General features: G+C 43.8%; 3 protein-coding genes across 5 annotated transcripts; 1 reads left to right on the plus strand and 2 right to left on the minus strand.

Annotated features, from left to right (window-relative positions):
• Positions 1–35,102: 35,102 nt before the first annotated feature.
• LOC122936200 lies at positions 35,103–94,459 on the minus strand. The gene is made up of 7 exons (XM_044292291.1): positions 94,365–94,459; positions 92,388–92,520; positions 87,992–88,173; positions 83,181–83,335; positions 63,307–63,445; positions 48,823–48,959; positions 35,103–36,312 (listed from the first exon to the last, which is right to left on the minus strand). The coding sequence occupies exons 1-7, from the start codon at positions 94,402–94,404 to the stop codon at positions 35,965–35,967; spliced, it is 1,134 nt and encodes a 377-aa protein (XP_044148226.1). The 5' UTR covers positions 94,405–94,459; the 3' UTR covers positions 35,103–35,964.
• A 26,717-nt stretch (positions 94,460–121,176) lies between these two features.
• On the minus strand, positions 121,177–173,101 carry IFNGR1 (interferon gamma receptor 1). 3 transcript variants are annotated; one of them, XR_006388825.1, is made up of 8 exons: positions 172,860–173,101; positions 160,350–160,464; positions 149,323–149,492; positions 146,377–146,537; positions 129,487–129,640; positions 127,769–127,896; positions 121,780–122,302; positions 121,177–121,590 (listed from the first exon to the last, which is right to left on the minus strand). XR_006388825.1 is itself a non-coding variant. In XM_044291642.1 (7 exons), exons 1-7 carry the CDS (start codon positions 172,960–172,962, stop codon positions 121,907–121,909), a joined length of 1,218 nt encoding a protein of 405 aa, XP_044147577.1. In that variant the 5' UTR covers positions 172,963–173,101; the 3' UTR covers positions 121,177–121,906. The 3 variants fall into 3 exon arrangements, 2 of the variants coding, with proteins under 2 accessions (XP_044147577.1, XP_044147576.1); XM_044291642.1 differs by having other exon boundaries at positions 121,177–122,302; positions 160,359–160,464; XM_044291641.1 differs by having other exon boundaries at positions 121,177–122,302.
• Positions 173,102–173,201: 100 nt separating this feature from the next.
• On the plus strand, positions 173,202–223,979 carry RSPH3 (radial spoke head 3). The gene is made up of 10 exons (XM_044291643.1): positions 173,202–173,349; positions 189,257–189,417; positions 199,700–199,787; positions 206,584–206,725; positions 210,388–210,533; positions 212,292–212,495; positions 213,011–213,173; positions 213,419–213,505; positions 215,248–215,337; positions 223,860–223,979. The coding sequence occupies exons 2-9, from the start codon at positions 189,305–189,307 to the stop codon at positions 215,322–215,324; spliced, it is 1,020 nt and encodes a 339-aa protein (XP_044147578.1). The 5' UTR covers positions 173,202–173,349; positions 189,257–189,304; the 3' UTR covers positions 215,325–215,337; positions 223,860–223,979.
• The last annotated feature ends 64,379 nt before the right edge of the window (positions 223,980–288,358 follow it).

Here is a 288,358-nt window from a genome sequence, read left to right on the forward strand (position 1 = left end):
CGTGAAAAAAAACTGTTGTGTGCATGAGGCCTTACTGGCCACAACTTTATTGACACTGGAGAAAATGGGTGAAAATTTGGGGGCATGTTTCTCCATTTTTATGTGTTGTACAAAATAAATTTGTTTAAAACATTTCACTTCCTACAGTTAAGAGAAAGTGAGAAAATATGTCTGTTGCCCACATCCTTTGTCCAAACCTCAGCAAGTACACAATGCAAAGATTCATTACCGGTTATACTCATCATGTAGAGATACTCAGTAACATCTTGTATGTAGTCTAGAACTGCATTCACAATTTTTCTGGTTTCAGAGTTCAAACCATTCCTTGATGTCTCAATGTCTGAAAACAGTTTGCTCTCATGATTTGCATTCTGGGCAGTGTAATTTTTGCCAGAGGTACTGTATAGTAATCTGCTGTAGGAAAAACTGTTGTCACCGCTTGCAGAGCTGTCTATAGGGGTGAGGGTGTGGGACCTCATTACACAGTACACTGCTGTACAATAGATGGTAATGATGTGATCCAGCCTATGATATGCTATCATGGCTGAGCAGCCTGACAGCAAAACTCACCAATATGTAGTATATGCGAGTGCCAGACTGTAGCGTATAATGAATCCCCAACCTCTCCCCTCCTAGGCAGCTCTGCAAGTGGAGGCAACCAGATCTGCTTACGTTCTAGGACAGGTTGTTGGATGGCATTTTAAATGTTTTCCGGGGAAACCCTTTAAGCAATTATTTGTCTGCTGTTTCCAGTACAACCGGCACAGTTATGAAGCAAATAGTGCAACATACTTACACAATTATAAAACATGTAACATGGTGCCTAAGGGTGAACATAACCTTTACATTTAAATTTTTTACATAAACATCATTACTGGAGTGAACAAACTGCATTTTTTAACAGAGGTTTAAAGAGAATTTCAAACTTTGTCAGGGGTCATCATTAGCAAGGGTGTGAGGGAGGTGTATGTGCCAGTGGGGTCCACCAGGGTAATAATGGTACCACTCTCGATACAGTTGCCATATGCTCTCTGGCCATTTTGTAGGTGGTAGGCTGGACCAAGCAGTGTATGTATCGACCTGGTGTAGGTAATGCAAAGATGTCACAACATTGTGCCTCTTGCATGAATTGGTAGCATTGCTAGTTGTGGATTATGGTGTGTACAACTTTTAATATTTTTGGGCATTTGTAGCTGGCATAGTATTTTGCAGGCATCTGTGGCTGGCATATAATTTTGGGAGTATCTGTGGCTGGCATGTAATTTGGGGGGCATCTGAGGCCTGCATATTATTTTTGGGGGGCTTCTGTGTATAATTTGAGAGTAATTGTGGATGGACACTAATGATGCTATTTATGAAATACAGTAGGGGCTTCAGGTCACACAGTATGTATAGTAATTAGGGGCTGATAGGGCAGCAGCAAGCACAGAGCTTGAGGGTATCAGTAGGGTGGGGAGTTTGTTAAGACTGGGGATAGGTACAGTGATGGGAAAAGTGAGGAGCCATAGTTGCAAACTGTACAGACACAAATAATGGCTTAACATCCTAACAGTCCGATTAGAGGGCATCTCTCAGTCAATTTGTACCTATAAAAAGTGCATAGGACATGGCAGTTGCAGAGAGAGAGAGTAATGGCAATGCTCCCATTGCTCCTAGAGGGTCATTTGCATATATTAAAACTTCATTTTTCTCATCAATGCAGACACCTATGAATATGGGACCAACAAAAATGTCTTTAGCACATATGCAGCAGGTTAGCTAGTTTTATAGGTACAAATCTGCAGACAGATGCCATTCAAATAGGAAAATCCTTCTGAAAATGTCACTTTTTTTAAATTGTAAGTTTTTATTATATGTCTGAAGTCAATATTGTTGGTGCACAACTTAGGGGACGCAGTTTTATTTTTGGGGTACATATAGTGTATTAAATAACTTTTATTATTTTTAGGGAAAATATAAAAAACTGCAATTTTTATATTATTTAGTGGAATTTATTTACAACATTCACTGTGTGGTATAAGTAACATGATAATTTTATTCTGTGACTCAGTACAAATATGATAATGCCAAAGTCATATATATATACAGTACAGACCAAAAGTTTGGACACACCTTCTCATTCAAAGAGTTTTCTTTATTTTCATGACTATGAAAATTGTAGATTCACACTGAAGGCATCAAAACTATGAATTAACACATGTGGAATTATATACATAACAAAAAAGTGTGAAACAACTGAAAATATGTCATATTCTAGGTTCTTCAAACTAGCCAGCTTTTGCTTTGATTACTGCTTTGCACACTCTTGGCATTCTCTTGATGAGCTTCAAGAGGTAGTCACCTGAAATGGTTTTCACTTCACAGGTGTGCCCTGTAAGGTTTAATAAGTGGGATTTCTTGCCTTATAAATGGGGTTGGGACCATCAGTTGCGTTGTGGAGAAGTCAGGTGGATACACAGCTGATAGTCCTACTGAATAGACTGTTAGAATTTGTATTATGGCAAGAAAAAAGCAGCTAAGTAAAGAAAAATGAGTGGCCATCATTACTTTAAGAAATGAAGGTCAGTCAGTCCGAAAAATTGGGAAAAATTTGAAAGTGCCCCCAAGTGCAGTCACAAAAACCATCAAGCGCTACAAAGAAACTGGCTCACATGCGGACCGCCCCAGGAAACGAAGACCAAGAGTCACCTCTGCTGCAGAGGATAAGTTCATCCGAGTCACCAGCCTCAGAAATCGCAGGTTAACAGCAGCTCAGATTAGAGACCAGGTCAATGCCACACAGAGTTCTAGCAGCAGACACATCTCTAGAACAACTGTTAAGAGCAGACTGTGTGAATCAAGCCTTCATGGTAGAATATCTGCTAGGAAACCACTGCTAAGGACAGGCAACAATCAGAAGAGACTTGTTTGGGCTAAAGAACACATGGACATTAGACCAGTGGAAATCTGTGTTTTGGTCTCATGAGTCCAAATTTGAGATCTTTGGTTCCAACCACCGTGTCTTTGTGCGACGCAGAAAAGGTGAACGGATGGACTCTACATGCCTGGTTCCCACCGTGAAGCATGGAGGAGGAGGTGTGATGGTGTGGGGGTGCTTTGCTGGTGATACAGTTGGGGATTTATTTAAAATTGAAGGCATACTGAACCAGCATGGCTACCACAGCATCTTGCAGCGGCATGCTATTCCATCTGGTTTGCGTTTAGTTGGACCATAATGTATTTTTCAACAGGACAATGACCCCAAACACACCTCCAGGCTGTGTAAGGGCTATTTGACCATGAAGGAGAGTGATGGGGTGCTGCGCCAGATGACCTGGCCTCCACAGTCACTGGACCTGAACCCAATCGAGATGGTTTGGGGTGAGCTGGACCACAGAGTGAAGGCAAAAGGGCCAACAAGTGCTAAGCATCTCTGGGAACTCCTTAAAGACAGTTGGAAGACCATTTCAGGTGACTACCTCTTGAAGCTCATCAAGAGAATGCCAAGAGTGTGCAAAGCAGTAATCAAAGCAAAAGGTGGCTACTTTGAAGAACCTAGAATATGACATATTTTCTGTTGTTTCACACTTTTTTGCTATGTATATAATTCTACATGTGTTAATTCATAGTTTTGATGCCTTCAGTGTGAATCTACAATTTTCATAGTCATGAAAATAAAGAAAACTCTTTGAATGAGAAGGTGTGTCCAAACTTTTGGTCTGTACTGTATATATATATATATATATATACAGTATAAATATATATATATATGTGTACATATATATATATATATATATATAAATTTGACCTGGTCTCTACTCTGAGCTGCTGTTAACCTGCGATTTCTGAGGCTGGTGACTCGGATGAACTTATCCTCCGCAGCAGAGGTGACTCTTGGTCTTCCTTTCCTGGGGTGGTCCACATGTGAGCCAGTTTCTTTGTTGCGCTTGATGGTTTTTGTGACTGCACTTGGGGACACTTTCAAAGTTTTCCCAATTTCAGGTTCATTTCAGGTGACTGCCTCTTGAAGTTCATCAAGAGAATGCCAAGAGTGTGCAAAGCAGTAATCAAAGCAAAATGTGGCTACTTTGAAGAACCTAGAATATGACATATTTTCAGTTGTTTCACACTTTTTTGTTATGTATATAATTCCACATGTGTTAATTCATAGTTTTGATGCCTTCGGTGTGAATCTACAATTTTCATAGTCATGAAAATAAAGAAAACTCTTTGAATGAGAAGGTGTGTCCAAAACTTTTGGTCTGTACTGTATATATATATATGTTTTTATATATATGTTTTTTATCCAATGAATATAGTTTATTGTTATAAATGTCTGAATCTAATAAATTCAATATAATGTATAGAATTGACATCTCTATATCTATTTTCTATCTCTTTTCTTAGAACCAACAATCTATTTCTATATGTACTGTAGATTATCACTAGAATTTTAATAGGTGCTGAAGGAATAATAGCATTTTAAATATATAGGGAGCAAGTATTGTATAAATAGATGATGTATTGTTCTCGTCGTGTATCAGGATAAATGAATCGTGGAAATTGGAAGAGGTCCCAAACCAGAGGGAAGACGTTAAACGGCCAGACATGTGATCTACCATCGGACATGGGGCATCGACCTTAGAGGAAACCGAATAGTTCTAGTTCTGAATTCAGTCATAATGGTAGGAGAGACCCAAATTCACATATCTGTCTAGATTCTGCTCTAGACATTTTTTGAATGTAATTTCCTCCTCTCCAATGTTTATTGACTTTTTCTAATGCCATAAATTTTGTATTCGATGGGTTACTATTATGGACATCTTTGTAATGCTTCGATAGAGAGTGTTTCTCGTAGCCTTTTTTTTATATTCGCTATATGTTCATTTATTCTTGTTTTAAGGGTTTGCTTTGTACGGCCAATATATTGGCGGTTGCATGGGCATTGAATTAAATATATGACCCTCGAAGAATTACAAGAAATGCAATCTTTGATTTCCCAAATAAAAGAGTTTTGAGTGGAATGAACCTCTACAGTTTTCCGAGGTTGGTTATTCATTTTACATCCTGTACATTACCCACATTTATAAAATCCTTTCATATTCAAAAAAGTGCCTAGAGTGATGTCTTTCTTAAAACTATTTGGGACTGATGGGGCTATCTTCAAGCCCAAATTAGGAGATTTTGTAAAGGTTATCTTTGGTGAATGAGGTAGAAGGTGTCCTACTGTTTTATCATTTAGAAGATGTAGCCAATGTAATTTAATTATTTTCTGGAATTTCTTATAATTATCATTAAAGGGAAGGATAAACCTAATATCTAAAAATTGATGTTGAATTCTTTCTTGTTGTTTATGATCAAAAAAGGATTTCCTTTCTAATTTCCTTACAGTATCCAGTGCTTTATCTATGGATTCTACCTGATAGTTTTTGCTTACGAAATATGATTTCATTTTCATGGCTTCGCCTTCAAATTGATGATCATCTGTGCGGTTCCATCTGATTCTACGGAACTGTCCAGTGGGAATATTAATCAACAACCTAGGGAGGTGACAGCTAGAGAATAAAATAAAATTATTTTTCGCCGTAGGTTTATGATAAGTACTACAGTAAAACTTATTACCAAGTTTGTTTATTAATAAATCTAAAAACTCAGTCTGATCTTTAATATTTGAGGTGGAAATTAAATTCATGTCATTGATATTTAATGTTTTTAAGAATTCTTCAAGTTGTGACTCTCCCTGTTTGCAAATAAAGATGACATCATCGCTGTAACGCCGCCATAGGGCTAGGTCCTCCCCCAGTCTGGGTGTGATGTGGGCTGAGTCCCACTCAGCCAGAAATAAATTGGCATAGCTGGGGGCGAACCTAGTCCCCATTGCGGTGCCGCGTCTTTGTAAGTAATAATTGCCTTCTAAATAAAAATAATGATATTCTAAAATGTATTTAATACCTTCGAAGGAACAATCTTTAATTGATTGTTTTTTAATTGCATCCAGTCCTTGTTGATGATTTATGACTGTATATAAAGACTGGATGTCCAACGTTCCCATGATCCATTTGGGTTCGGCTTCTAAATCCTCCAAAATTTTTATAATATGTGTGGCATTTTTAATATAGGATTTGGAGATGAGTATCTATATATTTAGTATCTATATATTTAGATAGATTGGAGGTAATGGAGCCTATCCCAGAAACTATGGGAGGGCCGGGAGGATTGTGTGGGTCTTTATGAATCTTGGGCAGACAGTAGAAGGCTGGTAGCCTTCCCTGTGTGCCCAAGATCAAATCTGATTCCTGTTTAAGAAGAATTTGTTCCTGTAAACCTTTTTTACACAGTTCTTTTAATTTCTGTTTTAAATCATTTATCGGGTCTAGTTTTAAATAAGTAGCCAGATCAGATAACTGCCTCCACTATTCATTATTATATTTTTCTGTGTCAAGTATGACCATAGCTCTTCTCTTATCCGCTGGGCGTATAGTAATTTCTTTAGATTTTTGTAATTCTTTAATAGCCATAGTTTCTTTTTTAGTCAAATTGTTAGTTGTAGACCTATCTTTCATTTTCCTCAAATCTCCTTGTACACATTTTTGAAAGGTAGCCATTTCTTTACTTATATCATTCCTAGGGAACATTGTAGATTTATGTTGAATGTTGAAAAGGGCCCGTGGATTAATTCTCTCTCATTTCTAGAGGGTTTTTGATAAAATATTTCTTATATATATGTGGAGAACTTATCAATTTTTATAGTTGGGGCATATTTGAGGTCTTTATTTAATAATGATATCTGTGAATCAGTGAGAATAGTAGAGCTAAGATTTATAACTTAATCATTATCGGCAGTTAGTGATGTTTCCTGTATAGTGTTTCTCTTCCTTTTGCTTATCATTTTTCTCTTTCTTCTGAGTGGTTGTGATGTTGGTGTCTGTAAGTATTCCCGTGATCGGTGTTGGGACGAGCATATCGGTTCCAGGTTTGGGGAGTGTGATATGAGTTCCCCTCTCTGGGAGGTTGATGTGGGGGATTCTTCTGTCTCAAGTTGTAGTGATGGGTCGGTGATCGTTGTCAATGGTAACTCGGTGTTTGTTCCCTGTGTCTTGTCTGTGTTCTGAGATGTCCCGGGGTGTGGTCTAAAAAATGTTGTTCCGATAATTGGTCATATCTATTATTTACTGGTATTGATTATAGATTTCCCGTATTCCCTATCTCTCTATTATTTGTGATATTATCACTATTTTGTGCACTTTCTCCGTTATTTTGGGATTTTTGAGATTTTTTCTCGTTGTTTGATATTCTGAATATCTATATGTTTCGGCGATATAAGGTTGGATAGTTCTCCAATTGGATTGCGTGGATGTTAGGAGATGGTTCCCAAACCAGATACATGCAATTTAGTAAGACTCCTGTACTCCACTTGGGTTTCAGTATAAAGCTTTTTATTTTGTGCGGTTCCAGTCAAAAGAACGTTTTCGGCTGAATAGCCTTCTTCAGTACAACTGGAAAGGCATATAAAGTATCACAATAAATGTACAATAGTCGTGTGGTATATAAAGTATCACAATAAGTGCACAATAGTCGTACGGTATATAAAGTGTCACAATAAGTATACAATAGTCGTACGATATATAGAATATCACAATAAGTGTGCGATAGACATACAGCACATAATATATCGATTGCATTATAAACAGAAGAAGAAAAAAACATGTCGATGTAGATAATGTACGACATAGCGTACATTATCTAAACTCTTTGACACGCATACTGTGGAATCAAAGCATGTTACTTCATCAGGCATGTTCAAGGATCTGGCATAGAGCAGAGTCCGACATAGTGTGGGTTGCAATCAAGATCATACATTGTACAGGCAGAGAAGCAATGGTGATAGCGGCATAAGGAACATGGCATGTAGGAGTACAACTGGTTTGTTCTTACCCGGATTGTGGCCGCATACAGTGTAAAGCTGATTAGCAGATGGGGTTCCCTCAGTGGGTGGCAGGATGCTGCGTTTCACGTGGGCTCTTTGGCCCTGTTTGGCATGCGTTCCGGGAGGCTGAGGCCTGTGTGCCGGATTGCCATAGTGATAGCTGTGTCTCCGATCCCCTTATGAGGAGGCTTGGCTTGGCGGCGTAACTGGAGGGGCGGGTACTGGCTGACGCACTTCCGGGAGAACCAATATCTATATGTTTCCTCGTTTTTTAAATTAATAATATCTGTCTCTGTTTTATCTAACCCCTTACAAATTCTCTCTTGCCACATAGAATATTCATCATTTTTAGGAAATTTGTCTAGCTGTTCTTTTATTTTTTTGATTTTTCTGTTTAGTTCTTCTAGCATTTCGGTTCTCTTAATTATTAAATTCATCAGAGCGGTGGATTGAGTAAATAATAGGGTATTCCATTCGCTTTCAAAATTGTCATTTAGGAGATCTTGTGCTGGGATTTTACTAATTTGTAATCCCTTTGGTATTTTACCATGTTCTATATAGTGTTGTAGGGATCTGATTTCCCAATATTGCCGTAGTTGCTTCTGTAGTAATCCTTCTACTTCTCTGAAGCTAATTGACATGGATTTCTCTCCCTCTGATGGTAAATATAAATTATTGCTGAATTTATATAATTCTGCTTTAAGTTTTTTACTTTCTATATGATGCCATAGATCTATACTTCAAACTGGGGGAGCTCACTAAACCAGTGGGTGATAGAATGAGGTAAGCAGTAATTATAGGAGTGGCTCACTTCCAATTGATTATGGTGAGGTGCTACTAGCTAAACTTGAGGACACCCTACCTCAATCGCAAAAATATACAATTCTAAAAAAAGGGATTTACTTATCCTGATACACGACGAGAACAATACATCATCTATACAATACTTGCTCCCTATATATTTAAAATGATATTATTCCTTCAGCACCTATTAAAATGCTAGTGATATTCTACATATAGAAATAGATTGTTGGTTCTAAGAAGAGATAGAAAATGGATATAGAGTTGACAATTCTATACATTATATTGAATTTATTAGATTCAGACATTTATAACAATAAACTATATTCATTGGATAAAAAACATATATATAAAAACATATATATATATATATATATATATATATATATATATATATATATATACACACATTACATCAATATTACACCATAGACATATTGTCCAATTTTATCAGTGAATACTTTATAACAGGATGTCTTCTAGCAGACATCCTATCCATCAATACTATTTATCTCTCTTTACAAATCTCAATAGTTAGCATGATATATACTTTTGAAGATTTTAATGTAATTTTAGAGATACTTTAAAGCACCTTTCATTGTTCTATTTAAAACACCTTTTAAACTGTCATTTAAAACTGTGTCCCATAACAATGTATTGGGAGAAGGCAGTTAGAATACTGACATTTTCTTAGTAAGGCATGTGAGTAAAACATAATTATCAACAGAACAAATGCTGGATCAGTGGTTGCAAACTATGGCGACCTCTTGTAAAAGCTGTTTAAAACCTGCTGTCAGACACATATTGGGTACAGCGTGCAGCAACATATCACAAGTATGGTTGAGCGAACAGTGACAACTTTATCTCACTGTGATTTCGTAGTAAAGAGATCACAGAGAGGCACGGAGCATTATCAATCATGTTAATGCCCCGTGCTTCTGCTGTCCGCATCGGGTCTTGGCTGTCAAGGATTGCAAGGCGCTTCAGTTTGCCTCCTGTTGCCTCCTCCTCCTACTCCGCTTCTTTATCCTCTACTGGCTCCTCATCCGGTCAGCGTAACACCTTCACCACCAAATTCAGCACAGCCAGGAGTAAACGACAGCAGGCAGTTTTAAAACGTATCTGTTTGGGGGACAAACCCCACACCGCACAGCAGGGCCGGTTCTAGGTGAAATGGGGCCCTGGGGCGGAAAAACAATAAGGGCCCCCCATGCACATTTCTCCAGTCCAACTGACTCCAAACAGAACCAGGGCCTCAGGACGGGCTAGTACACTGGCACGGGTGAGATGGTGCCTGGGATGGATCCGATCCAGTTTAATCAACCAACATACCACACTGGGATGGATCCCGATCCAGTTTAATCAACCAACCTACCAGACTGGTAGGTTGGTTAATTCAACTGGATTAGGATCCATCCCAGGCACCATCTCACCTGTCCCAGTGCCAGTGTACTACTAGCCCGCCCCGGTTCTGTTTGGATAGTTGGACTGGAGAAATGTGCATTTGGGAAGGGGGGTAAAGTTAATGGTAGTACTAGTAACTGCAAGCCCCCCCCCCCATGCACATTTCTCCAGTCCAATTACTGACTCCAAACAGAACCAGGGCCACCGGGTGGGCTAGTACACTGATGGACTAAGTGAGTGGGATTTGGGAAACTGGGAATGGATGGATCCGATCCAGTTTAATTAACAATAAGTTTAACCAACCAACCTACCAGACAGTAACTGGTCTGTTCTCTCTGTAGACTGTACTTAGTTGGAAGTGGAACTTGGCTGGCTGGCTGCCTGTCTTCTGTGGGCGGCGGGCCGCGGGCCTTCCCTGGCACTGGCAGAGTCAGACTGTGGGCTGTGGCTGGCTGCCAATGGCGCTTGCTCCTTCTTCAAGTTCTCTGCTCTGGGGGGCGGAGCCTCTGGCAACGTCAGCCAGACACGAGACGTGCCTGCCTGTGCCTTACATGCCACTCCAGTAGTCTTGAATCTCTTAAAGAGACAGGCAGCGCAGCGCAGGTAGAGCGGCCGCCGTCGCCCAGCAGGGGGGCCCCTCTAGCCCAGACAATTTAATTACATTACTCAGCGCTGCTGCGCCACCACACTGTCCTGTCCATCCCAGTCCCACACAGAAAAGAATGATAGAATAGTAATTGCGGGCCAGCACTGGGGGCCCCTAAGGAGTCGGGGGCCCGGGGGCAATTGTCCCCCTTGCCTCTATGGAAGCGCCGGCCCTGCCGCGCAGGAGCTGTGGATGGGCCTTGAACAGACTGATGAGTGGTTTGTGCCAGTGAGCCTCAAGCCCGGCCTGGTGGTGTGTGATAATGGGCAAAATGTCGTAGCAGCTCTGGGACTAGCCGGTTTGACGCACATCTGTTGCCTTGCGCATGTGCTGAATTTGGTGGTGCAGAGGTTCCTTAAAAATTACCCCGATATGTCAGAGCTGCTGCAGAAAAAGCGGGCCGTCTGTGCGTGCTTTCAGCGTTCACACCCTGCTGCTGCTCTACTGTCAGCGCTGCAGCGTAACTTCGGCCTTCCCGCTCACCGCCTCATATGCGATGTGCCCACAAGGTGGAACTCCATGCTGGCCAGACTGTGCGAGTAGCAGCAGGCGATAGTGGAGTTTCAGCTGCAGCACGCACAGGTGAGTCGCTCTGCAGAACAGCACCACTTCACCACCAATGACTGGGCTTCCATGCGAGACCTGTGTTCCTTGTTGTGCTGTTTCGAGTACACCACCAACATGGCGATAAGGTCGTTCTCAGCGTTGCTATCCCACTTCTATGCCTCCTTAAAAAAACACTGCTAGCGATGATGGAAGAGGATGTGGCACAGGAAGAGGAGGAGGAAGAGGGATCATTTCATAGGGTTTCTGGCCAGTCATTCACAAGTGGCTCCGAGAGTGGGTTCCTGCACCCACAAACGCCAGGTACACAATTGTCCAGCTCTGGAGGATGACGAGATGGAGGATGAGGAGGAGGAGGTGATGGAGGAACTGTGTTCACAGCAGGGGGGCACCGAAACCAGCTCATGACCATCACTTGTGCGTGGCTGGGGGGATACAGAGGACACAGATGATGCACCTGCCACAGAGGACAGCTTTTCGTTGCCTCTGGGCAGCCTGGCACACATGAGCGATTACATGCTGCAGTGTCTCTGCAACGACCGCCGAGTCGTGGAAGTACAAGGCAAAGGCAGAGGAGGAGGAAGAGGTCGCCAACGCAGCTGGGGCACCACCAGCACCTGAGAAGGCAGGGTTAGCATGGCCGAAATGTGGAAAAGCTTTGTCAGCATGCCACAACAACCAGCACCACCAGCTGATATGGAACTTCTTAGCAGGAGGCAGCATTTCAGCAACATGGTGGAGCAGTATGTGTGCACACGCCTACACATACTGAATGACAGGTCTGCCCCCTTCAACTTCTGGGTCTCCAAATTTGGCACATGGCCTGAGCTTGCCCTTTACGCCTTGGAGGTGCTTGCCTGCCCTGCACGACTGGAGGGGGTTATCACAGGTTATATTTCCCAATGTTTCGGGGTGTACCCTAATAAAAATAAAAAATGTAAAACCAAAAAGCAGTGTAGGCTACCTCCTCCTCCACCACCGCCGCTTCCACCTACACCACATCCATCGCCCCCTCAACCTCCTACTCCATATGGACCTCGTCCTCCTAGATCAAGATTACAATTTTTTTTTTTTATGTTTTTTTTGTTATTTAAAGTCATTTCCCTATCCACATTTGTTTGCAGAGCACTTGCCATGCTCTTAACCACATTTTGATGCCATTTGCAGCCCTATAGCCCTTTCCGTGACATTTTTACATCCATTTTAGAGCTCAAAAGTTTGGGTCCCCATTGACTTGGGTTTGGGTTCGGGGTCAAGTTCGGGTCCCGAACTCAAACATTTTGTGAAGTTCGGCCGAACCAGTCGAATCTGAACATCCAGGTGTCCGCTCAACTCTAATCACAAGTTATCAGTCAATGTTCCCTATCCAGTCTCCATGTCTATAACAATCTGAAGGTCTATTCCTAATGTCTAGTATTCACAAAGTGCATCCAGATTTTTTTCAGTACATGGTTTATACTGTATTTAAGAAACCGTGACACTTGTTTATAATGAAAAGGTAGCAGAAGCCTATAAAACTGACTGCAACCTTTCCACAGATTAAGAATAACCTGTTTGACTTGTTTTGTGTTCAACGGATCACAGTTTGAACTTTATATTGTAACTAGCTGAAGGACCTATTTCATTTAATGTTTGTGTGTGTCCTTAAAAGATATCAACACTATCCACTATAACAGTGACATCTACAGCACACCACCCCCAAAACACTGACCCCCCCCCCCCCCATGGTGCCCCATCCCTCAAAATTGGACCTCCATAGCAGCCCATCCCCTTAACTTTGACCTTTACAGCAGCCTTCCCCTTTAACAGTGACTTTCACAGCATATCACCCCCTTGACAGTGACCTCCACAGAGGCCCTCCCCCGTAACAGTGGCCTTTACTGGATCGGGGGTATGTCCTTTTGAACAGCTCACTCTAAGGTCTGAGTGTGAGCTACAGGGAGAAAGTCACCCTCCCTCCCACCCCTGCAGCTGGCAGAAGTAGATTTTTACATTCATTTTTTTCAATCCCTGTCGGCTAAGGAGTGGAGGTGGTGTGACCTAACCAGATCAGGGCGTGGCTTAGCGGGACCTAGAAGTTTATTTTTAACCTCATTTTTTCAATCTCAGTCGGCTGAGGAGTGGGAGGGGGCGTGGCCTAAGTGGATCATGGGTGTGTCCTTTTGAACAGCTCACTGTAAGACAGCAGCACTGTGCTGTCTGAGTGTGAGCTGTAGGGAGAAAGACACCCTCCCTCCCACCCCTGCAGCTGGCAGAAGTAGATTTTCCCTTCATTTTTTCAATCCCCGTCGGCTCAGAAGTTTGAGGGAGGGTGGCCTAAACAGATCTGGGTGTGGCTTAGCGGGACCAGGGGCGTGGTTTTAAGTCTTTTAAGGGTGGACACATTGTGGCAGGGGTCTGGACTCCTTCCTGCAAGAGTGAAAACCTTCTGGGCACCTTACTGGCTCATTTGCATACCAAATAAACTGGATTTTCAGAGGATAAAGAAAAAACATCTATTGCTGGAACAAAGGCACATCTTGAAATAAGGTACTAAGTGCTATTAGGCCATGGCTTTACTGCAATAGCAATTATTCTTGTGACAGATTTGCTTTACAGCAGTGAAGATAAATGGCTGGGTTGTTATGGAAACCTGGAATAAAACTGTGTATGTGGAGACTGGAGGACCTGCGAGCTTCTATTGGCTGATAAGGGTCATGTGACCAAGCTTCTATTGGCTAATGCATTTTTTTGGGAATATCTCAGGAACGGTACGTCCTAGAGAGCTGAGACCTGGTCTAAAACCTTCTCGGACACCTGATGTACCTGTGTGCCAAATTTCGTGATTGTATACACACATACACTCAGCTTTATATATTAGATTATTTACTTAGCAAAGCTCATTGCATTTTAGGTAAAATAGCGTAGTGTTCCTCTGGAATAGGATATGAAGCAACATAGCTTTATATCGTAACTGTCATAGGTCATAGGCTACTTTCACACTTGCGGCAGTGTGATCCGGCGGGCAGTTCCGTCATCGGAACCGCCCGCCGGATCCGCCGATCTGCATGTGACTGAAAGCATTTGTGAGACGGATCCGGATATGTCTCACAAATGCATTGCAAGAGCGGATCAGTCTCTCCACTTGTCATGCGGACAGACAGATCCGTCTTGTATCTTTATTCACATTTGTACCGGTCTGCGCATGCCAGGCCGTAAGGAAGGATCCGGCATTCTGGCACTAATACATTCCTATGGGGAAAAATCCTGGATCCGGCATTCAGGCAAGTCTTTCATTTTTTTCGCCGGAGATAAAACCGTAGCATTTTACGGTTTTATAATTTGCCCGATTAGTCAAGACGACTGAACTGAAGACATCCTGATGCATCCTGAACGGATTACTCTCCATTCAGAATGCATAGGGATATGCCTGATCAGTTATTTTCCAGTATAGAGCCCCTGTGACGGAACTCTATGCCGGAAAAGAAAAACGCAAGTGTGAAAGTACCCATAGATGTAACTTGAAGCTTGAGTCCCAATGCAAACTTTGTAGCTATTTGTGTGCTCTTGATATACAAAGTAAACATTGTTATGACATGCAAATTGAAAGTCAATTGTAAAGATATTATATTTTAAAACAGGGAATACCAGAACTGAAGATTGCGACCTGGACACACAAGCTTCAGTGACTTTTGGTTATGAAGGGTTAAATGCATCTTCTAAAAAGACTTCAATAGGCTGAGATCTAGAGCAACTATCTGACATAATGATGAATTGCTTCTAGCCCGTACATCCAAGGTAGAAAACTTCTATTATGCGCCCCTGTGGATAGGTGGGCCTATGGGAGTATCACTATGTGTTTATATTAAATAGGTTGCTGATAGTGGGAAATACATGAAGAATGAATTAATGTATTACTGGTAAATGTAATAACCTGGGGGGTCTAGAGCTGACCATTGTTTTAATTTGTTATTCTGAAATCATTGTGGTTGGATACAGTTCTTGCTGGGTATATCTGCAGAGGAAATATATTGCAAACCAAGAATATGGATCTTTTCTGTAGAGCCGCTGTCCTGCTTTAGATGCAGCGGGCAATGGTACCTGCCGCACACCTGGGTTGGCTAGTGTCTCCTATCGGCACTCCACAAATGAGATCGCAAGGTTCCGGTGTGTCTTATGAAGGCCCCAAGCCTGCCTTTAGTAGTTTCCAGCACGCTGCTGGTCAATATCAGTATAGCACTTACATTAAAATGCAATGCACTATAGCAGGCATGCTTAACCTGCAGCCCTCCAGCTGTTGTAAAACTACAACTCCCACAATGCCTTGCTGTAGGCTGATAGCTGTAGGCTGTTCGGGCATGCTGGGAGTTGTAGTTTTGCAACAGCTGGAGGGCTGCAGGTTGAGCATTTCTGCACTATAGGGATAATGCATTGCATTTTAAAATCACTCTGAATATTGTTTGTTAAATTCCCCTTGTGGGACTATTAAGCGATAAAAAAGTAAAAAAAATATACACATTTATTAAATAAAAAAATTCCACAAAGAAATATGCTTTTTTTCCATTGAAAATACGCTTTTCAATTTAAAAAAATGCAAACAAAAATTTCCCTCACTTGTTTGGTATTGTCGCGTCCGTAATAACCTGAATTACATAAATATCATGTAAATTATCCCTTACGATGAATGCAAAAAAAAAAATTTAAATATAAAAAAAGTTATGGGTCTTGGGAAGCGGTAATGCAAAAACATTTACATTATTGCAAAAAAACTATTAAAACTTAAAAGAAAAAACTATATGTATTTGTTATCACTGTAATCATACTGACCCAGAGAATAAAGATATGATGTTATTTATACCGAAAAATGACCACCATAAATTTATAAAGTAAAAACGCAGTGACAGTATTGCTTTTTTTCCATATCCCTCCCAGAAAAAGTTAGTAAAAGTTAATCAGTTAGTTAATTGTACCCCAAAATGGCGCCATTAAAAACTACAACTTTTCCTGCAAAAAATAAGCCTTCATACAGTTATATAGACTGCAAAATAAAAAAAGTTATAGCTCTTGAAAAGCAAAGATGAAAAAAAGAAGAAAATCTTTTGGTCAGTAAGGCACAAAATAGGCTGGTCACTAAGGGGTTAATAATAACATAATAGTATATACACTGTCACATTATTATGACCATTTCCTAATTTTGATGTTGTCAGTGCGTAGCTCATGAAGGAAGTTATGTCTTGTTAGCTGGCTTGGTGGGTATATAAGGTTTGAGATAGGCTTTCTGCACACATATCCCTCATTGTTGTCATGGATTAAAGTTGCAAAAAGGGAAGATTATTATGACTGCTGTAGGAAGGATGGACATAGGAGTGCAGCAAAGGTCAGATAGCAGCTGGTAGCAGGGAACTCTATTATTAGGTGGACAGACAGGGTCATCTGGCGCTGAGACCATGAGTGCCAAACAGTGTGTTGTCTTCCGGGTTCTCGGGTTCAGCATATTGCGGATCGGGTAGATAGATTGCTGGGAGGGGCTGGGGAAGACCCAGTAGTCATGGTACACATTAATATCAATGACAAAATCAGGGGGAGATGAAAGGTCCTTAAAAATTATTTTAGGAAACTAGAAGTGAAGCTCAAGTCCAGGACCTCCAAGGTAGTGTTTTGAAAAATACTACCAGTGCCACGAGAGTCACCAGAGAGACAACGGGAGCTTAGGGAGTTAAATAAGTGGCTGAGAAGCTGGTGCAGGAAGGAAGGGTTTGGGTTTATGGAGAATTGAAAAAAACTCACTGAAAAAAGTGGCCTAAACGGGTGGAAATGCTCCAAATCCAGACACTGTAGCGTGTCTATAACCAGGGGAGCAATTCCTCCGCATGCGGTCCGCAGATAACGGCAATCCCCAGCAAGAAATGCGTACAATTCAGGATGCCGGGGTGGACCACATGCACCACAAGGACATCTTACACAAAATGATACATTGTGCAGATGAAAAAATATATACATACACAAATCACTGCAAAAAATGCACCAAAATGAAAAGCAACTGACAATACTAGCTAATTCCTCAAGCCGATGTTAAAATCGGAGAACTTTGCCAATATCTTCCAGTCAGGAACATATCGGAGCCCCTCATGCACCACATCACGGTGTCTCAGCACGCATGGGGTCCTACCACTCAACTTCCCCGTGGTGTGTGAACAGGGTCTGAATCAGTGCTAGAAATCAACTCACAGCCAGACTCTCACATGCCTCCATAGTGGTATCACCAATGCACTGTGAGGTAGAATAAAGCTGTGAGCCGCACCCACAACAGACCATGTGACACAGAAGCCGCACCCACAACAGACCATGTGACACAGAAGCTGCCAGGTGCAAAAGAATGTTATCAACAAGATAAAGTGGCACATTCATTACACATAAAGACAAAAACTAAACGGCTGGAAATGCTCCAAACCCAGACACTATAGCACGTCTATAACCGGGGAAGCAATTCCTCCGCATGCGGTCCGCAGATAAAGGCAATTCCCAGCAAGAAATGCGTACAATGGAGGATGTCGGGGCGGAGCACATGCACCACAAGGACATCTTGCACAAAATTATACATTGTGCAGATGAAAAAATATATACATACACAAATTACTGCAAAAAATGCACCAATATGAAACTGACAATACTAGCTAATTCCTCAACCTGATGTTAAAAGCTGAGAACTTTTCCAATATCTTCCAGTCAGGAACATATCGAAGCCCCTCATGCACCACGTCACGGTGTCTCAGCAAGCATGGGGTCTGAGCTGGCTTCTCGGTCGGTTACAGGCTCTACAGTAGGGATGGGCTGCACCTTAATGGGGATGGTGCAGCTGCTCTGGGGGTAAAAATGTTTAGATGGCTGGAGGAGCTTTTAAACTGGGATCTGGGGGAGGGAGGGGGGTCACCAGGGCTGGCGTCAGCACCCAGCACACCTGGGCAAGTGCCGGGGCACACTGCTCCTGGGGGGGCCCACTGTGCCCGCTCCCTCCTGCAGCTGTGTCCTGGTCTTCATTAAACTGTCTGTTCTGAATTCTAAGGCAGCTTACCCCAGCAATGCAGACAATTTTCGCCATGTGCCCTGCTGGGGTGTGCGACCCCAGGACTCAGAACAGTGTAGATGAAGTTTCCTACCGGGCTAAAGGACCTTCCTGATGTCATCCGCCCATGTGACAAGTGGGGGAGGAGTCAGAGGAGCAGATAGCTGTCTTCCTGTACAGAGAAAAGCAAGGCTGTAATATGGTGAGGCCTAGCTACGTGTATCTGTCCCTGTGTGTGTCTGTCCTGTGTGTGTGTGTCTTAGGGTGGCCAGACGTCCAGTTTTAGGCTGGACAGTGAGGTTTTCTGGCTCCCTGTCCTCTGACTGGCGCAGGGCCTGGACAGACACAGGGATGTCCGGCCTTTCAGTAGCTCATGCTCAGACAGCAGCACTGCGCTGTCTGAGCGTGAGCTGCAGCAACTGACTAAGGCTTCTCTCACCCCCAGTCAGTCACTAGAGCCACAGATATGGCTCCCTGTGGCTGACTGAGGGGGAGAGAAGCACCCGGGCTGCCCCCAGCTGACCTTACCCTCAGAAACTTCTTCCCTCACCTTCCCCCGTTTTTTTACCGCCCGGCGATGGGTGTGTGGCTTCACTGAGGTGGGGGCGTGGCTTCACAGAGGAGGACGTGGTTTATCGGTTTGGGGCATAGCTGGTGAGGTCCGGCTTTTTTGAGTGAAGCCAGTTGCCACCTTAGTCTATTCCTGTGTGTGTGTCTGTCCCTGTGTATGTGTGTGTGTGTGTGTGTGTATGTGTCTGTCTGTCTGTCCATGTGTGTGTGTGTGTGTGTGTGTGCGTGCATTGCTTAGACTCCATACCACAGTCTAGCCAATGTCTAATGGGTTACAGTTTAGACCACCTACTGGTACATGTTGATAAAGTGGTCCCTCAAGTTACAATATTAATTGGTTCCAGGATGACCATTGTATGTTGAAACCATTGTAAGTTGAGTAATCGGTTCCAAAGCCCGAAAACAAGATAAGAGAATATGAAGATTTATGAAAAATAAACAGATAACTAAGACCACCTTTAACTTTGATTATGGCACGCATTCGCTGTGGCATTGTTTTGGTAAGCTTCTGCGATGTCACAAGATTAATTTCCATCCAGTGTTTCATTCATTTTTCACCAAGATCTTGCATTGATGATGGTAGAGTCTGGCTGCTGCGCAAAGCCTTCTCCAGCACATCCCAAAGATTCTCAATGGGGTTAAGATCTGAACTCTGTGGTGGCTAATCCATGTGTGAAAATTATGTCTCATGCTCCCCGAACCACTCTTTCACAATTTGAGCCCAATGAATCCTGGCCGTGTCATCTTGGAATATGCCCATGCCATCAGGGAAGAAAAAATCCATTGATGGAATAACCTGGTCATTCAGTATGTTCAGGTAGTAGCTGACCTCATTCTTGGAGCACATACTGTTGCTGAACCTAGACCTGACCAACTGCAGCAACCCCAGATCATAGCACTGTCCCCACAGGCACTAGGCATGATGGGTGCATCACTTCATCTGCCTCTTTTCTTACCCTGATGCGCCCATCACTCTGGAACAGGGTAAATCTGGACTCATCAGACCACATCACCTTCTTCCATTGCTCCAGAGTCCAATCTTTATGCTCCCTAGCAAATTGAAGCTTTTTTTCTAGTTTGCCTCACTGATTAGTGGTTTTCTTACGGCTACACAGCTGTTCAGTCCCAATCCCTTGAGTTCCCTTTGCATTGTACGTGTGGAAATGAAATGCTCTTACTTTCACTATTAAACATAGCCCTGAGTTCTACTGTTGTTTTTCTTCGATTTGATTTCACCAAACGTTTAAGTGATTGCCAATCACGATAATTCAAGATTTTTTTCCCGCCACATTTCTTCCTTGAATACGATGGGTCCCCACTATCCTTCCAGTATTTAATAATGCGTTAGACAGTTCTTAACCAAATTTGAGTACTTTCTGCAATCTCCTTAGATGTTTTCTCTGCTTGATGCATGCCAATGATTTTATCCTTCTCAAACAGACTAACATATTTTCCACGACCACGGGATGTGTCTTTCGACATGGTTGTTTAAGATATGAGAAGCAACTCATTGCACCAGTTGGAGTTAAATAACTTATTGCCAGCTGAAAGATAATCGCCCATGCAGCAATTATCCAATAGGAGGCTCATAACGATTTGCTTAGTTAAATCCAAGTGGCACCTTTTTTTTGGGACAGGCAGCGTATTAGAAGGTAACAAAAGGTTGGAGCATAACTAAAGGTGGAATTCCCTTTTAATGTCCCCCAAAGGTGGCCACACACATTAGATCGAAGTTGGCTGACGATCTCACCATCACATAAGTGTCTGTCATATGTATGTGTCTGTTCCTGTGTGTGTGCGTGTGTGTGTCTGTTCCTGTGTGTGTGTGTCTGTTCCTGTGTGTATGTGTGTGTGTGTCTGTCCCTGTGTGTGTGTCTCTTCCTGTGTATGTGTCTGTCCTTGTGTGTATGGGTCTGTTCTTGTGTGTATGTGTCTGTCCCTGTATGTGTCTGTCCCTGTATGTGTGTGTCTGTCCCTGTGTGTGTGCCTCTTCCTCTGTGTGTGTGTGTATCACTATCACCATTCCCACATTGTTCCTATGTCTTGACGCAGCTGCATCAGGACATTCTGTGCGGGGCAAGAAGAAGATGGAAGAGGAGACAGCGCCGCCAGCATGAAGTCCCGTGGGAGAGGCACAGGGAGGCACACTAAGGACGTAGGTATCACTATCACATAATCTACACTAGTGTTATCTGTGGTTTTACATAGGAATGCAGGTAACACTTCCACATTATCAGCACTAGTGTTATCTGTGGTTTTACATAGGACTGCAAAGTTGTGTAGGAAAAGGTCAAAGCCAGAAGGTCAATACAGTACCAAATTACAGAGCAGAGAGAGAGGTCCAAGTCAAGCCGAAGTCAAATCCAATAGCAGCAGTCCAAAACACAAAATAGCAACTGAAGCACAGCAAGGAAAACCTATAACTGGCAAAGGTGTATTGCCAGCAGGGGTTTAAATAGAGCACCGAGTCCATGGATCAGAACCTGATCATGACCATGACTCAGCTCTCCATTAGTCAGAACACAGCACACAGGAGAGATCAGCTAAACAATCAGCCCACTGCTAGTCTCCTCCAGCAGACACTCGTTGTGGGGAGAAAGAGCATTGTATCTACAGTGGGGAAAATAAGAATTTGATACACTGGCGATTTTGCAAGTTTTCCCACCTACAAAGAATGGAGAGGTCTGCAATTTTTATCGTAGGTACACTTCAACTGTGGAAAAATCTGAAAAAAATAATTTCTAAATAATTTCAATATTATTTCTAAATAATATTGTATAATTTCTAAATAATTATTTGCATTTTATTGCATCAGATAAGTATTTGATACAATAGAAAAACAGAACTAAATATTTGGTATGGAAACCTCTGTTTGCAATTTCAGAGGTCAGACGCTTCCTGTAGTTCTTGACCAAGTTTGCACACACTGCAGCAGTGATTTTGGCCCACTCTTCCATACAGATCTTTTCCAGATCTTTCTAGTTTCGGGGCTGTCTCTGGGTTACATTGAGTTTCAGCTACCTCCAAAGATTTTCAATTGGGTTCAGATCTGGAGACTGGCTAGGCTAGTTCTATTTTGGTCTCATCTGACCACATGACTTTCTACCATGCCTCCTCTGGACTATCTAGATGATAACTGGTGAACTTCAAACGGGCCTGGACATGTGCTGGCGTGAGCAGGGGGACCTTGAATGTCCTGCAGGATTTTAATCCATGATGGCGTAGTGTGTTACTAATGTAATCTTTTAGACTGTGGTCCAAGCTTTCTCCAGGTCATTGACTAGGTCCTCCCTGGGATGATTCCTGACCTTTCTCAGAGTCATCCTTACCCCATGAGGTGAGATCGGCATGGAGCCCCAGACCAAGAAAAATTGACGGTCATCTTGTTTTTCTTCCATTCTTCTATTCTTTCTAATAATTGTGCCAACAGTTGTTGCCTTCTCACCAAGCTGCTTGCCTATTGTCCTGTAGCCCATCCCAGCCTTGTGCAGGTCTACAATTCTGTCCCTAGTGTCCTTAGACAGCTCTTTTGTCTTGGCCGTGGTGGAGAGGTTGGAGTGTGATACTATGTTACTACTACTATGTTACTAATTTCGGGATTTTTTTTTTAGATTCTGTCTCTCACAGTTGAAGTGTACCTATGATAAAAATTACAGAACTCTCAATTTTTTGTAGGTGGGACTTGCAAACTGGCCAGTGTATCAAATACTTATTTTCCCCACTGTAGTTGCTAATGACACCCATCAACAGGGAGTGTAGTTTAGCAGCCTGTCTCTCCTGGAGCTCTCACTGCTGAAGTGTGTGATAATTACACTGCAAAAATTAATTCCTGTAGGTAGCAAGTATACATGGCTAAAATGAACCCCTCATAGCTTATAGCTACTGTAAAAGGGGCAATAAATGATAAAAAAAAGGGCAAATAAATACAAATCTGAGGGGTCAGCTGTAGCCTTTGAAATTTACAAAGGGCTTAATTTAATCTGTAAAAAAGAGATAACATCTGCAAAAATACTAAATTAACAGCAAGTGGCAAAAGAGAACAAAACTAATCCACAACAATTCTTTAAATATATAAATGCTAAAAAAACAAGGTCAGAGCAGGTAGGTCTCCTAATAAATAACGGATAAGGGGGATGGTCACTGAAGATAAGGACAAGGTAGAGTTACTAAATGTTTTTTTTAGCTCTGTATATGCAAAAGAAGAGAAAGGGGCAGATATTGGTGGTGACAGGGCTGTTAGTACATCCAGTAATATACTCAACTGTATAACTATAGATATGGTCCAAGCTAAGTTAAATAAGGTAAATGTGAACAAAGCTCTTACACCCAAGAGTTCTCAAAGAGCTCAGCTCAGTCATTGCTGTGTCCCTGTTTATAATTTTTGGAGATTCTCTAGGGACTGGTACAGTGCCAAGTGACTGGCGCAAGGCAAATGTGGTGCCCATATTCAAAAAGGGCTCTAGGTCCTTTACAGGTAATTATAGACCAGTACGTTTAATTTCTGTTGTGCAAAAAATGTTTAAAGAGCTCTTAAGGGACAAAGTTTAATTCATATGCAAATGAGCACTCGCAAGTGCCCAGGGGAGGAGTTCAGTGTGTAGGTTGCCAGGCTGCTCTGCCTTCTTTTCACTTTACTCCTCCCCTCTGCCTTTGCCCGCCCTCCAAGTCTCTTGCCTCATAGATAGGTCCGGACTTGGAGGGCAGGCAAAGGCAGAGACTGGGGAGGAGTAAAGTGAAAAGAAGGCAGGGCAGCCTGGGCACTTACACACTGAACTCCTCCCCTGGGCACTTGCGAGTGCTCATTTGCATATGAATTAAACTTCGTTTTTTCCTGCTGGTGCAAGTGTCAAGACAAAGGTACCATTACAATCCGACACCATACCCTACTAGGCCAAAACATGGCAATTAACCACCTCAGCCCCCCTAGCTTAAACACCCTTAATGACCAGACCACTTTTTATAATTCTGCACTACACTACTGTGACGAAACCAATCTCGCCACTGTGTTTTGGAGGGGGCTGGTTGCCAGCCTCCTGCCTCAGGATTATGGCCCATACTAACTTTAAAGAAGACAGGCCGGCCGCACAGCTTAAATCTGTCTTTGGAATTGTATTTTATTATGTGAGGGTACCCAGATGGCTAGTTTAATTGTATTCGTGTGGTCTGAGTGCCATTCACCTAATGATATGCACTCAGACTTGAGCTATCTGGGGATATGTTAAATGTCTGTGGTTGCTGGGAGGGTGTGTTTAACTGGTGATTTCTGTCCTGTTGTCCCCGCATGTGTATTGGCGATCTCCCCTTTGTCCTGAGAGATAATTGGATTATCCCTCGGTTGTCTCTGGGGCAGAGAGGAGGAAACCATGATGCATTGTGGGGATGTGCTGTATCCGTTCGGTGTGTCGCAGTCTCCATTCTGGTCCCCTGGGGGCGTGTACACCAGATGGGGACCTGCATAAATACGGGCGAGTAGCCTCAATAAAGGGTTCCTGTTTTATCCTTCATCATGCTGAGACTGGTGTTTGGATAACTGATAAAAACTGGGGGATTGCTATACGCTGAAGATTTGCTATACTCCCCTGGCATAACTACGAGCTCTTGTAAGAGCTGTTCCTGCTCTCTGGCTGTAGGAGAGGTTCACCCACTGGAGCCTGGAGCCTTGTAGTAGGTCCAGCGTGGGTGGAGGACGGTGAGGCCCCAACCAAGCTGCGGCGGTTCGTGGGGTCTGCAGTGCGTATGGTGCCAAGTGGAGTGCTTGGAGTCCTCGGAAAGCACTAGGAGCATCTATCGACGGAGGTACCCGGTCGGGGTGCAAGGAGATCCGTTACATTGGTGGCAGCGGTGGGATGGCGATCTAGTGTGAGGAGAAGCAGCTCTGAGACACCGTTCGTGGAGTATATTTAGGGCAACGCTAGTATCCGTACAGCGCCCCTGGCTACAGCAGGATGGAATCGGCTAGTCTTCGAACAGCGTTCCACTACGAGGAGGATGATGACCCGGACTGGAGGGATGAAGACAGAAAGGAAGTCTGGTATGATGCCCTGGAAGATGCCCAGCAGCGGCGAGGTGAGAGTCTCCCCAGTTATGAGCAGCGGCTACAAAAGCGTGTGGCGATGCGGATGGGTCTCTTGGGAGAGCGGCCCCTGGATGACTGGGTAACAGAGCTCCAGAACCTGGTATGTAAGGAGCTTTGGCTAGAGGATGCTTACCAGGCCCTAAGGTGGCATGTCATTCAACATTCCCCCTGGATGGCTGAGCACGACAGACCCGAGGGTGAGGATTATGATGGACCTGGGTTACTATGGGATGCCTTGGAGGAGGACATTGATCTTGGCAACACGGAGGAGTCTAGGTTTTGGGACATCTACGACTACCGGATGGGCATGCATGATTATGCTGACGAAAGGGAGGTGAGCAAAGACATGATCCACCTGGTAACAAGGGAGTGGGAGCTGGAGCAGACCTACCAACACCTGCTCAGCTCTGTTCATCCCCAACCTACTCGACAAGTAGAGCCAGATCTGCCCTCCTACAACTGGGAAGACTTGCCGGCGATACCCCCTGCTTCCCTACCAACTCCCAAAGTAGGGAACTTCATTGACTGGTTCTGGGAAGACGTCCCGACGGCAGGTAGAGATGGGACCGAAGTCTCTCCACTGGCCCTACAGGGATGCTGGGTAGCCGGCCCAGATCCCCAACTACAGCCAGCATTACCTGGAGTCCAGACAGTCGGTCTGACTTCCCATCGACAGCTTAACTTACAGGGAGAGATGACAACCGGTCTCTCTCCCCAGCGGCAGACAGGATCACAGGGAGAGGAGATTGTCAGTCCCCCGTCCCTGCAGCAACCAGCATTACTAGGAGTGGAGATGGTCGCACCCACTACCCAGCACCAGGCAGCGTTACAGAGAGTTGAGACAGTCGGTCTGACTCCCCAGCAGCAGTGTGTTGTAAAGAGAGAAGAGACAACCGGTCTCTATCCCCAACCACAGGGGGACAGCACCCCTAACTTCGATGGTGCAGATGGGACCGCGGTCTCTGCACCAGGCCTACCAGGATACTGGACGGCCGGTTCAGATCCCCCACCAACCCTGCAGGAATGCCTGGAGGAGGAGGTAAGCGATTCCTCCTCTCCACAGCCGATCTGCAACAAGGTCCTGGGGATAGGATTTCCTGATTCCATCCCAGCGGAAGAGCTGGCATCTGGGCAGAGCGCAGTCGGCCTCTGCCCTCCCCTATCCTCTACTCCAGAGCCGGACTTCCCACAGGCTACCCCAGCGGAAGAGCTGGCCTCTGGGCAGAGCACAGTCGGCCTCTGCCCTCCCCTATCCTCTTCTCCACAGCCGGACTTCCCACAGGCTACCCCAGCGGAAGAGCTGGCATCTGGGCAGAGCGCAGTCGGCCTCTGCCCTCCCCTATCCTCTTCTCCAGAGCCGGACTCCCCACCGGCTACCCCAGCGGAAGAGCTGGCATCTGGGCAGAGCGCAGTCGGCCTCTGCCCTCCCCTACCCTCTTCTTCAGAGCTGGACTTTCCACAGGCTACCCCCGCGGAAGAGCTGGCATCTGGGCAGAGCGCAGTCGGCCTCTGCCCACCAAGTACCTACAGCTCCAAGCTGGAGAACCACAAGGCAGCAAGGAGTCGCAGATGCCCACTCAAGAGCCAGGCCCCAAAATTCAACAGGTCCAGTATGGGGTTGTGGTTGGACTGCCAGACTAACTCAGGTACTGACCGTGAGGTCAGGTATCTGGTTAGTCTTCCCTGGAAGGGGGAGATGTGTGACGAAACCAATCTCGCCACTGTGTTTTGGAGGGGGCTGGTTGCCAGCCTCCTGCCTCAGGATTATGGCCCATACTAACTTTAAAGAAGACAGGCCGGCCGCACAGCTTAAATCTGTCTTTGGAATTGTATTTTATTATGTGAGGGTACCCAGATGGCTAGTTTAATTGTATTCGTGTGGTCTGAGTGCCATTCACCTAATGATATGCATTCAGACTTGAGCTATCTGGGGATATGTTAAATGTCTGTGGTTGCTGGGAGGGTGTGACATTGTGTGTTTAACTGGTGATTTCTGTCCTGTTGTCCCCGCATGTGTATTGGCGATCTCCCCTTTGTCCTGAGAGATAATTGGATTATCCCTCGGTTGTCTCTGGGGCAGAGAGGAGGAAACCATGATGCATTGTGGGGATGTGCTGTATCCGTTCGGTGTGTCGTAGTCTCCATTCTGGTCCCCTGGGGGCGTGTACACCAGATGGGGACCTGCATAAATACGGGCGAGTAGCCTCAATAAAGGGTTCCTGTTTTATCCTTCATCATGTTGAGACTGGTGTTTGGATAACTGATCAAACTGGGGGATTGCTATACGCTGAAGATTTGCTATACTCCCCTGGCATAACTACGAGCTCTTGTAAGAGCTGTTCCTGCTCTCTGGCTGTAGGAGAGGTTCACCCACTGGAGCCTGGAGCCTTGTAGTAGGTCCAGCGTGGGTGGAGGACGGTGAGACCCCAACCAAGCTGCGGCGGTTCGTGGGGTCTGCAGGGCGTATGGTGTCAAGTGGAGTGCTTGGAGTCCTCGGAAAGCACTAGGAGCATCTATCGACGGAGGTACCCGGTCGGGGTGCAAGGAGATCCGTTACAACTACTTTCACCATTTATTGCTCGGTCATGCAACTTACCACCCAAATTAATTTTACCTCCTTTTCTTCTCACTAATAGAGCTTTTATTTGGTGGTATTTCATTGCTGCTGACATTTTTACTTTTTTTGTTATTAATCGAAATCTAATTTTCACTTTCAGTTGTAAAATTTTTCAAAAAAAACTACATCTATATATAAATTTTTCTCTAAATTTATTGTTCTACATGTCTTTGATAAAAAAAATGTTTGGGTAAAAAAAAATGGCTTGGGTAAAAGTTATAGCATTTACAAACTATGGTACAAAAATGTGAATTTCCGCTTTTTGAAGCAGCTCTGACTTTCTGAGCACCTGTCATGTTTCCTGAGGTTCTACAATGCCCAGACAGTAGAAAACCCCCACAAATGACCCCATTTCGCAAAGTAGACACCCTAAGGTATTCACTGATGGGCATAGTGAGTTCATAGAACTTTTTATTTTTTTGTCACAAGTTAGCGGAAAATTATGATTTTTTTTTTCCTTACAAAGTCTCATATTCCACTAACTTGTGACAAAAAATAAAAAATTCTAGGAACTCGCCATGCCCCTCACGGAATACCTTGGGGTGTCTGCTTTTCAAAATGGGGTCACTTGTGGGGTAGTTATACTGCCCTGGATTTTTAGGGGCCCTAATGCGTGAGAAGTAGTTTGAAATCAAAATGTGTAAAAAAGCCCTGTGAAATCCTAAAGGTGCTCTTTGGAATGTGGGCCCCTTTGCCCACCTAGGCTGGAAAAGTGAGGTAAGATCCAATTTCACATTTAGTCATAAACTTCTATCAAGAATAATAGAGGAAAGTATGAGATTTATAAGAAAGGATGATCCAGAATTTGTAATGCTTGGGGACAGCAAGTAGTTACTAAAACAGAGATGTCAGAAGAGGTGACTGTTTCGCTTTACAGATTGAATAACTGGAGTACCCATAATATCAGCAGCAACACAAGAATTAATGTGGGTTCACATCACGTTTTATGCCTCTGTTTGACATATACATTAAAAAAAAGAAAAAGAATACAAAAATGAGGATACGTACTGAGGAGAAGTTGGGCAATGTGTTTTGGGGTGTCATTTTACATATACCCATGCTGGGTGAGAGAAATATCTCGGCAAAAGACAACTTTTCCAATTTTTTTATGCAAAGTTGGCATTTGACCAAGATATTTATCTCACCCAGCATGGGTATATGTAAAAATACACCCCAAAACACATTGCCCAACTTCTCCTGAGTACGGTGATACCACATGTGTGACACTTTTTTGTAGCCTACATGCGCAAAGGTGCCCAAATTCCTTTTAGGAGGGCATTTTTAGACATTTGGATTCCAGACTTCTCCTCACGCTTTAGGGCCTCTCTAAAATGCCAGGGCAGTATAAATACCCCACATGTGACCCCATTTTGGAAAGAAGAGACCCCAAGGTATTCAATGATGGGCATGGCGAGTTCATAGAAGATTTTTTTTTTGGGCACAAGTTAGCGGAAATTGATTATTTTTTTTTTTTTCTCACAAAGTCTCCCTTTCCGCCAACTTGGGACAAAAAGTTAAATCTTTCATGGACTCAATATGCCCCTCAGCGAATACCTTGTGGTGTCTTCTTTCCGAAATGGGGTCACATGTGGGGTATTTATACTGCCCTGGAATTTTAGGGGCCCTAAAGCGTGAGAAGAAGTCTTTTACGCATTTGGATTCCGTGAGGGGTATAGTGAGTTCATGTGAAATTTTATTTTTTGACACAAGTTAGTGGAATATGAGACTTTGTAAGAAAAACCAAAAAAAAAACAATTTTCGCTAACTTGTGCTGAAAAAATTTCTAAATGGAGCGTTACAGGGGGGTGATCATCGACAGGGGGGTGATCAATGACAGGGGGGTGATCAGGGAGTCTATATGGGGTGATCACCCCCCTATCATTGATTACCCCCCTGTAAGGCTCCATTCAGACGTCCGTATGTGTTTTGCGGATCTGATCCATTGAATGCGTGGATCCGTAAAACACATACGGACGTCTGAATGGAGCCTTACAGGGGGGTGATCATCCCATATAGACTCCCTGATCACCCCCCTGTAAGGCTCCATTCAGACGTCCGTATGTGTTTTGCGGATCCAATCCATGGATGCGTGGATCCGTAAAACACATACGGACGTCTGAATGGAGCCTTACAGGGGGGTGATCAATGACAGGGTGGTGATCAATGACAGGGGGGTGATCAGGGAGTGTATATGGGCTGATCACCCCCCTGTCATTGATCACCCCCCTGTAAGGCTCCATTCAGACGTCCGTATGTGTTTTGCGGATCCGATCCATGGATGCGTGGATCCGTAAAACACATACGGACGTCTGAATGGAGCCTTACAGGGGGGTGATCAATGATAGGGAGGTGATCAATGACAGGGGGTGATCAGGGAGTCTATATGGGGTGATCACCCCCTTGTCATTGATCACCCCCCTGTAAGGCTCCATTCAGACGTCCGTATGTGTTTTGCGGATCCGATCCATGGATGCGTGGATCCGTAAAACACATACGGACATCTGAATGGAGCCTAACAGGGGGGTAATCAATGACAGGGGGGTGATCAATGACAGGGGGGTGATCAGGGAGTCTATATGGGGTGATCAGGGGTTAATAAGGGGTTAATAAGTGACAGGGGGGGTGTAGTGTAGTGTGGTGCTTGGTGCTACTTTACTGAGCTGCCTGTGTCCTCTGGTGGTTGATCCAAGCAAAAGGGACCACCAGAGGACCAGGTAGCAGGTATATTAGACGCTGTTATCAAAACAGCATCTAATATACCTGTTAGGGGTTAAAAAAAATCGCATCTACAGCCTGCCAGCGAACGATCGCCGCTGGCAGGCTGTAGATCCACTCTCTTACCTTCCGATCCTGTGAACGCGCGCGCCTGTGTGCGCGCGTTCACAGGAAGTCTCGCGTCTCGCGAGATGACGCATATATGCGTCACTCTGCCTGGGACAGCCGCCTCCGGACCGCGATCCTGCGTTAGGCGGTCCGGAGGCGTTTAATCTAAATGAATGAATGGTTGGGCGAGTTACTACTTTAACTATTTGCCATGGTATATCCAATGACCCTCAGCAGTCTCCTGACCTACCCACGCGCAGTCACGCTAATTGTTAATTCATATGTTCCCCTCAAAATACTGTCCTTACTTCATATAGTGCTATGCCTATATTACTCCCTTGTTGTATCAACCAGTTTGTCATTAATGATTGAGTCCTGTATTACATTCTCCATGATTGGATTAATGATATCCTTATCAATAAGTGGGGTGTTAGTACCATGGAATGCACAAGTGAAATTATGACTTCAGGCCAGCTGCTACATGATCTCCTGTTTGCCAATACATTATTGCATATGTGATTGTGGTTGGGTAGCAACGGAACACTTCGCGGGTCATGTGACCGGAAGTCTTCCAGCACTTTGGTCGGAAGCCTCTCTAGCACTGTTGCCGGAAACTCCTACTACGTAGATGCACGTGGAGGGGAGACGCTGACTAGTGCGGCCATATATCGCCCTCAAGTGAGCCTCTGTACTATCTCCTTCAGCCCTGAGTTAGTGAATTATATGTTTAACATAGGTTATTGTTTTGTCAGCATTATGTGTTGGTGATGACACCTTTGCAGGACATGTGGGTAAACGCGTAATGGGAGATGGGGAGGCACCCTAGGGATAGACTGCCCACCAAATTAATTAATTTGGGATGTGTATATATTCTGTTCATTTATTGTATCACACTATGCTTGATAAAGACTCAGTAGAGTCAAAACGTTGCATGCTGGGTGAAAAATAAACACAGACTTGATTTGAGAAGTTTGAGTGCCGCGGTTTTTCCTTTTATGTCTATACAGTGTGTATATGGGGTAAGTGTAGTTTATACAGTGTGTGTATCTGGTAAGTGTAGTCTATGCAGTGTGTATATATGTTAGGTGTAGTCTATGCAGTGTGTATATAGGGTAAGTGTAGTCTATACAGTGTGTATATCGGGTAAGTGTAGTCTATACAGTGTCTGTATAGGGTAAATGTATTCTATACAGTGTTTGTATAGGGTAAATGTAGTCTATACGTTGTGTATATAGGGTAAGTGTAGTCTATACAGTGTGTATATATGGTAAAGGTAGTCTATACAGTGTGTATACAGGGTAAGTGTAGTCTATACAGTGTCTGTATAGGGTAAGTGTAGTCTATACAGTGTCTATAGGGTAAGTGTAGTCTATACAGTGTGTGTGTGTATATAGGGTAAGTGTAGTCTATACAGTGTGTGTATAGGGTAAGTGTAGTCTATACAGTGTGTGTATATAGGGTAAGTGTAGTCTATACAGTGTGTGTGTGTATAGGGTACGTGTAGTCTATACAGTTTTTATAGGGTAAGTGTAGTTTATACAGTGTGTGTGTATATAGGGTAAGTGTAGTCTATACAGTGTGTGTATATGGTAAGTGTTGTCTATACAGTGTCGGTATAGGTTAAGTGTAGTCTATACAGTGTGTGTATATGGTAAGTGTTGTCTATACAGTGTCTGTATAGGGTAAGTGTAGTCTATACAGTGTGTGTGTGTGTATATAGGGTAAGTGTAGTCTATACAGTGTGTGTATATAGGGTAAGTGTAGTCTATACAGTGTGGATATAAGGTAAGTGTAGTCTATATAGTGTGTATATAGGGTTAGTGTAGTCTATATAGTGTGTGTATAGGGTAAGTGTAGTCTATACAGTGTCTGTATAGGGTAAGTGTAGTCTATACAGTGTGTGTATATGGTAAGTGTAGTCTATACAGTGTGTGTATATGGTAAGTGTAGTCTATACAGTGTGTGTATGGTAAGTGTAGTCTATACAGTGTGGGTGTGTGTGTGTGTGTGTGTATGGTAAGTGTAGTCTATACAGTGTGTGTGTGTGTGTGTGTGTGGTAAGTGTAGTCTATACAGTGTATATATAGGGTAAGTGTAGTCTATACAGTGTGTATATAGGGTAAGATCCCCATCAAAATGAACCAGGGGGCTACTGACATGTGTCTAAAACAACAGTTTAGTGAATCCTACAGGTCAGTGCACCTATACTAACATAGTTGCATTGGCAGAAAAGGCTTGGGTATGAATCCATCCTTTTAGGTCCAGTACACCCATACATGCTGATTGTCCTCCCTGGGGTGGATGGGATCTTCTAGCAAAGCAATGCAACATGTCACATAGCTAGACATGTCTGACATTGGTTGAAGAGCATGTCCAAGGCTTTGAAGTACTACCCTGGCCCCCAAATTCCCCAGACTTGAACTCAATTGAGCATCTGTGGGACCACCTTAATCATCATCTCTTTGGATCCTTCCCCAAGTGCCCTTCAGCAGCTGTGGGATGCACTGCAGTCCAGCATGTCTCCAGATACCTTTGACAACCTACCAGGAATTGATTGTAACTCCTAGCCAATCTAGCTGCTGTCCATGCTGCACATGGCAATTACTGTAGATATTAGCTGGTGGTCATCATGACTGTGTAGATCTGATACTGGCTCTTAATTAACTTAAAGGGGGTTTTCCCATCACAGACAATGGGGGCATATCGCTAGGATATTATGACCCCATTGTCTGATAGGTGCGGGTCTCACCTCTGGGACCTGCACCTGCACTGAGAACGGAGCTGGGGAAAGGTGGTGGAGGGCGCACTGCGCATGTGCAGCCGCAATCTATTCATTCCTATGGGGCCGCTGAAAATAGCCGAGCCCGGGGGTCCTCCAGCCACCACTCTCCCCGCTCCATTTTCGGCATAGGTGCGGGTCCCTATCAGAAAATGGGGGCATATCCTAGCAATATGCCCCCATGGTTGAATTAAAGAAGAAAAAATAAAGCAGTTAACAAATTATAAAAAAAATCTCAAGTGATTGCTTAGTACAGTGGTTACTTAAGTTACAGAATTAATTGGTTCTGGGAACACCATTGTATGTTGAAACCATTGTAACTTGAGACCATAGCTCTAAGGCCTCATGCACGTGACCGTGCCGTTTTTTGTGGTCCGCAAACCGCGGATCCGCAAAAAAAACAGAAGCCGCCCGTGTGCCTTCCGCAATTTGTGGAACAGGCGGCCCATTGTAGAAATTCCTATTTGTGTCCGCAAAACGGACAAGAATAGAACATGCTATTTTTTTTTTGCCGGGCCTCGGAATGGAGCAACGGATGCGGACAGCACACGGAGTGCTGTCCGCATCTTTTGCTGCCCCATTGAAGTGAATGGGTCCGCACCCGAGCCGCCTAAACTGCGGCTCGGATGCGGACCCGAAAAACGGTCGTGTGCATGAGGCCTAAGCAAAATTAGCAATTAGTTCCAAAGCCCCAAAATGTCATCCCAAGATGCCAGGGAGAAGGTTGACTTTTATTTTTTCTCCCTGGCTGTGACGCTCTCTGCTGCAATCGGGCAGCTCACAGTCAGGGAGAAGGAGACGTCCATTAAGAAACATGGCCACCTCCTCCTCCCTGTACCGATGGTATGAATTTACAGTACATAAACCAATACGGGGGTGGGGGACAGCGGGCTAACGGAGCAGCGCATAGATATTATAATGCCAAGACCGGTGAAATTTTGAAAACCGGTGAAAATCATATTAAGTCCGTTCTATACTTAAAAAAATACCATACATATTGTTATAGAATTCTGTTAGTAGTCAGATAAATTAGTAATGCACGATCCTCGTGTACTCATGGACTACCTCTGAAGTTTAATAAAATGTATTGCCTAAATAATGAGATAAAAATCTTCTAATAATGGCAGGGTTGAAAATATGGCAGCAGTATAACCATAGAAATACAGATTTGGCTGTTATAAGTAGAAAAGTTCTACATTATGTGCTGTTAAATAGAGTTGATCGCAAATATTCTAATCGCTAATTTTTATCACGAATATTGCCACTTCGAGAATTCGGGAATATCTAGAATATAATGCTAAATCTTCTTAATCGCGAATATTCTAGATTTTTTTTATCAGTACCCATGATCCCTCACTGCTTCTTGCTTGTGGGCCAATGAGAAGGCTGCAATATTTTTTACTTTAGGAGTAGTGTTGATCGCAAATTTTAGTATCGCAGATTTTTATCGCTAATTTTCAATTGCCGATTTTCGCAATCAAGAAAATGACTGGAGATTACGAATTCTCGAATTCGCGAATATATGATTAATATTTGCAAAATATTGCAAATTCGAATATTGCCCCTGCCACTCGTCACTGATTGTTAAATACTTGAAAACCCCTAATATGGGCTATATACTGTACATTATACATATACATTCATGCTCGGACAAATGTCATTGCATTCTCAATAAAAAAAAGAAACTTCAGCACTCCTTAGATTCAGGTGAAAACAGTGCGTCTTTTTTATTTTTGTTTTTTCAGACAATCAGTACGTCTTGTGTGACGTTTTGGTCCATTATGACCTTTTTTATACAGTACAATAGAATAGATATTATATACAGAAATTCATTTTAGACAATTACTTTATCTATGTTATAAGATGTCAACAGATATAGGGGTAAAATCGTACCAGGAAATATATCTAAACTTATAGCATAGACATGATTAGATCAAATGAAAATAGTATAGATATGATTACATCAAACGAAAATAATTTTTGAGACTGTGTTTCTAGAGGATAACAAAAGGGTACAAATTGACCATTTGCAACTAAAGAGGGTAGTATAATACTGGATGATATGGTATTTGAGGGAGAGGGTGGAGGTTGCTTTGAGCAGTAAAAGAGTAACATTCTGTGTAAAATGCAAAAACTGTGAAAAACTACCAATGGACAGAATGATTAACAGAAGAGTAAACAAAATAATAAATAAACCACCTTCAACAGCATCCTGAATGTTAGTGAGTTGGGCTGGGAACCCTAACTTACAGCACCCATGCCTTCACCTTGAGTGCCATGCATCATATTGTTTATTGTGTTCTCAATAAGGAGAGAGGAATAGGCCACTGTCACACATCTCAAGCAGTGGCTTATCTCCCCTAAGAACAAAAGAATCAAGCATGTTGAAATCCAACTGCTTGGTCCTTCTCTTCCCCAAAGGCAAAAGTCAGGAGGCCACCATACACATTAGATGTACGGCTGGTCCTGTCGAAATCAGCAAGTTCAGCTGACTTTAATCTAATGTGTAATGCCAGCTTTATGTACGAAGTAACATCTTTACTAGGTCTTTGTAAGAACATATCTTATTTGTAACTGGAAAGTGCCTAAACATCTGTGCCAGAAGTGTTGCTATACGAGAGTTGTGGATCATTTTTGTATACGTGACTTAAATTGTCATCCTGATTTGTGTATGTGTTTCTTGGATTTTGGTACATTTCAACACTTGCAATAAACTCATTATAATAGCCTTTATCTTTAAAAAAAGGGTAAATTATGTGGAGACCTTTCTATCTCTGTGTATCTTGCTTGAGATTTGAGCCAAACATTTGGATGTTCTACTGGAAAGGGTTTTGTTCCATAAGTTGAGTTTCTTAGTTCCACTGTTTTGTCTAGGAGAACATTCTGGTCAAAGTCTTTCTTTCTACAGTTGGCATAGTCTTTTCTCCTAATTTCAGTAGATACATAGCGCTTGTTTTGTGACTGTTCTTTTTCATCAGATGCAAGAATATATTTAGAAAACTCCATTCCTTCAAATATTGAGGGGGCCATAAATGTACCATCAGCTTTGTAGTCACTTGGTTTTGATTTCTTATTATGTAAAATCTGTTTTAAAGAAGCAAAAAGACAAAGTTAAATGGGATAAAACAATAAAAGCGGGGACGTGCCTAGAGGTAATGCAAAGGTAGTAGTTGCACCCAGGCCCAGGGGCGTAGCTATAGGGGAAGGAGGGGAAGTGGCTTCTTTGGGGTCTGAACTCGGATGTGGCCCACCTAGGAGAAAGCCTAAAAGATTTTATTGTAAGGGCCCCCTCAGCAGTATTGTTGTAATGACATTATAAACAGAGACAATGTAGAAAATGGACAGACAGCAGCTGTTGGCCCAAGAAATCAATTTTGACTAGCAACAGGAGTGGGGTTGTATAAGAGGAGAGAGGTTGTGAAGAATTTCATGGGAGGATGTGTCACTTAAAAAAAATTCTGTGGGGCCCAGTCATTTCTAGTTACGTAACTGCCCAAGACCTTGTGTCTGAGAAGGCCCCTAGGCCCACCCCAGAAAATATGGAAGTAATAGTATAAATGGAACATGATAGGGCCCTGTTACAGATTTGACATTAGAACCTAATAGCTTCAAGTCACATTACTGACTTTTGTCCTCTATGAGCACCCACCACTCATTTATTTCTAAACATTACTGAAGCAGACATTTTTAAAGAAAAATATATATTATAGTATTACTATAGGTTCAATAATTATTTATTCTTTACATTCAGGAGAGATCACCTGGAGAGCACAAGGTTCCAGACTTCCAGTAATAATGGGTCATATTTTATAGGACATGTACAAGAATTTCAAGTACGATCTACCATAAATCATCAATTTTTATCACAGAGCATTGCAATAGAAACTTACCAAGTTATGAAGTAAATACTTATCACACATATATTCCATACTAAATATAACTTATATGCTTATTTCATTCATAATTACTGACATGTAGCACGCACCTTGTCACTCTGGTAAACCTTTCACAAACAGAAAGCTTTTGGCCGAAGAGAGGAGGTGCGAAAAGGGGGAGAATGAAATTTAAGGTCAACATGTCCACAGGCTGTGTCAGTTTTTATAAATGATCCCCTATGTACATTATGGAAGGTCAATACCATGGAGGTAGTCAAATCATAAGGTCATTATTCTTTTGGGTGTCAATAAATAATTTTTTCATACCATCACTATGATGGTAATTACTGATATTGACTCCCATATCTAACTGGAGCAACTTATCATATTCAACTTCAATAGAAGTCACAAATATCCTATATATCATCTCCCCCTTTTTATTTTCCTATTTTTTCTGCTTGACGTTTTACGTTCCTATCTTTATTTATTTTTATTTTTGTGACAGTTCACTTACTTATTTAGCGGTTTAGAGCTGACCTGTGATTTTGTGAATTATTTTATTCATTTTATTGTATTTTGATTTTGGATTATTTTCTCTATAAATCTGCAGAGGACATTATGTATGTCTATTTAGAGGTTTATAATCTCTATAGTTTTTGCTATACAGTCACATTATATATATATTTTTTAAAGGCCTTATGTTCTAGTTTATTACAGGCTTACATACTTTATATACTTTATCTTTTGCTTTGGGGAAATTAGTTTTTAGTAAAGCTCCTATAGAAGAATGAATCGGTAATGCAACAAAACTGTTGACTTCCCAGTTGGTGTACAAAGAGCATACAGTGCCTTGCAAAAGTATTTACCGCCCCCCCCCCCTTGACTTTTTTCGTATTTTGGTGCCTCACAACCTGGAATTAACATGGATTGTTTGAGGATCTGCATCATTTAATTTACAGAACATGCCCACAACTTTGAAGATTTTTATTTTATTTTTTATTGTGAAGCAAACAACAAATAGAACAAAATAGTCAATACTTTGTAGAGCCACCTTTGGCGGTTTTTACAGCTCCAAGTCGCTTTGGATAAGTCTCTATGAGCTTGACACATCTTACCACTGGGATTTTTGCCCATTCCTCCTTGCAAAACTGCTCTAGCTCATTCAAGTTGGATGGTTTGTGCTTGTGAACAGCAATCGCTAAGTCTGAGCACAGATTTTCTATTGGATTGAGATCTGGGCTTTGACTAGACCAGTCCAACACATTTACATGTTTCCCCTTAAACCCCTCAATTGTTGCTTTAGCAGTGTGTTTGGGGTCATTGTCCTGTAGGAAGGTGAACCTCCGTCCTTGCCTCAAATCACGCACAGTGTTTGGTTAGGTTTTGCTCAAGAATATCCCTGTATTTAGCACCATCCATCTTTCCCTCAACTCTGACCAGTTTCCCAGTCCCGGCTGCTGAAAAACATCCCCATAGCATGATGTTGCCACCACCATGTTTTACTGTGGGGATGGTGTTCTTTGGGTGATGGGATATGTTGGGTTTGCGCCAGACATAGCTTTTTTTTGATGGCCGAAAAGTTAAATTTTAGTCTCATCCGACCAGAGCACCTTCCTCCATAGATTTTGGGAGTCTCCCACATGCCTTTCTGCAAACTCACAACATGCCTTTTTGTTTTTTGCTGAAAGTAATGGCTTTCTTCTGGCCACTCTGCCATAAAGCCCAACTCTATGGAGCATACGGTTTATTGTCGTCCTATGTACAGATACTCCAGTCTCTGCTGTGGAACTCTGCAGCCCCTCCAGAGTTACCTTAGGTCTCTGTGCTGCCTCTCTGATTAATGCCCTCCTTGCCCGGTCCGTAAGTTTTGGTGGGGGCCGTCTCTTGGCAGGGTTGCTGTTGTGCCATGTTCTTTCCATTTGATTATGATGCATTTGATGGTGCTCCTGGGGATTATCAAAGATTTGGATATTTTTTTATAACCTAACCCTGACTTGTACTTCTCAACAACATTGTCCTTAAGGCTACTTTCACACTAGCGTTCAGAGCGGATCCGTTCTGAACGGATCCGCTCATATAATGCAGACGGTGGCTCCGTTCAGAACGGATCCGTCTGCATTATATTGTCAAAAAATTTCTAAGTGTGAAATTAGCCTGAACGGATCTGTCCAGACTTTTACATTGAAAGTCAATGGGGGACGGATCCGTTTGAAGATTGAGCCATATTGTGTCATCTTCAAACGGATCCGTTCCCATTGACTTACATTGTAAGTCTGGACGGATCCGCTTGCCTCCGCACGGCCAGGCGGACACCCGAACGCTGCAAGCAGCGTTCAGGTGTCCGCCTGCTGAGCGGAGCGGAGGCTGAACGCCGCCAGACTGATGCATTCTGAGCGGATCCGCGTCCACTCAGAATGCATTAGGGCTGGACGGAAGCGTTCGGGTCCGCTTGTGAGCCCCTTCAAACGGAGCTCACAAGCGGACAGCCGAACGCTAGTGTGAAAGTAGCCTTACTTGTTTAGAGAGTTCCTTGGTCTTCATGGCAGCGTTTGGTTAGTGATTAGGGATGAGCGAACCCGAACTGTATAGTTCAGGTTCGTACCGAATTTTGGGGTGTCCGTGACACGGACCCGAACCCGGACATTTTCGTAAAAGTCCGGGTTCGGGTTCGGTGTTCGTCACTTTATTGGCGCTTTTTGAAAGGCTGCAAAGCAGCCAATCAACAAGCGTCATACTACTTGCCCCAAGAGGCCGTCACCGCCATGCCTACTATTGGCATGGCTGTGATTGGCCAGAGCACCATGTGACCCAGCCTCTATTTAAGCTGGAGTCACATAGCGCCGCCCGTCACTCTGCTCTGATTAGCGTAGGGAGAGGTTGCAGCTGCGACAGTAGGGCGAGATTAGGCTGATTAACTTCTCCAAAAGACTCCATCCATTTATCGATCTACAGCTGTGGATGATTGAACTGCTGCTATTGAATTGCTCACTGTTTTTAGGCTGCCCAGAGCGTTTTTCAGTCACTTTTTTCTGGGGTGATCGGCGGCCATTTTGTGTCTTGTGTTGCGCCAGCACAAGCTGCCACCAAGTGCATTTAACCCTCAATGGTGTGGTTGTTTTTTGGCTAAAGCCTACATCAGGGTGAAGCTGTCACACCAAGTGCATTTAACCAGCAATAGTCTGTTTATTTTTGGGCCATATACTACATCAGGGGCAAGCTGCGCCTGTCACCAAGTGCATTTAACCCTCAATGGTGTGGTTGTTTTTTGGCTAAAGCCTACATCAGGGTGAAGCTGTCACACCAAGTGCATTTAACCAGCAATAGTCTGTTTATTTTTTGGCCATATACTACATCAGGGGCAAGCTGTCACCAAGTGCATTTAACCCTCAATGGTGTGGTTGTTTTTTGGCTAAATCCTACATCAGGGTGAAGCTGTCACACCAAGTCCATTTAACCAGCAATAGTCTGTTTATTTTTTGGCCATATACTACATCAGGGGCAAGCTGCGCCTGTCACCAAGTGCATTTAACCCTCAGTAGTGTGGTTGGTCAAGCTGTCACACCAAGTGCATTTAACCAGCAATAGTCTGTTTATTTTTTGGCCATATACTACATCAGGGGCAAGCTGCGCCTGTCACCAAGTGCATTTAACCCTCAGTAGTGTGGTTGGTCAAGCTGTCACACCAAGTGCATTTAACCAGCAATAGTCTGTTTATTTTTTGGCCATATACTACATCAGGGGCAAGCTGCGCCTGTCACCAAGTGCATTTAACCCTCAGTAGTGTGGTTGGTCAAGCTGTCACACCAAGTGCATTTAACCATCAATAGTGTGGTTATTTTTTGGCCATATCCCAGTCTAATTCTGTCAGTAAACGTATACCTGTCACCCAGCGCCTAAATACTAGGCCTCAAGTTTATATCCAGCTAAATCTGTCGTTACTGCTGTACTGTTGTGGCTGGGCAAGTTATTTAGTGTCCGTCAAAGCACATTTTTTGTTCTGGGTTGAAATACAATTCCCAATTTAGCAATTTCCTAATTTAGTGGTTTCTGCTGTATCAGGCCTACTTTAAATACATCCCTAAAAGGGTATATCAGAATCAAGGTGCTGATAGGGTCATTCTCAATAACTTCACACACACGCTACTGTGCATATCCCAGTCTAATTCTGTCCGTAAAACGTATACCTGTCACCCAGCGCCTAAATACTAGGCCTCAAATTCATAGTCAGCTAAATCGGTGGTTACTGCTGTGCCTGTATTAGTGTAATACGGTACCTAAATAGATAGCCAGATAGTGTTAGGTGTCTGTAAAAAAAGGCCTGAATTTGAATTCAATACATTGGGCCAAATAATATTTTTGTTGTTGTGGTGAACGATAACAATGAGGAAAACATCTAGTAAGGGACGCGGACGTGGACATGGTCGTGGTGGTGTTAGTGGACCCTCTGGTGCTGGGAGAGGACGTGGCCGTTCTGCCACATCCACACGTCCTAGTGTACCAACTACCTTAGGTCCCAGTAGCCGCCAGAATTTACAGCGATATATGGTGGGGCCCAATGCCCTTCTAAGGATGGTAAGGCCTGAGCAGGTACAGGCATTAGTCAATTGGGTGGCCGACAGTGGATCCAGCACGTTCACATTATCTCCGACCCAGTCTTCTGCAGAAAGCGCACAGATGGCGCCTGAAAACCAACCCCATCAGTCTGTCACATCACCCCCATGCATATCAGGGAAACTGTCTGAGCCTCAAGTTATGCAGCAGTCTCTTATGCTGTTTGAAGACTCTGCTGGCAGGGTTTCCCAAGGGCATCCACCTAGCCCTTCCCCAGCGGTGGAAGACATAGAATGCACTGACGCACAACCACTTATGTTTCCTGATGATGAGGACATGGGAATACCACCTCAGCAAGTCTCTGATGATGACGAAACACAGGTGCCAACTGCTGCGTCTTTCTGCAGTGTGCAGACTGAACAGGAGGTCAGGGATCAAGACTGGGTGGAAGACGATGCAGGGGACGATGAGGTCCTAGACCCCACATGGAATGAAGGTCATGCCACTGACTTTCACAGTTCAGAGGAAGAGGCAGTGGTGAGACCGAGCCAACAGCGTAGCAAAAGAGGGAGCAGTGGGCAAAAGCAGAACACCCGCCGCCAAGAGATTCCGCCTGCTACTGACCGCCGCCATCTGGGACCGAGCACCCCAAAGGCAGCTTCAAGGAGTTCCCTGGCATGGCACTTCTTCAAACAATGTGCTGACGACAAGACCCGAGTGGTTTGCACGCTGTGCCATCAGAGCCTGAAGCGAGGCATTAACGTTCTGAACCTTAGCACAACCTGCATGACCAGGCACCTGCATGCAAAGCATGAACTGCAGTGGAGTAAACACCTTAAAAACAAGGAAGTCGCTCAGGCTCCCCCTGCTACCTCTTCTGCTGCTGCCGCCTCGGCCTCTTCTGCTGCTGCCGCCTCGGCCTCTTCCTCCGCCTCTGGAGGAACGTTGGCACCTGCCGCCCAGCAAACAGGGGATGTACCACCAACACCACCACCACCTCTGCCACCAAGCATCTCAACCATGTCACACGGCAGCGTTCAGCTCTCCATCTCACAAACATTTGAGAGAAAGCGTAAATTCCCACCTAGCCACCCTCGATCCCTGGCCCTGAATGCCAGCATTTCTAAACTACTGGCCTATGAAATGCTGTCATTTAGGCTGGTGGACACAGACAGCTTCAAACAGCTCATGTCGCTTGCTGTCCCACAGTATGTTGTTCCTAGCCGCCACTACTTCTCCAAGAGAGCCGTGCCTTCCCTGCACAACCAAGTATCCGATAAAATCAAGTGTGCACTGCGCAACGCCATCTGTAGCAAGGTCCACCTAACCACAGATACGTGGACCAGTAAGCACGGCCAGGGACGCTATATCTCCCTAACTGCACACTGGGTAAATGTAGTGGCAGCTGGGCCCCAGGCGGAGAGCTGTTTGGCGCACGTCCTTCCGCCGCCAAGGATCGCAGGGCAACATTCTTTGCCTCCTGTTGCCACCTCCTCCTTCTCGGCTTCCTCCTCCTCTTCTTCCCCCTGCTCATCCAGTCAGCCACACACCTTCACCACCAACTTCAGCACAGCCCGGGGTAAACGTCAGCAGGCCATTCTGAAACTCATATGTTTGGGGGACAGGCCCCACACCGCACAGGAGTTGTGGCGTGGTATAGAACAACAGACCGACGAGTGGTTGCTGCCGGTGAGCCTCAAGCCCGGCCTGGTGGTGTGCGATAATGGGCGAAATCTCGTTGCAGCTCTGGGACTAGCCGGTTTGACGCACATCCCTTGCCTGGCGCATGTGCTGAATTTGATGGTGCAGAAGTTCATTCACAACTACCCCGACATGTCAGAGCTGCTGCATAAAGTGCAGGCCGTCTGTTCGCGCTTCCGGCGTTCACATCCTGCCGCTGCTCGCCTGTCTGCGCTACAGCGTAACTTCGGCCTTCCCGCTCACCGCCTCATATGCGACGTGCCCACCAGGTGGAACTCCACCCTGCACATGCTGGACAGACTGTGCGAGCAGCAGCAGGCCATAGTGGAGTTTCAGCTGCAGCACGCACGGGTCAGTCGCACTGCGGAACAGCACCACTTCACCACCAATGACTGGGCCTCCATGCGAGACCTGAGTGCCCTGTTGCGCTGTTTCGAGTACTCCACCAACATGGCCAGTGGCGATGACGCCGTTATCAGCGTTACAATACCACTTCTATGTCTCCTTGAGAAAACACTTAGGGCGATGATGGAAGAGGAGGTGGCCCAGGAGGAGGAAGAGGGGTCATTTTTAGCACTTTCAGGCCAGTCTCTTCGAAGTGACTCAGAGGGAGGTTTTTTGCAACAGCAGAGGCCAGGTACAAATGTGGCCAGCCAGGGCCCACTACTGGAGGACGAGGAGGACGAGGATGAGGAGGAGGTGGAGGAGGATGAGGATGAAGCATGGTCACAGCGGGGTGGCACCCAACGCAGCTCGGGCCCATCACTGGTGCGTGGCTGGGGGGAAAGGCAGGACGATGACGATACGCCTCCCACAGAGGACAGCTTGTCCTTACCCCTGGGCAGCCTGGCACACATGAGCGACTACATGTTGCAGTGCCTGCGCAACGACAGCAGAGTTGCCCACATTTTAACCTGTGCGGACTACTGGGTTGCCACCCTGCTGGATCCACGCTACAAAGACAATGTGCCCACCTTACTTCCTGCACTGGAGCGTGATAGGAAGATGCGCGAGTACAAGCGCACGTTGGTAGACGCGCTACTGAGAGCATTCCCAAATGTCACAGGGGAACAAGTGGAAGCCCAAGGCCAAGGCAGAGGAGGAGCAAGAGGTCGCCAAGGCAGCTGTGTCACGGCCAGCTCCTCTGAGGGCAGGGTTAGCATGGCAGAGATGTGGAAAAGTTTTGTCAACACGCCACAGCTAACTGCACCACCACCTGATACGCAACGTGTTAGCAGGAGGCAACATTTCACTAACATGGTGGAACAGTACGTGTGCACACCCCTCCACGTACTGACTGATGGTTCGGCCCCATTCAACTACTGGGTCTCTAAATTGTCCACGTGGCCAGAGCTAGCCTTTTATGCCTTGGACGTGCTGGCCTGCCCGGCGGCCAGCGTTTTGTCTGAACGTGTATTCAGCACGGCAGGGGGCGTCATTACAGACAAACGCAGCCGCCTGTCTACAGCCAATGTGGACAAGCTGACGTTCATAAAAATGAACCAGGCATGGATCCCACAGGACCTGTCCATCCCTTGTGCAGATTAGACATTAACTACCTCCCCTTAACCATATATTATTGTACTCCAGGGCACTTCCTCATTCAATCCTATTTTTATTTTCATTTTACCATTATATTGCCAGGCTACCCAAAGTTGAATGAACCTCTCCTCTGTCTGGGTGCCGGGGCCTAAATATATGCCAATGGACTGTTCCAATGTTGGGTGACGTGAAGCCTGATTCTCTGCTATGACATGCAGACTAATTCTCTGCTGACATGAAGCCAGATTCTCTGTTACGGGACCTCTCTCCTCTGCCTGGGTGCTGGGCCTAAATATCTGACAATGGACTGTTGCAGTGGTGGCTGACGTGAAGCCTGATTCTCTGCTATGACATGCAGACTGATTCTCTGCTGACATGAAGCCAGATCCTCTGTTACGGGACCTCTCTCCTCTGCCTGGGTGCTGGGCCTAAATATATGACAATGGACTGTTGCACTGGTGGCTGACGTGAAGCCTGATTCTCTGCTATGACATGCAGACTGATTCTCTGCTGACATGAAGACAGATTCTCTGTTACGGGACCTCTCTCCTCTGCCTGGGTGCTGGGCCTAAATATATGCCAATGGACTGTTGCAGTGGTGGCTGACGTGAAGCCTGATTCTCTGCTATGACATGCAGACTGATTCTCTGCTGACATGAAGACAGATCCTCTGTTACGGGACCTCTCTCCTCTGCCTGGGTGCTGGGCCTAAATATATGACAATGGACTGTTACAGTGGTGGCTGACGTGAAGCCTGATTCTCTGCTATGACATGCAGACTAATTCTCTGCTGACATGAAGCCAGATTCTCTGTTACGGGACCTCTCTCCTCTGCCTGGGTGCTGGGCCTAAATATCTGACAATGGACTGTTGCAGTGGTGGCTGACGTGAAGCCTGATTCTCTGCTATGACATGCAGACTGATTCTCTGCTGACATGAAGCCAGATCCTCTGTTACGGGACCTCTCTCCTCTGCCTGGGTGCTGGGCCTAAATATATGACAATGGACTGTTGCACTGGTGGCTGACGTGAAGCCTGATTCTCTGCTATGACATGCAGACTGATTCTCTGCTGACATGAAGACAGATTCTCTGTTACGGGACCTCTCTCCTCTGCCTGGGTGCTGGGCCTAAATATATGCCAATGGACTGTTGCAGTGGTGGCTGACGTGAAGCCTGATTCTCTGCTATGACATGCAGACTGATTCTCTGCTGACATGAAGACAGATCCTCTGTTACGGGACCTCTCTCCTCTGCCTGGGTGCTGGGCCTAAATATATGCCAATGGACTGTTGCAGTGGTGGCTGACGTGAAGCCTGATTCTCTGCTATGACATGCAGACTGATTCTCTGCTGACATGAAGACAGATTCTCTGTTACAGGACCTCTCTCCTCTGCCTGGGTGCTGGGCCTAAATATATGACAATGGACTGTTGCACTGGTGGCTGACGTGAAGCATGATTCTCTGCTATGACATGCAGACTGATTCTCTGCTGACATGAAGACAGATTCTCTGTTACGGGACCTCTCTCCTCTGCCTGGGTGCTGGGCCTAAATATCTGACAATGGACTGTTGCAGTGGTGGCTGACGTGAAGCCTGATTCTCTGCTATGACATGCAGACTGATTCTCTGCTGACATGAAGCCAGATCCTCTGTTACGGGACCTCTCTCCTCTGCCTGTGTGCTGGGCCTAAATATATGACAATGGACTGTTGCAGTGGTGGCTGACGTGAAGCCTGATTCTCTGCTATGACATGCAGACTGATTCTCTGCTGACATGAAGACAGATCCTCTGTTACGGGACCTCTCTCCTCTGCCTGGGTGCTGGGCCTAAATATCTGACAATGGACTGTTGCAGTGGTGGCTGACGTGAAGCCTGATTCTCTGCTATGACATGCAGACTAATTCTCTGCTGACATGAAGCCAGATTCTCTGTTACGGGACCTCTCTCCTCTGCCTGGGTGCTGGGCCTAAATATATGACAATGTACTGTTGCACTGGTGGCTGACGTGAAGCCTGATTCTCTGCTATGACATGCAGACTGATTCTCTGCTGACATGAAGCCAGATCCTCTGTTACGGGACCTCTCTCCTCTGCCTGTGTGCTGGGCCTAAATATATGCCAATGGACTGTTGCAGTGGTGGCTGACGTGAAGCCTGATTCTCTGCTATGACATGCAGACTGATTCTCTGCTGACATGAAGACAGATTCTCTGTTACGGGACCTCTCTCCTCTGCCTGGGTGCTGGGCCTAAATATATGACAATGGACTGTTACAGTGGTGGGTGACGTGAAGCCTGATTCTCTGCTATGACATGCAGACTGATTCTCTGCTGACATGAAGACAGATTGTCTGTTATGGGACCTCTCTCCTCTGCCTGGGTGTCGGGGCCTAAATATCTGAGAATGGACTGTTACAGTGGTGGGTGACGTGAAGCCAGATTCTCTGCTATGGGACCTCTCTCCAATTGATATTGGTTAATTTTTATTTATTTTATTTTTATTCATTTCCCTATCCACATTTGTTTGCATGGGATTTACCTACATGTTGCTGCCTTTTGCAGCCCTCTAGCCCTTTCCTGGGCTGTTTTACAGCCTTTTTAGTGCCGAAAAGTTCGGGAAGTTCAGCCGAACTTCTCGAACCCGAACATCCAGGTGTCCGCGCAACTCTATTAGTGATGCCTCTTGCTTAGGTGTTGCAACCTCTGGGGCCTTTCAAAAAAGGTGTGTATATGTAATGATAGATCATGTGACACTTAGATTGCACACAGGTGGACATCATTTCAGATTATGTGACTTCTAAAGGTAATTGGTTGCACCAGAGCTTTTTATGGGCTTTTTAACAAAGGGGGTGAATAGATATGCACATGCCAATTTTCGGTTTTCTATTTCTAAACAACAGTTTTATTTATATATTTTTCTCATTTCACTTCACCGACTATTGTGTTCTGATCCATCACATAAAATTCATATTAACAACACATTAACCTTAAAGATGTAATGTAACAAAACACGAAAAAAGTCAAGGGGGTGAATACTTTTGCAAGGCACTGTATGTATGAATTAGGTCTTTATTTTGTGACTTATGGTCTTGTGGGAGTTGATTCGGCACTGCAGCACTGTACTTTTTATGGGAATGAATTATTCTATGCAGTCATATAGTTATGGTTTTGCACACTGCACTTTATTGCTGCCTTTCGTCATCCCATACATTATAGTTTATTTTGGTAGATTTACAACTTCAACCACACTCTGTAGTGATTGCTCTGGTGATGGTGCCATCTGCCATATCAATGTCTGACTCATGTGTAATCCTACTAACAATTTGTCTAATATACTGCACTTGTACAGATTCGTTCTTCTACGGGATTTTGTAGTCTTTTAAGTCATGCTCAGTGGTGGCATTTACACTGTAGTACATGGATACTGACTATCACACTTTATTAAAGCACATTGCTTTTGTGCACTTTTCTGTTTCCCAAAGTGAGCTATTGATATGGTTTTCAGTAAGTATTAATTTTTATTTTGGAAGACAGTGTAATAGTAAGTAATTGGATAACTGTATAGATTTACGCTTTTATTTTTTTTAAACCAGGTTCAGCAAACTGCCATACTTTTTATGTGACTGGAAAACTCCTTTAAATACTTTTTTGGGCATAGAAGCAGCCGTTGTTGACCCCCGGGCAAACTTGGCTCATGTCAGAAGTTGCAGTTTGCAGCGAAAATGCCGCATTACATGCAGCCGGAATGAAAGTGGCTGCTTATTAGTGGCTCGTTCGTTCTGGCTCATAGAAGGGTTTTAGAATGGGAACCCATTTCTATGATGTTCATATACTCAAGTAGGAAATGTGGAAAAAGGTTTCCAAGATAAGACAAATTCTTTGATCTGAGTGATATGCTATTTACCTTCCATGACTTTTTAGCTTACCAGATTAGAAGGAAGGGGTGGCTTAGGATAGAACACATTTCTGTACAGAATAAGGTAAATTGTCAGAATTGAACCAACTACCACAGAAGCAAAGACAGCCAAGATGGATCCTACTCTGACTTCTTCAGCTATTACATCTGTGGAAGATAGGGTGTTACAATGAGTAATAGTGTAAACACACATGCAGAGTATTACACAATATCTAAACTGTAAAAGAAGGAAATACAGTTAATCTGCTGTATGAAAATTATTAGACAATATTTTAGTTTTCCAATGATATTAATGGACCCTTTCCTCCTGTGTAGTTCAAAAACATAGCTACATGTACTTTGGTTAAAAAAAGACACAGGTCCTTCAAGTGTAACTTAATGCGATCAATTATATTTAATTAAGTGTTAGATCAATTATAACTAGTGTTGAGCAAAGCAAAGCATTTAAAGCGGAATTTCCTCCGAAGTTTAGTAAAACTTTGATTTGCAACTAATCGGATTTTTGATTGGGCTTCGTGGTAATGAATCAGATTTTCCTAAAATATTGGCTGTACCTGTTACAAAGCAATACTAAGTGTAGATGAGACAAGCCCAGGAATGCAAGATCACCCATAATGCTGTGTAGCCAGCCAATCCACAGATAGCCATCCCCTGTGAGTTCCGTTTGAAGGCTCTCACAAGCGGACCCGAACGCATCCGTACTGCCCTAATGCATTCTGAGTGGATGATGATCCGCTCAGCATGCATCAGTCTGGCAGCGTTTGCCCTCTGCTCCGCTCAGCAGGCGGACACCCGAACGCTGCTTGCAGCGTTCGGGTGTCCTCCTGGCCATGCGGAGGCAAACGGATCCGTCCAGACTTACAGTGTAAGTCAATGGGGACGGATCCGTTTGAAGTTGACACACTATGGCTCAATTTTCAAACGGATCCGTCCCCCATTGACTTTCAATGTAAAGTCTGGACAGATCAGTCTGAGCTACTTTTACACTATGGATCCCATCGTCTGCATTATATCAGCGGATCCGTCTGGGCAGACCCCAGACGAATCCGCTCTGAACGCAAATATGAAAGTAGCCTTAGCCGCACTGTTCTTCACCGCAGCATGGCCGCAACCAGCCTGCAGCACAGCCGCTCCGTTTAGCCATACCATAAGGCAGAGTGGCCTGGGTATACCTGATTTTTTGTGATTCATGATGAATTAATTCATTCTAAATCAAATGTATTGGTTAATTTCAGCAAATTAGTAGAATCAAAAACTTTGCTCATCTCTAATTGTAACCTTTGATGCCACTTACTAATATTATTATTTACTATTAGATTAGCATCTAGCCCTTGTGTAAATGCTGACATAGTATGTGCAATTGCTGCCTCTTGGGGTAGGACTGCTCTAATGGTAAAAAATGGCTAAACTGATCCCATACTTTTCTATGGGAACAGTTTTGTATGTAGTGGTATCAGTATTTTATGAGCTGGACATTAAAAAAATTGCATGCATTGTTTTTCTGTCCTGCTGTTGATGTCCAGTGCCCAAAGTACACATATTTTCATCAATTGTGTCTGGCTCAGACATAAAAAATTTCCATACCCAATTTTATCTGCTTTTTTTTACAGGGTATTAAAAGGGTTGTCTGAGATTAGGAAACATTTGAATAGCCTGCTGCTCCAGTGAAACCAATTGGGTCTTTACTTAAAGTGCTGCACTGCTCACGTCGATATTCACTCAATCATAGTAACAATAGTCACTGCTCTTTAATAAATAGGCAACCCAATAAATTATAAACTAAACAATTCAAGTAGGTGACCTTATTAATACTTAACTTTTACTAAAATTTCCATTAAAATAAAGACCCTAAATATGCATAATTACATATAAAAAGTGCGTTATTACCAGTGCACAAACAAAACAAAGGGAGCTGTCTTACAAGATTGGCGTCCTGAAATGTAATTGACACACAGGTACATCAGGTGTCCGGGAAGGTTTTAGACCAGGTCTCAGCTCTCTAGGACGTACCGTTCGTGAGATATTCCCAAAAAATTACCGGCATTAGCCAATACAAGCCTCCAACTGCCATGCACACGGTCACATGTCCCTTATCAGCCAATAGAAGCTCGCAGGCTTTTAGTCTCCACTTACACACAGTTTTACTCCAGGTTTCCATAACAACCCAGCCATTTTTCTTCACTGCTGTAGGTAAGCCTTAGGCTAGGGCTACACGATGACAAGCACAGCTCAGCAGATAGTATCACACAATGGACTTAGATATACAGCAGACAGTATCACACATGATAGAATTAGATACACAGCTCAACAGACAGTATCACACAGGATAGGATTAGATACACAGCTCAGCAGACAGCATCACACAGGATAGGATTAGATACATAGCTCAGCAGACAGTATCACACAGGATAGAATTAGATGTACAGCTCAGCAGACAGTATCACACAGGATAGGATTAGATACATAGCTCAGCAGACAGTATCACACAGGATAGGATTAGATACACAGCTCAGCAGACAGTATCACACAGGATAGGATTAGATACACAGATCAGCAGACAGTATTACACAGGATAGGGTTAGATACACAGCTCAGCAGGCAGTATCACACAGGATAGGATTAGATACATAGCTCAGCAGACAGTATCACACAGGATAGGATTAGATACACAGCTCAGCAGACAGTATCACACAGGATAGGATTAGATACACAGCTCAGCAGACAGCATCACACAGGATAGGATTAGATACACAGCTCAGCAGACAGCATCACACAGGATAGGATTAGATACATAGCTCAGCAGACAGTATCACACAGGATAGAATTAGATGTACAGCTCAGCAGACAGTATCACACAGGATAGGATTAGATACATAGCTCAGCAGACAGTATCACACAGGATAGGATTATATACACAGATCAGCAGACAGTATTACACAGGATAGGGTTAGATACACAGCTCAGCAGACAGTATCACACAGGATAGGATTAGATACACAGCTCAGCAGACAGTATCACACAGGCTAGGATTAGATACACAGCTCAGCAGACAGTATCACACAGGCTAGGATTAGATACACAGCTCAGCAGACAGTATCACACAGGATAGGATTAGATACACAGCTCAGCGGACAGTATCACACAGGATAGGATTAGATACACAGCTCAGCAGACAGCATCACACAGGATAGGATTAGATACACAGCTCAGCAGACAGCATCACACAGGATAGAATTAGATGTACAGCTCAGCAGACAGTATCACACAGGATAGGATTAGATACATAGCTCAGCAGACAGTATCACACAGGATAGGATTAGATACACAGCTCAGCAGACAGTATCACACAGGATAGGATTAGATACACAGCTCAGCAGACAGCATCACACAGGATAGGATTAGATACACAGCTCAGCAGACAGTATCACACAGGATAGGATTAGATACATAGCTCAGCAGACAGTATCACACAGGATAGGATTATATACACAGATCAGCAGACAGTATTACACAGGATAGGGTTAGATACATAGCTCAGCAGACAGTAACACACAGGATAGGATTGGATACACAGCTCAGCAGACAGCATAACACAGGATAGGATTAGATACACAGCTCAGCAGACAGTATCACACAGGATAGAATTAGATGTACAGCTTAGCAGACAGTATCACACATGACAGGATTAGATACACAGCTCAGCAGACAGTATCACACAGGATAGGATTAGATACACAGATCAGCAGACAGCATCACACAGGATAGGATTAGATACAAAGCTCAGCAGACAGTATCACACAGGATAGGATTAGATACACAGATCAGCAGACAGTATCACACAGGATAGGATTAGATACACAGCTCAGCAGACAGTATTACACAGGATAGGATTAGATACATAGCTCAGCGGACAGTAACACACAGGATAGGATTGGATACACAGCTCAGCAGACAGTGGGGCGGGGTTCTGTAGAGGTCACTGTCAATATCTTTTAACAGAAAGATTAAATGAAATATATGAAATATACCCATGTGAAGCCAGATCCTTTTGCTAGTTATAGATAATTAGGTCATCCAACTAAGGTGCAATTGTGGTCCTGGGGATTCTCTAACTGGGTTAGTTCCCCTACACAGCCCTGTAATACCTATATTAAGGACATAGTGCTCAGGGAGCAGTATCGCTCACCCTCACAAGGACGACTCCTCTGAGCCACACTCCCTTCCAGTCTAGGTGTCCCTGACCGTCCCTATGCTGCATTAACTGCCCAGCTTCATCAGAGAGCGCAACAGGGAGACCCTATTATTAATCAAACAAGACATTCCAACGCGTTTCATTTGGTAGTAGGCCAAATCATCAGGGGACTCATAATACTATGACCCAAGTATTGGTTACCGACTTAGGTCTCATGGGTGATGGCAGTTGGTCATGCACGATGCATCCTTCTACCTCCATCCGCAAAATCATGTGCTGGTAAACATGTGGCGGCGTTTGGCATCCTGCGTGTGGCAGCTGTGCTTTACAAGCCGCCCTTTGCTGCTTTTTAAACAAAGCGCGGGTGGACTGAGAACCCACCCCTTTGGACACATGATCTGTCACATGATCCATCATGTTATCAGATCAAGTGACATGTCTAGCACACACCTCTGAATGACCGCGCCTATATTGGGACATGTGTGTACTGTCAAACTATTTGAATGGGGGAACCAATGAAATTGGGCGAAGGCATGAAGGGTTACTCAACCACACCCCTGGATATTCCCAGCGCTACCTTAGTATTAGCACCGTATGGTAGTGAATGTGCTGGACTGTAGCAAGATAACTGACAGAGCTTGTATTGATACACTCTCTAAATGATAACTGGTAAAGTATATACAATATCTACACACTCTCTGAGGAACTGTTAAGCATATATCAAAAATGATCTATACATTAAGGTTGCACTAGAGTATCAAGGGATACATATTGTCTCTCGGACTCTATGATTTAATAAAAATAATATTTACAGTAAGATTTGCATACAAGATCACGGGTCTATTACATGGGGCACTAGGAAGAAAAGCTAAATAAATGGGGTACAATAGAGGGAAAATTGGGCTCTAGGTCAGATATAACATCCAAAGAGTAACTGCTCATTCAGACCCCCAGGCTGGACCGTTTTTAACTCAAACCTTTTTATCCCAATTCCCTCCTCTCATAAGAAGAGAAGGTACAACTTCAATGCCCTGGAATCTCATTCCTGAGTAGTCTCCATTATGGTTGGATTCAACATGTTTTTCCAGGGGACATGTCGCCAAGATGTTCCCCAATCCTTCTCCGGAGTTCTCGGTTCGTTTTTCACATGTATTCTAATCCACATTCACATATCGCTTTGTAGGTGACCTTTTGAACAGCAATTAATAAAGCTGTTTATGGAATATTCCTTATAAGTAACATTGCTAATGAAAGACTTTCCTTGAATAATAAATGGTCATATTACACACCCACTGCAGTGATAACCACAGACCAGCCGAAGCCACACTCCAGTTTTCTTTTGAAGCCTCACTTTAGTGGCTATGAACAAGACGGTCTCTGAGGTTATGCCCCCTCCTATATGTGATCTGTGGAGTCTCAGAAATCGCACTCCTTACATCAGTATCCAATTGTAGGGTACCCCAATATTTCGAGAATATCTTTCTGACTTTATTTGCTGCTTAATCATAAGTGGCTACCAAATGTATAGGATTAGTCAATGTCTGGTCTTTCTGGTACTGAAATTATTAGAATTCATATTGACACACAATTACTTTTTGTTCAATGGGACTTTCTACCACCAGCTCAGGGGCACTGCCATGGGGTGTCCATGTGCCCTATCGTATGGAAATTCTTTCCTGGGCTGGTGGGAGAAAAATATTGGGGGACCCACCAATTACCCAGATACAGGACGTCATCACATGGGGTAGATTCATTGATGATGTCTTTTTGATCTGGAGGGGTCGGAAAGACAATTTTAGAGAACTAGTACAATCCCTTAACAAGAACAATATTGGTCTCAGAGTCACGTGTGAGATCGAAAGCACCTCATTACCTTTCTTGGATATCTTGATAGAAAGGGGATCCAATTGGGAAAATTAAAACAAAAACCTTTAGAAAGCCCACCGCAACTAACTAACTTTTAAGCTGGGATAGCACTCAATCATCCGGGCTCTTGTGGATACAAGCTATTTATTAGCACAAAGATAAAAATATTCCCAAAAGAATAAGAATGTCTGATCTATAAGAATGTCAAAATTACATAAAACATACAATAAAAAAACTACTGTTCCATATAGTAGACATATAATCTATGATTAAAAATAATCAACCTCTGATCCGAATAATAGGCAAGCAATCTGTGACCAATTACACTCCGGTTTCTGGTTTGAATTTTAATCGTCAAATATGTGGTTCTCTCTATTTGAATATAGGGATGCATTCACACTCAATGGTAAAAGAAACACTCCCTTGTTTTTTCTCCCAACCTACTTACTAATAAAGGCAATATTTCCATTCAATGCTGCATTGTTATTTCCTCACTGTTTCTCAAAATATTGACAATAATATCAAACCAAATACCAGCAGTGAGAAAACATCACCAACATGTGGCTGGATAAAAATATCATTGGGGCTGAGTAAATATATCTATAAACTTAATGCACAAGCTGAGTACATACAGTTGCAAGAAAAAGTATGTGAACCCTTTGGAATGATATGGATTTCTGCAGTAAATAGTCATAAAATGTGATCTGATCTTCATCTAAGTCACAACAATAGACAATCATAGTCTGCTTAAACTAATAACATACAAAGAATTAAATGTTATGATGTTTTTATTGAACACACCATGTAAACATTCACAGTGCAGGTGGAAAAAATATGTGAACCCCTAGACTAATGACATCTCCAAGAGCTAATTGGAGTGAGGTGTCAGCCAACTGGAGTCATATCAATGAGATGAGATCAGAGGTGTTGGTTACAGCTGCCCTGCCCTATAAAAAACACACACCAGCTCTGGGTTTGCTTTTCACAAGAAGCATTGCCTGATGTGAATGATGCCTCGCACAAAAGAGCTCTCAGAAGACCTGCGATTAAGAATTGTTGACTTGCATAAAGCTGGAAAGGGTTATAAAAGTATCTCCAAAAGCCTTGCTGTTCATCGGTCCACGGTAAGACAAATTGTCTATAAATGGAGAAAGTTCAGCACTGCTGCTACTCTAGGAGTGGCCGTCTTGTAAAGATGACTGCAAGAGCACAGTGCAGACTGCTCAATGAGGTGAAGAAGAATCCTAGAGTGTCAGCTAAAGACTTACAAAAGTCTCTGGCATACGCTCACATCCCTGTTAGCGAATCTACGATACGTAAAACACTAAACAAGAATGGATTTCATGGAAGGATACCACATAAGGAAGCCACTGCTGTCCAAAAAAAACATTGCTGCACGTTTACAGTTTGCACAAGAGCACCTGGATATATCACAGCAGTACTGGTAAAATATTCTATGGACAGATGAAACTAAAGTTGAGTTTTTTGGAAGAAACACACAACACTATGTGTGGAGAAAAAGAGGCACAGCACACCAACATCAAAACCTCATCCCAACTGTGAAGTATGGTGGTGGGGGCATCATGGTTTGGGGCTGTTTTGCTGCGTCAGGGCCTGGACAGATTGCTATCATCGAAGGAAAAATGAATTCCCTAGTTTATCAAGACATTTTGCAGAAGAACTTAAGGCCATCTGTCCGCCAGCTGAAGCTCAACAGAAGATGGATGTTGCAACAGGACAACGACCCAAAGCATAGAAGTAAATCAACAACAGAATGGCTTAAACAGAAGAAAATATGCCTTCTGGAGTGGCCCAGTCAGAGTCCTGACCTCAACCCGATTGAGATGCTGTGGCATGACCTCAAGAAAGCGATTCACACAAGACATCCCAAGAATATTGCTGAACTGAAACTGTTCTGTAAAGAGGAATAGTCAAGAATTACTCCTGACCGTTGTGCACGTCTGATCTGCAACTACAGGAAACCTTTGGTTGAAGTTATTGCTGCCAAAGAAGGTTCAACCAGTTATTAAATCTAAGAGTTCACATACTTTTCCACCTGCACTGTGAATGTTTACATGGTGTGTTCAATAAAAACATGGTAACATTTAATTATTTGTGTGTTATTAGTTTAAGCAGACTGTGATTGTCTATTGTTGTGACTTAGATGAAGATCAGATCACATTTTATGACCAATTTGTGCAGAAATCCATATCATTCCAAAGGGTTCACATACTTCTTCTTGCAACTGTATATCTTTAAAAATAATTAGTATAATCCCGGATTGAATATAGCTACAATATCAATAAAGTTCGGCCTTCATCTGCCATGGAAGATTAGATGTCCATAATAGCTTGTGTTGTGAACTATAAAGAAAGTGCTTCCAATGGTGTCCCGTTAAATTTCCTTTAAAACAGCATGCAGTTAGATTTTTATATCGCAGGTATTTAAAGTTTTATACCACACCAATGACACACAGAATCACATGTGCCTTATTCTTTCTTTGCAGGTTCTTACACAAGGTGTCCGTATACTATTAGTCAAGATCTCCTTGTGTATTGGATCGCTGCAGGCAGTTACTTACAGTTTTGCAGTCCCTGTTTGAGGAGCGGAGTTTAGTGCCTCGGCGTGTCGTCCCACGTGGTCTTCGGCACTAATGCAAACTTACCTACGCTATTCCACCTCGTATTTGGCCGCTCTGGTAACAAGCCTACGTTCCGGCATTTGTAAGTCCAGGATACGTCACCTAGTGACCACTTCTCACAGGCAGTCTCAGGGACGTTAACACGTGGTGCTTTGAATGCAGATTACAGCTGCTTATATACAGCCTTCCAATATATTGTAGTATGTTCATAAATATCACCTAATTAGGAGGTCCATAACTGTTCCTTCCTCAGTGGTATGGGCCTCCATTTTAACTGCTTCCTTAAATAATGCTTTTGGGATGTGTCCAAACTCCCATAGACATCTCTAATTGATAGTGGAATATCAGGGCTGTTTTTCATATAAAAAAACTTTTTCTAAACCTTACACCATTCAGATACATTGCCAATACTGACAGATAGAAAAGGAATATGCTTAGAATGTATCTAGATGATATATAGAAAAATAATTTACATAATAAGCATAGCATTAGCATTAAAATACTTTTTTGTACTTTATTTGGTGCTGTTGCATGGTATTTTTCTCTTTGTGTTTTCAGCCATAGCAACGTGCACCTGCGCATTGGGATGTGCTGACTGACCCCCTTTTTTTCTTTGCAGTTTGTACCGGAGGTGTGGCTGACACTTCAGTCGTGCACTCCTGACCATCCTGTCTGCCCCATAGGCTGATTTTAATTAGTGTGAGTATAAAGCTTAGCCTGCTCTCCCTCATTCACTGGAAGCCATTTGGAACCAGGAGAGGTATAGGGTGGACTCTCATTGCATTTGTTGGTGGCCATTTGGCACCAGGAGAGGTGTGGAGCAGGCTCGACATGCATGTTCGTACCTGCATTCCCTGAATTTAATGGAGGCCATTTTGGCACCAAAGATGACAAAAATTAAGGTGGGTCCAGCATGTATGTGGAACCTACACTCCCTGAATTGTATGGTAGTTGTCATGGCACATAACAGGTAGAATCTAGTGTTAGGTTCCCATCTCACAGAGATCACCTTGACTAGTAGCAGACGGGCCCAAATAATTTTGTACAAAATGTATTTACCAAGCATCTCTAATTTACATAATAAGCATAGAATACTTTTTTGTACTTTATTTGGTTTGCAGAGATCTGTTGCATAGTATTTTTTACCTTTTGTTTTCAGCCACAGCAACGTGCACCTGCACATTGGGATGTGCTGACTGACCCCTTTTCTTTGCAGTTGATTATTTTTAATCATAGATTATATGTCTACTACATGGAACAGTAGTTTTTTATTGTATGTTTCATCGTAATTTTGACATTCTTATAGATCAGACATTCTTATTGTTTTGGGAATATTTTATCTTTGTGATAATAAATTGTTTGTATCCACATGAGCCCGATTGATTGAGTGCCAACTAGATTCCTGTTTTTCTATATTCCATAAAAAGCTTTATTAATTGCCGTTCAAAAGGTTTCATCTACAAAGCTATATGTGAATGTGGATTAGAATACGTGGGAAAAAAAGACCCGAGAACTCCGGAGAAGGATTGGGGAACATCTGGGCGACATGCGCCATGGGAGGGATACTCTCCTGAAAAAAACATGTTGAATCCAACCATAATGGAGACTACTCAAGAATGGGATTCCAGGGCATTGAAGTTGTACCTCCCCTTCTTATGCGAGGAGGGAATTGGGATAAAAAAAATTAGCAGAGGGAAACATGGTGGATCTTTGAGTTAAAAACGGTCCAGCCTGGAGGTCTGAATGAGCAATTACTCTTTGGATGTTATATCTGACCTAGGGCCCAGTTTTCCCTCTATTATCCCCCATTTATTTAGCTTTTCTTCCTAGTGCCCCATGTAATAGACCCGTGATCTTGTATGCAAATCTTACTGTAAATATTATTCCGAGAGCCAATATGTATCCCTTGATACTCTGGTGCAACCTTAATGTATAGATCATTTTTGATATATGCCTAACAGTTTCTCACAGACTGTGTAGATATTGTATATACGCTTGTAAAGTGCAGCTGCCACACGCAGGACGCCAAATGCTGGTATTCCGTGATATTTCCCTACCCGTGAAATTTCCCTACCCTCGTCACTTCCTGTTGTGACGAGGCTGCACCGGACATGACGTTCCCAGCTTTGGAAGGAGGTGTGCCACGCCGCGCAGGCGCACATCGACGTGGTAGGGAAGTTTCACACCAGAGTTGGGGAGTCGGTGCCACCTAATGCGCTTGCGCCTTACCTCTCAGCTTGACACCGGCGAACACTGCGTATGTGCCGGGAGCCTCACCAGCGGTTAGAGGGTAGGGAAAAATTAGTGGCCAGTGTGCAAGCACGGCTAACTACTCCCGTCGGGATACACCACGCGCACCAGCGGACAGGGAGATCTCTTATACCGAACCTCCATCTGATCACCGCACCTGCGCAGTATGGGGGTAGGGAGATCTGATGGCCATTTGTTCTGCTAAATTTCTCTACCACTCACTGTGCACGCGCAGTGTCTGATCATCTGGAGCCAGCTGAGAGGTAAGGCGCAAGCACATTAGGTGGCCTCTTCTCCCCAACTCTGGTGTAAATCCTCTTTTATGTGTAATAAAGGGTGCATTGGAGTGCCGGTTCCTTGTTATTTTTGGCAGTCCTTTCACTTAGTGCATAGGCTTTATGAGTGTAGGAGTCCCACTACCTGAACAATTGTACCACAATGTGAATGAGGCCCTCCTTTATGTGATATACAGGTTGTATCGGAGTGCCTCTTCCTTGTAATTTTTGGCAGCACTTGCAATTTATATACAAGTAAATATACAGGAAAGAATGTTTCCTAACAATTTTTCCTCTAAAATCGATTTTATCTTCAGTTTTGTGAGTATTATTGTCAGTCTGTAAAAGTGGCGTACTACTCGGACAACATCGATCCCAGCAGCGACCAGGGAGTCCAAGATGCATCCAGACATCCTCCCCATGCTGTTCCTGAACCTTTTAAGTGGTGTTTCCATGCTTTTCTGACCTTTTCCTTTGAACCAGACACCCTCCCCCCTTCAGAGCAGTGGGTGCCTGGTTTATTACTCGGGTTCTCCCATTGACTTCCATTGTGCTCTGGTGCTCTGTAGAGCACACGAGCATCCCGAGGTGTTCTACTCGAGCACCAGAGCACACGAGCACTTTGGTGCTCGATCAACACTAGTAATAACGCACTTTTTGTGCCCCACTTTTTATATGTGATTGTGTATATTTATGGTCTATATTTTAATGTAAATATTAGTAAAAGTCAAGTATTAATAAGGTCACCTACTTTAATTGTTTAGTTACTGCTCACATCGACAACACGAGACTGCTGCAGCCAATTGCTAGCCTTAAATGCACACTGTTGAGATCAGTGATTGGCTTCAGTGGTCTCATCAGTGTTGTACCTGTTTAAACAAAGACTGGGAGGATGGGAACAGCAGAGCTGGAGCAGTGGGCGATCTAATGGGTAAATACTGCCTATTTAATTTTACACCAGTTTTACTAATTTCAGACAACCCCTTCAAACGGAATCTGTCAAGAGAAAATTCACTGATAAACCAGGCACAATGTCTTGTATTGCTATCTCAGCTATCTGCTGCTTCATTCTGGAGGAAAAATACTTGTAATCCATACGCAAATGATCAGTTCTGCACATTGAAGGCAGGCCCAAGGTCCTCAGTCCACCCTTGCTTCCTCCCAGCCCCTACTCTCTGACGGATTAAAAGTCCAGAATGAAGCAATGGATTGCTAAGTGAAAGGTATCATTACAATCAGTACTGTGCCTAATTAAACAGTGAATTTCCTGGTGACAGTGCTAAATGATACTAAATTATGGCCTATGCTCACAGTAGGCTATCACTAGCTGATTGATGAGGGTCCGAAACCCCAGCTATTGGCGTGTACCTCTGTTGCCAACCTTGTAGTGGGGAGGGAGCTTGTCACTACAGCACTGCTTTCATTGGCCTCAATGTCGTAATAATGCATTTTTCTGTGAGTCTTTTTGTAATACATTTTTATAGGAGCTGAAGCTCAATTTTTCAATACAGAGATGCAAATACTCTGCCTAAGTGTAGAGGTAAATTATACAATTGTTCCACCAGCAGGAGGCACTGCAAACTGTGTTATTATTTACATAATTGTATAAACAGTATGCAAACTCCCCCTAGTGGTTGCAGAATTGGCTATGCTAGGGATTTTGAGCTTTGCAACAGAGAAACAGAGTTCCGGCACTATTGGCTGTATTAAGAGGTCAATCAGAGCAGAATTTTGCACCTAATGAAATTGTCTTTAATGGTGGGCAGTAACACTACCTCTCTTTATACATAGCAAATAAAATAGATAGAAACGCCAGGAACAGAAAACATGCCTGTCAGGTCATTTTACATTTAAGGGCTCTTTCACACTTGCGTTGTCCGGATCCGTCGTGTACTACATTTGCCGGAATTACACGCCGTATCCGGAAAAATGCAAGTGAACTGAAAGCATTTGAAGACGGATCAGTCTTCAAAATGCGTTCAGTGTTACTATGGCAGCCAGGGCGCTATTAAAGTCCTGGTTGCCATAGTAGTAGTGGGGAGCTGTATACTTACCATCCGTGCGGCTCCCGGGGCGCTCCAGAATGACGTCAGAGCAACCCATGCGCATGGATGACATGTCCATGCGATCACATCATCCATGCGCGTGGGGCGTCCTGACGTCACTCTGAAGCGCCCCAGGAGCCGCACGGACGGTAAGTATACTGCTCCCCCGCTCCCCACTACACTTTACCATGGCAAACAGGACTTTAGCGTCCTGGCAGCCATGGTAACCATTCAGAAAAAGCTAAACGTCGGATCCTATCAATATGCAATCACTTTCTAAATTAGGAATACCCCTTTAAAGAATTTTATGACAATCATGCCAACCAATTACTCTAACTATTCACTACAAATTTTGGATTTTAAAGTGGACATTACAGCAGATCTGCCATGTTGAACAGCAGACTGAAATATGTGTGTAGGATAAATACTTTTATATTTTAAGAATTTGAACATTCTTGTATGTGGGGATACCAATTGTTTTATATATCAAGGAGAATATTTATAATACTGGTGTAAAGGAAAACTGACTTAGTAGCCCATAGCAACCAATCAGAGTCCACCTTTCTTTTTTCAGAGCTCCTTTAAAAAATGAAAGGGGGAATCTGATTGGTTGTTATGGGCAACAAAGCCAATTTTCCTTTACACTAGTTTGATCAGTCTCTCCCAAATGTCTATTTTTTTATTTTGCATTCTTATATGTAAAATTGGGAAAGGAATGTGATTTTTTTTAATTCTTTTTTTTGTAAATATTTTTAAAAACATTTTATTAACTTTTTTTTATTCTCCTTAGGGACTTTAACATGCAGTTGTTTGAATGTTAATACCATAGACTGCAATAGTATACTATTAAAGTCTATAGGTATTCTCCTATAAAGCCCTGCCACAGACAGGGCTATATAGTAGCTTAAATTGCAGGCTTGGGAGCCTTCACGAGGCCCCAGGCTGCCATTGCACAATCAGTCCCCCGCGATTTCACCGTGAGTGTGCTGATCAGAGGTCATAGGGTGCCGCTTCTCTCTGACTAACCCCTCAGATGCCACAATTTCTACTAACCATAGCATTTGAGTAGATTAAATGACTGGGATTGATGTTATCTCTGATCCCAGTCATTGTGGGCAGGTGTCAGCTGTATTATGTAGCCAGAACCCAGTGCATGTGCAGCAGGCTCCATACTGCCTTTGCACTTTGCAGAGCTTGGACAGGTCCCAAGTGACCATCATCATACCTTTTAACACCACACACTCATTTCGACTTGAGCTACTTGCGACTTCCCCGTACTTCATATTTACACTGATGCAATAGTTCCCAGGTGGCAGATCTGCCATAGTCCATATAGTCTTCTCTGTGTATTCTGTTGTAATCACCTGGAACACATAAATTATTGTGTTATAATAACACTAAAAGAGACATCATCACATGTACTAATATCATAGGTATATAATATTCATATATAATGATCAGATTCTATACATGTAATGTCAGCTTACCCATTAACCAATTACAATGTTACCATTCATTTTGACTGCACAGCAACAATAATATTAATTGACCAGAATAGTCACTCTAAGCTAGGCTCAATGCGTTTTAGTTTGGACTCTGCAATCTGTTTGCTTCCATCAGAAGAGCATAGTCTATTGCAGTGTATACAGCCCAGTAAAAAAAGATGGAAAGCAATGCAAACAAAGTCCAAGGATGAATTCTTTGGAATCCGTCTGTCTCACTGAATCGAATGAATGCATTGCGGTTTCGGTTTGAATACTGACAGTGTCAACCCAGCTATATCGTTCACATGTATCAATACAATTATGTAAGTGTTCTGGTATGACTGCGCTGAAAACAATGGTGTTCGAGATGCAAACTGCATTAATCAGGCTCCCACCACTTTTGATGTCACAGGCTTGTGGACACTGCAGTCATTTCACAATCAACATGTGCCATAATATGAAGATGTCTGTGAAGGTTCTCATTTATCCAGGTCATGGTATATCTGTAAAGAATAAATCAAGGCAACTGGACTTACTGTAGATTTCTTGAAAACGTTTCACTCGTTCTTCCAACGAGCTTTCTCAATTCTGAGTGACTGTACAAGAATTCTCTGGGAATAAATATGTAACTGAATCAACATCTGACCCCATGCTGGGTATAATTACCTCTGACCCCATGCTGGGTATAATTACCAGATGTTGATTCAGTTACACATTTATTCCCAGAGAATTCTTGTACAGTCACTCAGAATTGAGAAAGCTCGTTGGAAGAACGAGTGAAACGTTTTCAAGAAATCTACAGTAAGTCCATTTGCCTTGATTTATTCTTTACAGATACATAATATGAAGAATATTCAACATGCTTGGTTCTTCTTTTCCCAGACATTGCAGTCTGGAGGGAAATTGATGCGACTGATGTACTCTCATATTACTTTATTGCACTATATATATATATATATATATATATATGTATATCTGTATATAATTAATTTATATGATACTCAGAAAGATTTGGTCCGTATTGCCTAGCAATATGTTCCATACATCCGTGGTCCAAAAGGACTCGCTTAGAACTGACTGATGCCACAATTTACGCTCTGCATCTGATTTAATACTATTTAAACAGACAATGGGATGAATATTTTTGCATGGTGATACTTGTTGGGCTTTCATGCTCACATGGAACCATAGGTCCTTCCACCGCATATGGTAACCTATGCCTAATTGTTTATCTTCCAGGTTAATTTTACACTGTTTTGCCCCATGTAATAGCAGTGGTTGATTTTAAAAAGATGCAAACCAAGTAAATGCTTGGGGCCCCAAATATAAGAAAGCCCCCTACTGGAACAAGCTATTGGGTAAGATATACCACCTGTGCAGCTGGTTCAATTACATAGGGGACCAGGGGGCCCTTCCCAGCTTTAGACAGTATTGCCCAGGGTGCACTACTAAGCTAAGAGTGCAGCTCAGTGGGTCAAAGGTGTTGGAACTCAGTGAGCTCAGGGTGGAAAGAGCCTAGGGTTGTGATGCAGAGTTTAGCGTTGTTACAGATGGCAGATTAGCAGTGTGACAGGGGCCCCCAGACATAATTTTACTTGGGACCCCAGAAATGCCAAATCCACACCTATGTACTAAGGTAGCCATACATATTAGTTCAAAGTTGATCAAACTATTTCAACTAAGGGCAGGTTCACATCAGCAACATAGTTATAACGGAAAATAACGGAATCCATAAGACGGAAGTCAAAACGGAAGCCTTTAACAGGTATTCTGTTTTGATCCGTCATAATAGAAATCTATGGGAATCATAACGGATCCGTTTGGTTCCCATTATGCAAGACGGAAAACCAAGTCCTGTCGACAGGACTTTTTTTTCCGTTCTGCATGATGGAAAATGGACGGATCTGTTATGATTCCCATAGACTTCTATTATGACGGAAAGTAGAGGTGGGACGATGAATCTGTAGAATCCACGAATCTTGTTGGAATCGAGGGATTTGTTGACTCAAATCCCGACCTCATTTACTAAATTTGAATCTGACGAATCCATGATAGCGGGAACCGGTGCAGTCCCTGTATTCACCGGACCCGCTCAGTGTAGTATAATCTTATGATCTATTGCTTTAAAGGATGTACTTTCCCCCCCAAAAGTGTGTGTGTGTGTGTGTGGGGGGGGGGGGGAGGGAAATGGCAGTGCGTCTTATAAAGCGAATACTAGTAAGCGGTTCACTAGTATGCAGTAAGTGCGGGGGACGGGAAGTGAGATGCCACAAGAGCTATCTGTACTCACCCCTCTTTGGTCTTCCTCCCTGGTGCTGCGCTGCACTGTCCTGACTGCGTACAGTGCTAGGAAGTAGTGCATGCACTATGACTTGACACTGTATGCAGCCAGGTCACAGTGCAGCACGGGCCAGACCAGGAAGCGTGACTGCAGGAGAGACTGCTGGACCTGCAGAGTATCATAAGAGCATGAGAGGTAAGTTAATTTACTTATTTTAATCTGAGGTCTGATACAGGGGTCTGACATGGAGGTCTAATGAGGGTCTAATCGGATGTCCTGATACGGGGGTCTTATCTGAGTATCTGACATGGGGGTCTGATCTGAGTATCTGATATAGGGGTCTGATCTGAAGATCTGATATGGGGGTCTGATGTGAGGATCTGATAGATCTAATAGGGGGTCTGATCTGAGGTGTGATCAAAAATTCTAAAATATATTTTTCTTATTTTCCTCCTCTAAAATCTAGGTGCGTATCATAAAGGGACAAATATGGTCAGTCTATCTTATCTTAATCTATCTATCTTCACCATCAGGAAAAAGACAAGGAAAAAAGGATCTTTTTAGAAAACACATATATATACTTTAGTCTATTCTTTTTTCAGATCAGGTCAGAAAAAAGCAGCAAAGCAGCAACAGGTTCCAACATCTACAAAATGCAAACATTTAACCTGCAGCCGAGTTTATATAAGATTTGAGCTCTCTCTAGTGGTGAAAGTATTCAGTACTGCTCACTCACAGGACTATAATACTGTACAAACCATAAATGTTTAATTTTAAATGTTGAACGAAAAAGTTGAAGCATAATTCATAGTGAGTAAAATAAAATTTGCTAACATATATAATCATAATGACAGGCTCATTTATCCATTGTGTCTGAGGAACTTGTGAGATGGGGAAACAGCTCTCCTTGTCTGAACACTGTTTGTGTAGATTACATTAAATAGACCTGGACTGACATTCTGCTGTTTGGCCACAAGATGCAGCTGTTTCCTAAACACAGATACAGACTGCATATATGTCCATATTCATGAGAGGTGGGGTTACATAGAGCCTGGAGAGGAAGAGAAAGGGAGCAGCCATCTTAGAGGGAGCCGAGACTGAGGATCTGATGGCATCCAGGTGTGAGAGCCTACCTCAGTGACCAGAGTGGCAGCTAAGTGAAGCTGATCATGTCCAAGACCCTGATCCTGTCCAGAGGAACGAGGATTGCTTCCAGGAATGCTGATGAGAGCTGAGGAGCAAAGCAACATACACTGCAGTATTGCATGCTTGTTGGAGAGGCATTTGTTCAGTTCTGAATCACCAGCGGAGGCAGAGCAGACCTGGGTCGGTAAGATCGTGCACGTACCTCACCACAGTGTTGAAGCCTAGAGACTGAGACCAGGCCTGTAGTTAGTTAGTTAGGGTCTCTGTTTGTGCCAGGCCACAAGTGTTGCTATTGTTCATTGCAACGACTCCACAATTTAAAGTGATATTTCACATTGAGAGCTGATAAACTTCTCACAAACTCAAGCCAGGCTGGCGTTTGGCTCAGAAGAAATACTCTCGCATGTGCTACAAGACCAGTTATGGGAGATGGAATACTGTAGAGCATTGTAAGTTTGTAAGCTGTTGTGCTGCAGCACAGGCTAGCCCGCACCTTGCACCCATACAGTTATTGTTGTGTTTTGGGGTAATAACAGGTAAGGTGTGGCGGTTTAGTCATGCCCGCCAGTAGGTAAATTATCACGCTTTTCTTCTGCATCCATCAGAGGGCGTCACGCTGTGCAGGACAAGGGTCTCAGCCTTCGGGCTTGGTGTATGTAAATTTATTGTATGTTCCCAGCATTTGTGGTTGTGTTCATTACCACGTTTAAGTAAAATTCTGTTTTGGCAAAATCTGGTGGTGGAGTTGTTTTCCTCGTTCGAGACTTCACTGTATCCTGGGGAGACCACCCCGGTACATGGCTTACAAACTAATACATAGGAGCGTGGCTACTGGAGGCAAGATACAAAGCATATGAATAGAGATGTGTATTTCCAGACCTTGTTTTACATAAAACTTTTATTTTCTTGTAAAACATGAGTGACACAGGAGAAAACACAAAACAAAGGGAAGACACTGCTTATGTTTGTCAAGATCCATAGTTACAGAATATACCTGTTATGCTATATTATTATGTATTTATATGATGGAAGCAATGACTTCTCTTTGTGCTATTTGTCTTTATATCATTTGTGTTTTAGCGGAATTTGGAGTTTTAAGAAGACTGGGAAAACCTCAAAATGGAGACACAGTAATGGTTGCTTCAAATAAGCATGAAACAACGATAATTGTGACGCAATGGAAACAAAATGCCAGTAAAATGGAAGATCAACATGAAACAGGCAAAAATAATAATTCTCGGGAAAAGCCCTTCTAAATATGTTAGGAATAAAGGATTTTCATCTATGTGAAAACCTTAAGCCAGAATTGGACTGGCCCTCCAAAGATTCCTACTAGAACAAGGCCTCAAGTTTCCAGTAAAGACAACCAGATTCAGAGCTAATCACTTTCTACTAGTGTCTATTTGTTATGGGTGAAATAACAGCAGAACATTTTTAAATGTAAGTAAAAGTGGATATGTGCATATTCTGTATAGATGGAGGATGGAAAAATTTCTGTTGGTGGGCCCAAAGAAATCCAATCTAACAATGACCCCAGGCTTTATTAGACTGGTGAAATGATTTTATTAGATGATCACTAATATCTTATTTACCCCACAAAACAGAATGAATCTTTGGGGATTTGGTAACCATACACTTAACTTATGGTTGCCATTCATCTTTTTGACTGCAATTCATTTCTATTTTTCAAAAGTAGCAGATATAAATAGTCCTGGGGGATTTCTAATCTTTAGCAGACTGTATATATGACATTTTGTGGCAAATGAGCCTTTAAAGAGGTTGTCCAGCTTTGGCAGCCTTTCTGGCTTTCTCCCCCTCCAAACACGCACACACTTCACTAGAGAAGGACTTGCGGTTCGCCCGGCGGTCGGTTTGGGGCGAACTTTGAGCATTCGCGATCCGCCAAACATGCGAACATATGGCGATGTTCGCGCGCTCCATATTCTTTTGCATTGCGCCAAACTTTGACCCATGACACATCCATCAGGTGGGACAGGACAGCCAATTGAGACATTTCACCACATGGACACACCCCCACCCTATAACAGAACCAGATCTGGTTGCCATTTTACATTCTGTATTTTGTCAGTGTAGGAGTGGAGTTGCATTGTGGAGCAGGGACAGGCTGTTAGGGACACCAAACGCTAGCTAATAGAGCCACAAAAGTCCCTTTTAAGGACTGGTATAGATGTGCTATCGATGGGTGTGATATACTTATAATATACTTTCTAACATAGAAAGTATATTATAGTGCATTTGTACTGTGCAGCAGTTGTGTGCGGTTCTGCTGCGATACTGCAGCTATATAGAGGGACAAACACTATTGGAACAACTAATTGCAACGGGTATGATATACTAGTTGCTCTCCCAAAAAACTGATTGAGGCAGGAGTGTGATATACCTATAATATACTTTCTATATAGTGCATTTGAACTGTGCAGCAGTTGTGTGCGGTTCTGCTGTGATACCGCAGCTATATAGAGGGACAAACGCTATTGGAACAACTAATTGCAACGGGTGTGATATACCAGTTGCCCCACCAATTTTTTATATTGAGGCAGGGGTGTGATATACCTATAGTATACTTTCTATATAGTGCATTTGAACTGTGCAGCAGTTGTGTGCGGTTTTGTTGTGATACCGCAGCTATATAGATGGACAAACACTATTGGAACAACTAATTGCAACGGGTGGGATATACCAGTTGCCACCCAAAAAAACTGATTGAGGGGTGTGTTATACCTGCTTTAACAAAAGACTGATTAAGGGGTTAGATATCCACCAAATATTGATTGAGGCCTGCAATATACCTGCTTCCACAAATACTGCTCTTCTCTAGGGACTTAGACACAGGGTCATTTTGAAAATGACAGACAGAGGAAGAGGCAGGCCGTTCCGCAGGGGTGGTAGGGGTCGGACAGGTGCACCAGGACGGAGCCTAAGTGGGAAGTTGGAGAAGGCGCGTGCGATTACTTCAAAGGACGCACCAGAGTTGGTTGAGTGGCTCACTCACCCTTCCGCTTCTGCACCCTCCTCATCCTCTGTATCTGCACCCTCCTCCTGGTGCACCTCCAAATCCACCACCACCATAGTCCCTCAACACAAGGAATTATTTTCCCATTTATTCCCAGACCTTACTGATGCACAACCATTCTTGACATCGAATGAGGAAGAGGAGGTAGCAACGGCCGCCACCCAGTGGTCTGACAACATTACCCAGATCAGCCCAAGGAGGGAGGTCCCCGCCTACTCTGAGATCTCAAATGTCAGTGGTGGTGAAGATGAGGATGATGATGTGTCGATGGACGTTACGTGGGTGCCCACAAGAGAGGAAGAGGAGGAGAGTTCAGAGGGAGAGACGGAGCAGCAGAGAGGGAGGAGAAGCAGACACAGCTCGCAAGACACAGGAGGCAAAATGCAGGTTGCAAATGTATCTGGAGCTAGCCATCCAACATGCACGGTCACTTCTGGCACTTCCAGGACACTGGCACATGGCTCCGTAGTGTGGGCTTTTTTAACGTGTCAGCTGCTGACAATAGTGTTGCCATCTGCAGCCTGTGCTGTAAGCGCATAAGTTGCGGTAAGCCCAACACTCACCTGGGGATGACCGCCTTAAAGGGCTTCTGTCACCCCACTAAACCTATATTTTTTTTTTTGCTTACTTATAATCCCTACACTGCGATTTATGGCTACATGATCAAATTAATCATTTTGGTCCTGTAGATTTAGTTTAAAACAAGCTTTTAAAATATGCTAATTACCTTGCTACCAGCAAGTAGGGCGGCTACTTGCTGGTAGCAGCCGCATCCTCCGATCGTAAAGACGCCCCCTCCACATTGTGATTGACAGGGCCAGTATTTGTGGAAGCAATATACCTGCTTCCACAAATACTGCTCTTCTCTAGGGACTTAGACACAGGGTCATTTTGAAAATGACAGACAGAGGAAGAGGCAGGCCGTTCCGCAGGGGTGGTAGGGGTCGGACAGGTGCACCAGGACGGAGCCTAAGTGGGAAGTTGGAGAAGGCGCGTGCGATTACTTCAAAGGACGCACCAGAGTTGGTTGAGTGGCTCACTCACCCTTCCGCTTCTGCACCCTCCTCATCCTCTGTATCTGCACCCTCCTCCTGGTGCACCTCCAAATCCACCACCACCATAGTCCCTCAACACAAGGAATTATTTTCCCATTTATTCCCAGACCTTACTGATGCACAACCATTCTTGACATCGAATGAGGAAGAGGAGGTAGCAACGGCCGCCACCCAGTGGTCTGACAACATTACCCAGATCAGCCCAAGGAGGGAGGTCCCCGCCTACTCTGAGATCTCAAATATGAGTGGTGGTGAAGATGAGGATGATGATGTGTCGATGGACGTTACGTGGGTGCCCACAAGAGAGGAAGAGGAGGAGAGTTCAGAGGGAGAGACGGAGCAGCAGAGAGGGAGGAGAAGCAGACACAGCTCGCAAGACACAGGAGGCAAAATGCAGGTTGCAAATGTATCTGGAGCTAGCCATCCAACATGCACGGTCACTTCTGGCACTTCCAGGACACTGGCACATGGCTCCGTAGTGTGGGCTTTTTTAACGTGTCAGCTGCTGACAATAGTGTTGCCATCTGCAGCCTGTGCTGTAAGCGCATAAGTTGCGGTAAGCCCAACACTCACCTGGGGATGACCGCCTTAAAGGGCTTCTGTCACCCCACTAAACCTATATTTTTTTTTTTGCTTACTCATAATCCCTACACTGCGATTTATGGCTACATGATCAAATTAATCATTTTGGTCCTGTAGATTTAGTTTAAAACAAGCTTTTAAAATATGCTAATTACCTTGCTACCAGCAAGTAGGGCGGCTACTTGCTGGTAGCAGCCGCATCCTCCGATCGTAAAGACGCCCCCTCCACATTGTGATTGACAGGGCCAGGGAACGGGATTGTTCTCTGCTGGCCCTGCCTGTTTGCATTTAAAATCTTGCGCCTGCGCCGCGGCCGTTCTTCAATTGGCGCAGGCGCACTGAGAGGCGGCCGCGGGTGTAGATGTGACGTCATCGGCACAGGCGCATTGAGGATAGAGTGGCCGAGCGAGCGGCCGCCTCTCAGTGCGCCTGCGACAATTGAAGACAGGTACGGCCGCAGTGCAGGCGCAAGATTTTAAATGCAAACAGGCAGGGCCAGCAGAGAACGATCCCGTTCCCTGGCCCTGTCAATCACAATCTACAGGACCAAAATGATTAATTTGATCATGTAGCCATAAATCGCAGTGTAGGGATTATAAGTAAGCAAAAAAAAAATAATAGGTTTAGTGGGGTGACAGAAGCCCTTTAAGGCTACTTTCACACTAGCGCTTGATCGGATCCGATCATATTAATGCAGATGGAGGCTCCGTTCAGTACGGATCTGTCTGCATTAATAACTTAGAAAATTTTCTAAGTGCGCAAGATGCCTGAGCGGATCTGTTCAGACTTTCAATGTAAAGTCAATGGGGGACGGATCCGCTTGAAGATTGAGCCATATGGTGACCTCTTCAATCGGATCCGTTCCCATTGACTTACATTCTAAGTCTGAACGGATCCGCACGGCCAGGCGGACAGCTGTCCGCCTGTCCGTGCGGAGGCGAGCGGAGCGGAGGCTGAACGCCTCCAGACTGATGCAGTCTGAGCGGATCCGCTCCATTCAGACTGCATCAGGGCTGGACGGAGGCGTTCGGGTCCGCTCGTGAGCTCCTTCAAACGGAGCTCACGAGCGGACCGACGAACGCTAGTGTGAAACTAGCCTAAGAAGGCACCTGGCCTTCCATCACCGAGCCCAGTGGGAGCAACGCCATCAGAACCCACAAAGCCACACTCCCGGCGCTCCACATCCTGCCTCTTCTCCTCTCTCCTCACATTTGTCCTCCACTCCACCTTCCACCGTGCCATCGTCGCGTTCATATGGCATAAGGCAGGCTTCCGTGGGCCAAATATTTGAGCGTAAAAAAATGATGACGCTGGAAAACCGTCTGGCTTGTCGGAACTGCTAACCCACTAACTACTGCCATATAAACTGGTGGACTCGGAGACCTTTAGAAAATTTGTGGCCATTGGCACACCGCAATGGAAGGTCCCCGGAAGGAAATATATCTTCCAGAAGGGCATCCCAGAGCTATATGGCTATGTTTAGCGGCAAGAGAATATATCTCTGGCACACAGGTTCTGGGGAGCTTGGTTTCTTTTCACCGTGCCAGTGGCTGTTCATGCGCGACGCATGCAGACTTCTGTGGCCGTTTGATATATCTTCCAGAAGGGCATCCCAGAGCTATATGGCTATGTTTAGCGGCAAGAGAATATATCTCTGGCACACAGTGTAGGTGCCAAGATACATCTGACCACAGACACGTGGTCTAGCAAACACGGGCAGGTTAGGTACATAGCTTCACTGCCCACTGGGTGAACATTCTGACAGTCGTCAAGCATGTAATCCGTGGCTCACGTGTGGATTTGGTGTTACCGCCACGGATTGCATGCAGGCCTGCCTCTTCTTCTCCTCCTCCTACTCCATTCTTCGTCTCCTCCTCTGCTGACTCTGCCTTTTCCACTACTACTGCTGTGCTGCAGATGTTGTGCCTGGAAGCCAAGAGCCACACCAATCCTGCACTGCTTTCAGCTCTGCGGTCACAGGCCGATCAGTGTCTAAGCCCGCTAAATTTGACAGTTGGTAAAGTGGTGTGCGACAACGGTGCCAATCTGATGAGCGCGCTGAAGCAGGCAAAGATGACACACGCGCCGAGCATAACACACGTCCTGAACTTAGTCGTGCAGCGATTCATTGCCAAATACCCCGGGTCCAGGATGTCTTGCGGCAGGCCATTTTAGAAGATCTTACGCGGTCATGGCTCGCCTTGCTGACATTCAGCGGCGACACCACTTGCCCGTCAGACATCGTGTTTGTGACAGCCCGACGCGCTGGAACTCCACGTTGTATATGCTTGATAGGCTGCTCCAGCAGCAATGTGACGTTAATGACTACCTGTACGAACTCTACAGCAGGACAGGTTCTGGGGAGCTTGGTTTCTTTTCACCGTGCCAGTGGCTGTTCATGCGCGACGCATGCAGACTTCTGTGGCCGTTTGATGAGATCACCAAACTGGTCAGTTGCAGCCAGGGCGCCATCAGTGACATCGTACCTTACGCCTTCTTTTTGGAGCGGTCATTGCGTTGTGTCATTGATCAAGCCGTCGAGGAGCAGGAAGATGAGGAAGTCGCAATGCTGAATGAATTCCCAGGGGGGCTACTCCATCTGAGACAAGTCAGCAGTCTGAAGAGGAGTCAGAGGAGGGTGGTGGCTGGGGGGAGGAGGAAGAGCAAGAAGAGCAGGCTTTGAGGGGGACTTCAAACTTTTCGGGGATCCATGGTGTTGTCCGTGGCTGGGGGGAAGAGAGCGAGGACGACATTCTCCTGGGCGATGAGCAGGAGCCAGGGCACTTCACCACTTCCAATTTAGTGCAAATTGGGGCTCCAATGTCTGCAGAGGGACCCCTGTATAAAAAGCATAAAGGGCAAGGACCAGTACTGGGTGGCAACGTACTTAGACCCCGGTACAAACACAAAATGGTGGACATGTTACCAGCATCACAGAGGGCTGGCAGAATGCAGCATTTCCAGGCCTTGCTGCATTTCCACCCACAGCGAAACATGTGTGGGTACCAATTCTACCGCGCCTGCAAGAAGAGGACAGTTTGAAGATGTGTTGGTCACTACGGATATGAGATCATTCTTGCAACCAACCCATCGACAGCCGCCCTCCGGATCCAGCCTCAGGGAATGCCTAGACCGACAGGTGTCCGACTACATCGGGTTAACGGCCAATGTGGACGCTCTGAGAAGCGAGGAACCCATGGACTACTGGGTGTGCTGACTTGACCTGTGGCCAGAGATGGCACAATTTGACATGGAACTCTTGGCTTGCCTCTCGTCGAGTGTCCTGTCCGAAAGGACGTTCAGTGCAGCAGGGGGAAATCATGACCGATAAGCGCACTCACCTAGCTCATGACCAAGTGTGGATTACATTACATTTCTAAAAATGAATGAGGCATGGATCTCTGAGAAATTCAACACCGGTGATGACCATATGTAATTGAATTTCCTCATGCCAGCCCACACATATCCTCCACAACCCAGAACAAAGAATGGTCCTTGTCTTGTCAGGTGAATGCCTAATTTTTTGGGCCTCTACTCCAGTGGTCTACAGTAAACATTTTATCCAGTGACCGCCTAATGTACCTCCAGCCACAGAATCACAAGTTCTTTTGTGTCAGGTAAATGCCTAATTTTTGGGGCCTCTACTCCAGTGGCCCACAGTAAAAATTTTATCCAGTTAATGCCTAATGTATCTCCAGCCACATCAGCCAAAGTTCTTTTCTGTCCAGTGAATGGCAAATTTTTTGGGCCTGTACTCCAGTGGCCTACAGTAAAAATTTTATCCAGTTAACTCCTAATGTATCTCCAGCCACATCAGCCAAAGTTCTTTTCTGTCCGGTGAATGGCAAATTTTTTGGGCCTGTACTCCAGTGGCCTACAGTAAAATTTGTATCCAGTTAACGCCTAATGTACCTCCAGCCACATCAGCCAAAGTTATTTTCTGTCTGGTGAATGCCAAATTTTTGGGGCCTGTACTCCAGTAGCCTACAGTAATTTTATTTTTATCCAGCGACCACCTAATGTACCTCCAGCCACAGAATCACAAGATCTTTTGTGTCAGGTGAATGCCAAATTTTTTGGGCCTCTACTGCAGTGGTCTAAAGTAAAATTTTTATCCAGTGAATGCCTAATGTGCCTCCAGCCACATCAGCCAAAGTTATTTTCTGTCCGGTGAATGCCAAAATTGTGGGGTCTGTACTGGCCTACAGTGCAATTTTTATCCAGTGAACGCCTAATGTACCTTCAGCCACATCAGCCAAAGTTTTTTTCGGTCCGGTACTCCAGTGGCCTACAGTAAAAATGTTATCCAGTGACCGCCTAATGTACCTCCAGCCACAGAATCACAAGTTCTTTTCTGTCAGGTGAATGCCTCATTTTTGGGGCCTTTATTCCAGTGGCCTACAGTAATATTTTTATCCAGTGACCACCTAATGTACCTGCAGCCACAGAATCACAAGTTCTTTTCTGTCAGGTGAATGCCTCATTTTTGGGGCCTTTATTCCAGTGGCCTACAGTAATATTTTTATCCAGTGACCACCTAATGTACCTGCAGCCACAGAATCACAAGTTCTTTTCTGTCAGGTGAATGCCTCATTTTTAGGGCCTGTACTGGCCAACAGTAAAATTTGGAGCCAGTGACCGCCTAATGTACCTCCAGCCACATAATCACAAGTTCTTTTCTGTCTGGTGAATGCCTAATTTTTGGGGCCGTACTCCCGTAGCCTAAAATAAAAAATTCCTAGGCTCCAGCAGGGTACATTTTTGAGAGTTTCCCTTTAAGACGCCTAAAAATGGCCCCTTATTAAAATGCATATTTTTTTGTGGGAATTTTTGCCAATGACGCCCCTCTGGTATATCACAGTACCTGTTGTGGGACTATTTGTGTACTTCTAGTAAGTGTTTGCTGGCTGAAAATATGACCTGAAGGTTTTTCAGGTTCGCCTGCCATTAAAGTGAATGGAGCCCGCCGCGAACACGCTGTTCGCGAACATTTGATTGCGAACCCGAATCGTCCTTGCCTGCAGAGGGAAACATACAAAATCTACCTGCTACTGGGTTCTGGTTCCTTTGGTTCATGTCTCAGAGCTCTGATCACTGCTTTTCAACTTCTGTAGTGGACAGGGCTCACTTGTGTAGCTCATGACTGCCCACAGTGTGATGTGTCCCCCATAGTGGCACATCGCAAGGTCAAAACCTTTAGGCTAGGTTCATATTTTCAATGGAAGTTCCCTTAGGAGCTTATGTTGCAGATTCCGGCAGTAAAAAAAAGCTGGAAAATGGGGGGCGGGGCCTAGCAGCAGAGCCGGATGCAAGCGTCTTAGTGTGCTCTGCTGCAATCCGGGTGCATCCGAGCCATAAACAGCGTCTATTTTGCTCAAAATGGGAAAAACCGTGAAAGACAAGCCCAAAGAGACCCCAGGGAAGTCGAAACAACCCCTAAACCAAGGGGATTTGGATAAATTTATAAAGAAATCCGGGGTCCGTTACGAAACTAAGATGGCCGCCGCTAGACAAGCTTCTGTCCCGGCGGGAACGGATGGAGAATCAGAGGTTGAAGATGACAGTGAGAGAGAAGATTTTGCTTCGCAAGCGGACTTACCCTTATCCAGAAGCTTTATGAAGTCATTGCTGACAGAAGCGCTGGAGCCGATACGCTGCGACCTAGCTGATATTAAAAGAGACATGCACCAATTAAGCGTCCGGATGGACGATTTGGAAACCTCGCAGCAGGCCTCACTGGACTTTCATGGCAGAGTGGCAGGTAATCTAGACAACACTCAAGCTCATGTAAATTACCTTTATTCACTGGTGGAAGACCAGGACAATAGAGCGAGGCGGAATAATATCCGAATGAAAGGGATCCCAGAATCCATCACCGCCGAATCGCTGGAGACAGAGGTGCAGCGTTTTTTCATGTGCCTTCTCCCAGATCTACCATCTGAAAGCTTTGAGATGGACAGAGTACATAGAGCGCTCAGGCCGCTGCCAAAACCGCAAGACCCCCCGAGGGATGTTATATGTCGCCTTGCACATTTCCGTATTAAGGAACAGCTTATGATAGCGGCGAGAGAGAACAGGTCAGCAGAGATTGAAGGTTCACAAGTGGCTCTGTTCCAAGACCTATCTCCGATGACCCTTGGCAAGCGGAGGCAGCTAAAACCTCTCCTGGAGATCCTGAACCAGAAAAAGATATCTTACAGATGGCTGCATCCTTTTGGGCTTCTAATAAACACACCCAATAGAAAGCAAGTGATCAGATCGCATGCGGATATTCCTAGAGTGTGTGAAGTTATTGGCACTCCTAAGCTGGACATTCCGGATTGGTGCGCGGCCCAGAATATCGCATCTTTACCGTCAATACCTTCATTTGAACCGTGGCAGACAACCTCTCCCAGGAGGCACAGGAATAAAAGGCACCAGGCCACTAATGTGTCCAGGCCTGAACTTACTGCAGCTGGTGTCCCTGACCACTGAAGATGGCAAGATGGGTCGAGTATGTGGTGTCAGGTTTTACAATCGATGGACTATCAAGTTATTTTATATATGTCCGTCCTTTCCTATAGGTTGGCAATGGTAGTTTTCATATGTTATCATCCCAGTATGTCAGGAAAGGTCCAATCTTATACCTTTGCAACCGTTTCTCTTGCTGTGCCCTTTCCTGGTTGAGTAGTGACATCTGGTGGTTAATATGTGTATTTACCTTTTGTAAACCCTATTCTCATAATAGGTTTTCTCATACTAGCTGGCTCGGGAGGATACCCGGCTCCCTAGAGTAGCTCCTCTCCCCGGGTTACTGAGTTTGAGAGTTGATTACTCTTATTGTTGGTTATCAAGTACGTTACGAATGTATTGCATACATGATGTGCTAATTTATTTGGATCCATGGATATGGATCAGTTGTTCCCTCTCCCCTCCCCCTCTTTCCTTGTCTTCCCTTCCTCCCTCCTCTTCTAATATATATGTCTTGAACCGCATGATGGTACTAAGGGTATACAGCTATATGCATAAATTTAATGATGGCTAGCTTACGAATCTGCTCGTACAATGTTAAGGGCCTTAATGCTCCCCAAAAACGGAGTCAAATATGCCACTTTTTACATAAAAGCAGAGTACAAGTCGCATGCTTGCAGGAAACACATTTTCGAGCAAACCACGTACCTAGACTATCGCATATGCTGTATAACCAGTGGTTCCACAGCACCTCGCCAAGTGCTGCGACAAAAGGAGTGAGCATTGCATTTCATAAAAATACACCGTTTGTACACACTTCCTCGCTGATAGATACAGAAGGACGGTATATTTTTATTAAAGGAACAATAGGTCCGCAAATGTATACTTTTGGTAGTGTCTATGCCCCCAATGTAGCTCAGGTCCAGTGGCTTATAGCGGCTCTGGTTGCTCTAGACAGTTTTGAGGAAGGCATTGTTGTTCTAAATGGTGATTTCAATATCACATTAGTACCCAGACTGGATTCGTCCACAGGGTCATCTGCACTTTCCAAAGCCGCCCTTCAAAAAATTAACACTGCATTGGCAAAGTATGGTTATGTTGATATATGGAGAAACTTGCATCCGACTGATAAGGATTACTCCTTTTATTCATCGTCCCATAAAAGTTATCAGAGACTAGATTATATTTTTATTAAAGTACACTTTCTCCAGTTCTGTATTGCCTCAGATATTGGCTCGATTCTTTTATCTGATCATGCCCCAGTGTTCCTGACATTAGTGACACCTAATGTGCCAAAGTCGGAATTCAGATGGCGGCTCAATGAAACATTATTGAGTGGATCCAACATTCAGAGGCTATCCCAGAATTTGCGGGAGTATTTCCAGTTAAATGATATGGATGATTTATCGTCTATGACATTATGGGATGCTCATAAGCCAGTTATGAGAGGTCATTTGATTGCCCTAGGCTCTTTCACAAAAAAGCAAAAACAAAAGAGAATTGAGGAACTACATATGAAGATTGAGGGTCTGGAAAAACAGCATAGACGAACTCAACGAGATAGTGTGCTGGAGGAATTAGATAATCTACGCTCTGAGATGAAAAACCTGCTAAACGCCAATACGGCGAAGCTTTTTCTTTCCACTAAATATAAGTTTTATGCGCATGGCAATAAAGCTACCAAAGTGCTTTTGTCCCAAATTAAGAAAAGGAAATTATCCTCATATATATCTAATATTCGGACACCGGACTCCAAGGTAGTACGCAAAACCAACCTTATTGCTCAACAATTTTGTGATTTTTATAGCCAGTTGTACAATCTTAGAGGCACGATGTCCCCTATTACAGAGGACTTATTAAAAATAGCAACTAAAAAGTGGTTAGATGAACTTGATCTACCGGTCTTAAGTAATGAGCAAGCACTATTTTTAGGCACCCCCTTCACATTAATTGAGCTACAGAAGGCATTAAAAGATTCCCCTTTACATAAAAGCCCTGGACCAGACGGTTTTCCGATCTCCTATTATGCTGCTTTTAAGGATATTTTACTTCCCTTTTTTCTGAAAGCGTGTAATGAGGCGAGAGAGGGTGCTGCTTTCAACAGAGACATGCTGCAAGCACAGATATCCATTATCCCCAAACCAAAAAAAGACCACTCATTGTGCGCAAATTACAGGCCTATCTCACTATTGAATAATGACCTCAAGCTCTACGCGAAAATGTTAGCAAATAGGCTAAAAAAATTCTTGCCAGAATTAATCTCCCCTGAACAGGTGGGGTTTGTGCCGGGCAGGGAAGGTAAAAACAACATTATTAGAGTGATACACCTTATGCAATTAGCAAAAAGTACCTTTTCTCCTCTGGTGTTGCTGAGTATGGATGCCGAAAAGGCATTTGACAGAGTGGATTGGCAATTTATGTCTATGACTCTGGCAAAATTTGGCATACCTCAATCATTTATTGATGGTGTTATGGCAATGTATAAGAATCCAACAGCAAAGGTCCTGGTGAACGGCACTCTCTCTCCCGCCTTCGAAATAACAAACGGTACCCGGCAGGGTTGCCCTTTGTCCCCTCTATTGTTCATACTGACAATAGAAACCTTGCTACAGGCTTTTAGACAAAACACAGAGATACACGGGATGTCAGTAGGGAAGACAGTTCATTCAACCGCGGCGTTTGCGGATGACGTCCTCCTAATAGTCACGAACCCAAAAAAAGCGTTCCCAGTGATAATGTCTATCTTAGAAAGATTTCATGAAGTTTCTAACTTTTCTGTAAATTTTTCAAAATCTACAGTTCTGAACGTATCCTTGCCGACGAGCGAGCAGGCTACTCTACAGCCCACCACGTCATTCCAATGGACGACGAAGGTGATAACTTTTTTAGGAATAGAACTCACCCCTGAGTTTGACAGGCTGTATAGTGAGAACTTTCTACCTATCCCTAAACAACTAGAAGAAGTAATTAGCAGCTGGGATATCCCCTTTGTCTCTTGGTTTGGCCGTAAATCCCTGATAAAATCAATACTCCTTCCGAAGGTGCTATATTACTTGCAAGCGCTACCAATCCCCATCCCTTTAATTTTCTTTAAAAAAGTCCAGAAGATCTTTCTTAAGTTTTTATGGGGAGGGAAGTAAGCGAGAATGCCCTCAGCATATGTTATAAGACATCCCACGAGTGGAGGTATGGGAGTACCGGATGTTTATGCTTATTATAAAGCCATTTTATGTACTAGAAGCCTGGATTGGCTGCGGCCTACTCCGGGTAGATTGGACATTAGGGTAGAAGAGGCGATGGCAAACTTACCGCTAAGGTCCTTACTGTTTTTGGATTTTAAGAAGGTCAACACACTATTGAAAACACATAGCTCAATGACAAAACACACAATAATGAAGTGGTGTAATATGAATATGCTGCAGAAAATGATGCCTAATTATGCTTTATTGATGCAAGTTAGGGATGTTATGTGTCAGTCCAGCTTATGTTTTTGGAATACAGTGACGGAAGAGGAGAAACAGAATGAGACACCGATAGGGTCACTGTGTCCAGATGCTGACTTACCATCAATGTCAGAGTTGAAGTCACACCCTGCCATAAAAAACTGTTCTATATTCCAAGTAGCACATTGCTACCAGGTCTTAAAAAGACTAACTAGAGCTTCTATTTGGGGTACTGAGCACACAAAATTTGAAAAAATGGCTTTGCAAAAGCTGGAGCCTAAAAAGAAGATTTCCCAGTTATACGCGGCAATTAATTCCGTCACCACTTTAAATAGATGTAGCTTCATAGATAAATGGGAGGAGGAATTAGATATAAAGTTTGACAAATGGGAGCTGCCAAAGGTATTATCAGCCTCAGGAAAGGTTTCTAGATGTGTGAAGCTCCAAGAGAACAGCTACAAGGTTCTCACACATTGGTACTATACTCCAAAGCGTTTACATTCTATGTTCTCTGATGTTAGCCCTATTTGTTGGAGATGTGACCTCTCTATAGGCTCACAGAGTCATATCTGGTGGTCTTGCTCTAAAATACAAATTTACTGGCAAGAGATCTGTAAAATTATATCCAAAATAAGCAGGGTAACAGTTAGGGCGTCACCCAAACTATGTCTTTTTAGTTTAATGGGGGAAATTGCGGGTACAAAATCTAAAGTGACTCACAGCTTATGCAAAACATTACTGGCTGCTGCTCGTATTCTTGTGGCGGTGTATTGGAGGAAACCTGAACCCCCACCATTACAACATTGGTACTTGAAATGTGACCAAATTTATAGATTGGAACAATTAGCCCATTGGGAGGCTAGAACACCCCAAAAGTTCTCGGAAATATGGAATCCGTGGGAAAAGTTTAGAGGGTTTAAAGATTAGGATAGATTCCCCCCCTTACCTAAAAGGGAATTTGGCGTGGGTTGCTGGTATTAGTCGGTGAAGATAAAGTGTCTGTGTAGCCTTGATAAACTTTACCTATACCCTTTTTCCCATTGCATTACCTCTCCCTCCTTTACCTTCCCCCCCCCCCTCCCCTACCCTTGGACGGGGTGTGTTTTTTCCCCTCAGGTTATATTGTGTTTCTACCTGATAAAGCAATTGAACGATATTTTCCAAATAAGTATTCCTATTGTATTGGATGTTTGTTCGCATATGCTGATCTGTACAAGAATTTGTCACTGCCAGTCTCTTACTGACTTTCAGTATATTTTTCATATTGTTCTGAAACAATAAAAATCATTTTGAAGTAAAAAAGCTGGAAAATGCCCTGCAGATGTGAACCTAGCCTTAGCCACATGAACAGGAATTACATTAAATCAATGGGTCCTGAAAAAATATCTAATGTCTATAAAAAAAAATTATGGGTAATCTATCACACCAGAACTGGAGCTCTGCAGATGTGTCATTGCACACAACCACATCTCCTTTCCCTCGCAATAAACATCATATGATCATCTCTGTGATTGTATATAGTAAAACCTACATAAATAACCATTTGATTGTTTAAGACATTAATATTTTACATATGAAAGCACTGACAATGTGTAAGTGTTTAATGTGATATGAGAGGCCTTACCTGTGACAAAGCTGACACTTTAATGATAAAAGTCATTTTTTTCTCATAGTTTGTCCCGGCATATTTGATGTGATATAACAGCAGTGGGGCAATGATATGTACTAATATGGTGTCTGATAAAGGAGTCACAGCCACCTCTGGAGGACTAATAATAGCTGAAAGAAAGAAAGGCATTAGTAAAAAAAAAAAAGTTTGTTAAAAATGGACAGTTTTAAATGGATGTTTTTTCATGTGTATGTCGCCTAAGGCTCCTTTCACATATGTATGCATTTTCCTTTCAGGTTTTGAGTTCCGACTGAGCATCTCAAACTCGGGGGAAAGTGCTTCAGTTTTGTCCCCATTCATTGTCAATGAGGACAAAACTGAACAGAACGGAATGGAATGCATAGAGCTTATGGTACTTCCTCTTCTATTAAAAATGGTTTGAATGTGTAATTTGTGTCCCAAGTATTGTCACATGATTTGGCTTTGTCAGGTTCACTTACAGTCATGCTTATACTCAAGTGTGTATGCACCATAAAGGCACCACATGAGGTTGACACTGGACTCTAGGACAGAAGTAGCCCAGTTCTGCTCGGTGAGTATGACAATTATGGTTTCCATTTAAAGGGAATCTGTCACTAGCATATTAGCAAAAAAATGTTTTAATGAATCCATGTGTAATAAAGTACCTTATTTCCATATGTCTTGTTCTTTTTATTCTGTGTCTTGTAATTTCTTTAAAAAAAACGCTTTTTATGATATGCAAATAAAGCTGTAAGGAGCCCAGAGGGGCGTTATTCTTTGTCCACGGTGCCCAGGAACGCCCCTCTGAAGTGCCGTGCCCGCCTAAATTTGAAAACTAAGAACTCCTCCAAGATCGCCTAAATCACCTCCCAGAGGCGAGGCTAAGTGCTCCCCCCCTCAGCGCCGCGCTCTGCGGCAAACACCCCCGATCCTCCTCTCGCCCGCATCCGAAATCCGCCTGCGCGATGATAAGACGACTGAGGGCAACAGCTTCAACAGCGTCACTGGGCATGCGCCGATCCCAGTGACGTGTTCTCTGTTTCCTCAGCCAGCTGGAAGCTGTTGCCCTCAGTCGTCTTATCATCGCGCAGGCGCAGGCAATCGCCGACACTGTGCCTGCGCGTGATTTCGGAGGCGCACTTCAGAGGGGCGTTCCTGGGCACCGTGGACAAAGAATAACACCCCTCTGGGCTCTTTACAGCTTTATTTGCATATCATAAAAAGCGTTTTTTTGAAGAAATGACAAGACACAGAATAAAAAGAACAAGACATAGGGAAATAAGGTACTTTATTACACATGGATTCATAAAAAAAAAAATGTTGCTAATATGCTAGTAACAGATTCCCTTTAAGAATGTTAGTCTTCTGTGTCTGCTCAGCAACTGTTTGGGTATAAAGAAGAATATTGGAGAGCTGTACATCTCTCCACAGCTATGAGGGTGACATCTATCCATCTCATCATTTTTATAAGATACAGTTGTGTTCAAAATAATAGCAGTGTGAATAAAGCTCAAAATCTTTCTAATAACTTTTATTTCCATTAATGCATTGGGAACACTACACATTCTATTCCAAATCAAAACATGAAGAAAAATTTATCAAATTTGTGTTGTTTCTCTAAAAAAAAATTAAGAAAAGTGATTATTAGACTGTTAAAAAAAATAGCAGTGTTTGTATTCTTCTTTACAAACTCAAACATTCACTATATAAATTGAAAAATGTTTGAAGATTTTACTTTACTTTAAATCACTTAACTAATATTTAGTTGTATAACCAGTGTTTCTGAGAACTGCTGTACATCTGTGTTGCATGGAGTCAACCAACTTCTGGCACCTGTGGACAGGTATTCCAGCCCAGGATGATTGGACTACATTCCACAGTTCTTCTCTATTTCTTGGTTTTGTCTCAGAAACTGCATTTTTTATGTCACCCCACAAGTTTTCTATTGGATTAAGATCCGGGGATTGGGCTGGCCACTCCATAAGGTCAATCTTGTTGGTCTGGAACCAAGATGTTGCACGTTTACTTGTGTGTTTGGGGTCATTGTTGGAGCACCCATTTCAAGGGCATTTCCTCTTCAGCATAAGACAGCATGACCTCCAAGTATTCTGATGTATTCAAACTGATCCATGATCCCGAGTATGCAATAAATAGGCCCAACACCGTAGTATGAGAAACATCCCCATATCATGATGCTTGCGCCACCATGCGTCACTGTCTTCACAGTGTACTGTGGCTTGAATTCAGTGTTTGGGGGTCGTCTGACAAACTGTCTCCAGCCACTAGACTCAAAAAGAACAATCTTACTTTCATCAGTCCACAAAATGTTGCACCATTTCTCTTTAGGCCAGTCAATGTGCTCTTTGGCAAATTGTAAGCTCTCTAGCACATGTCTTTTTTTCAACAGTGGGACTTTGCGGGGGCTTCTTGCAGATAGCTTGGCTTCACATAGGCGTCTTCTAATTGTAACAGAACTCACAGGTAACTTTAGACCATCTTTGATCTTCCTGGAGCTGATTGTTGGCTGAGTCCTTGCCATTTTGGCTATTCTTCTATCCATTTGAATGGTAGTTTTTTCGCTTTCTTCCACATCTTTCAGGTTTTGGTTGCCAATTTAAAGCATTTGCAATCATTTTAGCTGAGCAGCCTATCGTTTTCTGCACTTCTTTATATGTTTTCCCTTCTCCAATCAACTTTTTAATCAAGGTAAACTGTTCTTCTAAACAATGTCTGGAACGACCCATTTTCCTCAGAATTTCAGAGAGCAATGCACTGTAACCAGCATGTACAACATTTGCTACCTTCCGTCCTTAAATAAGGCAATAATTGCCACCTGTTTTTCAAAGAATGAATTACCTCACTTATTGAACTCCACACTGCTATTATTTTGAGCATGCCCCTTTTTAATTAGTGATTCAATTACACAGAATCAGCAGCATGCATGTCATGACTGTTGGGTCTGTTGGATTTCTATTACTCTACTACACCTGCTAGTAAATTATTTGACATGTAGAAATATAACAGTGATTGATCAGGTATGTGATGTCTGGAGCCGCGCTGCTCTAGACTAGGTTCCCCGGTCACTGATGGATGGTATTGGGCTCCACAAGCCTTTTCTTTATCACCCCAGCAGGGTCCGATCTTCCAAACACAGTAGCCTCTATGAGGTTCAAAAGGATAGGCAAAAATAGTGAAGTACCCTTTATCAGATGGTTTAAAAAGGTTTTAATCTACTCACAAGAGAGTTGTTCAACAAATGCATATAGTAATTTCACTTTAAAACGTCTCGTTCCTGCCCGACCCGGGTTTCGCTGCCTCGCTTCTTGAGTTCGCCCCTGAAGAAGCGAGGCAGCGAAACCCGGGTCGGGCAGGAACGAGACGTTTTAAAGTGAAATTACTATATGCCTTTGTTGAACAACTCTCTTGTGAGTAGATTAAAACCTTTTTAAACCATCTGATAAAGGGTACTTCACTATTTTTGCCTATCCTTTTGAACCTCATAGAGGCTACTGTGTTTGGAAGATCGGACCCTGCTGGGGTGATAAAGAAAAGGCTTGTGGAGCCCAATACCATCCATCAGTGACCGGGGAACCTAGTCTAGAGCAGTGCGGCTCCAAACTTTTTATTATTTGCATTGAGTGTGAATACCTACCACACTACTCCGGAGCCTGCAGCAGCGCAAGTATCTGCCCTTATTGGGACACAGGACTGACTTTTGTTGTATTGCTTTTCTCAGGTATGTGATGTCTGACTGCTATTATTTTGAACACAACTGTATGTGTTCTATAAACAAGATGGACTCTTCGATGTTAGGCCTGGACTGTTATGTTTGAGTTATGGTTACAAAAGATGGAATGAAGCAAACTAACAGTAATACAATAAAATAATACAATAAGAAGGGGTTTAGAGGAAATAATAAAGGCACTTTTATGTGAGGTTGCCGTACAACAGCTGGGCCCAAAGATGTATAATACATGCTGCAGCTGCTGAAGAACCTCTGTATGTCAGTGGTATGGAGACACAGGAGAAGGCAAAATCTGCAAAAGTGATCTGTGACCGATAGCTTCTGCATGAATAGATGAGTAGTGCTATTTCTGCATAATCGTGGGATACGTTCTGTATATTATTAATAGTTGTTCGTATAATGACAGTACATAATGATGGAAAATCATTATTTATGTAATATTCCCCAGTACATTTTCATATTGTAGTTCACCACATGCAATTTAAAGGGACAAAGGGAAATTATCTCATCTCCTTCTTTTACCTCTTCAGCAGCGCTAGATCACTCAACGTCATGTTTGCTGAGTGCGGGGGGGGGGGGGGGGGGGCCTTTTGCTTGACTGACAGGCAAGCAGCACTGTAGTGATGTCATAGTGCCGCTTGCCTGCGTGTGCGTGCTTCCAATGTCTTACAGCTTTTGAATAGCTTTTCTGAGGCCAGCAGCTGCTTTTGCTGTGCGTTCCAGGACAGAAAGGCTCCAGTGGCCAGACCAGGAACTACAACGCTTGTGCACTTATGCGCACTCCCGCCTGGCCATTAGACTAAAAAAAGATCATACCTCGCATGCGCTGCCACCGCTGCTGGATCGCAACGAGCAATAAACGAGCAGTAAAACGAGCAGTAAATAAAGAGGGGGAAGGGGAGGCCTAACAGGAAAACTAGGCACTTCTGAAAATGTAATGTATTTCTACAGGATGGCATCCAATTATGGAGATGAGACGACCCCTTTAATAAACATAGACTGAATTAAATACTGGTGTTACTTATCACACTTGAAAAATAACAAGATCTCATCAACTTACTGTCTTCTATGGGCTTAAATTCTTTACTTATTTTCCACGAAGATTTAGCATTTTTTGCCCTCACTATCACCTTGGCAAATATCTTTTCATCTACATTCTCTTTCATCAACATTTCTGCTGTCATGTTGCAGAAGTTCTTTGTTCTGTCACAATCTGTTTTCTGCTGCCACCCATCTCCATACCTGGAAATTATGGTAATAATGGAAACATTACTTATAATCGTAAATAATATGACATTTGTTGAGATATTTAAGTTCCTCTGAAACATGAATACAGTGGCAGGCTTTCTTTCAATGTGCCTGCTGCTATGCTAAGAAATACCAGAAGAACATTTGTTTAAATGTAACCTTTTACTGTACTGAATGGATCCGTAATGGAAACTATACGTTGCCGCATTTTTTTTCCTGTTCATCTGCATTAGAGTAAATCTAGCTGAACAGGAAAAAAGCGCACACATCTGGTCGGGATGCGAGCAGAAGAGCGAGTGCCGAATAATATAGCCTGTGCGAGTGCCGAATAATATATAAAACATCTTGCCCTAACAGATTATTACCAAGCGCTCTTTAGACAATATGGCTGGACATCTCCTTGAAGGGTAGTATAACGGATCTCCTGGCACCCCGACCGGGTACCTCCGTCGATAGATGCTCCTAGTGCTTTCTGAGGACTCCAAGCACTCCACTTGACGCCGTACGCACTGTAGACCCCACGAACCGCCGAAGCTTGGTTGAGGTCTCACCGTCTCCTACCCACCCTGGACCTACGACAAGGCTCCAGGCTCAATGGGTGAACCTCTCCTACATCCAGAGAGCAGGAACAGCTCTAACAAGAGCTAGTAGTTATGCCAGGGGAGTATAGCAAATCTTCAGCGTATAGCAATCCCCCAGTGTCGATCAGTTACCCAAACACCAGCCTCAACTTGGTAAAGGGTAAAAACAGGAACTCTTTATTTGAACACACAGCATTGATTTATACACATCTTCCAACAAGGTTACCACCCACAGGGTTTTGTAAAAACAGCCAATCACATGCATTTACAGTATTGACACCTTCCCAGCAATTGTACACAAAGCCCCCGTAACGCAATCAACAAAATACAATGAGCATTGTCTTTGACGCAATTAACTAACACACTGGCATTGTCTGAGACGCAATTAACTAACACACTGGCATTGTCTGAGACGCAATCAACAAAATACAATTGCCAAGCATAATGAGCTACATCCATGGATAGCTCTGATCTGGGTGAACAACATATTCAAAAATCACCCAGATCCGAGCAGGGGTCCCCAAATTCCATGGAAGTCACATTTAGCCGGCCGCAAGCATGGTTTTCCTGCCCAAAACAGTTCCATAGATTTAAGCTGTGCGGCCGGTCTGTCTTTTCCTTCAAAGTTAGTATGGGCCATAATCCTGGGGCAAGAGGCTAGCAACCAGGCCCCTCCAAAACCCAGTGGCGAGGTTGGTTTCGCCACACATCTCCCCATCCCAGGGAAGACTAACCAGGTACCTGACCCCACGCCGGTCGGTACCTGAGTTAGTCTGGCAGTCCACCCGCCACCAAATACTGGACCTCTTGAATTTTGGGGCCTGGCTCTGTTCTGTACGTCCCCAGCTGTTGAGTGGGCATCTGCTACTCCTTGCTTCATTGGTGTTCTCTAGCTTGGAGCTGTAGGTACTTGGTGGGCAGAGGATGACTGCACTCTGCCCAGATGCCAGCTCTTCCGCTGGGGTAGGAATAAATAAAACTAAATGTAGGAATAAATAAATAAAACTGACGCAGAATATGTCTCTCTGCACTCTTCCTCTCCAAAATTCCTTGTTTTTATCATTTTTAGCAACACTGTCCTTAGCACATGAGCACTTGTCACATCTCTCCCTAGGGCCAGCATACAGGACAATGGCGGAGATGGCCAGTGATGAGGGTTTTGTAGGGCTGTGACATCACAGGGTATGGCTATCTGTGGACTGGATAGCTGCATGGCATTATGGATGATCTCGCTTTCTCAGGCTTCTTACTTTCACTTTGTAACATGTGCAGCCGCCATTTTAGGAAAAATTTATTTGTTACCACAAAGCACGAGGAAATTCAAATTCATTGCGAATCCTAAACGTTGGACCAAATTTGGCTTTGAATGCTTTGCTTCATCGATCAGCTGTTGGAGAAGGAATCAGTGCTCTTGTTAGCGCGGCAGTCTTCTCTGTGCTTGCCAAGCACAGCACCGTACATTGTATAGCAGCTGTGCTTGGTATCGGGCTAAGCCCCATTGAAGTGAATAGGGCTGAGCTGTGATACCAAGCAATAAAATAATAAAAGTATTTTCCGTGAAAAAAAAACATCAAAAGCTGTCAAACTTCTCAGTTTGCAATGAGATATAAGAAAGAAGTTCCTAGAGTTGAATATCAAGAGATTAAAGATGGTTTACCGGGACTTGTGACCAATGATGACCAATTCTCAGTACAGGTCATCAACAGGGGTGGACTGGCCATAGACTCTACAGGAAAATTTCCAGGTGGGCTGATGCTCAGGAGGCCGCCCGAACCATCCTCACGGCTGGCGACCTGGCCATAATGATGTGATGCTTTCAGCATTAATTAATGCTAGAAACATCAAGTACTTATGTACCTGGCCAGCAACCGCAAGTGCCCTCTTGAACTCAACTGTATCACCATCCAACTGACAGAGTTGGCCGCCAATTCCCCCCAGCACAGCATTTCAACTAGCCTATGCAAACAACTGGGTAGATTATTTAACAAGCTACCCAGTTTATTATTATAGATGCATTGTGAGGCTAAGATGACTTCTAGGTACAGAGGCAGGCCAGACGGTACTTTCTTTTCCCATGACCTGCCTTCTTGAATTTGTTGCAGTAATCCCTCACAATCAATTATTTTGAGCATCTTTTTGCTGCCTGGCACTGTGTAAGCAGGGAGTATTTGCATGTAGCTGTACAGTGGGCCCCCAGAATTAAATTTTCTGGTGGGCCCTAGGCACCCAGTCCGACACTGATACCGTTGACTACTGTGGTGAGAGCTGTAGTGTTTTGTGCAGCACTGTGTCATTTGCTTCTTTTGAGGCAGTATATTGTGCTGCACTGTGGCACTTGCTTCTGTTAAGGCAGTATTTTGTGTTGCACTGTGGCACTTGTATCTGTTGAGGCAGTATATTGTACTGTCTGCTGAGGCAGTATTTTGTGCTGCACTGTGGCATTTCCTTCTGCTGAGGCAGTATTTTGTGCTGCACTGTGGCATTTCCTTCTGTTGAGGAAATATTTTGTGCTGCACTGTGGCATTTTCCTTCTGTTGAGGCACTATATTGTGCTGCACTGGGGCATTTGCTTTTATTAAGGTATTACGTTAGTATTTTGTGCTGCACTATAGTATTGCAGGCCCAACCTACCCATATTTTTCGAGCAGGAAAATAAGAAAAAAACTTTTTTTTAACCAAAAGGTGTGCTTTTGGTGGGTTTTGAACTAATGGTGGTCTGTGGATGACACTATTGTAGAGGATCTGTGGATGACACTGTTATGGAGGAGATCTGTGGATGGCACTGTTATGGGGGATCTGTGGATGACACTGTTATGGGGAGGGGGATCTGTGGATGGCAGTGTTATGGTGGATCTGTGGATGGCACTGTTATGGGGAGGGGGTTCTGTGGATGGCACTGTTATGGGAGGGGGATCTGTGGATGGCACTGTTATGGGGAGGTGGATCTGTGGATGGCACTGTTATGGGGAGGGGGATCTGTGGATGGCATTGTTATGGGGTATGGGGAGGGGGATCTGTGGATGGCATTGTTATGGGGTATGGGGAGGGGGATCTGTGGATGGCACTGTTATGGGGGGGATCTGTGGATGACACATATATAGCATCTTATGCTATATATGTTTCATCCACAGATCCCCCCATAACAGTGTCCTCTAATACACAGGTACCCTCCTCTCACAGCAGTATTCATATGTCCCATAAGACGCACTGCCATTCCCCCCATACACACTTTTGGGGGGGAAAGTGCGTTTTATGGGGGGCGAAAAATACGGTACTTCTTTCATTCCTGCCTACTTGTGTTGCCCCATCTTCTGTTGATTTGGACTCGCCTACAACAAAGGGCCACTTTAAGTTTTTTTTCCAGGGCCGCTTTCAGTTCATAGTCTGCCCATAGTCATCAATATCAGATCAGTAGATGTCCGACACCTGGAACCCCACAAATCGTCTGTTTTAGGCAGCCACCAGCGCCTGAGAGTATAGAGTGCATGGGGCTGGAAGCAGATGTCTAGGTTTACTTTGCCAGCAACAGAGCTGCAGGAAATATCACATCTTATCATAGCAGACTGTTGAAAATAATACAAACCATGCCATACTCTTGAGTGCAATATATGCAAATAAGATACTTACACTTTGTACTTGACCTCATATGTGCAGGTAGGTTGGCCATCACATGTTGTTTCCCAATGCAATATTGTGCAGAAGTTTACAGAACGGAAAAACACCTTTACAACATCCAATGTCATGTGTACAGAGGACACATCTACAAAGACAAATAAAAAAAAGTTCAAAAAATTGTTCTTTTGCCGCAATGTCACTTAATACTATTTATACAGTCACACATAGAACTTCTCTCATGCTTGCTAAACTGATATTTTCTCTTTTCTGGACAAATCTAGAACAGTGTATTATATTAGTGATCAGAGGATTGCACTTTCAAGTTCCTAGTAAAATAATAATAAAAAAATACATAATTGGTACGGTCACATCTTTAATGACCCATACAATATTGTGATCACATTTTGCACACAGTGAAGATCATAAAAAATAAACCTCACAAAAAACAATAAAAAGTCATCAAAAATTCATATGTACCTCAAAATGGCACCAATGAAAATGACAACTTTCCCCACAAAGAATAAGCTATCTTACAGCACAGTTAATGGAAAAATAAAATGAACCTTTCAATGCAACAATAAAAAAACTAATTAATGAGTCATTTTTTGTGCAAAAGTATAAAAACATGAAAAATTATATGTATGGTGTAATAATATTATGGCATAATGATACTAATTCATACAACAAAGTTATCATGTCACTAATAGAACACAGTGAACCTATCCAAACAAAACCCACAAAATAATGAACTGCTGTTTTTCAAGACACACCCAAAAAAAAAGTAACAGTTAGGGCTCATGCTCACAACTGTATGTATTTAGCAGTCAGCAAAAACGGATCCGCAAAAAATATGGATGACATCCGTGTGCATTCTGTATTTTGTGGAACGGAACAGCTGGCCCTTCATAGAACAGTACTATCCTTGTCTGTAATGCGGACAATAAGGGCTCATGCACATATGTAGTTTGTGGCCCTTCATAGAACAGTACAATCCTTGTCCGTAATGCAGACAATAATAGTACATATTCAATTTTTTTCCGGAACAGAAATATAGACATATGGACATACTTCAGTTTTAAGTGAATAGTTCCACATACGGTCCGCAAAAAAACGGAACGGACATGGAAAGAAAGCATGAGCCCTTTTTAAAAAAAAAATGCAACGTCCTGAAGTCTAAAATAGGACGCATCCTTAAAGGCTTTTTTTTTACATGCATTTTTGGGGGGAGTTTTTTAGACTATGAAAACACAGTGTGCGCAGAGAGTAATTTAAGAGGCTAGAGGCCATTTCATATAAAAGAAGAGGAGACTGGGAATCAGAGGAATCCCACCAGAAATGAAAAAGGAGGGCATAATATATTTTAACTATGCATTATTGCGAAACTTTTATTGTTGATCAGAGGGTCGCTTTATGGAAGAGGGGGTATTTTTGTGTGTACAAATGTTAAAAATGTATGCAGCAATAATATTTTCTTAAAATAAATTATACTATAAATGGGAATAATACGTAAAAATGTAATTGCATTAATTAAACAGGTTATTTCAGTTTTGTCTAGCTACAAGTCTGCAATATTCAGCACTACAGGTTAACTGTATGTCACCTTATTCGATAAGATGTAACCTTATACAGATCACAGACCCACTAATTGTTACAGAGCCACAAAGCCACTTAAGATGCACACCCAAATCACGAGATTAAAGTGGCAGATGTAAAAGACAATGCAGAACATATCAATTATAGATTCAGATTTACATGTACAAATACAGTGGACTTAGTAAAACCTAATGTTTCAATGTTATCAAAAGGAAATTGTTCTCTAGAGGAAAATTATGTTTAGGAAAGATTATTCTGATCCCATCAGTTATTATTCAGGCAGATACAGTGCAGGAGAACTTGTGGGTAGAAAGAAACCCCAAACAGAGAATAAAAGACTATTTGATTTCTGTAAAAAAATGACAATAAATAGATTAATAGAAAAATAATACTTACACCAACAGCTCCACATGCACAGTTTCAGGAGCAGAACCATCCTGCTGGTAGTGAAAGTTTGCTCTCAGAGGTTTTGCATGGCAATTTGACTTCTCTCTCAGTTAGCATAGGAACATAATTTAAATAACTTAAATCAAGCTGAGCTGTAGTACCAGGCACAAACCAAAACATAGGTGTGGCTTTGTTTTTGGATGACAGTAGCTATGTTTTTATTTTCCTTTTTAAAGATGTGGATAATTCTTGATCTGCTTCTATTCTATTGCAATACTTTCAGTGCAATTATTATGAGGCAGGCACCTTTTCTCTAGATCCCTCTATCATATAATCTTTAGAACACAATGTATATAATCTTGGAGGAGATACACTGCTCACAATAAGTTAGGGATATTTGGTTTGTGGGTGAAATTTTAGGATGAACTTAAAATACACTCTTACCTTTACAGGTGATCTTAATGTAATATTCTCTAAACTTTTGAGTGCACATGTCCAACTGTTTAATGCTTCAGTACTTTTTGCACAACTTGCTGTTCTTTAACAAGGAGCTTAATGATAAAAATCACCACAGGTGTTTGATCCAATCGCCCAATACATTTCCTGATTCACATTTTCACATCATGAGGCCAAGACGACACCTAAGAATTGATCAACAGTACCTTGCCATTTGCGAGGCTTCCATCAAGATGTTCTCAGATGCCACTGAGCTTAGAGTGGCACAGAGTGTCATCAGCAGGTTGTAATAGAGATACAGAGAGACTGGAAAAGTCATAGAAAAGCATAGAAGTGGTCATCCTTTGGCCACATCCCACACTGATGACCACTTCATTGTGAACAGTGCCCTATGGAACCAGATATTGAATGCCACACAACTCCAGGCACATTTAAGGGAGGTGAGAGGCACTCAAGTGTCACGTCAGACAATTCAAAACCATTTACGTCAGCGTGGTCTGTGTAGTAAACGACCTGCAAGGGTAGCAGACCACAGACATCATGTTCTTGCATGGGCCAGGGAGCACCTACGCTGGACGATGGATTAGTGGGCCTCCGTGCTATTCACTGATGAAAGTCGATTCACCTTGAGCAGAAATTATGGTCGCCCAAGATGTTGGAGACGTCAAGGAGAGCGCTATGCATCATCCACTGTTGTCACCAGACAAGCCTTTGGAGGTGGTGGTGTTACAGTGTGGGCAGGTGTGTCAAGTCAGTAAGCAACTGCCCTACACATGAGTAGTGTATATCTCCAACTGCAGTGCATATACTGTGTGTATAAATAAGCTGAACAGCATAATACCATCTGCCACAGTTAATAAGACAGCACTAAGATATATATATATATATAGTAAGGCTGGTTATAAACATGAGAACTGTGGAAAAAACAGTCATACACCCGCCAGGTTTTATATGCATGTATTGTGAATAGGAGAGGGGAGAAAGCCACTACAAGACACCAATGGCATAGACTTATTTCCCTGAGAACAAAAGCATCAGGCACCTAAATGGCCCATTCCTTATCGCCCCTGACATCTGTAGTCAGATAAGAGATGGAAGGTCTCCATTCAAATTAGATGGTCCTCCAAGCCTGACGACATCGGCAGATTTAGCCAAAATATATCTAATGTGTATGGCTAGCTTTATCCTAGGTTCACCATACAATTGTCTATGGTACATTTAAATCATCAGCTATAATATACACATAATACAAGTGATTTTGCTGATATTATATTGTTCAGAAACCAAACATAGTAACCACATCTGTTGGGTGCATATTGTACTGGTCATTGTACCCTACAACCATAGTGCCCAAAGCCAGGGCCGGATAAGAGATTGCGGAGGCCTCTGGTTAAAACATTTGAGTAAGGTCCCTGTCGTATTATATGTAGCTAACTTAACCCTTAGAGGACCTTGTGATTTTCCGTTTTTGCATTTTCATTTTTCACTCCCAGCCTTCCCAGAGCCATAACTTTTTTATTTTTCCATTCACATTATTTTTTGCGGGACAAGTTGTACTTTCCAATTGCACTATTTAATATTGCATTTGATGTAGTAGGGAGCTGCAAAAACAAATTCCAAATGACTTGAATTGGAAGAAAATCTGCAATTCTAACACAGTTTTATCCTTGTTATATTTAGTTTCTTACAGAGTTCCCTATGCGGTAAAATTGACCTGTTACCTTCATTCTCCAGCTCAGCACAATTACAATGATACCACACTTGTATAGTTTTTCTTGTGTGTTAATACGGAAAAAAAATTATTTTCTTTTCACCGCCATATTCTGACCCCTAAAACATTTTTGGTAGTTATGTGTACAGAGCTGTATGAGGGCTCATTTTTTTGTGGGGATATTTGGTGGGAAACCTTTACATTTTTTTCCATTATGCCATTTGCTGTATGGGATAAATATTTTTATATTTTGATAGTACAGGTGTTTTTCCATGCAGCGATGCCCAAGATGTGTATTTTTTTTCATTGGTTATGTATTTTGAAACTTTTTTTTACTTTTTTTTTTCAAACTCTTTTAAAGTCACCTTGGTTGATTATAACTGGCAATCATTAGATTGTCTGTTGTGTCATGTGATGGCTAAATAGCCATCATAGAACACTCCATTTACAATATACCAGAACAGTGCTGCTACCTGCTGGCCTGTATTGGTACATTCTAGTAATAGCTACCGATGCCTGCTTGAGGCTTCCGGCTATTAATACACCATAACAGGTTCCAAAATCTCAGCAGGAGAATGCTATTAAGGGCGCAGGAGCACAAGGCTCCCGCTTCTGGACTGCTCAGATGCTGTGGTCACATTTGACCATGGCATCTGAGGGGTTAAATGTATGTGATGAACCGTAGGGCTGATTACATACATCCGCTGCAGGTCGCTGCTGTTTGAAACGTGGGCACCAGCTTTAAAGAGGACCTTTCATGGGTCCAAAAAATATGAACTAAGTAGCAGGCTACATAGAGCGGAGCCCAGGGATCTAAGTGCACTTACTATTATTCCTGGGCACCGCTCCGTTCGCCCGCTGTGGCCCCCTGTCATTTCTCAACATTTGGTGCAAGTAGGAAACGCCAGTGTCTCTCCTTCTCCCTGACAGCAGCCCTGTCCAATCGCAGTGCAGAGCCAGGGAGGTTTTTTTTTCTCCCTGGCTCTGAGCTCTGCGCTGCGATTGGACAGCGCTGCTGTCAGGGAGCAGGAGAGACACTGGCGTCTCCTACTTGCACCAAATGTTGAGAAATTACAGGGGGCCACAGCGGGCGAACGGAGCGGTGCCCAGGAATAATAGTAAGTGCACTTAGATCCCTGGGCGCCACTCTATGTAGCCTGCTACTAAGTTCATATTCTTTGGACCTATGAAAGGTCCTCTTTAAAGTGGCCACTTCTGGGGTTAAAGGAGGTTGTGCAAGCCATATATATTGATGACCAGGGCCGGTGCAAGAATTTTTCCCGCCCTAGGCAAAGATCCATTTTGCCGCCCCCTCATGTCACTCAGTCACTGACAGACAGACATACACACACACACACACACACACTGACAGACAGACACGCACACAGACACTCACTAAATGACGTACACAGAAACTCACTGACAGACACACATACACTGACTGACAGACATACACCTACCCACTGAAACACACAGAAACTCACTGACAGACACTCACTCACTGGCAGACAAACACACATATACTTACTGACAAACATACACATACTCACTGACAAACACACAGACACTTACTGCCCAACAGACATCCACACTCACTGACATACACACACAGACACTCATAGTAACATAGTACATAAGGACGAAAAAAGACATTTGTCCATCCAGTTCGGCCTGTCATCCTGCAAGTTGATCCAGAGGAAGGCAAAAAACCCTGTGAGGTAGAAGCCAATGTTCCTCACTTTAGGGGAATAAAAATTCCTTCCCGACTCCAATCAGGCAATCAGAACAACAGTGACAGACACACATACATTTACTGACAGAAAGACAGACAGACATACACTCACTCACTGACATAAATACACAGGCAGACACTCATCAAACACTTGAACACTCACTTCCCTGGGGTCCAATGTAGTGCAGCTCCTCAGTCCTCCAGCACGCCGTTTAGTATGCCGGGGCCGGAATGACGTCATATTCCGGCATCACAGAGGGCGCATGAGGGAGGGGTGGGGAGCTGCTAGAACAGCCTCCCTTGCCGCCCGCCTCCTCTCCTCCGGTAATTTACTGACAGAGCAGGCACCTGCCATCAGGGAAAGCAGATGCCTGCTCTGCCATATTTAAGAAGGACCTCCACTTCCTGGCCCCCCTGTAACGGCGCTGGGGGCAGCTCAAGAGCCGCTCGCTCAGGGCTGCAGCCCCAGTCAGCGGGAGCCCACCAGGGCGCCCCCAGCAGGCTGGCGCACTAGGCCAATGCCTAGTTCGCCTATATGGTTGCACCGGCTCTGTTGATGAGCTATCGTCAGGATAATCATCAATGTGAGATTGGTGGTGGGGTTCAGCACGCGCCATGCCAGCCCATCAGCTGTTGGAAGAGGAGGCAGGGCTCCATGCGAGTTCTGCTTTCTGTTCATTACAGTGCCTGTCTTCTCAGAAGTTTCGGCGGTGGAGTGTAAGGACAAGCACTTATTCCATTCACTTGAATGAGGCTAGTACTTATAATTACACTACATCACTGCTCCAGACAGTGGTGTATCTTGGTTTTGTGCTGCCCTAGGCAAGACTAAACTCGGGCACCCCCCTAATATAAATTTGACCCACCCCTTCCTTGTTAAAAAACAATGTGCAGCTAGAGTTAGTACAGTATTAATCCCTCCCTAATTCTCCCCCCTCTAACCACCCAACGGGTCCCAACCCCCTTACCCCATAAAACAACTAAGTAATAGATTTTTTGTGAATTACTGTAATTTAAGTACTTACAGTTTTTGAAGACAGCAGGCTCAGGGATCAGTGCATTGGTGGCCGGGGCCTGGCCTCAGTGTTCACGGTGACCGTGTGCAGGATCCGCTCTGCAGTTGGAGGAGATAAGGCTCACCCTAGAGTTTCCGGCCCGTGACTCCATCTCCGTGTGACGTCACGACGGCAACGTGAGGACACAAAAGGCAGGGGAGGTCGGGAGGAAGTCAGGAGGGGGAGGAAGTAAGTTTTTCAACTCTTTCACTATGCGGCGCTGGCGATGCTGCTCGCATTATGAAGGATCAGACAAGGGGCAAAAAATATATTTAGCATATTGTGTAACTATCACTAAGCAAACAAGACATTTTGCCGCCCCCTTTTCAAATGCCGCCCTAGGCAAATGCCTTGTTTGCCTTGTGATAGATACACCCCTGGCTCCAGAGGAGATGATGCGTAGTGTCTTCAGCCTGAAGTATGACAGGGACCCTCCTGATCGTCACATCAGTTTGCTACTTCATTAAATGCTCAACAGGAGTGCTGGACAGCTACATCACACATCAGTAGACCGCAGCTCATTAAAGGGGTTCTCCAGGATTTTTACAAAACTCTTCCTTTCTTCTGCCATGTAGAAGAAAGCTAGTTGGGCTAATACTTAGCCATCTGTTGCACTCACGCAGGCTGCAGGTTGTTCCTCTTTAAGGGGGATTCGGGTTACCATAAATATAACTTATGTTTTAGACTAATTCATCATCAATAATTACCTAATATAATGTAAATTTCACATATGTACCGTTCAGTAGTTATAAAAGTAGTTTTCTTCCTCTGCTACCCACTGTGTTTCCATGGCATCGACCTGTAGTTCTGAGCCTTTGTTAGGTCGAGCATGCTCAGTGTGTTAGGTCCTTTAGCCAAGTGTCTTGTGAAACAAGGGGAGTGTTAGTGTGCTGCTGATTACTGAGTATAGCTGTGATATCAGGCAGCCAATCACTAAACATCAACACTCACAGCAGGATAGCTGGGGATTGTGGGGGTTGTAGTCTTTAAAGTCTCGTGTTGCAGGCTCACACAGGAGCTAGACAAATGGATTGCAAGGTAAAATGAAGCTCTGGTTATATGCATAATACCTATGCATATAACCAGAGCTTCATTTTACCTTGCAATCCATTTGGTTGGGTCACAGCTTGCAGCCTTAATGCAGTTTTTCCAAAAATGAAGTTACTTTACCGGAATACCCCTTTAATCCCCTGCACTGCTGATCCAATCCTCACTTCTTGTCTGTTTTTACAGGCTGAAGTGGTGAAGCAGCCATATACAGCACCTGACTGCTGCACTAAATCTCAGAAGTGCACAGCACAAGACCATTGAGTCCAGTGACTGGCTGCAGCTGTCATGTGCCATATACAACTATGTCCCCACTACAGCCTGTAAACACAGTCCAGATGTGAGGACTGTGACGGCACACTGGAAACATCAGCAGATTGTTGACTATACAGTACAATAGTTTTTCACTTTATCACATTTAGGGCTTTGGGGAGCTTTTAAAATAAATCAGAAAACTCATTTAATAAGCTACAGGATGAGATCTGAAAAATGTTTAGAAAGTAAAAGTTTTTACTGAAATGAATGTAGAATTGTTACTATTTTACAGTAGACTGGAGTTATACAGTATATAGGTATTTTACATATTTTAAGTGAATCAACACCTGCCTAACCTGATAAACACACAGCACATTGTTTCATATGCAGAAGTAATTTATGCAAATACCGTCGGTATATGTGATCCTTTTAGTGTATTCACATTAACTCCCAGCACAATAACATATTGTGTTGTCCAAGTACAAGGGAACTATTAATAAATGACTTATAAAAGCATGGCCTTCCCTTTGTACAAAGAATTTAGTGTAAGCATTCTGGTTAGTATAAAGAACACTGACCAGTTTCTTCTGCATTTTTCACAAATTACCTAAGCATCCATTTACCATTGTGACTATAGCTATAGTACATACCCAAGTGGGAGCAGACTGACCAAAGAACCTACATCATAGAGCCCTCCACATGGCAGCCAGCCGGGTACATAATGATCTGATGCTCTCAGCGTTAATTAACACTAGGAGCATCAGGTACTTATGCACCTTACCAACAGCCACAAGTGCCCTCCTGAATTCAACTGTATCACCATCCTCAGGACAGTGATACAGTTTCATACTGTGGCAAGGGCGGCAGTATTTTGTGCTGCACTGTGATATTTGCTTCTGCTGGGGCGGTATTTTGTGCAGCACTATGGTATTGCAGGTCCTGCCTATTTCTGTCGGCCCTGCCTACTTGTATTGTCTAGTCTTTTGTCAATTTGGACCTGCATTGGACATGAGGCCACTTTTCGTTTTTGTTTTCTGCCCCTGATACCCAGTCACGTTAAAATTGTAAAAACCCTCCCTATTATTATTATTTATTATTAAAGCCCCATTCATTCCATAGCGCTGTGCATATGAAAAGGGGTATACATACATAATACAGACAATTGCACTAATCATGAACAAGACGAGTTACAGACTGGTACAGAAGGAGAGAGGGCCCTGCCCGTGAGGGCTTACAATCTACATGGTATAGGAGAAGGATACAGTAGGTGAGAGTGAAGTTGGTCATGGCGGTATAGAGGCAGGAAGGTCACTGGTTGTAGGCTTTTCAGAAAAGGTGGGTTTTTAATATGTGTCTCTCCAACTCAGGGGACACCATTGCACTATTGCATTTTAACCCCTTATTTTTAGCCTTAAGGACCAATAATATTTATCCCCTTTGTGTTCTAGAAATCATAACTTTTTTTTTCTTCCAATTTTTTATTTATTTTTTAGCTCTAGTTTGGTACCAGCTTTTGGTACCACATTTGTATCAAACAATGCCAGAATGACAGCAATATCTTCAGTACATGGGAAGATATCCCTGATAGAAATCAGGATGTAGTGAATACAGCTGAAAGTGAAAGCAAAAGCAGGTTTTACCCACAACTTTTCTCAACTCGATTTCGAACAGTGATATCTCCTGTTTAGCTTCGACTTTAGCTGTTATTTCGGTATAAAAGTCGTGCTTGTATGGAATGCCATCTTTCAAACAAGACCAGTTCCATGCTTCTAGCTGCTACTATTCAGGAGATAGCAGCTAAAGCAGCCCTCCCCCATCCATTTCTGCCCGGGTAGAACAGTTAAGACTATGTACACCTTTGGGGACAATTTTTTTTATTTTTTATTATTGCATTGTCAGGGGAGCTGAGGGGCTCTTTATTTCTGCCCTTATAAACACTTATAGCTCAGTTCTTATCTTACTGACAAGAATGTGGCTTAAATAAGTGTTTGACCTCTCAGTAGTTTAGAGATAATGGTTGTACCTGCACAAAGTGAAAGTACCAGTCATACAGCTAGAATAACAGTTAACCCTTTGTGACAGAACAACTCGGTATTTAAAAAAATATATTTTTTGCCAAAAATGATTAACATGCAATCATTAAAAAATTGCCTCCAAAGGTGTACATAGCCTTTAAGATGAAAAAAGATTGAGAGTGGTTGATATCTTTTAATGACTAACTGAAAAGATGATGACAAAATTGCTAGCTTTCGAAACTACTTGTACCTCTTTATCAGGTGTCACTTAAGACGGTGTCTGAAGATTCACATATTTATACACCAAGTACATAGGGGTAATGAAGAAGATGAGACAAGTGATGTAAATCAGATGAATATGAGTGGAAGAGGAAACAAACAGTTGTAACAGTAAATTGTTGGAGCAATTCTACATGAGGATAATAGATAAGTGTGAAAGTTGTATTGTCCTCTAATTGATGTCCTGTCAATGAATGCTATGAACCCAAGAGATCTGAGGACCACATTCCTTAAGAGAGGTAGATGGAAATAAATCCATGAGACAAATTCATCCCTGATCTGAGTGTGTCAAAGGTTATCATGAACTTGTATTCCCAGATTATCCTGTCCCTCTGTGATTTGAAATTCCCCTTTAATATCAATACTTTCAGGTCTGTGATGTGGTCATGGTTGCAAAAGTGTTTAGGTAGAGGCAAATCTTTCCTTTCTTTTTTTATTGTGTGTCGATGAGAGTTCATTCTTGTTCTCAGTTTTTGGCTAGTTTCACTGACATATAGACCTCCAGTAGAACATTTGGTACATACAATCAAATAGACCACATTTGATCATACGCATAGCCTTTAAGTACTTTTCCCACAGACCGAGTTGAGCTTGGGTGGGACAGTCAGGTGGTTAAAGGGGTTGTCTCACTGGCAAATAGACTTTATTATGTAGAGTAAGTTAATACAAGGCACTTATTAACATATTGTGATTGTCCATATTGCCTCCTTGGCTGGCTTGATTATTTTTCCATCACATTATACACTTAGTTTCCATGTTTACAACCACCCTACAGTCCATCAGTGTGGTCATGCTTGCACACTATAGGAAAAAGTGCTGGCCTATTTAGTGGCTGGGTCCCCAATCCAGTGATATGATCCTGAAACTATTACGAACTAATCCCTGCACTGCCAGAGGATGCGCTCAATTTGTGATGAGAAACCTTGTCATAAATTAAGAACATTGTCACGGTGCGGTTCACTGTGACAGTTTTGGCCATGTAGGCTGGCTGCATGCCCTCTCACGTACTGGCTGCAGGCTGTCTCCTGTGTATGCTGGTTGCTTCAGGCTGCGTGCTGGCTGCAGTGTTTTGTGAAACTACTGACGATGAATGTTTTCTCTCCCAGTGTCTGCTTCTCTGTGCAGTACTTATCAGTGTCTGCTTCTCTGTGCAGACTGGCTGCAGGCTCCCTTGCATACTGGCTGCAAGCTGACACCTGTGTATGCTGGTTGCTTGAGACTACATGCTGGCTGCGGTGTGTGAACTATGGCCTGTGTTTGTGAAATCCCAGGCTGCATCTCTGTGGCTCATGTCTCTGGTCTTGTCTGCCTGTAGTTCCTTTCTGCTTCTGTTCCTATCCTGTGTTTGTTCTCCCTTTGTGAGAGAGCCCCTGGGTTCTCTGGAGGGAGAATCTCTAGTCTGTGTGCAGCTCTGCCTGAGACCGCCATGCTTCCATTCCGCTTGGGGTCCAGGCAACTACTTCTGTGCTGGTTGTCTGTTCCATGTCCTGTGTTTTCTTGGGTTCCAGTTTTGTTGTCTTTCCGCTTGTGGTTTCACCAGCCTGGTTCTCTGCAGGTAGCGGCCAAGTGTACCAGGACCTTCCTGGAGGTGCGACCAGTGAGCCCTCTGCCCAGTTCATCCCCACCACCAGGGGCTCTTGGTTTTGCCTCTGGTCTGCCGGTGCACTTGGTTCTGTGGCAGTGCTACCACTATTGCATAACCTGCTTACTGTCATGTGCTTTTACACTTGTAATAAAGTTCTCTGTGGGTTATTGGTCTGTTTTGCCTGTGTCCTGTTTGCATGACGTCCCGGAGGTCTGTCTTGGGCCTCTGGCACGTGACACACATCCTCTGTGTTCCTAAAATTAAATCTACGCCAGCTTGTAGCTGCCATAGATTTCAGTCATCATTAATGCCAGAAAAGTGGTGTAAATGAAAATAGATCTGCCGGGACCAATGGCCCCATCTGCACCTCTCCCCGTTTTCAGACAGTAGCGAGGGTGGTGTAGAAACGGTACTAGCCCAAAATTTTGGTGTAAGTGCCATTTTTACGCCAGTTTTGTGATGTATGGGAATATGAATCTCCCCCATATTTTCTGCCTGAATCTTTGTCTATAGAACAGATATCTACATTAGGGTGCTGAATGGCTGCTCACAAGTACATTGTTGTTAGTGGAGCATAGAGCAGTTCATGACTATAGAAGAGATAAATGGTGTCAAAAGTTGTGTGGTATTATCAGAGCGGCGCTGCATCTACAGTACATCTATATGGCCAATGTTGTCTAAGGTGTAAAAAGGGTTGTTTAAAGGGGTTTTCCCATCTCCACCCTGAGACCCGCTCCGATCTCCAAGTAAAGGGACAGCAAGCAGATCAGTGCGACCGCTGTCCTTTAACCACTATGAGAGTTCAAAAAATAGCTGAGCCATTCACTGCCATCCCAAAAACTGCCAAGCAAGTGTGCTCAGCTACTCCTGGCAGTTCTATGACAGCAAATGTCAGGGTCCCCTCAGAGCTTTCACTCGTGGGGACACATGGCGACACATCCCTATTTTTTTGTGGTTTCGGAATTATATGGTTGTAAATTTTTCGTGTTTATTGCTATTTCTCCCCCCCCCCCTCATCCCCATTCTCATATACAGTGAGGAACAGAAGCATTTGAACACCCTGCGATTTTGCAAATTCTCCCACTTGCACCTACAATGCAGGGGTCGGAAATTCACATTGTAGGTGCATTCCCACTCTGAGAGGCAAAATTATAAAAAAAAAAAAAAGCAAATCACATTGTATGATTTTTTTTTAAAGAATCTATTTATCTTGCACTGCTGAACATAAGTATCTGAACACCTGAGAAACTGCAAGAATTCTGGCTCTGAAAGACCTGTTACCGTGCCTTTAAAAAGTCCACCTTTACGCCACTCATTATTCAACTTAGTAGCACCTGTCTGAGCTCTTTAAAGTCCCCTGTCCACCCCACAGTCAGGCAGATGCCAACTACTACCATGGGCAAGACCAAAGAGCTGTCAAAAGACACCAGAGACAAAATTGTGGACCTCCACAAGACTGGAAAGGGCAACAGAGCAATTGCCTAGCAGCTTGGTGCAAATAGATCAACTGTTGGAGCAATTTCTAGAAAATAGAAGAGGCTAAAGACGACTGTCAGTCTCTCTCGGACTGGGGCTCCATGCAAGATCTCACCTCGTGGGGTATCACTGATGATAAGAAAGGTGAGGAATCAGCCCAGAACTACAAGGGAGAAGCTGGTCAATGACATGAAGAGAGCTGGGACCACAGTTTCAAAGGTCACTGTCGGTAGAACCCTACGCCGTCATGGTTTCAAATCATGCATTGCACGGAAGGTTCCCCTGCTCAAGTCATCACATGTCCAGGCCCGTCTGAAGTTTGCCAATGACCATCTGGATGATCCAGAGGAGGCATAGCAGAAAGTCATGTGGTCAGATGAGACCAAAGTAGAACTTTTTGATCTAAACTTCACTCATGTTTGAAGGAAAAAGAAGGATGAGTTGCATCCCAAGAACACTATCCCTACTGTAAAGCATGGAGGTGGTAACATCATGCTTTGGGGGGTGCTTTTCTGAGAAAGGGGACAGCACGACTGCACTGTATTAAGGAGAGAATGAATGGGGACATTTATTGTGAGATTTTGAGCAACAACCTCCTTCCCTCAGTCAGAGCATTGAAGTTGGGTCGTGGCTAGGTCTTCCAACATGACAACGACCCGAAGCACACAGCTTCTCTGTAAGAAGCATATCAAGGTTCTGGAGTGGCCTAGCCAGTCTCCAGACCTAAATCCAATAGAACATCTTTGGAGGGAGCTGAAACTCTAGAGGAGATCTGTGTGGAGGAGTGGGCCAAAATCCCTGTTGCAGTGTGTGCAGACCTGGTCAAGATTTACAGGAAAAGTTTGACCTCTGTAATTGCAAACAAAGACTGCTGTACTAAATATTAACACTAATTTACTCAGGTGTTCAAATACTTATGTTCAGCAGTGCAAGACTAATACATTCTTTAAAAAAATCATACAATGTGAATTCCTGTTTTTTTATTTTTTTATTCTGTCTCTCAGAGTGGGAATGCACCTACAATGTGAATTTCAGACCCCTCCATGATTTCTAAGTGGGAGAACGTGCAAAATCGCAGGGTGTTCAAATACTTTTGTTCCTCACTGTATCTATGTGGAGTCATATATTGCAGGTAATTGAACCTGAGGAGATGGGGTCAACTTGAGGTCAGCTGTACTGAAGTATGAGCCTGTTGTTCTAATCTGCCCCTGGTTGCTAGGGTTTTTATTGGATGTTTGAACTGCAATGGACATGATGGTGGGGTACTGCCATGGGGTCCCCTTTAAAAAAAAAATTGGGGTCATGGCGCCAGTTGCATTTCAGCAACGAGGGACAGAGTCCCCCTAAGTAATGGTGGAACCCAGGTGTAGGAATGCCAGAGTGGTGTAAGGGTAGCCTAAAATGTCCCTTTAGGTGTGGCTGTGCACATGTCATGGTGCTCCTACATGGATATCCTGGAACACCAGGTGCAGTCGTCCGCAGCAGTGCAAATAGGGTGAATAGTTCGTGAAGGAATGATGAAAGAAATACAGTCCAGACTTGTATTAAAGTTGATAACAGCTTTACTTGAATAAACTTGCATCAGGGAACAATCTTCCAACTTTATCTTGGTCACCAGCAGGCTTTGGCTTAAACTCTAGCAGGCAAACACATTCGGCTCTACTACATCTGTCACTTTCTAGCTCTGCTGTGCTAATAGGATTAAATAGAAACTTTTCCTTTCTGCTGTACTTAGCTTTCTGTAGTCTTTATCTTGATCTGTATCTTTTATCTTTATCCAGGGAACCTTTCCTCCTGGCTTCTGTGGCTCTTTGCTCTCTTGTTCCAGTAGAGCTGATGGTGCTCTGCTGGCCTTGGCAGGGCCCGTCCAACAGGGACGAGAGCCTGCTTCTTACCCCATCGAGGGGATCCTGCAGACTGCTCCTCACTAACTAAAACTCCTCCCTCTCTAGAGAGGGATAGAATGAATAGAAGGTTCCATTCTAGGTAAACTAACTCTGCCATAACTGCCGCAATCTGCTGGTGAACCAGGCACATTACGCTTGAACATAACATTAGAGGAAAAAAAGATATGCATAGTGTTTTGAACCTGGAATAAATACATATGATGACAATATATTAACCATAGCAGATAGTAGAGAAGCGTAGAGGGTGGTAATGCCACTCTGGGGTGTTACAGAACCAGAGCGGGAAAATCTGACAGCTGTTATTTGTTGTCATCTCTAATGGCGGGAAGGATTCCTCTATTTAAAACCGGTTATCTGGTGTTTCGTGTCAGTTGGGTCACAGAAGAGTTATGATACCGTGCCTTTAATACCTCTTACCCAAACATGGAAGACTTACTACATCAGCGGCTAAGAGTGGAGTCGGCGGGTGGCGTAGAGTGGCTTCAGCGCTGTCTTCTGGATGAGTCTGCGGCGGAATCATCAGCTCTGTACAGGGATCCTCAGCTTATTCTACAGCAGCTGTGTCAGCTGAAGCGGCCAGGATTGAAGATGCAGCGGCATTGGAGACGGGAGAAGCAGCCCTGCCTGAAGTCCCTGCTAAGCGTGTGAAGAGAAGCCGGCGCGCTTATACACCTCCTCCTCATACCAGCAAGCAGCACAGGCTATGTGTGCTCCTCATCAAGTACGGGAGCGGAGCGGCGGCGGTCAGCTGCCCGGGATGTAGATCAGCTGGCTAGAAGAAGGGAGGATGAAGACCGAAATCCACGTGTCGCTTCTTAAAGAATCTGGAGCCCCCTAGTGGTCACAGGTGAAGATTGCAGTGCCAATCAGCTGGCTCATGGTTCTGAGCAGCTGCAACGATCTTCTGTGCCTAGATTGATAAAGAAGCGAGGTTCTGCACCTGCAGCCTCTCTTCAGGATGGAGAGCCCAGTGGTGATACCATCCATGTGACTCCATCTGTCCCTAACCTTTCTTGTCCCTCTAATTTCTTTGATGAGCTTTTCTCTCTGCTGTCTATGTTTCATCCTCATCCTGTTTCTAATTCTATTGCAAATGTGTCGGTGCCACCTAGTGGAGGTCCTGCCAATGTGCAACCTGTATTTAATTCTGTTAATTCTTCAGTGTTTATGCCTGAAGGGGTTAAGTCACATGGGTCTGAGGTACTTTTATTGGATAAGGATCTAGGTGTTTCACAGACGTGTGTTAAAGATGCTATCCCTTGTGAGTTAACCCCTTTAGGTTTTCAGCTAAGTGCACAAACTAAAGAGCACATTTGGCGTTTAGAGTTTCTGAACTTAATGTCATTGTTGCCGTTAGTTAAGAAACATTTATTAAAAGAGAAAGATGACAAGGTTGAGGATGATAGGAAAAGAGGTCTTCCTAGGTCGTTTCATTGGCTTCAGGCTAGGGGTGGGCGGTATAGGCGATATGCGATATAAATTTGTGCCACGATATGGATTTTGTGCATATCGCCTATATCGCCGGACTGCGATATGACCACCAGTGTAATGCTGGGGCTCCGATCGGTTACCATGGCAGCCAGGACGCTACTGAAGTCCTGGCTGCCATGGTATGTCAGTGAGCAGCATTATACTCACGTGCGCCGTGGCCGCCGGGCGCTCCTTCTTCTGTCTGTGTGGCGCATTGCTAATGCTTATAGCAATTATACTGCTGGGACTCCGATCGGTACTGCTGCTGCCACCAATGATGTGGGGGGGGGGGGAAGGGGGCCCATGCCACCAATAATCAATACTGGGGAGGGAGGGGGGGGCGCACTTCCCACTGCCACCAATGATGGGGGGGGGAGGGGGACCCAGTGGCCACTGCCACCAATGATTAATATTGGGGAGGGAGGGGGGGTGGGTTTGAGTTACCAGAGGGGGCTGATAAGAGGGAGAGTCTGGGGGGCACATCAGAGGCTGGGGGGCACATCAGAGGCTGGCTGCCATGGTCAGCTCCCTGCTGTTGTGTGCACAAAGCACAAGGCAGCAGGGAGAGTGTAAAGTCCTATTCACCCTAATAGAGATCTATTAGGGTGAATATGACAAGGGTTCTAGCCCTTAAGGGGGCTAATAGTTATTAAATAAAAAGTAAAAAAAAAAAATGTTTAACCCCCCCCAAATATTGAAAACAATATATCGCACATGCTTAAAATGATATCGCAACAGATTTTAGGCCATATTGCCCACCCCTACTTCAGGCGTTTTGTATTTATGCAGCAGTTTTAGGGGAAAAATTCCGTAATAAATGCTGTGGGTTATTTCCAGCATGTTGACATTGTTTTGGAAGCCTACTGCCATTTTTGCCAATATGGCTTGGTTTGTGTATGACAAATCTTTCTGTCAAAAATTGGCAGTTCACCCATCGCTTAGAGCAGGCATCCTCAAACTGCGGCCCTCCAGCTGTTGTAAAACTACAACTCCCACAATGCCCTGCTGTAGACTGATAACTGTAGGCTGTTCGGCCATGCTGGGAGTTGTAGTTTTGCAACAGCTGGAGGGCCGCAGTTTGAGGATGCCTGGCTTAGAGGGAGTGTTAAGGATGTAGGTTTGTGGATTAACCTCATGTTGCCACAGCACTCTTCATTCAGCAGACAAAATATTGTTGGTCAAAGGTCTCTCCGTAAAGGGGTGTGCTTTGCTTTAATGAAGGTTCACGTAAATGGTTAAATAACTGTCACTACAGGCATGAGTGTTCCTTTTGTGGGGGCACCCATCCCATCTGTAAATGTTTCAAAAGAGCAAATCAGTCTGGAGCACAGCAGCTTGGTTCAAAGGACCTGTTGTGCAAAAGTAAGGACTCAAGTGAAGCTGCAAAGAATGCTCCCCTGGCTCGCTCTTAATCCAGACAGAACGAAGGCTCAGCTGCTGTATAATGGTTTTTCATCGGGTTTTATGGTTCTGCAATTCAAAGGGGTGGGCTGTGAGGTTGTTGGGAACTTGAAGTCTGTCGCTTTGTACTTTGAAATTGCCTAAAGGAATTGCAGAGCGATAGGATTGCTGGCCCGTTTTACCTTCTCCTCCTTTTGCAAATTTTAGGTCATCACCGTTAGCTTCCGATTAACCGTGTTGGTTATAATTTGTTAGGTTTTGAATTTGATGGTTTTTATTTTTATGATAAGTTTTTACCTATGGGTTTTTCGTTATCTTGTTATTATTTTGAGGCCTTTGCTAGTTTTGTTCATTGAGTAGTGGAGAGAGAGATGCCTTGTGGCGCTGTTCTCCACCATCTGGATGATTTTTTGTTTATAGGTCCTGCTGCATCTGATGTTTGTGATAAGATTATGGCATACATTTTTTAAAGTAGCCGATTTATTTGGTATCCCATTAGCAAATGAAAAAAAAAACGTTAGGCTATGCAGCTGTCGTTTTTGGGCATTATTATTGACTCTGAGCGCATGGAATTTCGTTTACCGCATGCAAAATTCTACTTGTTAACATGTTGCAGAGAAGGAAAGTGACTCTAAGGGTCCATTCACACGTCCGTTGTTTCTTTCCTGATCTGCTCCGTTTTTTGCGGAACAGATCTGGACCAGTTCTGTACCCATTCATTTTCAATGAGTCCTGAAAAAAAAAAAAAAAATCGGACAGCACAATGTCAGATTTTTTTCAGGACCCATTGAAAATGAATGGGTACAGAACTGGTCCAGATCTGATCCGCAAAAAACGGAACAGATCAGGAAAGAAACAACGGACGTGTGAATGGACCCTAACAGAGTTACAGTCTTTGTTGGGTCTTTTAACATTTGCAACTCGTGTTATTCTGATGAGGAGAATTTTTTCTAGGAGTCTTTATTCGGCTACTGTTGGTCTCAAGTCGCCATACTCTCATATTCGCTTGGCAGCGGCTCTGAAGGATGATTTGAGATTATGGATTTAATTTTTAAGCTCTTTAATGGTAGGAGCTGCTGGCAAGAGGAATTTAAAGACAGTGATGCTCTTTCTCTTTTTACGGATGCAGCGGGTAGCATGGGATATGGCGCATTTTTTAAAGGGCAATGGTCTGCTGAATTATGGCCGCAGTCGTGGATCGATAGAAGATTTCATAAGAAAATTATTTAATTGGAGTGGTTTCCAGTATTGGTTGCTATTGTTATATGGGGAAGTCAGTTTAGGAACATGAGAATCTTGTTACATACAGACAATAAGGGAGTGACATTTGCAGTAAATGCATTGTCTATAAAAATGTCCCTTGGTTGCTAAGTTACTAAGTCATTTAGTGTTATGTTGTCTTACATTAAATATTTGGTTAAAAGCTAGTTCTCTTCAAGGTTCAAAGAATGTGTTGCCAGTGGGAAAGGTTCAGAGAATTGGCTCCAGATGCAGCGCAGGGCAATCCTTGTCCATCGCATTTATGGAACCTGCTTTTGGACCAATATCAGATAGCATTCGGATGTCTCGCGCTCCTAAAATATGGGCCAGTTACTCTTCCACATGGAAGGAGTGGACACTCTTTTGTGATTTATTTAAAACTGATTATTTTATTGAAGATGTTATTGTTGTTTGTTAGTAATTTAATGTTAAAGAAGACCTTTAACCTGGATATCCTTAATCTAATTATTATCATACCTTATAGTGCGGCCCCCACTGATGTCTTGGCACTTTTTTCTTCTAAAGAATCCCCCGTTCGTCCGCTGTGGTCCCCGTATCTTTCGGCGCCTCATATGCTAACGAGGCGACTCGGTTATACTTGACGTGGACTTGTATTTCTCCTGGGCGCAGTTATTTTCTCCCTGGCTGTGAGCGCACATCCAATCAGAACGCCCTGCTCTTAGCCAGGGAGGCGGAGCTCAAGTTCCCACGAGAACTTGAGCTCCTTTTCCCCCCTGCTAAGAGCGGGGCGCTCTGATTGGATGCGCTCGCAGCCAGGGAGAAAATAACTGCGCCCAGGAGAAATACAAGTCCACGTCAAGTATAACCGAGTCACCTCATTAGCATATGAGACGCCAAAAGATAAGGGGACCACAGCGGACGAACGGGGGATTCTTTAGAAAAAAAAATAAAAAAATGCCAAGACATCAGTGGGGGCCGCACTATAAGGTAGGATAATAATTAGATTAAAGGATATCCAGGTGAAAGGTCCTCTTTAAAATGTTAGCCTTATTCTTCTCTTAATAGAATGTTAGCAGGTGTTTCCTCAATTTTTTGTTTATTTCCCGATTAAGCAGATGTTGAAGGGTTACAAGAAGAATTTTTCCGGTGTGGATAATATGCGTCCAATTTCTCCTCTGCTATTAAGGCTACTTTCACCCTGGCGTTTGGCTTTCCGTTTGCGAGATCTATTCAGGGCTCTCACAAGCGGTCCAAAACAGATCAGTTTTGCTCTAATGCATTGTGAATGGAAAAGGATCCGCTCAGAATGCATCAGTTTGCCTCCGTTCCGTCTCCATTTTGCTTTGGAGGCGAACATAGTGTCCATCTGACAAAACTGAGCCGTTCTGACACACGATGTAAGTCAATGGGGACGGATCTGTTTTCACTGACAATATGGCACAATAGAAAACGGATCCGTCCTCCATTGACTTTCAATGGTGTTCAAGACGGATCCATCTTGGCTATGTTAAAGATCATACATACGGATCCATTCTGAACGGATGCAGACGGTTGTATTATCTGAACGGATCCGTCTGTGCAGATCCATGACGGATCCTCACCAAACACGAGTGTGAAAGTAGCCTAAGTCAGTTATGGGTTGTGTTAGAGAGTTTGTTCTAATAGTTTTCAGTTGTGTTTGTTTAGAGCTTCCTTTTGTTCTCGCCTTCTTTGCAGCATTCAGGATAGGAGAGTTAGTGGCGTCCTCTAATAAAGGGTCTGGCGATTTCCTGAAATCTGATGTAGTGTTAGAAAGTTCATCCCTTAACATTTTCTTACGGCGTTCCAAGACGGATCAGTTAGGTAAGGGTTCTTGGATTCGTTTGAATTGCCTCCCTAATTCGGTTACTTGTCTTGTGAAGAATAGAACTCAGTGGCTAGCAATTTGTCCAGTTGTGGCGGGTTTGTTGTTTATTCATAAGGATATGTCTCCTTTAACAGCGCATTAATTTAATGCGGTTCTGAAAAAGTCTTGTTTGGGTCTGGAAGGCCAGAGATTCTCTTCCTATTCTTTTCGGAGTGGGGCTGCTACTCAAGCTGCTGCATTGGGATTAGAGGAGTCTTATTTGTTGGGAGGTAGGTTTCCGATTATTATATGTTATATATTCGTCCTGAATTGTCTGTAATTTATAAATTTTTGATAGGACAAGTTTGCTAATCTCTCAATTTGAGGGCTTAGGAAGATCGCAGAATGCACCTGTCCTTGTTGTTATTAGATTGTTATATTTGTTCTCACATCCACATAATTGCTACCTCGTGTAGGATGTTTATTGTGGTACTTGTGGTCCGCTGCGGGCATCCTCCATTTGTATGCATTTTTGCTGGGGATTGCCATTACCAATGGGCCACAAGTGCAGGATTTGCTCCATATAGATATATATATATATATATATATATATACACACACACACACACACACACACACCTGCATACGGGTTTGAGCACTTCCTGCCTGTTTAACATCACGCTATTCTTGTTAGTTTGCTTGTATATGGAGGTGTATAAACTCCAATTTTGAATGTGTCCGTTTTCCATCCACAGGCTACATTTAGGTGCATCTAAAACAAAATTATCATGAATATCTCGCCTAGAGTTAATCGTATATCACCTACAATGCTCAAAAAAGCATCCACACAGAGAATTATTATAATCAATTAATTCCTTTATTAGACATCCATCAACGGTATATCATTAAAACATACATGAAAACAAATAATTGTATAAAAACAGAGAAAGCTCCAGACCAAAAAGAAACTAGTATCCCCCCCATACACACTTGGGGCAGTCAGCTTAGTGGGGCACATATAGCAAAAATACACCCAGAGCATGCATAATAAAACACTACAACCAACTAAGGAAGTGTGAGCCTGAGTGCAGCCCTCACAAGGCAGAAACTTTTTAGTCTGGAGCTTTCTCTGTTTTTATACATTAATTTGTAACACCGTCGTGTTCCCATGATTGCTGTTTTCATGTATGTTTTAATGCTATACCGTCGATGGATGTCTAATAAAGGAATGAATTGATTATAATAATTCTCTGTGTGGATGCTTTTTTGAGCATTGTAGGTGATATTTAGGTGCACCTGTGGGCCTGGGCCTTATCAGCCAGTCTTGAGTGGGACTCGCAGACTCCTCCCTCCTCCCATTGCAAGCATGGTCACATGCTGGAGGTAACTGGTGAGTTGTCTGTGAGTCGGTCTTCACACTCCTGTAATTTGCCCACTGGCCCCTGGTATTGCCCATATGGCTCAGGTAGGTGAGTGTTAGGACCCAAGCTACTTGAGAAACCTCGGCGCAATGCTCCGGCTCAGAAATGTCCTCCTGATAGGACATGTTTGCTAATCTCTCAATTTTAACATTAGTTTGAGGGCTTAGGAAGATCGCAGAGTGCACCTGTCCTTGTTGTTATTAGAGTAATAATTTGTTCCTTTAGGTGCAGTTAGTCGTGTGGATTATGGGCCATTCTTTCATCCACTGGGCTCAGAAGAGGGCTGCTCTCTGCACTTACTCTGAAAATCTTTCTTTTAATCACAATGACTTTCTAGTTCTATGGTGGGGAGCAAGAGGTATAAAGAGTGTCGTAATGTAGTTTCTGCAGTTCAAAGATTATCAGTTTTGGGGCCTGTCCCTCATTTATTAATTTTGCATGTGGCAGGTAATGATGTGGTTAAAATCAGAACATTGGATTTGGTTTGGGAAATGAAGCGCAATCTAGCTTCTCTCAAATCTTTGTTTCCTACCACGGTAAATGGGGTTTGCAGAAATGGTTCCTCGGTTAATCTGGTATCAGAGAGACTAATGTTTTATGGATAAGATAAGAAGGCGTATTAGGAGAGCATATTTACCTGCTCCCCTGCACGGCTGCCACTGCAGCTCCCATCGCGCGGATCAAAACATCCAGCGACAGGGGGAGCTGCCAATAGCAGGCCGTCATGGTAACCAGCCTACCTAGCATTGCGGGTGACGCTGCAACTTTTTTCAACACTTGAAGTCTAAAAAAATAAAATATAGAACTTTACCCCCCTTTCCCCTTAATAAAAATAAACAAAAAAAAATTAAAATTAAGAACATTTGAACCGCCGCATCCCAAAATGCACATAACATTAAAATATAAAACATATTTATCCTGTACAGCCAACACCAAAACAGGAAAAAAATTAAAATAAAATAGTGGATTCCCCAATTCATCTCCACCCAAATAAAATTGAATAGAAAATTATCCAAAAATGCATACACACACCGAATCACTGAAAACTACAGTTCACCCCGCAAAAAAGAGCCCCCCCCCCCTCCCCACAGCGTCATAAATATAAAAAAATTATGGGGGTCAAAATATGGCAATGCGAAAAAAAAAAGAAGAAAAAAAAAGTTAAAACACAAGGAGAATGATACAAATGTGGTATCACTGTAACCATACTGGCCTAAAAAGATGAACAGGTAAGTTTTACTGCATAGGAAATGCCATTAATTTTTTTTTAAAAAATTAAATAAAATAAAAAGGAATATATATTTTTTTTCACCAAGTCTACCCATTTTTTTCAGCTTCCCTGTGCAATAAAAACGTTGCTATTAGAAAGTCAAACTTACCCAGCAAAGTTATGGCTCCAGGAAGGCAGGGTATGAAAAACTAACACAAAATAAAAAAAATTGAAATGTCAGGGTACTGCATGTTGTCATTCCTATAGATATACAGTTACCATTTGGGGGTCACATTTTTTTTTGCCTAAAAAAGGTCACAAAAAAAATAAAAATTTTTTTTTTTTAAACTACATGTAAAACTAGCCTGATAATAGACAGTTCATTTATGAAAAAAATAGCCGCTGCATAATTTTTTGCTCTTTTGGTTGACATCATCATTTTGTGACTCCTCAAATTCTGATAAAGGCTGCTTCTGATATACCTATACATTCCATCGTTACAAAGTTATTTTTTACCCAGTATTGAATATTAGTGCAATGTTTTATACTGTAGCATTTCACATACTGGATGTTAGGCTTGTGGCTGCCGTGGTAAACTATTGCCACCAAGTGACTGCATCGTGGGGCTAACCCTGGCATCTAAGGGGCTAAATGGCCAGGATGGGAGCTGTTACAGCAGTATCCTTGCTGTATGTTACAGTAAACACCTGCTGCTGATTACAAAGGCAATTTTGAGGTCATGTCAACAACTTGAACTTTTGTTATGTTTATCAAACAATTTTTTGCAATGTGGCAGGCCACCATTAGGCAATAGTTACTCAGAAAGAGAGTATTTGGTCTGCAAGTAGGTGGTACATTTCAAAAGTGATATTCACAAGAATGCCATGACCCGGAATGTCACTTCCTCAGCCGATTCGTCGTCTTCACATCCAGGTGGCACTTCTTCCCTGCACCAGATTTACTAATCCTATAGATGGCATATACTTAGAATGGATGATAAATGTGGAACAAGGGTAGAAATGTTGTCTGACTCTATACCAACTATTGGCTTACTATGAGCCAAAATGTTTACGCCATAATTGGTGTGCAATTTTAGTACAAAATGGTGCATTTTAGGGCTCACCCCCAAGTCAGAAAAAAGTGTAGCCACCCTAGTTGCGGCATATTGTACAACCAAAAAACCCTGACAACCCCTCTTTCTCACACTCACACATATACACACCCTTAAAAATGCATGCAATGATGGTGCAGTGGGGCAGGAAGGCTCCTATTACCCAATGCAGTATTCAACTATGTCATCATCCTGAGGACGGTGAGACAGTTCAATCCAGGAGGAGACCAGCGGCTGCCACCTGGACACATAAGCACCTGATGGCCCCAGACTGTTATGTACCTGACCGGAGGTTGTGCAGGGATCTCAAACGACCGACTGGGAATCACCCTGTAATGGACTATGGGCAGTCTACCCCTGCCATTCGGGCTGGAACTCACAGCATCATAGCTCACTATGGAGCAGTCGGTTTGGCTCAGACAAGCTATAGTCGGTACAGAAAATGTGGCCGTTATACAGAGTGTGTTTCAGGGACCCCAAGAACAGTGATGCAGGAGGTGTTGTTGCCCAGTTCTCTGTCAGAGTACAGGATCAGGTGGTTAGTGTGCAAGGGAGCGCAGTGTCATCAAACTCATTACCTTAATTAATGGTCTGGAGACACAGGGACTGTTCTTCAGCCCATTGATTTATGTGGCGTGGTAAGAAAAGAGTTAAACATGAATCAAAGTAATGACGCCAGTAACTAATAGAAGTGATATAGCACTGCTAGCTGAGGCATGGTGTAATGCTGGTCATGCATATTAAAATTAATGTAGGCTTATATAAATATATGCTCTGTTACGCTGCAGTGTAATGTACTGATGTATTTGAAATGATGACATGTGATATGTTCTTAAGGATTATGTACCGGATGTCCAGCTGTACTGTATAACTATTTCTGTACCGAACTCTTTCTGGAGAGGACTTTTGGAGATGTTCTCCTTTGATCTAGGACGCTTGGGTATGGGGAGGGACACTGCTTTGTTTGTCTCAAAAATAAATAAATAAATGTAGGCTGAACCCGCCAATTTCAGCAAAACCATTCAACCAATTAATGTGTATGATTGAGTTTAAACTCTACCCAGAAGATGACAGGGGAGAGAAGGATCAGGCTGTTGGATTTCAATATGCCTGATCCTTTTTTTCTCATGCATGTTAGGGTCAAGACAGATATCAGCTAGCCAAACAAGTATTAGGCCAACAACCTCTGTTCACCACTGGGAGTTCTGAAAATAGCCAAGCGCTGGCTCGGTTATTTCCATCAGTGAGGAACGAAGACATGGTCACACTTGTGGCGTGCGCTCTCCATTCACTGCGATGGGACTTCTGAAAATAGCTAAGCACGCTTGCTAGGCTATTTTTGGAATCCCTATACTGATGAATGGAGAGCACGCCCACTTTGAGGTGGGACCCAGGGGTGCTCCACCAATGAGGCCAGGTGAGGAAATCACCTCAGGGGCAAGAGAGGGGCAGCCAGAGGCCATGGGCTGAAGGGAAGGGGCCAGGTTAAGAAATTGATATTGGGCAGGGAGGGGCGCCATTTTAGTTTTCGCCTCAGGCAGCAGAAAGGCCTGGTGGAACCCACGGCTATCGGACATTAATGGGATATACTAACAATATGCCATCCATACCCCAGGTGGGCCAACCACTTTTAGTCTAAAAGTTCACTGATAATGCACTGTCAAGTTGTTAGGAAGTGATTTTTTTTCTTTAGTAGTAGTAGTAGGGGACCTGCTTTTATGTGAGAAAAGTGCGGATGTCACAAAAAATACAGGATTCTTTAATTTTATTAGGAAACAGTTTAACATTTATGTACCCTTTAGGAAATGCACTGCTACAGGAGTCAGTTTGTTCTCTTTTGAATCTGGGCAATATATAATTCCAACCATAAGTCAGCAGAAATTTTCCCCATTTATTGCCTCCTGAAAAGTGTTCAGTCCTGCAACTATCCAACATTTAAAAAAAAAAAAAAAAAAAAAATAATAAAAAATAATAGGGAATTTTTCGGAAATTATAAAAGCAGAAATGTCAGTGTAAATATTCTTTACAATTATGCAATTTCCTTAAATATATTAACAGGAAAAAAAATATATAATTTTATTCATTCAAAGAAAATCCTGAGCAATTTCACTACATGTCTGCATTATATGGCTTACATGAAAATATTCCACGCTTCAAAGTATGCATTGCTTGGTGTATGTAACCACAGACATAGGGTTAATCTGCATATACACAAATGGATTAGCCAGCATGGTGATAGATGTGTTTTACAGTAGCTCTGTCTTCACTGCTGCTTACTCCCTGGGATTATGTGAGCTCAGGGTGTCCTGAGTGGGCTCTATGGCATAGGATACAAGGCTATGACAAGTCAGTTAGAGAGGAAAACAATATTATAAAAAAAAAATAATTACAGATTTACTAATACTGACATATTTACACAGCATAAAACTAGATGAGACCGGTAGAAGCTTTCCTAAACCTACTACGGTGGCACTGTGTGATACATTTGGCTCAGTTGGCTAGACACGTCCAACAGTTTTCCTTACCCCCTCCTCTGGCTGGCTTACTTTACACCAATATTTTGCACCCAAAAAATATATGGCACACTTTACAACTCCTGTTAGTCACATCACCGTCACTAGGGACTGTACAAATCAGTCTAGTGAGGTGTAAAAGGTGTCTAAACCATATAATGAATCTGGTGCAGAGTTTGCTTTGTAAATCTCACAAAACATGCCTATTCAAAAGACTGACAAATGTAGTACAAGCAGGAGTGATACTTTAGAAGTTAATCATATAGGTTGTACAAAAAAATAAAATAATAATGCAACAACGGAATCAAACTAATACAGCTACAAAGTAGCCACAAGTAAGTCACATTAGCTCCTTAAAGGGCACCTGTCATCACCTTTATGCTGCCCATACTAACGGCAGCATAAAGTAGAGACAGGCGAGTTGATTTCAGCGGTCTGTCATTTATAAGTTAAAAGTAAGTGTTTGCCGAGAACCATTGCAGACTGGGCCTGGAAAAGAGTCCTGGCCACCTGAGAAGAGTCCTGGTTATTCATGAATTCCTGCTCCCCCTGCTGATGACTGACAGTCTTCTACCTAGTTTTCTCCCTTTCTCTCTAGGAAAGAACTGCTAATCATCAGCAGATGGACGGGAGAGCAGGAGATTATAATAACCAGGACTCTTCTCAGGTAGATTTGACTCTTTTCACGCCTGGGTTGCAATGATTATGATGCTGGTTCTCGGCAGCCACTTACTTTTAGCTGATGAGTGACACACCGCTGACATCAGCATTTCTGTCACTAAGGTATGCTGCCCTCAGTACGGTCAGCAGAAAGTTGATGACAGGTTCCCTTTAAAAGCAACAAAGAACATTTCTTTAAGTTTTTTGCCTATACAGTAAGGGCTGTTTCACACGAGCGGATGCCGTGCGTGACATCCGCTGCGTGAATGACAGCCAAGACCCGATGCGGACAGCAGAAGCATGGAGCATTAACATGACTGATAATGCCCCGTGCCTCTCTGTGACCTCTTTACCACGAAATCACAGTGACAACTTTATCTCACTGTGATTTCGTAGTAAAGAGATCACAGAGAGGCACGGAGCATTATCAGTCATGTTACTGCTCCGTGCCTCTGCAGTCCGCATCGGGTCTTGGCTGTCAGTCACGGAGCGGATGTCACGCACGGCATCCGCTCGTGTGAAATAGCCCTTACTGTATAGGCAAAAAACTTCATTCCCCATGAGTCAGCAAAGCCTGCATTTGCTCTCCCTCTAACTTCATCATCAGGAACCGTCTTTGGAAAGCACCACAGTGGCTCAGTGGTTCGTACTGTTGTCTTGCATTGCTGCGACCCTGGGTTTGATTCTTGCCATAGAGTTTGTAAGCTCTCCCCTTCGTTCGTGTAGGTTTCCTCTGAGTACTTAGCTTTCTTACCACACTCCAGATTCACTGGCTTCCTCTGTCGGAGACTCTAGTAGGTGTTAGGGTGAGTGTCTAGATGACAGCCTTAATTCATTTGCTACATTACTTTACATATAACAGGAAATTCCAAGCTGCGCTGAGTACTGTGGGTGAAAAAAGCGCAATGTAAATGCTAGATGTTGCTGGTCGAACCGTATATAGATAGTGAACCAACAGGTGTTTGTTTTTCCCCCTCATCATAGGCATGCGTAAATGTGAATGTTAAGTATATAATTACGCTCTTCATCATCACCATATTCTACAATGCTTCAAAACCAGGAAAAAATGCTCACCCTTAAAAGCAATGTTTTTCTTCTGCTTGGAAGCCATTTTGTTACATTAGAAGGATTCCAAGCTCCTGGAATTATTAGATTTGAGACCTCCTCAATGTTTTATACCTCAGCCTCCACCCCATGTAGTTTACAAAGGACAGTGGGGCTTGTCATATCCATAAGAGTTTGTTACTGGTTTTACGTCTCTGAGCGGCTCCTGCTCAGGAACGTCCTCCTCTTTCACACAAACAAGGAGAGAATCACTATTTTCAGTACGATAGTAGTTTTTGCCGCTGCTTGCCTCTTCTTTTCCATTCTGGTCTTCATCTGACTTCCGTTCAGTTTCTCCTACAGAGCTGTGATATCCATTGTCAATACTCTCTCTGGTGTCTGAATCATCGGACTCATTCAGGTTTTTATTTGTCTCTTCTGGAGTCATTTTCTCTTCAGGAGAGTCAACTGGAGATATGGACACTTGATCATACTTGGTCAATCGATCAGATGGCAAATAATCTCGTGTCGTCATGGCTTTTGTGACGGAGATCTGTAAAATGGAATAGCAGTTAAAAGATTGATTCAGTTTTAATAGTTTTATGGCAACGTGTTTAGAAGAAAGACACTGCATGTAACTGGAAACCTGAAACAAAGGGCTAGGGCCTCCATTTTAAATGGGTTATCCCATGAAAAATCTTGGGAAAGATTTATCAAGACCGGCATTTTCTGCGCCGTTCTTGATATCCCTGTAGACAGAAGATGCCCCCTTTCTGAAAAGTGTTTGTGACTTACTTTAATACCACTTTTTTGTCACAAACTGAATGCTAATTCTCCCCCATTGTTTAAAAAATAAAAATGTAATCCAGCCCTTAATTACAGCTTTTGTATTTTAACTTTATTAACAATGCTTATACACCATATCCCCATACTTCTATCAGCTCTTTCTATTGAGCAGACCTTCAGTAAATGTGTCAAGGTAGGCACACAAGCACAGTCCTCTCGCTGATAATTCGGGTACCGAGAGATACCCAATATGCAGATTCAACTGCAGCATCTTCTCTGCTTGTCAGAGGCGATACTAAGCAAGTTCAGTTACAGTATGCAGCCTCTCTCGTCACTTGCTTAGTATCTCATCTGAGAAGCAGCTAGAACACCACTCCAGGGATCCCTCTGCATATCCAGTGGATTATAGAGGCAAGACTGAGCGCCTCTGGCAGTAGCTCATCATCCTGAGCCTCCCATACGCATTACATGGTAGGCTGGTATCACTAAAATTAGTAGGTTCGCACAATATTTATGCAATGTGTATGGCTAGCTTAAAGGGAACCTGTCATCAGCTTTCTGCTGACCTCACTGAGGGCAGTATAAAATAGTGACAGAAATGCTGATGTCAGCGGTGTGTCACTCCTCAGCTAAAAGTAAGAGGTTGCTGAGAACCAGCCTCATAATCACTGCAGCCCAGGTGTGAAAAGAGTCAAATCTACCTGAGAAGAGTCATGTTATCCATAATCTCCTGCTCTCCCGCCCATTTGCTGCTGATTGGCAGTTCTCTCCTAGATAGAGAGGGAGAAAACTAGGTAGAAGACTGTCAGTCATCAGCAGGTGGGCAGGAGAGCAGGAATTCATGAATAACCAGGACTCTTCTCAGGTGGCCGGGACTCTTTTCCAGGCCTGGGCTGCAATGATTGTGATGGTGGTTCTCGGCAACCTCTTACTTTGAGCTCATGAGTGACACACCGCTGATATCAGCATTTCTGTCACTACTTTATACTGCCCTCAGTGAGGTCAGCATAAGGGTCCATTCACACATCCGCAATTCCATTCCGCATTTTGCGGAAAGGAATTGCAGACCCATACATTTCTATGGGGCTGCACGATGTGCGGCTCCCGATTGGAATTGCGGACCCGCACTTCTGGGTCCGCAATTCCGATCCTGAAAAAAATAGAACATGTCTGATTCTTGTCCCCAATAGCGGACAAGAATAGGCATATTCTCTTAGTGCCGGCAATGTGCGGTCCGCAAAATGCAGAACGCACATTGCAGCTGTCCGTGTTTTGCGGATCCGCAAAAGACATACGGATGTGTGAATGGACCCTAAAGGTGATGACAGGTTCCCTTTAAAAGGATTGATAGGCATCAGTCTCTTGGGAAAGGGAAGTATCCCATCACTACCTGGAGAAGTTAATAGTATACGACATTTCCCTCTCATTAATTTCAGCTTGAAGATAAAAATGAGGTTTATAATAAAAACCTGAATAATATTTATAATAATCTGATAACCCGCACCAATCTCGTAAACGCAGCCAAAAACGAAGCCGGGAGTTCCCACTGGCCCAATGAAAACAGCCGAGCAGCACACTTGGCTATTGTCGAATCCTCATAGAAATGAATGGGAGAGCACTGTGCTTGCACAGCCACCACTTCCATTAATTTCTATGGGGCCAACGGAAATAGCCGAGCCAGTGCATGCGCGGTAAGCCCTCCTTCACTTTACCGGATGAGGTGGGACCCGCAGAGGTGGACCCGCACCTATCAGACAATGGGGAAATATCCTAGCAATATGCTCTCATTGTCTGAGATGGGAAAAACCCCTTTAAGGACTAGATTATTTTTTATACATTTTTGCTTCTCTGTGTAATATTTTTTAATATCTGCCTCTACATAGTTTAATTTTTTTAAGGGTTGCATTCACATTACCATTTACTTGGTATTCATTTTTTCCAATCACTATACTCATATGCATCTTTTTATGTCAGTACATTATGCCTGTGTATAAAAATATGCACAGGGATGTGATACAGCATACCTACAGTTAGCTTTGCTAGGTATTATAAAAGGGAGGCCCTGAGGTTCTTTGTAAGGACTGGGCTGTCACTGTGTAACTTAATTCTAGCAATCGCAGTGCCCATGTATACTATACAGTGCTCCAGACAAAAAAAAAATATATATATGACCAGGAGCCATTGGCTCCTAAACTAAAAAATTTAGGAGCCAAAATTACATTTTTTAGTCAAAGGACTTTGAGAAGATGAGATGCAGGTCACAGTAGTGAGCCAGCACTACATATAGGAGAAAAACAGCACCACATAGCTCTCACATCCAGGGACATCTGGGGGACAAGGCGACTAAAAATGGCGAATTGCGTGGTTTAGAGTTTTTTTTCTGTTAGGGCCTTCACCGAGCGGAAATATTTTTTTATATCTCACACTTTTGGCACGTAGCGATATGTAATATGTTTATTCTTTATTGTTTGTAAATTTTATATGTAAAACTGGGAAGGGGGCCATAAACTTTTAGTATTTTTTATTTTTTTTACTTTTTATTTAATAACCATTTCTTCCCTTAGGGGCTAGAACCTGGGATCTTTTCATCCCTTGTGCTATTCACTCCGATAGAGCTCTATCAGGGTGAATAGGATCTCACACATCTCCCTGCTGCCCTGTGCTTTGTGCACACAGCAGCAGGGAGCTGAACATGGCCGCCAGGGCTTCAGGAGCATCCTAGCTGCTATGGTAACAATCTGAGCCCCAGCAGTGTAATCTGTGCCATTGCCACCAATGGAGGGGATGGGACTCTGTGGCCACCATATAACAATGGGGGGTGAAGGGGGGGGGACGACACTTGTGGCCAGTAATAATGGGACGACGACGACGAGGCTTTGGGGGGGGGGAGGGGGGCGCACTGCACCACCAATGAATGTAATTAAACAGGACCTTTCGTGGGTCCAAAGAATATGAATTTAGTAGCAGACTGCATAGAGCGGCACCCAGGGATCTAAGTGCACTTATTATTCCTGGGCGCCGCTCCGTTCACCCGCTGAGGCCCCCAGTATTTTCAACATTCAGAGCAAGGAGGAGAAGACGCCAGTGTGTCTCAGTCTCCATGACAGCAGCGCTGTCCAATCAGAGCTAAGAGCCAGGGAGGGAAAAAAAAAAACATCCCTCGCTCTGAGCTCTGATTGGACAGCGCTGCGGTCATTGAGACTGAGAAACACTGGCGTCTCCTCATCCTTGCTCTGAATGTTGAAAATACCGAGGGCCACAGCGGGTGAACGGAGCGGAGCCCAGGAATAATAGTAAGTGCACTTAGATCCCTGGGCACCGCTCTATGCAGCCTGCTACTAAGTTCATATTCTTTGGACCCATGAAAGGTCCTTTAACTCCTTTATACAATTGTCTGCAGCGGTATCACAGACCCGGCCTCAATAACAGGGCATGCAATCTGTGGCAATTAACCCCTCAGATGTGGCACCTGAGGGGTTAATTGCCGCGTATCGCATGTCCCGTTATTGAGGCTGGGTGCCGGGTCTGTGATACCGCTGCCTAAACTTATGTTTTACATTCATTGGTGGCGCAGTGGCGAAAGCTCTCCCCATTGGTGGTAGTGGCGGCTGCGTCACAGTGGAGAGGGAGGGACTCCTTCCTTCTCAACTGTGCTACTGAAGAGAACGTAGGCTGCGCAGGAGCGCGGCAGTACAGTCGCAAATGGCGACAAGACTAAAAAGTCTTGTCGCCATCTGCAAATTTTAAGGAGCCCTGCTATAAAGCTCATGCTTTAGAAGTGAAGCAGTAGGGGTTGAAGCTTTCTCAGATTTATTACAGGGGTTTCCATAGACTTCTTTTACGTTAGATTTTACGTTTTGTCTTTTGCAAACTGTTACTACATAAAAACACTAAGGGTACAACCACACAGCACTGTTGTGAGCCGTTCAGGGTGCGGCTGTGCTGTGGTCCAGTACCACGGGCAATTAGACCACAGCTGACTTATTTAACCCCTTTCGCTACCAGCGCTGTACATGTACGGCACCGGTAGCGCTGTGCAAGTACGACGCCCGCTCGCGCGTGCAGCCTGCAGTTTTCTGCTGTTTCAGACCGCAGAGACCGGTGGCTAATTACCGCAACGGGCAATAATGCTGATTGCGGTAATTAAATGCTTTAGATGCCGTGCCCAGTTAAGTACTGAAGCCCAGTGCGGCCAATCGGGACTTCAGTACATGCGCTGAATGCTCTGAATCTATATGAAGAAATTCAGAGCATTAATGCTGCAATTCTTATTTTGGCCACCAGATGGCAGGCCAACATAAGAAATGAGCAAAAAGAGCATTTATAAGATCATTTATGAGCCTTAAAATGATTAAAAAATAAAATAAAATGTTTAAAAAAATATTAAAAAAGTTAAAATCACCCCCCTTTCCTTATAATAAAAAGAACTAAATAACAATAAATATAAACATCCTGGGTATCACCGCGACCTAAACCGCCCATAATATATAAAAAAAATATTAAAAATCCAATACGGCGAACGGCGTAACGGAAAAAGGGGTCAAAATAGCCGATTTGTAATTTTTTTTATTGTGATCCAAAAGTAACGCACACTCCAAAATGGTATCAATAAAAAGAATGAATTGTCCCACAAAAAATTCACCCCTAAACAGCTCAGTAGACATAAGTATAAAAAAGTAATGGGGGTCAGAATATGGTGATGTAAAAAAAATATATAATAAACTCAAAGTTTACATTTATTTTTTACACTATTTACACATTAAAAAAAACTATACATATGGGGTATCGTTGTAATCATACTGACCCAGAGAATGAAGGGCATTGGTCAGTTTTGCTGTAAACAAAACGCTGTGGGAACAAAACCCGTAAAACGGTGGTGGGGTTTGCGTTTTCCCCCCCCACCCTCTTCCCACTACATTTTATGCCATAATTAATGGTGGTATTAGAAAGTACAACCAGTCCCACAAAAAAAAAGTCCTCATACAGCTATGTGACTGGAAATATAAAAAAGTTATGGCTCATGGTATCCTAAGGGTTAACTAATGAAGACCGCACTGTATAGCCAGCCTGCATTGTTAAGGGGGTTGTCCGTGAACTATACAGTGCAATCTTCATTAGTTAAATAAGAGGCAGCTGTGGCCCAACTAGCTGCACGATACTCAACTGCAGTTGGCTGTGCCCCCAAATGGCTCACAACCGAGTTGCGTGGTCATACCCTACAGATTTAACTTACCAATGACAGTGGGAGCATGGCTTTGGCTTGTATTTTCCGCTTTATGAGGAAGCAACTTACAACTAGTATAATAAACACCACAATAGAAATGGGTACAATTATGGTATATAATTTTTTGGAAAAAATCCCTAGAAGAAAGAAAAAAAATTAAAAATCATCAATAAATCACAGTCTAGGCAGTTTAATACCAGTCCATTTCAGATACACTATATGAAGAAAAGGTACTTAATAACTGAATTCAGGTGTTACATTCAGTCCCATTGCCACAGGTGTATAAAATCCAGTCACTAGTCATGCAGCCTGCCTTTAGGCCCCTTTCAGATGAGCGGCTGTCCGTAGCGAGGCACCCGACCTGAACTTCCAGCACTGCCTGGGTAACATAGCATTATATTGATTTATGATGCTATGTAACCCATAGACATCTGGAATGTATTGGATAACACTGACATAATGCTGTTATTCAATACATTCCAGAACTGTAAGGGTTACATAGTACCATAAATCAATATAATGCTATGCGACCCCATCAATGCTGGGAGTTCAGGACGGGTGCCTCGCTGCGAGTCCGTAGGGAGACACTCACTTGTCTAAAAGAGGCCTTACAGATATTTGTGAAAGAATGGGTTGTCACGTAGCGCTCACTGAATTCCAGCGTGGTATTGTAAGAGGATGCCACTGTTATAACGAGTCAGTTTGTGACATTTCTTTATATTTTCCACATTCAACCATGCCATGAAGTGGGAGGCCACGTAAAGTTGCAGAGCAGGGTCATCGTAATGGGGCGCAACCAAATTCCACTTTTCATTTTCCAAAGGAGCTCTGAAAAATGAGATGTATCGGATTGGTTGCTAAGGGTAACTAGGCCAGTTTTCTTTGACACCAGATTTGATAAATCTCCCCCTACTGTGCATAAAAGTCACCAATGCTCTGCTGACTAAATAACTGCAGAGCTCAAAACCTCCTCTGGCATCAACATCACCACAAAAGGACCCTGAGGGACATTTACCAAGACTGGTGTTCCCAAATGCACCAGAGGGAGAAACTCCTTTTCATTAATAGGTCTTAATAAATTAGCAGTCCGGGCTCCAGAAAGTCTACACCAGCCGAGGGCTGTATATTCAGCTATAAACTTTAAAGGTTTCTGGTGTAAGCCACAGTAAGGCCTCATGCACACGACAGTTGTTTTTTGCGTCTGCAAATCGTGCGTCCGGCCCCAAAAAACGGACGCGGCATCCGTTTTTTTTTTAAGGATCCGTTTTTCCCCACAGATCCCTTGTAATAAATGCCTATCCTTGTATGCAAATGTGAAAAAAGTAGGACATGCACTATTTTTTTGGCTGAAGGGAAACACGGACAACAGACGCGGAACACAAACGGATGAACTATCAGCATTTTTTTGCTGACCCATTGAAATGAATGGGTCCCCAACCTATCCGCAAAAAAACCCCCAAAAAAAACAGAGGCCGAAAAAAAACAACTGTCGTGTGCATGAGGCCTAAATCTGGTGGGCTACGCCAAGTCCCAAATTATTGCACATATGGCATGCATCATAGTCTGTGACTTATTTACGCCACAATAGTGGCGTAAATAAGTTGATAAATTTCCCTCGACTCATCACAGAATTACAGTAAATTGTCTTTTATGGTCATATATTTTTTATCCATCTGGAGGGACACAAGTAGTTGACAGTACATTGTAATAAGAATAGCATTGCTTACCATTTTGTACAGTAAGATTTATGCAGGTTTCTTTAGATTTTTCAATAGTCATAGGGACAGAATCTGATCTGCCTTGTACCCAAAAACAATAGTTGGTTTGGTTTGTAATTAAAACTTTGAAACTGCATCCATCAACATCACATTCATCTGTTCCCTTGGGTAAGAATACAAATATTCATTACTCAGTGTAAAGTAAAACACTTAAAAATACAATAGCCAAAATTATATGTTTTTAAACCTGTCTCTGCTGCCTGCAAATATGCTCAGCCTAACCTTAGGGAACAGAACTGGCACCATTGATAAATTCACATACCAACTCCTGAAGGTCCAGTTTATTCTGAACAGGTCACTCGAACACAATTTTCCAGTTCAGTAGTCAAAGATGGTCTCATGCACTTGACAATGTCATATGTATGCTGCTATAAGAGTACGCAGTAAGGGTATGCCCACGCAGCGTTTGTGGGCAAGGTTTTGAAGTGGATCTACCTCCGAGCCCAGTGATGTCCGATGCTCGCTCTTCCCTGCTGACTGAGGGAAGAGCGAGCATCGGACGTCACTGGGCTCGGCGCATGCCCAGTGACGAGGATGAAGCTCCTGCCCTCAGTCTCCTGCAGATCGCACTGGCGCAGCCCTCAGTGGGTACTGCGCCTGTGCGAGAGTTCGTTCGGCCGTGAGGAAGGGGGAGGAGAGGGATGAGAGGCTGTGGGAGGTTAGGCAGTGCAAGGAAGGCGGGCTGGGCACTGTAAGAGGGGCGTTACTGGGCTCACTAAGGGGAACAAAACGCCCCTCTGGGCACCTTCAGGGCTAATTTGCATAACCATAAAAGTCGATTTTCACATAAACTACTGGATGGATTGCAAGATAGAAGAGCACAGCCTATTCAAGGTAAGCTGTGCTGCATGCCTGCTTTAAAATCCGATTTTGGGTTAGGGGAGGTGACAGAATCCCTTTAAGCCACATTATTATCAGTAAGATAAGCGTTTATGACCTCTTAGTAAATTAGAGATAGGTTGGGGTAATTTATCAAACTGGTGTAAAGTAGAATTGACTTAGTTGTCCATTAGCAACCAGAGTTGCTATGGACAACTAAGCCAGTTATAATTTACACCAGTTTGATAAATGACCCCCAAGGTTTATTAGATAACCAACACAAAAGTTAAAGTACCATTCACACAGCTAGAAGGACAGCTGAATAATTTTTAATGCAGACCTGAAAAATTTTTGAATGCAGAACTGAAAAAATGATTTTTAGCCCAAGATGAGTAAAATATAATGCCATCATAAAAAAAAAAAAAAAAAAAAAAAGAATTGCTGCCAAAAGGTGTATATAGCCTTTAAAAAGGACCTTTCATGGGTCCAGACATTGTAAAGGTAACATGTAGAGCGGCACCCAGGGATCTCAATGCGCTTACTATTATCCCTGGGCGCCGCTCCGTTCTCCTGCTGTGGCCCTGTTGCCTTCTCCCGCAACGGGGCCACAGCGGGTGAACGGAGCGGCGCCCAGGGATAATAGTAAGTGCAGTGAGATCCCTGGGCACCGTCTACATGTCCAGATAGTTACCTTACAATGTTCGGACCTATGAAAGGTCCTCTTTTAAGCCCTTCTCAACGCCCTTGCGTAAATGTACGATGAAGGTTGGGTATTTAAAAATGGTGTCTGCTCGCAAGTGAAGAGGGCACTATAGCAACCGAGTATCTGCTATTTCAAACAGCAAGTACCCAGGACTGACGAATGTGATTGACGATAACGGCAGTCGCATACATTTAACCCCTTAGATGCTGTGGTGAAATGTGACCACGGAATCTGGGAGGTAAAAAAACAGGAGCAAGCTGTCTCGCAAGTGTAAGTGTGGCAGCCTCTGTACTCCTGAGGGTTTCGAAGCTGACGCTCACTAGTTACTATGGAGAGCCTGCCTGTGGCTAATGCATTGGGGTCTATGAGAAAAGCAATCTATTGATTGTTATAGTTCCCTAAGGGAACTATAACAAAGTGTAAAAATAGGGGGGAAAAAGTTTTTAAATAGAAAAAAATATATATATACATAAAAACATTCTAATCTTCCCCCTTTCACCAAAATTAAAACAAATAAAAAATAAAAAACTTTAAAGGGCATCACCGCGTGTGAAAACGCCTGTACTATGTAAACATAAAAATATTCATCTCATACGGCAAATGGTAAAAAAAAAAAAAAAAAGTCAAAATGGCTGATTCACGCACAGTTTTTTTTAAAATAGAAAGTGATACAAAAGTCACATACCTCAAAATGGTATGAATAAAAAGTACAAATCGCTCTTGCAAAACATGAACCCTCATACTGCTCCATACACATAAAAATGAAAAAGTTATGGGGGGGGGGGGGGGCAGAATATGGCAACGCAAAGAAAACATAAGCTTTTATTTCAGTATTAAAATGAAAGAAAAACTACATACTGTGTGTATGGTTGCATCTAGGGTTGGACGATATCAAAAATATTCCCACGATAACAATAAATGTATCGCGATAACGATATATATTGCGATAAATGCCTATTTAGAAGAAAAAAAACACTTGGGCCACAAGGAGACGTTACACTGTATGGGGGCAGCCACAAGGATACATACTGTATGGTGACAGCCAGGCAGCCACAAGGAGACATTATACTGTATGGTGACAGCCAGGCAGCCACAAGGAGACATTATACTGTATGGGGACAGCCAGGCAGCCACAAGGAGACGTTATACTGTATGGGGACAGCCAGGCAGCCACAAGGAGACGTTATACTGTATGGTGACAGCCAGGCAGCCACAAGGAGACATTATACTGTATGGTGACAGCCAGGCAGCCACAAGGAGACATTATACTGTATGGTGACAGCCAGGCAGCCACAAGGAGACGTTATACTGTATGGGGACAGCCAGGCAGCCACAAGGAGACGTTATACTGTATGGGGCAGCCAGGCAGCCACAAGGAGACGTTATACTGTATGGGGACAGCCAGGCAGCCACAAGGAGACATTATACTGTATGGTGACAGCCAGGCAGCCACAAGGAGACGTTATACTGTGTGGGGACAGCCAGGCAGCCACAAGGAGACGTTATACTGTGTGGGGACAGCCAGGCAGCCACAAGGAGACGTTACACTGTATGGGGCAGCCACAAGGAGACGTTACACTGTATGGGGCAGCCACAAGGAGACGTTATATTGTATGAGGACAGCCAGGCAGCCACAAGGAGACGTTATATTGTATGAGGACAGCCAGGCAGCCACAAGGAGACGTTATATTGTATGAGGACAGCCAGGCAGCCACAAGGAGACATTATACTGTATGGGGGCAGCCAGGCAGCCACAAGGAGACATTATACTGTATGGGGGCAGCCAGGCAGCCACAAGGAGACATTATACTGTATGGGGACAGCCAGGCAGCCACAAGGAGACATTATACTGTACGGGGACAGCCAGGCAGCCACAAGGAGACATTATACTGTGTGGGGACAGCCAGGCAGCCACAAGGAGACATTATACTGTGTGGGGACAGCCAGGCAGCCACAAGGAGACATTATACTGTGTGGGGACAGCCAGGCAGCCACAAGGAGACATTATACTGTGTGGGGACAGCCAGGCAGCCACAAGGAGACATTATACTGTGTGGGGACAGCCAGGCAGCCACAAGGAGACATTATACTGTGTGGGGACAGCCAGGCAGCCACAAGGAGACATTATACTGTGTGGGGACAGCCAGGCAGCCACAAGGAGACATTATACTGTGTGGGGACAGCCAGGCAGCCACAAGGAGACATTATACTGTGTGGGGACAGCCAGGCAGCCACAAGGAGACATTATACTGTGTGGGGACAGCCAGGCAGCCACAAGGAGACGTTATACTGTGTGGGGACAGCCAGGCAGCCACAAGGAGACGTTATACTGTATGGGGACAGCCAGGCAGCCACAAGGAGACATTATACTGTGTGGGGACAGCCAGGCAGCCACAAGGAGACATTATACTGTGTGGGGACAGCCAGGCAGCCACAAGGAGACATTATACTGTACGGGGACAGCCAGGCAGCCACAAGGAGACGTTATACTGGACAGCCAGGCAGCCACAAGGAGACGTTATACTGTATGGGGACAGCCAGGCAGCCACAAGGAGACGTTAATTGTTATACTTTTATATGTAATTTTTCACCATTTCGGGTATCTGTAACTAGTCAATTGACTTCTAGTAACAACAAAAACATTACATTACATTAAAAAACATTACATTACATTAATTCTGTACCAGAACGAGTGGTTTATAGTAGAGATGTCCCGATACCATTTTATTTTTTTTAGACCGAGTACGAGTACCGATACTTTTATTTAAGTACTCGCCAATACCAATTATAACAATTAAATAAATAACACATTTATTTTGTGACCACTGACCAACCAAAAGTCCAAAAAAACAGCCCCCAGCCTCTGATCAGCCCCTCATGTGCCTCCCAGCCTCTCCCTCTTATCAGCCCCCTCTGGTAACTCAACCCCCCCCATCATTGGTGGCAGTGGGCAGTGCGCCCCCCAGTATGATTTTTTGCCATTTTCAAGTGGTCTTAAACGTTTGATCAGGACTGTATTAGTAAATGATTCCCAAAGTACCTTCTCAAAAAATTGGCAATGTGGGGTTAATGCGACTTGAAGAATACATGCCACATATTATTAGGGTCCATTCACATGTCAGAAAGTGTTTTGTGGTCTGCAAATTGCGGATCTGCAAAATACGGACACAGGCCATGTGCGTTCGCATTTCGTGGCCCGCACATGGGCGGCACTGTAATAGAAATACTTTTTCTTGTCGTGGCTGCGGACAAGAATAGGACATATTCTATTTTTTTGCGGATGCGGACAGCACACAGTGTGCTGTCCCCGCATCTTTTGCGGCCTTACTGAAAATGAATGGGTCAGCACCCGCTCCGCAAAACTGCAGAACGGATGCAGACCCATAATGCGGACATGTGAACGGACCCTTAATGTGAGGCACATGGAATGATTGAAGTCAAATTTCATAAGATTGTGTGCCAATAACATTGATAGCAAGTGACTGTTCATGTACCTCATGCAAGGAGATGGCTACTTGGTAAGGTGATTATGAGGCACATGAGGGTTTTATCATCACTAGGTTGGACCTGTGTCTCACATTAACCCTATCATGTGTCACCGTGCGTACACCAGTTTAGTACCACAACACTTAGGCCTCATGCACACGACAGTTTTTTTTCACGGTCCGCAAAAACGGGGTCCGTGATCGTTTTTTCGTCCGTGGGTCTTCCTTGATTTTTGGAGGATCCACGGACATGAAAAAAAAGTCGTTTTGGTGTCCGCCTGGCCGTGCGGAGCCAAACGGATCCGTCCTGAATTACAATGCAAGTCAATGGGGACGGATCCGTTTGATGTTGACACAATATGGTGCCATTTCCAACGGATCCGTCCCCATTGACTTTCAATGTAAAGTCTGGAGTTCTTTTATACCATCGGATTGGAGTTTTCTCCAATCCGATGGTATATTTTAACTTGAAGTAATTTAACTTGAAGTATGTTAGAATATACTGTCAGATATGAGCTACTTGTGAAACTCAGATCCGACAGTATATTCTAACACAGAGGCGTTCCCATGGTGATGGGGACGCTTCTAGTTAGAATACACTACAAACTTTGTACAAGACTGCCCCCTGCTGCCTGGCAGCAGCCGATCTCTTACAGGGGGATATGATAGCACAATTAACCCCTCAGGTGCGGCACCTAAAGGGGTTAATTGTACTATCATATTCCCCTGTAAGAGATCAGGGCTGCCAGGCAGCAGGGGGCAGACCCCCCCCCCCCCTCCCCAGTTTGAATATCGTTGGTGGCACAGTGTGCGCCCCCCATCGGGCCCCCCTTCCTCCCTCTAGTGTAATAAATCGTTGGTGGCACAGTGTGCACACACCATCGCCCCTCCCTCCCTCCCTCTATTGTAATAAATCGTTGGTGGCACAGTGTGCGCCCACCATCGGCCCCCCCCTCCCTCTATAGCAGTAACAACATTGGTGGCAGTGTGCGGCCTCCCATTTCTCCCCCCCCTCCCCCCCATCATTGTGGCAGCGGAGTTCCGATCGGAGTTCCGATCGGAGTCCCAGTTTAATCGCTGGGGCTCCGATCGGTAACCATGGCAACCAGGACGCTACTGCAGTCCTGGTTGCCATGGTTACTTAGCAATAGTACAATAGTAGAAGACTCATAGTTACCTGCTTGCTGCTGCGATGTCTGTGTCCGGCCGGGAGCTCCACCTACTGGTAAGTGAAAGGGCTGCAGTAGCTTCCTGGTTGCCATGGTTACCGATCGGAGCCCCAGCGATTAAACTGGGACTCCGATCGGAACTCCGCTGCCACCAATGATGGGGGGGGGGGGGAAATGGGAGGCCGCACACTGCCACCAATGTTGTTACTGCTATAGAGGGAGGGGGGCCGATGGTGGGCGCACACTGTGCCACCAACGATTTATTACAATAGAGGGAGGGGGGGGGCGATGGTGGGCGCACACTGTGCCACCAACTATTTCTAACATTAGAGGGAGGAAGGGGGGGCCCGATGGGGGGCGCACACTGTGCCACCAATGATATTCAAACTGGGGAGGGGGGGGGGGGGGGGGTCTGCCCCCTGCTGCCTGGCAGCCCTGATCTCTTACAGGGGAATATGATAGTACAATTAACCCCTTTAGGTGCCGCAGGGGGCAGTCTTGTACAAAGTTTGTAGTGTATTCTAACTAGAAGCGTCCCCATCACCTACGGCCACGGATCACGGACACTGATGCCAATCTTGTGTGCATCCGTGTTCTTTCACGGACCCATTGACTTGAATGGGTCCGTGAACCGTTGTCCGTCAAAAAAACCGCAATTAGACTTACCGGTAATTCCGTTTCCTTGAATCCACCATGACGGCCCACATTGAGATTGACCCTTGACCTCTGTAGGGGCAGGAACACAGAGAGAGTTTAAGAACCCCCCACCCCTCCACCTCCTCAGTGCTTTACAATTACCCGAAAAGGTGGAACAAAAGTAAAAGGATATTGATCCATACCCTTAAACTCCTGCATGTATATGCAACATAAATCCAAAAATTCTTCTTTTTTTTTTTTTTTGGGAAGGGGAATAGTATGGGCCGTCATGGTGGATTCAAGGAAACGGAATTACCGGTAAGTCTAATTGCGGTTTTTCCATTTCATCCACCATGACGGCCCACATTGAGACATATCAGAAAACTAAATGGGTGGGGATATCGCCTGTAGAACCTTCCGGCCGAAAAGAGCTTCATTTGCGTCCGGAAGATTAAGACGATAGTGTCTTACAAAAGTATTAGTGCTAGACCAGGTTGCGGCTTTACAGATCTGGTCCAGCGAGACCCCTCCTTTCTCGGCCCAAGAAGAGGCCGTGGCCCTAGTAGAATGGGCTTTAACATTACCAGGACTGGGTTTGTTCTGGATCTTGTAGCAGCATTCAATAGTGGATTTGATCCATCTAGCTATGGAAGACCTGGCTAACTTCTTTCCTTTATTTTTCCCTGAAAACTGAATAAGAAGATTGTCATCCACCCTGAAATCTCTGGTAGAATCCAGGTAACAGATAACTATGTCCCTAACATCCAGGAGATGTAACCTATCACTAGACCCTGAATGTTCGGACCTAGGGATAGAGGGTAGGAAGATCTCCTGCTCTAGATGGAAAGGAGAGACTACTTTAGGGAGAAAACCTGGGTCGAGAGCTAGACGGATGTGATCCTTGTTAATTTGGAGGTAGGGCTCTCTACACGATAAAGCCTGGATCTCCCCAATGCGTCTGGCTGAGGTGATAGCGATCAGAAAGGCAGTCTTAAGGGAAAGGTGTTTTAAAGAGATCTCCGACGAAGGTACAAATGGAGGTTTTGTTAAGCCCTCTAGTACGGTGTTAAGATCCCAGGTCGGAGTTCTGGATCTCAGGGAGGGTCTCAACCTTGCAACCGCTCTGAAGAACCTCCTGATCCATCTGTGGTTGGCCAGGCTGCAGTCATAGAAGGAGCTGAGGGCAGAAATTTGGACCTTCAAAGTACTAGGTCTAAGGCCTAACTCAAGGCCGCACTGTAGAAAGTCCAAAATTCTGTTGATGGGAGGAGAGGTGGTGTCTGGGCGCTCAACTCCTAACCAGGAACAGTATTTCTTCCAGATCTTAAGGTAGATGGAGGAGGTCACCTTTTTTCTACTTGCCCTCAGAGTACGTATCACCTTTTCCGAAAGTCCTCTGCTTCTTAGTGTCTCGCTCTCAGGATCCAGGCTGACAGTCTGAACATGCCTGGGTCTGGATGAAGAAGAGGGCCCTGGACTAGAATGTCTCTCTGGAAGGGAATCTCCCACGGATCCTCCAGCGATAGCTGTCTTAGAGTGGAGAACCAACTTCTCTTTGGCCATAGAGGGGCTTTCAGGATGAGAGTAGTCGGTTCCTCCAGGAGCTTCTGGACGACCCGAGGTAGTAGTGGTATTGGGGGAAAGGCGTAGGCTAGTCTCCAATTCCATTGTATTGATAGAGCATCGATTGCCCATGGATTGTCTCCTGGGTTTAGGGAGCAAAAACAGTTTACCTGCGCATTTTTTCTGGAGGCGAAAAAGTCTACCTCTGGACAGCCCCATCTTTCCGAGATCTTTTGGAAGATATTTCTGTTCAGAGACCATTCTCCTGGGTCTACTATCTCTCTGCTCAGAAAGTCTGCTACTGTGTTTTCGCAGCCCCTTAGGTGGATGGCGGACAGAGATAAAGTGTTTACTTCTGCCCAGGAGAAAATTATTTTTGCTATCTCGCCAAGAGGCCGTGATCTTGTTCCCCCCTGGTGACGCAGATAAGCCACCGTTGTGGTATTGTCTGACATTACTCTTAGATGTCGCCCTTTTAGAAGGCACTCTCCTTTTAATAATGCTTCCAGGACTGCGTAAAGCTCTCGGTAGTTGGAGGATCTGTCTCTTATCTCGGCGGGCCAGGTACCCTGTAGAAGATGATCTCCTATCTTTGCTCCCCAGCCTCCGAGGCTTGCGTCCGTGATTACTTGAACGACGGGATGGTTCCGCCACTGAAGGCCTCCTAGCAGTCTTCTTTTTACTTTCCACCAATCCAAGTCTGTTTTTACAGACTGAGGGATCCGAAAGACCCTGTCTAGACTTAAATGTCTTCCGTCCCAAATAGTTAGGATCCAATTTTGTATTATTCTTGTGTGGCTTTGGCACCATGCCACCGAGGGAATGCAGGCGGTTAGGCTTCCCAGGAGACTCATGGCCTTTCTGATGGAGCAGTTGCGAGCCCTCTGGAATGTTCTGACTTTCTCTGTCAGTGCAGTAGCTTTGTCCTGAGGGAGGAAGGTCATCAGCCGGGACGAATCTAATTCCACACCCAGGAACTTTATTCTCATGGACGGGGTTAGGGTGGATTTTTTTATATTTATAATCCATCCGAGGTTCTTTAAGAGTTCCGAGAATCTTTGGGTCGCCAGAAGGTTCTCGGATTCTGTCTTGCCCAGAATTAAAAAGTCGTCGAGATAAGGAATAATTGTGATTCCTTCCTGACGTAGGCAGGCCACCATCTCTACTACGATCTTTGTGAAGACCCTGGGGGCCGAGGAGATACCGAAAGGGAGGGCGACATATTGGAAGTGATGTATAGACCTGTCTGGTCCTCTTAGAGCGAATCTTAGATACTTTTGGGAAAGATGATGGATGGGGACATGGTAGTAAGCGTCCTTTAGATCGATTGACGACATGAATGCCCCTTTTGGAATCAGAGGGATTGTGGATGGGATGGTCTCCATCCTGAACCTCCTGTATAAGATAGACCTGTTTAGGGGTTTTAAGTTTATTATCGTGCGAAAGGATTGGTCTGTTTTTTTTTTACTAAAAAAAGACTGGAATAGAATCCTCTCCTTTCCTCTGGGATAGGAACCTTTCGAATTACCCCTAGCTCTAAGAGGTCCTGGACGCCCTGCCAGATTTTCGGGAGATCTGATCTGCTCTGAGGTGTGATGCAGTATCTTCTTGGGGGGACTGATGTGAACTCTATCCTGTAACCCTGGGAGATTATATTTAGCACCCAGGGATTTGAAGTTACCTGACTCCAGGAGGATAGAAAACCCATCAGTCGCCCCCCTACCCTGGCGTCATTGCTGTTTAGGTTGCATATTCTGGGGATTGAGGATAAAGCCTCTTCCTCTCCCCCCTTTTGGATAACTCCATCGGCCAGACTTCCCTTTCCCCCTGTAGGATCTCTGCTGGGGTTGGTACTGCCGAAAGGGCTTCTTTTTTGGTTCTTTGTCTTCTGGAAAACCCTTCTTCTTGTCTGCTGCTCCCTCTAGGATCTTATCCAGAGTGGGGCCGAAGACAAATTCCCCTGAAAAGGGGATAGAACAAAGCTTGGCCTTGGATGCCTTGTCTCCGGACCAGGCTTTCATCCATAAAGCCCGACGGGCAGCATTAGAAAGGGCAGCATCCTTGGCGGAAAATCTGATGGACTCTGCAGACGCATTGGCCAAAAATGCCGTGGCGGAGCGGAGAAGGGGGAGAGATTCCCTGATCTCTTCTCTTGGAGTCTTGTTTTTCAGATGTTCGTCCAGTTCTCCAAGCCATATATACATTGCTCTGGCAACGGATGTAGCGGAAATATTAGTTTTTAGCCCAAACATCGCCGCTTCCCAGGATTTCTTTAGGAGGCCATCTGCCTTTCTATCCATAGGATCGCCTAGCTGAGAGGAATCCTCAAAGGGTAGGGCGGTCTTTTTTGCTACCTTGGTTACTTGCAAATCGACCTTAGGCGTCTGGTTATATATTTTGCTTTCAGACGGGTCAAAGCAGAGCCTATTCCTAAATTCTTTAGGAACGCCAAGTCTCTTTTCTGGATCTGACCATTCCTCCAATATCATTTCCTTTATATTTTCATTGATGGGGAAAACAATAGAAGACCTAGCTCTAAGGCCCCCAAACATTTCATCCTGAACCGTACGGGGTTTAGGAGTATCTTCAATGCCCATAGTGGACCTGACTGCTCGGAGCAGCTCCTCCATTTCATTAGCGGAAAAAAAGTATCTTTTATCCTCCTCTATAATCTCTCCGTCCGACAAGGGTTCCTCATTAGGAAATTGTCTGGACGAGGCAGAGGCCACTTCAACCTCTTCGCCCTCAGAAGAAGAAATAACGGATACTTTGCGTTTCTTAGAAGGGATGGGGTTGCTGGAAGGGGTAGATAAGGAGGCTAAAGAGGACTTAATCTCGTCTGAAATAAAAGACTTCATCTCCGAGAGTATATCTGGTTGCTCCTCTTTCCAAATCTCCGAAGTGCAAGGTTTGCATAGTCTCTTTTTATAATTTTCGGGGAGACGCTTGGAACAAGCACAGCATTTTAAGGGTTTTGTTTTGGATTTTAACTCCTTGCTGCCCTGCAGAAGGAAGCAACCAGATATCCCAGCATTAGTAATTCAGGTTTACAAAACTGAAATATACACCCCCCAGAAGGGGACTCACGGTACTGGAGGCAGAAGGATCAGGACCTTCCTGGCGGGGAGCAGGTGTCTCAGACATCGCGGTGTAGCAGGCGAGGGGCCGAAAGGAACCGGCGTCTGACGTCATCTAGCTGCGCCTTGCATGACGGCGTAGGCCTGCGCCGAACCAGCCTACTAAGAGAGGCGTGCGTCTCCCGGCCCGCCCATAGAGACGCTCCATGCGTCGCACCTGCTCCCCCTGCCGGACGCTAGAGCTCGGTCCTCCAGAAGGAAAGGACGCCGAGCGCAGCGCGCGCCGAGAAGCCGGCACCTTCAACTGCTTCCACAAGGAGGGAAGGAAGTCCGAAGGTATGGGGAGGACCACAGGCCTCGGCATAAGCCAAGACGAGGGTCCTCGATGCTCCTAGCTGGCCAGCCTTAGCCCCTGCCGCGGGAGGCCAGCTGGAGAACCTGTAAGAAAGATAAGGCTATTTCATCCTCCATGAAGGAGGAACTCTCCACGTGTTGGCCCCTGTAGGGGCAGGAAAGCACTGAGGAGGTGGAGGGGTGGGGGGTTCTTAAACTCTCTAGGTGTTCCTGCCCCTACAGAGGTCAAGGGTCAATCTCAATGTGGGCCGTCATGGTGGATGAAATGGAAAAATAGGACAGGTCATATTTTTTTGACGGACAGGATACACGGATCACGGCCTCAGCTGCAAAACGGTGCATTTTCCGATTTTTCCACGGACCCATTAAAAAAGTCAATGGGTCCGCGAAAAAAAACGGAAAACGGCACAACGGCCACGGATGCACACAACGGTCGTGTGCATGAGTCCTTAGAGTGAGGCAGATGAGGTGAAGGCTCCACATTAGAATTGTTTCATGTAAAAAATAAAAAAAAAAAAAAAAAAAAACACTGACAATCAGATCTGGTGCAGGCGTTTCTGTTTAATTCAATAAACGTTTTACGTTTAAATAATCATCAGGATTTTTTGTGTTTTATTTTATTCTCGCATGGTATCAAGTATCGCAATACTTTATGGTATCAACATTTTGGTATCATGACAACCCTAACTGTATGTGGTTTCACTGTAATCATATTGACCTGGAGAATGAAAGTAACAGGTCAGTTTTACCGCAAAGGACATGCTATCAAAACCGATAAAACTGTCGGAATTCTGTGTTGTTTTTTTGTTTTGTTTTTTATAATTCCACCCCATTTGGAATTTTTTCCTGGTTCCTACTCCATTGTATGCAACCGTAAATCCTGCAAAAAACATCCTTCGATTTAAAAAATTTTTGGGAATGAAAGATTTTGTCCGACTATTGGATATAATATTAAACAGTGCAAACTTCTTTCCTAACAATAATGGTCTGTCATTGGACGCCTAAAACAATTGTTCATTGTTAAATTTCAACCAATAAATGATTTTGGTTGAAATGGTCTGCTTTACTCAACTTTAGGGTTACCTTTAGGCACCCATGACCCGGCTACATATTCACTGGTTATCTTTCTTTAGAGTACTTTTGGTAGGTACTAACAAGTTCATACTGGGAACATCACACAAGACATGCCACTTTGATGTTTTGACCCATCGTCTAAGCATCACAATTTGGCCTTTGTCAAAGTCACACAGATACCTGAGAAATAAAGCCTAACAACACTTGTGTGTCCTGTTGGAAATACAGGATTAATAAATATACATAATAATAATATTATTATTATCAACCAAGATGTCTCAACATTATGCAAAAATCTGACCCTAAAACACGCTAACAGGCATATTATATTGCAATACAGAAGTAATGCAGTATTTTTTGCTTTATAAGACGCACCTAGGTTTTTGAGGAGGAAAATAAGAAAAAAATATTTTGAACCAAAAGATGTGCTTTTGGTAGGTTTTGAACTAATGGTGGTCTGTGGATGATGCACTGTTATGGGGGGGGGGGGGGGGGGATCTGTGGATGACGCACTGTTATGGGGGGGGGAAATCTGTGGATGACACTTATGTCATCCACAGATCCCCATAAGTGTCATCTACAGATCCCCCATCAGATGCATCAGTGTGGAGGGAGGAGGCGGAGACATTCATGGCGGGGCCCGGTGCAGTGACCCTACTCTAATACACTGGGCCCCGCAACTGTTAAATACATTCAAATCGGATCTATATCTAAATGTATACGCACTGTTCGGTACTTACTGTAGTACCGTAAGTATAGCATTAAGACGGCGCAGACCGGCATCTCCCTCTGTCATGCGCCGCCTGCCCGAGCTCCCCCTCTGTCATGCGCCGCCTGCCCGAGCTCCCCCTCTGTCATGCGCCGCCTGCCCGAGCTCCCCCTCTGTCATGCGCCGCCTGCCCGAGCTCCCCCTCTGTCATGCGCCGCCTGCCCGAGCTCCCCCTCTGTCATGCGCCGCCTGCCCGAGCTCCCCCTCTGTCATGCGCCGCCTGCCCGAGCTCCCCCTCTGTCATGCGCCGCCTGCCCGAGCTCCCCCTCTGTCATGCGCCGCCTGCCCGAGCTCCCCCTCTGTCATGCGCCGCCTGCCCGAGCTCCCCCTCTGTCATGCGCCGCCTGCCTGCTTATCTCACTTTATGAATGAACAGGCAGGCGGCGCATGACAGAGGGAGCAGGGGCAGGCGGCACATTACCGAGGGAGATGCTGGTCTGCGCCGTCTTAATGCTATACTTACGGTACTACAGTAAGTACTGAACAGTGCGTATACATTTAGATATAGATCAGACTGAATGTATTTAACAGTTGCGGGGCCCGGTGTATTAGAGTAGAGTCACTGCATCGGGCCCCGCCATGAGTGTCCCCGCCTCCTCCCTCCACACTGATACTTCTCTGGCCACGCTGTGCAGCATAGCGGCCAGCGAAGTATCCGCTTTATAAGACGCACGGCCATTTCTCCCCCCACTTTTGGGGGGGAAAAAAGTGCGTCATATAAAGCGAAAAATATGGTATATTATGTGAGTAAACTGAAGACAGCATGGTGCAGTCCCCTAGTGGGACTAAAAAATATATGCCATGTCAAAAAAAATAAAAAAATAAAAATTAAACACATAATTGGTATCACTACATTGGCAACAACGCAAAGTGCAATATCATAAAATTTAACCCACTCAGTAAACACCAACAAAAAAAACAAAAAAAAAAACACAATTTTTTTTTCAACCTCACAAATATTTTTTTTTAAATTGATCAAAAGCTTACATGCATATAAAAAAGGTACATTTTGCCAAGGCCTAAGAAATCTGACAAGATCAGTTGACCATTTAATGTGGATTGTGGTCACCAGTTTCTCTCTAAGTGGAGATTAGGATGTTGGATTCTCAAATGTCCCAAATTCTCAGTTCTTTGTTAACACAGAAGAAAAATTGTTGTCCGGCAACAATATATGCACCTCAGCCAAGTGAAAAAAGCAATCAGCCAGGTGTTCATGCATATGGGGAGGGATAGCTGGGCCAATGCATGCTCAAAAGTTATGTACACCTTTGTGGATAATTTTTTTATGATTGCTTTTTACTTAAATCTTTTCTTCAATTAGGTCTTTATTAAAAATATTATGCCATTCTGTCACAAAAGGTTTACTGCTTTTCTAGATAGGTGAATGGCACTTTCACCTTGTGCTGGTTATCTAATAAACCTCACCTCTAAACTACTTAGAGGTCATAAACATTTATTTAATGGTGCAATTAATTTAGTGTGTGTTGCTAGACACGTTACTTATTTTTCTTTAACTTAATTTTATCTATCTTTCTAGGAGCTCATGAATATTGGGACTGGGGATTGGCACGTGTTGGAGATGTAAGAACCTAGCAGTATAAAACTGGAAACGGATTCCCTTTAGGCTGGGTTCACACGGACGTGTCCGGATTAGGTCCGGATGCGTCCCGGTGTATTGCGGCAAACCCGCGCGATTGGGTACGCAATTGCAGTCAGTTTTGACTGCGATTGCGTTCCGATGTTCAGTGTTTATCACGCGGGTGCAATGTGTTTTGCACTCGCGTGATAAAAAACCGACTGTGGTACCCAGACCCGAACTTCTTCACAGAAGTTCAGGTTTGGGTTAGTTGTAGTGTAGATTGTATTATTTTCCCTTATAACATGGTTATAAGGGAAAATAATAGCATTCTGAATACAGAATGCTTAGTACAAGGGCAATTGAGGGTTAAAAAAATAAAAAATAAATTAACTCACCTTGTCCTCTTCATCGCGCAGTTCCCGGTCTGGTAGATGAGCTGTCGGCTAAAGGACCTTTGGTGACGTCAGATCACATGCTCCAATCACATGGTACATCACCATGGTGATGTACCATGTGATTGGAGCATGTGATCTGACGTCACCAAAGGTCCTTTAGCCGACAGCTCATCAGAAGAGACCGGGAACTGCGCGATGAAGAGGACAAGGTGAGTTAATTTATTTTTTATTTTTTTAACCCTCAATTGCCCTTGTACTAAGCATTCTGTATTCAGAATGCTATTATTTTCCCTTATAACCATGTTAGAAGAGAAAATAATACAGTGAATAGACTGTCACCTAGCAACCATGAGTGAAAATCGCACCGCATCCGCACTTGCTTGCGAATGCTTGCGATTTTCACTCAGCCCCATTCATTTCTATGGGGCCTGTCCTGCGTTACAAACGCAGAATATAGAGCATGCTGCGATTTTAAAGCATTGCAGAAGTGATGCGTGAAAAAAATCGCTCATGTGCACAGCCCCATAGAAATGAATGGTGCCGGATTCAGTGCGGGTGCAATACGTTCACCTACCGCATTGCACCCGCGCGGAAATCTCGCCCGTGTGAACTCAGCCTTAGGCTGAGTTCACACGGGCGAGATTTCCGCGCGGGTGCAATGCAGTAGGTGAACGCATTGCACCTGCACTGAATCCTGACCCATTTATTTCAATGGGGCTGTGCACATGAGCGTTTTTTTTCATGCATCACTTCTGCAATGCTTTAAAATCGCAGCATGTTCTATATTCTGCGTTTTTCACCATAGAAGTGAATGGGGCTGCGTTAATAACGCATTGCATCTGCAAGCAAGTGCGGATGCAATGCGTTTTTCACTGATGGTTCCTAGGAGATGTTGTTTGTAAACCTTCAGTTTTTTATCACGCGCGTGAAAAAAGCGTCAAAACGCATTGCACCCGCGCGGAAAAAACTGAACAACTAAACGCAATTGCAGCCAAAACTGACTGAACTTGCATGCAAAATGGTGCGAGTTTAACTGAACGCACCCTGAACGCATCCGGACCAAATCTGTCACGCTCGTGTGAACTCAGCCTTAACAAAGGAGTAGAGGAAGGTGCTTAAACTTTAAGAACTTGCATTAAATACACATTAAAATCCCCAATTAAGTAAGTTCTAGTAAATGTCATTTAACAAATTGGATTTAAAAAATAAAAAATACCTCTATTTCATCTCCGTAATGTAGCTCATATGTAAGGTCATCCAAATAGTCTGCTACATTCTTTTTTTCTTTATCAACATGTGGTGCATTTGGGTAGTCAACATCAATGTAAATGTACTTTCCATCTTCAGATGCATTTATTGAAGGAGGTCCAATAATACCTAAAAAAAAAAATATATTACTTTCTAATAAATACTGCACAATAAAAATATGAAAAAGTGAAGAAAACTGAAAATCTATGGGATAAAAGGATATTAGTACTTAGGAATTTCATATTTCCGCTGTTTTCTCAAATCCTCATATACGCACTAGCAAATGTGTGTCCAGCCTTGCTATCTTCTCTAATACATTTTTTTTTGCAAACTTAGAAGTTTTCGAATTAAAGGGGTATTCCCATCACATACAATGGGGGCATATCGCTAGGATATGCCCCCATTGTCCGATAGGTGCGTGTCCCACCACACCTACAAGGAGAACAGAGCTGTGTTTGGGACCCGCACCTATCAGATAATGGGGGCATTTTGTAGCGATATGCCGCCATTGCATGTTATGGTAAAACCCCTTTAACAAGAAGTGGGTTAAAAAATAAATAAAAAAAATTATATATATAGGAAGGAGCTCACGAGCGGACCCGAACGCCTCCGTCCAGCCCTTATGCAGTCTGAATGGAGCGGATCCGCTCAGACTGCATCAGTCTGGCGGCGTTCAGCCTCCGCTCCGCTCGCCTCCGCACGGACAGGCGGACAGCTGAACGCTGCTTGCAGCGTTCAGCTGTCCGCCTGGCCGTGCGGAGGCGAGCGGATCCGTTCAGACTTACAATGTAAGTCAATGGGAACGGATCCGCTTGAAGATGACACCTAATGTCTCAATCTTCAAGCGGATCTGTCCCCCATTGACTTTACATTGAAAGTCTGAACGGATCCGCTCAGGCATCTTGCGCACTTAGAAATTTTTCTAAGTTATTAATGCTGACGGATCCGTACTGAACGGAGCCTCCGTCTGCATTAATAGGATCGGATCCGTTCAGAACGGATCCGATCAAGCGCTAGTGTGAAAGTAGCCTTAGTTTCCAGGATTTTTTTTTAACTGATGACCTATGCAGAGGATAGGTTATCAGTATCTGACCGGTGGGGGGTCTGACACCCGGGACCCCCACTAATCAGCTTTTTGAGAAGGCAGCGGCTATACTGTAAGTACGGCAGCCTTTTGACAGCTTACCAAACACAGAGCTGTATATCGTGTAGCGGCTGTGCTTGGTATTGCGCTCAGCCCCATTCATTAGAACGGGGTTGAGCTGCTCCTACGCCATGTCGTCACAGAAGCGCTGCTTCCTTATCAAACAGTTGGCAGGTGGGGGTCTCGGGGGTCCGATCCCCAACGATCAGATATTGATGACCTATCCAGAGGACTGCGATAGAAGACAGTTGCAGAGCAGCACAAATGGACCTCCTGACCAATCCGGAATGCACCAGCCGCGATAGGCCCACCAATCCCCAGCAGTCCCACAAGCAATAGTAGAAAATAGAAAGGTTCACAGCAGCATGTCCGGAGTGACTATTTATTGGGAACCAAGAGTGCACACACAAAAAGATACAACGTTTCGGCTACGCAGTAGCCTTTATCAAGTACTCTGCGTAGCCGAAACATCGTATCTTTTTGTGTGTGCACTCTTGGTTCCCAATAAATAGTCACACCGGACATGCTGCTGTGAACCTATTTTCTACTATCCAAAGGACTGGTCATCAGTGTAAGGCTACTTTCACACTAGCGTTCGAGCGGATCCGTACTGAACGGATCCGCTCATTTTAATGCAGACGGTGGCTCCGTTCAGAGCGGATCCGTCTGCAGTATAACTTAGAAAAATTTTCTAAGTGTGAAAGTAGCCTGAGCGGATCCGTTCAGACTTTACATTGAAAGTCAATGGGGGACAGATCCGCTTGAAGATTGAGCCATATGGTGTCATCTTCAAGCGGATCCGTCCCCATTGACTTCCATTATAAGTCGGAACGGATCCGCTCGCCTCCGCACGGCCAGGCGGACACCCGAACGCTGCAAGCAGCGTTCAGGTGTCCGCTCACTGAGCAGAGCGGAGGCTGAGCGCTGGCAGACGGATGCATTCTCAGTGGATCCGCCTCCACTGAGAATACATTAGGGCCAGATGGCTGCGTTCAGGGCCGCTTGTGAGCCCCTTCAAACGGAGCTCACGAGCGGACACCTGAACGCAGGTGTGAAAGGAGCCTAAGAATCTCGGAAAACCCCTTTAAGAAGAGATATCATCTGACAAAATGTCACAAATTCTGGAGCAAAGTAAAGGTGCACACGCTGCAAATTTTGAAAATCAGTTCTAGTCATTTGAGTGGGGTAGCAAGTACATGTTTTTCTCTTAAGCAAAAAAAATAATAATAAATCCATTCAGTTCAGTCAATTATCCTGCAGAGCTGATCGAGACGAAAACAATCAGATAGAAGCCAATTTCAGTCATCTTGGGAGAAAAAAATTTGGCAAGAGCCTTCACAGACTGCAGATTTTTTATCAGTTGCAGAAGATTCTGCCACAAAACCTGCAGTGCTTGTAACACCTTTACACAATAATTCCATGTCAAGATGCCTCAATTACCTGAGGCCTTGACACCTCCCCACTCCCCAAAGATGAGGAAAATTGGCTTCTATCTCAAGATTTTGTCTTCCTCTCCATCAACTTTGTAGGATAATTGGCTTCACTGGATGGAAGTATGCTTCTTTGGGCCACGTCTGCCCATAACAGAAGGATTAGAAATATATGGATGATATTAAGCTAGAATTGCTGGCGAGTTAGTATCAGGTGTTCAACTGGGGCTGCTGCTTATATTTTATTTCACATAGCAGGTACATAGATTGCTTCAGTGTGTCCAAAAGCATATTACCCCAACGTCATAAACCAGTTCACTATATCACAAACATGACGTACCATCATTTATCAAGTAGAATTCAGTTTTTGCATATCCACTCACTTCAGACCCTACAAAAGCGTTTACGCGAACACCATAATGGATATAAGGATCAGTAATCTTTTCTGAAAGATCACAGTAATTACGTGAAATGTTCACACAAGTCTCAACAACCGTCCACTTCTTGTTTCTGAAATATAAAGCAAATAGCAGTTACACTTTTCACCTTAAGGCCCAGTTGGATTTGTGTAAATCTGACGTGTCACTTTATGTGGTAATGCTTTTACTTATCCAGGCCATTCTGAGATTGTTTTCTCGTTACATATTGTACTTCTTGACAGTGGTAAATTGTAGTCAATATGTTTTACCTTTATTCATAATAAAAATCAAAAGTTTACAAAAAATTTTGACAAATTAGCAATTTTAGAAATTTGAATTTCTCTACTTTTAAGATGGATAGTGACACCTCATAAAATAGGTATTACTCAACATTCACCATACACTCACCTAAATAATTATTAGGAACACCATACTAATACGGTGTTGGACTCCCTTTTGCCTTCAGAACTGCCTTAATTCTACGTGGCATTGATTGAATAAGGTGCTGATAGCATTCTTTAGAAATGTTGGCCCATATTGATAGGATAGCATCTTGCAGTTGATGGAGATTTGAGGGATGCACATCCAGGGCACGAAGCTCCCGTTCCACCACATCCCAAAGATGCTCTATTGGGTTGAGATCTGGTGACTGTGGGGGCCATTTTAGTACAGTGAACTCATTGTCATGTTTAAGAAACCAATTTGAAATGATTCGAGCTTTGTGACATGGTGCATTATCCTGCTGGAAGTATCCATCAGAGGGATGGGTACATGGTGGTCATGAAGGGATGGACATGGTCAGAAACAATGCTCAGGTAGCCCGTGGCATTTAAACGATGGCCAATTGGCACTAAGGGGCCTAAAGTGTGCCCAGAAAACATCCCCACACCATTACACCACCACCACCAGCCTGCACAGTGGTAACAAGGCATGATGGATACATGTTCGCATTCTGTTTCCGCCAAATTCGGACTCTACCATTTGAATGTCTCAACAGAAATCGAGACTCATCAGTCCAATTTTGGTGAGCTCGTGCAAATTGTAGCCTCTTTTTCCTATTTGTAGCGGAGATGAGTGGTACCCGGTGGGGTCTTCTGCTGTTGTAGCCCATCCGCCTCAAGGTTGTGTGTGTTGTGACTTCACAAATGCTTTGCTGCATACCTCGGTTGTAACGAGTGGTTATTTCAGTCAACGTTGCTCTTCAATCAGCTTGAATCAGTCGGCCCATTCTCCTCTGACCTCTAGCATCAACAAGGCATTTTCGCCCACAGGACTGCTGCATACTGGATGTTTTTCCCTTTTCACACCATTCTTTGTAAACCCTAGAAATGGTTGTGCGTGAAAATCCCAGTAACTGAGCAGATTGTGAAATACTCAGACCGGCCCGTCTGGCACCAACAACCATAACACGCTCAAAATTGCTTAAATCACATTTCTTTCCCATTCTGACATTCAGTTTGGAGTTCAGGAGATTGTCTTGACCAGGACCACAACCCTACATGCATTGAAGCAACTGCCATGTGATTGGCTGACTAGATAATCACATTAATGAGAAATAGAACAGGTGTTCCTAATAATTCTTTAGGCGAGTGAATGTCTACTTTATGTTGGCATCATTTTGTAAGTCACTTTGAGGCGCTTACATAATAGAAACCACCTATAAACAAACCCGTTTTAAAAACTACACCCCCAAAATTATTCAAAATTAAGGGTTGTAGTTGAGCTGAAAGTTGAATTTAACTTACTTAACCTTTCAGGTGTTCCACAAAAATTAAAGGAAAATGGAGGTGAAATTTCAGAATGTCACTTTTGTTTGCAGATTCACACTGACATTTCTCCTCCACTTTTGAGGAAAAAAGTACATCTTATAAAACAAGAAATACGGTAAATGTATTTTATTGGGATTTTATGTGATATACCAACAAAAAGTGGCAAGTATGTGCGAAGTGAAAAGAATATGATACATGGTTTTCAAAATTTTTAATAAATGAAAATCTGGATAGTGTGGTATGCATTTGTATTAAGCCCCCCCGAGTCAATACTTTGTAGGACCCCAATAGCTGCAATTACAGCTGCAAGTCTTTTGGGGTATGTCTCTGCCAGCTTTGCACATCTAAAGGCTGAGATTTTTGGCCATTCTTTGCAAAATAGCTCAAACTCAGTCAGTGAACTGTCCATGAACAGCAATTTCAAAGTCTTGACACAGATTCTCAATGGGAATTAGGTCAGAACTTGGACTGGGCCATTCTAATACATTAATATGCTTTGATCTAAACCATTCCATTGTAGCTCTGGCTGTATGTTTAGGGTCGTTGTCTTGCTGGAAGACGAACCTTCGCCGTAGTCTGAAGTCTTTTTGCAGCCTCTAATAGGTTTTCCTCCAGGATTGCCTATCTCCATCCATCTTTCCATCAACTCTGACCAGCTTCCCTGTCCCTGATGTACACTATTATTTTCCAAGTAGCATCTTGCATTTAGGCCAAAAAGTTCAATTTTGGTCTCATTTGACTAAAGCACCTTCTTTCACATGTTTTCTGTGTCCTCTACATGGATTGTGTAAAACTGCAAATGGGACTTCTTATGGCTTTTTTTCTTGCCACTCTTCCATAAAAGCCAGATTTGTGGAGCACATGACTTATAGTTGTCCTGTGGACAGATTCTCCCACCTGAGCTGTGTATCTCTGCAGCTCCTCCACAGTGACCATAGGCCTCTTGGCTGCTTCTTTAATTAGTGCTCTCCTTGCCATTCATGTACTGATATTCTAGAGGCCGCCTCTGATTGTATTCAGTGTAAGATTGCCTTAAAGGGCTTCTGTCACCCCATTAAACCGTTTTTTTTTTTTTCTTTACTAATAATCCCTACACTGCGATCTCATCATACATAAGCTAATTAATGATTTTGGTTCAGTAGAATTTCTTAAAAATCGATTTTTATAATATGTAAATTACCTTGCTACCAGCAAGTAGGGCGGCTACTTGCTGGTAGCAGCCGAATCCTCCGATGGTAATGACGCCCCCTTTGCTTGTTGATTGACAGGGCCAGGGAACGGGATAGTTCTCTGCTGGCCCTGCCTGTTTTGATTCAATATCTTGCGCCTGCGCCGCTGCCGTACCTCTCTTCAATCTGCGCAGGCGCACTGTCATGGTCTTACCTCCTTGCTGTTCCCTTCGTTTGACATGTGCTGGCGGCCATCTTGGTTTCTGGGTTTTCTTGTAGCCTCCCACCCTGCGGCTCCTCCTTCCCACTGGGAGGAGCTGGATGCCCAGCTCATATATATAGGAGGTCTGTGGCTTCAGTTCCTTGCTTGGTCCTCCTGTGTTCACATGCTTCCAAGACTGCTGCTGCTTCTGGTTCCTGATCCTGGCCTCGTCTGACTACCCCGTTGGTTCCTGATTCCGGCTTCGTCTGACTACCCCGTTGGTTCCTGATTCCGGCTTCGTCTGACTACCCCGTTGGTTCCTGTTCCTGGCTTCGTCTGACTACCCTTCTGGTTCCTGACCTCTGTCTCCGCAAGACCCTGCTTCGGTTTAGCCATCCGTTCGGACTTTGCTTACGGCTTGCTCTTCAATAAAACCTTCTTATTTTCCACTTATCTCTTGTTGTACGTCTGGTTCATGGTTCCATGACATTAGGACCAAGCCATGAATTCTGACGGTACAGGGCCACCCTCGCTACCTACGCTGGTTGCCAGACTTGATCAGCAGGATCACCTGTTGGGTCGGTTCGCTGTGGCGTTGCAAACCCTGCTTGAACGCACGGCTCATTTAGCTTCCGTTGCCGATGGGTCGGTTGTCGCTCCTGGGCCCGCTCCTACTGCCGCTCCGGTTGTTGCGCCAGAGTCTACCCTGACACCTGTTGCTGCGCCTGTGGTGTTTCAGGGTATGACCGGTTCTGCCCCCCTTCCACAGCGCTTTGGGGGAGAGCCAACTCAGTGCCGAGGTTTCCTTAACCAGGTGGGCATTTACTTCGAGTTGCTGCCACATGCCTTTCCTACTGAGAGATCAAGGGTGGGCTTCTTGATCTCGCTGCTCTCGGACAAGGCCTTGGCCTGGGCCAGCCCTTTATGGGAGAACAACAATCCGGTGGTTGCCGAGTTTTCCGGTTTTGTTGCTTCTCTTCGGAAGGTATTCGATGTGCCGGCTCGTGCTGCCTCTGCTGCGAAGCTCCTTATGTCCATCAGACAGGGTTCACGATCCGTAGCTGAATACGCCATTGAGTTTCGTACCCTGGCAGCAGAGGTGGGCTGGAATAATGAGGCTCTGGTCGCTGCTTTCTCTCATGGTCTCTCGGATGCCTTGAAGGATGAGGTTGCAGCTAAGGACCTACCAGTGGAGCTCGAGTCTCTTATTTCTTTCCTGATTTTGATTGACACCAGACTCAGGGAGAGACCTTCCTTTAAGGAGAGCCTGCGGAGGTCTCCTAACAGATTGGCGCCTACGTTTGCTGTCCCACCCGTGCCTCCCTCTCCTTCCACGCCTCCTGGGGATGACTTGTCTGGGGGTGAACCCATGCAGCGGGGGTTTGCTCGCCTGTCTGAGGGGGAGAGGGTACTCCGGAGACGCGAGGGCCGATGCATGTACTGTGGTCTCGGTGGGCATTTTCGGTTGGCATGTCCGAACCGTCCGGGAGAACGCTCGCACCTGAGGTCCTGTCGGGGGCAGATCTTGGGTGGAGTCTCCTCGTCCCCGGTTTCCCGTGTTGACAAACCACTGATCACGGTTGTCCTCTCCTGGGTCGGGGGCTCGGTGACGACCCAGGCGTTGGTGGACTCTGGTGCTGGTGGTTTGTTCATTGATAGAGTGTTCGTTGCCGCCAATTCCATTCCTCTGCAGCCTCGAGGTTCCCCACTGGCTCTTGAGGCGATAGACGGCAGACCCCTTCTGCCGCCACACGTGACTCATGAGACCCTTCCAGTGGGGATAGCCATTGGTGCCGTTCACAGAGAGTCGGTCTGTCTCCAGGTTATTTCGTCTCCACACTACTCGGTGGTCTTGGGGTACCCCTGGCTCCAGAAGCATAATCCGACTTTCGATTGGAGATCGGTCGAGATCCTCTCGTGGTCACCGCAGTGTGGGGCTAGTTGCATCCATGGGCCTGTCAAGTTGCTGTGTACTTCCTCGGACTCTCTGTTGCCTCCTGAATACGAAGAGTACCGGGATGTATTCGATAAGGTGCGCGCGGTTGCCCTACCTCCGCACCGCCCATACGATTGTGCCATAGAGTTACAATCCGGTGCCGTTCCTCCTCGTGGCAAAGTCTATCCACTGTCGGTAGCGGAGAATGAGGCCATGGAGGAGTACGTGAGGGAGGCGCTTTCACGCGGACACATTCGCAAATCCTCGTCCCCGGCAGGGGCTGGATTTTTCTTTGTGAAAAAGAAGGGCGGCGAGTTGAGGCCTTGCATCGATTACAGGGGTCTCAATCGCATCACGATCAAGAACGCTTACCCGATACCCTTGATTTCCGAGCTGTTCGATCGCCTCAAAGGGGCCACGGTCTTTACCAAACTCGACCTGAGGGCGGCATATAACCTGGTAAGGATCAAGGCGGGCGATGAGTGGAAGACCGCGTTTAACACCAGGACCGGTCATTATGAATCCTTGGTTATGCCCTTTGGGTTGTGCAATGCGCCCGCAGTCTTCCAGGAATTCATCAACGATGTTTTCCGTGACCTGTTGCAGCAGTGTGTGGTGGTCTATTTGGATGACATCTTGGTATATTCTGCATCCATGGAGGCCCACATTCTGGATGTCAGACGAGTGTTGCAACGCTTACGAGAGAACAAGCTGTTCGGTAAGCTTGAGAAATGCGAATTTCACCGATCCCAGGTAACCTTCTTAGGTTACATCATTTCCGCTGAGGGGTTCTCCATGGATCCTGAGAAGGTTTCGGCTGTCTTACAGTGGCCCCAGCCCAGTGGGCTTCGTGCCCTGCAGCGCTTTTTGGGCTTCGCCAATTATTATCGGAAGTTCATCAGGGACTTTTCCATGCTAGCCAAGCCTCTCACGGATCTGACCAGGAAGGGCAGTAATCCTCAGGTCTGGCCGCTCGAGGCCATCCGAGCTTTTGAGGCTCTAAAGTCCGCCTTTGTGTCGGCTCCGATTCTGTCGCATCCCAACCCTGGGTTGCCTTTTGTCCTCGAGGTGGACGCGTCTGAGACGGGAGTAGGCGCCCTCCTGTCTCAGCGTAGAACACCAGAGGGTCCTCTGCTTCCTTGTGGGTTTTACTCCCGGAAACTGTCTTCCGCGGAGTGCAACTATCAGATTGGTGACAGGGAGTTATTGGCCATCGTGCAGGCCCTTAAAGAATGGAGGCACTTGCTCGAGGGCTCGGTGGTTCCGGTTCTCATCCTGACGGACCACAAGAATCTGACCTACCTCTCTGAGGCCAAGAGATTGACACCACGTCAGGCCAGATGGGCTCTGTTCTTGTCACGTTTTAATTACGTGGTCTCCTACCTACCCGGCTCCAAGAACATCAGAGCGGATGCCTTATCACGGCAGTACTCCGAGCTGTCCGGGGAGGAGTCGATTCCGACTACGGTCATACCCCCGAATCAGATCCTGGCCGCTATTCGCACCAGCCTGACTTCTCCTCTGGGTGAGCAGATTTTGGCGGCTCAATCTGGTGCTCCCTCTGGGAGACCCAACGGCAGATGTTTTGTGCCTGAGGAGTTGCGCACTCGGTTGTTGCGAACCTACCATAACTCCAAGGCCGCGGGGCACCCTGGAAAGAATCAGCTGTCCTGGGCGGTCTCACGTCTGTTCTGGTGGCCTTCTCTACGTTCCGACATCGCCGCATATGTAGCGGCATGCTCCGTTTGTGCCCAGAGTAAGTCCCCTCGGCACCTTCCGTTGGGCCTTTTGCAACCCATAGCCACCGGGGAGCGTCCATGGTCACACCTGGGGATGGATTTCATTGTGGACCTCCCTGCATCCCGAGGCCATACGGTCATTCTCATGATTGTGGATCGGTTTTCCAAAATGTGCCACTGTGTTCCTCTCAAGAAGTTACCCTCTGCACAAGAGTTGGCCTCGATTTTTGCCAGGGAGGTCTTCCGGTTGCACGGTTTGCCCAAGGAGATTGTGTCGGATCGGGGGAGTCAGTTTGTGTCCAGGTTCTGGCGCGCCTTTTGCTCCCAGTTGGGGATTCATCTCTCTTTCTCCTCGGCCTACCACCCTCAGTCCAATGGGGCCGCAGAACGATCCAATCAGGCCTTGGAGCAATTCCTTCGTTGCTATGTCTCCGATCACCAAGACAATTGGGTTGACCTCCTGCCTTGGGCTGAGTTTGCCAGGAACACGGCGGTGAACTCTTCCTCTGGGACGTCTCCCTTCATGGCCAATTATGGGTTCCAACCTGCCGTGTTACCGGAGGTATTCTCTCCCCAGGATATTCCGGCTGTGGAGGATCACCTTTCCGTCCTACGTGCTTCTTGGGTACAGATCCAGAGGTCCCTTGAGGTCTCTGCGCAGCGCCAGAAACTCCAGGCTGATCGCAGACGAGCGCCCGCTCCTTCCTACCAGGTCGGAGACCGCGTATGGTTGTCCACCCGCAACCTCAACCTTCGAGTGCCCACTCCCAAGCTGGCGCCTCGCTTTGTTGGTCCCTTCCGAGTGCTTCGCAGGGTAAACCCGGTAGCCTATGCCCTTGCGCTTCCTCCTGGCATGCGGATCTCCAACGTGTTTCATGTCTCCCTGTTGAAGCCACTGGTGTGTAATCGTTTCACTTCCTCGATTCCTCGGCCTCGTCCGGTCCAAGTGGGCAATCGTGAGGAGTATGAGGTGAGCAATATCCTGGACTCACGCCTGGTCCGCGGTCGGGTGCAGTTTTTGGTCCATTGGCGTGGTTATGGTCCAGAGGAGCGTTCCTGGGTTCCCTCCGCAGATGTCCATGCTCCTGTCTTGCTCCGAGCCTTCCACGCACGCTTCCCTCAGAAACCGTTCCTTACTCCGCGGAGGAGGGGCCCTTGAGGGGGAGGTACTGTCATGGTCTTACCTCCTTGCTGTTCCCTTCGTTTGACATGTGCTGGCGGCCATCTTGGTTTCTGGGTTTTCTTGTAGCCTCCCACCCTGCGGCTCCTCCTTCCCACTGGGAGGAGCTGGATGCCCAGCTCATATATATAGGAGGTCTGTGGCTTCAGTTCCTTGCTTGGTCCTCCTGTGTTCACATGCTTCCAAGACTGCTGCTGCTTCTGGTTCCTGATCCTGGCCTCGTCTGACTACCCCGTTGGTTCCTGATTCCGGCTTCGTCTGACTACCCCGTTGGTTCCTGATTCCGGCTTCGTCTGACTACCCCGTTGGTTCCTGTTCCTGGCTTCGTCTGACTACCCTTCTGGTTCCTGACCTCTGTCTCCGCAAGACCCTGCTTCGGTTTAGCCATCCGTTCGGACTTTGCTTACGGCTTGCTCTTCAATAAAACCTTCTTATTTTCCACTTATCTCTTGTTGTACGTCTGGTTCATGGTTCCATGACACGCACTGAGAGGCGGCCACTCACTCGGCCGCTCGCTCCTCAATGCGCCTGCGCCGGGTGTAGATGTGACGTCATCGGCGCAGGCGCATTGAGGATGGAGCGGCCGAGTGAGTGGCCGCCTCTCAGTGCGCCTGCGCAGATTGAAGAGAGGTACGGCCGCGGCGCAGGCGCAAGATATTGAATCAAAACAGGCAGGGCCAGCAGAGAACTATCCCGTTCCCTGGCCCTGTCAATCAACAAGCAAAGGGGGCGTCATTACCATCGGAGGATTCGGCTGCTACCAGCAAGTAGCCGCCCTACTTGCTGGTAGCAAGGTAATTTACATATTATAAAAATCGATTTTTAAGAAATTCTACTGAACCAAAATCATTAATTAGCTTATGTATGATAAGATCGCAGTGTAGGGATTATTAGTAAAGAAAAAAAAAAAAAAAAAAAAACTGTTTAATGGGGTGACAGAAGCCCTTTAATTGGTGACCAGGCAGTTCCTGTCACGTGCCTGATCACATTCGGCAACAGTTAGGCTTCATTCACACGTCCGTCAGATACCGGACTGGCATCCTGCTTAGTGCAGGAGTGCACAGCATCATTGGTTGCTATGACGCTGTGCGCTTTGTGCCGCCGCAGTACAGTAATACACTCATATGATCTATACGAGTGTATTACTGTACTGCGGTGATGGCACAAAGCGCACGGCGTCATAGCAACCAATGACGCCGTGCGCTCCTGCACTAAGCAGGATGTCAGTCCGGTATCTCATGGACCGCGTTCTACGGACGTGTGAAAGAAGCCTTAGGCAGCGCACTCGTGTTTGATCACATTGGGCAACAGTTCTTCAGTGCACTTTGTAAAATTTATATTTGGCACTACCTGTCTTGTACCTCACTGTGCACGTATCCATGTTCAGTGAGTTCATGGCATGCCGCTCCCCCCCCCCCCCCCCCATAGTGGAAACGGCCCTTCCCCTTACTTGCTGTTCCAGGCAATCCTCATTTCAAGAAACCTCTAAACTAGCTCTAAAGCTGGCTTTACACAAGCGCATGCCGCCCGTGAGATCTGGCCTGTGTGCCGGCCAATGTTCCCGTCACAGCATCACTCCTGTGAACTGGAGAACACGGCACGATAGTGTACTAGAATGTTGTGCGCTCTGGTTCACAGGAGTGATTCCACACTGGGAATCATACGCTCATATGAAGTCGGCCTAAGGGTCCATTTACACATCTGTGTGTTAAAACACAGACACCGGCAATGTGCGTTCCACATTTTGCCGGCACTAAATAGAATATGCCTAATCTTGTCCGCAATTTAAAAAGGTTTCTTGAAATGGCAATTGCATGAAACTGCAAGTAAGGGGAAGCGTCAGTTTCAGTGAGGGAGGGAAAGCTCCACTGTAGGGTGGAGTAGGGCATACCATGCCAGGTTACTAATTCTATAAACAGGACCAGCTTTCCACCGAGGACAGGAAAGGAAAGGGGAAAAAAAAAAAAAAAAAAAAAGGCGCCACCTCACAGGAGTTTACGCCATGGATCATGTGTAGTCTAGTCATTGAGGTTCTTTTCAGCACGTGAGGGAAGATAAGGAGTGAGTTGCAGGCTCAAACGGGAGATACACAGATGGACTGCAAGATAAATGGACACGGTATATATGTTCATGTATGGGTTCTTCTCGTGTCACACGTTACTTTACACAACCGGAATACCCCTTTAAGTTCTGTTTCATTATATATTTTTTTTACATTGGAGGTAGATGTCAACCAGATGTATACCTCAGATGTATGCCACAGTAAAAGCTGGCATATTTTGTCGGCCACTAACTATTGCATGGTATATTTAACACTTTACTGCCATACACTGGGCGATTGTTAGCTCATGGATAGCTTTTGTGGCACAACCACCAAATGTAAAGGTGAATAGACTATTCTAGAGCTTTTATACAGAAATAATATATAATAAAAGGGAATATGTCACCTCCCCTAGCCCTACATGAATCATATTGCTTCCCCTGACTCTAGATTGCTAATTTGTATGATGATACTCACCTTGTTCTCCCACAAAGTGCAGCTAGAATACATTAAGCCGCATCTTGCTCCAACTAACTTTTTACTAAGACCTGAGTATGAAACCCAACAAGTCTTTAGTAAAAGGTCTCTAGTTTATGATCCGTTCCTGGCTGTGGCTTCAAACCCAGACTTCTAGAAAAAGGTTGAGTTAATAGACAGGAGTCACCATCTTGTTATCCATCCGTCAGGGAGGAGAGCATTCACCTCGTACTATGAAGGACTTCGCACTATCGTATATTACATCTGCCCTGTGTGTGATCAGTCCATCATCACAAGATGCTTTGCCCAAAAGAAGCCAAATCTGGGCAACTCCTCTCACTCTTATGTATAATAATAATAATAATAATAATAATAATAATAATAACAACAACAACAACAACAACAAAAACAACCATCTATTAAAACATCCCTTACTTGTAATACCTGTACTCTACTTGAAAGTAAGGGGTGACTGAAGATACGTTGTATTCCCAGTATAATGTACTATTAAAGTTATATGATTTCTTCATCAAGTTAAAAGGAATTTGAACTAAAAAAAAAAAAAGAAAGAAAGAATATTAGTTTCATGTTAACAAGTACAATAATAGACATCAATAACCTATCAGACATCTATTAAAAGAAGGCGACCATGTTGCACAACCAAACCAGTTGCAAATTTGGCCAGACACTCGATTACTTATGAATTTTGCTGACGGACCAAAAAATGATTTTATGATAGACATAATGTCACAAGCAGCACAATGAATATTGCCTGCTTTCAGTCTAACATACGTGTAACACAGCTGTCACGTACCTCTTCCCACGTCACATAAGATGCATTAAGGATCTAACAGAGCAAATACTGGTGTACTGCTATGCAATGTAATTGTATATAATCACAGGGTAGTGGGCACTGTATTCCCTAAAATAGTACACACTACTCAACACACATCAGGAAAATCCTGCCATCGAGCGTCAGGTGGGTGCTACCGAGCACTCAGTGTCAATGGCTGAAGTGGTGTTCCACTGACACGGAGTATCGCCCACCTAACTGTTTTTTTTCTTTATTTGGAGTTTTCTTTTTAAATTATTTTCTTTTACACCATTGTATTAAAATTCCCATCTCCCTGTCACTAGGCGTGGCTAAGCAAGTCCGAGAGCCATGGCTTTCGGGAGAGTCATGGAAGATGTGGCTGCAAAGGTATGCAGCCTGCTGGAGTACTAAGGATGTGACCGGTCCGCCAGCGCTGATGCCCCAGGGAATATTGGCTGGATGTACTCTGTACTTGAATCAGCACACGTAAGGTTATCTGGTTACCAGTGATATATGAGGCTCATACAGGTTTTCTCTACTTAGCACATTTACAAGTGGCATACAAAGTCAGCGAGCGCTCAGTAGGCATCACAAGCTGCATTACCATTGACCTCAAGATGCGCCATGATTGGTATGCCGCCATGGCTCTGAGGTAAACCACTACGCTTTAAACACAATCTCAGAACTTTGTCACACTAACCATAACGCCTCTTCCTAGCAAGGTGTTAACTGTGGTCATCACAGTGTAGAGTTACTGAAGAAGTGTGAAATAGAGGAAAGTGAAAGAATAGGTGGTAATCGTCATTGTTGTGGGTTTTGGAGTGAAGCCATTGTGGTTTCACAAAAGCTAGAAATGAACGGCAAAAATAAACAGAATAAAGACGTGTCTACGGCGGCTGTCGGTCTGTGGGAACCTCTGCTCAGTTCTCTTCTACACATTTTTTTTTGTGCACCAATAACAGGAAACATCACAGGAAGATGCAACTGTTAGTGCAGTTTTTATATTAAAAAAAAAAAAAGGGAAGAGGACTTTTCTGCTTCACTAAAAAAAAAAAAACGCCCCCCACCCTCATAGATCTTTTGCTTAAGGATACTCCGAAGGTTCTCAATAGGGTTGAGGTCAGGGGAGGATGGTGGCCATACCATGAGTTCCTATCCTTTTATGCACATAATCAGCCAATGACTCAGAGGTATTCTTTGGCCTCATCCACACGACCGTTCCGTTTTTTGCAGTCCGCAAAACACGGAAGTCATCTGTGTGCCTTCCGCAATTTGCGGAACGGAACAGGCGGCACATTGTAGAAATGACTATTCTTGTCAGTAAAACGGACAAGAATAGGACAGGTTATATTTTTATACGGAACGGAGTGCTGTCCGCATCATTTGTGGCCCCATTGAAGTGAATGGGTCCGCACCCAAGCCACAAAAACTGCGGCTCGGATGCGGACCAGAACAACAGTCGTGTGCATAAGGCCTTTGCAGCATGAGATGGTGCCTTGTTATGGAAGATGAATTTGCTACAGAAGGCACGGTTCTTTTTGTACCATGAAAGAAAGTGGTCAGTTGGAAACTCTATGGGGGGGTCATTTATTAAACAGAATTACACCTATATTAGGTGTATTTCTGGCGAAGACTGCGGCGCAAAGGTCTAGCAGCTCTCTCCCCATGATTCTGACCAAAAACATGCCATCTCCTTGCTGACGTCGCAGCCTTGTTAGGACATGGTGGCCATCCACCATCCACTACTCCATCCATCTGGACCATCCAGGGTTGCACGGCACTCATCAGTAAAAAATACTGTTTGATAATTAGGCCACTTTCACACGGGCGAGTTTTCCGTGCGGGTGCGATGTGTGCGGTGAACGTATTGCACCCGCACTGAATCCTGACCCATTCATTTCTATGGGGCTGTGCACATGAGCGGTGATTTTCATGCATCACTTGTTGAGTGAAAATCGCAGCATGCTCTATATTGTCCGATTTTCATGCGACGCAGGCCCCATAGAAGTGAATAGGAAGCGTGAAAATCGCATAGCATCTGCAAGCAAGTACGGATGCGGTGCGATTTTCACGCACGGTTGCTAGGAGACGATCAGGATGGAGACCCGATCATTATTATTTTCCCTTATAACATGGTTATAAGGGAAAATAATAGCATTCTGAATACAGAATGCATAGTACAATAGGGCTGGAGGGGTTAAAAAAAAAAAAAATGTAACTCACCTTAGTCCACTTGATCGCGAAGCCCGGCATCTCCTTGTGTCTCCTCTGCTGAACAGGACCTGGGGTGAGCTGCTCCATTAAATAGAGGTTAAGGACCTTTGATGACGTCACTCCGGTCATCACATGGTCTTTTACCATGGTGAATCACCATGGTAAAAGATCATGTGACGTACCATGTGATGACTGGAGTGACGTCATCAAAGGTCCTTAACCTCTATTTAATGCAGCAGCTCACCCCAGGTCCTGTTCAGCAGAGGAGACACAAGGAGATGCCGGGCTTCGCGATCAAGTGGACTAAGGTGAGTTAAATTTTTTATTTTTTTAACCCCTCTAGCGCTGTTTTACTATGCATTCTGTATTCAGAATGCTATTATTTTCCCTTATAACCATGTTATAAGGGAAAATAATACAATCTTCAGAACATCAATCCCAAGCCTGAACTTCTGTGAAGAAGTTCGGGTTTGGGTACCAAACATGCGCGATTTTTCTCACGCGAGTGCAACGCATGACAATGTTTTGCACTTGCGTGGAAAAATCGCGCATTTTCCCGCAACGCACCCGCCTCTTATCCGGGCAAAAAAAAACTGACGCCCGTGTGAAAGAGGCCTTAGTCTTCATGGAGGGCCCACTGCAACCATTTCTGCTTGTGAGCATTGGTTAGGGGTGGCTGAATAGTAGGTTTATGAACAACTGCAAACCTCTGGAGGATCCTACATCTTGAGGTTTGCGGGCCTCAAGAGGCACCAGCAGCTTCATAATACCAGTTTGCTGCTTTGTAATGGCATTTTAGCAGCAGCTCTCTTAGGCTACATGCACACGAACGTATGTATGTGTTTTGCAGTCCGCAAATTGCGGATCCACACAAAAACGGATGACATCCGTATGCATAATGGACATAATGATGCGGACAGCATGCGGTGTACTGTCTGCATTTTTTGCGGAAGCATTGAAATGAATGGGTCCGCACCCCATCCGCAAGAAAAACGGCACAGAGACTAAATACGTTCATGTGCATGTAGTCTTAGGCCTCGTGCACACGAATGTATTTTGTTTCCGTGTCAGTGCTGTCCGCATCAGTATGTCCGTTCCGTAGCCCCGCTAAAAAAAAATTCATATGTCCTATTCTTGTCCGTTTTAGGCATTGTTTCAATGGATCCGCAAAAAAAAAAAAAAAAAAAAAAAAAAAAAAAAAACACCACACGGATGTCAGCCTTTTTTTTGTGGGTCTACAATTTGCGGACCGCAAAACACATATGGTCATGTGCATGTAGCCTGAGGCCTCATGCACACGACCGTTGTTGTGGTCCGCATCCGAGCCGCATTTTTTGCGGCTCAGGTGCGGACCCATTCACTTCAATAGGGCCGCAAAATAAAAAAATTATAAAAAATAAAAAAGAAAGGTGCGGCACTTGAGGGGTTAATTGTGCGGATCACAGCCCCCTGTAAGAGATCGGGTGCTGCCAGGCAGCAGGGGGCAGTCATGTACACAGTTCAAAGTATATTCTAACTATAAGTGTCCCCATCACCATGGGAACGCCTCTGTGTTAGAATATACTGTCGGATCTGAGTTTTCACGAAGTGAAAACTCAGTTCTGAAAAAGCTTTTATGCAGACGGATCTTCGGATCCGTCTGTATGAAAGTAACCTACGGCCACAGATCACGGACACATCTTGTATGCATCCGTGTTTTTTCACGGACCCATTGACTTGAATGGGTCCGTGAACTGTTGTCCGTCAAAAAAAATAGGACAGGTCTTATTTTTTTGACGGACAGGAAACACGGATCACGGATGCGGCTGCAAAACAGTGCATATTCAGATTTTTCTACGGACCCATTGAAAGTCAATGGGTCCGCGAAAAAAAAAAAAAAGAAAACGGCACAACGGCCACGGATGCACACAACGGTCGTGTGCATGAGGCCTTAAAGGGAATCTGTCATCACCTTTATGCTGTCCATACTAACGGCAGAATAAAGTAGAGACAGGTGAGTTGATTTCCGCAGTCTGTCATTTATCAGTTAAAAGTAAGTGGTTGCTGAGAACCAACATCACAATCATTGCAGACTGGGCCTGGAAAAGAGTCCCGGCCACCTGAGAAGAGTCATGTTATACATAGATTCCTGCTCTCCCTGCTGATGACTGACAGTCTTCTACCTAGTTTTCTGTCTTTCTCTGTAGGAGAGAACTGCCAATCAGCAGATGGACAGGAGAGCAGGAGATTATAATAACCATGACTCTTCTCAGGTAGATTTGACTCTTTTCCAGGCCTGGGCTGCAATGATTATGATGCTGGTTCTTAGGAACCTCTTACTTTGAGCTGATGAGTGACACACCGCTGACATCAGCATTTCTGTCATTACTTTATCCTGCCCTAAGTGAGGTCAGCAGAAAGCTGATGACAGGTTCCCTTTAAACTAGTTCCTAATGTAAAATTATAAACTTTTGCAATTACCTTTTATTTTATTTTTTCTGACTTGTTTGCCAAGTATTCCTCCTCCTTCCCCTTCTATGTTTATCTTCTGTTTCCATTCGTTACGGCCACCACTGCGGTACTGCCTCTATGTGGCTGGACTGCACATTGCTTGCTCATGCGCACTAGCTCCCCGGCCGGCCACTGTGCTGTAAACTGTGAAGCCGCTCTGTATCGATCTTCTGCTGTGCAGGTAAATAGGGAAGCATCATGCACAGAGCAGGGACCCGCTGTCACAGCCTTCATGCCGTGCTCCTCTGCAACTGTCTCACTGGAGAGTCAGCGCTTATCGAGGAGACACAGCATATGAGCAGCGAGGCACAGCAATGCTGTACTCCACAGTCATGTTCTGTAGGACAGGAGAGTGCACTGCAGATGTGTCTGGTATGAACGAGGGTTGTGGAAGCCTGAGAGCAGCTCAGAGATAACAGTCTGAAGCATTCCTTCTGCTCCGGTCTCCGTCACACCCATAAACACTGAAATGGACGCTGCCTGGGCTGCAGATAAGGCTACTTTCACGCTCGCGTTTTGTGCGGATCCTTATTTTCTGCACAGACGGATCCGCACGAATAATGCAAACACTTGTATCCGTTAATAACGGATCCATTTGCATTATTCATTAAAAAAAGAAAAAGTCTAAAGTGAAAACGGATCCGTCTTGACTTACATTGAAAGTCAATAGGGGACGAATCAGTTTTCAATTGCACCATATTGTGTCAGTGAAAAACGGATCTGTCCCCATTGACTTACATTGTAAGTCTAGACGGATCCGCATAGTGAGACGGTCACCTAAACGCTGCAAGCTGCGATTTAGTGTCCGTCTAAAAAACACAACGGAGACCAAACGCAGCCAAATTGATGCATTCTGAACGGATCATTATCCATTCAAAATGCATTGGGGCTGAACTGATCCATTTTGGGCCGCTTGTGAGAGCCCTGAAACGGATCTCACAAGCTAGACCTAGAACTCCAGTGTGAAAGTAGCCTAAGGCTGAGTTCACACGGGTGTGCTGATTTGTTGAGGATGCGTCCCGGGTGTACTGCGGCAAACCCGCACAAGTAGGTACCCAATTGCAGTCAGTTTTGACTGCGATTGCGTACCGTTGTTAAGTTTTGCACGCGCGTGATAAAAAAAAACAAAAAAAAAAACAACTGACTGTGGTACCCAGACCCGAACTTCTTCACTGAAGTTCAGGTTTGGGTTCGGTGTTGTGTAGATGTTATTATTTTCCCTTATAACATGGTTATAAGGGAAAATAATAGCATTCTTTGATACAGAATGCTAAGTAGGTGGTCAATTGAGGGTAAAAAAATACAAAATAATTAACTCACCTTCTCCTCTTGATCGCGTAGCTGCCAGTCTCTTCTTACTTCTTTAATCATGAGCTGCCGGCTAAAGGACCTGTGGTGACATCACATCACATGGTCCAATCACATGGTTACCACAGGTCCTTTAGCCGGCAGCTCATGTTTAAAGTAGTAAGAATAGACCGGCAGCTACGCGATCAAGAGGAGGAGGAGGGGAGTTAATTATTTTTTAACCCTCAATTGACCACCTACTAAGAATTCTGTATTAAAGAATGCTATTATTTTCCCTTATAACCATGTTATAAGGGAAAATAATACAGTGAATAGACTGTTATCTTAGCAACCATGAGTGAAAATCGCACCACATCCGCACTTGATCGTGGATGCTTGCGATTTTCACTCAGCCCCATTCACTTCTATGGGGCCTGCGTTGCGTGAAAATCACCGCTCATGTGCACAGCCCCATAGAAGTGAATTGGTCCGGATTCAGTGCGGGTGCAACGTGTTCACCTCACGCATTGCACCCGCGCGGAAATCTCGATCCATTTAGGGCTCTCACAAGCGGTCCAAAACTGATCAGTTTTGCCCTGATGCATTCTGAATGGAAAAGGATCCGCTCAGAATGCATCAATTTGCCTCCGTTCCATCACCATTCTGCTCTGGAGGCCTGCAGCGTTTTGCTGTCCGCCTCACGAAGCGGAGCCAAACAGATCCGTCCTGACACACAATGCAAGTCAATGGGGGACGGATCAGTTTTCTCTGACACAATAGAAAACAGATCCGTTCCCCATTGACTTTCAATGGAGTTCAAGACTGATCCGTCATGGCTATAGAAGACATAATACAACCGGATCCGTTTGTGACGGATGCATGCAGTTGTATTATTGTAATGGAAGCGTTTTATTTGCAGATCCATGACGGATCCGCAAAAAACGCTAGTGTGAAAGTAGCCCAACGCTGGTGCTGTGCAGTGCCACTTCTCCAACCTCCTCCTACTAGACACACGCACAAGCCCTTCTTTTCATATCATTATCAAGGGTTATAAGGAGCAGCATCTGGTACAGCACTGCTAGCATCGGGAGCGCGCACATGTCATGTGATGAAACGGGAAGAGTACCGCCCACATAGCTTCAGGGCCGGGGAACAAGGAGGAGCAAAAGTAGACAGCAGGAGATGAACGTGGTCAGATGGGAATACCCCTTTAAAAAGAGTAACTAAACTTTTAATCAAGTTTTTTTTTTTTTTTTTAAATGTCCCAAATGCACATACTTTATGTGCCGATTTTGAATTTTTACTAACGCTATTCCCCACTAAAGCCCTGATTTCCTGCGCGCTTTAAATTCACTATTCTCTACATCGCTGACAGCACAGAGGAGGTGTACGGAGTACGGCCTCTACACTTTATGAATGGGGTGGCAGAGAACGGAGTACGGGCAGGAGCGCACATTGCTGCTCCTGTCTGTGTCCCTCAGAGGATTACTAACTCCTGGCATAGCACATGGGTACCCTGTAACCATTTGCTATGCCAGGATTAGCTGAGAGGAGGCGGGCTCCTGCCTGCTTCGCTAAGCTAAGATCGGACATGGAGGACTTTTAGCTTAGCAAAAGGAGTACGAAGGATCGCCGAAACGAGCGTCGGGGCTGGCACCATCCTGGAGGAGACACAGAAGCAATATGGATAACTGACTTTGGCATTCAGTATCGTTTATAGCACTTGCACTTTAATCGGCGTTACTGCCAATGAAGGACATGTTTAAAACAGCAGGCACTGTGTGGCTACGGCACCTGCTTCACTCGTGAACAGGTTAAGACCGTTTTGATATATACGTAAGAGCGCGAACTGTGCAAATCAGTTCTGTTACCTTTGTGGCCAAGTTATAGTTGCCTCTGGTAAACGCCATCTAACAGCAATCATACAAAAAGCCTACGTCTTAGGCCTCATGCACATGACTGTAATGGCTCAGTGTCTGCTGTTGACCGCAAATCGCAGTCCGCGGGCACTGGCCGTGTGCAGTCTGTTTGCGGACCCTTTTACTTAAATGGGCCTACGATCAACATACAGCCAAAGATAGAACATTTAGTGCTTCCGATCCGTGCCTCTGCTCCGCAAAAGATAGCTGCAGTCCTATCTTCGGTCGTATCTTACAGCTCGCATCTGCACCAGGGATGGTCGTGTGCATGAGCCCTTTTACTTCGGTTGTAAAGTAGGAGATCAGGACAAACTAAACCTCATTAAACTCTGCGCTCTTTCATTTTACCCTCTTTAGAAACAGGAACCAATCTGGCATTTTAAACATCTTAGTCGTGTTCAGCATTTGAAAATGACTTAAGATTCGTTAATCATGTCTCCGTTACAAAACCAATTATTCTAAGATGCTCACACTTCACTTGGGAGATACTGGGGCAGATTTACTAAGACTGGTATTACAAATACCAGTCTTAGTATAAAGTCAGCTGATATAGAATGCGCCAAAATAATAGGCACGGGCTCAATAAATTTGGCATATCTCCAGGCAGTCCGTGTGGCACAAGTTCAAACTTACACTAGCTATGAACCATCATTTACCCCAGCTTCTGGCATAAAAGATAGTAAATCCTTTGGGCGGCATGAGGTCCTGCCCACTTTTTCTCCCCATTTTTAAAAAGCTGCGAGAAAAGCCACAAATCATGGCGCAAATATGAAGTGTCCCCTAATTTGCAAGTTTTGGGTGTAAACTGTTTGCGTTATATTTTGGACATACCGTAGATACCATGACACAGACTTAGCTTCTTTTCACAAAGAAAATGAAACAAAACATGAAATATGTAAAGATTTTTTTACCTTTATGGGCTCATGCACATGAACGTATTGTTTGTCCGCATTTTTTGTGGGTCAGTTGCAGACCCATTCACTTTAATGGGAAAATATAGAACACGCCCTATTATTGTCCGCATTATGCACACATCTGGTATTCGGGTTTTGCAGATCTGCAATGCATGAGCCTGAAGACTATATACACACACAAGGTAGTATATAGCAGCTACAAACTTCTCCAACAAGCATGGAATACAGCTGCGTTTCCCCCTGGGTGTAAGAAGGTCAAGACATTGTGTCGCAATAAGGGAACTTCCTGACCTGGACGGTTTCCAAATACGTCAGCTCTGGGACAGTTACCAAGCTTTCACAGTGTATGTATAGCTAACCTTCCTCTACTAGCAATGTGTCTTCTTTTTTAACACAAGGCTTTCAAGCCCTCAGTAAAAAGCTCCCTACATTTGGGCATATAGGACTTTCTGCTCCACCATGCCAGGCTCCACCACATGCTATACCGTACGAGGGACATTTTCTCCCCTAAAAGCTAGAGTGGAGAGAAGAATAGCTCCTTAATCTGAAAGGAGATGCAACATGCTGTGATCTTCTCTGCTGAATTTGCACAGAAAAATCATGGTAGGCCTTCATATGCAAGCAGAGGTATAAAGAGGTAGAGTAAGGCACTTTGCGCCTCAAAAGGTGTCCTACTACTAAACGAAATAGGAGGCGTTATATTCAGAGTTATTCCAAGATTTGCAACTCTGGAACTCCTTAACTTAAGACCATATGTGGCAGAATGATGGCCTTTTCTTAGGCTCCCAGACGTATGGCAACCCAAAGACACCTCAAGATTGTGCTTACTGAGGAGCCATGTCCCTCTGCAAAACACTGTTTCTTTGGTCATTACTGACTGGAGGATCTAAGAAGTTAAACGTCGTTTGGAGTTAACCCCAGGTTACAGCTGACACCTAAGCGTGTGCCATAGGTTTACGGAGTGGTCCAGGAAGAAGTTAATGGAAAGTACATATAGTAATAAACCAATATAGAATCTTACGCTTGTGGCGCTGAAGAACAAGGAAGTCACATGACCCAAGAATCCGACACCCAATTTAATCGCCAACTAAACACGATAATGAGGAAGTAGAGAGCAGGGAGACACAGAAACCATCAGAGGTTACACAACCAAAAACGAGAAATAGCCCGACTCCTGGTAACTAAAAAGGAACATAAAGGCCAAGCGCACAAATGTGAAACACATTACAGGGCAGCCCAGCTATTAACAGATCATAGCAACACAAGGCATGCTGCCAGTGCGTGCCAACATATGCCAATGCCCACGGCCTCAAGCACATGGTGTCCTTGTGGCTCTATATACAGTATTTTATTTATTTTATTAAAGGGGTTATCTGATTTCAGAAACATCCCCCATGTGCTGGCCCCTCACAGGTAATATGCTCACCCCGCTCCCCACGCCACTCCTGGTCCCCGTACCGCTGCTTTTCCCTGCCACCCGGAGAGGGAAGGGGTTGGGTCAGCAGCCAATGGCAAGCGGGGACGGGGATGAGCCTCCCTAGCATCACCCGCGATGCTAGGGAGGCACGTCCCCGTCTGCCATTGGCTGCTACCCCTCCCCCCCCGATGCTAGGCAATTATATTACCTAGTAAGTATATTACTGGTGAGGGGCACAGCAAATGGGGGGGGGGGGTATCTGAAATCGGATAACCCCCTAAACTTATATAGCGCTACTATATTCCGCAGCACTTTACAGACATTAGCAGCAGGCGGTCCCTATCAGTATGTCTTTAGACAGGTGAAGTTGATTTCAAGACTCATCACAAGTAATGTAATTGAACTGGGTAGCGACCTGCAACTCGCTGCGACACAACAGTCGCAAGGATTCAACTGCGTTGCATTTCTTGCAAGTGGAGATCTGCCGTCTCCGCAAACTGGGGTCGCAATGGGATCCCATTCACTTACATTAGTAACTCTTGTTTTTTTATTATTATTAGCAGCCTAGAAAAATCTAAGGCAGCTAGACTTTTCAATACAAAAAAATCATTTATTGCATAGAAACTTATTTCCCTGTCTTTTACAATGGGAGTCAGGTGTACAACATATAGGGCAGGAGGAGGGGATCTCCTTCTACAGTATACAATACAGTATTATGGCACATACACAGAGGGCACCTCCTGCTATACCATACAGTATTATGGCACATACACAGAGGGCACCTCCTGCTATACCATACAGTATTATGTCACATACACAGAGGGGAATCTCCTGCTATACCATACAGTATTATGTCACATACACAGAGGGTACCTCCTTCTATACCATACAGTATTATGGCACCTCCTGCTATACCATACAGTATTATGGCACATACACAGAGGGTACCTCCTTCTATACCATACAGTATTATGGCACCTCCTGCTATACCATACAGTATTATGTCACATACACAGAGGGGAATCTCCTGCTATACCATACAGTATTATGTCACCTCCTGCTATACCATACAGTATTATGTCACATACACAGAGGGGAATCTCCTGCTATACCATACAGTATTATGTCACATACACAGAGGGGAATCTCCTGCTATACCATACAGTATTATGGCACCTCCTGCTATACCATACAGTATTATGTCACATACACAGAGGGCACCTCCTGCTATACCATACAGTATTATGTCACATACACAGAGGGCACCTCCTGCTATACCATACAGTATTATGTCACATACACAGAGGGGAATCTCCTGCTATACCATACAGTATTATGTCACATACACAGAGGGCACCTCCTGCTATACCATACAGTATTATGTCACATACACAGAGGGCACCTCCTGCTATACCATACAGTATTATGTCACATACACAGAGGGCACCTCCTGCTATACCATACAGTATTATGGCACATACACAGAGGGTACCTCCTTCTATACCATACAGTATGACGTCACATACACAGAGGGCACCTCCTGCTATACCATACAGTATTATGTCACATACACAGAGGGCACCTCCTGCTATACCATACAGTATTATGTCACATACACAGAGGTGATAACTTTCCTTATTAGACTATACAACCATCCTACTACATGTGACACCTCTCTGTACACTGTGCACATACATGCCCTGGGCACACAGTAACACATGGTTGGAGCACAATGTAGACATGGCAGTAACGTGTGCCAGCATTCAGGCCTGAGAACGTGACGCATGTCGCCAGTAGGATGCAGGACATGGCACAGGCTTGACGCACACTACTCACTAGTTACAGGAACTGCTGGCACGTACCCACCGGGCACGGCGGTCTGGAGATTACCTTGGGTGGTTGCGCTCTCCAGGGTGGGCCCAGCCACAGCCGCTAGTGCTGTGAGAGCAGACAGGACCAGGAGCGGCAGGGTCCTATGTAGGATGGCTTCCATGTCTGACAAGGGCTTTATACTTCAGTAAAAAACAGCGTAATAGGGAACCATGGAAACGCCCTCATCCCCTGGAATACCAGGGTAGTGACTAGAAGGAGTTGCTCCAGGAAGGTATGATGTCATGGGGAAGAGGCGGAGTCTCGTCGGGCGCTGCAGGGAGGAGGAATGATCCCATCCTTGTACTGGAGACTGCTTTGTGAACCTTCTAAGCTCCTCCCCAAACACGTCGGTCACGTGACACCTATCGGCGGTGTACGGCGCAGCGGTCACCATGGAGACGCGGTGTCCCTGGGAGACGACTCGCTACAGAACTTTGGATCAGTTGTCATTTCCCAGAGACTGAATCGTTGCCTGACAGAGCTCTACCCCGAGGACCCTGACCCACAGGTGAGGGACACCCCAAATACCGCCGCCGGCATCTTTCCCCTGTTCTGCGACCTAAGGAGAGTCTAAAAGCACCCGAAAGATTGGGCGATAAGGGGGCAGTGGCAGGGCGCTTTATTGTCAGTGCCCCTGGTTGTGCTTGTCTGTAGATGGGGGAGTCATGGGGTGCAGTCATCAGTGATGAACCAGGGAACACCTTATCCATCACTATACATACAGAATATGGGATCAGTATAATGTGCTTCCCTATGTTATATATATATATATATATATATATATATCTCTACAGGGAGTGCAGAATTATTAGGCAAATGAGTATTTTGACCACATCATCCTCTTTATGCATGTTGTCTTACTCCAAGCATATTAGGTGATGTGCATCTCTGTAATGAGAAGGGGTGTGGTCTAATGACATCAACACCCTATATCAGGTGTGCATAATTATTAGGCAACTTCCTTTCCTTTGGCAAAATGGGTCAAAAGAAGGACTTGACAGGCTCAGAAAAGAAAAAAATAGTGAGATATCTTGCAGAGGGATGCAGCACTCTTAAAATTGCAAAGCTTCTGAAGCGTGATCATCGAACAATCAAGCGTTTCATTCAAAATAGTCAACAGGGTCGCAAGAAGCGTGTGGAAAAACCAAGGCGCAAAATAACTGCCCATGAACTGAGAAAAGTCAAGCGTGCAGCTGCCAAGATGCCACTTGCCACCAGTTTGGCCATATTTCAGAGCTGCAACATCACTGGAGTGCCCAAAAGCACAAGGTGTGCAATACTCAGAGACATGGCCAAGGTAAGAAAGGCTGAAAGACGACCACCACTGAACAAGACACACAAGCTGAAACGTCAAGACTGGGCCAAGAAATATCTCAAGACTGATTTTTCTAAGGTTTTATGGACTGATGAAATGAGAGTGAGTCTTGATGGGCCAGATGGCTGGATTGGTAAAGGGCAGAGAGCTCCAGTCCGACTCAGACGCCAGCAAGGTGGAGGTGGAGTACTGGTTTGGGCTGGTATCATCAAAGATGAGCTTGTGGGGCCTTTTTGGGTTGAGGATGGAGTCAAGCTCAACTCCCAGTCCTACTGCCAGTTTCTGGAAGACACCTTCTTCAAGCAGTGGTACAGGAAGAAGTCTGCATCCTTCAAGAAAAACATGATTTTCATGCAGGACAATGCTCCATCACACGCGTCCAAGTACTCCTAAGCGTGGCTGGCAAGAAAGGGTATAAAAGAAGAAAATCTAATGACATGGCCTCCTTGTTCACCTGATCTGAACCCCATTGAGAACCTGTGGTCCATCATCAAATGTGAGATTTAGGCCTCATGCACACGACAGTTTTTTTTTTCACGGTCCGCAAAAACGGGGTCCGTGGGTCCGTGATCCGTGACCGTTTTTTCGTCCGTGGGTCTTCCTTGATTTTTGGAGGATCCACGGACATGAAAAAAAAGTCGTTTTGGTGTCCGCCTGGCCGTGCGGAGCCAAACGGATCCGTCCTGAATTACAATGCAAGTCAATGGGGACAGATCCGTTTGATGTTGACACAATATGGTGCCATTTCAAACGGATCCGTCCCCATTGACTTTCAATGTAAAGTCTGGAGTTCTTTTATACCATCGGATTGGAGTTTTCTCCAATCCGATGGTATATTTTAACTTGAAGCGTCCCCATCACCATGGGAACGCCTCTATGTTAGAATATACTGTCGGATATGAGCTACTTCGTGAACCTCAGATCCGACAGTATATTCTAACACAGAGGCGTTCCCATGGTGATGGGGACGCTTCAGGTTAGAATACACTACAAACTTTGTACAAGACTGCCCCCTGCTGCCTGGCAGCACCCGATCTCTTACAGGGGGATATGATAGCACAATTAACCCCTTCAGGTGCGGCACCTAAAGGGGTTAATTGTACTATCATATTCCCCTGTAAGAGATCAGGGCTGCCAGGCGGCAGGGGGCAGCCCTCCCCCCCTCCCCAGTTTGAATATCGTTGGTGGCACAGTGTGCGCCCACCATCGCCCCCCCTCCCTCCCTCTATTGTAATAAATCGTTGGTGGCACAGTGTGCGCCCACCATCGCCCCCCCCCCTCCCTCCCTCTATTGTAATAAATCGTTGGTGGCACAGTGTGCGCCCACCATCGCCCCCCCCTCCCTCTATTGTAATAAATCGTTGGTGGCACAGTGTGCGCCCACCATCGCCCCCCCCTCCCTCCCTCTATTGTATTAAATCGTTGGTGGCACAGTGTGCCAACCACCATCGCCCCCCCCCATCCCTCTATAGCAGTAACATTGGTGGCAGTGTGCGGTCTCCCATTCCCCCCCCCCCCCATCATTGGTGGCAGCGGAGTTCCGATCGGAGTCCCAGTTTAATCGCTGGGGCTCCGATCGGTAACCATGGCAACCAGGACGCTACTGCAGCCCTGGTTGCCATGGTTACTTAGCAATAGTACAATTGTAGAAGATTCATACTTACCTGCTTGCTGCTGCGATGTCTGTGTCATTGCCTATAGCACAGACCTGTCACTTACCAGTAGGAGGAGCTCCCGGCTGGTCACAGACATCGCAGCTCGCAGGTAAGTATGAAGCTTCTACAAATTGCTAAGTAACCATGGCAACCGGGACTGCAGTAGCGTACCGGTTGCCATGGTTACCGATCGGAGCCCCAGCGATTACACTGGGACTCCGATCGGTACTCTCCACTGCCACCAATGATAGGGGGGGTGATTTTAATTAGGAGGGGGAGGGAGGGGAGAGGGCCCACTGGCCACCAATGAGTTATCTACATCGGAGGGAGGGGGGGCCCACTGGACACCAATGAGTTAAAAACAGGGGGGGGTGGGGGTCTGCCCCCTGCTGCCTGGCAGGTGCTGCCAGGCAGCAGGGGGCAGTCATGTACACAGTTTTTCAGTATATTCTAACCTGAAGCGTCCCCATCACCATGGGAACGCCTCTGTGTTAGAATATACTGTCGGATCTGCTATACTGTCGGATCTTCGGATCTGTCTGTATGAAAGTAACCTACGGCCACGGATCACGGACACGGATGCCAATCTTGTGTGCATCCGTGTTCTTTCACGGACCCATTGACTTGAATGGGTCCGTGAACCGTTGTCCGTCAAAAAAATAGGACAGGTCTTATTTTTTTGACGGACAGGAAACACGGATCACGGTCTCGGCTGCAAAACGGTGCATTTTCCGATTTTTCCACGGACCCATTGAAAGTCAATGGGTCCGCGAAAAAAAACGTACAACGGCCACGGATGCACACAACGGTCGTGTGCATGAGGCCTAAAACTGAGTCTGCTTATATAGCACCTACCAGTAGCCATTAGGCTCCAGGAGAAGTATATAGTGGGCTCAGCATGCATGTTGGTACTTGCATCCCTGGATCCGATGAAAGCTGTAATGGCACCGGACGGGGTTAAAAGCAGAGTGTGCTTGGCGTGCATGCTATACCTACACTCCCTGGACTTTGTGTGGCTGTCATGGCCCATAACAGGTAGGAACTAGTGTTAGGGACCACTCATGAAGGCGACCTTGACGTGGTGATTGGCTTATTACGCTTTGGCCAAAATGTACACCAATGCCTTATTCAACATCCAGCATAAAAGTAGGGCAGAGTGCTGGTTGCAGTGTGCGATTGCATTTTGTGTTTTTGTGTTTGTATCTGTATTTCGCCATAGCAATCTGCACCTGCTAGGGCTTGTGCGGGCTGAATCCACCATATTTTTTCTTTGTAATATATAGATATATATACACACAATATGGGATCAGTATAATGTGCTTCCCTATGATATATATACAGGTCCTTCTAAAAAAAATAGCATATTGTGATAAAGTTCATTATTTTCTGTAATGTACTGATAAACATTAGACTTTCATATATTTTAGATTCATTACACACCAACTGAAGTAGTTCAAGCCTTTTATTGTTTTAATATTGATGATTTTGGCATACAGCTCATGAAAACCCAAATTTCCTATCTAAGAAAATTAGCATATTTCATCCGACCAATAAAAGAAAAGTGTTTTTAATACAAAAAAAGTCAACCTTCAAATAATTATGTTCAGTTATGCACTCAATACTTGGTCGGGAATTCTTTTGCAGAAATGACTGCTTCAATGCGGCGTGGCGTGGAGACAATCAGCCTGTGGCACTGCTGAGGTGTTATGGAGGCCCAGGATACTTCGATAGCGGCCTTAAGCTCATCCAGAGTGTTGGGTCTTGTGTCTATCAACTTTCTCTTCCCAATATCCCACAGATTCTCTATGGGGTTCAGGTCAGGAGAGTTAGCAGGCCAATTGAGCACAGTAATACCATGGTCAGTAAACCATTTACCAGTGGTTTTGGCACTGTGAGCAGGTGCCAGGTCGTGCTGAAAAATGAAATCTTCATCTCCATAAAGCTTTTCAGCAGATGGAAGCATGAAGTGCTCCAAAATCTCCTGATAGCTAGCTGCATTGACCCTGCCCTTGATAAAACACAGTGGACCAACACCAGGAGCTGACATGGAACCCCAGACCATCACTGACTGTGGGAACTTGACACTGGACTTCAGGCATTTTGGCATTTCCCTCTCCCCAGTCTTTCTCCAGACTCTGGCACCTTGATTTCCGAATGACATGCAACAGTCCAGTGCTGCTTCTCTGTAGCCCAGGTCAGGCGCTTCTGCCGCTGTTTCTGGGGAATGCGGCACCTGTAGCCCATTTCCTGCACACGCCTGTACACGGTGGCTCTGGATGTTTCTGCTCCAGACTCAGTCCACTGCTTCCGCAGGTCCCCCAAGGTCTGGAATCGGTCCTTCTCCACAATCTTCCTCAGGGTCTGGTCACCTCTTCTCGTTGTGCAGCGTTTTCTGCCACACTTTTTCCTTCCCACAGACTTCCCACTGAGGTGCCTTGATACAGCACTCTGGGAACAGCCTATTCGTTCAGAAATTTCTTTCTGTGTCTTACCCTCTTGCTTGAGGGTGTCAATGATTGCCTTCTGGACAGCAGTCAGGTCGGCAGTCTTACCCATGATTGCGGTTTTGAGTAATGAACCAGGCTGGGAGTTTTTAAAAGCCTCAGGAATCTTTTGCAGGTGTTTTAGAGTTAATTAGTTGATTCAGATGATTAGGTTAATAGCTCGTTTAGAGAACCTTTTCATGATATGCTAATTTTTTGATAGGAATTTTGGGTTTTCATGAGCTGTATGCCAAAATCATCAATATTAAAACAATAAAATGCTTGAACTACTTCAGTTGGTGTGTAATGAATCTAAAATATATGAAAGTCTAATGTTTATCAGTACATTACAGAAAATAATGAACTTTATCACAATATGCAAATTTTTTTAGAAGGACCTGTATATATATACACACACAGACACATTTCTATATAATATACTTCTTTAGATGTGTGTGTGTGTATATATATATATATATATTATATATACTTTTATTGTCTAGATATATATATATATATCTATAATATTTCTGTATAATATACTTCTTTGTGTTATAATTCTATGTATAATATTTCTAGGTTATAATTATATAATAAAATGCTCCAATGCTCATATTAGGGGGCTGCCTGGGTGAAAATGTGGGTATGTCCAGGTCACCCCTTAGGCTTCTTTCACACGGGCGTCGCGGGTAAGCGCTGGATGCGATGCAGGTATGTTCAGTGAAAATCGTGCGAGCAGTTTTGACTGCAATTGTGTTCCGTTGTTCAGTTTTTACTGTGCGAGTGCATTGCGTTTTGCACGCGCTTTAGAAAAAACTGAATGTGGTACCCTGACCGGAACCCAGACTTCTTCACAGAATTTCGGGTTTAGGTTAGGTATTCTGTAGATTCTATTATTTTCCATTATAACATGGTTATAATGGAAAATAATAGCATTCTTTAACACAGAATGCTAAGTATAATGTCAATTAAGGGTTAAAAATAAAATAAAAACATAACTCACCTCATCTAATTGATCGAGCAGCCGGGATCCTCTTCTTTGTTCTTCTTTCAGGACCTGCAAAAGGACCTTCACTGATGTCATCGCTCTCACCACGTGGTGAGCGTGGTAACGTCATCGCAGGTCCTGCTGAATGAAGCTAGAAGGCGGTGAGCGCGATTATGTCATCAAAGGTCCTTTGGCAGGTCCTGAAAGAAGAAAGAAGACAATGCTGTCTGCGCAATGAAGTGGATGAGGTGAGTTATGTTTTTATTTTATTTTTTAACTCCTCCAGCCCTAATTTACTTAGCATTCTGTATTAAGAATGCTATTACTTTCCCTTATAACAATGTTATAAGGGAAAATAATGCAGTGAATAGACTTTAATGGGGTCCGGGGTTGCTCATCCCTATCATCTCCTAGCAACCATGCGTGAAAATCGCACCGCACCCAGACTTGCTTGCGGATGCTTAACTTACACATCACTTTCTGATTAAATTTTATTAACTCTTTCTGGAGGGAGATGGGAAAAACAGCAATACTGCCACTGTGTTTTTACATTATACATTTTTGGCGTTCATTTTTCGTTATAAATAACATAACATTATTATTCTTTGGGTCACTATGATTAACGTGATACTAAATACATATAGTTTTTTTCCCGTTTTTGCATTGCTGCTTCCCAAGACCCATAACTTTTTTATTTTTATTTCTATTGAGTTGTGTGAGGGCTTGATTTTTGCAGGACCACTTGTTTTTTCAATGGAAAATAAGCGTAATTTACTTTTAATGGGATTTTTTTATTGAATAAATGTTTTTTTTTATTTTTTACTTTTTTTTTTTACCACTTAATAGTCCCACAAGGGGACTGTAACAGACAACATTCTGATTGATTTTAAAATGCAATGCATTATCCCTATAGTGCATTGCATACTAATATCAGTGCTATTCTGATATTGACCTGCAGTCTGCGCCAGAGAGGCGCAGCCTGCTGGAAATGACTCAAGGCTAGTCTGGGGCGTACATCAGAGCCCTGCCAGCCTTTACACATGTCAGCACCCGGCGATTGCATTTGCGGGGTGCCGATTGGAGACAGAGGGAGTCCGCTCCCTCTGTCACTACTTTACATGTGGCGGGCACCATTGCCCGTGGCATGTAAAGTGTTAAAGAGCCCGTATCGGCACTCCTGCCGGTCCAGGCTGTTAAAGCGGCGGCCCAGCCTAAGGCCCCTTAGTGACCGCCGTAAAAAGATTAAATTATCTCCAAACGGTATAAAGGTACAAATGAAACATTCCCTTAGTATTTTTGTAAAAACATTTTTTTTTTATCTTTTGCATTTTCAAAATAAGACAAAAGGGTCCAAAGGAAAACTTTGGGCACCCTGCATGGTTAGTACCTAGTAGAACCCCTTGTGGCAAGTGTTACAGCTTATAAATGCTTTTATAACCTCAAAATTCTCATTTGAGTGATTTTCATCCATTCTTCCTTGCAAAAGTCTTCCAGATCTGAGATTTCTGGACCGTCTTGTATGGACTGCTCTTTTGAGGTCTCTCCACAGATTTTCAAGGTCCCTTTACACAGTATGATATTACAGCAGATTGTGGGGACAAAAGCTTTCCTTCCCGACAATCTGGTGATCGCTAGCGGAGGAGACAGGTGCATTTGCATGCAGTGATATCCTCCAGAGTATGGGGAGGAGTGATCGCTAGTGCCATCTCTCTTCCCCATAACGACTTGTTTCCCGGCAGCAGATCATGTTTACACAGCATGATCTGTTGCCGGTAAACAATCATTTTTGGGTGAGCACAAACGATTGGATTACCCCGTGAACTAGCGTTTTGCTCGATCATCAGGTAATCGGCGGTACATTTGCACTGCCCAATCATCTCTAACGAGCGTTACTATGAATGCTCGTTGACGATGATCTGTGCAATTCTCGGCCATGTAAAGGGCCCTTCAGATCAGGGGACTGTGAGGGCCATGGAAAAACCATCAGCTTGTGATGTAGTCTGTTGTGGATTTTGAGCTTTGTTTAGAATCTTTATCCATTTGTAGGAGTCATCCTCTTTTCATCTTCAGCTTTTTTACAGTTTGTGTTTTATTTGCTTCTAGAATTTGCTCAAATTTCATTGAATCAATTTTTCCCTCTACATGTGAAATGTCCCCCATGCCATTGGCTGCAACACAACCCCAAAAAGATTGATCCACCCCCATGCTTAATGGTTGGAGAGGTGTTCTTTTCATGAACCTTGCCCTTTCTTACCTGGCCTTTTCTAACAACGATTGTGAACAAGCCTTAAAGAAAATCTGTCACATGGATTATAATTATTAAAGTAAAACTATTGCCGTGTAGAACATAACACCTCCTTCCCTGATGTACCTTTCATTTGGCGTTTTCTTATTTGCGGAAAAAAAAATAAACTATCTTTGTATGATATGCAAATTACACAGTAAGGTGCCTAGAGGGGCATTATTTTCTTTTAACAGTACCCAGGAACGCCCGCTTCTAGTGCCCAGGCCCGCCCTCCAGCAGAGCCCAAGCACGCCTCTCCTGGGCTGAGACTCCATGCCCCCCTAAGAAGCGCTGTTGCCGCCACTGACACGAGGCAACTCCACCCACACTTGCCTTCAGCTTCACTGAGAAATCTTTTGTAGGCACAGTAATAAAGACTGCGCGCATTGTTGAGGGCACATCAGCCTCAAATGTGTCACTGGGTATGTGCCTGTGCAAGATGTCTTGGTGAAGCTAAAGGCATGTGTGGGTGGCGTTACCTTGCGTCAGTAATGTAGTGGGGGGGCTTGGGTTCTGCTGGAGGTTGGGCCTGGGCACTGGGTTGGGGGTGTTCCTGGGCACCGTTGAAAGAAAAAAAACACCCCTCTGGGCACCTTACTGCCTAATTTGCATTGGGTTCCCATGCTTTTGCAAGTAAAATTGTACAAAACCAAAATAATACACGGAATAGCAGTTGAAAGATGGCACTGAGCAAGTGCGAGCACCTCAGCAAGGTGGACAGAGAAGTAAAGAAAAGGACAAATAGCAGGTGGCGCTATACAGTTACGTTTTATTGAATAACTCAGTGGCCAAGCTAAATTTTTAATTACATGCAGAAAATATTCAGACCTAGGTGCTGGTTGGAAACAGAATATTTTTTATGGGACATCCCATTAACCTCCTCACGACCGCCATACGCAGGATTGCGTCTTCTCGGCGGTCGTGCTGCTCTGGGTGGACGCGCCGGTGCGTCCTCTCGCGAGACGCGAGATTTCCGGGTATGCCGGCCCGCGCATGCGCATCGCGGGCCGGCAAAATTCAAAGAAGAAGTTCGTCATCAACCTGCCGGCCACGATCATTGGCTGGCAGGTTGATGATTTTCAAAAAATCCAATCAGCAGCCATTTAACCCCACATATTAGTAAATATGATGGGGTTATATGGCTGCTGTGCTCCTCTGCTCCTTCTTTTGGTCGGTTGGTTCCAGGAGAGGAGCAGAGGAGCACATCATCACTGTGAGTACCCACTACAGTACACTTACCCCCCAGATCACCTCCTAGCACCCAATTAACCCTTTGATCACCCCTTCTTGCCCCTGTCAATCACTAGTGAAAAGAAAAAAAGTGATCAGTGCAAACTGTCACTTTTTTTTTTTCACTGGTATTGACCGTTAGGTTTTAGGTATAGTTTAGGTCCCTTGGTTAGGTAGTTAGCGATCAGTTAGCGCCCAGCCCACCGCACCGCAGTCTGTTATTCGCTGATTAGCGTATCGCTAATCAGCATTTGTACTTTTATAGTATCTGAAAGTGATCAAAACTGATCACGGTCAGATCTATAATAGTACTAGTGTCACTTTAGTTCGCCCTCCACCCAAAACGCAGTGTTTGCCCGATCAGGCCTGATCGGTCACCCACACGTGCGTTCGCCCACGCCCGCCCCACCGCAGTGACAAAAAATTTTTTTTTTTTGATCACTGCACATTCACTTTACACGCTCTGCGGCGATAAAAAAATCAGTTTTGATATTTTTTATCAACCGCAGCGGCCTCCGGTACTTCGCTAGCCTCCCCTTTGTAAGACAGGCTTGCTTTTTTTTTCTTGGGTAGTCTCAGGGAATACCCCTAAATTTAGTTGCCCACATGTCTAACAGGGGGTATTCTTCTGAAGAGGCCTACAGGCTTCTGACCCAGTCGGATGAGGAGTGGGAACCCTCATCTGATGAATCCAGCGGGTCAGAATACGAACCTGTAGAAAGCAGTGGCTCTCTGACCCAAAGTTCGGACGAGGAGGTTGAGGTCCCTGATAGCAGCAGGCGTACCCGGCCCCGTGTCGCTAGACCGCAGGTTGCGCAGGATCCGCTTCAAGAGCAGCAGAGTGGGGCTGGTGCTGTCGGATTACGTGGTGAGGCATACACCAGCAGCCCAGCCCTTCCTGGACCTAGTACCAGCACTGCCGTACAACCTGGTGAAGTAGCGAGCACCAGAAGGGCAGTTGAAGCTGGTACGGTGGCACGTGCAGTAGTGACCCCGTCGCAGCCACCGCAAAGACGTGCCCGTAGAGCCCCTAGAATCCCAGAGGTGCTGGCAAACCCTGATTGGCAGTCCCCAACTTCAGCCGCACCCGTAGTTTTCCCTTTCACTGCCCAGTCTGGAGTTCGGGTTGAGACAGCTCAGATCGGTTCGGCCCTGGGATTTTTTGAGCTGTTCTTGACTGCGGAGCTTTTAGACTTAGTTGTGGCCGAAACAAACAGATATGCCACACAATTTATAACCGCTAACCCGGGAAGCTCTTATGCCCAGTCTTTCCGGTGGAAACCAGTCCAAGTTTCCGAAATTAAAACTTTTCTGGGCCTCCTCCTCAACATGGGCCTGACAAAAAAGCATGAATTGCGGTCATATTGGTCCACGAACCCAATTCATCACATGCCCATGTTCTCTGCTGCTATGTCCAGGACACGATTTGAGACCATCCTGCGTTTCCTGCACTTTAGTGATAACAGCACCTCCCGTCCCAGAGGCCACCCTGCTTTTGACCGGCTCCACAAAATTCGGCCCCTCATAGACCATTTCAACCTGAAATTTGCAGATATTTATACCCCAGAGCAAAACATCTGCATAGACGAGTCCCTAATACATTTTACCGGGCGCCTTGGCTTCAAACAATACATCCCAAGCAAGCGCGCCCGGTATGGGGTCAAATTGTATAAGCTCTGTGAAAGGGCCACAGGCTATACCCACAAATTTCGGATCTATGAGGGAAAAGATCAGACCCTGGAGCCGGTCGGTTGCCATAACTACCTGGGGAGCAGTGGGAAGACAGTTTGGGACTTGGTGTCACCCTTATTCGGCAAGGGGTACCATCTTTATGTGGACAATTTTTACACAAGTGTGGCCCTCTTTAGGCATTTGTTTCTAGAACGGATTGGCGCCTGTGGTACCGCGCGAACTAGTCGCGCGGGCTTCCCCCAACGGCTCGTTACCACCCATCTTGCAAGGGGGCAGAGGGCCGCACTGTGTAACGAAGAACTGCTCACGGTGAAGACAAGCGTGACGTTTACATGCTCTCCTCCATTCACGCAGACACGACAATCCAAATTGAGCGAGCAACCCGTGTCATTGAAAAGCCCCTCTCAGTCCACGACTATAACCTCCACATGGGAGGGGTGGACTTCAATGACCAGATGTTGGCTCCGTATTTAGTTTCCCTGACGCACCAGACGCTGGTGTCTGTATATTTAATTCAATTGGCTCTGTACAATAGTTTTGTTCTCTACAGTAAGGCTGGGAGAACTGGATCCTTCCTCAAATTTCAGGAAGAGATCATCGCGAACCTCCTGTACCCAGGAGGTTCCGTGGCCCCATCCACCAGTGTAGTTAGCCGTCTACACGAGCGACATTTCCCCAGTGTCGTTCCTGGTACCTCAAACCGACCGCCACCCCGAAAAAAATGTCGTGTCTGTAGCAGGAGTGGAATAAGGCGTGACACCCGCTATTTCTGTCCTGACTGTCCTGACCACCCTGCCCTATGCTTTGGAGAGTGTTTCCGGAAGTACCACTCACAGGTACACTATTAGCATAGGGATCATCTCACCAGGATAGGCACACAGGGCTATTAGGGCCCATTCACTCACAGCTGCTGCAAACGTCTCCTTTCACATGGGACAAAGTGCATAACGCACTTCGTCACATCTTTGGGCGATTTGCGCTTTGCACATTGACCCATGGGGAAGGAGAGGTTTGTTCTATAAAGGTAAAAAAAAAAAAAAAAAAAGGCGTGACACCCGCAGGCCATTTTTTACACATTTTGATTGCAAGGTACTTCTCACACATATGGGCTCCTAAATTGCCAGGGCAGTATAACTACGCCACAAGTGACCCCATTTTGGAAAGAAGACACCCCAAGGTATTCCGTGAGGGGCATGGCGAGTTCCTAGAATTTTTTATTTTTTGTCGCAAGTTAGTGGAATATGAGACTTTGTAAGGAAAAAAGAGAAGAAAAAAAAAATCATCATTTTCCGCTAACTTGTGACAAAAAAAAAAAAATTCTAGGAACTCGCCATGCCCCTCACGGAATACCTTGGGGTGTCTTCTTTCCAAAATGGGGTCACTTGTGGCGTAGTTATACTGCCCTGGCAATTTAGGGGCCCAAATGTGTGAGAAGTACCTTGCAATCAAAATGTGTAAAAAATGGCCTGCGAAACCCGAAAGGTGCACTTTGGAATATGTGCCCCTTTGACCACCTTGGCAGCAAAAAAGTGTGACACATCTGGTATCGCCGTACTCAGGAGAAGTTGGGGAATGTGTTTTGGGGTGTCATTTTACATATACCCATGCTGGGTGAGATAAATATCTTGGTCAAATGCCAACTTTGTATAAAAAAATGGGAAAAGTTGTCTTTTGCCAAGATATTTCTCTCACCCAGCATGGGTATATGTAAAATGACACCCCAAAACACATTCCCCAACTTCTCCTGAGTACGGCGATACCAGATGTGACACTTTTTTGATGCCAAGGTGGGCAAAGGGGCACATATTCCAAAGTGCACCTTTCGGATTTCACCGGTCATTTTTTACACATTTTGATTGCACATTTCTTCTCACACATTAGGGCCCCTAAATTGCCAGGGCAGTATAACTACCCCACAAGTGACCCCATTTTGGAAAGAAGACACCCCAAGGTATTCTGTGAGGGGCATGGTGAGTTCCTAGAATTTTTTGTCGCAAGTTAGTGGAATATGAGACTTTGTAAGAAAAAAATAAAAAATCATCATCATTTTCCGCTAACTTGTGAAAAAAAATAAAAAGTTCTATGAACTCCCTATGCCCATCAGCGAATACCTTAGGGTGTCTACTTTCCGAAATGGGGTCATTTGTGGGGTTTTTCTACTGTCTGGGCATTGTAGAACCTCAGGAATCATGACAGGTGCTCAGAAAATCAGAGCTGTTTCAAAAAGCGGAAATTCACATTTTTGTACCATAGTTTGTAAACGCTATAACTTTTACCCAAACCATTTTTTTTTTTTGCCCAAACATTTTTTTTTTATCAAAGACATGTAGAACAATAAATTTGGCGAAAAATTTATATATGGATGTCGTTTTTTTGCAAAATTTTACAGCTGAAAGTGAAAAATGTCATTTTTTTGCAAAAAAATCGTTACATTTTGATTAATAACAAAAAAAGTAAAAATGTCAGCAGCAATAAAATACCACCAAATGAAAGCTCCATTAGTGAGAAGAAAAGGAGGTAAAATTCATTTGGGTGGTAAGTTGCATGACCGAGCGATAAACGGTGAAAGGAGTGTAGTGCCGAAGTGTAAAAAGTGCTCTGGTCATGAAGGGGGTTTCACCTAGCGGGGCTGAAGTGGTTAAGAAGATGGGTCTTTCATTTACTTTTAGCCCTTTTTACCTTCACCTTCCTAGTCTAATAGTGAGCAAAAATTCACTGAAAATAACAGAAAAATGGTTACATGTTACAGAAAAAAAGGCTATATTCAGTGGTTCAATGGTGAAAACACTCCAGGATGCAACCTAATGTATATTATATAGACAGGTTTTCAGATTTTTTTTTACCTTAAAAAACAGCACTTAAAAAACAGCACTTAAAGGGAACCTGTCACCGGTTTTTAACCATAAGAATCATCGTCATCCTGAGCTAGTTCTCCCCCACCCTAATCATCCTAGGGTTTTTTTTTTAAACACCTCCAAGTACTTCTTTTACAGTCCACTTTCACTTTTTTCAAGTTATGTAAATGAAATGCTTACCTCATCACTTCCCATTCCTAGCCCCACCTCCCGTTATAAGAGTGACAGAATCTAAACATCCTACCCTCCTCCCGAACTCCCGACCCAAATCCTGCGCATGTGCAGAACCAGTCACCTCACTCACTGATGAAAACAATCTAGAATATTCGCGATTATGAAGTGCCGATATTCACAATAAAAATTTGTGATTAGAATATTAGCGATCAACACTACTACTGATCATATAATATGTACAGGAAGAGAAGGGGTGGAGATGAGCAATCGTAGAGGGTGTGTCTTATTCGTTTGTGGGCATGGCTGCTCTACGAGAGTCTCAGAACGCTGGACTCATCTCTGAAGCGTGGAGAAGACAGGACGCATCTAAGGTTAGCACTTAGGCTGGGTCTCTCAGGCTGTCAGCATGCAAGCTGACATGCAATGTATTACAATACAGGATATATTGTAATACATTGCAGAGAGGAACAGACCCCAGAAGTTGAAGTCCCATAGTGGGACAAAAATAAAAAGTAAAACAAAAAAATATGTATTTCCCAAAATAAAACACAAAAGAAAAACCAGACATATTGGGTATTGCCGCATCCGTAATGAACAGCTATATAAAAATATCACATGATTTACCCTCCCAGCTGAACGCCGTAGAAAAAATAAAATAAATACTGTGTTAAAACAATTTTTTTGTCACCTTTAGGCTACTTTCACACTAGCGTTGTTTGAATCCGGCGTTCAATTCCGACACTGGAACTGCCCGCCGGATCTGGAAAAAACGTGTGAAAACAGATTACATTTGAATCCTGATCAGGATTTTGATCACAATGAAAAAATGCATTGGAAAAAAACGATCTGCCATTTATGGACTTTTTCGGGTTTAACATGCAAAAGCCGGATCCGGTTTGACGGAACACACGACGCCGGATCCGACGTTAATGCAAGTCAATGGGAAAAAGGCCGGCGTTCAGTCAAAGTGTTCCGGATTTTTGTCCGGAGGTAAAAATACAACATGCTTAGGTTTTCTGAAAAGCCTGATCAGTCAAAAAGACTGAACTGAAGACATCCTGATGCATCCTGAACGGATTACTCTCCATTCAGAATGCATGGGGATATGCCTGATCAGTTCTTTTCCGGATTTGAGCCCTTAGGCCTGAAAAGAAAAACGCTAGTGTGAAAGTACCCTTGCATCACAAAAATTGTAATACCAAGCGATCAAAAAGTCATACGCACCCCAAAATAGTACCAATCTAACCTATCAGATTAACATTGTAAAAAAAAAAAAAAGCCCCAAAACATCTTTTTTTTGTTACCTTACTTCACAAAAAGTGTAATATAGAGCAACCAAAAATCTTATGTACCCTAAAAAAGTACCAACAAAACTGCCATCTTATCCCGTAATTTCCAAAATGGGGTAACTTTTTTGGAGTTTCTACTTTAAATATGACATGGCAACTTAAAATTATCCCATAATGGCGAATTAAGTGTGCAGGTGCGGCAAATCTGTTGAACGGTGCTGGCGCAGGATTTCTCACTAAGAGGAGGGCGCAATCAGAAGAACCTAGGGCGGGCCAGAGGGGTGAAAGGGGAGGGGTTTCGTATGAAAAGCGTGAAGGTAAAAGACTCCCTTTAAGGTGAAAAATGGCAGGGTCCTAAAGGGGTTAATTCAGTGCTGTGCTCAGTTTAGAAAGGTTTGGTGTGTTGATTATGCTGAATATATTTCCTTGTTTTTTCCCTCTTTTTGGCAGCACCAACACCATATTTTCTTCAATAAAAGGAAGACCTAAATTGCAGCCATGACGTCTGTGTTACCCAGCCAGAAAGAAGTTGGAAGTGGGACATACACTTTCTCCAGTCAACCCAGAGTCGTACAGAACCAAAGGAAGTATAGAGGAACACAGCCACCTATGTAAGTGTGAGATCTGTGTGTTTTCCAAAAGTGCATTATCCTGATAATAGGGAAACTTTCGAGATACTGAATATAGCCCCACTAAATGCATAAATGTATGCATATGGTTTACATGAAGTAAGAGCTCCACTGCTCCCTGGCTCTTACTTAGTCCCTGGAGGGGATGGGTTTAACATGCTGGGTATTAAAGGGGTTGTCCGCGTTCAGAGCTTAAACCGGACCTCATTTTCATTCATTTAGCATGTTTGAGTGGAGCATCTGAGAATTTCTTGCTCTGACGCTCCCCCTCGTCTTGTGCTGCATCCCGTAGGACAAAGGCTTTTTCTTTACTGCCGGTGACGTTCTGGGTCTCTGTATGGGAATGCTAGGGGGAGAGGTTAGGTCACTGGCACAAATGGGCGCTTTTATAGCGCTGTTTTAGACAACCAATTTGTGCCCATGATGTCACTGGGATGACTACTAGGCGGAAGCCTCTGCATAAAATTGGGAGGAAGTAAACAAAACGGACCTTGTGAGCAAGGGTGGGCATTGGAGCAAGAAAAGCTCTGATGCTCCACTCATACATGCTAAATGAGTGAAGATGAGGCTATGTCTGGGTTTAGAGCTGAAACGCCATTTAGGCCTTTTCACATGGGCCGAGGATCGGGCAATTATCAGGGATGAGCATCTGTACGTTTGTTTCCGATAACTACCCCGTGTAAATGTGCTGCTGATCGCCCATTGAACAAATGAACCCTTGCTTTTTGGGTGATCACATCTTTTATGCGGAATGTAAAATCATTGGATAGGTATGTGCTGCTAGAAAGAATGAATCTATATGGGGACGAACATGCAGCTGTCATCTCCACTATCAATAAGCCTAGGTCTACACGACGACATTTGTCACGCAACATCTTGTTGCACCTATGTCTCGCGACAATTTTTATAATGGCAGTCTATGGTGTCGCACTGCAACATGCGACATGCTGCGACGCGACAGTCGCAGAAAATCCATTCGAGATGGATTTTTCTGCGACTGTCACGTTGCTGTCTCAGCATGTCGCATGTTGCAGTGCGACACCATTGACTGCCATTATAAAAAAAATTTGCGCGACATTGGTGCAACAAAATGTCGCGCAACAAATGTTGCAGTGTAGTCGTGCCCCATAAGTTGCGTGACAAATGTCGTTGTGCAGACCTAGCCTTAGGCAACTATCAGGAATGTTCGGTTCGTTCCCAATATTTGCCTGAACCCTGGACAGTGTAAAAGGCCTTTAGACAGCAGATTGTGCATTGTCAGTTTGTAACAGAGCCGTCTCTTATGGTGTTGTATGTGAAGGCAGGAGTAGTCACAGTAATAGAGGAGCATGCAGACAGCTGTATACAGAGCTTTGGAGCAGATTTACCAATACTGACAGTGTAAATTTAGACTACACAGTCTAAAAATGCGCCAGATTTATCAAAGTGGCTGATGCTGGATGAAAAATCTGGCAGAACTTTATACTGTCTTCTAGTCCAAGGTTACACCATTTAATAGTTGTCTTACTTTATGCCCTATTCATACAGCAACATTTTGGCACATATTGGCGCATTCTAAATCATACCGCTTTTTGTTTGGCCACATCACATTTGCACTGATTCAGGGCCCTTGGTGCATATAATGCCAGAATTCTGGTGTATTTTGATTTTTAGTAAAATTTCCACCAATGTCTTTGAGAGGAGAGAAAAATTATAGGAACCATACAGATGTAGCAGCGCTAGCGATCACACTGGAATCTTGTGAGCACAGAGCAATATCCTGTTTCATTACCTGTAACGAAGAGTAGTTAGAAAATTCAGGGTGCAATTTGTGTTTGTAAACAGCAGATGGCGCATGGGACTGCAGTAGTAACCGTAGTATACGGTAGTATTTGTCCCTGCTTTACACAATACAGTTGGTTTGTTCAGCAAGATTTTGTCACTTTATGGCAGTGGTAATTAATCAAAGTATGTCAGTGTTTATGCACTTTTCAATATGCAGTATATAAGAAGCTTTAATAAACCGGTCACCATCCAAGCAGTGTATTACTCTTTAATCTGCGTTTTCAGCGGTCAGATAGAATGAGAGCAGATGAGACGGAGACTTCAGATATCTGGCACCAGTGTAGGTTTAAAGGAATTGTCCGTATATTTTCCTCTCCTTGTGGGAAGGTGTCTGTGGCAATTAAATCCACCCACCTGGCCTATATCTCATAAGCTGATAATATGAATCAGCTCAGCGTGATTACCACTCCTGCTCTCCACAATATTCAACCATGAGATCTGTAACAGCAAACGCAATCTGCGCCATTCTTTGCCTAGTAATATTCCTCCCCGGTAATTATCGGATGCTGGCGATATTTTATATATTATCAGTACTGGTCAAATGTCCATGAGGAGTCACAGGGATGGCCACAGGGGTCACCGCACAGACTGCTCGCCTTCTCCGACTGTGATGACAAAGGCGGAATACATGGACAGCGGGGGAATGGTTAATGTTAGCAGAATGTCACCGTAAATCAGCAGATAGAACGCACCAATCCTCATAATGGATCCTATAAGTAATGGTCAGTGGGGACGATAAACAAGCAGATTCTACATAACGCAGACTGTAACGGGGGCACACCCCTGCTGGCACACTGGCTCTAGTACTGCACGCTGACCCCCCATCAAACATCCATATTGTATCCATTCAATACACAAATAGCACCCATGCAATATACACGCAGCAACCCTACTATACACATATGGCATCCTATAAAAGCACCCCTACAATACACATACTGTATAACACCCATACAATATACTGTACATGCAGCACCCCTACTATATACATGCAGCACCCCTACTATACACATATGGCATCCTATAAATGCACCCCTACAATACACATACTGTATAACACCCATACAATATACTGTACATGCAGCACCCCTACTATATACATGCAGCACCCCTACTATACACATATGGCATCCTATAAATGCACCCCTACAATACACATACTGTATAACACCCATACAATATACTGTACATGCAGCACCCCTACTATATACATGCAGCACCCCTACTATACACATATGGCATCCTATAAAAGCACCCCTACAATACACATACTGTATAACACCCATACAATATACTGTACATGCAGCACCCCTACTATATACATGCAGCACCCCTACTATACACATATGGCATCCTATAAATGCACCCCTACAATACACATACTGTATAACACCCATACAATATACTGTACATGCAGCACCCCTACTATATACATGCAGCACCCCTACTATACACATATGGCATCCTATAAATGCACCCCTACAATACACATACTGTATAACACCCATACAATATACTGTACATGCAGCACCCCTACTATATACATGCAGCACCCCTACTATACACATATGGCATCCTATAAATGCACCCCTACAATACACATACTGTATAACACCCATACAATATACTGTACATGCAGCACCCCTACTATATACATGCAGCACCCCTACTATACACATATGGCATCCTATAAATGCACCCCTACAATACACATACTGTATAACACCCATACAATATACTGTACATGCAGCACCCCTACTATATACATGCAGCACCCCTACTATACACATATGGCATCCTATAAATGCACCCCTACAATACACATACTGTATAACACCCATACAATATACTGTACATGCAGCACCCCTACTATATACATGCAGCACCCCTACTATACACATATGGCATCCTATAAATGCACCCCTACAATACACATACTGTATAACACCCATACAATATACTGTACATGCAGCACCCCTACTATACACATATACAGTACTGTATATACATAAAGAGGAGTCCGGCTCACCTCTTAATCTCCAGTGCATGGAACAAGCCAAGGGATTTGCTCCCAAAACTCAGTACTGTATACTCTGTAATCAGAGAGGTCGGGACCAGCAGCGCAGGAACCCCACAGATTCAGTGACGATGTTATTTGATAAACTTTATTTTCACTCCTATTAATTCCTTTAATTTAAGAGCAAATCATTTAGGAAAATCATTAATGTGACATTTGCACTTATTAGAACGGGTATAATACTGTATATGCTACAGACATCCATCCACTCACTGGTTAATGTCACCTGTCTCCAGTGCTGAGAACCCAGTGGAGAGAGGTGGAGGTGTCCTCTACCATGTGTGTGTGTGTGTGTGTGTGTGTGTATGTGGGGGGAGGCGAGCAGAAAACAATAGGCTTGTTAATGCACTCAACAGACAGCAGGAGGGCAAAACAGGACAAAACACCAGTACAATACAGCAGTATTTTATCTGGAAGAAAGGCAGTAGTCATGCTGGAAAGCTGACGGCGCCCCCAGCGGGATCCATTGGGTGCTAGTGCTGTCCAGCTTATGCTGGATCCTGTTTCTATGCCGCCAGTTACTGAAATAGAGCAACAAGCGCAATAGTTGTGAGGATATCATAGATGAAAGAAGCGCATCACTCACATCACTGTGTTTGTAGAGCCGCCGATCAGTAATAAACATAATGATCAGATCATTTTTACAAATAAATGCATCTGTATACTTTGTGCAACACCAGATAGTATAGTGCCCTCCAACATATATATTCTCATTTTGTGTGTGTGTGTATATATATATATGTGTGTGTGTGTGTGTATGAGTGTATGGTTGGCCACACAGGAACATATACAGCCAAAAATAAGAAATATGGTACAATTCAATAAAAACATGTATTGAAAGTTGTTGATGCTTTGAAAATAAGGAAATACAAGGGGGAACACATATCTGTGAAACATTCATTACATCGTGTATGTGTATATATATATATATATATATATATATATATACAGTACAGACCAAAAGTTTGGACACACCTTCTCATTCAAAGAGTTTTCTTTATTTTCATGACTATGAAAATTGTAGATTCACAATGAAGGCATCAAAACTATGAATTAACACATGTGGAATTATATACATAACAAAAAAGTGTGAAACAACTGAAAATATGTCATATTCTAGGTTCTTCAAAGTAGCCACCTTTTGTTTTGATTACTGCTTTGCACACTCTTGGCATTCTCTTGATGAGCTTCAAGAGGTAGTCACCTGAAATGGTTTTCACTTCACAGGTGTGCCCTGTCAGGTTTAATAAGTGGGATTTCTTCCCTTATAAATGGGGTTGGGACCATCAGTTGCGTTGTGGAGAAGTCAGGTGGATACAAAGCTGATAGTCCTACTGAATAGACTGTTAGAATTTGTATTATGGCAAGAAAAAAGCAGCTAAGTAAAGAAAAACGAGTGGCCATCATTACTTTAAGAAATGAAGGTCAGTCAGTCTGAAAAATTGGGAAAACTTTGAAAGTGTCCCCAAGTGCAGTCACAAAAACCATCAAGCGCTACAAAGAAACTGTCTCACATGCGGACCGCCCCAGGAAAGGAAGACCAAGAGTCACCTCTGCTGCGGAGGATAAGTTCATCCGAGTCACCAGCCTCAGAAATCGCAGGTTAACAGCAGCTCAGATTAGAGACCAGGTCAATGCCACACAGAGTTCTAGCAGCAGACACATCTCTAGAACAACTTTTAAGAGGAGACTGTGTGAATCAGGCCTTCATGGTAGAATACCTGCTAGGAAACCACTGCTAAGGACAGGCAACAAGCAGAAGAGACTTGTTTGGGCTAAAGAACACAAGGTATGGACATTAGACCAGTGGAAATCTGTGCTTTGGTCTGATGAGTCCAAATTTGAGATCTTTGGTTCCAACCACCGTGTCTTTGTGCGACGCAGAAAAGGTGAACAGATGGACTCTACATGCCTGGTTCCCACCGTGAAGCATGTAGGAGGAGGTGTGATGGTGTGGGGGTGCTTTGCTGGTGACACTGTTGGGGATTTATTCAAATTTGAAGGCATACTGAACCAGCATGGCTACCACAGCATCTTGCAGCGGCATGCTATTCCATCCGGTTTGTGTTTAGTTGGACCATCATTTATTTTTCAACAGGATAATGACCCCAAACACACCTCCAGGCTGTGTAGGGGCTATTTGACCATGAAGGAGAGTGATGGGGTGCTGCGCCAGATGACCTGGCCTCCACAGTCACCGGACCTGAACCCAATCGAGATGGTTTGGGGTGAGCTGGACCGCAGAGTGAAGGCAAAAGGGCCAACAAGTGCTAAGCATCTCTGGGAACTCCTTCAAGACTGTTGGAAGACCATTTCAGGTGACTACCTCTTGAAGCTTATCAAGAGAATGCCAAGAGTGTGCAAAGCAGTAATCAAAGCAAAATGTGGCTACTTTGAAGAACCTAGAATATTACATATTTTCAGTTGTTTCACACTTTTTTGTTATGTATATAATTCCACGTGTTAATTCATAGTCATGAAAATAAAGAAAACTCTTTGAATGAGAAGGTGTGTCCAAACTTTTGGTCTGTACTGTATGTAATTATACCTTCATATATTATCAGCAACACAGCTCAAGGGAAAATAATGTACAGAGAGCAATAGGGTGACCATTCACATGGCGCCTGCGCATCCATAGACGCTGTTGACCAGTCTCCTCGCTCATGGCTGACCAGTCCAAGACTTCTGCTCAACCATGAGAACACTATCCAGTATGGCGAGCTGTGTTCACACCTCAGAGTTAAGCAATAATTTCCTGACCAGAGGGTGTGGTGTGTTCTACTGTAAGACCCATAAGCTCTGTGCATGGCATCACCGTGGATATATTACTCCCAAGGCTGAGATGTAGTGGTGCTCAGCATGGCGCTGCTCTGTGCATGTCGTCACCATGGGTATATTACTCCCAGGACTGGAGATGTAGTGGTGCTTAGCACCGTACTGCTCTGTGCATGGCATCACTGTTACATATAGTATAAAAAATGAAACCTAAAAATAAAAAAATTTAATTAAAAACATCTATATACACTTAAAGGATAAAAATACAGATGAATGCAATAATATAGAAAATTACGGATAATATTAGCCAGGTAGCTGTAATGTCTAGATAACGATTCTGAGACTTTGTATCTACAGTATATATACTGATTACACCCTATTATAATGGACTCATATCCAGTATTTCAGTATTTTCCGAGTCCACCAGATCTGCATATAGTCTATTTAGATGCGTGTGCCAATAGATCTGTACTTAGTCCATATACAGTACTGCACAGTATATACCTGTAGATCTCACAGCTTCGTCTCCACACACTTTATATGAATATATACAGTACTGCAGACCATTGCGCGTGCGCGGCGGCGTGCACGTTCGCTGCTCTGTACTGTACTGGCCAGGAAGAAGTCACCATGGCGCATTCGCGGAGGCGTGAACGTTCTAGACAGTGATATGCACATTCAAGACAGCGATGTGTGGCCCGGCCGGGGGAAGAAAATGTGCTCTACGCAGGCGCGGGCCACTGATGCGTCACACAAGCGGTGGCCATAGCTAGTGGATACCAGAAGATAACAGTGGGGCAGGATTAAAAGATTTTTTTCCCAAATAGGTAGAGATTTGCTAAAAGAACATAATTACAAAAATGCTTACAGGCACTTCTATAACAAATTAAAATAGGATCCTTGAGATGGGAATACCCCTTTTAATGATTTTCCAAAATGATTTGCTCTTAAATTAAAGGATTTAATAGGAGTGAAAATAAAGTTTATCAAATAACATCGTCACTGAATCTGTGGGGTTCCTGCGCTGCTGGTCCCGACCTCTCTGATTACAGAGTTTTGGGAGCAAATCCTTTGGCTTGTTCCATGCACTGGAGATTGAGGTGAGCTGGACAGTACTGTATATGTGTATAGTAGGGGTGCTGCATGTATATTGTATGGGTGCTATATGGGCTATATAGGATCTATTATGAGGATTGGTGCGTTCTATCTGCTGATTTACCGTAATATTCTGCTAACATTAACCCTCCCCCCGCTGTCCATGTATTCCGCCTTTGTCATCACAGTTGTCAGGAAGTGAACTTTTGTCTCTGTCAATCCCACAGCTGTCAGATCTCCATCCTCAGGGCTTTTTATAGACGTCCAGTCGGAGCGGGCGAGCAGTCTGTGCGGTGACCCCTGTGGCGATCCCTGTGACTCCTCATGGACATTTGACCATGGCGCAGATTGCGTTTGCTGATGTTACAGATCTCATGGCTGAATATTGTGGAGAGCAGGAGTGGTAATCACGCTGAGCTGATTGATATTATCAGCCTATGAGATATAGGCCAGGCGGATTTGCCACAGACAACTTCCCACAAATAGAGGAAAATATATGGACAATTCCTTTAAACCTACACTGGTGCCAGATATCTGAAGTCTCCGTCTCATCTGCTCTCATTCTATCTGACCGCTGAAAACGCAGATTAAAGAGTAATACACTGCTTGGATGGTGACCGGTTTAATAATGCTTCTTATATACTGCATATCAAAAAGTGCATAAATAATACTGACATACTTTGATTAAATACCACTGCCATAAAGTGACAAAATCGTGCTAAAAATATCCAAATTCAGTACACCATACAGTGTGCAAATAATTAGTTTGTATACTCAGATTTTTTCCATAGAGCCATCCACCGGTGATGATCATTGATACAGTACTTTGGTGAGGTAACATCATCAGTAACATTTTAACAAGGGTGGTAGTAATCCTCAAGGTAGCTAATCCCTTATCCCATGCCTCCTGAGCCACGCATGCAGAACAGAAACCACTCACTATAAAGTTAACTTTAGGTTGACACTGCCATCTACTGGCCTTGTTGTGTATTGCTTTTACAGTTTGTTTGTGCAAGAGGAGAAGTCATGATTTGCTACTAACTTAAGGGCTCTTTCACACTTGCGTTGTCCGGATCCGGCGTGTACTCCATTTGCCGGAATTACACGCCGGATCCGGAAAAACGCAAGTGAACTGAAAGCATTTGAAGACGGATCCGTCTTCAAAATGCGTTTAGTATTACTATTAAAGTCCTGGTTGCCATAGTAGTAGTGGGGAGCGGGGGAGCAGTATACTTACAGTCCGTGCGGCTCCCGGGGAGCTCCAGAATGACGTCAGAGCGCCCCATGCGCATGGATGACGTGCCATGCGATCACGTCATCCATGCGCGTGGGGCACCCTGACGTCACTCTGGAGCGCCCTGGGAGCCGCACGGACGGTAAGTATACTGCTCCCCCGCTCCCCATTACACTTTACCATGGCTGCCAGGACTTTAGCGTCCCGGCAGCCATGGTAACCATCCAGAAAAAGCTAAACGTCGGATCCGGCAATGCGCCAAAATGACGTTTAGCTTAAGGCCAGATCCGGATTAATGCCTTTCAATGGGCATTAATTCCGGATACGGCCTTGCGGCAAGTGTTCAGGATTTTTGGCCGGAGCAAAAAGCGCAGCATGCTGCGGTATTTTCTCCGGCCAAAAAACGATCCGGTCCGGAACTGAAGACATCCTGATGCATCCTGAACGGATTTCTCTCCATTCAGAATGCATGGGGATAAAACCGATCAGGATTCTTCCGGCATAGAGCCCCGACGACGGAACTCTATGCCGGAAGAAAAGAACGCAGGTGTGAAAGAGCCCTTACATTGCTAGTCCTGCACACATTGCTAATCCTGCACACATTGCTAATCCTGCCCTGGCAGCATGAAAACAACTGTGCTGTACAGACCTGAGCAAGATAATGAAAAGTAACTACTTCTGTTCTATGGTTGCATCATCTGGTGACCATTCTAACACATTAAGATACTTTTATATATTTTTTATAAGATTGAAAAACTGGTTTAACATGTTACAGTCAATCTAGTATTTTTTTTATCTCCTTAGTCATCTTCTGTTTGATTCTTTACATGCTTTCTCTTTCTCATAAGATGTTTATGAGATCTAAATAAAGCAAACCACCTGGCACTCCTAAGAGTGCAAAAATGAAACCGAAGATGATTTCGTAAGTTGCATAGATTTATTTTTGTGAAGTTGTCAATCTAACTTAATAGAAACCGGGACTTTAAATGTTAATATGTGTGAACATGGGTCATTAAAGGAGTTGTCCCACTATAAGAACATATCCCCTGTCTACAGAATAGGAGATAAGAATCTGATCTGCTATCTCCAGCAGTCCTGTAAAGTTTACCGACTCTGGGGGTCTCAGCCTTCGGACAGTCACCAATCAGATCCCCTATCCTGTAGATGGGGATAAGTTCTCACGGTGGGGCAACCCTGGTAAGGATGATAGCATACACTCATGCCCCAGTGATCAACTTTATTTCTTGCTTTTGTCACAGGACTGAAGAGACCTACAATTATGGAAATATCATGTATGACCGAAGGGTAGTACGAGGCAGTACATATGCCCAAAACATATTGCCTCTGGTGAGTGGAACACACTGGACTCTCACTCTATTATTGTAACCCATTTTTCCTCGATGTTTTATTTGAGTTTATGCAAATTGTAAACAAGAGATTTATATTCTCTGATTTGGGGGTTTAACCCGTTCAATACCAGCGCCAGACATGTGGCTTAAGTACCAGCGCAGTAGTACTGCATTTTATTATCAAGTGTTTCCAAATTCCCTAAAATGCTTAGGGGGTCAAAGTGCCCAGCCCCCCCAATATATTATTTAAGGGGTGTAGTTTACAAAATGGGGTCACTTTTTGAGGGTTTCTACTGTAGGGGTACATCAGGGTTTCTTTAAATACAAAATGGTGCCTAAAAACCATTCTAGCAAAATCTGCCTCCAAAATCCATATGGCGCTTTCCTTCTGACCACTGCCACGTGTCCATGGAGCATTTTACTGCCACATATGGGGTATTTCTGTAAACTGCAGAATCAGAGTAATATATATTGAGATTTATTTAGCTGTTAACCATTAAGCCCCTCAAAATCACTTTATAACTGAATTGGTGCGTTAAAAATTGGTTTGTGAAATTTTAATAAATTGCTTCTAAAATTAAAAGCCTTCTAACGTTCTAAAAAATAAAATGACATTTACAAAATTCTGCCAACATAAAGCAGACATATGGGGAATGTTGATTGATAACTATTTTATGAGGTATTACTGTCTGTTTTAACCGCCTCCTGACCGCTGTACGCACGGATGCATCCGAGAGGCGGTTGATTTTTTTCCGTGCGTCATCTCGCGAGAGGCGAAATTTCCTGTGAACGGAAGGTAAGCGAGTGGATCTCCAGCCTGCCAGCGGCGATCGTTCGCTGGCAGGCTGGAGATGCGATTTTTTTAACCCCTTATAGGTATATTAGATGCTGTTTTGATAACAGCGTCTAATATACCTGCTACCTGCTCCTCTGGTGGTCCCTTTTGTTTGGATCGACCACCAGAGGACACAGGTAGCTGTGTAAAGTACCACCAAACACCACTACACTACACCCCCCCCTGTCACTTATTAACCCCTTATGAACCCATGATCACCCCATATAGACTCCCTGATCACCCCCCTGTCATTGATCACCCCCCTGTAAGGCTCCATTCAGACGTCCGTATGATTTTTACGGATCGGATCCGCAAAACACATACGGACGTCTGAATGGAGCCTTACAGGGGGGTGATCACCCATATAGACTCCCTGATCACCCCCCTGTCATTGATCACCCCCCTGTCATTAAACACCCCCCTGTCAGTGATCACCCCCCTGTAAGGCTCCATTCAGACGTCCGTATGATTTTTACGGATCCACGGATACATGGATCGGATCCACAAAACACATATGGATGTCTGAATGGAGCCTTACAGGGGGGTGATCAATGACAGGGGGGTGACAAGGGGGTGATCACCCCAAATAGACTCCCTGTCATTGATCACCCCTATTTATCCATTGGGCAAACTGAGCATTTATGGAAAGAGCCTTAAAATCCGGGTGTCCCCAGAGGGGCATACGTTTGGATACTAGGAAGGGAAGATCAAACATTTTTCTCACCGCTTTCCACGCGGCTATTGTGTCCCTAAATAGGATGCTATGCTTTATATTAACTGGTAGTTGTGCATACTTGGTATGCAGAAGCACAGTTAAGCACCAGGGCCTCGCCATTTCCCTTTCTACCTGCAAAATCGAGTAGTGCGACGTGTCATGCACCCAGTCTAAGCTGTGCCTCAGTAGACTAGCTAGATTGTATTTTCGAATGTCAGGAAAACCCACCCCACCCTTTTCCTTTTGCCTAGTCAATGTCTTCATAGCTATTCTACTCCTCTTAGATTTCCATACAAATTCCCTAAAAACCCTTTGTAGGCTCTGAACGTCTTTGTGTTTCTGGAGAATAGGCAGAGTCTGCATAGGATACAGTAGTTTGCTAAAACTAATCATTTTTATCAACAAGCACCTACCGAGCATCGAAATGTGCAAATTCAACCAGGAATTAAGTTCCGCAATGATTTTTTTAAATAAAGGGGGATAATTAAGGGTATATAGTGTATCCGGTGTCTTACCAATTTTTATACCTAGGTATTTAATGCTCTTGTTAGTCACATCAACTGATCTATCTTGCAACATATCAGATTTCAGGTCATGTGACGGGGACAAATTTAGTAATTCACATTTGGATCTGTTGACTTTAAAACCCGATAAATGTCTGAATTCTTCTAATAATTTAAAGAGTACAGGGATATCAGTTTGGGGATGTGATAAAAACAATAAAAGATCATCTGCAAATAGCGCATGTTTAAGAGTCTGGCACTTAATATTGATGCCTCTAATAGAATGATCTTGAATAATCGCTTTAGACAATGGCTCTAAAGCAATATTGAATAGCAAGGGTGAAAGTGGGCACCCTTGCCTAGTTCCCTTTTGAAGAACAAACTGTTCCGATAGAAACCCCGGAATTGAAATCCTAGCTATTGGGGAGCTATATAGCTTATCTGTGTATGTTCTAAAAGTACCACTAAACCCCATCGCACCCAGAACCTCGTTCAAGCATCTCCAGCTTACATTATCAAAAGCTTTTTCTGCATCAATGGCGAGTAAAGCTGGACATGGATGAAGATGCAGATTGACGTTGTCAAGTATTGCCAGAACCTTGCGGATGTTATATAACGCTGATCTACCCTGAATAAAACCCACTTGATGTGGAGAAATAAGCCTAGGTAGAAAAGTGGCCAATCTGTCTGCCAGTATCTTGGAGATATATTTTAGATCATTATTGATCAGGGATATTGGGCGATAGGATGAAGGCAAAGTATAGTCGTTGCCTTCCTTCGGAAGAACTTTTATGTAGGCCGTATTCATATCCTGGGGTATCTCTTGTCCTTGTAAGATTCTATTATACAGTACTGCAAGAACCGGAGCAATCTGAAGGTTCAACGCTCTATAAAATTCGTTAGTAAAACCGTCAGGCCCCGGCGCTTTCCCGTTACTAGAATCCCCAATGACTTTTTGGACTTCTGCCGTTATAGGATTATTTAGGATCTCTAATTCCTCCTGAGATACCACAGGCAAAGACAGACTAGCCAGCCATGACCTTCCCTGGATTTCCGGATTCATAGTGGACGTATATAGCTCTGCGTAGAATCTTTTAAAAGTATTAACTATCTGTTTGGGTTTTGTAAGCAAAAAAACATATTTATCACTGCCGCTATTTGAGTAGTGAGTTTTAACCCTTTCGCTAGAGACGCTAGGAGTCTTCCTGCTTTGTTACCATATTTATAATATTTTGCCTCCTTTCTTTTCCCCTCTAACTCCTCTCTCTTCCTAAGCCAACTACCGTGGGCCTCCTTAGCCTCCAACCAGAGTGATTTGGAAGATATTGAAGGACATAGCAGATGCTGTGTGTAAGCTTTCCTAAGTACCTCTGTAAGCTCCCTTAATTTCCCATTTACCGTTTTCTTCCAATTGGCAATATACGCCATTATCTTACCCTTTAGTACTGCTTTCCCTGCTCTCCAAACCAACTGGAAGTCACTGGTGGGGGAGTTTTCACTCCAATACTCCATCCACCAGTGATTCAGCATGTCCACAAAGTTTTCATTAGAAGTTAGATCTGAGGGAAACCTCCAGAGAAAATCACTTCCTCTGGGAATAGAATCCGCAATTTCCAGGATCACTGGAGAGTGATCCGAAATTACTAGGTCTCCTATTTCCGTTGAAGTTGTGCGTTGTAGGAGTGGCTCCATGACCAAGAAGAAGTCAATTCGCGAAGAGTTATGAGGTTGGGAGAAATGGGTGAATTCCCTATCTTCTGGATGGATGGACCTCCAAACATCATATGCACGCAAATCAGCTGCCACTTTACCTAATATCAGGTCCCTGTGCCTAGGTTTAGGTTGGTGACTTGAGTTACTGCGCCTATCTTCTGAAAAGGACATAACCGTGTTCATGTCTCCCGCTATCATACAGAGTGGTGTTGAATCTTGCATGACCATACTGCGCAGGGCCTCAAAAAAGGTAGTGGTGTTCTCATTTGGTCTATGTCTCCGTTGCTAATTGAAGACGGGCATGAAGAAGTCTGCCCTCGTTATCCTCTTTGCTATCTATGATTTTACACTGTAAACGCCTATGAATCAAAAGCAACACCCCTCCCCTAGAGCCATCCGCCGGTGAGCCAATGACCTGGCCTACCCACAGACGTTGCATCCAGTGAAAATCAGCTCTCAACAGGTGAGTCTCCTGGAGTAAAGCAACGTCTGCGCGTAGTCGTTTCAAGTGACGTAAGACCATTATCCTCTTGTGCGGTGACTTTAACCCCTTCACATTCCATGTGATAATTTTGGTCATTGTTGTGGTCTATAGTGGATACTTTCTATAACGACCCGCTTCCCATTTTTAAGTAACGACCTTTGTACCTGAGATGAGAACCCAAAAAACCTTTTCCCTAGTAACAATGCCCCCCGCCCCCCTCAGTAACAAACCCCATATTGTTAAATTCGGACCTCACTTCTTCCCAACACAACATTACAGCACAAATTATTATCCCGCTGAGATAACATGCTGAAGCATTATTCCACCATTGGCCCCATATTGTTAAATTCGGACCTCACTTCTTCCCAACACAACATTACAGCACAAATTATTATCCCGCTGAGATAACATGCTGAAGCATTATTCCACCATTGGCCCTATGAAAAGGTAGAAACAATACGAAAGAACACTTGTAGAAGGTTACATTCGCTGCAACCGGACAGACGCACCGTCCCGCTCGGGAACAATGATCGTTGTAAATAAATCGGGTATGCCGGATAACGGGTCATAACTCAATCGATTCAGCTCCGGAGTGTGTCCTGACCCAATTCGATCAAACACTGTCGGCATATAATCGGTGAAAGTCATTTAAGGTATAATCTTTTCCAGTAATGCACTGACCTGTATCTCATTGGAATGAGTGTCCCCTATTGCTGTTGTCACGTGGCGAGCAATCCCCTTCAGCACGAAGAATATGTTGCAGGGCTCTCCTAGCCTCCTGTGGATCATCGTAAGTATCAATGGATCCCTCCGCATCATGGACTCTCAAGATCGCAGGGTAAATCAGCGCAAACTTCACTTGCGCCTTATAGAGATCTGAACAGATCTTAGAGAATTCTCGCCGTCTCCTGGTGACTTCCGCTGAGAAATCTTCGAATAGGAGAGCTCTTGAACCCCTTAATACCAGGGGTGTCTTATTATTTTTGTAGGCCCTAAGTATAGCCGCTTTTTCTGAATAATCGAGGTAGCGCACTATCACCTGCCTCGGTCTTTGATTGAGAGCCGCTTGTGTTGCCGATTCACGACTCTGTCTCCCCGTCAGTAACGGTGCTTGGCCATTTCTATGAGCCCTCTCCACTTTGCAGTGGGCAGGTAGGTTCAGTGCCTGAGGAAGTTCTTGCTCACATAACTTCACCAGCTCCTGCAGGGGCACTGTTTCGGCTATACCCACTAACCTCAAGTTATTTCTTCGTGAGCGATTCTCCAGGTCATCCAATTTCAGCAAGATTCTTTTATTCTCTTGTTGGAGTCTGGAGTAATCAGAACGGTAGTGAGTCTGGTCGTCTTCAATCACTGTAATCCTCCCTTCTGCTTCAGTAAGACGGCAGCCATGTTCGGCCAGGTCTTGATGGATCCGCGTCAGGGAGGCTGACACTGTGTTAGATAAAGATTCTTGCAGATCCGGGAGGATACGTGCCGCAACTTCTAAAGCTAGCTGCTTGTAGTTCACAGGGAGCTCCTCATTTTGATCCAACTCTCCTGCAGCCTCCTCTTCTGGTTGCATCTGCGGCATCTCTGCGAGGGCCTTGTGAGATTTGGTAACCTTCAGTGGTCCTTTCTGTTTGTTCCTGCTCCCCATTGTAACCAGAAACTGGTCCATATGAGACCATGAGCGCTCAGCGTGCGGTAGGTCCAGACCTTGAACTTTGTCAAGTCCGGTATGCCGGGGAGTCAGGTTTGTCAAGCGCAGGCTTTACCGGAGCTTCACTCAGCGCGACTTGCCATGTTGGCGCCGGAAACGTAACGTCAATTTTTGATTATTTTATAAATAATGGTGAAATATATTGTCATAAAGTACAATGTGTCACGAGAAAACAATCTCAGAATGGCTTGGATAAGTAAAAGCGTTCCCAAAATATTACCATATAGTGTCAGATTAGCAAAAATTGGCCTGGGATTTAAGATGAAAAGTGGCTCGGTAGTGAATGGGTTAGTTTACCTAGCCCATGTATACAATTGTCCAGAGTACAGAACTCATTAACTACTTCTCATTTAGACAAAAGAGGTTACATCCAGCTCACCTATATCATCCTGTGTAACGGTGCACGGGGCGGACCCAAGCCAGTCCTGATGTAAATCCACATGAACAGAAAAAACAGAGGTAGACGTTTGAACAATCCCGGTCTTTATTCACCAAAATATTCCAGATAAATACAGCAAACAGTGGCACTGGTTCCCACTTATTCCCAGTAGATTTACGCGTTTCGAACTATAGTGTTCTTAGTCATAATCCAAAGTGTTGCACATGCTCCAGATTGAAATAGTGTCCATCTCCGGTATCCCAACCCACAGGGAGGGGTTTGAAAAAACAGGGTGGACAAAGAATCAATTAGTAACATGTGAAACACCTGTACAAACATGCACACCCGTGACATATACTATCCATCTTAAATAAAATAAAAATACTATAATTCCCACACATTGGTGCAGTCTACATAATCATACACAAAGCATATTATATTGATTCCCTTACTTCTCATTTAGTCTGCTCAGCCAGATCCAGTAGAGATTCAGAGGAACCAAGAAGCCCGCAGAAGAGCACTTGCGAAGAAACGTGCAAAAGAACTGCTAAGATCTAGGTCACCAGAACCTGTGGAAGGCAGGAAACACATTGATGTTCAGACAGGTGGGAAGCATATTATTGCTTGTGATATTGTAGACTACTATGGGGAGCCTATCTTGCTTATAACTGAATTTTATGTGTGTCTCACTGTGACATGGCAGAAGATGTCATCAGTGAAGATCTGTGAACGGTCACTAGAATAAAATGCCATGTCCTCAGCTGAGCAGTGTGGTCCCCTGCCTTTCATGGCTCACAGACTCTCAGTGATTACATCTTCTGACATGTCTCAGTGATGTGTTTTAGAATATGCTTTAATATTAAAGATATCAGGCAGGATGAGCCTACGGCTTTATGTAGATAAAGAGGGTTATGGTTATATTAAAATGAAGAAAGATTTAACAGATTAGTGTATCCAGCTAAGACATTTGTGGGTTATATACCTTAGACCCTGGCCAATACATGTCAGATGGATTATTGTCTAGACTGAATGCAGTTGTATCCACCTTTGTATGGGTTATAGCCTTTGCATGTCCTAATATCAGCCCCATTCACTGACCGCAGACAGATGTGTAGAAAATGATGAGTGGTAAAGCCTCTTGGAGCAATAGCGGCGTTGCCGTTACACCGAGAGGCTGTGCTTTGCTCTGCAACTGCCGTACCCTCTCCATTTTGATTGACAGGGCCAAACGGTGAAAGCATCATCACTCCTGTCCCTGTCAATCAAAGTGGAGAAGGCATGCCAGCTGCAGTGAGAGCACAGCCTCTAGGTGTAACAGCATCTCCCCCGTTGCTCCTAGAGGCTCATTTGCATATATTAAAACTTCATTTTTCTCAGCAATGCGGGCACATATGAACAGGGGACCAACACAGATGTCTTCAGTTGCCAAGTGCACATGCAACAGGTCAGCCAGTTTCATAGATACAAATCTGCGGACAGGTCCTTTAACACCAAATTCGGAATCTAGCATCTGAGGAAAAAAAAAACTTTTACACAGAAAAAGCACAGGACAACGATTGGGAACAAACCGTTTGTTCCTGATAATTGCCTGATCTTTGATCCGAGCTAGAGATGCATTTTCATGCAGCAATCATCTTCTTTGAGGATAAATCATTGCTGCGGTGTTCATTAATCCTCATACAGGTTCATTGTTTGCTGGCAGCAGATCTCTATTTATACAGGAAGATGTGCTGCCCACAAACAATGATCATATGTTGCACATGAAAAATCGCTGACCTCGACATAGAAGGTGTTTGCTGTGGGTGAGGGAGCCCATCAAGTCCCCGTGCTGCTGTGGCGGGGACCCGATGGGTGACAAGGCAGCCCGATGCTGTGCAGAGGCTGCCCAATGCCTTTCACGGCATCAGGACCTGCCTTCTACGGGTGCAGAGGAGATCCAGCCTCAGGCTGGGTCTCCTTGGCAACCTGTTAGTGTATTACTCTGTGTAATACACTAAACAGCAATGCATTTAAAGATTTATTATAATGCATTGCAGAGGGGATCAGACCCCCGAAAGTTGAAGTTCCAGAGTGGGACAGAAATTAAGTTAAAAAAAAAGTTAAAAAAGTGTTTTCAATAAAAAGATAAAGTTTCAAGTAAAAAAAAAAAGAAAAAATGCCCCTTTCCCCAGATTTTATAATAAAAAAAAAGAAAATCGCACATATTAGGACCGGCTCTATAAATATATCACTTGATCCATATCAGCACCATAAAAAAATAAAAACTGTGTAACAAAAAGTGCAACACCAAGCGATCAAAAAGGCATATGTCGAACAAAATGGTACTAATAAAACAGTCACCTTATCCCACAAAAAATGAGACCCTATATAAGAAAATCGCTCAAAAAATAAAAAAACTATAGCTCTCAGAACATGGAGACACTAAAACATAATTTTATTCTTTCAAATATGCTATTATTGTGTTAAAGTTAAAAAATAAATAAAAAAATGTATACATATCAGGTATCTCCATGTCCGTAACAACCAGCTCTATAAAAATACTACATGACCTAACCCTTCAGGTGAACACCATAAAATAAAAACTGTGTCACAAAAAGTGCAACACCAAGTGATAAAAAAGGAGTGTGTCCCCTAAAATGGTACCAATAAAACTGTCACCTCATCCCGCCAAAAGTGAGACCCTACCTAAGACAATCAGTCAAAAAATAAAAAAAGCTACGGCTCTTAGACTATGGAGACACTAAAACATAATTTTTTGGTTTCAATAATGTTATTATTGTGTTAAACTTAAATAAATAAGAAAAAGTATACATATTAGGTATTGTAACATCCGTAACTATTTGCTCTATAAAAATATCACATGACCTAACCCCTCAGTTGAACGCTGTAAAAATAAATAAATATAAACTGTGCCAAAATTAACAATTTTTTTGGTCACCTTGCCCCATAAAGTGTAATAATAAATGATCAAAAAATCATATGTACCCAGAAATGGTACCAACAAAACTGGCACCTTTTCCCCTAGTTTCCAAAATGGGGTCACTTTTTGGGAGTTTCTACTGTAAGGGTGCATTAGGGGGACTTCAAATGGGACATAGCATCTAAAAACCAGTTCAGCAAAATCTGCCTTCCAAAAACGATATGGCGCTCCTTTTCTTCTGCACCCTGCCGTGTGCCCTTACATCAGTTTACGACCACATGTGGGGTGTTTCTGTAAACCGCAGAATCAGGGTAATAAATATTGAGTTTTGTTTGGCTGTTAACCCTTGATGTGTTAAAGAAAAAAATGGATTTAATTGGAAAATCTACAAAAAAAGTGAAATTTTAAAATTTCATCTCCATTTTCCTTTAATTCTTGTGGAACACCTAAAGGGTTAACAACGTTTGTAAAATCAGTTTTAGGTAACTTGAGGGGTGTAGTTTCTACAATGTAGTCATTTAAGGGGGGTTTCTACTATGTAAGCCTCACAAGGTGACCTCATACCTGAAATGGTCCTTAAAAAGTGGGTTTTGGAAATTTTCTTAAATTTTTTTAGAATTGCTTCTAAACTTCTAAGCCTTTTAAACGTCCTAAAAAAAAAAAGATATTTACAAAAATATGCCAATATAAGGTAGACATATGGGGAATGTTAAGTAATAAAAATTTTATGAGGTATCACTTTCTGTTTTAAAAGCAGAGACATTTTTTTAAATTTTTGATAAATTTTGGATTTTTTCATAAATAAAGGTGAAATATATTGAATATCATGAAGAACGGCTTGGATAAATAAAAGTGTTCCAAAGCTATTACCACAGTGATGTGACACATATCATATTTGCAAAAAAATTACCTGGGCAGGAGGGCGAAAACTGGCCCGGGGTAGAAGGGGTTAAAGGAGTTTTCTGATGCATTTATTAGTTTTAAGAAAGGGAAGCTATTCGAATATTTTCATCTACCCTGCTGGCCTTGGTTTTCCTTGCTGCAGCACTGAGATGCCAGTTCATCACATGTGTTTGTGAAGCTAATCACTGTCCTCAGTAGTCTTGAGCCGTATACCACTGAGGCCAAGTCATGACTGTAATGGCAGCATCTGCCTGTGTGATATGACCCTGATGGCATGTCTGCAGAATGTCTGATGGGTGGGGATCCTAATTATGGGACAACAGCATTAAATCTTTCAAATGGATGCACTGTGTATGGCGACGTCCAAGAGAATCTAATTATCATTAATATTGGCCTAGCAGATGGCTGACTTGTTATCCCTGTTCTATGTTGTCTTTGTTTCAGAGCTTTACTTAGAAGAACTCAGTGACCGTGTTGAGGAGAAGGACATAGAGTGCCAGACAGATGCCTTCTTGGACAGACCACCCACACCCCTCTTCATCCCAGCTAAGACTGGGGCTGATGTTGCAACTCAGATCCTGGAAGGAGAAGTAAATATCTATAACCACTATAGTGGTCTCGAAGTCCTAGGCAAGCGATGTACGCTTAAAGAGGACCTTTCACCTCTCCTGACATGCCTGATTTAATAGCTTCATGCATTCCCCATGTAATAACAATTCTGGAGCATCTATTCTTATGTCTGTATGTTGTTCCATTCCTCTATTATTCCTACTAGAAGTTATGGATGAATTGCTAGCAGTCTGCAGTAAGGGTACAGAGGGGGAGGTAACCAGTTGGGGGGTGTACCTGCACAGTCTGACAATGGCAGCCCTGATTGGATAGAGTGAGTCTGTGCAGGTACACACCCCCAATTGGTTACCTCCCCTCTGTACCCTTACTGCGGACTGCTAGCAATTCATCCATAACTTCTAGTAGAAATAATAAAGGAATAGCACAACATACAGACATGAGAATAGATGTTCTAGAATCGTTATTACATGGGGAATGCATGAAGCTATTAAAACAGGCATGTCAGGAGCGGTGAAAGGTCCTCTTTAAGCAAAAGCGAAACATGGCACTTTTGTGTTTTCTGCAATCCTGTTAAACAGCACAATAGATTATGTTGCAAAAGTCAGTATGTCTGCCATGTAATAACCTCAGTGTGAAATGACATGGCTGCAGTGCATGGTATTTATGCTGATGAATTTTAAAATATATTGCATTTCTACCATTTCTGATAATCTTTGGAAACAAATGACAGGCTACAAACAAAGGGACTGTCAAATTGTGTACACTGAGCATATCAAAGGATGTCTGATGGGTGGGGATCCCAATTCTGGGGCTAATGGCGGGTTTACACGTCCTAATAGTTGGGCAGATTATCATGAACGACCGTTCCGGCGAATGCTCATTCCTGACAATCTGCCTATTTAAAGGTGCTTGATGAACAAGCGAAATGTTTGTTTGTGAGGTGATCCTGTTGTTCGTGCAGGCACCTAAAATATTGTTTCTGGGCAGCTGATCGTGCTGTCTAAGCAGTGATCTGCTGCCCACAAACAATGCAGCTACATGAGGACGAGCGATCACAATAGCGATCCCTCCTCCTCATACTGTGGAGGTGATCTCTGCATGTAAATACAGCGCTCCACCACCACTGAATGATTGGGTGCTCCTCTGCATGTGTAATTCCACCTTAATAGCATTACATCTTTTGAATGTATGCACTGTGCCTTATGACCTCCAAGAAAATCCTCATGTTAACTACGCTAAATATTCAATATTGATGACCAATTCTCAGGATAGGTCATCAATATCAGATCGGTGGAGATCCAGCTACCGGCACCCCTGCCAATCAGCTGTTTGAAAGCACACAGCATACCAATCTCAGCATCGTACATTGTATAGTGGCTGTGGTTGGTAGTGCAGCCCAGGCCCATTCATTTGAATGCTTCTGAGTAGTACATAGGCCAATGAACCAATCAATCTGTAGCCTAGGAAGAGGCTTCAGCACATTGAATCGTGCTGGAAATCCCCTTTAATGCATAACTAATAGTGGGTGATTGATACCAGAAACTGACATTTTAATAGCAAATGTTATAAAACTGCAAAAACTATCCCAGACCACGCAACAGGTAAAATCTGTTCCTGGGATAGCCTTCCATGTCACATAAAATGAGTATAGGACGACACACATAAAGCTTTATGTAGAATTTGAAAGCAATTCATAATCGTATCTAAAGAGGTAAAATGCTAATATCGCTGCCCATGTTGTGGATAAGTATATTTTATATTTTATACTATTCTTTCAGCTTTTTGACTTTGATCTGGAGGTAAAGCCCATCCTGGAAGTGTTGATTGGGAAGACAATTGAGCAGGCTCTACTGGAAGTAATGGAAGAAGAAGAACTGGCAAACTTAAGGGCACAGCAGCGCGCTTTTGAGGAGCTGCGTAATGCTGAGCTTGCTGAGGCGCAACGACTTGAGGAACAGGAGAGAAGGCATAGGGAGGAAAAGGTACAAATCCAATAGGATCACTTAAAGGGGGTGTCCCATCTGGACATGTATGGCATAGTGATAGGATATCCCATAAATGTCTGATAGGTGCGGGTCTCACCTATGGCTGCCCTAACTACTTTGGAAGTCTTTGGATGTTAAATACTTTAGTATCTTGTATTCTAGCAGTGATACGTTTATTGGCTAACAATTAGCTTTCAGAGCACAGGCCGTAGATTCATGTGTAAACTGCCTGACAAAGGAACCTCTGTGCTCACATAGGTTTTTCTGGCTAACACGGTACCACGCTATTTTAGCTATACGTCAGCAGTGAAAGGAAAAAGCCAAGCATGTGTGGCATCCTCTCCTTTCACAGTGGGGTCCGTTTTTTGTAATAGGACACCTATTGGACATTTAGCGATATGCCATAAAACTTCAGATGGAACAACCCCTTTAAGACATTCCAATCAGTGCCAGCAACCAAATAAATGCCTAAGTATTTGAAATCTACAAGCTATCATTTCTGTTCTGTGCAGGAACGGCGGAAACAGCAACAGAGAGAAATGCTTCTGAAAGAAAAGGAGACTGCAGAGAAAGTGGCGGCTAGGGCGTTCGCCCAGCAGTACCTGGCTGATCTTGTTCCTTCTGTATTTAGCTGCTTGAGGGACAATGGATATTTCTATGATCCTGTGGAAAGAGGTTTGTAAAGGTGAAACAGTGCATTATTTATTAAAGGGATTGGCTGACAGTCTAAAGGTCCATTCACGCGACCGTTTACGTATACCTTTTTTTTGTAATGATATTTCTGTAATTCAAGACTTGAATAGATGTTGCCTGAAATCTACTGATCATAGTTTCATTTTATTGTGGGCTTTTTTCATGTTTGCCTTTCATTGTGTTTTATTCATACTTTCCACATAACAGTGTATTTATGTTCTTCACAGATGTCGAGACGGGATTCATGCCATGGCTAATGGCTGAGGTGATCAAAAAACTAGAGGGGAATGAACTGGGCCGGACCATGCTTGACAGTAAGATGGAATATGTTAAGTCAAATGTATTTTAGATAAGAGAAGAGGTGTCCTTATTCTGTCTAAAGGATGTAAGGGTCATGTCCCTCACTTTGGCCCTTGGATAGACCATTGGGCGTTATATGAACAGCCATTTATTTCAAAGCCTTTATAATTTTCTAACATTTGACCCATATTCTTTAAACAGGAATTCTCACTTAAAGGGAATCTGTCCCCAGCGACCTCCCTATCAAACAGTTATTCCAAATGGGGTGAAATTGGGGAAAAAAAAAAACTGCAGCAAAACTCATATGTATAGGTTTTTTAGGTCTAAATAGTGTAGAAATAAATTTAAACTTTGAAAAAAAGGCTTTTTTACATCACCACATTCTGACCCCCATAACTTTTTTATAGTTATATCTACTGAGTTGGGTGAGGACTAATTTTTTGCGGGTCAATCTGTAGTTTTTAGTGATACCATTTTGGAGTGTGTGTGACTTTTGAATCGCATTTTATTAAAAAAAATTGGGTAAGAGAAGCAATGAAAAAAGGCAAATTGGCTATTTTGACCCTTTTTTCAGTTACATCATTCAACGTATTGGAAAAATAATTTTAGATTTTAATAGTACAGGCTTTTTCGGTCGCGGTGATGCCCATGATGTTTATATTTTTTGTTATTTAGGCATTTATTTTTTTATTATACGGAAAGGGGCGTGATTTAAACTTTTTTATTTAAAAAAGAAAAATTTATATATTTTTTTAACAGGTTTTTCTTTTTCTTTTTGTAATGATATTGAAGCTCATTTTGAACAATCATGTATTTTTAAAATGAGTTTATTACCGTCTGTTGCTCGTTTCTTATGTTGGCCTGCAATCTGGCCGGCCATGACGCCCGCTGCACGTGCAAGCGGGCGCCATGTTTGCCTATCACTCCAGCGCCGTACATGTAATCCGCTGGTAGTGAAAGGGTTAAAACACTGTTTTTCTTTTGTGCATCCGAGGCTCCGTTCCTGAATTATAAATATGCTAATCACACCTTTTGGTGCAATGAGGGAGTCACCATTGCTCTTGTTGCACCCAAGCTGCATTCAGTTCTGTGGCCAGCCCCTCGTTGGCTGCTTTGATTGACAGGGCCAGACAGTGGCCAAGCAGGGAGTGAGAGGCTGGCCACATAAAGGAGTGGAGCTTGGGTGTAACAAGAGCAATGATGGGGTTCCGTTGTTCCGTGATCCGTTTCCGTTTTTGTTTCCGCGTGTCTTCCTTTATTTTTGGAGTCAAGTTTGCCATGCAAATGATAGGAAAAAAAAACGGACTAGGACGCGCGGACGCGGGTGACAATCTTGTGTGCCTCCGTGTTTTTTCATAGACCCATTGACTTGAATGGGTCCGCGAACCATTTTTCGTGAAAAAAATAGGACCAGTTATATTTTTTTGATGGACTGAAACCACGGATCACAGACGACAAACAGTGCATTAGCCGAGTTTTCAACGGACCCATTGAAAGTCAATGGGTCCGCCGAAAAATGGAACAGCGGACACGGAATGAAACAACGGTCGTGTGCATGAGGCCTAAGCCAAACGGCACATTTTTGTGCCATTTTGGCTACTAGCAGTACAGACCCATAGCTGTACTATGCTACCCTCGCACCGACAGATCCACTTTAAGAAATCATGCCACCATGATACTGTCTGATTAGCAGAGCAAAATTGCAGTCAATGGAAAATGATCTTTGTTTTAACTAATTTCTTCTTATAACTTCCAGTGTTAATCCGTGAAGTAATGGAAAAACGGATTGAGGACTACAGCAAATTGGAGCAAACCGAGTCATCTGATGTATAGGAGACATTTAAAGGTACACACTTATTGAGACTGGTGACACAGTGGCACTCTGCTGTGAGGGGGCAGACTGCTCTGAAGCCCCTTAAAGGGGTTGTCTCACTTTGGCAAATAGCATTTATCATGTAGACAAAGTTAATACAAGCCACTTACTAATGCATTGTGATTGTCCAGATTGCCTCCTTTGCTGGCTGAATTCAGTTTTTCATCACATTATACAATGTTCATATCCAAGGGTTATGACCACCTTGCTATGCAGCAGCGGTGGCCGTGCTTGCACACTATAGGAAAAAGCACTAGTCTGTGTGCTCCAACAGTTCCAGCCACCAGAGAGTCTAGTGCTTTTTCCTATAGTGTGCAAGCTCGGCGACCGCTGATGGATTGCAGGGTGTTTGTAACCATGGAAACGAATAGTGTATAATGTGATGAAAAAATGATCCAGCCAGCAAAGCAAACAATATGGATAATAATACGTTAATAAGTGCCTTGTATTCACTTTCTCTACATTATAAATGCCACTTGCTGAAGTGAGACATCTCCTTAAGGTTGGAAAGCAAAAGGGCGCCCCTACATAGGGTCCATTCACACGTCCGCAAAATGGGTCCATGTCCTATTGTCCGCAATTGCGGAAAAGAAAAGGCATTTTCTGTGAGAGTGCCAGTAATGTGTGGTCTGCAAAATGTGGAACGCACATAGCCAGTGTCCGTGTTTTGCGGATCCGCGTGCAAAACACATACAGACGCGTGAATGAACCCATATTCAATAGCCGATCGTTCGGATGACAGCTGTCTCTCCTGACTCCCTCCCGGCTACCCCATACAGTTTCAGCTCAGTCAAATGTGTGTGTGTATTCTATGGAAAAAGTGGATAAAGCCACTGCCAGACACCTCTGGCGGCTTATCTCCCGCCAGAACTAAAGGACCTGGTGAAAATATGAATTTCGCCAGATCCTTGTGTCCCCTGACATTATCTGTTGGGAGCTCCCCATACATATTAGAGTGTTTGGCTGAACCTGGGTTTGGCCAGCAAGAAACTAATGTGTATAGCTAGCTTAAGAATCTGTGCGATGTTGACAAGATCCAAATTGTGATAGCTAAAATGTGAAGGAGTACAGCACAACCCTATTCACATGAATGAGGCTATACTGGGTCGCCATGACACTGCTGTGCAGGGAAACTGTGAGGGAGAGATCTGCCAACACTTTAACCCCTTCATCTTGGGTCTTTATAGATGGCGCGATAGCCGCCGGCTGCCTGCTGCTAATGCAGCTAATGTCTGCGATCAGCGGTAATGCTGACCGCGGCCATTTAACCCCTCAGATGCCGTGGTCAAGATCAGGAGATCAGGGAAAGCGTTCTATGCATGTAATGAGTTACAACCTGTACTAGGCTTCTAGACTAATTACTTGTATATTACAGTTCAGGCCAGCAGGTGGCAACACTGAACTGTAGTATGCCTATTTCTTTAAAGAATAATGGAGCAAATTCCATTATTCTATACAAATTGCAATCTGATAATTGCAAGTTTGAGACCTAACAAAAAGTAAAAAAAAGTTTAGAAAAATGAAGATAAAAGTAAAAACAATACAAAAATTCATATTACCCCTCTTTCTCCAAAATAAAAAAACAATAAAAAGATTATGGGCATTGCCACGTGCAAAAATGCACATACTATTAAAATATAAAAATGTATCCCATACAGTGAATGGTGTAACGGAGGCATTAAAAAGTACAACTTGTCCCGCAAAAGTTATGGCTCTGGGAAGGCAGGGAGCGAAAAAACGAACATCACTGCATCAGGAAAGGGTGAAAACATATAAATCGCTAATTTAACATATAGGATACCAGTGCCGCACATCAGGGTAAAAAAGACCAACGCCGTACAGCTACAGCGCTCTGATCAGCTGCAGGGGTCGGCAGCGGTGAAAACTTTGATGCCGGCGCATTAACCCTTGCAAGTGCGGTATCCTGTGGGGTGAGGGGTGGCCATCGGGTCCCCGCGCTGCTGTGACAGGGACCCGATGGCAGGGAAGGCAGCACGATGCCTTCCTTAGGCCTCTTTCACACGGGCGTCATTATTTTGGGCCAGATAAGATGTGGGTGCGTTGCGGGAAAATGCGTGATTTTTCAGCGCGAGTGCAAAACATTGTAATGCGTTTTGCACGCGTGGGAGAAAAATCGGCATGTTTGGCACCCAGACCCGAACCCGGACTTCTTCACATAAGTTCGGGTTTGGGTTAGGTGTTGTGTAGATTGTATTATTTTCCCTTCTAACATGGTTAGAAGCCGGGCTGTGCGAACAAGTGGATTAAGGGGAGTTCAATTATTTTTTATTAATCCCTCCAGCCCTATTGTACTATGCATTCTGTATTAAGAATGCTATTATTTTCCCTTATAACCATGTTATAAGGGAAGATAATAATGATCGGGTCCCTATACCAATTGTCTCTTAGCAACCGTGCGTGAAAATCGCACCGCATCCGCACTTGCTTGTGGATGCTTGTGTCTTTCACGCAGCTCTATTCACTTCTATGGGGCCTGTGTTGTGTGAAAAACGCACAAAGTAGAGCATTCTGCGATTTTCACGCAACGCACAAGTGATGCGTGAAAATCACTGCTCATGTGCACAGCCCCATAGAAATGAATGGGTCCGGATTCAGTGCTGGTTCAACTCACGACGCATTGTGGGTTTCGTCATTCGTGTCAGCCTGTGAGATCCAGCCCCCTTAATCTCACAGGCAGGCATTGAAAAGGGGATCAGACACCCAAAAGTTGAAGTCCCAGAGTGGGACAAAAATAAAGTGAAAAAAGATGTCAAAAAAATAAAGTTTTGCAAAAAATTTAAAGTTTCAAGTAAAAAAAAAAAAAAAAAAAAAGGAAAAATATTGTAAGAAATAGGGAAAAAAAGGAAAGTAGACATATTAGGTATAGCCGTGTCCATAACGATCCAGCCCTATAAAAATATCACATGATCCTACCCGGCAGGTGAGCGCTGTAAAAAATAAAAACTGTGTCAAAAAAGCCATTTTCTGGTCACGTTGCCTCTGAAAAAGTGTAATATCAAACGATCAAAAAGGCGTATTTAGCCCAAAATTGTACCAATCAAACGTCATGTCATCCCGCAAAAATTGAGCCCCTACCTAAGACAATCGCCCAAAAAATAAAAAATAAATGGAGCTCTCAGAAAATGGCAACACAAAAACTAAATTTTATTCTATTCAACAATGCTTTCACTGTGTGAAATGTAACAACAATAAAAATGATAGACATATTAAGTATCACCGCGTTCGTAACAACCTGCACTATAACAATATCACATTATATGCCCCCTCAGGTGAATGCTGTAAAAAGAAAAGAAATAAACTGCCTAAACAGCCTCACAAAAAGTGTAATACCATGTGATCAAAAAGTCTTATGTACCCCAAAACGGGACCAATCAAACTGTCACCTCATCCCGCAAAAAATGGGTCCCCACATAAGACAATCACTTAAAAAATAAAAATCGCTCCTTCCGTTCTGAGTCCTGCCATGTGCCCCCACAGCAGTTTTCCACCACACATGGTGTGTTGCTGTATTCAGGAGAAAATGGGTAACAAATTATGGGGTGCTTTTTCTCCTGTTACCCCTTGTGAAAATGAAAAGAATTTGGGGCTGAAGCAACACCTTAGTGGAAGAAACAAAACTTTACATTTTCACAGCCAAGTGTTTCCAACTTCTGTAAAATGCTTAGGGGGTCAAAGTGGTCAGTACCCCTTTTAATATATTCATTGAAGGGTGTAGTTTCCACTTTTTGAGGGTTTCCACTGTAGGTATACGTCTGGGTCTCTTCAAATACAGAATGGTGCCTAAAAAACATTTTGGTAAAATCTGCCTCCAAAATCCATATGTCGCTCCATTCCTTCTGACCACTGCCATGTGCCCATAGAGCACTTTACCGCCACATATGGGATATTTCTGTAAACCGCAGAATCCGAGTACTGTATATTGAGGTTTATTTTGCTGTTAACCCTTGCTGTATTGAAAGAAAAAAATAATTAACGTAAAAAATCTACCATTTTCGTTTTATTCTTGTGGAAGACCTCAAGGGTTAACAAAGTTTGTAACATCAGTTTTTAAATAATTTGAGGAGTTTAGTTTCTAAAATGGGGTCATTTATGGGTGTTTTCCATTACATAAGCCCCTCAAAATCACTTTATAACTGAATTGGTTTAAAAAATTTGAACAATAGCTTCCAAATTTCTATGCCTTCTAACAGCCTAAAAAAATAAAAAGCAGACATATGGAGAATGTTGATCGATGACCATTTTATCAGGTATTACTATTAGTCTTAGGCCGAATGCACACGGCCGTGTTCCGCGGCCGTGAGGGGTCAGTGGTATGCCGGGCTGGATTCCTGCTGACAGCAGGATCCGTTCTTGCAATGCATTTGTGAGACGCATCCGGATCTGTCTACAAATGCTGTCTGTTTGCATGCAGATTGCCTGATCCGACAGGCAGTTCCAGCGACGGAACTGCTTGCCGGATCACTCTGCCGCAAGTGTGAAAGTAGCCTTATTCATTCAACAAAAATGAAGCCAAAATGGAGAAGCCATGAGTGTAAAGCTAAGTTCACCCCATGAATCATTTACCTGTACAACCACCTTTTATACAAAAAAAAGTATACTGTTCTTCAGGTCATCTCTTCATCATCACAATCAAGTGACCCATACAAGTGGTGATCCAGAGGATCCAAATCCCCAAAAACATGTAAAACCCTCCACATTCGTCAATAAAAAATCAATACTTTATTTAATCTTTTTAAAAACATGTACAAAAAAGTGGACAAAAACCTACGCATTTTGGATGAAACCTATCATCCTTAGCGTCCATTCACCCGTCCATATGTGTTCCATATTGATTACAGATCCGCAAAACATGAACACTGGCAATGTGCGTTCCGCATTTTGCAGACCGCACATCGCCGGCGCTCTCACAGAAAATCCCTTTTTGTTGTCCACAATTGCAGACAAGAATAGGACATGTTCTATTTTTTTGCATAACGGAACTGCGGATCCGTAAATGCGGATGTGAACAGCACATTCCGGCCCCATTGAATTTTTATGGATCAACACCCGTTCCGCAAAATTGCGGAACGGATGCGGACCCATTTTGCCGACGTGTGAATGGACCCTTAGTCATGGCATAAACTTTAGTGGTTTAATCAGCACATTAATGAAGGTATATGTTAACCCTATATGGTGCACATCTAATTGGATGTAGCAAACAACTATCATTGCTCTAATCATAATTCATACTGTCTGTGACCGCAGGAAAAAACTATCAATAAAAATACACTGTATCTTTATGTAAATTGGACCCCCTAGGGTGGCAATTTTCCGAATTGAGGCTCCACAAAGCTTCACGATTTCATACCCCACCCCCATTCGAACCTCATTACTCTTTCTATCCCAACCACTTGGAAGGTTCACATTACTGTTATGGCATGTCATAAAATTCTGCAATGCTGTCAGCACATTTCTAGTCCCTGGAAACTGGTATATCCCACGAATGCAAACTGTTTCCTTAATTGTCTTGTGGTACACCCCAGGTATTGCAATTTACATGTAGTACAGTTAATGCAATATACCATGTGTAGTGCCAGAATTGATGAAAGATTTAATTTTATAAGACCCCCCAGTACTATACGAGTTAATCTGGGGCGACTTAAACATATAACTTTCACAATGCACATCTTATCTTGGGCCACCACATTTGTATGAACCTACAGTATCCAATCAAGTATTGGTGCTAAACGGTTGCCTAAAATGACTGCTCTCTTAGGTACGAAACGGCAACCTGTTGATCACATTCATTTTAGGTCTACATCCCTGTGGGAAAGTATTTTTTGATAATACTAATGACTGGATAGTAGCCAACGCTACAGCTAGTGGCAAAAACCACTCCTTGATCCCTCTTCATAAGAGGTTTCTTAGGCTGGGTTTACATCGCGGTTTTGCTGTACGTCTAACATAAGCTTTGGGGAAATAAAATACGCTACACTTTTTCATCCCGCATTGTCCAGTAAATTCATACGTTAACGTATATATATATATTTTTTGGTGGAGCCTTAAGGTGACAGTAGCTACTGTATGGCATGGAGACATCCATTTAACATATACGTTTTTTGTATATGTTAAATGTAAGACAAAAACGTGATGTGAACCCAGCTTTATGATTTAAATAATGTTGTTGTGCCTTTAAAGAGAACCTGTCACCTCTACTATACTATCCTCACTGAGGGTTTCTAAATGTTCATTGTGTTACCCTAATCATAGAAATTACACTTTTAATTTCATTTGCAGACAAATTCAATAAGTATTATGAATTTTTGTACTTCCCGCCTTTTATGCAAATTAACATAAGAGTCATATCTTACTTGTGTGACCAGAGAAGAATCTTTATTTCAAGCTCTGACTCATCTCAGGGTAATTTGCATATGTATCAAATCGCTTTTTTACACAATAAAAGCACACAGAGCTATGGGGACTGGGTATTGCGGATGTGCTAGCGGCCATCTAGCAACCCATGTCCTCAGCGCTATACCCAAAATCCAGGTGACAGGTTCCCTTTAAACCTGCTTTCTTACCTGCTGCTGAGATGGTGTATGGAGAACAACCTCGCTGTAACAGGCAATTAGTCATAAGATCAAATTCTCTGGCATAATCCTCATTATATAACCATCCGGCTCCTGAATAAAGGGCTTTGTCTGAAAGAGAAATTGTACACATGCTTTCTCATTTTACTATTTAAACGAAAAAGGATTGTGACCCAACGGAACAGTTGAAGAACCATTGAGGGACGTTGTGTGAGGGAGAACCATTGGAAGTTTTTTCCAAACAAAATCCTTTGGAATCCTTTGATGGATTAAAACCAATTACATTTCATGCTCTCCGAAATTCACATAAGAATATGTTTCCCTTACCGATGAGACCTATATTCCCTGCCTGAACATCTTTGCCAGAGGCTTGATAGACCACTCCACACTCCAGCCTTTGGTACAAAAGATGCCAGGATTCCTTAAAGACTCAAGTAAGGTGTTGCGAGTTATGAATTCTCTGGTGTGGGGGAGGGGTTGTATTTGGGTGACACATGACGTGGTTGCCCTATACACTTCCATTCCCCATGATAGAGCCATGACTGCACTGGTGAAAGAGCTATATAAGTACTCAGGGTATTTGCATGAGCATAAACAATTTATTTTGACATATTTTTGTTGCAACACAATTACTTTGGTTTCAATGTTCAGTTTTACTCGAAAATACAGGGGTGCCCCATGGGGGCCTCATTTTCTCCATCATTATTGAACATTTAAATAAATTGATGGAAGGAGAATGTTATTTTTTGTGAATCTAATCCTTTGGTTACTAATTCCTATTGGCAACGTCAGACTGAAATCCCTTGGACCCATCAGAGTAAATGATTCGGAGGGCCCACCCTCTGTGTATTTAGGACCTTAAGTGCCCTGTTTTATTAGGGAGCCATTATTGTCAGAGCTTGGGCCCACCGTAGGATCCTTTTGGTTTTCTGGTGGGCCAGTCCGACCCTGCCCATTGGTATAGACAGTACACAATGAAGTCCTCCTCATCTGGAGATGGACATTGTTGGATTTTGTTTCCTACCTTATTAATAATACTGGGAAATATTTGAAATTCACCTAGTTTAGATTCTCACTCTATTTAGCTTTTTCATTTAAAATTGGCTGGTAATGATAAAACAAGTAAAACAGAAACTCAGTTGTTCGGGAAGGTGGTGTCAGGTAACTCACATGCTAGTAGTTGTCACCCGGGACCTGTTATGAGACATCTCCTAGTGGGAGAGTTTACTAGGGCAAAACACTGCTGTAGCAAGGATAAGGATTATGCCCGAGAATGTGATATTATGACTAACCTCCCGTTTCAGCGATTAGTCATATAAGATGTTATACTACTTAAAGGGGTTATTCCATTAAAACTATTACTATGCAATGGACAGAGTATTTCAAATGAAGTATTAGTGCAGTATACATGCAATAAAAAAAATATTACTTGTTTTTTGTGTACATTACATTTTCCTCTCTAGTAGTGTTATCCTTCTGGTCCACCTTCTCCTGCATTTAGTGATGGACTGACATGCTCAGTAGCTTCCGTGCCCCCTTCCCCTCCATTCAGTGCTAGTGTATTGATTTCATCATGAAGCTGCCTAGACACATTTCATTTATTTATAAATCATTCATCTCTACATCTAGTTTTATCTAGACAGTTGAGAAGAAAATTGTGAAGGCACTGCATCTACGGGGCTATGTGTGGGACTATTTTTTATGCAGGGGAGGAAGGGGTTTACAAGAAGTAATTGCAGTACATCCTGAAAGATGCAGGTGCTTGATCGTTTACTGCCCACCCACAGAAAGGGAAGGAAGTCATGATAAGTGAGTAAAATAACCGCTTTCATTTGAAGTTAAGTGTGTACAAATGAGAAAATCATTTCATGAATCCATGCTAAATAGCAATTTGTTTCTCTGCAGGGGGCACTGCAGCTACATGCATGCAACATCAAGCAAGCCACAGTGTGTACAACACAAGAAGAGCAGAGAGTAATACATTTCACCAGTGATAAAACAAATAAAATATTATTTTTAAAGTCATCAGTTACTGTATGATGTTTTCGGAAATATATTGTATGAACATTGTACACTTGTGTACTTGCGTAATATACCAAAATTACCTTAGTGTTAAATGTAAGCTGTCTGATTAACCATTTATTCACTTTTACTCCAATTTGTGACCCTAAAAGGTTGTCCAATTTTATTTACACTGATCAGCTATAGCATTAAACCCACCTGCCTAAGATTAAGAAGGCCCCCCTCCAATGGAACCAAGATTTCACTACCAGATCTTGTAAAGTGTCATTCATCCGCCTCTCCAGAAGAAGCTGTAATATGTATTTCTGGACGTTATATGACTTGTGCACTGTATTTTTGACCAGTTTCCCCCTGCAGGCCCCATATCTGATTGTAAGTTCTCCCTGAACTGAGCTCCACAGTGGATGGATACTGTCATGATGTCTCCCACACACAGCACATCTAAAAATGAAGAATCATGCATCAAAGTCTTCAAGTTAAAAAATTTATCTTTTCCCATATAAAAAATGCTTTTCATAGTAAAAATTTTAAACATAAAATCACCTCCACATATTTGGTATCACGAAACAAAATTGCCCGGTGAGTGCAGTAAGAAAAAAAGAAAACGCCAGAATTGCATATTTTTTTTTTGCTTATTTGCCACCTAAAAACTGAATAAAAAGCAATCAAAATGGGTTATGTACCCCAAAATGATACAAAATCACAAGTTGTCTAGCAAAAATCAAGACATCACAGCTTTGTAGGAAAAATAACGCTATGGATCTTGGTATGTAGCGATGCAAAAATATTTTAAAGGGTTTTTATTGTGCAAAAGTAGTAAAACATCAAAAAACTATATGTATTTGGTATCGCAGCAATCGTACTGATCCAGAGAATAAAGTTATTATGTTATTTATGCTGCAAAATGAACACTATCAAATGTATACCATAAAAACTTAGCGGCAGTATTGTTGTTTTTTTTTCCTCCAGAAAGTTAATAAAAGTTAATCAGTAAGTTATAGGCTCCCCAAAATGATGCCATTAAAAACTCCAACTTTTCCTACAAAAACAAGCCCTCATAACACTACATCAACATAAAAATGTTATAACTCTTGGAATGTGATGATGAAAAAAAATCTAAACAATTGCTTGGTTACTAGGGGTTTAATAGTAAGCCCTCCGCTATTTCAGCCTGCCATGGTGGATGTGACGTGGAAATGCTCTTAGAGAGTGAAGAAGGATAAAAGAATGATCTTCTCTTTTCAATGATCAGTTTCTACATTTGTTAGGCTAGGTTCACATCTATGGCGGAGGGTCTAGTAGGCATGCAGTGGTATATTTTCAGAATTGCTGAAACCATAAAGGAAACCAAACAAACTCCATTATAGCCAATAGGATCCATTGGGTGCCATTTATGCCTGACATACCGTATGCTGAATATCGAAATTCTGGAAAAGCACTGGTGATGTGAACCTAGCCTTATTAGGGTTCTTTCACATGCAGCAGAACATGAGAAGGAAAGATGAAGGGTGTGGACAATATCAGACTCTGGAAAAGTTGGATGCAGCAGTTAGATTCAATACAGACATACCTGGAGAGGAGAAAATCGGGTGATGGTCAGTAGGCAGTGGTGACAAAGTGAATTCCATATACATAATATTACATTCTAGTATAATTCAGTATGTGCAATTAAAGAGTTGCACTTGAAAGATGTTGTGATGAAGACGCCCTAAATTAGGGCATTTAAGATACACTCTGGTGTTCCAAATTAATGTACCCCCCCAGGGGTTAATATCCACGCGTGGCTGAGAGACTAGATGCTGACACATAGATGGTCAATGCAATTTCTAACTTGAGAGAAGATAATACACCAGCATCTGCGCACTGGGCCCTACTTTGGAATGTGAACTAATGTAAACATCTGGTTACCATCGCCATTTTGTAATGGCTTCTATTCTAACAATAATACTGCATACGTCATATGTGACACTTCAAAGAGGTGCTTCTCTATAGGCAGTGAATAATATATACATATCATCGAGCCATATAATTGGCTTATGCACTCCTTCACTCTCTATATAGCTCCCTTGTTGGGACACCTGTACAAGGATGAGAAATCAGACACTTCTCACAGCACAGCTCTTTGCCCCCCTCTCTTCTCCAGTCTTAAAACAAAGAGGGGGTGGGTGGGCACTTGGAGAAGAAAAAGTTAACTCATTACAGTCCTAGAGATACAAAATATAGAATAAAATTCACACATCTTTAACAGTTGCATGTTGAAAAGATGCACCCTCTGCATAGAACTTTTAATGTCTCTTTCCCTGCTGGATTTATGGATTATTTGTTTACATTAACTATGTCACCCCTGTATCTGGTCCTCCCTTAATTAGGCCAAATGTACCCCCCCCCCCTTCCCTCTTGTTCACACCTGATTGAACACTGAGTGGTATAAATCTAAATCCTTGGGTCTTTTCAGACCTTGGTCTTTTCAACATGCAACATTTTTCAAGTGCAACTCTTTTTAAGTGCACATACTAAATTATACCAGAATTGGACCAAAGGTAATTACAGAAATAGTTAATGCAAACAAAGTTTCTATCTTTTATCTTACTCTTCCCACTTTTCCAAAACCTCCTGAAATACCCCCACATCCATTCACCCAGCAAGGAACTATTCATCTCTCCCTCCATCTTACCTGACCACTTGCACAAATCTGTTTGGTATTGTAAAACACTTCCTTCCCAAATACATACTGATACATCCTGCCTCTCTTATTCTCACCTACTAGCAATTTCTCTGCTTCTCCTGATTGCTGGTGATATCTCGCCAAATCCAGGCCCCCCTCAGCAAATCCCCACTATCACCTCTACCTCCTACTACAAATCTCCTTCTACAAATTTCTGCAACCCCTTAAACCTAATAACCATTTCTCTGACCCCCTGCTCCTTTGGTTCCTCTTGCAGGAGCATTATGAAATGCACACTCTGTCTGTAACAAACTCTCCTACATTCATGACCTCTTCATCTCGAAAACGTTCCTTTTTGGGTCTCACAGAAACATGGCTGACACCCTCTGACACCTCCCCTGCTGAACTCTCTTATAGTGGATTTCATTTCACTCACACTTGCCGCCCCAGCTGCAAACATGGTGAAGGAGTTGGTCTTCTCCTATCAGACACCAGCTCCTACAGCCCAATTCCACTGCTACCCTCCATTACGCTCACTTCGATTGAAGTACACTACTGTTCGCATCTACTCCTCCTCCAACCTCCGAGTAGCTGTCATTTACCGCCCCCCAGACCCAGCCACCATCTTTTTTGACCACTTTAACACCTGGCTCCTACACTTTCTTTCTGCCGGCATCCCCGCTATCATCATAGGGGACTTCGACATCCCTATTGACACCTGCCACTCAGCCACCTCTAAACTCCTATCGCTCTCCTCCTCCTTCGGCCTCTCACAGTGGTCTTCCTCTGCCACCCACAGAGATGGTCACACTCTGGAGCTTATCTTTACCCGCCTCTGCTCCCTATCTAACCTTTCTAATACACCTCTCCTCCTATCTGACCACAACCTTCTCACCTTCTCTTTACTGGTCTCTTCTGCTGCTCCCCCGGTCCACACACTAACACCCCCCCTGCAGTAACCTTAAACATCTTGACTTTCACTTACTTTCTGACTCTCTTCTGCCACTCTCTGCCATTTGTTCCCTCCAATACCCAGATACTGCCACCACCCTGTATAACACCACAATAAGTACAGCTCTGGACATTGTTGCCCCCTTCATACGTAATAAAACACAAAAAATTAACAGACAACCCTGGCACACCAACCTGACCAAAAAACTCAGACAAGCTTCCAGGGCTGCAGAGCGGCGATGAAAGAAATCCCATTCTAAGGATCACTTCACCGCATACAAGCAATCCCTCCACATTTTCAAATCCTCACTCGCTGATGCAAAACAGGCCTACTTCTCATCTCTCATATTTTCCCTGTCCCAAAGCCCTAAACAACTTTTTAACACTTTTAACTCCCTTCTCTGTCTCCCAGCGCCCCCACCCCCCTCTCATCTGAGCTGAGGACTTTGCCACATACTTCAAACAAAAGATCGTCAACATTAGAGAAAGCTTCCATGCACAGTCCCCACAGACCCTCTACACAACTGCTCAGTCCTCTTCTCCCAAAACCCGGTTCTCCACCATTACAGAAGAAAAGCTCTCCACTCTACTCTCCAGATCACATCTCACCTCCTGTGCACTTGACCCAATCCCATCCCACCTCATCTCTAACCTCACCACAGTGTTTATCCGAGCCCTAACTCATCTCTTCAACCTATCACTAACCTCTGGTGTCTTCCCCTCTGCTTTTAAACATGCTACCACTCTGCTTTGTCCAGTTATCGCCACATATCACTTCTTCCATTTGCCTCAAAGCTACTTAAGCAACATGTCCATTCTGAACTGTCCCTTTCACCTCTCCTCCTGCTCCCTCTTTGACCGCCTACAATCTGACTTCCGACCCCACCACTCAACTGAGACTGCCCTTACCAAAGTCACCAATGACCTACTAACAGCTAAAAGCAGAAAACATGACTGTCCTCCTTCTCCTTGACCTTCCTCTGCCTTTGACACTGTCGACCACTCCCTTCTGTTACAAACTCTCTCATCTCTTGGCATCACTGACCTGACCCTCTCCTGGATCACATCATACCTCACAGAACGGACATTTAGCGTTTCCCACTCTCATACCACCTCCTCGTCTCATTCCCTCTGTTGGTGTCCCACAAGGCTCTGTCCTAGGACCCCTGCTCTTCTCTATCTACACTTTTGGCCTCATAGAGTCCCATGGCTTTCAGTATCACTTTTATGCTGACGACACACAAATCTACCTCTCTGGGCCAGACATCACCACCCTCCTATCCCACAATGCCTATCTTCCATATCCTCCTTCTTCTCCTCTCGCTTTCTAAAACTTAACATTGGCAAAACAGAATTCATCTTTCCCCCATCCTGCTCAACCCCCCCAAAAGACCTTTCTATCACAATCAATGGCTACACACTCTCCCCGGTCAACCAAGTCCGCTGCCTTGGAGTGACCTTGGATTCTGCCCTCTTCTTCCGACCACACATCCAAGCCTTTTCCACCACCTGCCGCCTCCAACTCAAAAACATCTCCTGCATCCGCGCTTTCCTCCACTTTGGGTCTGCAAAACTAATTGTACATGCCCTCATCATCTCCTGCCTAGACGATGGCAACATTCTCCACTGTGGCCTTCTTTCTAGCACTCTCGCACCCCTCCAATCTATCCTCAACTCTGATGCACGACTGATCCACCTCTCACCCTGTTACTCCTCTGCCTCACCCCTCTGCCAATCTCTTCACTGGCTCCCCATTGCCTAACTAATTCAGTTCAAAATACTAGCAAATACATACAAGGCTGTCCACAACCTGTCCCCTCCCTACATCTCTGAGCTACTTTCCCGATACATCCCCACACACAATCTCCGATCCTCACAAGACTTCCTTCTCTCCTATCCTCTTGTCACCTCTTCCCACATTTGCCTCCAAGATTTCTCCCGTGCATCCCCCATTCTCTGAAACTCGCTACCCCAACATATTAGACTCTTACCTACAGTGGAATCCTTCAAAAGAAACCGAAAAACCCACCTCTTCAGACAAGCCTACAACCAGTGACCCTGCTGCCTCTACCGCCTTGACCAGCTTCACTATCACATACTGTGTCCTTCTCCCATACCATGTAGATTGTAAGCCCTCACAGGCAGGGCCCTCTCTCCTTCTATAACAGTTTGTAACTCGTCTTGTTCATGCTTAGTGCAATTGTCTGTATTGTGTATGTATACCTCTTTTCAGATCTACAGCGCTATGGAATGAATGGCGCTTTAATAATAAATAATAATAATGCAGCAGATCTTTCTGAGACTAAAAATCAGTTCAATTTACTTGAATGGAGCTTTCAGAAATCCCTATTCAAATGAATGGAACTGATTTTTCAATGCAGAAATTTCTGCAAGAAAATCTGCCACGTGTGAAGGCATCTTTAAAAAAGGAAAATCTAAGGGCTTCATTTATAAAATGTGTTCAAACAAATAGTGTTGCTATTGCACTAGTGAATCAGATAACCAATTATTTTCAAACCAGAAAAAAAAGAAAGATGGAATCTGATTTGTTGCATTGGACAATGCTAACTACCGATTTCATGAAAGTGAGTCCTTAGAGATGTGTAATGTTGCTATTATCCACTAGATGGTGCTACAACATTACTCAATGCACAGTTATCTGCTAACAGCTTAAAAAACTACTTACATTGTCAAAAAGGGGATCATATTGAAAACTGCCTAAAAAATATTTTATTTGCAAAATTGTTTATATTTCATATATAATTTCTATGTTGTCATAGCACAATATTTGAGTTTTTTAAATAGGCTGTCATATTTTGAGTTGGGAAGGAATATTTGCCCTAAAATGAGTAAATTTGGCTTTTATCTGATGAGGGTTTTTTGCCTTCCTCTGGATTAACTTTGCAGGATAATCGGTTGAACTGGATGGACAGATGTCTTTTTTAAAATTTTGCTAAATATTTTTAGGCTGGGTTCACACCAGCTTTTTGATTTCCCAATATCACATGCTGCAAAAAACATGTTGACCTGTATTATTTATAAACATGGATGACTATTAAAGTTTTAAAGATTTTAATAGCAAATTACTGGATTTTTATACACTTATCATGAGGATCAATTATCAAGCTTCAGGAGTGACCGTGCACCCCCCTCTTTAATGTATGCATGCCATGTACGTAGATAAGGGTACCTGCATTCAGATGAGCTACTGTATATCTTTGCACCTTTATTTGATTTCCCTTGTTTTGTTCCACTATAGTAGTCCCGGAGCGTCAAATGATGGAAACAAATGGCGCTCGATGGACTCTTGACCATAATGAAATCTGAGGGAGTTCTATTTGAAAAAGCCTGGAATAATTTTGTCTCATATTTTTGAAGGAATTTGTGATTTTACCCAGTCTGTGCAGGAAATCAGGAATCGGAAGATGGAGCTATTTTGATATAAATAATCATTGTGATCCAAAGGAGAAAACGGGCCATTCCTAAAATTGTTACTAATACTCTCAGAAGCTGGAAAACATAGCGTAAAGGCTTGAATAGTTATAATTTAATTAGAATTCCATCAGATTCAACCACTTTTATTGTATCTATGTTAAGATCTGTCATTACAGCAGAGCAATGTTCCATAGAACTCCATAATCAGATTAAAATGATTGTCCAGTTTTACGTCAGTAGCCGCAAGTGGGATGCGCTTAACCCCAAGCTAGGAAAAGCCAGGCATGTCTGGCAGATAATTGATTATTCTCTCATGATTCCTTGGCTTCAGAAATAAGCAACTGTAAGGCCCCTTTCACACGAGCGTTCTGGATTAGGTCTGGATGCGTCCCGGTGCATTGCAGCAAACCCACGCGAGTAGGTACGCAATTGCGGACAGTTTTGACTGCGATTGCGTTCTGTTGTTCAGTTTCATGTGATGAGCGTAGTGACGTCATCAAAGGTCCTTTATCCAGGTCCTGAAGAAAGAAGAGATGCCGGCTGCACGAACAAGTGGATTAAGGTGAGTTAAAATATATATATTTTTTTTTAACCCCTCCAGCCCCATTTTACTTAGCATTCTGTATTCAGAATGCTATTATTTTCCCTTATAACCATGTCATAAGGGAAAATAATAATGATCGTCACCTAGCAACCGCGCGTGAAAATCACACCGCATCCGCACTTGTTTGCGGATGCTTGTGATTTTCACTCAACCCCATTCATTTCTATGGGGCCTGCGTTACGTGAAAAACGCACAAAGAGGAGCATGCTGCGATTTTCACGCAACGCACAAGTGATGCGTGAAAATCACCGCTCATTTGCACAGCCCCATAGAAATAAATAGGTCCGGATTCAGTGCGGGTGCAATGCGTTCACCCTCACGCATTGCACCCGCGTGGAAATCTCGCCCGTGTGAAAGGGGCCTAACTGTGTGCTATGGGCAGAGTTGTAAATTGAAGTGCCTGGGCCCCAGTGCAAAATCTGTAACAGGGCCCATCCACCTGCCTAGTGCATTTATAATACTAGTGTCTGCTTATGTGGCTGAGGGGCTATGGTCCCCTCAAGCACAAGGGCCTAAGTGTGACTGCCAACTGCACTGTCTATACCTACGCCCCTGGTTATGGGTGTGCAGGGGAGTTTTTCAACGCATAGCCGGTTATTTTAAGGGTCATTTATCGAATCTGCTAAGCCAGTTTTGTGGTGTAAAAATGTTGGAAGAGATGTTGTACGTGACATCACTTGATGAGCCTCACCATTTTCAGAAAAGTAGAAGTAGCAGGATTAGACATCAGAACAGTGTTATGTCTCATTTATGATGTGCAACTTTTTAAAGCAAAAAAGTCCAATCTCCAAACCAGGCAACCCCCTGGTGTAATTTTACTGACACTTCACTTGAGCCTAATATAATAAAACCGAGTGCCACTTCAGAAATCTGTTGCAGCAACATGAACCAAAATCTGACACCAAAAACACAGCAAATGATAGATTACTCCTAATTTCCACACAATTTTTAAGATCTTTGTTAGCTGTCTGTAAATGGACAGTGGTAAGTGAAGGTCCATAATGGACAGTGGTCAGTAATTTACATCAGTGATTGTGAGCCAGAACCAGGAGTGGAGCCTCCACAGACATAAGGTATAAGGGAAAGATCTGCACCTGTTCTGTGTTTACAGCCGCACCTGGTTTTGGCTCACAATCACTGATGAAAATCACTGACCGAACACTGACTGTGTGAATAAGCCCTTAGGCCCCTTTCACATGGGTGAGAATTCCGTGCGGATGCAATGCGTGAGGGGAACGCATTGCACCCGCACTGAATCCGTACCCATTTCTATCTTCATTCAGCAGGACCTGCGCTGATGTCACCGCGCTCACCACGTCCTTTGGCAGCTCCTGAAAGAAGAAGATGCCGGCTGCGCGAACAACAGGATGAGGTGAGTTAATTTATTTATTTTTTTAACCCCTAAAGCCACATTTTAGTAAGCATTCTGTATTAAGAATGCTATTATTTTCCCTTATAACCATGTTATAAGGAAAAATAGTAAAATATACAGAACACCTAACCCAAACCTGAACTTCAGTGAAGAAGTCCGGGTATTACAGTCAGTTTTTTATCACGCGCTTGCAAAACGCATTGCACTCGCGCAATAAAAACTGAACATCGGAATGCAATCGCTGTCAAAACTGACTGCAATTGCATACCTACTCGCACGATTTTCCCTGATCACAGATGCAACGCATCCGGACCTAATCTGGACACGCTCGTCTGCAAGGTGCCTTACCCTGGGTTCAGACCTGAGCGTTTTACAGCGCGTTCCTACGCGCTGTAAAACGCACAACAGGCAAGGACCAATGATTCCCTATGGGAATGATTCTCACCTGGGCGTTTTACAGCGCGTACGATCGCGCTGTAAAACGCCCGACGCTCAAACAAGTGCTTGAGCTTTTCTTTGGGCGTTTGTCGCGCGTTCCCGCACATAGATATTCGGGAACGCACGACAATGTGTGCACGCCTGTCTCTGTATGCGCGATTGTAAACACCCGTACAATCGCGCATACAGAGCGCTTGTTTCAGAACGCTCAGGTCTGAACCCAGTCTTAGGGTTGTTCAGCCTGTGTGATTGCATCGGGCACATTAACTGTCACTGCGGTAGGGGTTATAACTGTCCCTGATGGTCTGGACACTCTGATTTTATACCCCAAATCCCACACTTTGTACCTGGAGCTGTGGAAATGCAGATCCACAGAATGAATGAACATTCTGTAGCTTTTTGATTAGTGTTTAGAGATCGAATCAATTCAAAATTAATCAAATTTGACCTAAATTTTTGAGCTGCGTCTGAATCCAAATTTTTGGTAATTCAATTAAGGTGAATTTTGGGGAGAGAGACTTAAAAAACATTATATGATAGGTCAACATGTGTATCAGAAGTTCAATTTGGAACCTCTTTTAAAGAATCTGTCAAATTTGCAGCATGCTGAGCTATTTTTTTCTGATATGATGATGGACACCATGATGGAACCCAACGGAAACCATTACAAGTCATTGGGATCAGATGGGCACCATTGGTATCCATCATGTAACTGATCAATGACTGACTTCATCTTCGTTTTACTGTTCCTATGATGGAACAAAAAATGGAAAAGCAAGTGCAGCTGTGACCCTAGAGACTAGTCCCTAGAGACTAAAGAAGTGGTAATCTAGCCTTACAGATTAAATCTCTAAAACTTTCTAAATGAGTGTAAAACAAAGGTCTATGCTTTTCTAACAAAACTTGTTGTAGTTCGTCAATGCAGAAAACCATGTACATCCATACAGAAGGAAACAGATGTAAAATGAGCTAGCTACATTTCATTAAAATGATCCTACAATTGTAAATGGTAAACTACTTTGAAATCATTACTCATTATTTGTTCCACTATTTCAATTTTTTTTTGCCATTTATTATGCAATGCCAAATGCTAAAGTGTGATCTAGTATTATCCTAGCATAATAAATGCCTGATTAGGACTCTGTTCAAATACATTTTCGGCAGACGTTATACAGTATGTGCTATCAAGCAGAACACATGACCCCATCTAAAGTCTGGGAAGGGTTTACTTTAGATAAGTGTTTGGTAGTATGCCTTCAATTGCTGTGGCTATTATATCAGAAGTGCCTCAGTTTTGTATATCTAATTTAGATAATACATAATAAAAAAAAAAAAAAAACACAACAATTCTACTTCAGGACTGACCACTTGCTATTTCATTCAAACCATAAAATGTTGATGAGCAACCAAAAAAAGCTGTAAAGGGCATATGGAAAGGGGTTATACTCCTGTGACAACCCCTTAAAGGGAATCTGTCACCTGCTTTTACCATTTTAAGCTGTCACCATCGCTATGTTCACTAAAGTACCTTATTTCCAGCAGTCTTCTTTTTACTTTATTTCGTTTTGTAGTTTTGATATAAAAGTTATGCTAATGAGGCTCCAAGGTGCCCAGAGGGGCGTTTTTTTCACTCTCCGGTGCCCAGTGACGCCCCCCTGCAGTGCCCAAGAACGCCTCCTGATCCTCAAATAACCTCCCACAGCCCGGCAAACGGTTCCGCCCCCTCCCCACGTCATAGTCTACCTTATAGAAATGCCCCTTCCTTCTTCCTGTCTGCGGCCAGAAAACCTGCGCAGGCGCAGTACTGCCTGCGCCTGCACGATCATCAACGTCCTGAGGGCAACAGCGCTCAGGTTACATGACTGGGCTCGGCGCATGCTCAGTGAGATTTTTGCGGCTGTTGCCCTCAGGAGGTTGATGATCGCGCAGGCCGCAGGCGGTACTGGTGTTTTCTATGACGTGGGGAGGGGGCGGAACCGTTTGCCGGGCTGTGGGAGGTTATTTGAGGATCAGGAAGCATTCTTGGGCACTGCAGGGGGCGTCACTGGGCACTGGAGAGTGAAAAAAACGCCCCTCTGGGCACCTTTGAGACTCATTAGCATAACATAAAAAGCGCTTTTATATCAAAACTACAAAACGAAATAAAGTAAAAAGAAGACTGCTGGAAATTAGGTACTTTAGTGAACATAGCGATGGTGACAGCTTAAAATGGTAAAAGCAGGTGACAGATTCCCTTTAAAGAGTATTAGAGGAGTGTAAAAATGTAAAGCAAAATGGTTTGGTTGCGTGAATGTATGGTATTTCATTGTCAAAAGTACAGTAAAGAGATTGAACCACATCTCTCTTATGACAGAAAATGAGTGAATAGTGTCATCTCTTTTAAAGGTATTGGACATTTTGTACAGATTTCTTTTATTCCTAGTTTCCTAAATGCAAGATTAAGCAGCATTCTAGACACAGAACAGTACTAACAGGAGCAGCAGCACCATGGCCGGCACAGCTACACCATCTTCAAAATTCTAGCCTAAGGGACACATAAAGAAATTAAAAACACTGGTCTAAATTATAGCCATATGTAGCATGTCAAGCATCACAATAGTAAATTCTGCACATACAGTACCAGTCAAAAGTTTGGACACACCTTTTCGTTCCATGTTTTCTCTCTTTTTCTTTTTTCTGCATTGTAGATTGATATTGAAGAGATGAAAAAATACATGGAATTATGTATTAAACAAAAAAGTGTTAAACTACAAGGTGGCCCATGAAAAAGTAGCCCGCCTCCAGAGATGATAAGATGAATGAGCAATTGGATAGTTTTTTTTTGTCACAAAAGAAGCTGACAGTGGTCTCCATTCACGTCTATGCATCTTTGGGCACGTTGGATTATGTTGGCTGATGCTGCTTGCAGCTCTTCAGAAATGATGCTGCAGAAGAAAAAATGTCCTGCTTTTTCCAACAAGATGGGACAACATCCCGCAGCTCACGGAACTCACTGGCACAGGATCATGAACTGTTTACGGAAGAGCGAACTGTAAGCAAGGGGTTATGGCCACTACATTCCCCAGACTTGTTCACATGACATTTTTATCTGTGGGGAAATTAAAAAATGAAAGTGTCCTCTACAATCCACATCCCCTGGATGAACTCAAGGAGAACATTACAAACGCCATCCGCAGCATCACAAGCAGCATTAGCCAACATAATCCGCCGTGCCCAAAGATACATAGACGTGAACTGGGACCACTTTCAGCATCTTTTGTGACTTGTGTGTAATTAAAACAAAAAACAATCCACTTGCTCATTCATCTTATCAGGGGAGTAGCTATAGGAGATGCAGAGGTTGCAGTTGCTACCGAGCCCAGGAGCCTGAGGGGACCCAAAGACCCTTATACCACATAAGAAGAGACTGGTATTATTGAAAGTGCATGCTGGTCAAGTTACAACACTGACTGGAGGGAAGGGGTTAGGTCAATCTCGGACTGGAGTGCATTGGGCCCACCAGTAAAAGTTGTTCTGGGGGCCCACTGTACAGCTACATGCAAAATATAACCTGCTAAAACAGTGGCAGGCAGCAGCGATACCGTAAAGATGATTGATTGTTGGGGTTCCCTGTAGCGACTTTGAGAAGTTGTATCCATGGGGAAAGAGCTCGCTGACTGGTCTGCCTCTGTACCTACAAACCATCTCGGCCATCTAATGTATCTATAATAATAAGCTGGGTAGTTTGTTAAATATATCTACCCAGTTTTTTACAGTTGCAAGAAAAAGTATGTGAACCCTTTGAAATTATATGGATTTCTGCACAAATTGGTCATAAAATGTGATCTGATCTTCATCTAAGTCACAACAATAGACAATCACAGTCTGCTTAAACTAATAACACACAAAGAATTAAATGTTACCATGTTTTTATTGAACACACCATGTAAACATTCACAGTGCAGGTGGAAAAAGTATGTGAATCCCTAGACTAAAAATATCTCCAAGAGCTAATTGGAGTAAGGTGTCAGCCAACTGGAGTCCAATCAATGAGATGAGATTGGAGGTGTTGGTTACAGCTGCCCTGCCCTATAAAAAAAAAACACCAGTTCTGGGTTTGCTTTTCACAAGAAGCATTGCGTAATATGAATGATGCCTCTAACAAAAGAACTCTCAGAAGACCTACGATTAAGAATTGCTGACTTGCATAAAGCTGGAAAGGGTTATAAAAGTATCTCCAAAAGCCTTGCTGTTCATCAGTCCACGGTAAGACAAATTGTCTATAATTGGAGAAAGTTCAGCACTGCTGCTACTCTCCCTAGGAGTGGCCGTCCTGTAAAAATGACTGCAAGAGCACAGCGCAGACTGCTCAATGAGGTGAAGAAGAATCCTAGAGTGTCAGCTAAAGACTTACAAAAGTCTCTGGCATATGCTAACATCCCTGTTAGCGAATCTACGATACGTAAAACACTAAACAAGAATGGATTTTATGGGAGGACACCACAAAGGAAGCCACTGCTGTCCAAAAAAAATTGCTGCATGTTTACAGTTTGCACAAGAGCACCTGAATGTTCCACTGCAGTACTGGCAAAATATTCTGTGGACAGATGAAACCAAAGTTGAGTTGTTTGGAAGAAACACACAACACCATGTGTGGAAAAAAAGAGGCACAGCACACCAACATCAAAACCTTATCCCAACTGTGAAGTATAGCAGTGGGGGCATCATGGTTTGGGCCTGCTTTGCTGCGTCAGGGCCTGGACGGATTGCTATCATCGAAGGAAAAATAAATTCCCAAGTTTATCAAGACATTTTGCAGGAGAACTTAAGGCCATCTGTCCACCAGCTGAAGCTCAACAGAAGATGGGTGTTGCAACAGGACAACGACCCAAAGCATAGAGGTAAATCAACAACAGAATGGCTTAAACAGAAGAAAATACGCTTCCGGAGTGGACCAGTCAGAGTCCAGACCTCAGCCTGATTGAGATGCTGTGGCATGTCCTCAAGAAAGCGATTTAAACCAGACATCCCAAGAATATTGCTGAACTGAAACAGTTCTGTTAATGGAAGGAATGGTCAAGAATTACTCCTGACCGTTGTGCACGTCTGATCAGCAACTACAGGAAACGTTTGGTTGAAGTTATTGCTGCCAAAGGAGGTTCAACCAGTTATTAAATCCAAGGGTTCACATACTTTTTCCACCTGCACTGTGAATGTTTACATGGTGTGTTCAATAAAAACATGGTAACATTTAATTATTTGAGTGTTATTAGTTTAAGCAGACTGTGATTGTCTATTGTTGTGACTTAGATGAAGATCAGATCACATTTTATGACCAATTTGTGCAGAAATCCATATCATTCCAAAGGGTTCACATACTTTTTCTTGCAACTGTATATGGATGCATAGACTGGTTGGGATACTATCGCTACATCTTATACTATCGCTGGCAACTGTGTAGAATATGTTTTATATTTTAGATTCTTCAGAGTAGCCCCCTTGTGCTTCTTTAAATCAGCTTCATGAGGCAGTCAGCTGGAATGGTTTTCAATTAACAGTTATGGCTTGTCAATAGTTAATTTGTGAAATTTCTTGCCTTCATAATGTGTTTGAGACCATCGGTTGTGCAGAGGTTGGATTGGCACACAGTTCCATACTGTGTTTAGTCCTATTCTGCTAATATTTTAAGCCACAATATGGCTACTTTCATATCTACATTCACGTATACAGTCAAACTGGATCCGGTAATAAAAATTTAAAACTGATTCAACGGATAGCAATTTACTGGATCTATTTGCTGGATCCTTTAGAAAAAGCACCTTTATATCCAATATTCTTCATTTTTTTTGTTTACTTTAGCTGATCTGGTTTTTAGTGAGTTGCCTTTTAAATGCAAAAATATTTAGTACCTTGGCAGACTATGTATCTTAAATGTACGCATCGTGTACGTCAACTATTGTATGTTGATAGAGCTGGGACCAGATCATTCCTGCTCTTTGAGACCATGCTGCCTGCGTACATTTGGATTGAATGCTTTAATTCTAAAATCCAGATGAAGAAGACATGCCTGGGAAAGACAAAGATGTTGGTATTGAGTTCACCCAATAACTTTAAAACGAATGACCTAAGGAGTATTTTTAGTACTGTATCTGGATCTTCGATTACATCCTGATAAATTCTATGATGACCATAGAAAGTTTTGACAATCTGCTGCATCATATGTCACAAAGAATTGAAAGACAGGATGATAAATTCAGAAGAACCAATGCTCCTGAGGAGCGGCTAATGATGACTCTAAGGTAAGAGTACATAATATTTATTTATTAATATTTTTTTTATTAAATATATTTATTTTTCTTTAAAAAATATTCCCATGAAAAATATTCTACAGTTTTCAAACCAGCACCTGGATCTGAATACTTTGCATGTAATGAAAAATTTTGCATAGCCACTTAGTTATTCAATAAAATATATCTGTATAGCGCCCCCTGCTGTTTTTCTTTTCTTATTTCTTTGTTCTACTTACTAAGATGGCCGCACATGCTCAGTCTCATCCTTTAATTGCCTCCTAAGCTGTGATAGGAAGAGAACTCCAGAAGAAAGACATGCCCCCTGAGAAAAGACACTCCCCTTGAGTTGTCAGCTTGATATAAATATAGCACAGCTATAAATGGGAAGACCTCTGGATCCATGTGAGGTACGGGGCTGGTTATAGTTTTGTTAGAGAGTGTCATGTAGTATATGATGTCTGATTTTCATTTTTTACATTAATCATGGGATAACCCCTTTAATTTTATGTCTCAAAACAGATCTCTAGTTACTAGGGAAAGTTTACCGTCACTGCATTTTTAGCTTAGGATGGGAATTTCAACCTTATCCTATATCCCTTCAGTGACAACTCATATGCCTTTTTATGGCGGTCACTAAGGGGCCTTAGGCTGGGATGCCGCTTTTTTATGGCAGCCCAGTCGAATGAGAGCCAACTCCCTCTGTCTCCCATCCGCACCCCGCAAATGAGATTGCGGGGTGCCAATTTGTGGAAAGGCTGGCTGGGGTCTGAGTAGTTTCCAGCAGGGATAGTTTAGGGATAGTGCTTTGTATTTTAAAATCAATCAAAATGTTGTCTATAATGGTCCCCTTGTGAGACTATTAGGTGGTAAAAAAAAATTAAAAATAAAAATAAAACATTTATTAAATAAAAAAAATCCAGTAAAAATAAACCCTTTTTTTCAATGAAAATGCGCTTTTCAGTTTTAAAAAAATGCCAAAAAAAAATCTACCCCATATGTTTAGCATCTCCACGTCCCTAACGACCCGCACTACACAAAAATCATGTAAATTATCCCCTATGTTGAATGGCGTAATAAAAAAAAACTAAATACAGAATTGCTCATTTATACTTAGTTTCTACTGAGAAAGCTTAATAACAAGCGATCAAAAAGCGTCATTTGCTCCAAAATGATACCAATGAAAACGACAAGTTGTCCCGTAAAAATCAAGCACTCACACAACTCCATAGAATAAAAAATCAAAAAGTTATGAGTCTTGGGAAGTGGCCATGCAAAAAGATTTTCTTCCTAAAAAAAGGGTTTTATTGAACAAATGTAGTAAAGCAGAAAACGACTATATGTATTTGGTATCGCTATAATCGCTCTGACCCAAAAAATAAAGAACATAAATTACGTAAAATTTATAACGTAAAAACTCAGTGGCAGTATTGCTGTTTTTCCCTTCTCCCTAGCAGAAAAAGTCAATAAAAGTTAATCAGAAAGTTATGTGTACACCAAAACAGTGCCATTAAAAACTATAACTTGTCCCACAAGAAACAAGCCCTCATACAGCTATATGGACTGAAAAATAAAAAAGTTATAGAAAAACGATTGGTCAGTAAGGCCAAAAACAGGCTAGTCACTAAAGGGATATAGTACGAGACACTTGCAGAACCTTGTAGGACTTACTACATGATGAATTGATCCCACATCCCACCACACAAATAGCTAAAAAGTTTTGGGAAATCTGCCAGTTTCCAAATTGTGCCAGTAGAGTGAACAGAAAACATATTAAGACTGTCAAACCTTGGCTCTGAATTTTTTTATTACAAAAAATATTTTTCTATTATATTAAAAGGGTTTCCAAGACTTTAATACTGATGACCTATAGTATCTGATCGATGGGGATCCTACACCTAGGGCCCCCGCCAATCAGCTGTTTGAGAAGGCAGCACTTACAGTAGCGCCCTGGACTTCTCTCAGCTTTTCCTAGGCCAGTGATGACATGTTCATCGATCACGTGGCCTAGGCGTAGCTTAGCTTTATAGAAGTGAATGGGGCTGAGCTGCGATACCAAGCACAGCCGCTATACAATGTACGGCACTGTACTTGGTGAGCATGGAGAAGGCCGCAGCGATCACAGGAACACTGGTGCCTATTCAAACAGCTCAAACGGCGGGGGTTCCGGGTGTTGGACTCCCACTGACCAGATGCTGATGACCTATCCAGGGGATAGCCGACACTCCAATATAGATTTGTAGCTGTGGACATCGGTGCATACCGAAGAACTAATGACTCCATGGTATTTAAAAAATCATCAATGGGGTGATGTGTTATTTTACACAACTTTTTACTAATGAAAAAAATGTTACATATAGACCTACAGGAAGTTAAATGCACATTAAACAGTTTACAAAATCTAGGACCACAGTCAACCCTTACAGTTTCACGAATGAGGGACAGCTTTGTGAAGGCCAGGGCTACACAACGAAATGTGTCGCACTATTTCTTGTTGCAGAAAATTCGCCCATTTTTTTAAATGGTAGTCAATGGTGTCGCACTGCAACATGTGACATTCTGCAATTGCGACACAGCATGTTGCAGTGCAACACCATTGACTGTCATTACATAAAATGTTGCGTGACATTTGTGCGACACACGATGCCGTGTAGCCATAGCCTAAAGTAGGTAGAGTGAGCTGACAGGACTGTATGGATTGAAAAAAATTTACATAAATTTAGAATACACAAAAAAATGTCAATGTCTCAAAAACTTGTCATGTGGCCTTGAGTATCAATTACAGCTTGACAACGACGTCTCATGCTGTTCACAATTCAACTTATTGTCTGATGAGACATGGCATCCCACTCTTCTTGAAGGGCGGCCCTGAGGTCATTGAGGTCCTGGAGTTATGAGCCTCTACACGGCGACTCAACTGTTCCCATAGGTTTTCAATGGGATTCAGGTCTGAAGAAAGTGTAGGCCACTCCATTTGAGGTTCCCTAGCCATTCCCTGATGATGCGACCACGATGAGCTGGTGCATTGCTCTCCATGAACATCAAATATGGCCTTTATTGTTCATGCAGAGGCAGAATTACTGGATTAATGATGTTATTCAAGAAGTATGGGCTTGTCACTTTACCATTAACAAAGTGTAGCACAGGTTTATCAGTTATTTATTGAGCTATAGACATGTATTACTTATAATGTATTTATTTTATGCACTTATATAGCGCTACTATATTCTGCAGCGCATGTAAAACTTAACCCTTTGTGGTGTACTGATAAGCAAATCCATGGATTTGGACAAGCATCAAAAGTACTGTGATTGAGTATTTTTCTCTCTTTGTGGGCAGAGGGAATACCATAGGAGTTGAGGGAATGCCCCAAGAGTAGCGGCACATGCGAGAATATTTTTAATATCTAGAGTGTTGAGTGATTCGAAGTTAATGAAGTGGACTTCGATCCGAATTTCAGGAAAAATTAAATTTGTCACAGAGCCGAATTTCCATGCGCTTCATTACAACTAATTAATTTTTCCTGAAATGGTGGAAAAAAACTAAAATCACATACTCACCTTCTTGCGGCGAGGCAGTTGCGGCCATCTTGATTGAAGAAAACACACCAAATCACGGATTTTCTTCATTCAAGACGGCGGCGACGGCCTCTCCGCAATTAACCCCTCAAAGGCTTCAATGTGACTGTCAGATGCCGCAATCAGCGTTGAACGCAGCATCTGAAGGGTTCAATGACAGGGGGCAGGGCGATCACCATTCCCCGTCATTGCGCCCGCTACATACAATGGAATGTGATTCCTGATGAAGTAATTGGTAATGAATCAAATTTCTTTGTGCAATTCATCGAAGCAGCCAAATTGAATTTTTGATAACTTTGCTCATCTCTAATTATCTACATCGTGGATTTGGCATGCACCGCTGTAGCACATACCACAATCCACAATAGAAAGTTGTAGTTATTCTCGAATGTGCTGGCACTCACAGACATGTGCGTGCACCATGATCTTGAAAGATTTGTGGCCAACTTTGTCCGTATAGTTATGAGAAGAAATTAACGTGTAGAGGGACACTACCTCAAGAGAAGTTAACTGCTAAGGCCCCTTTACACTGAACAATGTAGCAGTTGATTGTTGGGAAGGAAGCGTTCCTTATGACAAGCGCCTGCTCGTCAGTGAAGTAGAGCACTGCATTTACATGCAGCAATCACTTCCACAGTATGGGGATGAGTGATCCCCATAATGCCATCACTCATCCCCTTACATAATCATTATTTGCTGGCAGCAGAGTGCTCTTCAGACAGCATGATCTGCAGCCGGCAAACGACGATTTAGATGTGCAAATTAACTGATGACCATCTTCATCTTTTGCTGGCTGTACTTCTTTCAAATCAACCCTTAGAGTCTCCATGTCCTAGAAAAGTCCTCAAGATGCAGAGAGAGGAGGAGCAGGATGTTCCTGATGACATATTCTTATCAATATTCGATGATGTGGGAAGGGAAAGGAGGAAAAGCAGATGGCAGAAGAGGGGGTCCCACCTATAGGGCAGGAAAGTGCTGGGCTTGTAGAAATTGGTATGCAAGAGCTGATTAATATTCATTGTTTACTGTGAAATAACCTGTAGGAGATTGCAGGCAAGAACAGCAATAATATGCTTATTGTCCCCCCACCTTACCCCACACATGCGCATTAAACAAGATCCAGCATCCATAGACTTTCATTATAATTATTACCGGATCTGTCAATTCCGTTTTGAATCTGGTAATTTGATAGGACAAAAAAAATAAAATAATGCAGCAAGCTGTGCATTTTTGTCCGGTCAAGTATTTGTACCAGAATGTATGCAACCTGATACATCCATCAGTTATTTTAGCCCAATTGAAAATGAATTGGGATAAAACCTGATGCGTTCTAAAATGTAGCCTAAAGAGAAATGACCAGTCCATTTTTACTTTAAGATATGAAGGCAGAGGCATAGCTAAGGGTTCAGCATGAAAAGGGGGAGGGGGGGGGGGGCGGCAAGGTTACAAAACATATTTGAGTGGGCCCCCAACCCAGCAGGCTCCCAATGTGTGTTTACAATTACAGAGGTGCATACTAATGCTGGGTATAAATACAGAACCAAGCACATAACACAAATATAGCACCAGAGCCAAGCTAACTACATAAATACAGCACCAGAACCAAAGCTAGAAGTTAAATACAGCATCAGAAGCTAATAACAAATACAGAACCAGAACCAAGCTAACTACATAAATATGGCACTAGAAGCAAGCCTGTAAGTCAAATACGGAACCAGAACCAAGTTCATACCATACATACAGAGCCAGAATTGACCTCAGTACATAAATACAGCATCTGAACCAAGAACCAAGCCCCATAATCAAGCATAGTACATACATACATACATCACCAGTTTAAAAAAGTTAAGTACAGATACCAGTTAGACTTTGCCATAAAAGCTTGTACAGTGTGAAATTACCGCTCACAGTATGGCTTGAACAGTTGCTAAGGTATGCTGAGAGTTGTTTCTCAAAACGAAATGCCACCACCTATCAACTGTAGATCATCATACAAGGGACTACAGCATTGGTGACTTACAGGTGATATCTCCTCTTGAGTTCTTCTCCATCCGGTTCAGACCACCATGATGACTTCTCACAGCCATTACTTGTCTTAGCTTCTTGCTTCACCAACATATCACACCCTGTATACTAGCAAAAACACCTCTTAGTGCTACAAGCATGGCCATAAATTCAATAGCAGCATACACTGTATCTCAGAATTTAATCATGTCACATACTATGCCCCCTGAAAAAAAATGTGCCACACACGGTGCCCCTCCCCTCTGTATACAGTGCTATATGCTTGTTACTCCTTATAGATAGTGCTGCACGCTCTGCGAAACCAATATATAGTGCCTCATGCTGTGTGGCCCCTGTATATGGTGCCCTATGTCGGTGCCCTTTTTACATATAGTGCCTTTTGTCTATGGCCCCTCTATTTATTGTCTCTTCTCTATGCCCCATTATATATATTGCCTCTTGTCTGTACCCTGTTATATACAGTACCTCCTCTCTGTGCCCTCTTTATATATTGCCTGTTCACTGTGCTCATTTTATATATAGTTCCCCCTTATATATTGCCTCCTCTCTGTGCCCACATATTTATGCGGTCTCTTTATTGTGCCCCCTTTATATATATTGGCCCTTGTCTGAGCCCCCTGACAAGTCATTTTTATATATATCTTCCGAGCACCCGAACACAATGGAAGTCAATGGGAGAATTTGAGCATTAAACCAGGCACCCCCTGCTCTGAAGAGGGGAGGGTGTCTGGTTCACATGAAAAGGTCAGAAATTGATGGAAAGACCACTGAAACGGTTCGGGGACAGCATGGGGAGGATGTCTGAATACATCTTGGACTCCCAGGTCGCTGCTCGGAATAATGTTATCCGAGTAGTATGCCACTTTTACAGACTGACAATAATACGCACAAAACCAAAGATAGAATCGATTTTAGAGGAAAAATTGTTAGAAAACATTCTTTCCTGTATATTTATTTGTATGAAAAGTGAAAAGAGCTGCCAAAAATTACAAGGAACCGGCACTCCAATACACCCTTTATTACACATAAAGGAGGGCATCATACACCCTTGAAAAATTATGATTGATGGCCTACTGGTGAGCTGACCCTCTAAAAAATAATATGTGAGGGCCTGCAGGTGAGCTGACCCTGTAAAAGATTGTAGGTGAGGGCCTGCTGGTGAGCTGACCCTGTAAAACATTATATGCGAGGACCTGCAGGTGAGCTGACCCTCTAAAAACTTTGATGCGAGGGCCTGCAAGTGAGCTGACCCTGAAAAACATATGTAAGGGCCTGCAGGTGAGCTGACCCTGTAAAACATTATATGCGAGGGTCTGCAGGTGAGCTGACCCTGTAAAACATTATATGCCAGGGCATATATGCGAGGGCATTATATACAATGAATAAGCATGTTGATATGATGGAAGAGGAGGATGAGAAGAGGAAGATTAAACCATATACCCTTGTTTGTGGTGGAAGGGGTGTATGGGAATGCAGTGTATACAGTACATTATAAACAACAAATTTAAAGTGCCTTTAAGTTCATCAGCTTTCCTCTGGTGGAGTCGAGAAGTCATGGTCAATCCAGGCCTTGTTCATTTTTATAAGAGCCAACCTGTCAGCATTTTCAGTTGACAGGCGGATATGGTTATCTGTTATAATGCCACCAGCAGCACTAAATACCCGCTCAGATGAAACGCCGGCGGCAGGGCAGGCCAGCACCTCCAAGGTGTAGAGTGCCATTTCGTGCCACGTGTCCAGCTTGGACATTCAGTAGTTGTAAGGCACTGAGGGATCATCTAGGACGCTGACACGGTCTGCTATGTACTCATTCACCATCTTCCCAAATTTTTCCCTCCTTGTAACAGTAGGCTGCACATTAGGATTAGGGGGCTGGGATGGAGGGGGTCATGAAATTGTCCCAGGCTTTGGAGAGTATTGCCCTGCCTCTGTTGGAACTGCTGTGTCTTCCCCTTGTCTCCCCTCCTCGGTTGCCCAAGGAAGATGGACTCTGCTGTCAGCGTTGTCAGATGAAAATTATTGGAGCAATTTTTCAACAAGGACCTTCTGGTATTACACCGTTTTGCTCATCCTCTCCAAAAGAGGAATGAGAGATGAGAAGTTCTCTTTGTAGCAGGGTTCAAGAAGGGTTAACAACCAGTAATCCGTGTTGTCTCAAAACAGAGAGGGTAGCGTGATGACGTGAACACGTCACGTTTCGCTCTCCCCCTGCATGCCTCCTCCCCTCCAAGCTCCCGGCTCCGTCTGATCCAGGGCGCTGATTGAGCGCCGACCGCCCCCAGCGTGCTGCCATGCTCCAGTGCCGTTAGCGGTTCTGAGTGCAGGGGGCCCTGCGATCTATTTATCGATCTGGCTGCTGGTTGCTGGCTCCTGTTGCTCCTCTCTGGCCTCTGGTTCCGGTTCCTGACGCTGGTCTGCTCTTCTGTGTTCCGTGCTCCTGGGTCTTCCCTCGTCCGGATTGTCCGTCTCCCTTCTCTGCTGCCTTCTCTCCTCTGCGGTGTGGCGTGTGTTCGGATCGGCGCTCTCTGCTCAGCTGTTCACCGGCCCCCTGGTTCGCTTGCTGCTGGCTCCCCCTGCTGGTGATCGGCGGGATTTTTTCATTTTTTCTTCACCTGAAAACCGATTGCCTGCAGTTTCCTCCTCCCTGAAGTGGCCACCTGTCATCTGGATCTTTTGTCATCCTGAGGATCCTCGTCTCCCTCGTCGGGCCACGTGAGAAACTAACTATCGTGGCTTTATTGTTACTTGATTAAGTTTTCCGGCTGCACAGAGCCGAAATTTGGCGTTCCCCCTCCCTGTGTGGTGGTGGAGAGGGAGGGTTAAAGGGGTGAATAGAGGTACAAGAGTAGAAAGGAAAGGGCCGATAAAGAGAAGTAAAAAGGGAGGAATAGGAGCAGAGGGGAAAGAAGTAAAGGGGATATAAAGAAGAGTGTAAACTAAAGCAAAGGAAAAAAAAAAAAAAAGTAAAAAGAAGTAAAAAAGGAGAGTCGGGAAGGGAAAAAAAAAAAAAAAAAAGAGAATGAAAAAAGAATGGCCCCAAAACGAAGGTCGATTGACTCTACTGTAACAAAACTGGGCTCCAAGACCCCGGAGAATAAAATTGATAAGTTCTTGAAGTCGCCCTTCCTAAATGAAAAGAACTTAGCCAAAACAAAGTCCTCTGTTAATCTGAAAAAATCTGCAAAAACTCCCCAAACCGACGAATTTTCTGAGGACGGTTTAGTGGAGGTAGATCAGGAAGCAGGGGGGGGAGGACCTATCCGCTCAGATGCGAACTGAACATAACCCTTTTGTTCTGGATAAAATTCTCTCGGCCGTAGAGCACAATGGCACTCTAGTGCAGGAGATGTCTATCCAATTAGGGTCTGTACAGAGTGACATTTCTGTAATAAGAGAGAACCTGGTAAAGATCCGCGAGCGAGTCCTTAATGTGGAAAAAACAGTGGACTCTTTGCAAACCGATATTAATATGTTAAAATCCAAAACTTTGTCCCTTGCTTCAGAAAACCAAGCACTACATAATAAGCTAGAGGACCTTGAAAATAGGTCAAGGCGAAACAACGTCCGTATAATTGGTTTCCCAGAGGGAGCGGAAGGCCGACACTTAGAGGAACAACTTAAAGATGTGGTCTTGCATAACCTAGGCAGTGACTATTTTTCTTCCATGTTTCAGATAGAAAGAGTCCATCGTATCCCAGGAGGGAAACCTATTCCAGGGAGGCCGCCGCGAGCAATCTTAATGAAATTATTATCATCCATGGATAGAGATATGATATTGAAAAGAGAAAGAGAATGTACTCCTGTTGAGTACCAGGGCACTAGGTTGCTCTTTTTTCCTGATTTTGCTCGGCAGACCCAGGATAAAAGAAGAAATTTCATAGAGATAAAGAAACGCCTGGCATCAAAGGGGATTAAATATTCCCTACAGTATCCAGCGAAATTAAGAGTGATCCATAATGGGACTTCTCTTTTTTTTGAAACACCACAGCAAGCGCTGGACTGGATGGAGCAAAGGGATATTTGAAATCGTGCATTATTATGATTGAAATGTTGGAGGGGGGATGGAGCGGGGGGGGGGGGAGATTGGCTTGAGGTTAGAGGTTCGCTGATTGGGCGGATCAATAGAGAGGGGGGATGGGGGGGAAAGGGGAGGGGGGAAAGGGAACCCACCTTGCAGGTAGGGGCGTTTTTTTTTTTTTTTGGTTTGCCCCGTGTCTGTTTCCGTAGTAGTGAAGGATGGCCACTAGAATTGTAACTTGGAATGTTAGAGGGCTCGGGGAAAGGGTCAAAAGGCAAGCTATTATGGATGCATTAAAAAGATACCTTCCAGCAGTTATTTGTTTAGTAGAAACTCATCTCACTAAAGAAACTGTGTCCCGCTTGACAACGGGATGGTATTCTCAATCTTACCACTCCACTTTTAGCAGCTCCTCTAGGGGCGTTTCAGTTCTGATTCATAACTCTGTGGATTTTATCCTTATAGAATCTTACATAGATGATCAGGGCAGATTCATCTTTCTGCATGGTAAGCTGCATGGGCATAGTTATATTCTTGCCTTTTTCTATATACCTCCGCCTTTTTCAATGTACCCACTGACCCAGTTGATGCTTTTCTCTGAAAGGAGGCCAGAATGCCGGCTAGTCCTGATGGGGGACTTCAATGCGGTTATGGACCCGAACAGAGACAGATTCACACTAGACGTAGATCGAGGGAGGAATTTATGTAATTCACCGTTGCCACAGTTTTGCTTGGAGGTTGGAGTGGTGGATATATGGGAACATCTTGGCGGAGGAAAGAGAGTATACTCTTGTGTTAGCCGGGGTGGTAGAGCAATGTCTAGGATTGATTTAGCATTTACTAATGAGAGCAACTTGCGTAATATCCGGAAGATACGATATGGGGTAAGAACAGTCTCGGACCACTCGCCCGTACTGGTTGAGGTTTGCATTGGGGAGAATAAAGATAACAGGGGGCTAGGATTTAAGCTGAATCCATACTGGCTTACTATTATGGATAACCCTCAGCCCATTAAATTATTGATATCCTCCTTTTGGGAGGTGAACTTCCCCTCTGCTGACATCAATATAGTATGGGACGCCCTGAAAGCATATCTGAGGGGGGTGTTTATAAGTGAGATTGCTGCAGCAAAGAGAACATTTAAGAAAAAAGAGGAGGAACTGGTCAAGGTTGCTGCAGACACAACTGAACGATTTACCAGCCAACCTTCCGAGTATAACAGGGAAGAGATGCAGAAGGCCAGTTGTTCTTTGGAGAAATATATAATAGAGAAAGCAAACCATAGAGTATTCTTTAAGGGTTTAAAATATTTTTCGGAGTCCGGACGCCCTGGTAAGCTTCTAGCCAGGATAATTACACAACAAGATAAGAAAAATCAATCTATTGTCTCGATTCGTAACACAGTGGGGGAAATTATAACAGACCCAGAAGGAATTAGGGATGCCTTTTTAAAATATTTCTCTCATATATATAGCTCCTCTCTTGGCTTGTCATCTGATCTGGCGACGCAGTTCTTGAAGAAGATTCCACTTCCTACCTTAAGTGAAGCCCAAATAGAGTATCTGGAAGAGGAATTGTCTCTTTCGGAGCTCCAGGAGGCCTTGGGGTCTATCTCGGGGAACTCGTCGCCAGGGATGGATGGCCTTCCATACGAGGTTTACCGCAAATACAGCGATGTGATTCTCCCCCAGCTACTAGAGGTTTTTTCCCAAGCAATACAGGGAGGGGGTTTACCTTGCTCTATGATGGAAGCTCTTATTGTTCTAATTCCCAAAAAGGATAAAGACCCTATAGAAATGAGTTCCTATAGACCAATTTCTTTACTAAATACTGACGCTAAGCTACTATCAAAAGTTTTGGCTAGGAGGCTTTCGCGGGTTATGTCCACCATTATCCACCCAGATCAAAACGGCTTTATGCCAAAGAGAGGCACCCATCATAATTTGCATAGGTTATTTATGAATATTCAATCACCGGGGTGCGGCTCCCGCTCCATCCTGTCGTTGGATGCTACTAAAGCCTTCGACAGGGTGGAGTGGATTTTTCTCTGGGAGGTGATGAAAAAAATGGGATTTGGTCCGAGATTTATGTCAATGGTGCAGTTACTCTATGGCTCTCCAGTTGCCAGGATTAGGATCAATGATACGATCACTGAGAGTTTTTCCCTAGGAAGAGGTACCCGTCAAGGATGTCCTCTTTCCCCCCTCTTGTTTAACATTTATATTGAACCCTTAGCAGTTAGCATTAGGCAAGACTTGCAGGTGTCCGGCTTTGGTGTAATGGGAAAGCATGATCGTGTATCCCTCTATGCAGACGACATCTTGGTTTTTGTCCATCAAACAGAAACCACTCTCCCTCGAATAATGGATTTGGTGGGTTCTTTTTCTGCTCCGTCTGGTTTGCAGATTAATTGGGAGAAGACTGTTCTCCTCCCTATAGATGAGCTGCGAGGCGACTGGGACAACCAGCTAACAATTTCCGATTCAATAAAATACCTGGGGATTTCAGTCTCTGCCGAACCTCAGGAATTTTTACAACTCAATTTGATTCCCCTTTTGAAAAAGCTGAGGGTCAAAATTAAGATATGGCAAAAAATCCTGCCCGCAAGAGCGGATAGAATCTCTCTAATAAAAATGGTAGTGCTGCCCCAGGTTCTTTACGTCCTGCGCAACTCACCTGTATGGATCACGGACAAGTATTTTGGATTGATAGAGCGGATGATTAATGATCTATTATGGGGGAGAAAGCGCGTGAGACTGAAGGCACTCTATTTTTCCATGCCCTATAATCAGGGAGGTCTTAACCTCCCTTATTTTAAGGGCTATTTTGTGGCCTCTCAACTTTGTTTTTTTAATGATTGGGAAAGTAGCCATTTCTGCAACAGAGTGGTGAAAGACTCAGGTTTTTCGGATTTTTTTACTGTATTGGAGTCCGATTATTTAGCAAACCCACAGACTGGGTATACACTTTTTTGCAGAATGGCTATAAAGACGTGGTTAGTTATAAGGAGCTGGTGTGGAGTCAAGGCATCACTTATTTGTACTCCACTGTGGCATAACTCAAAGCTCTTGGAGTTAGGGGATTTGGGTTGTTGCCAGTATTGGAGGACTAAGAATGTTCAGTACTTATATCAGGTGGTCAGCGGCGGACAAATCCTGTCTCTGACGGAGCTAAGGCAAAGAACAAACCTGGGTGAGGTGGCTTGGTATGCATACTTTCAATTGAGGTCAGCACTTTCTACTACTTTGAATAGTCACCTTTTTTCTATAGATACTCCGCAATTCTTACATGATTTATTCTGTAAAAAAGTTGTCACGAGAATTAAAATATCACATTGTTATAGACATTTAATGAAAGAATTTTTTTTGGGTGTTCTTTCTCCAGGACAAAGATCCTGGTCTTCTGTACTTCTAGAGATGGGTCCCCCAGATTGGGAGAATATAGGGGAAAGTTTAAAATCCGTTTCACACAACTTTAATCACACTGTTGTACAATTTAATATTTTGCACAAAATATATGTGACACCTAGGTGGTTATATAGGAGAGGACTTAGAGCCTCCTCTGACTGCCCACGCTGTGGCGATTCCGAGGCAGATCATTTACATTTGTTTTGGGACTGCCCAAGGGTGAGCAGCTATTGGAGATCGGTCCAAATTAATTTGATCAAGGTAATGTTTTTGGCCAGTCTTCTCATTTCCAGATTATGGTTTTGCTCTTCTGCTCCAGACTGCAACCATTGGTTAAGCTTGGTTGAGAAAGTGAAAAGTTAAGAGAGGATTTTGTATAAACAAAGAGGATCCTATCTAAAGTGGGGCAAATTGTGGGCAGACGGGAACAAGCCTAAATAATTAATTTGGGTTATTTTTATTTTTTATATTTTATTAAATTTTTTTTTTTTTTTTTTTTTTTTCCTGCAAGGTGGGGGTTTAAAAAAAAAAAAAAAAAAAGTAATCCGTGTTGTCTAAAATGCTTATAACGCGTGGGTCACGGGAAAGGCAGCCTAGCATGAAGTCAGCCATGTGTGCCAGAGTACCAACAGGCAAGACTTCGCTGTCATCATCAGAAGGATGACTCTCAATCTCCTCATCCTCTTTCTCCTCTTCGGCCCATCCACGCTGAACAGATGGAATAAACCTGCTATGGGTACTATCCTCTGTAGTGGAGGCAACCTTCTCCTCCTCATCATCATCATCCAATTCACGCTGAGAAGACAAACTGAGGGTGCCCTTGCTATCAACCTATGTACTGTCTTCCCCCATTTCCACCTCTTCCACATGCAAAGCGTCCGCCTTTATTGTGAGCAGCGAGCGTTTCAGTAGACACAGAAGTGGGATGGTTACAATGATAATACTGGCATCGCCACTCACCATCCATGTTGACTCCTCAAAGTTGCGTAAAACCTCACAGAGGTCAGACATTGTGAAGAGCGGAAGCTGACTGGAAAGGTGATGACCATGTTGCAGCTGGTATTCCACTACTGCCCTCTGCTGCTCACAAAGCCTGGCCAACATCTGGAACATCGAGTTCCAGCGCATGCTCACGTCGCACAACAGCCGGTGATCTGGCAATTTCCAGCGCTGCTGCAGCGTTGACAGTCCCGCTGAAGCTGTCAATCACTTGCAGAAATGTGCACACACACGGCGCACCTTCACTAGTAGCTCAGGCAAATTGGGGTAGGTTTTGAGAAACCACTGAACCACTAAGTTTAAGACGTTGGCGAGGCATGGTATGTGTGTGAGCTTGCCGAGCTACAAAGCCACCACCAAGTTACGGCCATTATCAGACACAACCATGCCTGGTTGTAGGTTGAGTGGTGAGAGCCACAGCTCAGTCTGGTATTTTATCCCTTGCCACAGCTCTGCGCCGGTGTGCTGTTTGTCCCCTAGGCATATCAGCTTCAGCACGGCCTGTTGCAGCTTCCCCACTGCAGTGCTACACTGCTTCCAGCTACCGACTGATGGCTGACTGGTGCTGCACACGGATAATTCTGAGGTGGAAGTGGCAGGGGAGGAGAAGTGGGGGTTGAGCCACTAATGTAGGTGCTGGCGGAAACTCTAATCGATGTAGGGCCTGGAATCCTTGGCATCAGTAGCACCTGTGCCATCCCAGCTTACGACTCACTCCCGGCCTCCACAACATTCACCCAGTGTGCCGTCAGGGAAATGTAGCGTCCCTATCCGAATGCACTTGTCCATGTGTCCGTGGTTAAGTGGACCTTCCCAGTAACTGCTTTGGTCAGGGCACGTATGATGTTACAGGACACATGTTGGTGTAAGGCGGGCATGGCACACCTTAAAAAATAGTGGCGGCTGGGGACTGCGTAACTCTGGACGGCCGCCGACATCAGGCTGCGGAAGGTCTAAGTGTCCACAAGCCTAAATGGCAACATTTCCAGAGCCAGTAATTTGGAAAGTTGCGCATTTAGTGCTATGGCCTGTGTGTGGGTCGCTGGGTATTTGCGCTTTTGTTCAAATGCATGGGGTAAGGACATTATTACGCTGCGCTGGGACACGGAAGTGGTCGTGATCGCTGATGGTGCTTGCAAAGGTCCAGGTGCAGGGCTGGAACAGCCAGCACGTAACACAGGAGAAGAGGAGGCAGTGGTGTGACCCGCAGACACAGATTGTGGACCCAGGAGTTCATCCCACTTATTACGCTGCTTGGATGCCATGTGGCGGATCATGCCGGTGGTGGTGAGGTTGCTAGTATTCACGCCCCGGTTCATTTTTGTACGGCACAGGTTTCAAACTACTATTTTTTTGTCATCTGCACTTTCCTCAAAAAAGCACCATACTGCGGAACACCTACCCCTTGGCAAGGAAATTTCTGCAAGGGGGTGCTCCGGGGAACAGTTGCGGGCCTGTTTGGTGTGGCCCGCCTTGTCCCTTTTGCCACCCCACTGCCTCTTCCAGTCTGTTGCGGTGCAGCAGATCCCTACCCCCTGTATTGCTGTCCTCGCTCAGCTTTCCACTTCCCAGGTTGGGTCAGTGACTTCATCGTTCACCACCTCCTCTTCCACTTCCACACTCTGCTCACCCTCCTGACTTGTTGACCTAACCACAACCTCAGTGATTGAAAAGTGTGTCTCATCCTCTTCATCAACCTCTTGAGACAGTAATTGCCTTTGACTTATTGGCAACTGTGTCTCATCATCCACCTCATTAAACAGTAATTGCTGTTCCCCACCGTCATCTTCTTGTGACTGTGGATGCTCAAGAGTTTGGGAATCAGGGCACCATCAGCATCACAGCCACTGCCTCGTCCTTACTGCTCACCTTCTTCATATTAAATGTTATATATGCTTAAAAGTCTGTCACACATACAGTAGCGTAGGATTTTGAAGTATATGTGCAAACAAATTTAAAAAGGGATTTGGGATGTGGAAACGTCACACAGGAGATATTCCGCAAATAATGTCAATGCTGTCACCAGCGGCTAATAAAAAATTACAGGGAATGTCACAGGTATTTGGAATGAGAAAACTTTATACAGGAGAGGTACCACCGGTAATTTTACTGTCTGCAGCGTCTACGAAAAAAGTACACTGTATGTCACAGATAAATTTTTTCAGCACACACGTTGCAATGCAGATGTGGCACTGGTAATGCCACTGTCAGAAGCGGACACCGTCTATTGATAAAGAACACTGTATGTCACAGATATTTTTTGGATACGCACACTTTACACAGGAGATGTGACGCAGCTAATGTCACTGTCCGCATCGGACACCGTCTACCGAAAAAGGACACTGGATGTCACAGATATTTTTGGGATGCGCACACTTTACACTGGAGATGTGGTGCAGCTAATGTCACTGTCAGCAGCGGACACAGTCTACGGAAAAAGTACACTGGATGTCACAGATATTTGTTGGATGCGCACACTTTACACTGGAGATGTTGCGCAGCTAATGTCACTGTCTGCAGCGGCCTAACTATTGCACGCTATTTAGCGCAGGATGTGCTAAAAATAGATATTGCTGCCACACACAACAGTCCTTAAAAGGACTTTTGGGTTTCTGAAAAGTTTTTCTAATAAAATTATTCCTATATTACTCCCTACACTGTCTGTCCCTTTCTCAGCACAGCTCTCCCTGACTAAGGGCTCATTCACACGACCGTTGGTGTCCTGTGCCCGTGCTATGAACCGCAAATTGCAGTCTGCAATCCACAGGCACCTTCCGTGGCGCAGGCACATGGGGATCACAGATCCATTCACTTGAATAGGTCCGCGATCCCTCCGTTCCGCAAAAAGATAGAGCATGTTCTATCTTTTTGCAGTGCTGAGGCACGGAACAGAACCCCAGAAACCACTCCGTAGTGCTTCTGTAGTGTTCCGTTCCGTGCTTCCGTTCCGCACCATTCCACATCTCCGGGTTTTGCAGACCCATTGAAATGAATGGGTCCACATCCGTGATGCGGAATGACTACGGAACGGTGCCCGTGTATTGCGGGAACGGGACACCAACGGCCGTGTGAACAAACTCTAAGACTGAGCCGAACACGCGTCATCAGGTGCTATATAGCACCCGATGATGCGTTCAGGCCAACCAATCACTGTAATGCCAGTAACCAACATGGCTATGGCGTTACAGTGCGTAGCAGCGAAGAAACGAGCGGGGAGGAGACTCGAGCATTGCGCTCAAGCACATTTGGTGTTCGGCCAAGCATGCTCGATCAACACTAGTCCGCATCCTATCCGCCAAAAAAAACCGCAACGGACATGGAAACAAAATATGTTCGTGTGCATGAGGCCTTAATCTCGCTCCAGAAAAACATAAATAATACAAAACAAACACCTGCCCAGCTGGGCTCTAAATAAACATATGGTACAATGCATGCTGTCGTGCTGGGTTGCTCCCAGCAACAGCCTTATGACACCTCTAGAGATTATCTCTAGGATTCTGTATACACTTGCAGGGACCACTCGAACTCCTGAGAGCCAAATCGCTCTTCCGCTCTTTTTCTTCCCGACGGTTGCCCTTGGCAACGGCATATATTCGCTTTTCCTCGAGACCCATGACCAGAGTCAGTCTCGCAGCAACACAGTTCACTTAGTCAGAGAGCACAAAATCACACACACAAAAAAAATTTAACTTCACTACACAACAGGGAAAAAGAAAGTGCAGATTATATGAGCAGCACCTGCTCCAACGAACAAGCAGGCTCCTGAGTTTTCATTGCCTCTAGCAACCACATTGCCTTTTACTTTTCAGAGTGGACGCTTGCCGCATCCTCCACCAATTGTGAGGGATTAGCTTTCTTTCGGGGGTCACTCTCGCAATTATCTCCACAAACTGCCGGGTTACAGAGCCAAACTTGTGATTTAATCTTGCTCCAGAAAAACATAAATAATACAAAACAAACACCTACCCGGCTGGGCTCTAACTAAACATATGATACAATCGCTGACTCACCTATACAGTGCTGTTCAGTTACAGTGCCAGGTCCGGCTTCCTCAGCCAAGCATATACCAGCCCCCCCAGGCTGTAACATGATCAGTCCAGGCTCTGTGCCAGCCTCGTGGTTTCTCAGTCTAGCCCGGCTGAAACCACACACCCAGAGCCTCACCCGGCCTCTGCTTGCAACCACGCCCCTGTCATGGCGGACGAGCACTCAGACACACAGATAAACCGCCAACCAGGCTCTAGGCGAGAAGCAGGGGAAGGGTCACCTCCTAGCTAATCCCTGACTTCTCTCCCTGCACTGCTCAGCCCACATTCAGACCAGATGGTGAGAAGGGGAAATAGGAGCAGCCTGCTTGCACAGAACCTGGATGGGAGAGATGACACAAACACAACCTAGACAGCAAACAACAAAAACTGAAACCACACTTATCTTTTCTGAGCTGGAACAGACAACCTTCCTTCCTTGCTTCCAAGGCCAGACTGATTTCTATAACCCGCCCAGAGCACTGGAATTGAGAGCTATTTAAACTAATTACCCCACCCATTGCACCTGATGGGAGGCGGATCCAGCATGACTCCAAAACACAACACTAAACACGTGCTGCTATTCTGATCAACCTCCGCACATAGTCAGAGCAAGGCATGACAGTACCCCCCCTTCTATGGGTGACCTCCGGACACCCCGGACCAACCTTATCCGGATGGGATCTATGAAACGCCCTCACCAGAGGGCTGGCACAGACATCCAGCGCCGGAACCCACATCCTCTCATCAGGGTCGTATCCCCTCCAGTGTACCAGATACTGAAGGGAACCCCGAAGAACTCTAGAGTCGAGAACCCTGGAGATCTCGAACTCCAAATTTCCATCGACCAGAACAGGAGGAGGCAATGGCGATGGTTCCACTGGTTTCACGTATTTTTTCAGTAAAGACCTGTGGAACACATCATGGATCTTCCAAGTTTGCGGAAGATCCAGCCGAAACGCTACTGGATTGATCACCACAGATATTTTGTACGGACCGATAAATCTTGGAGCCAGTTTCCAAGATGGCACTCTCAACTTAATATTTTTAGTGGACAACCATACCAGATCACCCACACACAGGTCCGGACCAGTCACACGTCTCTTGTCAGCCATTCGCTTATACCTCTCACCCATCTTCTCCAAATTCCCTTGGATCCTCCGCCAGATGGAAGACAATGCAGAAGAAAATCTCTCCTCCTCTGGCATCCCCGAGGAACCAGTCCCAGAAAAGGTACCAAACTGAGGATGAAAGCCGTATGCGCCAAAAAACGGCGACTTACCCGTGGACTCCTGCCTACGGTTATTCAAAGCAAATTCTGCTAGAGACAAGAATGAGGACCAGTCCTCCTGATTCTCAGCCACAAAGCACCTCAAGTCATCTCCAAGTTTTGATTAGTACGCTCTGTCTTTCCATTCGACTGCGGATGAAAAGCCGAAGAGAACGAAAGTTGAATGCCCAGCCGAGAACAGAACGCCCTCCAAAACCTGGAGACAAACTGCGTGCCCCTATCGGAGACCACATCCAAAGGAATACCATGCAATTTCACAATATTATCCACAAACATCTGCGCAAGAGTCTTGGCATTAGGCAGACTAGTTAAAGATATAAAGTGAGCCATTTTACTGAAACGGTCAACTACCACCAAAATTACTGTTCTCCCGGAGGAACTCGGCAGATCCGTAATAAAGTCCATAGACAAGTGCGTCCAGGGACAAGACGGAATAGACAATGGAAGAAGTGAACCAGCCGGTCGAGTATGAGCAACCTTTGACCGAGCACAGGTTTCACAAGCTGCCATGTAATTTTCAATGCTCTTACGTAACCCTGGCCACGAGAACCTCCGGGACACCAGATCACAGGTGGACTTACCACCAGGATGTCCAGCAAGGACAGTATCGTGATGTTCCTTGAATACCTTGTATCGCAGGCCCTCAGGAACAAACAACCTCCCTGGGGGACAAGAACCAGGAGCCCCCTCCTGGGCTCCCAACACCTCCATCTCCAATTCGGGGTACAGAGCGGAGACCACCACTCCATCAGCCAAAATCGGAGCAGGATCTTCTGAATCACCTCCCCCAGGAAAGCTGCGAGACAAAGCATTGACGTTCTTAACCCCTGGGTGAAATGTAACCACAAAATTGAACCTGGTAAAAAACAGTGATCATCTGGCCTGTCTAGGGTTCAGACGCTTGGCAGATTGTAAGTAAGCCAAATTCTTATGGTCTGTATATACCGTAACGGGGTGAGACGCCCCCTCCAACCAGTGATGCTATTCCTCAAAGGCCAACTTGATAGCCAGCAACTCTCTATCTCCAACATCATAATTCCTCTCGGCGACCGAGAGCTTCTTGGAGAAAAAAGCACACGGGACCCATTTGCCAGGAGATGAACCCTGCGACAGCACTGCTCCAACCCCCACTTCAGATGCATCAACCTCCCCAATGAATGGCTGAGGCCTGAGACACATCGGGCTGCACCAGAATGGGAGCAGACGCAAAACGCTCTCTTAATGGCCGAAAAGGCCTGCAATGCCTCATCCGACCAGACAGAGACGTCAGCGCCCTTCTTAGTCATATCAGTGAGATGTCTTACAATGGTGGAATAGTTAAAAATAAATTTCCTATAATAATTAGTAAACCCCAAGAACCGCATCAAAGCTTTCTGATTCTCTGGTCGGTCCCATTCCAGAACCGCCCGGACCTTTTCGTGGTCCATACGAAAACCAGAGTCAGAAAGCAAATATCCCAAGAACGGAAGCTCCTGCACCGAAAACAAACATTTCTCCAATTTAGCATATAATTTATTCTCCCGAAGGATCGTCAAAATCTGTCTCACATGATCCTGATGGGTCTTCAGATCAGGAGAGTAAATTAAAATGTCATCCAAATAAACCACCACGAACCTCCCCACCAAATGATGAAAAATGTCATTGACGAATCGCTGAAATACTGCTGGCGCGTTCGTCAACCCAAAAGGCATCATCAGATTCTCAAAATGACCCTCGTGCGTATTGAAGGCCGTTTTCCACTCATCCCCCTCCTTGATTCTGATCAGGTTGTAGGCCCCTCTAAAATCCAACTTGGAGAACACCTTGGCTCCAACAATCTGATCAAAAAGGTCAGAAATCAAAGGCTGGGGATATGGATCCCGGACCGTAATACGGTTCAATTCCCGGAAATCTAAACACGGTCTCAGCGATCCATCCTTTTTTTTACAAAGAACAAGCCTACTGCCACCGGAGACTTAGATGGCCTAATATGACCTTTTGCCAAACTCTTGGTGTTCTGCTTCGCGTTATTGACTGTTGTATAACACTAGTCAGACAGCTTAACAATAATTCAGAAGTCAAGAAACGTGAGACATCAGATCTGTTTGTATTCTCTTTTCTGAATAACTTTGTAAAACTACAATATAAACATAAACAAAACATATGTATCAGTACATTACATATAATACAGTAGCCTCACTTCATCAGTGAGAGTACTCACAGACAATTCCACCATTAGTCCAGGAATAAATCAAGAGCTCCTCTGCATGCAGCCTGCAAGATCCAGGAGCAGTGATGAAATGGAGGAAATACAGTTCCAGGTTAAAGGTTACTTCCTCTGGCTCAGAGAACAATACACTTCCTGTAAAGTTCTGGCGAAGTAGAAACTGACTTTGACCACTAGATGGCAGCAACGTCAAACATAACATTTCAGTACAATCTTTACAGGACATTACATACATTATAATGCAAAATAGGCGGAACACTCCCTGTCTGGCATAATTATTATTATGTCACTACCTAAATAACTACTGCTATGCAGAAAAAACATATAAACAGGAAATGGAATCCTAGCTAATCTGAAACTAAAACTATGACATCAGTTATAGGTCTAAGATACATTTTGGAAGTCCCGTTCTTTGCAATCTTGACCTCCACCTTCCTAACATTGCCATCCCTGCTTGGTAGAGCATTAACAGTAAGTCCTACAGGCCACTCGTTCCTGCTCTCTTGGCTGTCCTTCAACAGAACAACATCACCCACTTTTACATTTGGGCGATCCTCAGTCCATTTCCTACGGCGTTGCAGATTTGACAGATACTCCCTCTTCCATCTTTTCCAAAAGGTGTCTGCCAAGCATTGTACTTGCTTCCATTGTTTAGCATGAACTTGTGTTGTACTTATGGTTCCGGATGGAGCAGACAAAGAGTTCACCTTTTGAGTCAACAACATTGCTGGGGTAAGGACCATAGGTGTATCTGGGTCTGAGGACACAGGAACTATAGGCCTGGCATTCATAATGGCTGTAACCTCTGCCATAAAGGTGCTTAAAGTCTCATGGGTCAAGTGAGCAGTTTTAGTTTGTAGCAACATAGCGTCCAAGATTCGCCTGGCAATACCTATAAGTCTCTCCCAGACACCACCCATGTGTGAAGAGTGTGGAGGATTAAAGACCCATGTACATCCTCTGTCTTGGAGAAAGTTTTGCAATTGTGATTCGCTGGCACAAATGTTAAGTTCCTTGCAAGCTCCTACAAAGTTTGTTCCTCTGTCAGAACGGAGCAGTTTTACTGGGCCACGAATTGAGAAGAATCTCCTCAAGGCATTAATAAAGCTTGATGTTGACATGGTTTCAAGTAGCTCTATGTGTACAGCTCGGGTGGACAAACAAGTGAAAAGGACTGCCCATCGTTTACTGTCTGCACTGCCTCCTCTAGTGCGGCGGGTTAAGACAGACCACGGACCAAATACATCTAAGCCCACATTGGTGAAAGGTGGTTGAGCAATTACTCTGTCCTCTGGTAACTCTGCCATCTTTTGACTTTGTAACCTTCCTCGCAGCTTGCGGCAGATGACACATCTGTGTATAACAGCTGATACCAAGCGTTTGCCACCAAGAATCCAGAAACCTGCGGTTCTAATTGCACCCTCTGTGATGTGTCGCCCTTGGTGAACTACTTGTTCATGATAGTACCTAACAAGCAGTGTTGCAATGTGGTGATTATAAGGTATAATGACAGGCTGTTTCTCTTCCTCTGAAAGTTCTGCAAGAGACAAACGTCCACCTACTCTCAACAACCCATTTTTGTCTAAAAAGGGGCTAAGCTTCCTAAGACGGCTTTGTTTTGGGAATGTCTTTTGTTTTTTGATGCAGTCAATTTCCTTCTGGAAATGTTTGCTTTGAACAGAAGAGATTATAACAGACTTTGCCTGAGCAAGTTCTTCTAGATTGACTTGTTCATGGAAACTTTCCCACCTTCTGACCTGATTGCTGCTGGTTTCCCTCTGGAAGGTTTTAGCGACATGGATGAGTCTGGCTAGGGTCTTAACTAATATCTTCCAGCAAGAAAATCTATCAAAGCAATGTGAGTGAAGAGTGGCTTCAGAAGCTCTGGTACTGAAGCTTGTAATTTCAAATCTGATTTCAGGGTCAGCTTCAGGCTCTATGAGTGGAAAAGCAGTGTCTATATCCTCACAGTGTGGTTGGTGCAGAAATGTTGGGCCTGAGAACCAAATAGAGTTCTGAAGGCATGCTGCTTGAGTAGGCCTAGTGGCATAATCTGCAGGGTTTTGATCTGTAGATACATAGGACCACTGATCTGGATGTGTAGACTGCCTGATTCTATTCACTCTGTTGGAGACATACAGATAGAACCTCCTAGTGGTGTTGCAAATGTACCCTAGGACAGTCTTGCTATCAGTGAAGAATTTCACAGCATCAAAATCAGTGTCTAGTTGATCTGTGATTAGCTCAGACATTTCAACCGCAAGTACAGCAGCACACAACTCTAAACGAGGAATAGTGTGGGCTGGTTTTGGGCTTAATTTGGACTTTCCCATGACAAATCCAACACGACACACATTTTCTGCATCAATTACTTTCAAGTAAGCTACTGCACCTATAGCTGTAGTGGATGCATCTGAGAAGATGCATAGTTCTTTCCTGCAAGCTGATGATAGAGATATGGGCACATAGCATCTGTCTATCTTTAGCTGCTCTAACGCTTGCAAGGATTCTGTCCATTGAACCCACTCACTTAGTCTCTCTTGTGGAAGCAATGCATCCCATTCATTTTTCCCAGATGACAGTTCACGAACTAAGGCCTTACCTCTTATTGTCACAGGTGATACAAACCCTAGGGGATCATAGAGGCTATTTACCGGTGGATAGAATGCCTCTACGTGTAAAAGGCTTTTCTTCTGAAGAAACTCTGAAAACAAAACTATCATTTTCTAGATCCCAACTTAGGCCTAGGCTTTTCTGCAAGGGAAGAGCGTCTGTACCTAGGCAAAGATCTTTAAGGTCCTTAGCTCTGTCTGCTACAGGGAAGGCTTCCATTACTTTTTGGCTGTTGGAAGCGATTTTATGAAGACGCAGATTGGATTCTGCCAGCATTTGTTTTGCTTTGATAAGGATGGATATTGCATCTTCAGGTGTGCTAGCAGAAGCGAGTCCATCATCTACATAGAAATGTCTCAATACAAAGTGTTTGGCTTCTTGTCCATAGCACTCTGCATTTTTCTGGGCAGCCTTTTGCATGCAGTATATAGCGACGGCAGGAGAGGGGCTATTGCCAAATACATGCACTTTCATTCTGTACTCGACAATTTCTTTGTCTATGTCATTGTCTTTGTACCAGAGAAAACGTAGAAAGTCTCTGTGGTCTTCTCTGACAAGAAAGCAATAAAACATTTGTTGCACATCTGCTGTGAAAGCAACGGGCTCTTTCCTGAAGCGCATGAGGACACCTATCAAAGTATTGTTTAGGTCAGGGCCACTCAACAGTACGTCATTTAAAGACACTCCTTTATACTCTGCACTGGAATCAAAAACTATTCTGATTTGGTTAGGTTTGTGTGGATGGTAAACACCAAACATTGGTAGATACCAGTGTTCCCTGTCTGTCTCAAGTGGTCCTGCAACTTCAGCGTGATTATTGTCTAGCATCCCCTTAATGAATTCAGTGAAATCTCTTTTCACTTCTGGCTTTCTCTGCAGTGTTTTGCTGAGTGAATGCAAACGCTTCATGGCTTGCTCCCTGTTACTAGGCAAAACACGTCTGGGTGTGCGAAAGGGGAGAGGAGCCACCCAACTGTGATTGTCATCTTGGTAAGCTTCTTTATCCATAATCTGCAAGAAGATCTGATCTTCTATAGAGAGGGCCTGTTTATCATCATCTTTAGTTCTCTGAAATACTGTTATCCCTAGATTGTCTGTCTCAATGTTGGAGTTGAATTCTTCTTTACCATATAGTGTAGAAAAGTCACAGTGTTGTGTTGACCTGCCAAAGCTTTCCTTGACAATGAAGTTGTTGTGACAGGGACTGAGAAGGGATGTGCGTCCATTTGTTAACACAGACGTCTTCAAAGTGCTAACGTTGTCAGGCTGGTTCACTGTCCCCAGGCAAACTTCTCCTACAATGACCCACCCCAGGTCCAGTCTCTGTGCATAAGGGGCATTATAAGGTCCATTGATTTGCTGGCGTACCTTGTGTACCTGAAGGATATCTCTTCCAAGAAGTAGAAGGATAGAAACATCTGGCTCAACAGCTGGGATTAGGTGAGCAATTGAGCGGAGGTGGGGGTGGTGATGAGCTACTTCTGGAGATGGAATCTCAGTTTTGTCGTCAGGTATCATGCCACACATGCCACACTTAGGGTAGGAAGTGGGAACTGCACTTTCTTATTGAAGGATTCAATGGTAAAGTCAGTAGCTCTTCTCCCTGTGGTTTCAATTGTCCCTGCACATGTCCTTAGAGTGTATGGAACTGCACTTGCCTTAAGGTTAAAGATATCAAAGAAATCTGACTTTGCAAGGGATCTGTTACTCTGTTCATCTAGCACTGCATACATTTTCACCACCCTTTCTCTCTTGCCAGTGGGATACACAGTCACTAGACAGATTTTAGAGCATGATCGTGCAGTCTTGCCTTGTCCACATACTTCGGTGCAATTGGACATTACAGAGGAGAGTGAGGTCTCTTGTTGCTCCCTGCCCTGATCTTTCCTGGGTTCTACAGTCTCTAGTGGGGCAGGAGCAGGGCCGGGGTGCAAAGCTGCAATATGTCTCTCACTGCCACATTCTGTACATTCTACTGGTATTTTGCAGTCTTTGGCAATGTGATAAGTAGATCCGCAGCACTTGAAACAGATGCCGTTTTGTTTAAGGAAGGACATCCGCTCTGCGATGGGTTTGCTTCTAAAGCCTTTGCATTTCTTTAGTGGATGTGGTTTTTTGTGTATTGGACAATGTCTATCAGGGTTTTCTATGGTGTGTACCTTGTGGGTGCTTTGGTAGTCTGTGACTTCTGAAGGTACAGCTGTTTTGTGTGTGGATACATAGGTCCTACCGTGAGGTCTGTGAGGTCTCTCTGGTCTGTGTGATTGATTGCCGCTGGTGGTGAAGGCGAAACTGGGATCACTTCGGATTTTCGCTTGCTGTCGGACAAACCTAGAAAACACAGAGAAAGGGGGAAAAGAGACTCCATAATCTTCTTTGAATTTACCTCCCACAGACATCCACTTGTCTTGCAGATTTGAAGGTAGCTTCTCTACTATGGGATTAGTGCCTCTAGCTGTATCTAGATACGAAAGTCCTTGCAAGTAGCCATCCTCTTTGGCATATTCTATCTCTAGTAGAAGATCACTTAGTTCTTGTAGCCGCACGTTGTCTCTGTAGCCCACCTTGGGAAAGACTTCAAGTTTATTCAACAGTGCTCCTTCTATTACCTCTGGGGATCCATACGTTTCTTCTAGTCTTCTCCAGGTCATGTTGAGTCCTGCTGCAGGGTTAAACAGGTTTGCTCTTCTCATCCTCTTAGCGTGCTCTGCTGACTCGGTGCCAAGCCATTTTATCATTAAATTAATCATTTCTGCTGGTGATAAGTTCAGACCTTCAGTGGCATTCAGAAAGGAAGATTTCCACGCCCAATAGTTTTCAGGACAGTCATCAAATTGGAGAAAGCCTGAGCTAACCATTTCTTTGCGGATGAGATATTTGGTGACATCCACTGCACATTGTTGTTCGCGCATGTAATCTGTAGGTTGAGGTGATGGGAACACTTGTTTTTTGTTCTTAGGGGTTTCTGGTGCTTCCTTCTTGGTTTGCTGGCAGTCGCTGACCTCATGAGGTTGATTGGGCCTGCTCAGGGGGTATGTTGATCTCGGCCTGAATTCCTTTGCTTCAGGTTTAAGAGACTGTTCCTTTGTATGCGCATCAGTAAGGTTCTGGAGGTACTCATTTGTACGATCTGCAGAGAATAGAGGTTTTTCTGGAACCTCTGAGTCTTTATATGATCTTTCACTTCCTGACCGACTTGTTCCCATGTAGGCAGCGGCCTCTGCTTCAGCAGCAGCAGCTGCAGTCTGTCGCTGCAGGATGAGCAATTTTGATTCTAAAACCGCTTCTTCTTGTGCTATGGCAGCTTCCCTAGCTGCTCTTTCTTGTGCTATGGCAGCTTCCCTAGCTCTCTCTTGTGCTAGGGCAGCTTCCCTAGCTGCTGTCTCTTGTGCTAGGGCAGCTTCCCTAGCTGCTGTCTCTTGTGCTACGGCAGCTTTCTTTGCTGCTAACTCCTGCATCATCATGGCTTCTTTTTCTGCGTACTGTAGCTGGACGCGGGCAGCTTCTGCCTTGGCACGAGCTCTAACTGCTGAGGAACTTGCTGAGGATATCTTGCTAGCCCGTGAAGTTCTGGACACATAAGACTTTGCATCGTCTTGCTGGGCACTGGGAATGTTCTCCCTGCCTTGCTGTGTTGGCGGTAGCGTGACATCAGCCTGGTACTTTGTTCCTGATCTTAGACTCATGCTGCAGTAATGGCGTCTCAGTTTATTCCAGACCACCACGTGGGTTGTCTTTTTACTGTTCTGCTTCGCGTTATTGACTGTTGTATAACACTAGTCAGACAGCTTAACAATAATTCAGAAGTCAAGAAACGTGAGACATCAGATCTGTTTGTATTCTCTTTTCTGAATAACTTTGTAAAACTACAATATAAACATAAACAAAACATATGTATCAGTACATTACATATAATACAGTAGCCTCACTTCATCAGTGAGAGTACTCACAGACAATTCCACCATTAGTCCAGGAATAAATCAAGAGCTCCTCTGCATGCAGCCTGCAAGATCCAGGAGCAGTGATGAAATGGAGGAAATACAGTTCCAGGTTAAAGGTTACTTCCTCTGGCTCAGAGAACAATACACTTCCTGTAAAGTTCTGGCGAAGTAGAAACTGACTTTGACCACTAGATGGCAGCAACGTCAAACATAACATTTCAGTACAATCTTTACAGGACATTACATACATTATAATGCAAAATAGGCGGAACACTTGGCGATATACTTTCGCATGACCTCTCTTTCGGGTTGAGAAAGGTTGCAAAGCCGAGATTTTGGCAACTTAGCCCCTGGGATGAGATTAACTGGACAATCATAGTCTCGATGAGGGGGCAATTCCTGAGCCCCACCCTCTGAAAAGACATCCGCAAAATCTGAGAGATACTGAGGTAAAGCCGTAGTGGACACACCAGAGATAGATGTGCTAAGACAATTATCTGAACAAAACTCACTCCAACCAATGATTTGTCTTGCTTGCCAATCTATAATTGGGTTATGTTTAGTCAACCATGGCAACCCCAAAACTATAGGAGCTGGCAAATCCTTTATGACAAAACAAGGAATAATCTCAACATGTGAATCACCCACCCCTAAGTGAATACCATGAACAATGTGAGTAAGACTCCTTTGAGAAAGAGGGGAAGAATCAATTGCAAAAACTCGAATCTCATTCTCCAAAGTGCAAGTACTTAGTCCAAGACCTTGAAGAAAAAGAAAGTCAATTAGGTTTACCCCAGCACCACAATCAAGGAATACTTCAACAAAAAATTTTCTTGACTCTAGCGCCACCACAGCTGGAACGAGAAAACTGGAACTGCAGGGAGCTTGCATACCTGCCTGCTCCACCACACCATTCACGCTACCAAGTGTCAGGGAAGTTTTTTTTTTTTCCTTTTTCTCTTTCACCTGCGGTTTAACAAAAGGACAAGCAAAAATAAAATGACCACTCTTTCCACAGTAGTAACACAGTTTGTGCAATTTCCTAAAGTCTCTACTATCAGAATAGCAAGAAACCTGACCCAGCTGCATGGGTTCCTCCGCTACCCCGTAGCTACCTGTAACATCACCCGGGGAGGCAGTAGAGACGAAACCACTCACAGAAGGGATCCCTTGCGCGGAGGGAGCCCTACACCTTTCTCTGATACGTCTATCTAACCGTACTGCTAAAGACATGGCATTCTCCAAAGAGTCTGGGTATTCATGAAAAGCAAGGGCATCCTTCAATCTCTCAGATAACCCCTGACAAAACTGACTATGTAACGCGGGATCATTCCACTCTGATTCAGTAGCCCATCTCCTAAACTCAACACAGTAAGCCTCTGCAGTATGTTCACCCTGAAATAAATTACGTAATCTCGACTCCGCCATCGAGACCCGATCTGGGTCATCGTAGATTAATCCCAGAGCCTTAAAAAATTCCTCTACCGACCGGAGGGCCCGAGAACCGGGCGGCAGAGAAAAGGCCCAGCATTGCGCGTCCCCTTTAAGCAGAGAAATGATTATACCTATCCTCTGACTCTCATCACCTGATGACGATGGACGCAGCCGAAAATACAATTTGCAAGACTCTCTAAAACGGATAAAGTCATCCGTACCCCCTGCAAATCGATCAGGAAGAGCCACTTTAGGCTCCACACAAATTTGACCTGCACCTGATGCCATAGCATTCTGACACCGAGTGACCGAGCCACGTAGCTCCGCAACCTCTAGGGATAGCCCCTGCATGCGGTCAACTAACGCATCAATTGACACCATCACAAAAACCGCTGAGCAATGACAGTCAAAGTTTGGCGGGTTATAATGTCACGGCGGCCGAGCACTCAGACACACAGATAAACCGCCAACCAGGCTCTAGGCGAGAAGCAGGGGAAGGGTCACCTCCTAGCTAATCCCTGACTTCTCTCCCTGCACTGCTCAGCCCACATTCAGACCTTGGTGGTAGGAATGATGTGTCCCCGTGCCTGGGCTAAAACACCCTAGATTCCCTGAGATGGTGAGAAGGGGAAATAGGAGCAGCCTGCTCGCACAGAACCTGGATAGGAGAGATGACACAAACACAACCTAGACAGCAAACAACAAAAACTAAAGCCACACTTATCTTTTCTGAGCTGGAACAGACAACCTTCCTTCCTTGCTTCCAAGGCCAGACTGATTTCTATAACCCGCCCAGAGCCCTAGAATTGAGAGCTATTTAAACTAATGACCCCACCCAGTGCACCTGATGGGAGGTGGATCCAGCACGACTCCAAAACACAACACTAAACACGTGCAGCTATTCTGACCGACCTCCGCACATAGTCAGAGCAGGGCATGACAGCCCCAGACTGACAGTCTGGGATGGGGTTTTAATCCCCAGTAACGATCCCAGGTGATTACACCTGGGGATCCCTCATGCTAGGGAAAACCTGCCCTGGAATGGGAGGGGTGGATTTTTAGATCCCACTACTAACCTAGCTCCCAATCCAAGTAAAATCCAGCCCTTAAATACTAAACAAAATAGCTCCAGCAACTATGCCTTGCTGAAGCCTGCACCACTCTAGAACTTTGCTTATCTTACCCAGTTGAGGAAACTCGGTGAGATATACCCCTCTTCCGGGATCCTTATTCACTTTAGCGTTCACATCACCACATACACCCCCCCCCCTTTGTTCAAACCTGTGGTGGTGAACACTTGCACCCACCGGATGCTTTGGCTCTCGCCCATACCCTTCCAGGAATCTCCATTTTGTCACCATTCCTTTTTTTCTAGTTTTTCCAGCATTTTTGCTTCTAGACTTGCTAGCTCTGCAACGACCATAAGTTCCACTTTCAAGTTCATTCTTTACTTCAGCAGCGGTTTCCTCAGCTTTGGCAGCAGTTTCAGAGTCCTCCGCTTCCTCAGTGACTTTTTTTCACTTCGTCAGATTCCCTTTTAGCCATTTCTTTGATCTCTGTAACATCTGAGGATTTGTCCCACTTCAGGTCATCAGCCTTAGCTCAGCTCTTTCAGCTGTTGTCTCTTTGGAGTCTCTACTCACTTTGTGAGCTTTTTCATCCTTCTCGGACAGGGTATTATATACCGGCCCTCCTAACTCCTTCTTTTTCTCCTTATTAAGGTTGGAGGTACAGGGAACACCAGGGTCTTTAACAAACTCCTCGTCTTCAGGCATTCCCTCCAGAGGGTCAGCCGGGACATTGCTCTCCCTTTGTGTAGGATTCATGAGAGACATTCCATAGTAGGATACAGGATCTGCATACTGGTCACCCATCTCTTTGTACTTTTTCCCCAGCAGGCTGCTGGCTATTTGGAAGGCCTTGTAGGCGGAGGTGACATCTTTCAGGACCAGGTCCTGGCTACCCACTGCCATGAGTTTCTTGGCGTCTGTATCCACATCAGCCCCATTAACAGGTTCATCAGAAACATCTTCCATACTTCCGCCCCGGCCGGCACCGCAGTGCCCCCATCTCCAGACCCCTTTTTAACAAGCTCTGGCTTAGACTTCTTGGCATCTTTCAGAGAACTCTCCTCTTCAGGTTTCTCATTTTCCTTTGATTAAGCTAACCTGTTATCTCAAGAAGCTCTTGCCTCTAACTCTTCAAGCTTAGTCCTTATTTCTTCCACCTGCTGCTTGAGAGCATGCTTAGATGTCTCGAACTGATAGACATTCTTCCCAACGTCATGCTTTGAGCTCCATGGAGTAAATGTGTCGGGAGCCAACACTGCAAAACAAGTATGAGTCGGCTCAGGATGGGGCACTTGCCAAAACCCTCCCAATGGTGCACAACCCTTTTAACTCAATTGAGATGGTTTAGGATGAGTTGGATTGCAGAGTGAAGAAAAAGCAGACAATAAATGCTCTGGGAAATCCTTCAAGAAAAATTTGCATAATATGACATGCTGCAAATTTTTTATCCACATTGCATGTCGAGTTCTAGATTATGCATATAATTTTTTACACAGTGAGAAGAACTAAACTTTTGCCTTTGATAATTATTTGTGACAAAGCGGTTTACATTTCCATTGGAAACAATGCACAAATTTGTATGAAATTATGGAGGGACGGAAAAATAGGAAAGTGAAATCTAATTGATTAGCATAATGATATTGTTCACAACTTGGACAAGTGAGCCACAAACAATAAAATGTATTATATTTATCAGACACTGGCGTAACTATATGGGTCGCAGTTGCGACCGGGCCCCCATTGCCAGTGGCACTGTACTTTTCCCTTTATAAGATGCAGTGGATCTTATAAAGGGAATACTAGTGAGCGCTTCCATAATGGAAGTGCTCACTAGTCTGCAGGAGGGGGAGAGCTGTGAGCGCTGTCCAGTACTTACCCTTCCTCCTCCTCCTCGCTCTTCTCAGGGCCTGTGTTGCTGTGTCCTGGCTGCCTGCAGCATCAGGACGTACAGAGCGCACTCTGACCTGATGCTGCAGGAGGTCAGGTGACTGCAGCGCGGGCCCTGAGAAGAGAAAACAGCCAGGACAGGGAGAGTTGCGGCAGGAGAGGCAAGGTCTGATATGAAGGTCTAATGGGGGGTCTGGAGAGGTCTAATGTGGTCTGGAGGTCTGACTGGGGGGTCTGGAGGTCTGACTGGGGGTCTAGATGACTGGCTGGGGAGTCTGGAGGTCTGCCTGGGGGGTCTAGAGGTCTTACTGGGGGGTCTGGAGAGGTCTAATGGGGTCTGGAGGTCTGACTGGGGGTCTGAAGGTCTAATGGGGGTCAGATATGGGGGTCTGGAGGTCTAGTGGGAGTATGGATCTCTAATGGGGGTCTGGAGGTCTGATATGGGGGTCTGGCATGAGGTCTGATATGTGGGTCTGGAGGTATGATATGGAGGTCTTAAGGGCTGATATGGGGGTCTGGAGGTCTAATGGGGGTCTTATCTGAGGTCTGATATTGGGTCGGGGTCTTACATTGAGGTCTAATGAGGGTCTGATCTGAGATCTAAAACTGGGGTCTTATATGGGGTCTGACATAGAGGTCTAAAGGGGGTTTGGTCTGAGATGGGAGGATCACATTTAAGGTTTTATATGGGGGTCTGATCTGAAAGGAAGGGGGAATTTTTTTTGTACTAGCGCACAATATAAAGGGATATTTTTGTACTGATGCACTATCTGTGTGGTACCAGAATTGTCAGGGGGACTGTTTCTGCAGGAAAGTATTGGGGAGCACAGTGGACAAAGTATTGGGGGGGGCAGGATGATGGAAAAGTAGGAAAGTAAGATGTCTGTTAAACTCTGCAGAGATGAGGCGTGGCTGAAAGAAGTCACCATGGTGGTCTAGTCTAACAGGAGAAGAAGAGGAAAGAGAATATCTACATCAGAGAGGAGACGCCACTGGATGTAAGAGGTACATATGTGGCGCTGTGTGACCCAGTATGTTCTGTAGCGCTGTATAGAATGTTTTCCAAGTATGTCTTTAAAGGGGTTGTCTGCTTTTTTTTTTTTTTATGAGCGCTGCCTTCTCTGCTCTGTTTACCTGCTCATCACTGCAAATGCTACGACGAGCAGGTGAAAGGAGCAGAGAAAGCAGCTCTCATATGAGCACTGCCCTCTCTTCAAACAGCTGATCGTTGGGGGTGCTGGAGAACCCCGGCCGATCTAATATTGATGACCTATTCTAAGGATAGGTCATCAGTAGTAAAAATAGGACAACTCCTTTAACAGTAGAACTAGAGGGAAGGGGTTAGGTTGAGAATTTCGCATGGGGGGGGGGTTTCAATATTTGCCTCAGGCAGCGGAAAAGCTAGGTGCACCAACGCACAGCGAAGAGGGGGCCCAAGCTGAACTCTTGCACCAGGGCCCATGAGCCTTTAGCTATGCTCCTGGTATCAGATAAAAGTCTTAAACTACAAAGTGCCCATTGAAGGGTGAGTATCAAATATATAAAGCTAATGCCGTTGACACAGTTGGGGGTATCACAGATTTTGGTAAGTTTTGTCGCAAAGTCGATTAACTGAGCAAATAATGCAGTTTGTCTGCAGAAGTTAACCAAATGTTTTATGTATCAATAAAATGATAATGAAAATATACAGCTTAGATGTTTTATGAGAAGGGTAATCATTCTGACAATGCACATTGAATACAGAATTAGTCTTTCTGGCTAGTTGTGAGTTTATGTTATGCAAATATTTCACATTAAAATATAGCCATCTCGCTGTGTGCACATCAAATCTTTAAGGCAAACTCTACCATCTATCAGCAATCAGGAAACTATTCATGTCAAGCAAGCCAAGTTCTGTTCTCATGTATGCATTTCTTGCTTTAGTTATTTTAATTTATACTAAACATGTCTATTCTTTTATTACTTACTGGAGCTGTTGGGCATTAGAAAAACATTTTCTTTTAAACAAAAGCATCACACTTGTCCACAGGTTGTGTGGTATTTCAGCTCCTTTTATTTCAGTGTATTGGTATGGTTATGGTACTGTTTTGGTAAGAAAGCAGACATTTTTTCTAAACTTGTACAACCACTTCAATGCTCAGAACAAGAGGAAGGCAAGCTAGCTGCTCACTAGGTCATCATGTGAGATGGAACACGGGGGTGTATTACTTGAACAGTATACCTATACTTATATTTATTTAAAGGGGATAGGTTATTGTTGACCAATGTGTTTGTGAGATGATTACGGTATATTTCATTTATTTATTTTATGCACTTATATAACGCTACTATCTTCCGCAGCGCTTTACAGTCATTAGCATCAGGCGGTCCCCAATGGGGCTCACAATCTAAGTTCTCAATCAGTATGTCTTTGGAGTGTGGGAGGAAACCGGTTTACCCAGAGGAAACCCACGCAAACACTGGGAGAACATACAAACTCCATGGAAATGTCCTTTGTTGTATTACTAATATAGCCTTTGTTGAAATTCTTACCATTTTCCATATTTCATAAGGTATGTCCCTTTGATAACAAATCAAGGAAAAATCCCAGCAGTCGTGTCTTGTATATTCGTGATGTTTTATTGCATCAAATCAAAATGTACTCAATCCAGGACGCGTTTCGGCAAACATGCCTTTATCAACAGGTACAGGTATACTCAAATGACCAGGTATATATAATAGAATAACTCCTCCCCTTGTGATGTCATGACCACCACCCATCCACTCATCAGGTGGTGGAAGGGGTGGAAAAAACAAAGTATCAACCCATATATCAGAATCCGACAAACAAAGTACATGTCTCAAAATATGTTTCAAAGTTCATCAAAATATATATAACAGACCATATTTTCAGGTGTATGTGATCCCTCAATGGATAATAGATGTCTGAAAAATAATAAAAATATGAATAAATCACAAATCAAATATGCATAATCTCATAATCCCTGTTGAGGCCCCTCGGATGCAAAGTATCCAACATATGAATCCAATAGGCCTCTCTACGTAATAGCAGTTTCTTCATATCCCCTCCTCTCCTAGGTCTTTTAACCTGTTCCAGTACCTGGAATCTAAGCTGGGCTATCCCATGTTTGCACTGATCAAAATGGAACGGAATAGGTAACATCAAATTTTTGGTTCTGATAGTAGATTTATGTTTCCCAATACGATCCCTAATTGTTTGTGTGGTCTCACCAATATACAATAGACCACAGGGACATTTTATCAAATAAATCACATTAGTGGATTCACACGTAAAAAAGCCTTCAATTGGGAAAGGCCGCCCACTCTGTGGATGATAGAATGTAGACCCTCTAATTATATGGGAACATTGAGAACAGCGCAAAAATGGGAAGGTGCCCATTTGTTTTAATGTCTTTTTTGTACTCCCAATGTCAGAGTGCACAAGTTTATCCCTGTAACTGGAATTCCTTTTATTACATATCAATGGAGGATTCTTAAATTCTTCAATCATGGGATATGCCTTCTCCAATAAATGCCAATGTCTCCGTATAATATTATCCAGTTTCTGGTTATATGGATGAAACTTGTGCACCAGTGCCACTCTAGGCGATTTAATTGTCCCAAGTTTACCAGGATTATCAAGTTCACTTCTCGTTTTACTCAAAATCAAAGGAGGGTAACCCCTTTCTTCAAATCTATTAGTCATCTCGCTAATCCTGGTAAGTTGTATGTCTGGATCGGACACAATTCTTTGCACACGCTAATATTGGGATTTAGGAATAGCCCTCTTCAGTGCTGGTGGATGAGCACTTGAGAAGTGAAGAATACTATTCCTATTACGATCCTTTCTAAAGAGATCAGTAGACAGAATACCACATTGATCCTTATTCACCATGGTATCAAGGAAGCTCACTTTATGATTGTCACAGACTAGGGTAAATTGTAACCCTTCAGGTGCACGGTTCAAATGATCAAGGAAGGACAATAGGGTCTCATGTGGCCCCGCCCATATGCAAAAAATGTCATCAATAAATCTTTTCCATACGAGGACATTATTCTGATACCAGCTGGTATTATATACATGAAAATCCTCAAAACCTGACATATATGCATTTGCATAGGGCGGGGCCACATTCAACCCCATCGCGGTCCCACGCCACTGCAGGTAGAAGTCATTTTCAAACATGAAGTCATTTTCATACAACACAAGTTTTAAAAGGTGTAGAAAAATTCCTGTTCTTCCCTAGCGTACTTCTATCTAGCAGTGATCTAACCGCTTCAATGCCTGTTGTATGGTCAATAGAGGTATATAAACTAACCACGTCAATGGTTACCAAGAGACTATCAGGAGGAACGGATTTTAGACTAGCAATTGTATTGAGAAAATGTTGTGTATCATATAGAAAGGATTTAGTATCCTTAATTAAAGGAGTCAATGCCTTTTCCAATACAATTGCCAGGGGTGATAATATTGACCCTACAGAGGCCACAATGGGTGAATTAAGGGTGAATTAAGGTCTTATGCACCTTGGGAAGAACATAAAAAAATGGGGTTATAGGTGTATGATTAACCAAAAAGGTATGTAATTTCCCATCAATAACCCCTAAGGATAAGAAATGGCTTGCTGTTTGCACAATTTTTTCTTTGATTCGAAAAACTGGGTCACTTGATAGTTTTCCATAAGTATTTCTATCAGAAAGATGACGCATTACTTCTGCGACATATTTTCCTCTGTCCATCAGGACAATCGCACCTCCTTTATCAGCCGGCTTTAGAATAAGATCTTTATCCTCCATTAATGATCGAATAGTCATTTTCTCTCACATTATATGAAAAACGTAGTTCACCCCTCTTTATAGAATCCATCTGACTCTGTATCTCTTTGCTGACTAATTGAACGTAAGTCTCAATAGGATGGTAAACCTTTGGGGGCATAAAGTGACTTTTATTCTTCAAACCTAGGTCAACCAGGTGTAGGCCGGAATGTCCCTCCTCATCCCCATGCACACGGTGCGGTTTTTCATCAGATTCCACAAAATGTGCCTTGCGTCTCAATTTACGGAAAAAAATAATTAAGTTCAATATCAAACTGAAAGGAATCAAATGGAGTAGATGGACTAAAAGAAAGCCCTTTTTGTAGAGCTTTCATTTGTTCAACATTAAGACTCCTGGAAGACAAGTTACACAAGAGACGTGCTCTTACCTGAGAGTGCGTCTGAACCGCTTGGCTCAGTCCCATCCCTTCGCCAGTGTCTACGGTGCTTGCGGCCAGCACGCCTCGTGCTCCGCCTCCTCCACGCGGACGCCGACTGCCCCTCTGAGAAAAAGAGCGAGTCTCCTGAGGTCCTACGGATTAGTTTCCCGAACTGAAGGTATAAGATCCTGGTTTTGCTGGTCTCCTTTAGCCCGACTTCTGGCGGGATGACGTGTCTTGCCATTTGTATACTTTATTTTTTATATACTCCTTCTTATACACTGCAATATACGAGTCCACTGAATCCTTCAGTTGCCGAAATTCTTCGGGTGTTATAGAATCTCTAAGTTGTTGTTCAGTTGCAGAAATTTGTGCTTGTATTTCTCCCACTGCAATCTGTATGAGATTAATGGTCAGCAACATAAGATCATACGAACATTTATTGATGATCCGCTCAAAATCTTTGCAGTATTCGATATCTTCTGGAAAAAATGTTGGACGCAAATGCACTCTGAGGCCCCTCAGGATCCTTTGCCCCTTATGGTATTCCGCCAATGTTTATGGCATGTAACTCATATGATGTGAGTCCTCTGAGTTCACATTCCCAATGTCGCTTCTTAAATTCACTGGTAGGAATATTCAAAAAATCTGAGGTCGACGTCACTTGTGAAAGAATCCTTTCAGCGTCTGCATTTTCTTTTTTTTTTTTTTTTTTTTTTTTTTTTATATAATTTTATTTTTGTTTTTCAGCATACAAATAGTTTTCCATATAGCTCATAAGAAAGAACAGATAACATACATATTAACCAAATATAAGAAGTTTACAAGCATTTAAAATCTATTTCTTCATTAATCATGTCAATCAACTATCCCAGTTTTTATTCTGTTTCTTTTCTCATATCGAAAAACATTTACCATCCCCTTCCTCGTCTGCATTTTCAAAGCTTAAAGTCATAGAAGTAGTAGTCATCTGGAGCGGTGCTCGTACTCACAGCAGTAGCACAAAAGAAATCCGACACTCGCTCAGTGCGCGCCGCCACCCCTTCCACCACCTGATGAGTGGATGGGAGGTGGTCATGATGTCACAAGGGGAGGAGTTATTCTATTATATATACCTGGTCATTTGAGTATACCTGTACCTGTTGATAAAGGCATGTTTGCCGAAACGCGTCCTGGATTGAGGACATTTTGATTTGATGCAATAAAACATCACGAATATACAAGACACGACTGCTGGGATTTTTCCTTGATTACTAGTGGAGATTACTTCCTATCCCGTGCGGCGTGCACTGAGTGAGTGTCGGCTGATTTTTTTGTGCCTTTGATAACAAAGTCTTTTGTACTGTCCACACAGACTCCTGTCCATAAAATGGCTGCTGATGGAGGGTCATATAATCAGGAAAATCGCCTCCATGTGATGCATCCATTCAAACACACTGCACCTGAACTAAACCCCCTAACAGTACAAGTACAGAGGGCAGATGCAGTGTATTTTAATACCAATTTTATTTTTTATATATATTTTAGATTGAGTGATTTGCCTGGTCACATGACCCATCAGCAGCCATTTTATGGACAGGTCCTCTGTGTGGACAGCACAAAAGACTTTGTAAACAAGGTGGCATTGCTAGTTAAATATAGAAAATGGCGCAGATTTTGGACGACCGCAATATTAGTAAGTGTCATATAATCATCTTCCAAGTTCCATTTTTTAAGCACAATAATGTCACAATCAGTGTCGGGGGGGGGGGGGGGTAAACTTCACACTGAACACAGGAGAGAAGGGGAACAGTAACTGGGCCTGGAAACTAGGGAAGAAACAGGTCACCTCTTAGACAACCCTAATCCGGGGCCCTGACTACCTACCAATATAAATAGACCTTGAAGGTAGGAATATTCATATGCAGGATACCTGGGCCCTGATTTCCCTATAAGGCCCTAGAATAGGTTTAGGACCAGAGACAACCCATTCCCTCCCAGATGGACGAATGGAAGTCTCAGGCCCAGATACAACAACAGGGAATATAACAAATACAAACAAACGCGGCACTTAACTTCTGTAGAGATGGAAGAACAGGAACACCAGAGACGACCTCACACCAGCTCAGCCAAACCCAAATAAGGCTATCTACCGCATAGTCAGAAGGGTGGGGTCAGACTATAAAGGGTAGAAGTGATGACCACTGAGCAACAGCTGAGAAAATGGAAGTGGTCATTAACCCTATCAACACTAAATCAAGAGAAATCAAGGAGGCTGTTAGATTCCTCCACGCTCAGCCAATCTCCTTGATTTCCTGCGATCAGTCACCTCAGGGACCGTGACAAATAATGCTTGCCCACACACAGCAAGGATTTCTCAGGAATATCTTCATGAGTTTTCAACACCTACTTGGTGTGTCCTGTTGACAAGTTGACTTACTGCAAATTGAGCATTTTAAGGACCAGCTGGGAAGCCAGCTTCGGCAATCTATGAGTGTGCAGGGTCTACAGGCTCAGCTGTAAAATCTGTTGGCAAATGTGCCACAGGATACCATAAAGAACCTGTATGCCTCCATGCCCAACAGTATCTCATCTTGTATCCAGGCTAGAGGCAGCTCAACAGGATACCAGAGCCTCTTTTCCATTGTACAGTTTCCCCAATGTATTCCTTTGCTTAGAAATTGCAATCACATCATTACATTCACACATAGACAGTTTAATACAGTGTATATTAAAAGTGTATATTAAAATTTTTCAGAAATGTACATTATGATTAAAAAGCTTTTCACACAAAATTAGCCAATGGAAGGAAATGTGATAAAATAACAAAGGAATGCTTACATACCTGTTAAATCCCCCACCATTCCAGCACTGCCACTCCAGTGCTCTCCGCTGGTCTTTGTTTACTTGGCTGCAGCACTGAAGTGCCCGCATACACATGTGAACACTTCTGCCAATCAGTAGCCTAAGAGTTATATGACAGTGACTGACTAGAGCAGTCACATGGTCATACAAACTGGCATTGCTGCAGTCATATAAAAAAAGACCGCCAAGGATTGTTTTTTCTGGAATGGCGCCGAAAGGCAGGAATTTAATGGGTAACAGGTAAGTAACACAGTAACATAGTTGATAACATGTTAAAGAAAAAAACAGGTCAATCAAGTCCAGTTTATAATCCCACCACGTTGATCCAATAGAAGTTGATTTGCATAATATTTTATTTGAATACTGTACGGAGCGAGAGCTCTGTACAGTATCAGAATGTATTGGCTCCTATGAGCCGAAGTTATTACTTCGCGAAGTCTCTCGAGACTTTGCATAATAACTTCATAAATTAATTTCTACTGTAAAAAAAACAATACATTCTAATTCTGTACGGAGCGCTCGCTCTGTACAGTATTCAAACAAAGTATTTTCCGAATCGACTTCGGATGTTTCATCTGAAGTCGATTCGCTCATCCCTATTTGTAATCCCTCCAGATCAGTAAAGTCTATATAGCCCTCAACTGCACTTATCTTACTGACTATTATCACTCGACCATGCAGTTTTCTGGAACTTCTCCTTTATCTCGTTTCTCTCTTGGTATAGATCTTCCACCAATCAAACACAGATCTGTTAGTCTCTAAATCCTAAGGCCCAAGAAGAGGGAGCATATGGACTTTGCTTCCTTCCTCTCCCTACACCCAATTCAGACTCTCCTAAAATACTCTAGAGCTACAAGTGAAGCCAGTCACCACCTAGCAACCTTCTCAAAAGGTTGTGTCAGAATTAGTTAACTCTGTCACTATCATACCCTGTGCTGTGGGGTTGCTTTTCTTCAGCACGGATAGGGAAGCTGGTCAGAGTTGATAGAAAGATGGATGGAGCTAAATGCAAGTCAATCCTGGAGGAAAACCTAGTAGAGGCTGCAAAAAACTTGAGACTGGGATGGAGGTTCACCTTCCAGCAGGACAACGACCTAAAACATACAGCCAGATCTACAATGGAATTGTTTATATCAAAGCATATTATTGTGTAAAAATGGCCCAGTCAAAGTCCAGGCCTAAATCCCATTAAGAATCTGTGGCAAGACTTGAAAATTGCTGTTTACAGATGCTTTCCATCCAATCTGACTGCGCTTGGGCTATTTTGCTAAGACGAATGGCCAAAAATCTCAGCCTGTAGATGTGCAAATCTGGCAGAGACATCCCCCCAAAGACTTGCAGCTGTAATTGCAGCAAAAGGTGGTTCTACAAAGTATTGACTCAAGGGGGCTGTATACAAATGCACGCCACACTTTCCATACTTATTAAATATTTTGAAAACCATGTATCATTTTTATTTGACTTCCCACATACTTGCTACTTTGTGTAAGTCTATCACATAAAATCCCACTAAAATACATTTAAGTTTGTTGGTGTAATGTGAAAAAATGTGGCGAACTTCAAGTAGTATGAAAACTTTTCAAGGCTCTGTAACATAATATTAAATAACAAACCATTTGCAGATATCCCCTGCTTGAAAACATATTGGCCCGTCTATGTGATTGAGTCCTTGTCATAAAATGTGTCAAAAATGTCCACATTTTTTTGCTCCTCAAATTTTAGACATATTTATGAATCAAACATGACAGAAAGGAAAAGCAACTTCAACTAGCTAATTATGTGAAGGAATGGAAATTCTTCCACAAAGTAAGCCATCCAATAGTTGGTATCAAGTTAGGCAAAGGTGACATTGTGACAAATCTTGTGCGTTTTTACACTGCCTGTATGTTTACACTTCATACATTGTAGACAGCTTTAGTAAATCTGCTTGTATCATTATCATGTAAATGCATGCCAATGAAAAACCCAAGCATGTACCAAAGTGGACATAAAATAACTAAATATGCATGTTAAAGGGGTCGTGTCGCCTCAGCAAGTGGCACTGATCATGTAGACAGAGTTAATACAAAGCACTTACTAATGTATTGTGATTGTCCATATTGCTTCCTTTGCTGGCTGGATTCATTTCTCCATCACATTATCCACTGCTTGTTTCCATGGTTATGACCACCAAGCAAATCATCAGTGCTGGTCATGCTTGCAGACTATAGGAAAAAGTGCTGTCCTCTCTGCTGGCCGAGACCATGGGAGTGCACATAGGCTGGTGCTTTTCGCTATAGTGTGCAAGCACGACCGCCACTGATGGATTGCTCGGTGGTCATAACCATGGAAACGAGCAGTGTATAATGTGATGGAAAAATGAATCCAGCCAGCAAAGGAGGCAATATGGACAATCACAATACATTTAGTAAGTGGCTTTTGCACTGTAGTAACTTTCTCTAGATGATAAATGCTGCTTGCTGAAGTGACACAACCCCTTTAAATAAGGAAGGAGCTTTAGGTAAAAGTTGTTATCCGTAGGGAGTTCAGTGGTGGTGGAGTTCCACTTTAAATATTAAAGATGAGTACAAACCAGTCATGTTCTGTAATATTTCGGTATTATACTTTTTCACTTCTTGTACACAAGGGGCACAGGTCCTAAAATCTTGTTTTCCTGTTAATACAATTTCATAGATTTTTGTTTCTTGGCTGCCAGAGCAGCATTCCTGTTTAGTTGTCGTGGATGTGGATTGTTCTGAGTCATGTCACATATAGCTGTGCACATAATGTCCATGCTGAGCCATGAACTGATCCCATGGTCATTTGGTGACATTTCTTTAGAGAGACAACAGGAGAATGGCTACGCTCATTCCCCCGTGTCTCTTCTTTTTCTCCTCTGCTGTCTCAAACCTGAGACCCTTTTAGCTTTATTCATGAGCTGAGATGCTAGGGGAGGGATGGTTATTTGCATCCTACCATTACATTTAAATGCTATGAGCTACTAGAGACTATAAATATCTCTAGATAGTTAAATCTTGCAGCTCATAAAATGTTTTGTGCATTTCTCCCTTGGGTTTATTTCCTGTATGCCATTTCCAATAAATCATTTCATTGCTGAATTTCAAACATGGAATCTCCTGTTCTGATCATATCATTCTTTAGCAACTGCTAAAACAACTAGGGTGGTAGAAACCACAACTGCTACCTGTTTCCAATAGCCTAGGCCTATTACTAACACTTCCCGTGCTAGGCTATAACTACCATCACCTGCTGCATTTTTTTACTTTATGTCAGAGATACCGTCATACTGCCAGAATGCAGTTGTCAAAGCTAACCTGTCACTGTGAAGATATGGTGCAATCTTCAGGCAGCATGTTATAGAGTGGAAAAGCGGATCAGTTTAATATATATTTTTATGGGAGAAGATTCAGTATGCTCATTCTGGGCTTAAGAGTCCAGTGGGTGGTCCTGCTTAGTGACTGACGGCTATCTCTGTATGCATGCTCATAAGTATGAATGCCTACTGGATTCCCAAGGGTGCGGCCACATGGTCAGGTGTCTGCATGCAGTTTTGGAAATGGATCATAAAAGGAGAGAAAGTATAAAGGACAGATACAACTTCTTCTCCTTTTTTGAATTCACTCCTGGTTTTGTCTTCCAAAACTGCATCAGGAAACCTGACCATTTGGCCGTACCTAAGATGAGAAATAGCAGAAATATTAATGCATAAAATACAAGTTATACTGAATCTTCTCCAATAAAACTATATACAGTATATTAATCTGATCAGTTCTTTCAACTTAATAAAATGCTGTCTGCAGACTGCATTGATGTTCATGACAGGTTAGTTGAAGTCATAATGATTATGATCTGGGAAGCATCCATATTATATAATGGCTTAATGGCTTTAATGAGACAAGGGTTTTGCGAGATTTTAATATTGATCATGTATCCTCAGGATAGGTCATCAATTTCAGATAGGCAGGGGTCAAACACCCAGCACCCCTGCCGATCAGCTAGTTTAGGAGAAGGCCACGCTCTGTCCGAGCACAGCCTTCCCTTCATTGTTTACCTGCTCGCCCTCGACAGCGGTGAGCAGGTGTAATTACAAGATGGCCCATTCACATCAATGGGAGCGCTCCTTCCTATACACTAAAGAGCTTTATATTGAGAATGCCATAAAACTGGAATATAATAGCATATGTTCATAAAATATTTAGAGTATTTACTACCCATTGCTTTGCCTTCTCTTAATCCACCAGCAGTTGAAAGGGCTGTCTATATATCCATATGCCATAATATGGAATAAAGTGGAAAGGGACCCCTACTCGTCACCCCCTCTATGAGCCAGTATGGAGATGAGCCTTTTAACATTTTGGAGACTTGAGTTATCCATGTATTACATAGGCAGCCATTCATTTGAATCGCTGCCATGTAATACTACATTTCCCCTGTAGTTGGAAATATTCATGCTTTAATGTCACCTGACAATAAATATTATTCAATTATACAATTCAATATTATTCATGTAATAATAAATCTAAAACATTTATGAAGTTTGATGGGTTGGGTTGGGTTATTCCAACCATTAACATTTATTTTTTTATCCATACATGATAAATGATAAATCAGGGGGGTCCAGTATGCCACCTGGTCAGCACACACTAATACAACGGAGTGAGGACTAGCATCAAGTATATGTGCTTCAGCTCCATACATATCTGTAAGAGGTTTGGAAACGGAAACAACCAAGTGAGAGCGCTCGTGGGTAGGTGGGTAGCCAATTTATTCTCTTGAAATGTCAATATTAGGCCTCATGCACATAGCCAAATTATATCTCTGTCCAGCCATCAAGTTGTACACATCTTCAAGACTGTGTCCATAGATTTATGTGGGGCACCACTGCCAGGGGCTTCCTAGTCATAAACCGTACAGGGAGCCCCCCAAGCTCTCCTCACAGCTGCCAGCAGGGTACATAACTATCTGAATTTATCTGTATCACCATTTTCAGTGGGACATGGGATTCCATAGCTCCCTTTTACACTGGTCACCCTCACAGCCACAGGCCACTATTGGGGCAGTGTACACATACTGTAGTGCACAGGGATGCAGACTTCTCAGGCCACAGGCTGGAGGACTGGCCTGCACAGCAAATGACGGCATGGAATGGGCCTCAGTTTTTTTTTTCTTTCCTTAGCCACTTACTACTGAAAACACTATATAGCTCACGATTAGGGGCACTATAGAGCCATTATTGGGCATTTTAGTAGTGGACAATCCAAGATGTCTATGTGGAAAACTCTTCAAAGAGAGTGTATATATCAGAGAAAACATCACTTGATGTCATAGATATATAGTTCTATATTCTCCTGTATGCTTGGTCGCATTAAAAAACAGGGGCGGATGCTGAAGGTAGGGATGGCTTAGTGCTGTGGCTGTGTCTCCCTTCCTTAGGCCCCCTTCTCCATGTCTTAATTAGAGACATCTGGAGAAGGAGAACAGTGTGGTAGCTGGTGCAGGCCATCACAGAAGGGAGGTATTTTGTGCTTCTGGGGCAGTATACGGTATTGTGCTGTATTGGGGTATTTTGTTCTGCTGGGCAGTGAACTGTACTGTTGGAGCAGTATAGTGTTCTGTGGTATATAGTTCTGCAGGGATTATATTTTGTGCTGCACTTGTTTTGTCTCTGCCTACTTGTGTTATCCTGCCTTCTGTAAATTTGGGTCTAAAACATGGGGCCACTTTTAGTATTATTTTTCCAGGTCCACTTTAAAAACCCTTTGAGGACCATAAGATTACCGTCATCAATATAATATTTTTTTTTTTTTCATTTAAGAATGTATTTGAACAATAAATAAAACCATTTCCACACTTGTGTCATTTTTGGGGGAGAAGTTATGACACGGGACAAATGTGACTATTTAGGTCACTTTTAATGGAAGGCCAAAAGAAGCTAAATTTTTTTGTTACGGCAACTGAAGTTCATACACTTCAGTTGCTGTAACTAAGCCATTTCATGAAATAACTGGCAAAAAGCTAGATCCATTTGTTGATAAGAACTTATATTTTGACTCAAAAAAAAAAAGAAAAAGTATTTTAAGTTCTTAATCAGACGATACAGGCAATTAAAAACATGGGACAAATACGTCCCTTGGTTCTCAAAGGGTTAAGTTCCCTGTCCGTCCCTGTTCACTGCATCTCCATATGCATCTCCATCTCTTTCAATTTTATGCAGTGCCTTATAGAGGTTTTATTCTGCTTTTCTGCCATAGAAGCATTGCTGTTTTTAGTCTGTTGATGAGGAATTCTAAAAATGCCAATGCAAAAATCTTGAATTTCAGTAGAGCTTTTCTAAAAATGTAGAAAAATAGAATATTCCATTTTACAACAACTCATGCTTATTCTCCACTCATTTAATGTACTACTGTACAAATGCACATTATTAACTGTCCATAGATATATTTATTCAGTCCTATTTTATTACATCAGAGACTTTTGGAACTTCATGCAATATGTAAAAAAACTTTTGGCCTATATTCTATAGTCTTGTATACTTCAATATATAGTAAGTATACAAAGACTACAGTTTGGACATGACCACCACCACTTACAAGTGCCAAGGTGTAAAAATATCTTCACTGTCCATCATATATATATATATATATACAGTGGAGGAAATAATTATTTGACCCCTCACTGATTTTGTAAGTTTGTCCAATGACAAAGAAATGAAAAGTCTCAGAACAGTATCATTTCAATGGTAGGTTTATTGTAACAGTGGCAGATAGCACATCAAAAGGAAAATCGAAAAAATAACTTTAAATAAAAGATAGCAACTGATTTGCATTTCATTGAGTGAAATAAGTATTTGAACCCCTACCAACCATTAAGAGTTCTGGCTCCCACAGAGTGGTTAGACACTTCTACTCAATTAGTCACCCTCATTAAGGACACCTGTCTTAACTAGTCACCTGTATAAAAGACACCTGTCCACAGAATCAATCAATCAAGCAGACTCCAAACTCTCCAACATGGGAAAGACCAAAGAGCTGTCCAAGGATGTCAGAGACAAAATTGTAGACCTGCACAAGGCTGGAATGGGCTACAAAACCATTAGCAAGAAGCTGGGAGAGAAGGTGACAACTGTTGGTGCGATTGTTCGAAAATGGAAGGAGCACAAAATGACCATCAATCGACCTCGCTCTGGGGCTCCACGCAAGATCTCACCTCGTGGGGTGTCAATGGTTCTGAGAAAGGTGAAAAAGCATCCTAGAACTACACGGGAGGAGTTAGTTAATGACCTCAAATTAGCAGGGACCACAGTCACCAAGAAAACCATTGGAAACACATTACACCGCAATGGATTAAAATCCTGCAGGGCTCGCAAGGTCCCCCTGCTCAGGAAGGCACATGTGCAGGCCCGTCTGAAGTTTGCCAATGAACACCTGAATGATTCAGAGAGTGACTGGGAGAAGGTGCTGTGGTCTGATGAGACCAAAATAGAGCTCTTTGGCATTAACTCAACTCGCTGTGTTTGGAGGAAGAAAAATGCTGCCTATGACCCCCAAAACACCGTCCCCACCGTCAAGCATGGGGGTGGAAACATTTTGCTTTGGGGGTGTTTTTCTGCTAAGGGCACAGGACAACTTATTCGCATAAACGGGAAAATGGACGGAGCCATGTATCGTGAAATCCTGAGCGACAACCTCCTTCCCTCTGCCAGGAAACTGAAAATGGGTCGTGGATGGGTGTTCCAGCACGACAATGACCCAAAACATACAGCAAAGGCAACAAAGGAGTGGCTCAAGAAGAAGCACATTAAGGTCATGGAGTGGCCTAGTCAGTCTCCGGACCTTAATCCAATCGAAAACCTATGGAGGGAGCTCAAGCTCAGAGTTGCACAGAGACAGCCTCGAAACCTTAGGGATTTAGAGATGATCTGCAAAGAGGAGTGGACCAACATTCCTCCTAAAATGTGCGCAAACTTGGTCATCAATTACAAGAAACGTTTGACCTCTGTGCTTGCAAACAAGGGTTTTTCCACCAAGTATTAAGTCTTTTTTTGTTAGAGGGTTCAAATACTTATTTCACTCAATGAAATGCAAATCAGTTGCTATCTTTTATTTAAAGTTATTTTTT

Source organism: Bufo gargarizans, chromosome 4, assembly GCF_014858855.1.
Source record: "Bufo gargarizans isolate SCDJY-AF-19 chromosome 4, ASM1485885v1, whole genome shotgun sequence".
NCBI classification, from domain to species: Eukaryota; Metazoa; Chordata; class Amphibia; order Anura; family Bufonidae; genus Bufo; species Bufo gargarizans.

What these genes read in the sequence shown, in the direction of transcription:
- LOC122936200 (XM_044292291.1), bottom strand. Translation starts at nt 94,404, where the DNA reads ATGGTTCTGCTCCTGAAACTGTGCATGTGGAGCTGTTGGT. An exon ending in GTGCATGTGGAGCTGTTGGT is followed by an intron (nt 92,521 to 94,364) that starts GTAAGTATTATT and finishes TTGTCTTTGTAG; the next exon opens with ATGTGTCCTCTGTACACATG. An exon ending in CACCCCTTCCTTCTAATCTG is followed by an intron (nt 36,313 to 48,822) that starts GTAAGCTAAAAA and finishes TCTTTAAAACAG; the next exon opens with ATTTTACATAATAAGAAATC.
- IFNGR1 (XM_044291641.1), bottom strand. Translation starts at nt 172,962, where the DNA reads ATGGAAGCCATCCTACATAGGACCCTGCCGCTCCTGGTCCTGTCTGCT. An exon ending in ATTACGGAGATGAAATAGAG is followed by an intron (nt 129,641 to 146,376) that starts GTATTTTTTATT and finishes TTCTTACCCAAG; the next exon opens with GGAACAGATGAATGTGATGT. An exon ending in CCATGCTCCCACTGTCATTG is followed by an intron (nt 122,303 to 127,768) that starts GTAAGTTAAATC and finishes TCCATTTTACAG; the next exon opens with ATCTCCGTCACAAAAGCCAT.
- RSPH3 (XM_044291643.1), top strand. Translation starts at nt 189,305, where the DNA reads ATGACGTCTGTGTTACCCAGCCAGAAAGAAGTTGGAAGTGGGACATAC. An exon ending in CTCAGATCCTGGAAGGAGAA is followed by an intron (nt 210,534 to 212,291) that starts GTAAATATCTAT and finishes CTATTCTTTCAG; the next exon opens with CTTTTTGACTTTGATCTGGA. An exon ending in GGGCCGGACCATGCTTGACA is followed by an intron (nt 213,506 to 215,247) that starts GTAAGATGGAAT and finishes TATAACTTCCAG; the next exon opens with TGTTAATCCGTGAAGTAATG.